The sequence below is a fragment of the Carassius gibelio genome, chromosome A22, assembly GCF_023724105.1.
Source record: "Carassius gibelio isolate Cgi1373 ecotype wild population from Czech Republic chromosome A22, carGib1.2-hapl.c, whole genome shotgun sequence".
Lineage (NCBI taxonomy): Eukaryota > Metazoa > Chordata > Actinopteri > Cypriniformes > Cyprinidae > Carassius > Carassius gibelio.
This window is the reverse complement of record NC_068392.1, coordinates 5,584,479-5,805,208: the sequence shown is the minus strand read 5'-3', so window position 1 is coordinate 5,805,208 and position 220,730 is coordinate 5,584,479. Positions and strand designations below refer to the sequence as shown.

General features: G+C 39.3%; 2 protein-coding genes and 8 long non-coding RNA genes across 62 annotated transcripts in view; 8 read left to right on the top strand and 2 right to left on the bottom strand.

The window, feature by feature from the left end:
- Positions 1–6,254, top strand: part of LOC127943356 (ubiquitin carboxyl-terminal hydrolase BAP1) — a 6,581-nt gene extending 327 nt beyond the window's left edge. The window contains exons 2-17 of one of the 3 annotated variants that reach the window (XM_052539747.1): positions 84–113; positions 309–363; positions 1,211–1,343; positions 1,466–1,585; positions 1,924–1,985; positions 2,109–2,251; positions 2,325–2,403; positions 2,553–2,691; positions 2,787–2,931; positions 3,261–3,361; positions 3,442–3,572; positions 3,875–4,368; positions 4,456–4,676; positions 4,778–4,870; positions 4,952–5,024; positions 5,344–6,254. In XM_052539747.1, the coding sequence (XP_052395707.1) occupies positions 84–113; positions 309–363; positions 1,211–1,343; positions 1,466–1,585; positions 1,924–1,985; positions 2,109–2,251; positions 2,325–2,403; positions 2,553–2,691; positions 2,787–2,931; positions 3,261–3,361; positions 3,442–3,572; positions 3,875–4,368; positions 4,456–4,676; positions 4,778–4,870; positions 4,952–5,024; positions 5,344–5,477 (2,153 nt within the window). In that variant the 3' untranslated portion in view covers positions 5,478–6,254. Of the gene's footprint in view, positions 1–83; positions 152–308; positions 364–1,210; positions 1,344–1,465; positions 1,586–1,923; positions 1,986–2,108; positions 2,252–2,324; positions 2,404–2,552; positions 2,692–2,786; positions 2,932–3,179; positions 3,362–3,441; positions 3,573–3,874; positions 4,369–4,455; positions 4,677–4,777; positions 4,871–4,951; positions 5,025–5,343 lie in introns of all 3 variants that reach the window. The other 2 variants (XM_052539745.1, XM_052539746.1) reach the window with 2 other exon arrangements.
- A 25,235-nt stretch (positions 6,255–31,489) lies between these two features.
- On the top strand, positions 31,490–204,995 carry LOC127942950 (protein shisa-5). Of its 50 annotated transcripts, none has more exons than XR_008149494.1 (8): positions 31,608–31,794; positions 31,946–32,108; positions 36,298–36,366; positions 37,082–37,206; positions 94,558–94,752; positions 94,836–95,448; positions 146,561–147,285; positions 204,685–204,995. XR_008149494.1 is itself a non-coding variant. In XM_052539005.1 (8 exons), exons 4-8 carry the CDS (start codon positions 66,745–66,747, stop codon positions 203,535–203,537), a joined length of 708 nt encoding a protein of 235 aa, XP_052394965.1. In that variant the 5' UTR covers positions 60,049–60,508; positions 65,796–65,850; positions 66,177–66,200; positions 66,619–66,744; the 3' UTR covers positions 203,538–203,872. The 50 variants fall into 50 exon arrangements, 34 of the variants coding, with proteins under 34 accessions (XP_052394968.1, XP_052394957.1, XP_052394950.1 ...); XR_008149495.1 differs by lacking the exon at positions 204,685–204,995 and adding an exon at positions 39,908–40,018 and having other exon boundaries at positions 31,609–31,794; positions 94,669–94,752; positions 146,561–147,596; XM_052539005.1 differs by lacking the exons at positions 31,608–31,794; positions 31,946–32,108; positions 36,298–36,366; ... (3 more) ...; positions 146,561–147,285; positions 204,685–204,995 and adding exons at positions 60,049–60,508; positions 65,796–65,850; positions 66,177–66,200; ... (3 more) ...; positions 120,462–120,656; positions 203,374–203,872.
- Positions 54,401–57,715, top strand: LOC127942971 (uncharacterized). Of its 2 annotated transcripts, XR_008149512.1 has the most exons (4): positions 54,401–54,689; positions 55,351–55,428; positions 55,546–55,615; positions 56,269–57,715. It is a non-coding gene; the product is annotated as an uncharacterized LOC127942971 (long non-coding RNA). The 2 variants fall into 2 exon arrangements; XR_008149513.1 differs by having other exon boundaries at positions 55,546–57,715.
- LOC127942972 (uncharacterized) lies at positions 56,355–109,387 on the bottom strand. Its single transcript, XR_008149514.1, has 3 exons — positions 108,945–109,387; positions 56,670–58,398; positions 56,355–56,494 (listed from the first exon to the last, which is right to left on the bottom strand). It is a non-coding gene; the product is annotated as an uncharacterized LOC127942972 (long non-coding RNA).
- On the top strand, positions 105,877–107,402 carry LOC127942969 (uncharacterized). The gene is made up of 3 exons (XR_008149510.1): positions 105,877–105,949; positions 106,071–106,140; positions 106,794–107,402. It is a non-coding gene; the product is annotated as an uncharacterized LOC127942969 (long non-coding RNA).
- Positions 157,156–158,737, bottom strand: LOC127942973 (uncharacterized). Its single transcript, XR_008149515.1, has 2 exons — positions 158,461–158,737; positions 157,156–157,919 (listed from the first exon to the last, which is right to left on the bottom strand). It is a non-coding gene; the product is annotated as an uncharacterized LOC127942973 (long non-coding RNA).
- LOC127942970 (uncharacterized) lies at positions 161,753–163,278 on the top strand. Its single transcript, XR_008149511.1, has 3 exons — positions 161,753–161,825; positions 161,947–162,016; positions 162,670–163,278. It is a non-coding gene; the product is annotated as an uncharacterized LOC127942970 (long non-coding RNA).
- LOC127942967 (uncharacterized) lies at positions 172,734–178,797 on the top strand. Its single transcript, XR_008149508.1, has 3 exons — positions 172,734–176,972; positions 177,055–177,222; positions 178,281–178,797. It is a non-coding gene; the product is annotated as an uncharacterized LOC127942967 (long non-coding RNA).
- Positions 195,455–199,356, top strand: LOC127942965 (uncharacterized). The gene is made up of 3 exons (XR_008149506.1): positions 195,455–195,751; positions 195,903–196,065; positions 198,711–199,356. It is a non-coding gene; the product is annotated as an uncharacterized LOC127942965 (long non-coding RNA).
- An 11,926-nt stretch (positions 204,996–216,921) lies between the features above and the next one.
- LOC127942968 (uncharacterized) lies at positions 216,922–218,427 on the top strand. Its single transcript, XR_008149509.1, has 3 exons — positions 216,922–217,012; positions 217,134–217,203; positions 217,857–218,427. It is a non-coding gene; the product is annotated as an uncharacterized LOC127942968 (long non-coding RNA).
- The last annotated feature ends 2,303 nt before the right edge of the window (positions 218,428–220,730 follow it).

The window sequence follows — 220,730 nt, the reverse complement described above, 5'->3', positions numbered from 1 at the left end:
ACTCATTTGAACCTCTAGTTTGTCTCATAATGTGACACTTTATCTGATATATTTTAGTTTTAATACTGTGTGTTTTCTTTCAGGGTTGTTCACACTCTTGGTGGAGGACTTTGGTGAGTTGATCTGTTTGGGACAGTCATGCTTTTAAGGTGTAAGTTACGATCTAAAAATGAGGGATGGGGTTTGAATGTGATGAGAAAGAAAAAGCATTTGATGAGAATATAGTTTTATATTGCATTTAGACGCTTTGGATAAAAGCATCTGCCAAATGATTCAATGTGATGTATATTGCTTCTGTTTGGACTCAGGTGTGAAGGGCGTTCAGGTGGAGGAGATCTACGATCTTCAGAGCAAATGTCAAAGGTGGATTAATCACACACTTTCACTTTTTGCCGTTTCTAAGCCTGCGTATTAACCTGTTAACTGCCACCCGGCCCCTCGGTGGGCCCCCTACGTTTACTTCACTATATTACAATTAAATCCTAATTTAATCTTGACAAACTATATATCGTTGGAAAGGTGTAAGACTCCTAAATAGATATTTTACCAATCTTTTTTGTTAAAAATGATGTAGGAAAAGTAATAGATTCAATTATGGCAAGAGTGCAAATCAAGTACATAACAGGAGTTCTGACCTTCGTCAAAAAAAAAGTTCTTCTTTGTTTAGAAATCGTCAGAAATTATAAATCAATTGAAAACATAAAATCTCAAAATTCATCATTTTGAAACCCATTTTAAAATCAAACCGTGCATTACCATGAAAATGGTACATTAAAATCATGTTACAAAATGTTTTCAGTCATGAATTATACAAATGTAGTTTTGGATCATGCACTTTCTAGTCGATGTGAGTGACAGGTAACAGATTTAATACTATAAACTAATATGAATTTGTTAACTTTTGTTGTCGTTTTAAGCTAGTATGTTTATATTTATAAAGTACTTTTAATTTTGTATTAATATTAATAATTTAAACATTATTTCATTTTTAATTTTTTATAATTATATATATATATATATATATATATATATATATATATATATATATATATATATATATATCTGTAAATGTTTAAAATGTATAATATTTTATTTGATCACACTTTACCTTTTTACCATTTTAAGCTGTATATTTCTATTTATAAAATAATATTAATAATATACATAAATCTATCCGTCTGTCTATAATATTTAATTTTCTTCATCTCAGTCCTGTATATGGCTTCATTTTCCTCTTCAAGTGGATCGAGGAGCGAAGATCTCGACGTAAAGTCTCCACGCTGGTGGATGAAACCTCTGTCATCGATGAGGAGATTGTCAATGACATGTTTTTCGCTCACCAGGTGAGTTGCTGTTGATTAAGTTCATTCATCTGGAGACGAACTGATGATATTTGCATTGCATGCGTAAATCTGCAGTTATTATCCACCTTGTCTATAGTCTGTCTGTGGATTGTTGTGTGCAGCTGATACCGAACTCCTGTGCCACTCACGCTCTTCTGAGTGTGCTTCTGAACTGCAGCGGCGTGGAGCTGGGAATGACTCTGAGCCGTATGAAGACTTTCACCAAAGGCTTCAGTCCTGAGGTCAGTTATACACATTAAAACGAAAAGATCAGTTTTTGGACACTTAAAGAGACAGTTCACCCAAAAATGAAAATTCTGTTGTTATTATTACTCACCCTTAAGTTGTATAACCTACTTTCTGTTGAACATACAAAAAGATATTGGTAACCAAATTGTTTACAGTAGCCATTGATTCTATAGTATGAAAAAAATACTATGGCAATCAATGGCTGTTCGGTTACTTTTATCACTTTAAGTCATGTTTAAGAACGTCTGAATGTCAATAAAGTAGCATAGCACACTTATATCTTCTCCATGCCAGTTTTGAAGCATGTTTCTGTATTTTTTGACTTTGTCAGAGTAAAGGTTACGCCATTGGAAATGCTCCTGAGCTAGCAAAAGCTCACAACAGCCATGCCAGGTAGAGTCAAGCTTTATTATCACTCTTTTTTCCTCCCCACTAATATTGAATGAATTAATAATCTTCGTTGTGGTCTACATTAGCTGTTTTATAGTTACTGTTGTTTGTCTTGTTTACATGCAGACCAGAGCCGCGGCACCTGCCGGAGAAACAGAACGGCATCAGCGCCGTGCGGACGATGGAGGCGTTTCACTTTGTGAGTTACGTGCCAATCAAAGACCGTCTGTTTGAGCTGGACGGGCTGAAGGCGTATCCCATCGACCACGGTGAGAACTTAAACTCACAAGGGACTGTTTTACTGACTAGATTAGATGACAAGAATCTGTCTGTCTCCCTCAGGGCCATGGGGTGAGGAGGAAGAGTGGACGGATAAAGCCAGACGGGTCATAATGGAGCGAATAGGACTGGCCACTGCTGGGTAAGATATTCTTATCTCTGGCCAAGAGGGAAATGATGTATAGATGAAATTGCAATTTATTTGTGATAAACATGCATGCAACATCAATCATTTTGGCATATATTATAATGCTAGTTTAATATTATCCGATTTGCTTACTCTCTCTTCAGAGAGCCATACCATGACATCCGGTTCAATCTCATGGCGGTGGTTCCAGATCGCAGGATAAAATACGAGTACAAGCTAGACATCCTGAAACAGAACCGGCAGATCGTTCTGGAAGGACTCCAGCAAGTCAGGGAGAAAAAAGTGAGGATTTTGTCCAGATTTTGGAGTATTAAACATGTGAAACATTTCTAAAGATCAACTGTCAATGCTCCTGTGCACCAATGTAAATGCTACAGGTAATTCGCGTGACCCAACAAGATTCAAGCCAAGATCGAAAGCAACAAGACTCCTCCTCTTCAGAAGACACGCCCCCCGCTGTGAAAAAGGAGGAGGGGCAAGATACGCCGATTCCTTTGAGTACAGAGCAGGCCACACCCACAGGTACCCTATTTGAAATAAACCTAATTTCTAATGTTGTATATGTATTTAAATAAAATGACAACCTTTTGATAAAGGCCTATTATTGCCAAGAATGACATATATGGAGAAATAAGTCAATAGGAACATGTTTGCCTCAAAAACACACAACAGTCCGTGCGAATAGGTTTTTTTAGTCATGTAAAAATAAACGTTATTCAATAATGTAGGGATTCAAGAAAGAGCCTAAAACGTGTCCCATGGTACTTTAGAAACTCAGGAAGGTGCTGCTGCTTTACCTAGTCCCGCTGGAAAAGTCCGACCCATGGCTAAACCTGCCACCTTACCAACAGGAGGCGCTCCAGCCCCTCTTCATGTTCCCAGCCCCAACCCCATCGTCCAGCGCCTGCCAGCCTTCCTGGACAACCACAACTACGCCAAGTCCCCCATGCAGGTAAGATCGGTTACATTACATGATACCTGGAATAGCTCGTATAGTATGTGCTTTCATTCAGTAAGCTTGTTGATTGACAGGAAGAGGAGGATCTTGCTGCGGGTGTGGGTCGCTCACGCTTACCTGGACCCCCTCAACCCCCTTATTCTGATGATGAGGATGACTATGACGATGAAGAGGAGGAGTGTAGCACTTCAGGTGCCACGAGCAGGTATAAAACTAAGAAAGTGTTGAATTTCCACATTAAATTCTAATGCGTTCTTGCAGTGGTGACAAACCTCCGGTACTCAAGAGGGCGATAGAGTTCCTTCAAATGTCTGTATTGACAAACTGAAAGCTAAATATAATCATAGTGTCTACTTAACAACCTTTACCTTACTTGCTTGGCAACATTTTTACCATGACTGTAGTAAGTAGTAGAAAATTACAGTAGAAGACGAAAAATTGCGCAAAAGCCAATGACATATTTGTATTCATGTAGTTACACTCATTGGTTGTCTGTGTGGTCGGCAGGGTCCGAAGAAAGATTGGTTTACGCACACGTACCATGGGCCGCAGTGGAGTGGGTGCGGTTACGGCTATGGAGGGTCAGCTAGCACTCAGCGTTTTAGCTGAGAAACTCAAGAAGGAAGTCCAAAGGAAGGACTCCATTGCATCAGCGGGATCCACAGCTCTGAATGTACGTACCGAGGGTCGCACTGGTGGGATCAGCATCACCTCGGCCTGCCAGCCGTCACCCACGCCCAGTAACGAAAGCACGGATACGGCCTCGGAAATCGGCAGCGCGTTCAACTCCCCACTTCGCTCGCCCGCGCGATCGCAAGCAGCTACACGTCCCTCCAGCCCTGTGGTGCCCCACTTGAGTCGTGTTTTGTTTGGAGAAGACGAGGGGCTGCTCCGGTTAGACGCCCGACACAATCGAGCCGTCCGGGACTTGGGGGCGCTAGTGAGCTCCACAAAACTGCGACTGCAAGAGGACGGCGTCATGTACGCCTTGCCACCTACAGGTACTCGTTCACGAAACAATGAGATTTTATCAACTGAAATTTATTTCGCAGAAGACTGGTTTGGGTAACCTCAATCTCATTTCACAGAAATGTTAGAAGGGATAAAGAAAGCAGACGGTGTGGAAAAGAAAGAAAAAGAAGAGGCGACTGGTCAAGGACGAGAAGAGGAGGTGAAGGAAGGACCATCAGTGGAGATGAAAGAGGAAGACGTCAAAGAATCAGTGGACGTCAAATCTGAAAAGGAGAACCTGCCGTCCACCAATGCTGAAACCAGCACCAAACCTCCTGGAGAAAAATATACTCCAAAAGTAAGACACCGGCTATTAGTTTTCTTTCTGCATCGCTCTGTTTCTCATTAGCAATGTTTGCGATGCAACTTCCCATGAACTTGAGGGTTTCTGTCACACAGGAGTTGCTGGCCTTGCTTAAGTGCGTGGAAGCAGACATTGCCACCTATGAATTGTGTTTGAAAGAAGAAGTGGAGAAGAGGAAAAAGTATAAGGTAAGGTTTCCTCTGTGAACAAGAAAATGATTTCACGAGACTTTCCAGAATGATTTTCTGATGACTTTTCTCCTTTTTCAGATCGATGACCAAAGGAGGACTCATAACTACGATGAATTCATCTGCACCTTCATATCAATGCTGGCACAAGAAGGTACATTTTTTTTCAAGAATTTCAATTTCAAGATGTTTTCAAGAATCGTCATGTGTTGCAAAAATGGCAGCGTTGAAATTCTGCTAAACTTCTCCTTTTGTGTTCCACGTGTTGTGGACTGCAACAACATGAAAGTAAATAAGGAAGCTATTCCTTTAGTCCAGAGGTTCCCAACCATGTTCCTGGACCCTTCCAACACTATACATGAGCTTATTAATCAAACACACTTGATTCAACAGCTCAGTGTGGTGTTAGGTGGGCTTTAGGAACATGGTTGGGAACCTCTGCTTAAATCTAATGTCCTTTCTGTGTTTTGTAGGTATGTTAGCGAGTCTGGTGGAGCAGAACATCTCTGTGCGTCGCAGACAGGGCGTAAGCATTGGCCGACTCCACAAACAACGCAAACCCGACCGGCGGAAACGATCACGACCGTACAAAGCCAAGCGCCAATAAATGCTAATCACCAACACAGTCTTTCTGAAGCGTTGTCCAGAGACATTTCTGAAGACGATCAACGATACCAAACACCTCATTGACAGCGTTATAGATTAAAATATTGTTTTCCAGCTTTGTTTCACATAATAAACCCATATAAAAGTACATTACCACTTCCAAAGCAAATTGGTGATTCTCAGAAGATGTTTAGAGATGATGAACCATATTTCATGTTGCCATAAGGAAACATTACTTCATGTACTGTATCAAGCTTAATCATTAAACCAACAATCACTGAAGCGCCAATTTGGGAAAATGACTGAGTATCTTGACGGAGTGTAAGGACTGGACTGATTCAGACTCTTAAGTTACAAAGATTCAAGAAATCCTAAATATCTAGTCAAGGTGCTACCAAAGATAACGGTGTTCCAGATTCACGCAAACATTGCTGGGTATATATCTGTCCTTAACCAATCGCCAACCGTTTTGGATCCAAGATTGGTACAGTCACTGTCATGTTTTAAGACTGTAAACTCGGTTGGTTTGTGAATGTGTATTGGTTCATTTCAAACAAATCATTGCTGCAAGAGTTAAATAACAAATGTTCTTTTTTAAAGTTTACTTGTTCTTCAGAATTGTCTGGAAGATTTTTTTTGTTGGTAAGGAATAGGCCAGTGAGTTGGTCTCAAACATGTTCTGTTGGTTTGTACATATGTATTTGTGTATTATCTGATGTCCACACACATGACTGTCAGGTCTAGACATTGAAATAAATGTTTTGAATTACTCTGGTGATCTTGAGTTTGCTGTGAGATGCGTCTTGCTTGGAAAGCACGAGTCTTCAGACTCTTCAAACGTGTAGTGAACAGTGAAAAAACATGTTCCTCTTATCACGCCCCATTGAAGGTGAAGAGCAGCGCTATGTTATGTTTTCCTATTGTTATTGAGACGTTACAATTATCCAATTGTTTATGGTGCTTAAACTGTAATGTGAGGAACACTTCAAACAAGTAAAGATGATAGATACTTGAACGAAGTGTTCATTTCAATCGAATGAATTATTGAACCGAAAAAATTGGGACATGTTAAACTCATGAATGAGTATAAGTATTATTGAATTTTAGTGTTGTTTAATGTAAATGCAAATCATATTCTTTGAAAGAACCGAGTCAGGTTTTTTTTTATGTTAACATGCAGAATTTTTTTTCTACAAGTTTGATGTTTTTGTAATGAAAATGCTAATATATTGTGTGCAAGACTTTTCTTGTTTTTCTCGTTAATAAATTACTGAAAAAAAATACAGAATGGCTGCTGAGTTAATATTTGCACAATCAAAACAATTATTAGTTTGATTTAAATTAAAGGGTGTTTCTAGATTGTTTATGAACCATTTAACATAAACAGTAGTGATGCTTTACTCTGAACTTCAATACATAACAACCAGTAGTGTTGCCAGAAAAGAGACTCTGGGTGTGCATATGAAAACTGGGTGTGCCACATTTATTGTCAGATTACTGTGCAAAATTATGGGATAGTATTTTTGTCACACTGCTTCCGTCCAACCATACTCCTAGTGTTAATTTGCAGGTCGTGTCAAAATGTAGTTAATTATTAAATGTAATAATTTTCTTCCAAATACGATAATTTTGAACTTTAGCTATTTCAGTTTGTTTATTTTTCATTACAATTTATTCACTTTAAATAAATTATAATATATAATTATAGGATTAAAATGAATTGTAGTTACTCAATATAGATCTTTTTTTTCATGTTTTTGTAATGTCTGGGAAGCCAGAATGCGCATGCATCAACAGAAACATTTATTAGCTGAACCCTGTTTTTTTACGTGCCATTTATAGCAAGACATATTACAGATGATATTACAGATATTATGTCAGATTTAAGTTGAAGCGCATGCCGAACCGTGTGTCGTGAACCGAACGGTTTGTTTTTTTTATTTCAGCGAACCGTGCCATATTACCTCAATAATCAATCAATTACAGGCCTAAAACAATCATGCCCGAGCAGACGGATATTAGTACATCTCATCAGTCCGGCACCCGCGTCTAAATCAGTTGTATGGTCTGGTTTTCAGTCTAAAACAGTTGTGTCAAGTATAAATGTCTCGTCTTGTTTCGGGAGGTGCGCGCGCAGTCAGCGGAGGTTTGCACCTTTTTTTCCTCAGATTTTGAAAAATCTTCGCGATCGACTTAAAATGCTTCCAAAATGAGGTTGTTGATGCTGTATGTTGCTATATTTCTTTTTGTGTGGATTCTATTATTCCCAAAAAACATGTCAAAGTGTATGCAAATAATAAGCCATGGGTCACTATCTCATTGAAACAAGTATTAATGAAAAAGCATTGTGCTTTTCATAACGGGAATGAGCATGAAATTAGGGAGGCAACGAAGGAGGTCCAAGCAGAAATCAAGAAGGCTAAATTGCAATATAAAAATAAGATAGAGGAAAGACTGGGCAGTAACAACCTGAAGGTAGCATGGGATGGGGTGAAAAGAATGATAGGGTTGCAAAAAACACAAAAAAAATCAGTCCAATTGCCAATGTATACAAATGATAGTGAGTTATCTGAAGCATTGGTCACCTTTTTTTTACGTTTTGATAATCATGACTTTTCAGACAAACTAAAGAAATTAATGGAGGAACAAGCTCAGGTAAAATCTATTCCTTTCTCAATTACAAAAGAGGAGGTTAGGTCTGTATTTAAGAGAATTAAGGTAAATAAGAGTCCAGGACCGGATGGAATTACTGGGAGATTGTTGAAGTGCTGTTCAGAGCAGCTCTGTGGGGTGTTTGCAAACATCTTTGAGATGTCCTGGGAACAGGGAAGGGTCCCAATGGCTTGGAAGGAGTCTATCATAGTTCCAGTGGCGAAGGGCAACTCTGTGAGCACACTAAATGACTTCAGACCAGTGGCATTGACCTCACTGGTCATGAAGTCATTTGAAAGGATTGTTAAGCGGCTTCTGCTGTTCAGGGTGGGTGGGGCCCTGGACCCTTTGCAATTTGCATATAGGGCTAGCAGAGGGGTAGAGGATGCCCAGATTACACTCTTAGATCTCCTCTATAGACATTTAGAGGGTCCTGGAACACATGCCAGGCTCTTGTTTTTGGATTTTTCTTCTGCTTTTAATACTATCCAGCCACACGTTTTAGTCAGTAAATTATTATCAGAATTTAACATTGAGAGTAATCTTGTGTGCTGGATTATGGACTTTTTAACTAACAGAACACAGCGAGTTAAGGTGAATGGTTGTCTCTCTCGAAGGCGTGTCTCTTCCACTGGCTCCCCGCAGGGTTGTGTACTTTCACCTTTACTATACATCCTCTACACTAACGATTGTAGGAGTCAGTATAGTAATAGACACATTCTGAAATATGCGGATGATACAGTTATTGTCAGTTTACTGCAGAAACATGAATCTCAGCATGGGCCAGTGGTCGATGAGTTTGTAAGTTGGTGTGACAGGTCTTTTCTCCATCTTAACACCTCTAAAACCAAGGATATGCTCATAGATTTTAGGAGAAAACAATCAGGTAGTCCTCCACCCACCTATATAAAAGGAATCGGCATAGAGGTAGTGGAGCAGTACAAATATCTGGGCACTGTGATAGACAATAAACTCAAATTTAACATAAATGCAGAGATGATCTGTAAAAAGGGACAACAACGATTGTACTTCCTAAGGAAGCTTAACTCTTTTAATGTTGATAAGGTTATCCTGTCTTTATTTTATAAATCTTTTATTGAATCTGTTCTTACTTTCGCTTTTATTGCCTGGTATGGGGGCATCAGCCTGAGGGAGAAAAATAACCTCAGCTATATTGTAAAGGTGGCTGGTAAGTCTATAGGATGCCCACAGGTTTCCTTGACAAATATCTATGAGAGGCAGGTTATGAGGAAAGCAGATGCCATATTGGACTGTGTAAATCACCCCCTTCATTGTTCTTTTGAGGTCCTCCCCTTAGGCCGGAGATTCAGAATACCTCGTTTTAAATCCAATAGGACAAAGAACTCTTTTATACCAAGTGCAATTCGGTTGCTAAACTTGCATAATTCTTGATCTAGATGAGTAGTGTAACAGTGTTTTTAATTAATAGTTTGTATTGTTGTTGTATGTGTATGTGGTGTTTACCTGTTGTGCTACCTGTGTGTTTACCTGGCTGTAAGACAAGTTTCCCTTAGGGGACAATAAACTGAAACTGAACTGAACTGAACTGAAGATCGACTTGTCGACCGCGATCGACGGGTTGGTGACTCCAGATATAGCGACCAACTTTTTTTGAGCAAGCATTGATTATGCGTGACACAGTCTCAATTTGTGGGAGGCATGTATTGGGCTCAAACGCTGTGCGCGCACGCGCTACGCGGGACGGGTGGTCCTACCTGGCACACCCGAGTGTGTCCACCTTTGTGTGTGGGTCCATGTATATGCTGAATCGACCGGTTAAAAAAAGCCTCAAGGCCAAATATTCATTTATCACCAATTAACTGTTTGACAAACACTTCCTGCTTCGATGTCCAGATCTGAATTAAAAAAAATCCCGATCAACCGAGTAGCGAACAGGCTCCGAAGTGCCGATCTGAATCAACCGAGTCGCGAACAGGTTCCGAAGTGCCGATCTGAATCAACCGAGTCGCGAACATGCTCCGAAGTGCCGATCTGAATCAACCGAGTCGCGAACAGGTTCCGAAGTGCCGATCTGAATCAACCGAGTCGCGATCATACTCCGAAGTGACGATCTGAATCAACCGAGTCGCGATCATACTCCGAAGTGACGATCTGAATCAACCGAGTCGCGAACAGGTTCCGAAGTGCCGATCTGAATCAACCGAGTCGCGAACATGCTCCGAAGTGACGATCTGAATCAACCGAGTCGCGAACAGGCTCCGAAGTGCCGATCTGAATCAACCGAGTCGCGAACATGCTCCGAAGTGCCGATCTGAATCAACCGAGTCGCGAACAGGCTCCGAAGTGCCGATCTGAATCAACGGAGTCGCGAACATGCTCCGAAGTGCCGATCTGAATCAACCGAGTCGCGAACAGGCTCCGAAGTGCCGATCTGAATCAACCGAGTCGCGAACAGGCTCCGAAGTGCCGATCTGAATCAACCGAGTCGCGAACAGTCTCCGAAGTGCCGATCTGAATCAACCGAGTCGCAGACAAAAAAAAAAAAAATTCTAAGTAAACAACAATAGCCCAAGTTTAGTAAGCATTTTTTATTGAGACTATAAAAAATAATTTTGCATCTATTTTTAGGTGTGCCAGCTGCCACTGTGGGTGGCACAGGCACACCCTGGCACACCAGTGGTTAAAAAGTAATTTTAAAATGGGTCACATTTCCTCTGTTTTATTTGTTTAGGCTTTGAGATTTACGACATGTACATCTGTAGTTTGTGTTTTATGAGAACTGCTGCTAAGATCCACAAAATAAAAAAAAAGGTTGACCAATGAAGAACAAAGTGACTGTCTTTCTGAATATAAATCAGAGCTAAGTGTTTTAGATTTATCCCCAGTGTTGGGTATAGTTACTTTGGAAAGTAGTTAGTTAGGTTACAACGTTACCATCAATTAAAAGTAATCAGTTATGATACAGCGTTACCTATTCATAAAAGTAACGCGTTAGAGTACTCATGCGTTACCAAAAATTAAAAGCCGTTTGCAGCGGCTCACACACGACAGACATAGCCCCCGGCCCCTTTAAATGCACCTAGAAGTCCTGACTCCCGACAATGAATAACGTCAGTCATCCGACTAAATTAACACTGCAGAATAACAATAACAGGAAAGACAGTCAGCAATCGGCTATTCCACATGGCGTTTTATTTATTTATCACAGAACATATTATTAATCAAAATTCGCACCTAACGTTACCCAGCCCGGGTAGCCTAGGCTACTGTATATTATGAGCACCACAAGATAACTCCTGATTTTTCTTTAACTTTAAATAATGCAGTTATCAAAGTACAAGTATGCTTACTTGTAAACACAACCTTAAACAGGCTTGCAGATTTAAATCCATTTAGAAATGATGAACAACCAGCCAGCCGATGATCTAACAGAAATTAACAGCTGCCTGTCAAACAAAAATGATAACAAACCGAATTAAATCCTTCACCGCCACACAGGCAAATGACAAATCGCTTAATAGCCGAACTAATTATTATTAAAGTGTCACTCACAGTCACAAGCCTAAATTCGCTTTAACACAGTCCTCTTACATTTACTCTTCAAAGTAGTGATTAAAACGTAGCGTTAAATTTGAGGTAACGTTAGAATTTTTGGCGGTCGACAGAAGCTTTTCACCAAAGCAGAGTGTGCATTTTACCGTTATCTTCCTTTCTTTTTCGTTGACAAATTGAAAATAATGTGCGTACTTCCATAAACCAAACGCTGTCCTCTCTGCTATCTTGCCGGGAGTTCGAAAAAAAAAAAAAAAAAAAAAACCCACACACACAGGGTCAGGCGCAGGGCACAGACGCATCACAGCCATTGACTTTACGATCACAGAGCTTCGGCTCCGCTGATACTGTACATCCGCAGGTGGCACAGTAGACCTAGGCAAACTGTCTGACAAAAAGCAGGCTGCAGTCGGGATTTTCCTTTCCTTAAAATAACGGATTACTTTTTTTAAAAAAAATAACTAAGTTACTGATTACTTACGCACGAAACTAACGCGTTAAGTTACAAATTTCAGGAAAAAAGTAATTAGAGTACTCTAACGCGTTACTTTGTAACGCGTTACCCACAACACTGTTTATCCCTCACCAGCTGGAAGTTTATTCTGATCATTTTGCAATATTTTTTGTATTGTATAACCAGATTGTTAGAATCATTCAGTACCAATCTGTTTAGATTATAGACACTAACTACTAATGCAAAATACATTTCAAACACCACTAAAAAAATTATATGTGAAAAATTCCATATAGAACTTTTAAATTAAACTTATTTGTTAGAAAATGTCTGTATAAATGGTTAATTTTTGGTACAAGAAATTAGATTTAAACATAATAGAGCACCATCAAAACTAAGTTTTGGACAGAGCTGCCATTATTTTGTGAGACTGAGAGAACAGGAACCCTAGAAGAAATACCTTCTCGCAATTAGTCCCTCTACAGTCCCAAGATGACAAACAATTTGTGTAATGAACATGTCAAATGCAATCACAGCTGTGTCTTAAGCTCAAGTCAATGGCTTAATTTGATCTCCATTTGTAACCTATTATTTAATTTATTATTTAATATCTGTCCAAAAGCAAATATTCTCCTTAAAGTAACACTGTTTCTATTGCCGTCTGCGCCTTTATAGGGATTGGTGTCATCATCATTTTGTTCATCATCTGCTGGGTATGTCCATGCTGCTGTCTCTATAAGAGGTTCAGAAATACTAGATGTAAGTGTCAATGTTTATACGTCAAAACTGCCTCAAAGTTGTTTTTAGAACCTCATCCCAACCAATATATTTGAGCTATACTCCTAGAATCCGTGTTTTCATTATTATACTCTAGAGGGCGCTTGTACAAATATTCTGCACAGAATTTCCAAAAAAACACAAGTGAATAAGAAAAAAATAAACAACACTAACACCTGTAATCTAACATGTTCTGTAACATGTAACAGCATCAAAACTGTAATGTTATTGAATAAAATGACTAATGAAGAGGTAATAATTACAGTCAAGCTTTGGGGTGTTGATCGACTTATCATTCTGAATCCAATTCATAGTCTTTTTTTTTCAGCTTTTTGTTCAAAATGTTACTTCTTTATTTTTTATGAAACTTACCCACACTGAAGTGTTTAAAAAAATAATGCATGAAGCTAGAATAATAATTAAAAAAAAATGTTTTCAAGCAGATAACCTGTTCTTTGGATGTTTTGTATGTTCAGATATTCATATAGCAAAATATATACACATTAAAACCTAAATAGGAAAAGGGTAGTAAACTTAAAGTATGATGTAACGTTAACTTAAAAAAAGCCTTATATGAGTATACTTGCAGTATAAAATTACTAAACTAGTAGTTTACTGAGATAATACTTCAAAGTGTACAAAGTATTTAATTAGTAAACTATCAGTAAACCTATAAGTTCTCTTTTAGTATAATTGCAGTACAAACTACAAACATAGAGGTAAACTAGTTGTGTACTCAAAGTTTCCTACTGTTATACTTAAAGTACACTTTAAAATATACTTTTATATACTAGAAAGTGGGCCAATTGAGAGTATTGAAACAGTACACTTTGAGCCGAGATGGCAAACCATCAAAATGATTGCTGTTTTTGGTTTTCCAGTATAGGTCCAGGGCATCTTGTTCCCATCCATGTCAGTCATCGTTGCCCACAGACTATACCTCACCTCAACCAGTACCTCACCTCAAACCATGGAGGGTTATTGGGTTATCTGCAGTGGACACTATCCTATAATTGCGTTGAGAATACATGTATTGTTGTTCATTAGTACTGCTATATTTATGCTGTCTTATTCACCATTGTTGTTAAACACTTGAATTTGTTTCTTTCTCCCTATTTTAACCAAAGATATATCCATTGTCTAGTTATTTTGGATCCTAGATTGGTACAAATATTTTGCATTGGAAATTTGTTAAATTGGTAATGTGTCCATCGATTAATTTCATGCCAATCAAACTAAGCACGAGTCAAGTTGACTGTCAGAGTTCAGAAGAAATTGTTTTGCATCTAGTTTATTTAATCTCTCACAATGTTCTTGAAGATTTTGTTGGAGACCCGTAGGTTTTGTTTTAGACATGTTCTGTTAAAACAGTATGCTTCACATGTTACATTGGTGGTTTTTGGTTTAGATTGCTTGAGTTACAACAGCAAAAAAACATGGTTTTTAATTGGTTCTGGAGTTCTCCGGAAATACACAATCAGCTCAAAACAAGGTCATGAAGGGGAAGAGCTGCTATGCCTACAGAAATACTGTTCTTTTGCTCTTTACTGCAGTTTTATTAGCGCTGACCGTAGGTAAGTGTCTAATTGTTTGTTTAATCAAATTGGTGAGCGCTTAGGAAAAAATCTGTAGAAAAAAACCAGGACGTTATCCGTTTAACTCTAAAACAATAATGCAATTCGTAATTCAAATTACATCTAAGACACCCGTAAAGAACCCATAAAACTTTTTTTTTTTCATATTAAAAATCATGGCCTATTTTACAGATTCTTCTTAGATGTCACACGTTTCAGGATTTATTTTACTAATGTATGTTTTAGATGTTTTCAAAGCTTTCCATTTGTCATATACGCATCGTTTTATAGGGATGCAAAGGGGTGTAAAATATCTGGTACATTTCTAGAAACTTTCCAAAAATCCATGGAATATTGTGAGAAAAAAAACAGTTGGACATTTTTATACGTTTCTGGAATATTTCTGAAATTTACTGGAAATGTTCCAACTTTTTGCAACCCCATTGTGAGTGGATAATAGCCATTTTAATTACTAAAAGCTTAAATATTGCTAGCTGATTATTTAGAAATTATAAAGACATGATGCATTAGTATTATTATTACCTATAAACTTTAACATCTAGACTACAAAAATGGTCTGAATGATTTGTTCATCATTTTGACTCGATCTGACTCATAATGATCAACCTTATCGAACAGAGAGCTTTCTTGATGACAGAATCAAAAATTTTTGTTAATTTTAGTAAATTATTTATAAGAACCGTTGGACGGAGGTCTGAACGGTTTTCTCTGTGTTGTTTTTTTTTTTTTTATACAAAAAATAACCAAGGATGCAGAAAAGTTTGTCTTTTGTAAGGAAAATTTATGATGAGCCTCACTAGCTGTAACTCATGTTGTAATTATAAGTTTTAATTTATTTATCAGAATAATACATTTTATTCTGATGAACCAACTTGGTGGAAATTGTTCCAGTGTTTGTTATTTGAAGACTGAATTGGTTGTTTGAAAGATGTAACACTCAATTTTTAATGTTTCTAATGTTTATATTCCCTAATGTGTCCAGAATCAAAACCTTCAAATATTCAAGTCATTCTCTCCATCAAATGGAAACCATTATTATTGTGCCCATAGTGGTTTTCGGGATGGCCTTTGTTGTGTTCATCTCCTGCTGCCTGAGTAAAAACATGAGAAAATTCCATCGTAAGTGTCAGTATTTGTGAAAAAAGAGCTACTTGTGGGTTTTGTTCATACTAAATGCTGTCTTTTGATTCACCTTTTGTAGAACATATGGTGCAAAGAATGACAATCATGATTGCACAACACCATTCACAGGAGAGTCAGTACTCACCTTACCCGGCTATTAACCTTCACCCAGTTTATGGATTGCAACCCATTCCAATTGGACCTACTCTGGGACAACAATGTGCCCCAGGACCAGCATCCACATATCTGGAGGCTGGTAAGATCTGTTAACACCTACCTGTTTCAAAAAGAATAAAGCCTAGCACATTCTACAAGACCAAATCCAAAATGAAAATTTTGTCATTAATCACTTACACCCATGTCATTCCAAACCTGTAAAAGCTCTGTTCTTCTTCGGAACACAGTTTAAGATATTTTGGATGAAAACCCGGAGGCTTGAGACTGTCCCATACACTGCCAAGTAAATAACAGTGTCAAGGTCCATAAAAGGTATGAAAGTTGTCTTCAGAATACTCCATCTGCCATCAGATGTGCAATCTAGTTTATATAAAGCAACGGAACCACTTTTTGCATGTGAAGAAAAAAAAAATGACTTCATTCAATTATTCTTTTGTCAACGGTCTCCTCTGTGTCTCTCCATATCACCATATGCTGCGTATGCTCTTCTGTATCATCCGTGCCATAACAATGCCCTGTTTCTGTGGTTATTTAACCATATGATTAATTGAAAATACAATGTGATATGGAGCTTTTACGGGTTTGGAATGACATGGGGGTAAGAGACTAATGACATTATTTTTTGGGGGGGAGGAGTATCCCTTTAATATACATAAAGGGATAAGCCAAGTCAAGTCTGCTTTATTGTCAATTCTTCCACATGTAAAGTACATACATATAGATAATTAAAATTGTGTTACTCTCAGACCCATGGTGCATACAGATAACACTAAAAGTAGAACATTAAATACAGATAATAAAATAATTAAATATAAAGTACAACTATACATATATACAAATAGGTCATGTAAAAAACAAAGAAAAGTAAAGCAGCACAAGGCTCATGGCAGATAGAGTGCAAACCAGTGAAGTAAACAGTGCAGATATAATTATTGTAGTGCAGAAGAGCTTATTTAGTCTGAAAAAAGTGTTAATGCTGAATATGGTAGTGAGAAGACCAATGCTGTACAAAGTGTCTGGTGCAGGTCCCAGAGTGTTTGTGGGAGCTGGTTGGGTGGGAGGTGGGGGGGGTTGTGTGGTTTGGGTTTGCTGAGGTTCAGCATTCAGTGGTGCATGGGTCAGAAGAAGGAAGGGGGGCATGTTCGGGAGCGAGTTCAGCTTCCTGACAGCCTGATGAATGAAGCTGTCCTTCAGTCTGCTGGTCCTGGCCTGGAGACTTCGAAGTCTCCTCCCTGATGGAAGCAGACTGAAGAAGCTGTGTGACAGGTGTCTCTTGGTCAGAATGCTCTTGGTTGTGCCTCTGTAGAAGGTGCACATGATGGGGGGTGGGGCTCTGGCTCTTCTCAGTTTGTGGAGGACGTAGAGTGCTTTCTTGGCCAGTGCTGCAGTGTTGTCGGTCCAGGAGAAGTCCTCTGTGATGTGCACACCCAGGAACTTGGTGCTGCTCACTCTCCACAGTCACAACATTGATGGTCAGAGGAGCATGCTGAGTGTGCACTCTCCTGAAGTCAACAACAATCTCCTTCGTCTTCTTCACGTTCAGAGTGAGATTGTTGTCACTGTACCACCCAGCCAGGCGGCTCACCTCGATCCTGTAGTTTGTCTTATCTCTGTTGCTAATGAGACCCACCACAGTCGTGTCATCCGCAAACATAATAAAGAGGTTGGATTTGTGTGACGGTGTGCAGTCGTGGGTCAGCAGAGGGAAGAGGAGGGGGCTCAGCACACATCCTTGGGGGGCCCCAGTGTTCAGTGTGATGGTGCTGGATGTGTTACTGCCGACCCGTACTGCCTTAGGTGTTCCAGTCAGAAATGTTAACAGTGTTTTAATTTCAAAAATGAAAATTCTGTTGTCATATATTCACCCTCAAGTTCAGAAGATAATAGGTTGAAGAATATTGGTAACCAGACGGTTGACGGCAGCCATGCACTGACTTCCATAGTATTTATTTTCCCATACCATGGAAGTGGATAGCTACTGTAAACTGATAGCAGCATTCCTTAAAAATATCTGATTTTGTGTTCAACAGAAGAAAAACACTCATACAGGTTTGGAACACAAGGGTGAGTAAATTATCACAGATTTCACATTTTGGTTGAACTATTGCCAAATCAAGCTGATCCATCTTTAAGTGTGTGCGCTCCATCTTCGACAAGCAAGACACCAACAAGGGGACATTTAAAATGGAAAAGTGAAAGTCTGTGGAAGCTCAAAACTACCTAAACCTCTTTTGAATAGTCACAGAACTGTTTGTTCACATGCCAAGAATAAATTCTTACGTAGTAATGTGTGTGAGTTTTTGAGAAAAGGATTGTGGTGACAGTGGGTGAGATGGTGACTGACTCACACAACAAAAAAAAACATACTTTACATTAAATGAGAAATAAAGGGGGGTGGGGGTCAATCCTATTTTAATTACTGAACAACTGATTTTGGATTTTCCAGCAGGTCAGTTTCCTGCTTCCTTCAGTCAGGCTGCACATGATGAAGATCAAATCATGTACGCTCCACAAGCACCGCTTCAACCAGGGCTTCGCACATACTACACCTTACCTCAACAGCTACACAACCCAGATTACGTGGATTCACCAAAGACCAGTTGAAAACCACCCACACAACCAAACCCACAAAAAATGACCAGTTATTAACACTGTATTGTGGAGGGTTTTGCATTCCCACGCTGCTTCTACAAACTCTGAAAAGATTGTGTAAAGAATAAAAGTATTGTTACAATTTATTTTATACCTGCTTTGTGAACTTTTTTTACTCTAGTCATGACCCACTGTTTGTTTCTCTTCATTTTAACCAGATTTGCTCTCAGTGTTTTTATACCTTTTGCGGTATGGCCAATAAATGGCATCTTAAACTAAACTTTTAATGGTCCAAAGTTAATGCATCTTCTCTACGCATGAAAACAATCATTTGTTCAATTTTATTGTAGTTTTTGAACCTTATTCTATCAACCAGTCACTGGCCAACTTCTGACTTACGGTGAATAAATAGCAGAAATCTTAAAATGAACTGCTCTCTGTGTGAGAATCTTGCACCACCTTAAGACTACTTGTATTGTATATTTTGGACATACTCTTAAAGATAAAGGTTCTTCTCTGGAATTAATGGGTCGACAAAGAACTTATAATAATAATTCCTTACATTTATATAGCGCTTTTCAGGGCACTCACAGTGCTTTACATAGAAGGGGGGAACCTTCTAAACCACCACCAGTGTGCAAGGGCAAAATTAGCTATATAGACCAAAATATTTTTTTGGACCAGAATGTAAACTGGTTTTTTTCTGCTGTAAAGTTGGGCATTTTAACCAGGTTAGGACCCACACAGACCACAGAGTGTGCATCCGCTGCCGGCCTCACTAATCACCTTGTCCAGCAACAACCTAGTTTTCCAGGAAGTCCTCCATCCAGGTACATACCAGGCTCAACCCTGCTTCGATTCAGTGGGCAACCAGTCTTGGCCTGCAGGGGGATATGACATATTATAACATACAGTACAAAGAACCTTTACAATGGAGAGAGAACATAGACCACCAGGGTGGAGTGGATGGAGGGAGGAGCCTGGAGCAAGATGGAGGTACAGGGGCCAGCCAGGATGGTGGCCTACGGTGGAATCAACGGTAGGAGCCATGGCGGATTGAGAGCCGACAACACCAGGGGGACGACTGACGGAGACTGCACCGATGGATGAGGAGCCCAGGATGGAGCAGAGCAGACAGCGAGCCAGGGTGACATGGAGGATCCAGAAGGCCAAGGCGTCACTGAAGACACAGGCAAATGAGGTGGAGGCAGGGCTCCGGAAGACCGCTGCGGAGCCGAAGTGACTGAGGATGGAGATGGAGCCAGAGGGAAGGAGGAGCCCTGATAGAGTCGGAGAGATGTAGTGACAAGGCAAAGCCAAAGGAGTGGAGTCCCGAGGTGGCGTATGGTTGACGACCAAGGCAGAGCTGGAGGGAGCCCGGTGGAGCTGATGGGATGACAGGCCACGGTGGAGGCGAGGGAGGTAAGTGCAAAGGCGGAACCGATGGGTCGAAGGACATAGGTGGTGTCCAGGGCTCTGATGCTGGAGGCGGAGACAGGGGATCCTCACACCAAGGCAGAGCTGGAGACTGGAATTCCCGTTGCGAATAAGAGCGACCAGATGGTGCTGATTGAGGGGGAGCTGAGGGACTGACTGGTAAGGCCACACCGGGAGAGGGGAAAAACAGAAGATAAAATAAAGAAAAACGCAGCTGAACTCACTTTTTAGGTACGCTATTCTGTCACATGTACTGGAGAATAAATCAAAGGGCACGACGAAGGAGATAGATAAATAGTTCTTTTAATGATCCACAGTAGAAAAAAAAAAGGCACATCCAAACACAAATCCAAATAATCGAACATCAATAGCGGACAAATGAATAACGCACGGAGAACCCAGACTTTTAAACACTGGTAAAGTAATCAGTAGGAAACAGAAACAGGTGTGGGGCTAATTAATTACATTTACATTACATTTACATTTATTCATTTAGCTGACGCTTTTATCCAAAGCGACTTACAATTGCTATATATATGGCAGAGGTCGCACGCCTCAGGAGCAACTAGGGGTTAAGTGTCTTGCTCAGGGACACATTGGTGTCTCACAGTGGATTCGAACCCAGGTCTCTCACACCAAAGGCATGTGTCTTATCCACTGCGCTAACACCACCCCAATGGAATTAAATAAACAAGAAAAGGAACATGACCAAATAAGGAAACTCAGAAAGAACAGAAATCCATCACTGTGACAGGAGAAATGTGTTCTCTAAATATTATATCTATATAATGATAAATGATTTGGGGAACCCAAAATGGTTTTTCTGTGGCATTGCCAAGAAAATCCCCTTTTATAACCTTCATTTTAAAGAGTTACAGCACTCCAAATTCAGACTAATTCCATTTCATAAAAACTAATATAAAACATGTATTTTTTCTTCATCTTTCCTTTATTATTATTTTGTTTTATTGATTTCCAACATATAATAGAAAGGTAGGCTACTGAACAAATATAAACTACAGTTGATTACAGAAAAGAGGGGGAAAGTCTACAACTGGTTCATTAGACGCCCACGAGCTGATCTGGTAACACTGTGAGCATCAAGAGAAGTTAGTTGAAGAGGAAGAGCAGCACGATGGCGTTCACCTCAGTGGTTTTTCTGCTCCTGTCTGCGGGTTTATTCACGGTAACAGATGGTAAGTTTGCAACAAAAATAAATAAACTATTTAAACATGTTTTTGAGTGGTTTATCGATGGCTTTAAATCTTTTTTTTATTTTTATTTTTAATTTAACGGTACTTTTTAAACGATGTTCACGTTATAAATTCCGTTCTATTGATTCTCTTGAATTTATCATATAATCGTATGGTCTTCTATGAAATGTGTCGCATTTTCTACTGTTTTTTTTTTTTTTTTTTTAGGTTTTTTTTATTACTGTAATAGCTACTACAACAGCGATAACGAGTACATGCCTTCGGAACAGTGCGGGTTGTTGGAGCACTGCTGTGGCACCTGCGATGACAGATACTGCTGTTACTCTGAATCTTCCAGATTATCCGGTTATGATCAAACAGTATGCACTATGTAAGGATTTTTAAGCCTTTTCTTTCTTAACACAATTGTCCATTAGACCCAAAAATTACAAATTACTTTTTATACACACTCACGTAATTCCAAACTAAAATTACATATATATTTTCCTCTGTTCCGAACTGCTCTGGTTTACTTTATTCCATTTGACATGGGTGGTGATGAGAGCTGGTGTGTGTGTGCGCATGTCGGTAATGTCGCGTGTGAATGTGTGTGAGTGCGTGCATAAATGTTTATAAATAAATGTGACTTTCTTCTTTCAGATGAATCCAGTCAGAGTTATATTAAAAATGATCCTTGCTATTCTAAGCTATGTTGTTGTTGTCAGCGGGTGTTGCAGTTCAACACTCCACAAGTCGTCAAATAAAGCTTACGCATTCATAATAAAATATATTTTATATCTGTTTTAGATCTTAGTCAAATTGTTGATTTAAATGCAACTTCTACATTTTTGAGGGGGTTAACCTGGCCCAGTCAAGACGGAGTTAAAAAATGTTGTAAAATATTTTATATATACACAAATTATTTATTTTTTTAGTGGCAATATTTGCAATTATGGATGCTGATTTCATTTTGAATGTTTTTAATAAATGAAATGGTAATTAATAACTTACTATTAGATTAAATTACAGATTAAATTTACTAGAAGATGTTTTTTCTAATGCTTGTTACTTCATGTTTTTATCTGTCCAGTGAGAGAAACATTAGTATTGCCATTGGCTTATCAGTTGTAGGGTTTGTGGTCCTCATCGTCTTTTTCATCTGCTGCTGCTGCTGCTGCCCCTGCTGCTGTTTCTATCAAATGTGCAGAAAACCCAGACGTAAGTGTTTTAGTGTTAAAGAAATACTTGAACAACCACTGAAAATGTACTTGTCCCCAAATCTGTTCTGATGAAGAAACAAACTCATGTCAAATATATGACAAATAAATGTTCAGCAAATGTTTATTTTTGGGTGAACTGTTCCATTAATGGGGATTATAAAAGATTCAGGGGGCTAACACAATTTAATTATTAATTGATTTCTGTCTTGTTTTTTTTTTTTTTTTCACAGCTGCGGGACAAACAAATGTAACTACAGTCATGAATTCACAATCCATTCAGATGCAGCCGGTAATGCAGGTAGTCCAGCCCCAACAATACCAACCAGTGCCGACTCAAGCAGGTTACGGGGGTCAGCCTATGCAGACAGGACCATATCAGGGACAGTCATATGCACCAGAACCCCCACCCTCGTATGACATGGCCAGTAAGAACATCTAGTGCTGGATAGACTGAGACCATGCAGTATCTGGAGTCTGGTAAGATCTGCAAACATCTACCTGTTTTACAAAGAATGAAGCCTAGCACATTCTACAAGACCAAATGTTGTTGAACTTTTATTGTTTTTTGGGAAGTTGTGGCCTAGTGGTTCGAGAGTTTGACTCCTAACCCTAGGGTTGTGGGCAGGGCCGTCGCAAGTGGGGTGAAAGGTGGTGCGATTATAGGGGCCTACGGCCGAGGGGGGGTCCCCGGCGATCTCAACCGTCTGGCTGAGGCTAGCCTAAAAAGATGCTCAGGACAGTTGACAGGCCACTGCTGCGTCGTCACGAAAGCTTATCATTTTCATGTGTTTTTAAGCCTGACCACTTTCCAATTTAAACATTGAAAAGAGTTTTAACCATTCAAACACAAGATGCAGCAAGTCGCCCGCTGTGTTTGGTGCGCACGCATCTCACAGTCTCAGAGCCGCGTCTGACAGACAGCGACACTAAACTGAGCTTACCTTTGCAAAGAACTTCCTCCTGCACCTGAACGAACAAATACAACTCACAGTTTAAACAAACAGAAAAGGATGTGAAAAAGCCAATTTCAGCACCACGGTGTTCTGGTGTTCAGGGCTCACGCAGAGAGAGGTGTCTCAAAAACTTTTTTTAACGCAGAATTTGCCTCTTTTTGCTCTTGTACCGACAAAAATATACAGAATATGTTAAAATATACGTCTTGGAATGTATGTTCATAAAAACTGTCGGTTATGTCTTAAGTGAAAGTAAACAGTTATCGGATGTGTATTATATTGGATGCTTCATCGTCTCTTAAAGTGACCTCGCCTAATTTAGCCTATGGCTGCTGTAATGTTAATCCAAGAAAATTAAAGAATTTTTGTCATATTGTATTACCATTTTATAAACAAGAGCAAATAAACTGTGATAATGTGAGAAATGTTGAAGATGTCTGAATAAATTTAGCTTTGACTGTTAATTAAATTTTTACAGTGAAGACAACTTAAACATTGTGCAATTAGCACAAATAAATGAATAGAATGAACATATAAATTAAACAATTTCAAACAGGGCCCACTGGTACAACCTTCACCGGGGCCCCACAAACCCCAGCTACGGCCCTGGTTGTGGGTTCGAATCTCAGGCCGAAAATACCACGACTGAGGTGCCCTTGAGCAAGGCATTGAACCCCCAACTGCTCCCCGGGCACCGCAGCATAAATGGCTGCCCACTGCTCCGGGTGTGTGTGCATAGTGTGTGTGTTCACTGCTGTGTGTGTGTGTGCACTTTGGATGGGTTAAATGCAGAGCAATTCTGAGTATGGGTCACCATACGTGGCTGAATGTCACGTCAATAATAAAATATTTTACGTTAATATACATAAAGAGACAATTCACCCAGTGACTTCCATAGTATTTATATTCCATACCATGTAAGTCAATGGCTACTGTGAACTGTTAACAGAATAAATACAGTCATACAGGTTTGAAACACAAGAGTTAGTAAATGATGACAGAATTTGCATTTTGGTTGAACTATTGCTAAATCTAGCGGACCCATCTTTAAGTGTGTGCACGTCGTCTTTGAGAAGCAAAACAGCAAATGTGACCCTGGACCACAAAACTAATCTTAAGTGTCAATTTTTCAAAATTGAGAATGAAAAAAATAATCTTTCTATTGATGTATGGTTTATTATGATAGGACAATATTAGGCTGAGATACAATTATTTGAAAATCTGTAATATGAGGGTGCAAAAAAATCTAAATACTGAAAAAATAGTTTTTGAAGTTGTCCAAATGAATTCTTACCAATGCATACTACTAATCAAAAATTAAGTTTTGATATATTTACGGTAGCATAAAAGAATAATTGATCATTTTGACCCATACAATATATTTTTTTGGCTAATGCTAAAAATATACCCCATTGACTTAAGACTTAAGGTTTTGTGCTCCAGGATCACAAATAGGAGCCACTTAAAATGTGAGTGGAAGTCAAGAGCAAAAATATGTGGAAGCTCAAAACTACCTAAACTTATTTTTTATTGTCGCAGAACTGTTTGTTCACATGCCAAGAATAAATCATTACGTAGCCATGTGTTAGTTTTTGAGAATATGATTGTGGTGAGAGTGGGTGAGATGGCATGACTGACGCACACAACAAAAAAATTTACTTTACATCACATTAGAAATAAAGGGGGGGGGGGGGATCAATCCTATTTTTAATTACTTAACAACTGATTATCGTTTTCCAGCAGGTCTGTTTTCTACTCCCTTCAGTCAGGCTGCATATGATGAAGATCAGATCATGTACGCTCTACAAGCACAGCTTCAACCAGCGCTTCCCACAGACCACACCTCACTTCAACCACCACACAACCCAGATTACGTGGATTCACCAGAGACCAGTTAAAACCCCAACATACACACACACCCACACACACACCCAAACACACACACACACACACACACAAATGGCCAGTTATCAACTCTGGATTGTGGAGAGTTTCACATTCCCCCGCTTCTTCTACAGACTCTGAAAAGATTGTGTTGAGAATAAAAGTATTGTTGCTTCAATTTAGCTTATACTTGCTTTCAATACTCCAGTCATGACCCACTGTTTGTTTGCATCTCTTCAGATTTGCTCTCAGTGTTTTAACACCTTTTGTTGTATGGCTTTGTTTAATGGTCAATAAATGGCATCTTAAACTACATTGTTTAATGGTCAAAAGTTAATGCATCTTATCTAACTGTGAAAACAATCCTTTGTACAATTTTATCATAGTTTTTGAACATTATTCTACCAAATAAATCAACCAGTCACTGGCCAACTTCAGACTTACGGCGAATAAATAGCAGAAATCTTAAACTGAACTGTTCTCCATGTGAGAAAACAATCTTGCACCATCTTAAGACTGTTTTTATTGTATATTTTGGACATACTCTTAAAGACAAAGGTTCTTAACTGGTCAACTGTATAGAGCAATACTCGGTAACACTTTAGAATAAGGTTCCATTAGTTAATGTTAGTTAATGTATTAATTAACATGAACAAACAATGAATAATACATTTATTACTGTATTTATTCATCTTTGTTAATGTTAGTTAATGAAAATACAGTTATTCATTGTTAGTTCAGTAATTCACAGTGCATTAACTAATGTTAACAAGCACAACTTTTGATTTAAATAATGCATTAGTAAATGTTGAAATTAACATGAACTAAGACTTATAAATGCTGTAGAAGGATTGTTCTTGCTTAGTTCATGTTAACGAAAGTAGTTAACTAACATTAACTAATGGAACCTTATTCTAAAGTGTTACCCAATACTCTAATGGAATTAGTGGGCTAAAGTCTGTCACACCTCCACCTTTCCAATAACACACATTTCATTCATAATATTATTAATACAGAAAAGATTTCTGTTTTTCTGATTTGCGTGAAATGTCTAATAAAAATAGGTGATACAAAATAATTATGTGGTCACTAACGCTGAGTTCAGACCGCAAAATTTTAGCCCCGCTTTTGGCTCGGAGACAGGTTTTGAGAAATTGGCGACAAATGGCCAAAATCACAGGCAAATCGGTGCTCGTTTACGCAAGTGACAATCATGCAGTGAATTGCCGACAATTCGCAGACAGTCATGGGATATTTGGCATGTTAAATATTTGAACCAATGCTTGCCAAGATAGTTATGCGGTTTGAAAAGAACAGTGACCCGACTACTTCGAAAATCGTGCAGTCTGAACTCGAATTCAAGCAAATTGGCTTAGTCTTGACTTCTGGTCATGACAGTGTTTGATGGGAAATCTGTTAATTGTCCAGTTCCAAATAAACACAGAGATGGACAGGAAAAGGTCAAAGCCATCAGGTGCCCAATTTAGAAAAAAAGGAAAAGAAGAAGAGGAGAAATGAGTTAAAGATAAAGATATGCAACTTTTAATTTGCATATTTGCATAACTTAACTTTTAAGTTGCCTTTGGATACTTCACTCATACGGCGTATGAGGAAAAGCTTAATTTCCCTCAATGCTGAAGACTTTTTCAATACTGCAGTGAAACTGCACTGCCATTGGTTCAAACTGGAAAACTTTTTGAACCAATGACGGTGCGTCAAAGTTGCGTGAGCCTGTGGCGATGCAGTGCACCAAAACCTGCCAAAATGGGCATGAGTCTTGCCTCTCTGCGCTCATGGATTGCTTTCTTCAATGAAAGTGGTCCCACCCCTCATGCCCTCCCGTTTTTCCTGCTCCCGCGAGCCAGCTAGGAAGAGACAGTGGGGTAGAGGGGCTCAGTGCCCGGACTTGGGTGAGCCCACGCCTGCTCAGCACCCACGTGCATCACCCTTTCCAATGAGAGAGCTGAGCTGGGATGGACGCCAAGCTTTTCCACGTCCTCTCAATATGAGACAAGTCTGGTTCTGACACACCTGCCTTTCGCAACCTCCGCATCACCACGGATTTGGCCCTGCACGCCACAAAAGCCACAGACCTGGCCATCGAACGATCCATGGCCAACATCATTGTGCTAGAGCGCCACCCCTGGCTCAACTTGATGGAGATCAAGGAGAAAGATGAAGTGGCCTTTCTCAACTTCTGGGGAAGTCGTTGCCTAGTGGTTAGAGAGTTTGACCTAGGGTTGTGGGTTCGAATCATGGGCCGGCAATACCACGACTTATGTGCCCTTGAGCAAGGCACTGAACCCCCAACTGCTCCCCGGGCGCCGCAGCATAAATGGCTGCCCACTGCTGTGGTGCGTGTTCACAGTGTGTGTGTGTGTGTGCGCACTTTGGATGGGTTAAATGCAGAGCATGAATTCTGAGTATGGGTCACCATACTTGGCTGAATGTCACGTCACTTTCACTTTCAATGCCCCAGTCTCTCCAACCGGTCTCTTCGGACCTACTGTAGATGGGTTCAATGAGCATTTCACTGCAGCACAGAAGTCATCCCAGGCCATGTGACACTTCCTTCCCAAACACTCCAGATCAGCCTCTGCCTCGAGTCGCCCAGGACTGCGCTGACTCGGCATCAGAGCAAGCCTGCCCCTTCTACCTCCCAGGCAGCACCCCCTAAGGAGCAGCATCGGCGAGCTCGCCCCGCTAAGCACGCTACCTTCCAAAGATGTCAAGGTCCCGGCCAAGGATTGTGCTGGACTCGACCCCTCCAAAATCTTCCTGATCCTTTGGGAAAAAAAGAGGAAGGAGCAAAGTCCCACCGCCACTCACTGCAGTTCACCCGGAGACCCCCTCGTTTCCACGGGTTGATTCCCACTTTGGTAGAACCGGACGGCGCTCAGGTCCTCCGCGCCAACGTGATGACTCTGCTAGGGAAGGGAACCATAGAAATAGTTCCCCCCTCAGAAAGCGGATTGGGGTTCTACAGCCATTATTTCCTCGTCCTCAAGAAAGATGGCGGTCTCAGACCCATCTTGGACCTCAGATTCTTGAACCTCTTCCTCATGAGATGGACATTCAGTATGTAAACATTAAAACAGATCCTTACACAGATTTGCCCTGAGGACTGGTTCTTCTCACTGGATCTGAAAGATGCTTACTTTCACATCCAGATAGCCCCCATCACAGACAATTCTTGATATTTGTGTTTGAGGGCATAGCTTACCAATATACAGTCCTTCCCTTCGGGCTGTCTCTAGCTCCTCGCACTTCCATGAAGTGCATGACACAGTGCTTTCCTCTCTGAGGCAGATGGGAATCTGTGTTCTTAATTATCTCGATGACTGGCTCATTCTGGCCCAGTCGCGGACCAAGCTAGACCATCACAGATCCGTGCTCCTCAGCCACTTAGAGTGCCTAGGACTCAGGGTCAATTTTGCCAAGAGCTTACTGCTCCCCAGTCAACGTATCATGTTCCTGGGGGCAGTCTTCGACTCAGTCCGTATGAGGGCTGTAGTCTCACCAGAGCGTGCCCTGGTAATTCAGCAGGTCGCAGCTTCCGCCAGAAACAAAGCCTGTTTCCCTCTGAAGTTCTTCCAGAGGATGCTAGTGCTGATGCATTCCACATCCCCAGAAACTCCGGGTCCCACCTCACACTTGGCGGCACTGCTGCTTTCGCATCAAGGTCAATCAGGCCTTTTTGGCAGACTTGATACCTTGGATGAACCCTGTTTGGTTCAGTTGTGGAATACCACTACAGGAGGTTTCCAGAAGGACTGTGCTCTCTCCATGTTTTTTGTTTTAGGGCACTTTGTGCGAGGGCAGACCAGCCTTCAGCTCGTGGTCACACGAGGAGAGCCATCTCCACATCAACTGCCTCGAGATGTTGGCAGTGGAATGAGCCCTTCACTCCTTTCAGGCATTCCAAGGGGCGCCACGTCCTAGTCCAATTGGATAGCATGACAGTGGTGTCCTACATAAATCAACCTTTCGTCCAACTACCTCTGTGCACTTGCAAAGCACCTCTTGGAATGGGCATTACCCAGGCTGTGATAGCTCAATGCAACACATGTACCTGGCAGAACAAATCTGGGAGCAGACATGCTATCCTGGAGCAATGTCCCCCCAGACAGTTCCCAGAATATGGGAGATTTTCGGGTTGGCAGAGGTCGACCTCTTCACCTCAGAAGGCAACTCTCATTGCCCAACCTATTTTTCAAAGGACTCAGATGCCCTGGCCCACAACTTACACTTTTACCCCAATTGCTCTGATCCCTCAGGTCATCAGACGAGTCAGGGAAGACAAGGACAGAGTCCTCCTGGTGACCCCACTCTGGAGGAGCCAAGTTTGTTCCTCAGAGCTATTCAGGCTCTCCACAAAAGCCCTGTGTTTGTTAGCCTTTTTGCTATGCTTATACAACAATAATTCGGTTTTAACTAAATAAAACACATGATCTAATTTCACCATAATATTGTGCTTTGCAACAAAACTGTAACAAGTTCAGTTATTATTAATTTCCATCAGTTGGGTTAACATTAGACCCTGTAATAAGCCAATGGAATTGGAATTGGAATCCAAATCTGTGTAATTATAATTTAAATCTACTTCTCAAATTATATTTCATAAAAAAACATCTCAGACATTACCTCAAAATGTTATTGGGGTTTCAAAAAAAAAAAAAAAAAAAACTTTGTTACAGAACAGCGCATTGATTTCATACACGTCCATTGAAGAGGTCATCAGGACCTCTCAGAAGGGTTAGGGTTAGGGTCTTGAAATTTGTTGTATTTCTACTGTTGGTGATGACGGGTTTCCATCCAAAGTTGTGAATATAACTTATGTGCAAAATTGGAATATCGCACAAAACATTTTCGAACAAGCAACGTTTCCATCCGAAGAGTAAAAAAGAACAAAATCGTCACTTCCTGATAAACTGGCACTATACATCACTAAGAAAAATAGGAGAAGCTACTGAATATAGTTATTAATTATCTGCATAATTGCATTTATATATTCAGGATTTATACATATTTTCAGATTAATTTCCTTTTATTCAGACTTATGACTTTATATTCAGATTCATTTTTTATGTTCACAATTTACATTTATTTATTCAGATTTCTATATATTCAGACTTATTAATATATATTAATATTTACTGCTATATATTCATAATTTATATTTATATGTTCAGATGTACGTCTATATGTTCGAATTTATAAATTTATATTCAAATATACATTCAGACTTGTAACTATATATTAGTTTACATTTATATATTAGACATAATATATTCAGGCTTATAATTATATTATTACCAAATATTATATTATTTTGGGGAGTACTAGAACATTCTTGCATTTACTATGTACAGATATGTATTATGTTTTATACATAGGTATTTTTATTTAATTATATCACAATAACATGAATTTAATTTATTTATAAGGCGGTATATGTATGAAAACTGAAACACTCATTGTCTGCCAGCAGGAACAGCTCCACACACAACAGCTTCAAAAAAACAAAAAAAAAACAGACATTACATACAAGATTAAAATGACATCAATTTTTCTGAAGTCCCGAAGTCGGTGTCTTTCAGAAATAAAGTGATGTAAAAACACCTGCACTCAATTTATGGTAAATTTAAATTGTGCACACACACACACACACTGTGAACAGACACTTGGAGCAGCTGGGGGTTCGGTGACTTGCTCAAGGGAAGGGAATGATAAGGCTAATTATATATGCATACCACTTTCTGAAACAACCTTACACAGTTTTGATAACGTTAATAATGTACACAATGTTAACGTAGCATGCCTATGATGATGTAATGCCGACTGCACACATACACATGCTTAGTCTTGGGATTCCACAACTTCCCTTGATCATCCTCACAACTTATTCAACTTATTGCTTGTAGCCATTTTGTTCTCCTTTCCGGTTCTGTATGTTTCTTAGGATGTAAAACTTCAATTCATAATTTGTTAGTTTATTGGAGGTACAGATAACGACACAGCAGCTCTTCGGATTGTTTGTCCAATGTATTTCAATCGTCGCCAAGGCAATGTTTTCCCCCACGGGCTAAATTCAGATCACGTGACGGGGTGTTCCCGGGGCGTTCCCAGACCAACCGTCTGTATGAATGGTTCTTTAGACTAGGACTGTTCGATTCCGATTCCTGATTCTTTTTTCTGGAATCGAAAGAATCGATTCCAAGAATCGAATTATACGTATTGCGAAACACACGTATACATACACGTATGTATGTGGGTAGATACATAGGGATATACATATATTTAATCCAGTATCATAAAACTATAGCATAAATTCCTGTTAAATTCTAAAAGCGTTTTGTTAAGGAACAGACTCATGCACACGATTCTAGATTTCGTTGGGTCAGTCGCTGATTGCCTACACAATGCTGAAGTAATCATCCTACCCTAAACCATACTCTGTTTCACGACTGGATCCATTTATTTAGTTTGAACTTTATTTCTTGTTGACAAATGAAATCGGCTACATGGGCGCGGTTTGTGTAAAAAAAAAAATCATAAACAAGAGTCGATTTGGAATCGCCTTGGAATCGATTCTTCTTTCCCAGCCCAAATTTAGACGCCCAGTGTGAACACCAAGAGAAGTTAGTTGAAGAGGAAGAGCAGCGCGATGGCGTCCGCCTCAGCGGTTCTTCTGCTCCTGTCTGCGGGTTTATTCACGGTAACAGACGGTAAGTTTATTACAAAATCAAAGAAACATTTTAAATATGCGTTTGGGCGGTTTACCGATGGCGCCAAGTACAAAAATCATTTATACAGCACTTCATTTATCGGGACTTTTTAAACTATGTTCACGTTTTAAGGTCCCTGTTGTTCTTTTAGGTTTAGGAGAGGACTGTAAGAGCTACTTCACCAGGGATAACGTGTACAGGTCTTCGCTTACCTGCAGGTTTTTGGAGCACTGCTGTGGAAACTGCGATCACAGATACTGCTGCTCCTCTACATATTCGAGGTTATCCGATGATATGCAAGATATGTGCACTATGTAAGGATTTTCTTTCTTAATACAATTGTCCATGAGACCCAAAAGTTACTTTTTATACACCCTCACGTAATTCCAAACCAAAATGGTTTATAAGAAATTACATGTGTGTGTGTGTGTGTGTATACATAGTGCGAACTACGGGGGAGCTAGGGGGAGCTCGGGGGAGCTCGGCTCCCCTTAATGACACATGGGCTCCCCCAAAAACGAGAAATTTGAAATTTTGGGGGGTCTCAAAAAATATTGACAGTGTGAATATTTAGAAGTGCAATTTCAGTTGTGTAATGTGATCATGATGCAGTACTAAGTGTAAAATAGCAAAAATATTATTCATTCATGCATGACGGCGAATAAAACCTAATTTACTTCAATAAAGATTACTATACATGCTATTCTTGTAATGAGCATCAAGGTGGTGGGACGCTGGGCTGCAAATTCCACTTATGATAGTACGCACTAGATTCGTAGAAAAAAAATAAACGCTGGAGGCCATTTATCACGCGCAAAGTCCTTAATTCATTTTGCAGTTATAGCATCATAGCAAGGGCAAAAAGAAAACAAGGCAGTTTAATTAATTTTGGTTTTATTAAGAAATTGTGTAGTGAGTGGAGAGACTGGAAGAGCCAATATACATGGCTGTTTGTTAAGGATTAAAAAAGCTTGGGGTGCATCGGAAATAAGCAGCGCTGCTCAGTTTGACCTATCAATTTGTGTTGGTAAAGTATAAGGGGCTGTTCACAATCGCGCCTAAAACCGCTTTCTCCTTCTTTCCAAAGTGCTCGGGCAGTTGAATAACTTTACATCTGAGGCGTTTAAAGACTCCGTTTGTCCATTATTTATTTCTAAAAATACACGACAATGTATAAAGGGCTCCATTACCTTCTATGTTACATTATGGCCCCGTAGAAACAGTTTTTGTAAAAAATAGGCTCGCGATTGCGTCATAACCACTCGACTCTCTGTCGCATTACCGTACAGACAGGAGGAGAAACTCGCAGGCAATTAACTTAATATGGCGTACTGGCGTTACATTTTAAAATACTATACAAAATAATTAATCAGAATACTTACTCCTGCTCACTCACGACAAAGAACTCCCCGCTCAAGCTCGCCGTCTCTGCAAGATTAACGATGGCAGTTTGCACGCACAGCTACTAGAAGATTTACATCTGGCAGACAGGTTGCTGACGTCGTCAAGCTTCGTTTGAGTCTGCGCGTCAGAAACGGAAGTGCTAAAAAACACTAAAAATTGGCTTCAATTGTCTCAGTTGAGTTCCAATGGGGTCGCTGTGTCCATTTCTTTTACGGTCTATGTTTGCAGCACTAAAAATCGCTAGCAGTAGCTCTAAATGTATTTCAAAATGGCAATCCATATATAGCTATGGTCAGCTGTTCCTTCATCTTGTCTGAGCTTTCAAAGTTGTTACGGGAAAGGATGAAGCTGATTGGTTGGTTCTTGTCACATGACCCGCGGTGCGCTTGCGGCTCTGAAAAGTTGAGATGTTTTTAACTCGATGCAGTGCGGAAGCACCTGGAAAAAAAACAGCCATATAGAGACATCTTTATGTATATATCTCTCTTTATGGCTCTGGAAAAAAACGATCGCTTCCATTATGAGCGCGTGCCTACATTGGAAATAACAAACTAGAGTGCGAAAAATACGTGATATGTGAATGGCCACTAATAGTGCATATACAGTTGCAGCTGTTCTGTATCTTTTTAAGTCATTGTAAGTCCTTTTTTGAAGCACTCGTGTCGATTATGTATAATAGTGCATAAACTTGTAGCTGCTGTAAGTCCTTATTTGAGGCACACGCAGCGTATCCAGTCTGATTAATATTAAAAGTTATCCTGTCAGGATAACCTACATACCTACATACCCTTACACATCTATCTTACACACCTCTGTAAAAGCTAATATGCCATATGCATATTAATTTGCGTATTATGCGGAACACAGGCTCTCAACAACAATGACAGCTGATCAACGATTTCAACAGTAGGCTAGATGGGGGTTGGGTTAAATTCAGAGAAGATATCCCTACATGGATCAGTAGGAGTAATCCACCAATACACGATTCACTATGAACATTCACGTCACTCTAAAATGACAACGCGTTCAACAGCAGCAGAACTGTACAAATGCTGGACATCCACACACCACGCCACAGTATCACCACTTACACCTCCATAACAATGTGCATGAATCAATACTCATCAAATAATAAAGCACTCACCTGTCACTTGTAAATAAAGTCAATGCGTCTGTCATTCAATGTCCCTTTACTCGTATTAAAAAAATAAACATGGCCAAATAAGTTGTTGTGCTAGCTGTTAGCCACTCATTGATATATTCTTTAAAATGGCGCACAAAACTATTGTCAGTGAATTCAGTTGAAGTAGTTTATCCTTCAGTTATTTCTCTTTTGTTTGCAAAAGAGCGCCTTAAAAAAGGCAGATCGCAGCAAGATCTGGTGTAGAGGCGCTGGTGACAGTGGCTTGGAAATTTCCAACTAAACGATGGACGCAGTGTTACCAAATTGGGCTAGGTGATGAGTGGGGCTAGGCCGTAGGGCTGTCAACGAATATTCTAAATTCGAATATGTATTCGAATAGTTTTAAAAAAACTAATTTCGAAGGTGAAAATGAATATTCGAATAACAAAAAAATGTGGAAAAAAAGGCCCGCAGTAGTAGAGGCGTGGCTGTCTCCTTTGCGAGTGGGCGCGCTAGCGCGCCTGAGGGTTCAGGGACAGGTCACAGCCTCACAGGAGTCGCACTGTCTGTCACAGCATCACTGCTGAAAGATGACGCGTCTTCATGGAAGATTCCTACAAGTGCAGAGCCCAACTCGACCGCAGCAGAGAAAATGAGGTCAAATTGTTGACCCGCGAGATAAAGTTGTATGCAAGCTATTTAAGATACAGTTAGCATGCCATTCGACCACTAGCAACATGAGGTCACATCTCAAAAACGTGCACCCAAATGAGCATGGCATAATGTGTGGAACTCCAGCTAAACCGTTACGTCTTGACACTTAACGCTACTTTGCATCGCCCGCCGCAAGCTCTTTGTCTGCAACACGACAAGAGGCCATAACGGATAAAATAATTTAGTTCATTTGTAAGGACATGAGACTGATCAGTATCGTGGATTAGGCAGGCTTCGGGGAGTTCTGTCAAGCAATGGATACGAGGTTTATTTATTTATCGTTTCATGTCAAAGAAAAGTTCCATGTTTACCACAGCACAGCTCGCTCGGAGCATTCAATGCCAGTTCTATATGCTGTAAAACTTCAATCACCGAATGAAGCCTGCTATATTTGGGACAACAGTCGCGACCTTAAATTACTTGCACAAAAATTAGTTTGTTCATTTAAACCATTATGCGCAGATAACATGAGGGTGAGAGAGCGTGAGGTCTGCAGTCTTGGCCATTAGTTGATTTCCTTGTTTTTGTGTAGGTAATACGTTGTCATACGTTTAAACTTAAATAGACTACCTACACAAGTAGTTATGTCTCTTTGTATTATTTTGTCCTTTTATTGACGTAATGTGCTTCATTGACAACATGCGTAACTAGATGTTTGAATAGTTCGAATATTCGTGTGTTTTTAGAGGGAATACTCGAACGTAATTTTTGAGCAATTTTGACAGCCATACTAGGCATAGAGCCGTGGAAATGGAGCGAGGCCGGTGGAGTGATTAGAAATGAGCGACACCTGTGACACTCACCGGTCTGGAGTCCCACGGAGGAGATCAGGAGGATATAAAATAGGAGCGACGACAGTGAAGGATGAGAGAGGACCAGGCCTGGGCTTTATTTTGTGTTTGGTTTTTGTTTGTGCGCGGCCGTCATCTGTGACGGGGCTGTCACACTGTTGTGTGTTTATTTTGTTATTAAAGTTTTTATTTGAATGTCCGCCGGTTCCCGCCTTTTTCTTCCTGTGATGATGAAGTTTGTATACTGTTACTAAAGCTCATTACAAATCTGATTCGATGACTTTGAACAAAAGGGAAGCATTATCTGTAGTACTGGCCCGGTTATTACAGTCTATATGTGCTGGCCACATTCCTTTTTTTTTTATGTAGGATATTCCAGTTCAACCTCAAAGAAACTAATCATAGGTCATTTTGTGGACATTACACAATAAAATGATACCTAAATAATAATTTTTTTTAAAAACCTATTAGTTTTTATAGGATAAGCAGAGAAGGCCCTGCTGGCACTGACAGCACACCACTGCCTGACATGCTTCATAGGTGAGTAAAACACAAATTAGTTTTCATTTTTGGGTGAATTAATCCTTTAATATCGGTTTTTGAGCTTAGTCTAATCGTTGATGTAAATCTCAAACCATATCTTCAAATTTACTTGCATTTCCAGCATTGCATCTGGTTCTGTCCTTCCATTTTCTTGCATTACCCAACGTTTCCTTCTGAGGTTGTAATTTTTTCACTGAAATGTTAATGTAGTTTGCAAAAAGCACCCTACTCCCTGTAGGTGCAAGTTACGCTTTTAACAGCGACTTTGTCACTTACAGAACAAACACTTTAAAAAGCAGTTTTGTTTTGGTCAATTTAAAGCTTAGGCAGAGGAGAGAAGTAGTATGATGCAACCTTTACATTTTTGAGTGCGTTAACCAAGGCAAGACGGGGCTTGATCAAAGTAGTTAAACAAATTTTTTTCGTTTTTTTTGTGGCAATGTTTGCAATAGTGACCCTGATTTGAAACCTGATTTGATAACGGTTTATAATGATATTATGTTTTTAATAATCTAATCTAAGCACAAAGCAAACTAACCAGTGTGTTTTATTGAAACCATAGTGGTTTCATTAAATTAATCGAAAAATAAAATGTTAATTAATAACATTTTCATATAAATAAGATTTATAGATTCAATTATAGATCAAATATACTTTTTACACAAAAGATGCTTTTTCTAATGCTTGTAACTTAATGTTTTTATCTGTCCAGCAGCAAAACCAGTATTGGCGTTACTTTATCAATAGTAGGGGCTGTGGTCTTCGTCATCTTTTTCTTCATCTGCTGTTGCTGCTGCCCCGGCTGCTGTATCTATCAAACGTGTGTAAAACCCAGACGTAAGTGTTTAAGTGGTAATGAAATACTTTAACAAAAACTGAAAATGTAATTGTCCTCAGGCCATTCAAGATGTAGATAAGTTTGTTTCTTGATCCAAAAAGATTTGGAGAAATATTATCACTGCCGAATCCTCTGCAGTGAATGGGTGTTGTCAAAAGGAGTCCAAACAGCTGATAAAAACATCACAATGATCCACAAGTACAGGTGCATCTCAGTAAATTAGAATGTTGTGGAAAAGTTCATTTATTTCAGTTATTCAACTCAAATTATGAAACTTGTGTAAATAAAGTTCAATGCACACAGACTGAAGTACTTTAAGTTTTTGGTTATTTTAATTGTGGCATTTACCCACATTTAACAAAAACCCACAATTTCAACCTCGACCAATTAGAATAGGGTGAAATGTGAATCAGCTAATCAACTCAAAACACCTGCAAAGGTTTCCTGAGGCTTCAAAATGGTCTCTCAATTTGATTCACTAGGCTACACAATCTTGGGGAAGACTGCTGATCTGACAGTTGTCCAGAAGACAATCACTGACACCCTTCACAAGGAGGGTAAGCCATAAACATTCATTGCCAAAGAAGCTGGCTGTTCACAGAGTGCTGTATCCAAGCATGTTAGCAGAAAGTTGAATGGAAGGAAAAATTGTGGAAGAAAAAGATGCACAACCAACCGAGAGAACCGCAGCCTAATGAGGATTGTGAAGCAAAGTCGATTCAAGAATTTAAGTGAACTTCACAAGTAGTGCATTGAGGCTGGGGTCAAGGCATCAAGAGCCGCCACACACAGACGTGTCGAGGAATTTGATGAACCACAGACAACATCAGAGATGTCTCACCTGGACTAAGGAGAAGAAGAACTGGTCTGTTGCCCATTAGTCCAAAGTCCAAGGTAAAATGACCATGATGTTGGTGTGCTTGACTGGCCAGCAAACTCACCAGACCTGAACCCCAGAGAGAATCTATGGGCTATTGTCAAGAGGAAAATGAGAAACAAGAGACCAAATAATGCAGAGGAGCTGAAGGCCACTGTCAAAGAAACCTGGGGTTCATACCACCTCAGCAGTGACACAAACTGATCACCTCCATGCCATGCTGAATTGAGGCAGAAATTAAAGCAAAAGGAGCCGCTACGAAGTATTGAGTACATGTACAGTAAATGAACACACTTTCCAGAAGGCCAACAATTCACTTAAAAAGTTTTTTTTTCTTATTGGCCTAACTTGTTGAGATAGTCAACTGGTGGGTTTTTGTTAAATGTGAGCCAAAATCGTCACAATTAAAAGAACCAAAGACTAAAACTACTTCAGTCTGTTTGCACTGAATTTATTTAGTAGCCTACATGAATTTCACAATTTGAATTGAATTACAGAAAGAAGTTAACTTTTCCATGTCATTCTAATGTATTAAGATGCACCTGTAGTTTACATGACTCCAGTCCATTAACTAGTGAGGCTAAAAGTGTTAATAAGAAACAAATCAATCAATAAGATGCTTTATAACCTTAAATTGTCACTTTTGGCCAAAATGCAAGTCCTCTATCCATAATATTTCTATCTCCAGTAAAAAAAAAAAAGCATTATAATGAATGCATAATGCATTATAAAATAGTACAAAGCACATGTCAAACATTCATCTGATCTGATATCTGATCTTATGGCTGTTTGAGAGAATTTCTTTTTTACCATTATTATTATTATCATAAAACTACTACTTATAAGTGGTCTTTGATCGCTTTAAGTAAAGTAGTTTCAGAAAAATGGCAAGATATGAGACTTTATACATTATAATCCATCATAAATGTGGATGCAACATGTTTCATTGTGTTATAAATCATCATACTCTTAAAAGCTAGAACCACAACTAAGTTAATATTATAGTATATTAAAACTGTTCTTATTAATATTCATGAGATGAACATGAGCTTTTTATAATGCATTATGTATTCATTATAATTCCTTAAGAATACACTTATAATGAAAGTGTACCGAAATAAACCTCTTGTCTGAATCGCGAGAGAAATATCCACAGACCAATCATTCTAGTTCTAAACCAATATGTTGGTGGAGTTTGATGTGAGACTTTGGACTTTTTTTTTTACAGGAGAAAGTGCTGTTATGGTTAATTTTGTCCAGAAGCGATGGTTTAAAGTAAAGAATGTCTTTGATAGATTTTTTTTTTCTTGGAAACGTGTGGCTTGTGTCTTCACAAAACATTAATTGATGGACTGGAGTGCTGTGGACTGCTTTTGGATTATTGTGATGTTTTAGGATTTAAAAAAACAAAAAAATCGAAGCTTACGTGACATGACATTCAGCCAAGTATGGTGACACATTCTCAGGATTCATGCTCTGCATTTAACCCATCCGAAGTGCACACACACAGAGCAGTGAACACACACACACACACACACACACACAGTGAACACACACCCGGAGCAGTGGGCAGCCATTTATGTTGCGGCGCCCGGGGAGCAGTTGGGGGTTCAATGCCTTGCTCAAGGGCACCTAAGTCATGTTATTGAAAGTGGAGAGAGAACTGTTCATGCACTACCCCCACCCACAATTCCTGCCGGCCCGGGACTCGAACTCACAACCCTTCGACTGAGAGTCCGACTCTCTGGGTTAATGGGGTTTATAGATGATTCAGGATACTAATTATTGAATTATTAATTGACTTCTGTCTTTTTTTTTAACAGCTGTGGATGAAACACATGTAACTACAGTCATGAATACACAATCCATTCAGCCGCAGCCGGTAATGCAGGGAGGCCAGTACCCACAATACCAACCAGTGCCGACTCAAGCAGGTTACAGGGGTCAGCCTATGCAGACAGCACCATATCAGGGACAGTCATATGCACCAGAACCCCCACCCTCGTATGACATGGCCAGTAAGAACACCTAGTGCTGGATAGACTGAGACCATGTAGTAGTCTTTTCTGTGAAAGTAACTAGTGTCTTTTACTGTTTCCAGCGAGTCCTGGATATCCCACTATTCAGGGTGCATATAATGGAGGCCAGGCCATGTACCCCATGAAGTCACCTGACCAGCCGGGTGCTGCTCCTATCCTTTCAGAGACATTGAATCAGCCGGCTTACAACCCCGACTACATGCAGCCACCAAAAACCGGTTACTAAACTGCAACCATCTGTCAAATCAGTCACTGCTGGATTGTGGTGTTTGACACAGTTTCGCAAGGCAGTAAAAATGTGCATTATACAAGACTATGTGCTATGGTCAGGGTTATTAGTTTTTTAATTTTAGTTATTTAGTTTTATTTCAATTTCTTTCATTTTATTAAAAAATAAATAAATGATTACTATAGAAAGTTTTACATGAAAATGTACAAGCAATGAGTGAAAATAGTTGCAGTTTAAGATTTATATTAGTGTTTTCTGCCTTCGGTATTAATAATTCTGGTATACACTGATATACAATATAAAATTAAATATACTAAAAATGTAAAATATAACTTGCCATCTTTATTTTATTTTCATTATTTTTGTTAGTTAATTTTCTTTAGTTACAGCTCATGTAATTCTGTTGAGTTTGCATAAAGGTTTTTTTTCTGAATTTCAAATGGCAGGAAGTGTGATTATATATAAAGGAAGTGTCAACTATTTTTTTTCCTTTTGAGGGTATAAATGCAACCGCGTTTTGAATAACAATGAGTGTCACACAAAACTTTCACAATTATGTCATGAGTCCCACTGACATTCTGTACCAACAAGTTTAAACCCACACACTCGTTTTCAAGCACAGAATGGCTGTTAAGTTAGGAAAAACATTACTTTTTTAACCTTTATTAAAGCATTAAGAAACCCCCGTCCCAACATTTGCAGTGCCTTTTCAGATTGTATTTTACTGTTTCAGGTGATATTGCTTTTTTGAGATGCAGTCAATTTGTTTAAATGGCTATACATTTGTGAATATGTTAAATTGGTGTTTTATATGTTTTATATGTGTGAAATTTCGGGGGCGGGACTTGGGCGCTAAACATCCTGATTGGTTGAGTTCACGCAGCATTGGCTGGGTTCAACGACCATTTATTGGGATCATTTTCAAAATATTACTGTTATTGTGTCATGAAATATAATTTTAAAAGTATGTAAGGTGAGAATGTAGTTGTTTAAAACTCAAATCTGTGGTTTATTTATAAAGACGGCGCCTATTTAAAAATGTGTTTCGCCGATCTCTGAGACGTGAGCTCCACGTGATCAGCGAGAGCTCAGTCCTCATGTATCCGCCGAGAGCAGCCTCACCTCGGCTAGATCTTCTGATGTGTGCCGCTGGCTCTGATGTCTCTTTTTAATGGTTAAACATAAAATATAATTCATTTTGGGTAAATCTAACAGGTTAGCTTTGGTCTGTATTCAATTTATCTATATGTTAAAATGAAAATAAAAAGTCAAATTTATATCATTTAGTTTCATTGTAATGACTATATATATATACACATTTCCCTGAACTAAGTACATTTCTGCAGCTGTTATTATGTTTAAATGGTAACTAAACCCTAAACCAACTTTTTTTTAGTTAATGATCTGTAAGAATGGGGCTTTATTAGTGCGGTTCATTGATTCAAGTAACTTTTTTGACATTTGAGTATGAAGTGTTTTAATTCTACAATATCTGGTGTAAAAACGTCTTGAGTGCTGCCCTCTTCAGGTTGAACTGTGGCTACTGCAGTTGATTTTTCCTATTGGATGTTGCGGTGACAACAAGTGATGTAAGCAGTTTCCAGCTCACCACGCCCCTTGGTACGAGCTACCACGCCCCTTGGTAGTATAAAACCATCTTGTTCCGTCAAAATCACTGTAGTGAGTCAGGACAGGAGTTGGAATTGCGAGTATTGAAAGCGACCAGGATAGACTATTATAGCATCTTTTTAGCATAGCATTTATATACTTATTTAGATTTTGTGTAGCTTATATAGTTAATTAGCATAGTTGTTAGTGTAATGTTAATATTGTTAGAAGCATAGTTAGTTGCATAGTATTGCATCAGTTAGGATAGCTTCAAGTTGGCTTAGATTTATCTGTATTTAGTACAATGGTCAGGATGGTACGTATGTGTAGTGTTGCTGGTTGCAACAGCACTGCTGGACTGCATAGTTTTCCAGCAGACTTTAAAATTAGGCACCAGTGGTTGCATGCACTTGGCCTGGAAGACCGCGAGTTCCCGCCTAGAGCTGGAGTGTGCAAACTGCATTTTAACGCGGGATTGCTTCTCCAACGCAATGGAGGTGGTAATGGACTTCTCCACACAGCTTGCGCTGAAAAGTGCAGGAGTTAAGACCGCAGTTTGAGCCAGTGGCTCGAATTGATATGGCTCATGCCACAGATACCTCAACATCCTCCACTTCAGGTGAAGGTGGGGGAGAAAAGTCCTCTACTTCAAATGAACGCTCGGTTGCAAAGCTACTTGCGTCACTACAGTCACTCTCCATTTTAGCGACTCTGACAGCAGCTGTCAATCAATCCGTTTACTGCGTGTCTCAGGTTCACACCCCACCCGCTCAGCCCCGCCCTCGGTTTAACCCATCTATCTCCGCTGTGCTCTGCCCACTTTTCAGCATTTTTGAAATGTTGCCAGTGGGTGGAGTCAGGCTCTGACCAGGGGTTTAGTTACCCTTTAAATGAAAACGAAAGGAGGCAGAGGTGTTTGATATCCCATTTTTCACAAAAAGATGAATCTTTAGATCTTTCTTGAAAATGAGTAAAGACTAATTGAAAAAAAAAATTAGCTGTACGAATTGAGATTGGGAGGGATTTTGAACTTCTTTGGGATGGCACCACAAGGCATTGTTCACTTGCAGAGTGCAAACTTCTGGAGGGCACATAAGATTTAACCAGTGAGTTATCTTGTAGGCAAGCACCAGTACCTTGAATTTGATGCGAGTGGCTACTGGTAGCCAGTGTAACATGATGAGGAGAGGATTAACGTGAGCTTTTTTTGGCTCATTGAAGACAACCCTCGCTGCTGCATTCTGGATCAATTGCAGAGGCTTGACAGTACATGCAGGAAGGCCCGCCAGTAGAGCATTACAATAGTAAGTGAAGGTATGACTGAAGAAGAGATCGCTTGAGGGAGGTGAGTGGGGATCGGATCAAGTGGACAAGTAGTAGGATGATTGGACAGGAGAAGTTTGGAAACGTCCATCTCTGACAGTAGGGGAGGAGGAGGAGAAAGAGAGCATCGGTCATTGTGAAGTTGTCCTCAGTCTGAGGTGTGGAGAATTGGTCACTGATAGATCTTGTCTTATTTGTGAAGTAAACTGCAAAGTCATCCGCTTTAAGAGTCGATGGAGGAGGTGGTGGCGGTGGATTAAGAAGAGAAGAGAAAGTCTTGAAGAGTGTCCGAGCGTCACGACAGCTGTTAATTTTGTTGTGGTAGTAGGATGTTTTAGCAGTGAAGACATTTTCAGAGTTTCTTGATTTCTGCCATTTCCTCTCTGCAGCCCTGAGTTTATAGCGATGTTCACGGAGAACCTCGGACAGCCAGGGGCAGATGTGGTGGTGCATGCTGGCCGAGACGTCAGTGGGCAAAAGTTGTCCAAGCAAGATGTTAAAGTGGAGCAAAGAGTGTCCGTATCGCTGTTCGTGTCCAGAGCAGAAAACTGAGAGAATGGTGGAAGAGAGGATGAAACCACAGCAGATAGGCGAGATGGAGAGAGTGAGCGTAGGTTCCGTCGAAAGGTGACCTGCGTTGGAGTGTGTGCCACTTCAGGAGTAAGTGCTAGGTTAGCAGTAATGAGGAAGTCGTCTGAGGTGTGCAGTGGAGCAACTGAAGAGTTGTCCACAGAGCAAAAGCGTGTGTAGATGAGGTCCAGTTGGTTGCCTGATTTGTGAGTCGCTGTAGTAGACATTAGCTTGAGATCAAATGAGGCGAGCAGAGTGTTGAAGTCAGCAGCCTGGGGTTTATCAAGGTGGATGTTGAAGTCTCCTAGCAGTACCAGAGGAGTACCATCTTCAGGAAAGTTTGATAGCAGCACATCCAACCCCTCTAAGAAGTTTCCCAATTAACCTGGGGGACGATAAATGACCACAAAGTGGATTTTGACAGGGTGGGTTACAGTAATGGCATGTGATTCAAATGAACCATTACCTGTAGGTGATTCCTGAAGATCAAATTTCCATTCTTTTGATATAAGGAGACCCGTACCTCCATCCCTCCCAGTGATACAAGGAGTTAGGGAACAAGTGAAATTAGTGGAGAGGGCTGGAGGGGTGGCAGTATCTTCAGGTTTGATCCAAGTCTCAGTCAGTGCCATGAGGTTGAGACCGGAATGAGTAGCAATAGAAGAAATGAAGTCTGCTTTGTTAACTGCAGACTGGCAGTTCCAGAGACCAACTGGAATAGAGAGCGTAGTAGTAGAGGTCAGAGGGACAGGCCGTAGGTTTGTCAGACAGGCCGTCCTGCAATGTACATAGCGTGCTCTTCGAGTGTTAGTAGTAATAGTAGAGATCTGAATCACACAGTGACTACAAGTGTAAGAAATATTTGAGAACAAGCTATACAAAAAGTAAAGAAAGGGGGGAAAAGCAATACTCAAATGCCCTGTCGGTGTCCTTGCTCGGTGGAGTCGCGCAGGTAGAGTCGATTGTCTTCACACGAGGGCTGCCCCAACCGCTGCCGCGGTGAAACCTACCGCTTTTGTGTTTGCCTGATTACCTGTGATTGAAGTCAGCTGGCCATGCCTCACTATTTAGCAGATCGAAACTGGGCATTCCCGCGATAGGCAAATGCTAACGAAGCACCACGTTCAGCACGTATTTACCAGGGTAAGACACACACAATCCTACGAATGCACAAAGTCCGCACTACCAAGGATGCACGTCCAAAATCAGCGTACTTTGTATTGAGAAACGTGTGCAGACCTACGTCACCAGTCTATTTGTCTAATCTTCCTGGTACTTTACACCATGGTGGAAACGCAGAAAGCAACAGTTCTGGGGGGAAAAAAGTTCCTGGGAAAAAAAGTTCCTGGGAAAAAAAGTTCCTGGTTCCGGGTAATTTCGATGGAAACGTGGCATAACAGGTCCTGCATGCTCACTCTCCTGTCAGCACTTTAATTTATATTTATATATTCAGATTTATGTCTCTGTTCAAATTTATACATTTATATTCAAATATACATTTATAGATTCAGACTTGTAACTATATATTCAGATTTACATTTATGTATTAGACAATATATATTCAGGCTTATAATTATATTATTACACAATATTATACTATTTTGGGGAGTACTAGAACATGCTTGCATGCATTTACTATGTACAGATATGTATTATGCATATGTATTTTTATTTAATTCTATCATCATAACATGAATTGCAGTGAGACTGTTATACAGTTGAATTTATACCATAGTACAGTCTCAGGCGGCAATGTATAAAAACCGATGCAAACTCATTGTCTGCCAGCAGGAGTCGCTGTTGGAGTGGTACAGATCAAGGTTTCGCCGGGAACAGCTCCACACACACACAAAAAAATCCTGCTTTATCAGACATTACATACAAGGTTGAATTAAAATGCCATCTATTTTTTCTGAAGTCCTGAAGTCGGTGTCTTTCAGTAATAAAGTGATATAAAAACACCTGCACTTAATGTATGCACACTTTACACTGTAGTATCACAACTGAAGTGTAAATTCTGCAGATTACATCATTGTCCAGTATTGTACAGTCAGTAATTTATGATCAAAACGTTTATAATAATATTCGAAAAATTTTACAGTTGGTTTGATACATGTATCTCAAACGGAGTCAGAATCTAATTAAAGTGGATATGGTTTAATTAACATGAAAAATATGGATTCAATATTGTATATAAAAACAATAAAGGCATAATCAGAAAAATATTGTGCATTATAGGGTATTGTGAATTATAGGGAATAATATTCTGAATATTTTACAGCTGGTTTGATACCTTTAGATCAAATGGTGTTATCGTTTAATGGATTTATATTATTGCATAAATTAAAAGTTGTACAATTATTATAAAACACACAAAAAGGTCATTCAAAAAACGGAGCATTGTGCAATAACAGGGATGTTTTTAATATTGGTTTTATATTATAATGTCACATAGTTAAATTGTTTAATTCATTTATATGGTTAATAATAATAATAATAATAATAATAAAAGAAATTAAGCCTTGTGCAACGTGAAGTACACATATTTATGACCATTTAAGTTAGTCTGGGCTCAAAACATAACAGCTGTCACAGCCACACCTTCTACACTCCCGGAATCGGACACTTACGCCACACCCACTCGTCCCCAATCACCCGAATTCTGAACTCCTGTGCATCATCACCAGAACCACATATAAAGCCATCAGTCACCATCACTCATCGTCTGGTCTTGCACCGATCTCCTCACTTGCCTGAACGCCATTATTAAACCTACCTGAACTCTTGAACCCTCTTCATCCTCGTCAGTCTTCCTGTCCCCATCGTCTTCATCTGAGCACCATCTGGATCACCGTTCACCATAAGGGAAGTTGTGTTGTCACCGTTCTATCCACGTGTCAAGATTCACCTGTGTCTGAAACCTCTGATTCACATTAAACTACCTTATCACTGAATCCTCTGTGTCCTCGTCTGTGCCTGACAGAAGACCAGACCGCATGCAGAGCTCTTCGGACACGGGCGAGGACCGCACCGCGGATCCCTTCACGCAACTGGTTCACGCTGTACGGTCCTCACTGATGCAACAAACTCCCCCTTCTTCACCGGCTGTCAACAACTCAAACACCGCTACAACTCCGGTCACTTCTTCAGTTGCCCCTGCGAGTCCCATGGCCAAACCAGCGACATACAGCGGCACGGCGGAGGATTGCAGCGGGTTCCTGCTACAGTGTTCCCTCTATATGGAATCCAACTCTCATTTATTCACCTCCGAACGCAGTCGAGTAGCCTTCATCAGCAACCTACTCTCAGGTAAGGCCCTCCAATGGGCTGAATCTCTCTGGGACTCGAACTCACCTGCCCTTGGATCCGTCACTAACTTCTGTTCCCAGTTAAAATCCGTCTTTGGCCATCAAACTTCTGCATTGTCTGTCCATGACCAATTATTTACCATTCACCAACAGAGAGATGAATCTGTGAGTGATTATGCCATACGCTTCCGTACTCTCGCTTACATAAGCGGCTGGAATGAAACTGCCTTAATTACAGCATATCGCCACGGATTGAATGACAAGATACAAAGTTTGATAGTTGTGTACGAAGACTCACTAGGACTAGAGAATCTCGTTCAGAAATCCATTCGAGTTGCCCAGAGACTCACTGCCTGTCATCCGCTCACCCCCGCTGTACTTCCTCCGCCCGCTATACCATCTGTCGCTCCTCCAGCACCTGAACCCATGCAAGTGGACTCTCCCCATCTGTCCGCATCGGAACGTCAGCGGAGGATCAACGCCGGGCTATGTCTCTATTGTGGGGGAGATGGACACCTCTTACCATCCTGTCCAGTTCGACCTCCACGCCCAGCGGTGAGTACCATCCATATACCTCCTCAAACTGCTCATCTAACTAAGACCTGGGTTACTCTAAGACACCTTTGCTCTTCTGTTTCAGTACAAGCCCTCATCGACTCCGGTTCGGCGGGGAACTTCATCAACCGGCAAACCTTAACTCGTCTCAACGCCAAACATCACCGAAGCCCTGTCGAACTCAAAGTAACCACCATACAGGGAAAGCCGCTGGGCAAGGGTCGTGTCCACTATTTCTCCCCCACAATCATCCTCCGCGTGGGACTCCTGCACGAAGAAGACATCACGTTCATGGTGCTGGAGGAATCCACCGCAGACATCATCCTGGGACGCCCCTGGCTTAACCTCCACCAACCTCACATCCATTGGCCCACTGGCGAGATCCTGAAATGGGGAATGTCCTGCCATGATACCTGCATCACTCCTCCAGCTAAAATCCCCAAGGTCAGTCCTCCCTTAAGGAAGTCTTCCCTACCGGTCCAGTCCACATCAGTGGAGAGCCCCGACACGAAGATGGATCATATCATCCCTCCTGAATATCGGGCGTTCCAGGATGTGTTCAGTAAGCGGTTGGCAACGAAGCTACCACCTCATAGGCCATGGGACTGCGCCATTGACCTCCTGCCTGGAGCAACCCTTCCTAAAGGACGAATCTATCCCCTGTCCATCCCGGAGCAGAAGGCCATGGAGGAGTATATACAGGAAGCCCTCGCTCAGGAGTTCATCTGACCATCTACTTCCCCTGCCGCTTCCAGCTTCTTCTTCGTGGCCAAGAAGGACGGAGGCTTGAGGCCGTGCATCGATTATCGCCACCTCAATTCACAAACCGTCAAATTCAGTTATCCTCTTCCCCTGGTCCCAGCGGCGTTGGAACAACTACGCGGAGCCAGGATCTTCACGAAACTGGACTTGAGGAGCGCCTACAACCTAATCCGCATCCGGAAGGGGGACGAATGGTAGACCGCTTTCATCACTCCTTCCGGGCACTATGAATACCGGGTCATGCCGTATGGGTTATCCAACAGTCCATCCGTCTTCCAAAACTACATGAATGAAGTCTTCAGAGATTACCTTAACAAGTTCGTAATTGTCTACATCGACGACATCCTCATCTACTCCACATCCAAGCAAGAACATATCCATCATGTCATCCTCGTACTCCGAAAACTCCGGGAACACCACCTTTACCTCAAATCCGAAAAATGTGAGTTCCATACGCCCTCAGTCCAGTTCCTAGGTTACATCATCGACCCATGTGGCGTGAAGATGGACCAGGGGAAGGTGGACGCCATCACACACTGGCCTCAACCCGGCTCCATAAAAGAACTTCAACGCTTCCTGGGCTTTGCCAACTTTTATCGAAGATTCATCAAGGACTACAGTTTACTCAGCTCCCCTCTAACTTCTCTCCTCCGGAACCGGCCCAAGTCTCTGTCCTGGAACCCCGAGGCCACTGAAGCTTTCCACCTGCTCAAACAAGCCTTCAAGACCGCTCCAATCCTCATCCACCCTGATCCCAGCCACCAGTTCATCGTGGAAGTGGACGCCTCATCCACCGGGGTCGGAGCAGTCCTCTCCCAGCGGCAGGGGAATCCACCACGACTCCATCCATGTGCCTTCTTCTCGAAGAAGCTATCCCCGGCGGAGCAGAATTATGACATCGGTAACCGTGAACTACTGGCCATTAAGCTGGCTCTGGAAGAATGGCGTCACTGGCTGGAGGGAGCCCAGTTCCCTTTCGAGGTGGTAACCGACCACCGGAACCTGGAATACCTCCGTGAAGCCAAAAGACTGAATCATCGCCAAGCTAGATGGGCCTTGTTCTTCACGAGATTCAACTTCAAGGTCACCTATCGCCCTGGCTCCCAGAACAATAGAGCCGACGTCCTCTCCCGTCTTCATCAAGCAGATCCCGAACCCGAATCTCCAGAACCAATCCTCCCACCAGCCATGATAGTTAGTCCTATCCAGTGGAGTATTGATCATCTGATTGCACAGGAAAAGCTTCAACACCCTGCTCCGCCGGGAGGTCCAGAAGGGAAACTCTTCGTCCCCCCTCAACATCGGATTACCCTCCTGGACTTAGCTCACACCTCTCCGGGCTCTGGACACCCAGGCAGGAGGCGGACCCTCTCGCTCCTACAACAGCGTTACTGGTGGCCATCGATGGCTCTGGATACGGTCCGCTACCTCAAAGGATGCTCCGTCTGTGCCATAGCAGACACCCCTAGAAGACTCCCGGAAGGTAAACTGGTGCCCCTGCCCATTCCTGAACGTCCATGGACCCATATCGGCATTGATTTCATGACTGACCTCCCTCTCTCTCAAGGCTACACCTGTGTACTGGTAGTGGTCGACAGGTTTTCAAAATCATGTAAACTCATCCCTCTCAAAGGACTCCCCACTGCGTTCGAAGTGGCAGAGGCACTATTCCACAACGTCTTCCGTCACTTTGGCATCCCAGAGGATATCGTCTCCGACAGAGGCCCCCAATTCATCTCTAGAGTCTGGTCAGCTTTCTTCCGTCTTCTAGGGGTGTCCGTCAGCCTCTCCTCGGGATACCATCCTCAGACCAACGGCCAGACGGAGCGTAAGATTCAGAAGCTGGGGAGGTTCCTGAGGATTTACTACCACCGGGCTCACCCCCTTCCAATGTGTCCTTGGATACCAACCTCCGCTCTTCCCATGGTCAGGTGAGCCCTCGCAGGTCCCAGCGGTAGATCACTGGTTCCGACAGAGCGAGAGGGTCTGGGACTCGGCTCACGTGCATCTCCAGCGGGCAGTGCGGAGGCATAAGGAGCAAGCGGACGCTCGTCAAGGACCCACGCCGCAATACCAACCTGGACAACAAGTCTGGCTCTCGACGAGGGACATCCGCCTCCGACTGCCCTGCCGTAAGCTGAGTCCCCGATACATCGGACCATTCACTATTGAACGGCAACTGAACGAAGTGACCTATAGACTCCAACTCCCTGCACAGTACCGTATCTCACCTTCATTCCATGTCTCACTCCTCAAACCCTTCACTGAACTTTAGTCTCCTCCATCCACAGAACCTGGTGATGATGCCATACCTCCTCCTCCGGCCATCGAAGACGACAACGACATCTTCCGGGTGAGAGCTATCCTCGACTCTCGACGACGGGGTCCTCAACTGGAGTACCTTGTGGACTGGGAAAACTACGGCCCGGAGGAGCGTTGCTGGGTTAATCGTAACGACATCCTGGACCCCAGCCTTCTCACTGACTTTCATCAAGACCATCCAGACCGCCCCGCTCCCCGTGGCCGAGGTAGACCCCGTCGTCGCACAAGATCCCAGCCGTCAGGAGCCGCCCGTGGAGGAGGGGGTACTGTCACAGCCACACCTTCTACACTCCCGGAATCGGACACTTACGCCACACCCACTCGTCCCCAATCACCCGAATTCTGAACTCCTGTGCATCATCACCAGAACCACATATAAAGCCATCAGTCACCATCACTCATCGTCTGGTCTTGCACCGATCTCCTCACTTGCCTGAACGCCATTATTAAACCTACCTGAACTCTTGAACCCTCTTCATCCTCGTCAGTCTTCCTGTCCCCATCGTCTTCATCTGAGCACCATCTGGATCACCGTTCACCATAAGGGAAGTTGTGTTGTCACCGTTCTATCCACGTGTCAAGATTCACCTGTGTCTGAAACCTCTGATTCACATTAAACTACCTTATCACTGAATCCTCTGTGTCCTCGTCTGTGCCTGACAACAGCCTCAAAGAGTTTAATTGGCAAAAAAAAAAAAAATTAATGTCTAATGAATGTCAAACATAACTTTTGTAAGATTTGATCATAGGAATAAATGACATTTTAAAATATATAAAATAGAAAACAGTTATTTTATATAAAAATATTTCAACATTTAAAAAATGTAAAATCTCACTGTTCAAAAACTTTTGACTGGTAGTTTATGTGTGTTTGTATTTTTTTAAGACTAGACTGTATATGCATACTGATACATTTCAAAATTTTATTTCTTTTCATTTTGATGATTATAACTGACAACAAAAGAAAATCCCAAAATCAATCCTGTGTTTGGATTTTTTTAAGACTAGATTTTATATGCATACATATCTCGGCCTATAAACCTATTTTTACCCTCAATTTCTGTACATGCAGCCCATTTTAACTGAAATTTGTGGGACATTTTAACATAACCAGCCATTTCTACCTAAATGACAATTTATATATACTAAATTCATATTAAACTTTTATTTGAAAGAGCATGTCAAAACATTGTTCATAAACCTTTGCTTTGTTGGTAAGCATATGTATGATTGGTTTAATACCCTTATTGGTGATTAATGAAATGTCAGGCTCACTTACTCTACAATTTCTCTGACAAGCTTTATGTAACTCTGCCCTGTTGCCTTAAGAAACTCAGACCAATCAAATTATAGTTACATGTCAACAAGTGTTGAAGCAAAAATGGAAAATTAGTTATTGTGATTGACTATAAAAATGTTAAGAGATATGCCACTTCAATCTAATTTGGCACAGTTTAGCTGACTTCACCCTTATTCCAAACCTAAATGGTTGGAATCTTCAAAAATGACACACACATACACACACACACATACATATATACATATATATATATATATATATATATATATATATATATAAATAGTTAAGCAACATGGTAGTTCTCTCATAAGTCATCGATGTTAGAAAGACAAAACTATTTTGACAGGGACAATTTTGCACAAACAGAAACACGCACACATGTAAAAAAAAAAAAAATCCCATTTGATGTCTACTGTAAGTGAACACGTGCCTGGTTTGGACTGTCTTTTATGGTATGTTTGGTGAATTTGTAGCACTTGAGTGTATATGGGGCCCCCTACTGGTGAACTAATAAAGAAACAATAAAAAAATTAAATAACAGTCTTGTCTTGTCTTGTACAGAATTTAAATAACCAACAAATTATTAGTAACAAAACACATGAGTGTGTATGATTCAATTTCTACCTTTGGTCTCGTAGGTGTCTGATTCACTATGAAAAGTGAGCACTGACTGTCTTGACTGAACTTCTCACTCTTTCCCTCAGTGTAGCCATCTCGTAACGTTCACCTTGGAGATTGAAAATGAGCAGTAAACAATACAGAACCAGAACAATAAAACCCACAGAAGAGGTGGGAGTTCAAAGAAGGAATCTTTATATTACCAAACTGCAGGGAGAGGAAGAGTAGAAGTCATGATCTGCAAGATTAACCACAATCTGATGTGATCCGACCACCTCAGAGAAAACCAGGGTTGAGCTGCTGCAAGAGCTTTTGAAGCACAGCAGCTGTGGTCAAAGAGTTCTCGTGTGTTCTGATTGGTGGATGATGAGTGGATAAAGACTAGACCAATCAAATAGTGAGAGAGTGATCTGCTCACCTGATTATGTTAAAATGCCAATCCATATGATTCGCGAACACGGCGTTCGGAGCTTGAATCATTATAATCATTTCGGGAGTTCGGAGCGGGTTCGCGAATAATTTGAGTCAGTTTGGGGATCGCGAATCATTTGAGTCAGTTTGGGAGTTCGGAGCGGGACCGCGAATCATTTGAGTCAGTTTGGGGATCGCGAATCATTTGAGTCAGTTTGGGGATCGCGAATCATTTGAGTCAGTTTGGGAGTTGGGAGCGGGTTCTCGAATCATTTGAGTCTGTTCGGGCGCTTGGAGCGGGATATCGCGAATCATTTGAGTCAGTTTGGGAATCGCGAATCATTTGAATCAGAGTTCGGAGCGGGATCGCGAATGAGTCAGTTCGGAAGTTCGGAGCGGGTTCGCGAATCATTTGAGTCCGTTTGGGAGGTCGGAGCGTGAATCATTTGAGTCAGAGCGGCTTCGCGGATCATTTGAATCATTTTGAGAGTTCGGTGCGGGTTCGCGAATCATTTGAATCAGTTCGGGAGTTCAAAGCGGGTTCGCGAATCATTTGAGTCTGTTCGGCAGTTCAAAGCGGGCTCGCGAATCATTTGAGTCAGGTCGGAGCGGCTTCGCGGATCATTTGAATCATTTTGAGAGTTCGGAACGGGTTCGCGAGTCATTTGAGTCAGTTCGGGAGTTCAAAGCATAGACAGTAAAAGAAATGGACACAGCGACCCCATTGGAACTCAATTGAGACAAATGAAGCCCAGCGTTTTTTAGCACTTCCGTTTCTGACACGTAGACTCAAACGAAGCTTGACGACGTCAGCAACCTGTCTGCCAGATGTAAATCTTCTAGTAGCTGTGCGTGCAAACTGCCATCGTTAATCTTGCAGAGACGGCGAGCTTGAGCGGGGAGTTCTTTGTCGTGAGTGAGCAGGAGTAAGTATTCAGATTAATTATTTTGTATAGTATTTTAAAATGTAACGCCAGTACGCCATATTAAGTTAATTGCCTGCGAGCTTCTCCTCCTGTCTGTACGGTAATGCGACAGAGAGACGAGTGGTTATGACGCAATCGTTAGCCTATTTTTTACAAAAACTGTTTCTATGGGGCATTAGAAGGTAATGGAGCCCTTTATACATTGTCGTGTATCTTTAGAAATAAATAATGGACAAACAGAGTCTTTAAACGCCTCAGATGTAAAGTTATTCGCTGTCAAAGTCAAGCGTGTACGTCTGCAGACTGCAAGACGGGGGCGTAACTTGAAGTTGTCCGAATCACACAGAACCACGCGAGACCTCAAAACGATAAGTTATTGGCAATATGGCGGCACAGAGTAGAATATTGATTACGTTTTAAGGGAGACAGGGGTTTTAGGCAGGATTTGATTCATGATGTGTGTGTAGATATTAATGTTAGGGGACAATGTGAGAGTGTACGTTTTAGTAGGAAAACGTATTATCTGACCCACACTCCGGAACAGAAGAGGGCGGTAATGCACCAATAAGCTGGATGCCAACCGCCGTTAAACTGTAAAGAAGACGAATATGACAGCTTGCTGTGAGAGACAACTGTGAGAATCTTATTTTTTTCCGAAATAATTATTTAAATTGAAGTGTATAAGTCATTTTCATACAGTGGTATTGTTTTTGGAGTTAATAATTTATTAAAACTAAGGCGTAAAGTAAGCAACATATAAGCAAAAGGTAAAAAGACGCTATCCCCAGGTATCACAGGCTCAGTCTGTCTGTGACCTACATAATATAGCATATTTGTGATTTAGCTGTAAACATGTTTTATAATGCATAACTAACAGTGAAGCTCCATTAAGTACACGACTCAATAGTAGATTTACATAAACTATATATACTTCTTGAAGACTAGTACTAAAATGTCTATTTATCATCTGACTGGATAATGTTTGATAAGTATTGTAGAGGAGCACATCTAACAGACATGAAACAGGGGTCTGAGTGATATCTGTGTGTGATATTGTGTAGAATTCACTTTTTTCTACACTGCTATAGATGAATGTGAGTCATGTAAACAAACAAATCTACATAAAGTAACTAAACATAAGTTATCTATTTTATTTGTCCATTTGCAATATTGATAATTTAAGGAACATTTGTGTTGGATAAAAAGTGAGTTACATCAGTTATTAGTTCAACATGTAAATGCAGTATATCACAGATATATGACAGAGGAGACTGACTCTTGTCTGGATGTTACAGGGACAGATGAGACACACGTGTGTTTATCTGCTGTAGAGTAACTGATGAAGGAATGCTGCCATCAAAGGATTTGTTTAAGTACACTACAAAAATAAATGAAACATTTTAAATCTTAAGTTGTATTTTATTTTAATGTAATTTTAAACAACTATTACACCTCCTTTCTTATTCTTGATTTCTGTGCATTTGCTGCAGATCTTTTGTGGTGGAGCAGGACCTGCAAGGAAAGGTGAAAAAGAGGGAAAACCTGAAACAAAAGAATAATGTAATGACTTTTTGTATTGTGTATTTTTGTAGGACATGAACATGTCTGTAGACTGGTGTGTGCACTGAGGATGGAGAAGACCACAGCATCATCCTGGAAATGATCGAGAGTCACAGATGAGACGCTCCATCACTCCAGCTCTTACCGTCTCATCAGGACCAGATGCTGCTCTGGTGTCTTCATCCTCAGTGACCCCAGAGCCAGTGAGAGCATCTAGGGAAAGACCACAAGACACTGAGCATGTGATTTGGGTAATGTTTGTTCAGCTGGTTAATGTTTAAACAATGAAGGCCGACTTTCATAAGCTTCAAAAGCATCATCAAAAAATGTGATGGAGCTTTTATCTGAAGTGATTGACAGTGCTCTTATAACAGGGGCCTACAATCCCCTGATCAACCTGGAGAAGAGAGCCTTGCTCAAGGACACACTGGTGTTCCTGTGGCTCAAGGGGTAGAGCATTGCGTTAGCAGTGCAAGGTTGTGGGTTCGAATACCAGGGAACACATGTTAGGTAAAAACTGTTAGTCTGAATGCACTGTAAGTCACTTTGGATAAATGTATAATTTATTTATATATTTGAACCACTTCAGTGGTTTAGCCCACTACAAAAGTAATAAATCATGTACTTGTAAACTCTGTGTAAATGTTTTTCAGGTAGTCATGCTCATGGGGTGCAGGCACACGAAAGTTTGGAGCAGACACAGCAGTCAGATTGTCCTGCACGTCTTCCCCTGCTCTAGCTTCAAGGTTGTGTGGTTCAGAGAGCCGTCATCAAGGTCTTCCTCATCCTGTTGCTCAACGACATCCCCATTGAGAAGAGTGAGATTGTGAAGTGCAGCGGCAGAACTGTATCAGCTGTGTTCAGATGGCAGGAGGATCACTGTGTCACAAAAGAAAATACATTTGGCTTCTTTTACTAAAATGTAATTTTAAGAAAAAAAAATTATATAATTATTGGTTGGCATTTATCGTTATTATTGCATGGTAAATGTTGGGGTGGGCAAAAGATGCAATTCATTATGGGGTAATGTTAATTTTCGAGTAGTAATACTTACATTTTTAGAGTGTCAAATCAACAGTCTTCTCCAAAGATGAGATCTTCAAGCAGCTGATCGAAGTACCCTTTGTGCAGATATTGCAGTCGCTGTGAGGTGTTTGTGCACCTGACCCACTTTTTTATTATTATTGCCAAATTATTACATAAAAGATCATGGTAAGAGGTTGTATCTGACAATAAACAATCATAATGCCATAAAACAGTAAATAAAAAAATTATGTGTTCATAGTATGAGATGCTATAAAAGAAAAACGTTTTTCACGTAAAATTATTTAAAAAATATTCAAGAGATAACGATTTTGGGTTTTCTAATAAAAAACAAATGTTTTAAGGATAACACTTGATCACATTAGTGGAGTTAAAAATATATATATATAAAAAAATCAACAGTATTGGCTATACAACAATCACAAAATAAAAAGGCAGCCGTTTCTGCAACGTTCTTCATTATCAAGATAATTACAAATACAATAATTAAACCTGTCACTTATATCTTTTACGTTTTTGTGCTTGTTATAACTTTGTAGGTCACATGATCAACATAGCGGATGATGATATACAATTTGGATTCATACTTCATACATACGCATTTAGGCTGTAGAGTATAAACTCTTTTAGCGCTCCTTTAGTTAGTACTTATTGAAATTAAGTGCCTAATTTAAAGGGTATGCGGTTTCGAACGCATCCCGACAAAATCTCGTTTTGAGGTCTCGCGTGGTTCTGTGTGATTTGAACAATTTCAAGTTACGCCTCCTACTTCAAGTTACGCCCACTTCAAGTTACGCCCCCGTCTTGCAGTCTGCAGACAGACCCTTCTCGACATGTTGCAATGACAGCTGTCATATGCCATGAGTAAGCCCGCGACGCCACCTTGTGGACAACTGTGTACTGCAACAACTTTAATAATGTAACCTGTATTATTGCTTGTGTGAATGCCATTTAATCTGCTGTATACCTAATATTTCTTATTATTCTTTGATATTTTCAGACCACTCACGGTTACCACTCAACCTGATCAACAGTAAACTCCTAACTTTGATTCAACTGAGTCTTATGTGTTCTTTCCAACACATACCGCTATACAACCCTGATTACGTGGATTCACCAGAGACCAGTTAAACCCCCGCCCCATACACACATACAAACACACACACACACACACACGTTTGCATTTTTACTTTCTCAAAAAAAAATTCATTTTTACATTCTACATGTATGATACATTCTGTATGATTTATAAGCATTTTGAAAAATGGGGACATGGGTTATGTTAAGTTACCCTCTCCTTGTAATACCTGTGTCATACCCATGTCATTATACAGACTTGTGTCCTGATATGTCACAAAAACAAGAGCACACACACACTCTCACACACACACTAATTGAGAATGAGGAGTCACGTGCCGATTTGGGAGGGGTCTGAGCCGGTCGGCCCTGATGGAATGATACGCTATCTGTTGCCAGGGGCAATGCCTTCAGAACTTCACAGAGGCGCGACTAAACATTTCAGAGCGCTTTCATTTTTGCGCATTTATTTTGTCGGCGGAACAGATCGAGACGGATCTACGAATACGAGAAAGAAAAGGAAGAAAGTAAAGCAATGCAAAAACATAAGGCGAAAGAAAGTGGACCTTACAGGAACAAGCTCACATCAAGCGCAAAACAGCGGTGTTTGGAGAAGCTCTCAGGCAGCTCCCTGCAGCGGCACAGAGACCTGGACAATTTACCTCAGTACACACATATGGACATTGGGAATTATATTGTTTACAATGTAAGTCACTTTGCATTCACGCTGTAAATGGCTTTAATCTAACCCGGACATTTACATCTTGCAATCACACATTTAACTACCCTAGCTAACCCAGAACTGGTTTGTCCACTTTGCAGCCCCCAACAAAAAAAATTAACTTATAACTAAACATACACAGCTTTAGCATACATCAAAACATGTTGGAAACGTTCGTATACATTGAACATCTCGTTACAATCTAGTGTTCAGTCGCAGTTAATTCTAAATGCAATGTAATTACAATACGCTAAAACGCATGTGAATAAACTTACTTTGGCCAGTACAACACTGTTTTCATCACCTGCTGTAGATGGACCCAGCCATAGCAGAAAGCCTCGTAACTTTCCAAAGACTTGTGGCTTTTAAACTCCTGCATTGTGTAGTAACTTAAACCAAAAACAATATAATTCCCAATGTCCATATGTGTGCATGGAGGTAAATGGTCCAGGTCTCTGTGCTGCTTGAGAGCTTCTCCAAATACCGCTGTTTTGCGCTTGGTGTAACCTAAAAAAAAACTGTATTTCATTGTTCCTATGTTTTCCATATGTATCGTGTGAGGTACTGCAGCAGTTTTTAACGCAGCAGTAACGTCCAGGCATGGTAAAACAGTGCAGAATTGCGAGAACCTCCTCTTAACAACACATTTAAACAATCCTGTTTCGCCTCCGGTATCCTTCGCTGTCGCTTTCATTCTGTTGTACTGCGGAGCTTCTGTCACGAAAACAAATTCCTCGTATGTGTAAACATATCTGTCAATAAAGCTCATTCTGATTCTGATTCCAACATGGCGGAGACCGTGATATCGAGGGAGGGGCTTTGTGCTATGACGACAATTTCTCATTCTCAATAGCCAGATAACAACACTGGATTGTGAAGGGTCTAAATGATTTGTTCATTTCGACTCAAGAGCCAACTCGTAATGATCCAGTTTATCGAACAGAGAGCTGGTTTGATGGCAGAATTATGGATTTTAATTTTAAAAAAAGTGAGTGAGTGACATACAGCCAAGTATGGTGATCCATATTCAGAATTCGTGCTCTGCATTTAACCCATCTAAAGTGCACACACACAGCAGTGAACACAGAAGCACTGTGAACACACACACGGAGCAGTGGGCAGGCATTTATGCTGCGGTGCCCGGGGAGCAGTTGGGGGTTTGGTGCCTTGCTCAGGGGCACCTCAGTCGTGGTATTCCTGGCCCGAGACCCAGACCCACAACCTTAGGGTTAGGAGTCAAACTCTCTAACCACTAGGCCTCAACTTCCCCTGACAATTGAGGATGGAAGAGAGTGCTGTTCATTCACTCCCTCCCACCTACAACTCCTGCCAGCCCCGAGACTCGAACCGGCAACCTTCTGGTAACTAGTCCAACTCACCTCACTTGTGTAATTCTGAATATTTTTTAATTTACAGAATAATAAATTTTATTCTGATAAACCATCTGAGTGCAAATTGGTCATGCCTCATATGATAGGCTTTTACATGATATGATATTATATCTTATATTGTAGAATGGTATATCCTGTTATTTATATATATATTTTTTTTTACTGACTTCAAATTTTTTTTTTACATTTACTGCTTTCATATTCTCATTCAATTTACAGTTTGATTTAGGTCTATTGTCTACTTGAACAATACATGATGGGGTTTCAGGACGTTTTATTTTACTTTTATGTACTATTTGTGTAAATGCCTTACTTTAATGTGGTTTAACGGGCGCACGCGTTGAGAATTCAAATCGCATTTAAACTGTAGCGGAAGCAGTTACCATGGAAAAGGGGCCCCAACTCACTCAACTGACAAGTAGCGAGAGTCTCTCCACTGTTTCCTCTTTCTCTTTTCTGCATTTCACCTCTGTTGTAGTTTACAACAGAGGTGAAATGTAGAAGAGTTTAATTTCTAATAAACCTAATATTGTAAACTACATATTGTTGGCTATAATGTGACACATTGCTCCTATTTTCTTCTGCTGAAGGCCATGTTGCGGAGCAGGAGCCGATCTCCTGTTGAAGAACATCTCCTAGGCGCTATGAACCAACTCACTAGTAAGTAAAACCTCAAACATTCAGAAGTTTAGCAAATGTTATATAAGGTATTTATATATATCGAGTGAATGAGTGCCTTAAAAAAACAACTTTTTTTTATATTTTTAAATTTCAAAAATGTTCAAAAAAAGCATATATTATATAATATAAATTTCTGATGCAGCCAATAATTAGAGACGCACCGAAATGCTTTATTTATGCTTCACGCGGTGTGATGCTTTAGGCCGGTGACACACTGGATGCGTGGCGTGAGCGCCGCGTGTCTGAAGCGTCCCAGAAGCGTGGCGGATTCTGTGTCTTTACACACCAGAAGCGTGCCTGACGCGGCGCTGGCGCGCTGCTGCTGTAGGGGGAGACCGTTGACAGACCAGGCTCATGTCTTCATGACAACAATATATACTTTTTTTTACACACCTACGCCTACGCCTACTGATAAAGGACACCGTCAAAAGTATTGACGGCGAAATAGATTATGTTTGACAGGTGCAATATTTGAAAATCGATAATTATTATTATTTTCTTTAATTACATTTATATCTGAATTTATGTCAACCTATAGACTTTCAAATATCAAAATATCAGGAATTCATATGTATTTGTGTACAAAATGACATTTAAACACATTTTCCTATTATATTTAGCCTGGAAAAGCTTCCAACACGCGCGCGTGTCGCGGTAAAAATAGGCGTCGGTTCTATTTCTAGCAAGCAAGCGTTTGCCGCGCGGCTCGAGCCGCGCCTGAGACGCGCGTCTCACGCAGGCGGTCTGTAAGCTCTAACCTGTTAACATGGGAGCCGAATTAAAAACCGACACGCCACGCGGCTGAGACGCTTGCGCCACGCATCCAGTGTGTCACCGGCCTCAGTTGTAATCGGTTTTACTTACTTTTAACGTCCATAATGCAGACATCCCAAGTCTCCCGGAAGTTCCGGGAGTCTCCCGCATATTGAAAGCGGCTCCCTGAGACCCGCAAATTAGTTAAAATATCCCGGAATCTAGACCGAGCGAGCAAAAGCGCGCATGCGAAACAGATACTGTTTCAAACCGTGTAGCGCGCGCACGGCAGAGAGGGAGAGGGAGCGAGAGACCTTGCGTGTATGTGCTAATGTGCTTGTATGAAGCCCATTTAAGACAGAGAGCATCCCGATTGGCCTTTTTCTGCAAATCAACCAATCAATTGTCAGTGTGGGCGGGCTTTTATCTCTTCTCCCGAACAAAATTAATCAGTTATGTCTATCTAGAAGCAGGAGCACCATGGCAGAAGGAGAGTGCCACAAAAAAAAAAAAAAAAGTACACGAAAGTGTACCCCTGTCTTATAGGTGTAAAACATAATGACAACGAATAATTACATAGGCCTATAGCTTATAGAAATAATAATTTATGCTATATCTTTTAGGGACCACAACATCTTAGGGAGGCTAAGCGCAGGGAAGGCTGCTCCAATATATCTCAGTTCTCCCATTCAGATAGGCAAAGTCTCATTGAGAAGGTGACTACAGGGTCTTCGGGATACCTCCCTGAAATGACTTTTTGCAGGTTGGGATGTCTGCATAATGTCAACAAGCAACGGCAACATTAGTTCGCAGCAGTGCCGGCTACAGACAATTTGGATTGGGGGGGCAATGGGTGGTCCTGGTCATTTAAAGGGGGGTCTCATGAACACCTACAAAAAATACAGTTGACACAGCTAATAACTATATAAAAATACAGTTGACGGCTTAATATTACTGCTACTAAACAAAAACAACACAGCATATCAACTACTTTGTTTTTAATTAATCAATTGCAGTTTGCAAACAATATGCTCAAACTTTAAAGGGTTGGTTCACCCAAAAATGTAAATTATTTAATTAATAACTTACTCTCATGTCGTTCCAAACCCTTGAGACCTCCTTTTATCTTCGGAACACAGTTTAAGATATTTTAGATTTAGTCCCAGTTCTAAGTCTCCCTCCATTGAAACTGTGTGTACGGTCTACTGTCCATATCCAGAAAGGTAAGAAAAACATCATCAAAGTAGTCCCTTTAAATGGTTTGCGTCTCCAATACGCATTAATCCACAAATGACTTAAGTGGTTAACTTTTTTAACGTGGCTGACACTCCCTCTGAACTGGGCCATGCAGAGACCTTTGGAGGGGCAGGTGCTCAAAGTATAAAAGGGGCACATGGAACAAGGCTTTAAATGGTGCTGTTCAAAATATCAATACAGCAATATACTGTGATGCATTCCTTGCTGATTCACGTATAGATATGGATGATTATGTATTGAAACGGCAGCAAATGCTTTGATGCAGTTTTGAAAAAGAAACAATAGAGAAGACAATTTTAAGTTTAATATAACAATAGAACTGGGATTAGAAACTGAAATTGTCCCAATCTGATGGCTTTTTCTTCTCTGTTCTACAGAATAATTTAGAATAGCGGTTATAGTAAAAACTATAGAAAACACCTGTGCCTCTACATTTTCCTCTGTCTCCTGGCTTGCTGTTCCCTGCTCTCTTCTGTCACTTGTGCCTCTACATTTCCCTCTTTTTCTTCCTCTATCTCCATTTCCTCATTTGATCTATTACTTTCCACTCTCTGTCCATCTAGGAACAAGGGTCAATTTACTATTTCAGCATTAATCTATTATTTTAACCATCACTACTACTCTCGCACCTAATCAGTAAGTCCACCTAAATATTGATACAAAACATTAAAAAACTGATACACTGGAATATAGGGATTAATATTATTACTGTTGTAGTTGTTGTTGTCTAAAATTGAACACCTTTGCAATGTAAACAAATGACAGTCTACATTTGTTATTCATCTCCTTCACACTGCACTTTGATGTCAGGTATATTATGCATTTTTTATTGACATTGATAATTTTACATTTATTTCCAGAGAGATATTATTGAGTTTACAGGCTACAGTGGTCTTGCTGTAAATACTGTTGCTATTGTAGAAAAAAATATTTGCGTCACATTTAAAATATAATTATATTTTAATTCATTTCTGAATTGTTTTTATTTTTATAATGATAATTCAGAGAATGAGAAAATCTGAATAAGCCTCACCAGTGTTGTGATAATTATTTTTAAGGCAAAATAAATAAGTACTGTAATATAATAAAAGTTTAGTCAAATAACATAAAAAAGACCAGACCCTTCGATGCCTGTGAAACTTTTCTACCTCATATAGCACGCTAGTGTTACTTCTACACTACAGGCTACACACAGCAATATAAACAACATATCTGCATGTTCTCACATCACATCGTTCTTGTAAAATAATAATAAGTAAATAAACATCAAAATCACTTCGCTGAGAATGAAACACCACTTACCAGCAGCCACGGTATTGAAAATATCCTCTGGCAATTAAAAAATGCATGTGCGGTGTGAGGAATCGTCCCGGTCGGATGAGGTCGTCGTCGTTGTCGTCAGGTGAAAGGTCATCATGTTGGTCATTTTATTTACGACTAAATTATTATTAATACATTTTACTAATATTATGATTGGGCGTGGGCAGGCATTCACAAAAGGGAACGTTATTACAAAAAAAAAAAAATTCGAGAAAATTTAGCTTTGACAAAAGGGCACTTAAGGGGCAAAGGAGCAGGTGCTCAAGTGAACCGGTTGTTTCCGACAATTCAATCAAATAAACCGGTTAAAAAAAATTAAATACGGTTCACCGCTTCTTTTGCGGTCGATGTAATGTCATTGGCGATGACTGCCCTTCATACAAGCCTTCAGTTTACTCGTGCTTATAACATTAGAACAGAATACGTCCAGAATCAATCATCAAAAGAATCAGTTTGTGGAAGTGTGAACTGACTATAATGGCCCATGTGTGGCCCTTGTCTGGAATCTAGACCTGATCCACACTAGGACCATCAATCATTGCGGTATGTGGGTCAAGTTGTGTGGGCCGGAGCTGGGCCAGAGAAAAATTGGATCAGGCTGAGGTGTGACTCAGTTTATGGCTTTCTGGTTAAAGACCGGTGTTGATATGGTTTACTTAAGGTTATGTTTTGGTTCCAGTATTACATTTTGATCTGGCCCAATTCAGGGCAAGTTACGGGTAATTAACTTGGCTGAGACTTGGGCCAGCCTGGTCCACACTAGGACCATCATTCATTGCGGTATGTGGACCAAGCAAAAGCTGGTTGTGTGGGCTGGAACTGGGCCAGAGAAATTTCCCTATGTAGGCAGAAGCCAAACTTCAATTCATTCTCCTCATCAAATGTAAACCATCATCATGGTGACCATAGTGGTTTTCGGGAAAACTCCATCGTAAGTGTCAGTATTTGTGAACAAAGAGCTACATGTGGGGTTTGTTCATACTAAATGCTGTCTTTTGATTCATCTTTTGTAGTACATATGGTGCGAAGAATTACAGTCATGATTGCACGATACCATTCACAGGAGAGTCAGTAGTCACCTTACTTAATAATAACCTTGCCCAATTTATGGATTGCATCCCATTCCGATTGGACCTACTCTGGGACAACAATATGCCCCCAGCATCCACATAAGATCTGGTAAGATCTGCAAACATCTACCGGTTTCAAAAAGAATAAAGCCTAGCACATTCTACAAGACCAAATGTTGTTGAACTTTTATTGTTTTAAGTCTGTGACAAGAAGTTCACGTTGCAACAAAATCGCTATACTTGTACTTCATATACATAAAGAGACAATTCACCCAAAAATGAAATTTCTGTCATCATTTATTCACCCTCAAGCTCAAAAGACGATATGTTGAAGAATGTTGGTAACCAGACGGTTGATGATAGCCATTAACCGACTTCCATTTTATTTATTTTTCATACAGTGGAAGTCAGTGGCTACTGTGAACTGTTACCAGCATTCTTCAGAATATTCTCTTCTGCGTTCAACTTACAGGTTTGAAACACATGAGTTAGTAAATGATGACAGAATTTCCATTTTGTTTGAACTATTGCTAAGTCTAGCCGACCCATCTTTATGTATGTGCGCTCCGTCTTCGACAAGAAAGACAGCAACAAGGTGCCACTTTAAAGTGAGCGGAAGTAAAGAGCTAAAGTCTGTGGAAGCTCAAAACTGCCTAAACTTCTTTTTTATTGTCGCAGAACTATTTGTTCACATGCCAAGAATAAATTATTAAGTAGCCATGAGTTTTTGAGAACAGGATTGTGGTGACAGTGGGTGAGATGGTGTGACTGACGCACACAACAACAAAAAACTTTACATGAGAAATAAAGTGTGAATAAAATCAATCCTATTTTTATTTACTGAACAAATGATTATCGTTTTCCAGCAGGTCAGATTCCTGCTTCCTTCAGTCAGGCTGCATATGATGAAGATCAGATCATGTACGCTCTATTTTTCCACATCATGTTTAAATTTAACAGACTATGAGACTTCCTATAAAGGGCTGATTATGGTTCTTTCGTATTGCAAACATGATACTTTACTCTGAACTGTGGCTAATCTTTATTCTTTTGTTTATAATATTTTTCCATCGGAATGTTCGGAAACAGTATACCATCGCTCAGCCTTTTCGAGCATTTTTTTGCCCCCAAAAGAAGAATGAAAACTTACTTCATTTGATTTATAGCGGGTCGGTTAGGACCAACACAGACCACAGGGTGAGCACCCCCTGCAAGCCTCACTATCACCTCTTCCAGCAGAAACCTAGTTTTCCAGGAGGTCTCCCATCCAGGTACAGACCAAGCTCAATCCTGCTTAGCTTCAGTGGGCAACCGGTCTTGGACTGCAGGGTGATATGGCTGCATACGCACACATAGAACCTTTACATCACACATAAGCTTATTTATTGCAGAGGAAGGTGTTCTCTAAATATTCACTTCTGTGGCATTGCTAAGAAAAAACACTTTTGTAACCTTTATTTTTAAGAATGTATTAACTTACATCGCTCCAAATTCAGATTAGCTAATTCCATTTCATAAAAACTAATATAATATAAAACATGTTTTTTAATTTTTTTGTGATTTATATTTAGAGCCAATCACAAACAAACCCTGATTGTATTGGGTAATGTTTAAATGTACATATTTAACAAATTTCAACAGCTGTTTTTCTTCTTCTTCTCTTCCTCTTTCGCTTTCGTTTTTCCCCAGTGTTTGCCTGACGTTGATGACGGAAAAGAGGGGGAAAATCTAAAACTGGTTCATTAGACGCCCACGAGCTGATCTGGTAACACTGTGAGCATCAAGAGAAGTTAGTTGAAGAGGAAGAGCAGCACGATGGCATTCACCTCAGCGGTTCTCATGTTCCTGTCTGCGGGTTTATTCACGGTAACAGACGGTAAGTTTATTACATAAAATAAATAAACTATTTAAACATGCTTTTGTGTCCCCATTTTGTAAAGTTAGTTTTTTAGACATTGTTTTTTTGCCAATTATATTCTTTGTGGCTGTTACGTTTAGAGCCCAAACTAACCCTTTAAGTTGCTCAAGGCTTTATTTCTAAGGAAAAAAAATAAAAAAAAAAATAAAAAAAATAAATAAAAATTCAGATTTATTTTAATGAAACTACATAACATTATAACATAAAACCAATATGAAAATGTTCACAAAAACATGCCTGTTATTGTACAAAGCTCCGTTTTTTGGAATTACCTTTTTATGTATTTTATAATAATTTTACAACTTTTAATGTATGCAGTAATATAAATTCATTAAAATAACACCATTTGATGCACAAGGCTTGGTTTTTCATATTATATTGTTTTTATTTACAGTACAGAATCCATATTTTTAATGTTTTCTATACTTTAATTAAACTCACACATTTTTATTAGCCATTTTTAGATAAAGGTATCAAAACAACTGTAAAAATCTCTAAATATTAATTCCTATGCTTTGTTAATTAAAACAGTATACCTATGTATCCTTTACATGTATCAATGCACATATTGTACTATGAAAAGATGCACTTACAATAATTCATAAAGTAAAATATTTACATTGATAACTATATACAGGATGTACATATATATATATATATATATATATATATATATATATATATATATATATATTTCTATATTTCTATATATTCATACTTATATCTATACATTCAGATTTACATTTATATATTCAGATTTATGACTATGTATTTAGATTTACATTTTTATATTCAGAATTATAACTATTCAGATTTCTATATATTCAGACATGATAATATTCAGGCTTATAACTATATATTCACAATTTACATTAGATTTTAATATAATTATTTGTTTTTGGCATCTCATTATATATATATATATATATATATATATATATATATATATATATATATATATATATATATTTACAGATTTTATAGTTGGTTTGATACCTTTATCTCAAACGGTGTCAGAGTTTTAATTAATTTAAGTGGGTACAGTATATAAAACATAAAGAATATGGATTCAGTATTGTATATAAAAACAATAAAGGCTTATTCTGAAAAATATAGCCTTGTGGATTATAGGGAATAATATTCTGAATATTTTACAGCTGGTTTGATACCTTTAGATGAAATGGTGTTATCGTTTATTATTGCATACATTAAAAGTTTTAAAACTATTATAAAACACATAAAATGGTAATTCCGAGAAAAAAAACAGAGCTTTGTGCAATAACAGGGATGTTTTTCTGAACATTTTAATATTGGTTTTATATTATAATGTTACGTACGTAAACTGTTCAATTAAATTTAAATGCTTCATTTTTTTCCTACTATTTTCCCCTAGAAATGAAGCCTTGTGCAGTAAAGGGCACATTTTTATGACTGAGTTAGTTTGGGTTCAAAACATAACAGCCACAAAGAGTATAATTGGCAAAAAAAAAATAATAATAATAAAGATTGTCTAATGATTGTCAAACATCAAACTAAGTTGGTTGGTTGACCAATGACTGTCAAGTTTAACGGTACTTTTTAAACGATGTTCATGTTATAAAGTCCGTTCTCTCAATTCTCTTGAATTTATCATCGTATGTTCTTTTAGGAGCTGACTGTGAGAGCTATTACACCAGCAAGAACAAGTACAGACCTTCGTTTAACTGCGGGTTTCTGCAGCACTGCTGTGGAACCTGCAATGACAGATTCTGCTGCCCCCTTGATATTTTGAGGTTATCCAAGCGTGATCAAAATATGTGCAATATGTAAGGATTTTTAAGCCTTTTTTTCTTAAAACAATAGACCCAAAAGTTACTTTTTATACACCCTAACAATAATTCATATTCATATTTAGTTAATGTTTTAATATCCCTCATCATCCATAGCTGTGATCTACTGTTAATTCTGTGAACTGAATCATGGTACAATCTAGAGATTTACACTCAAATATGTTGTGTATATATTGTTAAAGGGTTAGTCTACCCAAAAATGAAAATTAGCTTGTGTTTTACAAAATAATAAATATAATTTTAATTACTAACATTTTATTATAAATAAGATTTATAGATTCAATTATAGCTTAAATATACTAGAAGATGCTTTTTCTAATGCTTGTTACTTCATATTTTTATCTGTCCAGCGGCAGAAACCTTGGTTTTATCATTGGCTTATCAATAGCAGGGTTTGCGGCCTTCGTCATCTTGTTCATCTGCTGCTGCTGCTGCTGCTGCCCCTGCTGCTGTTTCTATCAAACGTGCAGAAGACACAGAAGTAAGTGTTTTAATGTTAAAGAAATACTTGATCAAAAACTGAAAATGTACTTGTGCTCAGGCCATTCAAGATGTAGATGAGTTTGTTTCTTCATCTGAAAAGATTTGGAGAAATTTATCATTTTATCACTTGCTCACACGTGATCCTCTGCAGTGAATGGGTGCCGTCAGAACAACTGCTGTCCAAACAGCTGATAAAAACATCACAAAATTGTCACTTTTGGCCAAAATGCAAGTCCTCTATCCATAATATTGCCATCTCCAGTAAAAAAAAAAAAATCTTTATTATTTTTCATTATCTCATTATCTGATTCAGGAGAGAAATATGCACAGACCAATCATTGTTGACATTTGAAAATAGTCAAAACTGTTCTAAACAAATATGTTGGTGGATTTTGATGTGAAACTTTGGACTTTTTCACAGGAGAAAGTGCTGTTATGGTTCACTTTGTCCAGAAGTGATAGTTTAAAGTAAAAAATATCTTGATAGATTTGTTTCTTGGAAACGTGTTCAGCAGATGTTTATTTTTCGGTGAAATGTTCCATTAATGGGGTTTATAAATGATTCAGTAGGCTAATCAAATTTAATTATTAATTGATTTCTGTCTTGTTTTTCTTTTCCACAGCTGCGGTACAAACAAATGTAACTACAGTCATGAATTCACAATCCATTCAGATGCAGCCGGTAATGCAGGTAGTCCAGCCCCAACAATACCAACCAGTGCCGACTCAAGCAGGTTACGGGGGTCAGCCTATGCAGACAGCACCATATCAGGGACAGTCAAATGCACCAGAACCCCCACCCTCGTATGACATGGCCAGTAAGAACATCTAGTGCTGGATAGACTGAGACCATGCAGTATCTGGAGTCTGGTAAGATCTGCAAACATCTACCTGTTTTACAAAGAATAAAGCCTAGCACATTCTACAAGACCAAATGTTGTTGAACTTTTATTGTTTTAAGTCTGCGCCGTCTTTGAGAAGCAAAACAGCAAATGTTACCCTGGACCACAAAAGCAATCTTAAGTGTCAGTGTTTCAAAATAGAGAATAAATAAATAATCTTTCTATTAATGTATTAATGGTTTATTGGATAGGACAATGTTAGGCTGAGATACAACTATTAGAAAATCTGGAATATGAGGGTGCAAAAAAAATCTAAATACTGAGAAAATCGTTTTTGAAGTTGTCCAAATGAATTCTTAGCAATGCATACTACTAATCAAAAATTAAGTTTTGATATATTTACGGTAGCATAAAAGAATAATTGATCATTTTGAACAATATTTTTTTTTTGGCTAATGCTAAAAATATACCCCATTGACTTAAGACTTAAGGTTTTGTGCTCCAGGATCACAAATAGGAGCCACTTAAAATGTGAGTGGAAGTCAAGAGCCAAAATATGTGGAAGCTCAAAACTGCCTAAACTTATTTTTTATTGTCGCAGAACTATTTGTTCACATGCCAAGAATAAATCATTACGGAGCCATGTGTTAGTTTTTGAGAATATGATTGTGGTGACAGTGGGTGAGATGGCATGACTGACGCACACAACAACAAAAAAAGAAACTTTACATTACATGAGAAATAAAGGGGGGTGGGGGGGAATCAATCCTATTTTTAATTACTGAACAACTGATTATCGTTTTCCAGCAGGTCAGTTTTATGCTCTCTTCAGTCAGGCTGCATGTGATGAAGATCAGATCATGTACGCTCTACAAGCACAGCTTCAACCAGCGCTTCCCACAGACCACACCTCACTTCAACCACCACACAACCCTGATTACGTGGATTCACCAGAGACCAGTTAAACACCACCCCACCGCACCACACACACACACACACACACCCACACACACACACAAATGGCCACTTATCAACTCTGGATTGTGGAGGGTTTCACATTCCCGTGCTTCTTCTACAAAGAACAATTGTGTTGAGAATAAAAGTATTGTTGCTTCAATTTAGCTTAAACTTGCTTTCAATTTTTTTTTACTCCAGTCATTACCCACTGTTTGTTAGTTTCTCTTTAATTTTAACCAGATTTGCTCTCAGTGTGGTTTGACACCTTTTGTTGTATTGCCTTTTGTTTAATGGTCAATAAATGGCATCATAAAACGAATTGTTTAATGGTCAAAAGTTAATGCATCTTATCTAAATGTGAAAACAATCCTTTGTACAATTTTATCATAGATTTTGAACATTATTCTATCAAATAAATCAACCAGTCACGGGCCAACTTCATACTTCCGGTGAATAAATGGCAGAAATCTTAAACTGAACAGCTCTCCTTGTGAGAAAACATTCTTGCACCATCTTAAGACTGTTTTTATTGTATATTTGTTTTTATTGTATATTGTTTTATTGTATATTTTGGACATACTCTTAAAGATAAAGGTTCTTTACTGGCATTAATGGTTCCACAAAGAACGTATACATAGAACCTGTGGTCCACTGTATAGAGCAATAGTCAAATGGAATTAGTGGCCTAAAGTCAGTCACACCTCCACCATTCCAAATAATGTACATTTCATTCATAATATTATTAATACAGGCCTACAGTTCCTGCACATTTCTGTTTTTCTGAATTGCATGAAATGGCTATTAAAAATAAGTTATACAAAATCATTATGTGGTCACTTAAGCTGAGTTCAGACCGCAATTTTAGCCCTGATTTTGGCACACCGACAGGTTTTGAGAAATTGCCGACAAATGGCCAAAATCACAGGCAAATCGGTGCTCGTTCACGCAAGTGACAATCACGCAGTGAATTGCCGACAATTCCCAGACAGCCGTGAGATTTTTGGCATGTTAAATATTTGGACCAATGCTTGCCAAGATAGTTATGCAGTGTGAAAAGAACAGTGACCCGACTACTTTGAAAATTGTGCAGTCTGAACTCGGCTTCAGGCAAATTGGTTTAGACTTGACTTCTGATCGTGACCGTGTTTCACAGGAAATCTGTTAATTGTCCAGTGCCAAATAAACACAGAGATGGAAAGGAAAAGGTCAAAGCGATGAGGTGCCCAATTTAGAAAAAAAAGGAAAAGAAGAAGAGAAGAAATTAGCTAAAGATAAAGGTATGCAGCTTTTAATGGAAGGGTTAATTGGTGGGTATAACTCTTAAGTTGCCTTTGGATACTTCACTCATACTGCATATGAGGAAAAGCTTAATTTCCCTCAATGCTGAAGACTTTTTTAATACTGCAGTGAAACTGCACTGCCATTGGTTCAAACTTGAAAACTTTTTGAACCAATGACGGTGCGGCAAAGCTGCGTGAGCCTGTGGCGATGCAGTGCACCAAAACCTGCCAAAATGGGCATGAGTCTTGCCTCTCTGCGCTCATGGATTGCTTTCTTCAATGAAAGCGGTCCCACCCCTCACGCCCTCCCGTTTTTCCTGCTTCAGTGAGCCAGCTAGGAAGAGACAGTGGGGTAGAGGGGCTCAGTGCCCGGACTTGGGTGAGCCCACGCCTGCTCAGTACCCGCGTGCATCACCCTCTCCAATGAGAGAGCTGAGCTGGGATGGACGCCAAGCTTTTCCACATCCTCTCAATATGAGACAAGTCTGGTTCTGACACACCTGCCTTTCGCAACCTCCGTATCACCACGGATTTGGCCATGCACGCCACAAAAGCCACAGACCTGACCATCGAATGATCCATGGCCAACTTGATTGTGCTAGAGCGCCAGCTCTGGCTCAACTTGATGGAGATCAAGGAGAAAGATGAAGTGGCCTTTCTCAACTTCTGGGGAAGTCGTTGCCTAGTGGTTAGAGAGTTTGACCTAGGGTTGTGGGTTCGAATCATGGGCCGGCAATACCATGACTTATGTGCCCTTGAGCAAGGCACTGAACCCCCAACTGCTCCCCGGGCGCCGCAGCATAAATGGCTGCCCACTGCTGTGGTGCGTGTTCACAGTGTGTGTGTGTGTGTGTGCACTTTGGATGGGTTAAATGCAGAGCACAAATTCTGAGTATGGGTCACCATATGCCCCAGTCTCTCCAACCAGTCTCTTCGGGCCTACTGTAGATGGGTTCACTGAGCGTTTCACTGCAGCACAGAAGTCATCCCAGGCCATGTGACACTTCCTTCCCAAACACTCCAGATCAGCCTCTGCCTCGAGTCGCCCAGGACTGCGCTGACTCTGCATCAGAGCAAGCCTGCCCCTTCTATCTCCCAGGCAGCACCCCCTAAGGAGCAGCATCGGCGAGCTCGCCCCGCTAAGCACGCTACCTTCCAAAGATGTCAAGGTCCCGGCCAAGGATTGTGCTGGACTCGACCCCTCCAAAATCTTCCTGATCCTTTGGGAAAAAAAGAGGAAGGAGCAAAGTCCCACCGCCACTCACTGCAGTTCACCCGGAGACCCCCTCGTTTCCACGGGTTGATTCTCACTTTGGTATAACTGGACGACACTCAGGTCCTCCGCGCCGACGTGATGACTCTGCTAGGGAAGGGAACCATAGAAATAGTTCCCCCCTCAGAAAGCGGATTGGGGTTCTACAGCCATTATTTCCTCGTCCTCAAGAAAGATGGCGGTCTCAGACCCATCTTGGACCTCAGATTCTTGAACCTCTTCCTCACGAGACGGACATTCAGTATGTAAACATTAAAACAGATCCTTACACAGATTTGCCCTGAGGACTGGTTCTTCTCACTGGATCTGAAAGATGCTTACTTTCACATCCAGATAGCCCCCATCACAGACAATTCTTGATATTTGTGTTTGAGGGCATAGCTTACCAATATACAGTCTTTCCCTTCGGGCTGTCTCTAGCACCTTGCACTTCCATGAAGTGCATGACACAGTGCTTTCCTCTCTGAGGCAGATGGGAATCTGTGTTCTTAATTATCTCGATGACTGGCTCATTCTGGCCCAGTCGCGGACCAAGCTAGACCATCACAGATCCGTGCTCCTCAGCCACTTAGAGTGCCTAGGACTCAGGGTCAATTTTGCCAAGAGCTTACTGCTCCCCAGTCAACGTATCACGTTACTGGGGGCAGTCTTCGACTCAGTCCGTATGAGGGCTGTAGTCTCACCAGAGCGTGCCCTGGTAATTTAGCAGGTCGCAGCTTCCGCCAGAAACAAAGCCTGTTTCCCTCTGATGTTCTTCCAGAGGATGCTAGTGCTGATGCATTCCACATCCCCAGAAACTCCGGGTCCCACCTCACACTTGGCGGCACTGCTGATTTCGCATCAAGGTCAATCAGGCCTTTTTGGCAGACTTGATACCTTGGATGAACCCTGTTTGGTTAAGTTTTGGAATACCACTACAGGAGGTTTCCAGAAGGACTGTGCTCTCGACAGATGCGTCCATGTTTTTTGTTTTAGGGCACTTTGTGCGAGGGTAGACCAGCCTTCAGCTCGTGGTCACACGAGGAGAGCCATCTCCACATCAACTGCCTCGAGATGTTTGCAGTGGAATGAGCCCTTCACTCCTTTCAGGCATTCCAAGGGCTGCCACGTCCTAGTCCAATTGGATAGCATGACAGTGGTGTCCTACATAAATCAACAAGGCGGCCTTTCGTCCAACTACCTCTGTGCACTGGCAAAGCACCTCTTGGAATGGGCCTTACCCAGGCTGTGATAGCTCAATGCAACACATGTACCTGGCAGAACGAATCTGGGAGCAGAAATGCTATCCTGGAGCAATGTCCCCCCAGACAGTTCCCAGAATATGGGAGATTTTCGGGTTGGCAGAGGTCGACCTCTTCACCTCAGAAGGCAACTCTCATTGCCCAACCTATTTTTCAAAGGACTCAGATGCCCTGGCCCACAACTTACACTTTTACCCCAATCGCTCTGATCCCTCAGGTCATCAGATGAGTCAGGGAAGACAAGGACAGAGTCCTCCTGGTGACCGCACTCTGGAGGAGCCAAGTTTGGTCCACAGAGCTATTCAGGCTCTCTACAAAAGCCCTGTGTTTGTTAGCCTTTTTGCTATGTTTATACAACAACAATTCGGTTTTAACTAAATAAAACACATGATCTAATTTCACCATAATATTGTGCTTTGCAACAAAACTGTAACAAGTTCAGTTATTATTAATTTCCATCAGTTGGGTTAACATTAGGCCCTGTAATAGGCCAATGGAATTGGAATCCAAATCTGTGTAATTATAATTTAAATCGGACTACTTTTCAAATTGTATTTCATAAAAAAACATCTCAGACATTACCTCAAAATGTTATTGGGGTTTCAAAAAAAAAAAAAAAAAAACTTTGTTACAGAACAGGGCATTGATTTCATACACGTCCACTGAAGAGGTCATCAGGACCTCTCAGAAGGGGTTGTAGTTGGTGCCAAGTACAAAAATCATTTATACAGCATTTTAAACTATGTTCACGTTATAAACTCCGTTCTCTTGAATTCATCCTATCTTCACATGGTCTTGAAATTTGTTGTATTTCTACTGTTGGTGATGACGGGTTACCATCCAAAGTTGTGAATATAACTTATGTGCAAAATTGGAATATCGCCCAAAACATTTTCGAACAAGCAACGTTTCCATCCGAAGAATAAAAAAGAACAAAATCGTCAACTAATAAACTGGCACTATACATCACTAAGAAAAATAGGAGAAGCTACTGAATATAGTTATTAATTATCTGCATAATTGCATTTATATATTCAGGATTTATACATATTTTCAGATTCATTTCCTTTTATTCAGACTTATGACTTTATATTCAGATTCATTTTTTATGTTCACAATTTACATTTATTTATTCAGATTTACTTCTATATATTCAGACTTATTAATATATATTAATATTTACTGCTATATATTCATAATTTATATTTATATGTTCAGATGTATGTCTATGTGTTCAAATTTATAAATTTATATTCAAATATACATTCAGACTTGTAACTATATATTAATTTACATTTATATATTAGACATAATATATTCAGGCTTATAATTATATTATTGCAAAATATTATATTATTTTGGGGAGTACTAGAACATGCTTGCATTTACTATGTACAGATATGTATTATGTTTTATGCATAGGTATTTTTATTTAATTATCTCACAATAACATGAATTTAATTTATTTATAAGGCGGTATATGTATGAAAACTGATGCAAACTCATTGTCTGCCAGCAGGAACAGCTCCACACACAACAGCTTCAAAAAAAAAAAAAAAAAAAAAAAAAACAGACATTACATACAAGATTAAAATGACATCAATTTTTCTGAAGTCCCGAAGTCGGTGTCTTTCAGAAATAAAGTGATGTAAAAACACCTGCACTCAATGTATGGTAAATTTAAATTGTGCACACACACACACACACACACACACACACACACACACTGTAGGTGCAAAGTCCTATGTTAACTTCACTGGAACAGGAAAAAAGCTTCTTACTCGTCACAGAAGTCAATCAAAAAAAGTTTAATCCAAACACAAAATTACAAAACTATACAAAATCCAGATGGCTCCTGTAGCCTTTCCTATGGTTTCACCTGTTAAACCTTTAACTGCTGTTACCTTGAACGTTTAAACAAGAGTTATATTTTAACGACAGATGAAAACGGTAAGAAAACTGTTTCTCCCTTATTTCCTATACACGAACAACTACCCAGTTCGATCTTCCGCCCAAGTGGGCGTAACCATTAAAGAAACAGAACAGAAATTAGCCTGTACATCAGAAAACATACGAAACAGTACTGAAATATATATATAAATATATATAAAATAAATACAGGACAAAACAGAACTACCTCAGAAAGAAAGATACAAATATGATATATTCGGTTTATGCTTGAAATCAACACTCCAAGAAACAATACCATACAAATTATTGAAACGTAAAATTGGCTCTTACACACCAGCCCCTAATTGTCTTTGTGTTCAACGAAACAATTAACAACCTATTTATACTAAAGAGCCAAACAAATTACATAAAAGAAAGATACCAAATAGTTTCAACTGAATCTCCGAATTTTTTCTCAATAAGATGCTAACCAGAATTTAGGTGATAAACCCATAACAGATAGGAGACTATAAATCTGCCTCTAAGAGTAAACAAAGCTTAATAACAGGACGTAAAAGAATGTTTGTGCTTGTTTTCACTCGGGCCTGAGAGTTTCGTGGTGCGGAATCATCAGCAACCAATACAACGTCCCCAGGCTTGAGATTTTGTACTAGGCTTTGCCACTTTTGTCTTTCTTGCAGGTCTGGTAAGTATTCTTTGATCCAGCGCTTCCAAAATATGTCAGCCATATACTGAACTTGGCGCCACCTACGTCTGGAATACAGGTCTGCTTTGTCAAAAACCCCAGGAGACATGGACGGCTTTACTTTCAACAGCAGCAAATGATTTGGAGTAAGGGCCTCCAAATCGTTTGGGTCATTGGACACCTTAGTGATGGGACGACTATTGATTATTGCTTCCACCTCACATAAGAGCGTTTGAAGACTTTCTTCATCAAGAGACTGCTGTTTTACAATGGAGTTGAGAATTTTTCTGACAGTCCGTATTTGACGTTCCCACACTACTCCATGGTGGGATGCAGTTGGAGCATTGAAAATCCACTGTACACCTTTTGCAAGCATTGTGGTTTGAATCCTGTCATTATTTAAACTTTGTATGGCCTTTTGCAACTCCCTTTCTGCCCCAATGAAATTTGTCCCATTGTCAGACCTGATTGTTTTAACCTGACCCCTTCTAGAAACAAATCTCCTTAGTGCATGAATGCACGAGTCTGTATCCAAAGAGCTGGTGACCTCAATGTGAACAGCTCTTAACGTCAGGCAAGTAAAGATTACCCCATATCTTTTAATCAATGTCCTTCCTCTTTTGATTTCAAATGGGCCAAAATAATCAATGCCTACATTTGTGAATGGGGGTTCATCTGGCAAAAGCCTGTCACGGGGAAGGTCAGCCATGAATTGTTTGCCTGTAGTGCCGCGCTGGCGTTTACAAATGGTGCATTGAGATAGGATTTTTCTGATGGCCGTTTGTGCTTTTGGAATCCAGTATTTTTCCCGTAACTTTGACAACATGTGATTACGGCCGCTGTGACCCACATCTGCATGAATTGATCTTAAGATCAGATGTGAAACAGGATGGTCCTTTGCTAAAATAGCAGGATGCTTGGCCTCCTCAGGCATAGATGACCTGCTTAGTCTGCCACCTACTCTTAGAATTTTGTCTTGCAAAACTGGTGACAACTTGTAGAGAGCGCTGCTGTGTTTTACAGTTTTACCTTGCTGGAGGGCTTTGATTTCGTCTGGAAACATGATTGTTTGGCTGTAGCGAATGATCTCTTCCTCAGCTTTTTCAAGGTCACTTACAGTCAAAGTAACCCCTGACAGTGAAGATTTGAAGTTTTGAAGTTCAGAATTCACTGCTAGATTGTCTCTTAGACTGTGGCACAGCTCATTTCTTTTTTCCATTAGTGTCTTCAGAGTGCTTTTAAACTTGAGGAACCATGCAATGGCTCTTTTCAAACGGTACCAATCGGAGTAGTGTGAAAAGAACTGAGAAGTATAGTCAGAATTGTCTGCACTCACTGCATTTACGCAGACTTCCTTAACTTCCAAATCATTAACAGATAACTTAAGGGTGTGACTAGGCATTTTTGGCCACTCTGATTCTGGCTTTGTCTGAAAGGATGGACCTGTGAGCCGTGAATTTGCTTTAAGGAAAGCATCTACAGTAAGTCCTCTTGAGGCAATGTCGGCCGGGTTGGAAGAAGAATTCACATACCTCCATTGCGACGCCTTTGAGAGCTCTCTGATTGCAGTTACCCTGTTGGTCACAAATGTACGGAACCGCGTGCTTTCGTTGTTGAGATATTTCAGGACTGAAGTACTGTCTGTCCAAAATACAGACTCCTGAAGAATCAAGTCCAATTCAGATTTCAGCATATTGTCCATTCTAGCAGCCATTGTAGCTGCAGTAAGCTCAAGATGTGGCACGGTAACTGTTTTTACTGGAGCAACCCTTACTTTACCCATAACAAATGCACAATGTTGGTTACCTCTGTGATTCTCCATGAGCAAGTATGACACTGTGCCAAAACCCAGCTCACTGGCATCTGCAAAATGATGCAGCTGCGCTGAGGTGATTTCACCAAAGTTAAGTGGCTTCATGCATCTTTCAACCTGAAAGTCATTCAAGTTCTGAAGACTAGCCAGCCACAGATTCCACTGACGTCTGAGAGTTTCTGGAATCTTGTCATCCCAGTCATGTTTTGTTCTACAAAGCTCCTGCAGTATTTGCTTTGCAGGAAGAATAACTGGAGAAAGTATTCCAAGAGGATCATAAATGGAGCTGACCATGGACAATATACCTCTCCTTGTAAGAGGCTTTTCCTGTAGGGTTACTTTGAACTGCAAAGTGTCTGTCTCAACACACCACTGAACCCCTAGAGCTCTTTCCAATGGTAACTTGTCTTTCTCCAGGTCCAAATCCTTCACTGTCTTAGCTTTGCTCTCCTCACTTATGGATGCAAGTACAGTGCGACTGTTGGACATCCACTTGGTCAAATTAAATCCTCCTGATGCACACATCTCCCTTAAGTCATGCATTAGAGCAATACCCTGCTGTTCAGTAGCCACAGACGTCAAACAGTCATCCACATAGAAATTCCTAAGGACTGTCTGAATTACCTCTGATCTATGCTGTGCACTGTTGTCCTTTGCACACCTTTGCAAAGCGTAGATTGCACAACTTGGGGAGGATGTAGCACCAAATAAGTGGACACTCATTCTGTATTCCTCCACTTCCTGTGCAGTGTCCCCTTTAGGCCACCAAAGGAATCTTAACAGATCTTTATCTTTAGCAGGAACTCTGACCTGATGAAACATCCCTTCTACGTCTGCTGCAAGGGCAATCGGCTTATGTCTGAATCTCGCCAGAACACCAATAAGAGAATTATTCAAGTTGGGTCCTTGCAACAGTTGCGAGTTGAGTGATTTTCCTTGGTAGGTAGCTGCGCAGTCAAACACCACTCGAAGTTTGTGTTTTTGTGGGTGATATACCCCGTGGTGTGGGATGTACCAGATTCTGCCAAGGGTTCCTTCAATTTCACTTGCAGGGATTTTCTCAGCATGACCTTTGAGTAGCATGTCCTCCATGAAACTACAATAGTCCATGTAGAAAGCTGAATTTCTTTTGAATTTTCTTTTTAGAAATTGTGAACGCAGAGAAGCTACAACATAGTTGTTGGGAAACATTACATCCTTTTTTTTTCAAAGGAAGGTCAATGCAGTAATGCCCATCTACAAGCTCTATGGACTGTGATACAGACTTCATAAACTGTCTATCCTCAATGGACATTTCCAAATTTTCAGCTTGTTCACATTCAGGAAAATCATACCTCATTTGCTGTTGGATTAGGTTCTCCAAAGTTACCACTGAAATCCTGTTTGCCATCACCTGTGTCCATCCTGTGTTTCTGTTAGTTTGGATGTTCTCTCTCTCCAAAGGTCCATTTACAATCCAGCCCAGGATGGTCTTGACAGCATAAGGCCCATCTCCTCTACGGTTGATGACCTTCCATGGCTCAAGAATCTTAGGTACATTTGTTCCGATTAGTAAGCCAATACCGGCATCGATCTGAGGAAGATGCACCTCTTCAAGATATTTCCATTTCTGAACATCCTTCTGTTGCGGAATGTTTTCTCCTTTAACTGGAATCTCTTTTTGAGAGAACACCTGAGGGAGATCCACAAAATTATTCTCGTTCAGTCCACTTATTTCCAGTTCGGTGCAAACATGTGTACTAACAGACCTTTCCTGTCCCATAGTACGCAGTAGGATGTTTGTTTTCCTGCCAGTTAGCTTTAATTCCTTCATTAGCTGTTCTGTACAAAATGTCGCAGAACTTCCTGGGTCCAAGAAGGCGTAAGTCAAAACTTCCTGATTGCTTTTTTTGGACTTAACTCTAACTGGTACTATGGCTAAAGAGCACACCAAATGACCAGCCCCAGTGCAGCCACAAGTTTCGCTGATGACAGTGTCAGTGACAGTTAAGGAGCTGTTTCCATCTTGAGATTTTGGAAGCACTGGCTTCCTGTCTGGGAGATGAAGAATGGTTGGATGCTTTAATGAGCATTTTTGACAAGTTAGTCTTTGCACACAACCTTTACTCATGTGACCTGGTAATAAGCAACCATAGCACAAGCCTTTAGATTTCAGAAAGTCAAGTTTTTCATTGTGTGGCTTATGCTTCAGAATGCTGCAAACGTCCAATCCATGGTTTTTATTACAGCATAAGCAGAGGGTTTCATGGCTTGCTTTTGCTAGATCTTTTTCCTTTGTTCTTTGTTTTTTGGGTTCTGGAACAGGTGTCACACTTGTTGCAAATGTGGTTTTCCTTTCTTTCACTTGCAAGTTACTTGATCTGTTTGTTTTGAATTTGAGATTGTCTTTTGCCATCGTGTTATCCTGAATATTGCCAAACAGTGGATGCGAAACAATCTTTGCCTGCTTGTCTACAAAACTAACCAAGTCACAGAATCTTGCTCTCAAGCCAGTCCTTTCTTGAAGCTCACAGGCAACTGCTCTCCATTTTTCTCTCAGTTTGAAAGGAAGCTTGGATACAATTGCACGCATGTTGCTTGGACTGTCCATTTCCTCAACATATTCCACACTGTCAATGGTGTTGCAACAACCAGTAAGGAAAAGAGCAAACTCATTTAAGGCTTTATTATCCTCAGGCCTTAAAGCTGGCCAGTTCAGTGCCTTTTCTGTATAGGCAGTGGCGATTGTGTACTCATTGCCAAAATGTTGGTAGAGTAGTCTTTTAGCCTCTTTGTAGCCCCTTTCAGAAGGCATGTGTTGACAGCTGCGTACCAGAACCTTTGGTTGCCCCTTGGTGAACTGTTCTAAGAAGTACAATCTGTCTTTGTTATTTGTTGTCTTACTCTCTACTCCATGTTCAAAGGCTCGAATAAAGAATGTGAAATCCAGCGGGTCTCCACTAAACACTGGAATATCCATAGGTGGAAGAGTAGATAAAGACTGCTGTTTTATGAAAATCTCAGCAATGTCATTTTGACGTTGCATTATGTTGAACAAGCTTCCTGTATCAACATGTGAAGGAATTCTCACATCTGACCTTGTTGGTTGTGATTTAGCAAAATCATGATGCACATCACTGTCTCTTGGAACTGCATCAGTATCAGGTGCTAGCTCACGAGAAAATGTTTTTGGCCGTACTACTTGATTAAGTGTAGCTTTAAGGGTTTCTGCAATAGTGGCAGCCCTAGCTGCATTACCAGATGCATCAGAAACACTACGAGCTGGTTCATACATGGACAAAACCTGAAGTTTGGCTTCAGCCGCAGCAATAGCAGTTTGGAGCTAAAAATTTTCCCTCTTTGCTTTGAGTTCAGTTTCCTCTCTCTCAAGCTCTTGTTTCTGTAATAACGCATTAGCTCGTGTCAACATCTCTGCCCTTTCAGTTTCAATTTTCAGTCTAGAAGAAGCTGTAGATGAAACACCTGAAGCCACCTGACTACGAGATTTTTTTGGAAAGAGAGGCAGTTGTGAAGAAGAGATAACCATTGAGGCACTGTCATTACATTCAACCTCTGCATCACATTGCTCTGCCTCCTTGGATTGGAGTTTTACTTTTTCAACCCAGTCTTTAACCTTGTCTACAAAGTGCTTAACTGCTTGAGACTTCGATTCGAACCAATGTAACTGATCTAAATATGCCTCATCATCTGACATAAATTCTCTGGTTGCATAATTAATGTCTTGGAATGCAGCAAAGGACTGTGCAAACTCACCATTTATGCAATCATACACAGTGTCAACATTACCAGAGTCCTCAAGCAAAGCTTCAATTTCTCTCATTTGCCTTGTTAAATGTCCCAGCTTGGCTCTTCTAGTTCCCAACAAGTGATGAAGCCGTTCCTCTTGTGCTTTAACAGTCATCTTCGGCACTCTTTTAGAGGCCGCGTTCAATTCCTCTGTTTCCATAGTAATCAATGTTCGTGTTCAAAGCGCGCATTGCGTTCATCACGAAAGCAGATGAGATCGCCCTCTTGCGATGCTGTGTGGAAACGCAAACATGGCGGGACCATGACGCTGCAAAGTTCAGCAATATTCAAAGTCCAATAATATCCCCAAAACGTCCGAAAAAGTTGTGAAAGCTCACTAAAGTCCGATCAGCAAAATCCGTAGTGTATGTAATCCAAATGGCATCGGAGAATCTCAGCCGAGAATCCCGCGATAGTCCGTTAATATCCAAGTAACGTTATGGTCTTTGATGTTGCGTGAATCACTCGATAATCTTCTCGTTAAAAACAAAAATATTGCTCGTTTCAAACGAAAAAGAGAAGTTTTCTTACTTTAAATGTAGGTGCAAAGTCCTATGTTAACTTCACTGGAACAGGAAAAAAGCTTCTTACTCGTCACAGAAGTCAATCAAAAAAGTTTAATCCAAACACAAAATTACAAAACTATACAAAATCCAGATGGCTCCTGTAGCCTTTCCTATGGTTTCACCTGTTAAACCTTTAACTGCTGTTACCTTGAACGTTTAAACAAGAGTTATTTTTTAATGACAGACGAGAACGGTAAGAAAACTGTTTCTCCCTTATTTCCTATACACGAACAACTACCCAGTTCGATCTTCCGCCCAAGTGGGCGTAACCATTAAAGAAACGGAACAGAAATTAGCCTGTACATCAGAAAACATAGGAAACAGTACTGAAATATATATATAAATATATATAAAATAAATACAGGAAAAAACAGAACTACCTCAGAAAGAAAGATACAAATATGATATATTCGGTTTATGCTTGAAATCAACACTCCAAGAAACAATACCATACAAATTATTGAAACGTAAAATTGGCTCTTACACACACACTGTGAACAGACACTTGGAGCAGGTGGGGGTTCGGTGCCTTGCTCAAGGGAAGGGAATGATAAGGCTAATTATATATGCATACCACTTTCTGAAACAACCTTACACAGTTTTGATAACGTTATTGATGTACACAATGTTAACGTAGCATGCCTATGATGATGTAATACCGACTGCACACATACACAGGCTTATTCTTGGGATTCCACAACTTCCCTTGATCATCCTCACAACTTATTCAACGTATTGATTGTAGCCATTTTGTTCTCCTTTCCGGTTCTGTATGTTTATAAGGATGTAAAACTTCAATTCATAATTTGTTAGTGTATTGGAGGTACAGATAACGACACAGCAGCTCTTCGGATTGTTTGTCCAATGTATTTCAATCATCGCCAAGGCAATGTTTTCCCCCACGGGCTAAATTCAGATCATGTGACGGGGCGTTCCCGAGGCGTACCCAGACCAACCGTCTGTATGAATGGTTCTTTAGACTAGGACTGTTCGATTCCGATTCCTGATTCTTTTTTCTGGAATCGAAAGAATCGATTCCAAGAATCGAATTATACGTATTGCGAAAACACACGTATACATACACGTATGTATGTGGGTAGATACATAGGGATATACATATATTTAATCCAGTATCATAAAACTATAGCATAAATTCCTGTTAAATTCTAAAAGCATTTTGTTAAGGAACAGACTCATGCACACGATTCTAGATTTCGTTGGTTAAGTCGCTGATTGCCTACACAATGCTGAAGTAATCATCCTACCCTAAACCATACTCTGTTTCACGACTGGATCCATTTATTTAGTTTGAACTTTATTTCTTGTTGACAAATGAAATCGGCTACATGGGCGCGGTTTGTGTAAAAAAAAAAATAATCATAAACAAGAGTAGATTTGGAATCGCCTTGGAATCGATTCTTCTTTCCCAGCCCAAATTTAGACGCCCAGTGTGAACACCAAGAGAAGTTAGTTGAAGAGGAAGAGCAGCGCGATGGCGTCCGCCTCAGCGGTTCTTCTGCTCCTGTCTGCGGGTTTATTCACGGTAACAGACGGTAAGTTTATTACAAAATCAAAGAAACACTTTAAACATGCGTTTGGGCGGTTTACCGATGGCGCCAAGTAACGTTACAAAAATCATTTATAAAGCACTTCATTTATCGGGACTTTTTAAACTATGTTCACGTTTTAAGGTCCCTGTTGTTCTTTTATGTTTAGGAGAGGACTGTAAGAGCTACTTCACCAGGGATAACGTGTACAGGTCTTCGCTTACCTGCAGGTTTTTGGAGCACTGCTGTGGAAGCTGCGATCACAGATACTGCTGCTCCTCTACATCTTCGAGGTTATCCCATGATATGCAAGATATGTGCACTATGTAAGGATTTTCTTTCTTAATACAATTGTCAGTGAGACCCAAAAGTTACTTTTTATACACCCTCACGTAATTCCAAACCAAAATGGTTTAAAAGAAATTACATGTGTGTGTGTGTGTGTGTGTGTGTGTGTGTGTGTGTATACATAGTGTGAACTACCGGGGAGTTAGAGGGAGCTCGGCTCCCCTTAATGACACATGGGCTCCCCCAAAAACGAGAAATGTGAAATTTTGGGGGGTCTCAAAAAATATTGACAATGTGTATATTTAGAAGTGCAATTTCAGTTGTGTAATGTGATCATGATGCAGTATTAAGTGTAAAATAGCAAAAATAGTATTCCTTCATGCATGACGGCGAATAAAACCTAATTTACTTCAATAAAGATTACTATACATCAGACATGGGGACATGTGACTTGGTGACTTGGACTCGAGTCGACTCGAGTCGCTATTTTTAGGACTTGAGACTTGACTCGGACTTGGAAGTTAAAGACTCGGGACTTGACTTGAGACACGATGACCTGAATGACTTGAGTGTTAATCACACCATGTTTTCAGTTTAAATATAAAATATATAAATTATTTTTTAAAATAAAGTTGATTACTCAGCTGGAGCGCAGGCTGAGAATAGCGTCGTGACTGGATCAGGACACTATCATCAGTCATGCCCTCTCTACCTTACACACACCACGCCCACTTAAATCAGATATCACATCACATCAACATGTCAGCCTGAGAGGTACCGAGGGTCATCGCTTTTGTCTTCAATAGTTCGCGCCTAAAAACGCGTGGAAAACGCTAGTCGAGCGGCTTTCACCTTCTTTCCAAAGCGGTCGGGCAGAAGTGCTCCTGGGGCGTCTGTCGTTGCTAAGCATCCGTGACACTCTCTCTCTCAATGAAGACGCGGAAATTTCAGCAAAGGATAAATGGATTTGCAGCACTAAAAATCGCTCGCAGTAGCTCTGCTACTAAATTCATTTCAAAATGGCAATCCATATACAGCTATGAACAGCTGTTCCTTCATCTTAGCTGAGCTTTCAACGTTGATACAAGAAAGGATGAAGCTGATTGGTTAGTTATTGTCACATGACCTGCGGTGCGCTTGCGGCATTCTGAAAAGTTTAGATGTTGAGCGCGTTGCTTCCATTATGAGAAGAGAATCCTACATTGCAAATAACGAACTTGCGCGCACAAAAGACGTGATGTGAACGGCCCCTAATGATCCGCTAGCAGGCCGTCAAAAAAAAAGCATTCCAGGGGCGGCGCTAGGGCTGGGCTAAGGGGGCATAAGCCCCGAATATTTTGTTACCTTGTCTTTCTCATAGAGCAAAACAATTAATCAGAAAAACAAATGTATCTGCCGCGATTACCCAATCATGAGAAGTGCATATTACATATATGTGTGTGAGTGTGTGTGTGAGTGTGAGAGAGAGAGAGAGAGAAAGAGAGAGAGGAGAAATGTAACAGTTTAATGTTGTATGTAAACTGTGTTTGAGAGAGAGAGAGAGAGAGAGAGAGAGAGGTGTTCAGAGAGGAGTCTGTTGGATGTTTAGTTTTATGGACTCAGTGTTGAAAATGTAAAACATTTCAAACACTGTTGGCAGAAGTGAAAGATAAATAATTTTAGGAAGTTACAATTTTGTTTGATTCCATGATGTATTTTACTGAACATGAGTATTTACAATGCAAATCCAAATTATTTTAATTTACTGACAGTTACTTATATCTTGTCTTTTAACTTTATTAAGATCAGATTCTGCAGGTAAAATAACAATATTAAGGTGACTTGACTTGGACTTGACTTGACATAGCTTGTGACTTGACTTGACTTGCCCAAGAAAAAAATACTTGGGACTTACTTGAGACTTGAAGGTTAAGACTTGAGACTTACTTGAGACTTGCACATGTGTGACTTGGTCCCATCTCTGCTATACATGCTATTCTTGTAATGAGCATCAAGGTGGTGGGATGCTGGGCTGCAAATTCCACTTATGTTAGTACGCAGTAGATTCGTAGAAAAAAAATAAACGCTGGAGGCCATTTATCACGCGCAAAGTCCTTAATTCATTTTGCAGTTATAGCATCATAGCAAGGGCAAAAAGAAAACAAGGCAGTTTAATTAATTTTGGTTTTATTAAGAAATTGTGTAGTGAGTGGAGAGACTGGAAGAACCAATATACATGGCTGTTTGTTAAGGATGGAAGCTTGTGGTGCATCGGAAATAAGCTGCGCTGCTCAGTTTGACCTATCAATTTGTGTTGGTAAAGTATAAGGGGCCGTTCACAATCGCGCCTAAAACCGCTTTCTCCTTCTTTCCAAAGTGATCGGGCAGTTGCGCCCCTGAGGCGTCTGCCGTTGCTAAGCAACCATGACCTGCTCTCTCTATAAAGACGCAGAAATTTCAGCAAAGGATAAATGGATTTGCAGCCAGGCGGCAAGGAAGTCGACCGGAAGTTGAAGTCGGCTGCGTGCTGCCATCTTGTAGCAGAACTTCACTTGCGTTAGCATTCCCATTGACCTCCATTCATTTTGGCGTCACTTTGACAGCGAATAACTTTACATCTGAGGCGTTTAAAGACTCAGTTTGTCCATTATTTATTTCTAAAGATACACGACAATGTATAAAGGGCTCCATTACCTTCTATGTTACATTATGGCCCCGTAGAAACAGTTTTTGTAAAAAATAGGCTCACGATTGCGTCATAACCACTCAGCTCTCTGTCGCATTACCGTACAGACAGGTGGAGAAGCTCGCAGGCAATTAACTTAATATGGCGTACTGAAGTTACATTTTAAAATACTATACAAAATAATTAATCAGAATACTTACTCCTGCTCACTCACGCCAAAGAACTCCCCGCTCAAGCTCGCCGTCTCTGCAAGATTAACGATGGCAGTTTGCACGCACAGCTACTAGAAGATTTACATCTGGCAGACAGGTTGCTGACGTCGTCAAGCTTCGTTTGAGTCTGCGCGTCAGAAACGGAAGTGCTGAAAAACGCTAAAAATGGGCTTCAATTGTCTCAGTTGAGTTCCAATGGGGTCGCTGTGTCCATTTCTTTTACGGTCTATGTTTGCAGCACTAAAAATCGCTAGCAGTAGCTCTAAATGTATTTCAAAATGGCAATCCATATATAGCTATGGTCAGCTGTTCCTTCATCTTGTCTGAGCTTTCAAAGTTGTTACGGGAAAGGATGAAGCTGATTGGTTGGTTCTTGTCACATGACCCGTGGTGCGCTTGCGGCTCTGAAAAGTTGAGATGTTTTTAACTCGATGCAGTGCGGAAGCGCCTGGAAAAAAACATAGCCATATAGAGACATCTATATATATATATATCTCTCTTTATGGCTCTGGAAAAAAAACGATCGCTTCCATTATGAGCGCGTGCCTACATTGGAAATAGCGAACTAGAGTGCGAAAAATACGTGATATGTGAATGGCCACTAATAGTGCATATACAGTTGCAGCTGTTATGTATCTTTTTAAGTCATTGTAAGTCCTTTTTTGAGGCACTCGTGTCGATTATGTATAATAGTGCATAAACTTGTAGCTGCTGTAAGTCCTTATTTGAGGCACATGCAAGCGTATCCAGTCTGATTAATATTAAAAGTTATCATGTCAGGAAAACCTACATACCCTTACACATCTATCTTACACACCTCTGTAAAAGCTAATATGCCATATGCATATTAATTTGCGTATTATGCGGCACACAGGCTCTCAACAACAATGACAGCTGATCAACGATTTCAACAGTAGGCTAGATGGGGGTTGGGTTAAATTCAGAGAAGATATCCCTACATGGATCAGTAAGAGTAATCCACCAATACATGATTCACTATGAACATTCACGTCACTCTAAAATGACAACGCGTTCAACAGCAGCAGAACTGTACAAATGCTGGACATCCACACACCACGCCACAGTATCACCACTTACACCTCCATAACAATGTGCATGAATCAATACTCATCAAATAATAAAGCACTCACCTGTCACTTGTAAATAAAGTCAATGCGTCTGTCATTCAATGTCCCTTTACTCGTATTAAAAAAATAAACATGGCCATATAAGTTGTTGTGCTAGCTGTTAGCCACTCATTGATATATTCTTTAAAATGGCGCACAAAACTATTGTCAGTGAATTCAGTTGAAGTAGTTTATCCTTCAGTTATTTCTCTTTTGTTTGCAAAAGAGCGCCTTAAAAAAGGCAGATCGCAGCAAGATCTGGTGTAGAGGCGCTGGTGACAGTGGCTTGGAAATTCCCAACTAAACGATGGACGCAGTGTTACCAAATTGGGCTAGGTGATGAGTGGGGCTAGGCCGTAGGGCTGTCAACGAATATTCTAAATTCGAATATGTATTCGAATAGTTTTAAAAAAACTAATTTTGAAGGTGAAAATGAATATTCGAATAACAAAAAAATGTGGGAAAAAAGGCCCGCAGTAGTAGAGGCGTGGCTGTCTCCTTTGCGAGTGGGCGCGCTAGCGCGCCTGAGGGTTCAGGGACAGGTCACAGCCTCACAGGAGTCGCACTGTCTGTCACAGCATCACTGCTGAAAGATGACGCGTCTTCATGGAAGATTCCTACAAGTGCAGAGCCCAACTCGACCGCAGCAGAGAAAATGAGGTCAAATTGTTGACCCGCGAGATAAAGTTGTATGCAAGCTATTTAAGATACAGTTAGCATACCATTCGACCACTAGCAACATGAGGTCACATCTCAAAAACGTGCACCCAAATGAGCATGGCATAATGTGTGGAACTCCAGCTAAACCGTTACGTCTTGACACTTAACGCTACTTTGCATCGCCCGCCGCAAGCTCTTTGTCTGCAACACGACAAGAGGCCATAACGGATAAAATAATTTAGTTCATTTGTAAGGACATGAGACTGATCAGTATCATGGATGAGGCAGGCTTCGGGGAGTTCTGTCAAGCAATGGATACGAGGTTTATTTATTTATCGTTTCATGTCAAAGAAAAGTTCCATGTTTACCACAGCACAGCTCGCTCGGAGCATTCAATGCCAGTTCTATATGCTGTAAAACTTCAATCACCGAATGAAGCCTGCTATATTTGGGACAACAGTCGCGACCTTAAATTACTTGCACAAAAATTAGTTTGTTCATTTAAACCATTATGCGCAGATAACGTGAGGGTGAGAGAGCGTGAGGTCTGCAGTCTTGGCCATTAGTTGATTTCCTTGTTTTTGTGTAGGTAATACGTTGTCATACGTTTAAACTTAAATAGACTACCTACACAAGTAGTTATGTCTCTTTGTATTATTTTGTCCTTTTATTGACGTAATGTGCGTCATTGACATGCGTAACTAGATGTTTGAATAGTTCGAATATTCGTGTGTTTTTAGAGGGAATACTCGAACGTAATTTTTGAGCAATTTTGACAGCCATACTAGGCATAGAGCCGTGGGAATGGAGCGAGGCCGGTGGAGTGATTACAAATGAGCGACACCTGCGACACTCACCGGTCTGGAGTCCCACGGAGGAGATCAGGAGGATATAAAATAGGAGCGACGACAGTGAAGGATGAGAGAGGACCAGGCCTGGGCTTTATTTTGTGTTTGGTTTTTGTTTGTGCGCGGCCATCATCTGTGACGGGGCTGTCACACTGTTGTGTGTTTATTTTGTTATTAAAGTTTTTATTTGAATGTCCGCCGGTTCCCGCCTTTTTCTTCCTGTGATGATGAAGTTTGTATACTGTTACTAAAGCTCATTACAAATCTGAATCGATGACTTTGAACAAAAGGGAAGCATTATCTGTAGTACTGGCCCGGTTATTACAGTCTATATGTGCTGGCCGCATACCTTTTTTTTTATGTAGGATATTCCAGTTCAACCTCAAAGAAACTAATCATAGGTCATTTTGTGGACATTACACAATAAAATGATACCTAAATAATAATTTTTTTTAAAAACATTTTAGTTTTTATAGGATAAGCAGAGAAGGCCCTGCTGGCACTGATAGCACACCACTGCCTGAGATGCTTCATAGGTGAGTAAAACACAAATTAGTTTTCATTTTTGGGTGAATTAATCCTTTAATATCGGTTTTTGAGCTTAGTCTAATCGTTGATGTAAATCTCAAACCATATCTTCAAATTTACTTGCATTTCCAGCATTGCATCTGGTTCTGTCCTTCCATTTTCTTGCATTACCCAACGTTTCCTTCTGAGGTTGTAATTTTTTCACTGAAATGTTAATGTAGTTTGCAAAAAGCACCCTACTCCCTGTAGGTGCATGTTACGCTTTTAACAGCGACTTTGTCACTTACAGAACAAACACTTTAAAAAGCAGTTTTGTTTTGGTCAATTTAAAGCTTAGGCAGAGGAGAGAAGTAGTATGATGCAACCTTTACATTTTTGAGTGCGTTAACGCGGTGACCAAGGCAAGACGGGGCTTGATCAAAGTAGTTAAACAAATTTTTTTCGTTTTTTTTGTGGCAATGTTTGCAATAGTGACCCTGATTTGAAACCTGATTTGATAACGGTTTATAATGATATTATGTTTTTAATAATCTAATCTAAGCACAAAGCAAACTAACCAGTGTGTTTTATTGAAACCATAGTGGTTTCATTAAATTAATCGAAAAATAAAATGTTAATTAATAACATTTTCATATAAATAAGATTTATAGATTCAATTATAGATCAAATATACTTTTTACACAAAAGATGCTTTTTCTAATGCTTGTAACTTAATGTTTTTATCTGTCCAGCAGCAAAACCAGTATTGCCGTTACTTTATCAATAGTAGGGGCTGTGGTCTTCGTCATCTTTTTCTTCATCTGCTGTTGCTGCTGCCCCGGCTGCTGTATCTATCAAACGTGTGTAAAACCCAGACGTAAGTGTTTAAGTGGTAATGAAATACTTTAACAAAAACTGAAAATGTAATTGTCCTCAGGCCATTCAAGATGTAGATGAGTTTGTTTCTTGATCCAAAAAGATTTGGAGAAATTTTATCACTGCCGAATCCTCTGCAGTGAATGGGTGTTGTCAAAAGGAGTCCAAACAGCTGATAAAAACATCACAATGATCCACAAGTACAGGTGCATCTCAGTAAATTAGAATGTTGTGGAAAAGTTCATTTATTTCAGTTATTCAACTCAAATTATGAAACTTGTGTAAATAAAGTTCAATGCACACAGACTGAAGTACTTTAAGTTTTTGGTTATTTTAATTGTGGCATTTACCCACATTTAACAAAAACCCACAATTTCAACCTCGACCAATTAGAATAGGGTGAAATGTGAATCAGCTAATCAACTCAAAACACCTGCAAAGGTTTCCTGAGGCTTCAAAATGGTCTCTCAATTTGATTCACTAGGCTACACAATCTTGGGGAAGACTGCTGATCTGACAGTTGTCCAGAAGACAATCACTGACACCCTTCACAAGGAGGGTAAGCCATAAACATTCATTGCCAAAGAAGCTGGCTGTTCACAGAGTGCTGTATCCAAGCATGTTAGCAGAAAGTTGAATGGAAGGAAAAATTGTGGAAGAAAAAGATGCACAACCAACCGAGAGAACCGCAGCCTAATGAGGATTGTGAAGCAAAGTCGATTCAAGAATTTAAGTGAACTTCACAAGGAATGGACTGAGACTGGGGTCAAGGCATCAAGAGCCGCCACACACAGACGTGTCGAGGAATTTGATGAACCACAGACAACATCAGAGATGTCTTACCTGGACTAAGGAGAAGAAGAACTGGTCTGTTGCCCATTAGTCCAAAGTCCAAGGTAAAATGACCATGGTGTTGGTGTGCTTGACTGGCCAGCAAACTCACCAGACCTGAACCCCAGAGAGAATGTATGGGCTATTGTCAAGAGGAAAATGAGAAACAAGAGACCAAATAATGCAGATGAGCTGAAGGCCACTGTCAAAGAAACCTGGGCTTCCAGACCACCTCAGCAGTGCCACAAACTGATCACCTCCATGCCATGCTGAATTGAGGCAGAAATTAAAGCAAAAGGAGCCGCTACCAAGTATTGAGTACATGTACAGTAAATGAACACACTTTCCAGAAGGCCAACAATTCACTAAAAAAGTTTTTTTTTCTTATTGGCCTAACTTGTTGAGATAGTCAACTGGTGGGTTTTTGTTAAATGTGAGCCAAAATCGTCACAATTAAAAGAACCAAAGACTAAAACTACTTCAGTCTGTTTGCACTGAATTTATTTAGTAGCCTACATGAATTTCACAATTTGAATTGAATTACAGAAAGAAGTTAACTTTTCCATGTCATTCTAATGTATTGAGATGCACCTGTAGTTTACACGACTCCAGTCCATTAACTAGTGAGGCTAAAAGTGTTAATAAGAAACAAATCAATCAATAAGATGCTTTATAACCTTAAATTGTCACTTTTGGCCAAAATGCAAGTCCTCTATCCATAATATTTCTATCTCCAGTAAAAAAAAAGCATTTTAATGAATGCATAATGCATTATAAAATAGTACAAAGCACATGTCAAACATTCATCTGATCTGATATCTGATCTTATGGCTGTTTGAGAGAATTTCTTTTTTACTATTATTAAATTTATTATAAAACTACCACTTATAAGTGGTCTTTGATCGCTTTAAGTAAAGTAGTATCAGAAAAATGGCAAGATATGAGACTTTATACATTATAATCCATCATAAATGTGGATGCAACATGTTTCATTGTGTTACAAATCATTATACTCTTAAAAGCTAGAACCACAACTAAGTTAATATTATAGTATATTAAAACTGTTTTTATTAATATTCATGAGATGAACATGAGCTTTTTATAATGCATTATGTATTCATTATAATTCCTTAAGAATACACTTATAATGAAAGTGTAACGAAATAAACCTCTTGTCTGAATCGCGAGAGAAATATCCACAGACCAATCATTCTAGTCCTAAACCAATATGTTGGTGGAGTTTGATGTGAGACTTTGGACTTTTTTTTACAGGAGAAAGTGCCGTTATGGTTAATTTTGTCCTGAAGCGATGGTTTAAAGGAAAAAATGTCTTTGATAGATTTTTTTTCTTGGAAACGTGTGGCTTTTGTCTGTTCTGCAGATGTTTATTTTTGGGTGAACCGTTCCATTAATGGGGTTTATAGATGATTCAGGATACTAATTATTGAATTATTAATTGACTTCTGTCTTTTTTTTTTAACAGCTGTGGATGAAACACATGTAACTACAGTCATGAATACACAATCCATTCAGCAGCAGCCGGTAATGCAGGGAGGCCAGTATCCACAATACCAACCAGTGCCGACTCAAGCAGGTTACGGGGGTCAGCCTATGCAGACAGCACCATATCAGGGACAGTCATATGCACCAGAACCCCCACCCTCGTATGACATGGCCAGTAAGAACACCTAGTGCTGGATAGACTGAGACCATGTAGTAGTCTTTTCTGTGAAAGTAACTAGTGTCTTTTACTGTTTCCAGCGAGTCCTGGATATCCCACTATTCAGGGTGCATATAATGGAGGCCAGGCCATGTACCCCATGAAGTCACCTGACCAGCCGGGTGCTGCTCCTGTCCTTTCAGAGACATTGAATCAGCCAGCTTACAACCCCGACTACATGCAGCCACCAAAAACCGGTTACTAAACTGCAACCATCTGTCAAATCAGTCATTGCTGGATTGTGGAGTTTGACGCAGTTTCGCAAGGCAGTAAAAATGTGCATTATACAAGACTATGTGCTATGGTCAGGGTTATTAGTTTTTTAATTTTAGTTATTTAGTTTTATTTCAATTTCTTTCATTTTATTAAAAAATAAATAAATGATTACTATAGAAAGTTTTACATGAAAATGTACAAGCAATGAGTGAAAATAGATTCACACATTAAAACAAAATGCAGTTTAAGATTTATATTAGTGTTTTCTGCCTTTGGTATTAATAATTCTGGTATACACTGATATACAATATAAAATTAAATATACTAAAAATACAAAAATGTAAAATATAACTTGCCATCTTTATTTTATTTTCATTATTTTTGTTAGTTAATTTTCTTTAGTTACAGCTCATGTAATTCTGTTGAGTTTGCATAAAGGTTTTTTTTTCTGAATTTCAAATGGCAGGAAGTGTGATTATATATAAAGAAAGTATCAACTATTTTTTTTCCTTTTGAGGGTATAAATGCAACTGCGTTTTGAATAACAATGAGTGTCACAAAACTTTCACAATTATGTCATGAGTCCCACTGACAATCTGTACCAACAAGTTTAAATCCACACACTCGTTTTTAAGCACATAATGGCTGTTAAGGTAGGAAAAATGGTTACTTTTTTATAGCAACCTTTATTAAAGCATTAGGAAACCCCCATCCCAACATTTGCAGTGCCTTTTCAGATTGTATTTTACCGTTTCAGGTGACATTGCTTTTTTGAGATGCAGTCTATTTGTTAAATGGCTATACATTGTGAATATGTTAAATTGGTGTTTTATATGTTTTCTATGTGTGAAAGATGGAAAAAAACATTTTTTAGTCTCTTTTACCCAGGAACTTGGGACTTTGGCCTGGTACTCGGTGTGTTTCCACCACAGGAACCAGGAACTAAAAGTTCCAATTAAAAAAATGCCCCCCTCAGAAAGTCCCTGCTGGCGAGGTAGTACTTTTTCAAAGTTCTGGAACTTTCGGGGGCGGGACTTGGGCGCTAAACATCCTGATTGGTTGAGTTCACGCAGCATTGGCTGGGTTCAACCACCATTTATTGGGATCATTTTCAAAATATTACTGTTATTGTGTCATGAAATATAATTTTAAAAGTATGTAAGGTGAGAATGTAGTTGTTTAAAACTCAAATCTGTGGTTTATTTATAAAGACAGTGCCTATTTAAAAATGTGTTTCGCCGATCTCTGAGACGTGAGCTCCACGTGATCAGCGAGAGCTCAGTCCTCATGTATCCGCCGAGAGCAGCCTCACCTCGGCTAGACCTTCTGATGTGTGCCGCTGGCTCTGATGTCTCTTTTGAGTGGTTAAACATAAAATATAATTCATTTTGGGTAAATCTAACAGGTTATCTTTGGTCTGTATTCAATTTATCTATATGTTAAAATGAAAATAAAAAGGCAAATTTATATCATATTTAGTTTCATTGTAATGACTGTATATACACATTTCCCTGAACTAAGTACATTTCTGCAGCTGTTATGTTTAAAGGGTAACTAAACCCTAAACCAACTTTTTTTTTAGTTAATGATCTGTAAGAATGGGGCTTTATTAGTGCGGTTCATTGATTCGAGTAACGTTTTTGACATTTGAGTATGAAGTGTTTTAATTCTACAATATCTGGTGTAAAAACGTCTGAGTGCTGCCCTCTTCAGGTTGAACTGTGGCTACTGCGGTTGATTTTTCCTATTGGATGTTGCGGTGACAACAAGTGACGCAAGCAGTTTCCATCTCACCACGCCCCTTGGTACGAGCTACCACGCCCTTGGTAGTATAAAACCATCTTGTTCCGTCAAAATCACTGTAGTGAGTCAGGAGTTGGAATTGCGAGTATTGAAAGCGACCAGGATAGACTATTATAGCATCTATTTAGCATAGCATCTACATACTTATTTAGATTTTGTGTATCTTATATAGTTAATTAGCATAGTTGTTGGTGTAATGTTAGTATTGTTAGAAGCATAGTTAGTTGCATAGTATTGCATCAGTTAGGATAGCTTCAAGTTGGCTTAGATTTATCTATGTTTAGTACAATGGTCAGGATGGTACGTTTGTGTAGTGTTGCTGGTTGCAACAGCACTGCTGGACTGAATAGTTTTCCAGCAGACTTTAAAATTAGGCACCAGTGGTTGCATGCACTTGGCCTGGAAGACCGCGAGTTCCCGCCTAGAGCTATAGTGTGCAAACTGCATTTTACGCAGGATTGCTTCTCCAACGCAATGGAGGTGGTAATGGACTTCTCCACACAGCTTGCGCTGAAAAGTGCAGGAGTTAAGACCGCAGTTTGAGCCAGTGGCTCGAATTGATATGGCTCATGCCACAGATACCTCGACATCCTCCACTTCAGGTGAAGGTGGGGGAGAAAAGTCCTCTACTTCAAATGAACGCTCTGTTGCAAAGCTACTTGCGTCACTACAGTCACTCTCCATTTTAGCTACTCTGACAGCAGCTGTCAATCAATCCGTCACTGCGTGTCTCAGGTTCACACCCCACCCGCTCAGCCCCGCCCTCCGTTTATCCCATCTATCTCCGCTGTGCTCTGCCCACTTTTCAGCATTTTTCAAATGTTGCCAGTGGGTGGAGTCAGGCTCTGACCAGGGGTTTAGTTACCCTTTAAATGAAAACGAAAGGAGGCAGAGGTGTTTGATATCCCATTTTTCACAAAAAGATGAATCTTTAGATCTTTCTTGAAAATGAGTAAAGACTAATTGAAAAAAAATTAGCTGTACGTATTGAGATTGGGAGGTCATTCCACCAGCTGGGCACAGTCCAGGAAAAGGTCCATGAGAGGGATTTTGAACTTCTTTGGGATGGCACCACAAGGCGTCGTTCACTTGCAGAGCGCAAACTTCTGGAGGGCACATAAGATTTAACCAGTGAGTTATCTTGTAGGCAAGCACCAGTACCTTGAATTTGATGTGAGCGGCTACTGGTAGCCAGTGTAACATGATGAGGAGAGGATTAACGTGAGCTTTTTTTGGCTCATTGAAGACAACCCTCGCTGCTGCATTCTGGATCAATTGCAGAGGCTTGACAGTGCATGCAGGAAGAGCCAGGAGAGCATTACAATAGTAAGTGAAGGTATGACTGAAGAAGAGATTGCTTGAAGGAGGTGAGTGGGGATCGGATCAAGTGGACAAGTAGTAGGATGATTGGACAGGAGAAGTTTGGAAACGTCCATCTCTGATAGTGGGGAGGAGGAGGAGAAAGAGAGCATCGGTCATTGTGAAGTTGTCCTCAGTCAGAGGTGTGGAGAATTGGTCACTGATAGATCTTGTGTTATTTGTGAAGTAAACTGCAAAGTCATCCGCTTTAAGGGTCGATGGAGGAGGTGGTGGCGGTGGATTGTGGTTGAAGAGTGTCCGAGCGTCATGACAGCTGTTAATTTTGTTGTGGTAGTAGGATGTTTTAGCCGTGAAGACATTTTCAGAGTTTCTTGATTTCTGCCATTTCCTCTCTGCATCCCTGAGTTTATAGCGATGTTCACGGAGAACCTCGGACAGCCAGGGGCAGATGGGGCAGTGCGTGCTGGCCGAGACGTCAGTGGGCAAAAGTTGTCCAAGCAAGATGTTAAAGTGGAGCAAAGAGTGTCCGTATCGCTGTTCGTGTCCAGAGCTGAAAACTGAGAGAATGGTGGAAGAGAGGATGAAACCACAGCAGATAGGCGAGATGGAGAGAGTGAGCGTAGGTTCCGTCGAAAGGTGACCTGCGTTGGAGTGTGTGCCACTTCAGGAGTAAGTGCTAGGTTAGCAGTAATGAGGAAGTGATCAGAGGTGTGCAGTGGAGCAACTGAAGAGTTGTCCACAGAGCAAAAGCGTGTGTAGATGAGGTCCAGGTGGTTGCCTGATTTGTGAGTCGCTGTAGTAGACACTTGCTTGAGATCAAATTAGGCGAACAGAGTGTTGAAGTCAGCAGCCTGGGGTTTATCTAGGTCAGGGGTGCCCAACCCTGTTCCTGGCGATCGACTGTCCTGCAAAGTTTGGCTCCAACCCTAATCAAACACACCTGCCTTTAATTTTTAAGTGAGCCTGAAGACCTTAATTAGTTGCTTCAGGTGTGTTTGATTAGGATTGGAGCTAAACTTTGTAAGACAGTCGATCGCCAGGAGCAGGGTTGAGCACCCCTGATCTAGGTGGATGTTGAAGTCTCCAAGCAGTACCAGAGGAGTACCATCTTCAGGAAAGTTTGATAGCAGCACATCCAACTCCTCCAAGAAGTTTCCCAATTCATCTGGGGGACGATGACCTCAAAGTGGATTGTAACAGGGTGGGTTACAGTAATGGCATGTGATTCAAATGAACCATTACCTGTAGGTGATGGCTGAAGATCAAATTTCCATTCTTTTGATATAAGGAGACCCGTACCTCCACCCCTCCCAGTGATACGAGGAGTTAGGGAACAAGTGAAATTAGTGGAGAGGGCTGGAGGGTTGGCAGTATCTTCAGGTTTGATCCAAGTCTCAGTCAGTGCCATGAGGTTGAGACCGGAATGAGTAGCAATAGAAGAAATGAAGTCTGCTTTGTTATCTGCAGACTGGCAGTTCCAGAGACCAACTGGAATAGAGAGCAAAGTAGTAGAGGTCAGAGGGAAAAGCCGTAGGTTTGTCAGACAGGCCGTCCTGCGATGTACGTAGAGTGCTCTTCGAGTGTTAGTAGTGATAGTAGAGATCTGAATCACACAGTGACTACAAGTGTAAGAAATATTTGAGAACAAGCTATACAAAAAGTAAAGAAAGGGGGGGAAAGCAATACTCAATTGCCCTGTCGTTGTCCTTGCTCGGTGGAGTCGCGCAGGTAGAGTCGATTGTCTTCACACGAGGGCGGCCGCGGTGAAACCTACCGCTTTTGTATTTGCCTGATTACCTGTGATTGAAGTCAGCTGCCCACGCCTCACTATTTAGCAGATCGAAACTGGGCAGTCCCACGATAGGCAAACGAAAAACCAATCGCCACTTTCAGCACATATTTACCAGGGTAAGACACACACAATTAAAACCAAAAACTTTCCTAGCAATGACAATCACACAGTAGTCTAATGAGAAAACGAGACAAAACACTCACAAGCTGCTGTCCTTCTCTGTTGCTCGACTGTTTCTTCTGACAAGTGCTTTCAAAACTGCTAATTAAGTAATTTCACTGGCTTTGGCCACGCCTCACTATTTATCAGATCGAAACTGGGCAGACGCGAAACCAAGTGCCACTTTCAGCACATATTCACCAGGGTAAGACACACACAATTTAAACCAAAAACTTTCCTACGAATGCACAAAGTCCGCACTACCGAGGATGCACGTCCAAAATCAGCGTACTTTGTATTGAGAAACGTGCACAGACCTACGTCACCAGTCTATTTGCCTAATCTTCCTGGTACTTTACACCGTGGTGGAAACGCAGAAAGCAACAGGTCTGGGGGAAAAAAAGTTCCTGGTACAAATATTCCGGGTAATTTCGATGGAAACGTGGCATAACAGGTCCTATTCAAATATGTATTTATACATTCAGACTTGTAACTATATATTCAGATTTACATTTATGTACTAGACAATATATATTCAGGCTTATAATTATATTATTACACAATATTATACTATTTTGGGGAGTACTAGAACATGCTTGCATGCATTTACTATGTACAGATATGTATTATGCATATGTATTTTTATTTAATTCTATCATAATAACATAAACTGCAGTGAAACTGTTATACAGTTGAATTTATACCATAGTACAGTCTCAGGCGGCAATGTATAAAAACCGATGCAAACTCATTGTCTGCCAGCATGAGTCGCTGTGTGAGTGGTACAGATCAAGGTTTCGCCGGGAACAGCTCCACACACACACACAAAAAAATCCTGCTTTATCAGACATTACATACAAGATTGAATTAAAATGCCATCTATTTTTTCTGAAGTCCTGAAGTCGGTGTCTTTCAGTAATAAAGTGATATAAAACACCTGCACTCAATGTATGCACTGCACACTGTAGTATCACAACTGAAGTGTAAATTCTGCAGATTACATCATTGTCCAGTATTGTACAGTCAGTAATTTATGATCAAAACGTTTATAATAATATTCAGAATATTTTACAGTTGGTTTGATACATTTATCTCAAACGGAGTCAGAATCTAATTAAAGTGGATATGGTTTAATTAACATGAAAAATATGGATTCAATATTGTATATAAAAACAATAAAGGCATAATCAGAAAAATATTGTGCATTATAGGGTATTGTGAATTATAGGGAATAATATTCTGAATATTTTACAGCTGGTTTGATACCTTTAGATCAAATGGTGTTATCGTTTAATGGATTTATATTATTGCATAAATTAAAAGTTGTACAATTATTATAAAACACACAAAAAGGTAGCATTGTGCAATAACAGGGATGTTTTTAATATTGGTTTTATATTATAATGTCACATAGTTAAATTGTTTAATTAATTTATATGGTTAATAATAATAATTAAAAAAAGAAATTAAGCCTTGTGCAACGTGAAGGACACATATTTATGACCATTTAAGTTAGTCTGGGCTCAAAACATAACAGCCTCAAAGAGTTTAATTGGCAAAAAAAAAAAATGTATGTCTAATGAATGTCAAACATAACTTTTGTAAGATTTGGTCATAGGAATAAATGACATTTTAAAATATATAAAATAGAAAACAGTTATTTTAAATAACAAAAATATTTCAACATTTAAAAAATGTAAAATCTCACTGTTCAAAAACTTTTGACTGGTAGTTTATGTGTGTTTGTATTTTTTTTAAGACTAGACTGTATATGCATACTGATACACAAAAGAAAATCCCAAAATCAATCCTGTGTTTGGATTTTTTTAAGACTAGATTTTATATGCATACATATCTCGGCCTATAAACCTATTTTTACCCTCAATTTCTGTACATGCAGCCCATTTTAACTGAAATTTGTGGGACATTTTAACATAACCAGCCATTTCTACGTAAATGACATTTTATATATACTACATTCATATTAAACTGTTTTATTTGAAAGAGCATGTCAAAACATTGTTCATAAACCTTTGCTTTGTTGGTAAGCATATGTATGATTGATTTACCCTTATTGGTGATTAATGAAATGTCAGGCTCACTTATTTTACAATTTCTCTGACAAGCTTTATGTAACTCTGCCCTGTTGCCTTAAGAAACTCAGACCAATCAAATTATAGTTACATGTCAACAAGTGTTGAAGCAAAAATGGAAAATTAGTTATTGTGGTTGACTATAAAAATGTTAAGAGATATGCCACTTCAATCTAATTTGGCACAGTTGAGCTGACTTCACCCTTATTCCAAACCTAAATGGTTGGAATCTTCAAAAATGACACACACACACACACACACACACACACACACACACACATATACATATATATATATATATATATATATATATATATATATATATATAAATAGTTAAGCAACATGGTAGTTCTCTCATAAGTCATCGATGTTAGCAAGACAAAACTATTTTGACAGGGACAATTTTGCACAAACAGAAACACGCACACATGTAAAAAAAAAAATCCCATTTGATGTCTACTGTAAGTGAACACGTGCCTGGTTTGGACTGTCTTTTATGGTTTGTTTGGTGAATTTGTAGCACTTGAATGTATATGGGGCCCCCTACTGGTGAACTAATAAAGAAACAATAAAAAAAATAAATAACAGTCTTGTCTTGTCTTGTACAGAATTTAAATAACCAACAAATTATTAGTAACAAAACACATGAGTGTGAATGATGCAATTTCTACCTTTGATCTCGTAGGTGTCTGATTCACTATGAAAAGTGAGCACTGTCTTGACTGAACTTCTCACTCTTTCCCTCAGTGTAGCCATCTCGTAACGTTCACCTTGGAGATTGAAAATGAGCAGTAAACAATACAGAACCAGAACAATAAAACCCACAGAAGAGGTGGGAGTTCAAGAAGGAATCTTTATATTACCAAACTGCAGGGAGAGGAAGAGTAGAAGTCATGATCTGCAAGATTAACCACAATCTGATGTGATCCAACCACCTCAGAGAAAACCATTGTTGAGCTGCTGCAAGAGCTTTTGAAGCACAGCAACTGTGGTCAAATAGTTCTCATGTGTTCTGATTGGTGGATGATGATGATGAGTGGATAAAGACTAGAGCAATCAAATAGTGAGAGAGTGATCTGCTCACCTGATTATGTTAAAATGCCAATCCATATGATTCGCGAACACAGCGTTCGGAGCTTGAATAATTATACTCATTTCAGGAGTTCGGAGCGGGTTCGCGAATCATTTGAGTCAGTTTGGGGATCGCGAATCATTTCAGTCTGTTCGGGAGCTCGGAGCGGGACCGCGAATCATTTGAGTCAGTTTGGGGATCGCGAATCATTTGAGTCAGTTTGGGAGTTCGGAGCGGGTTCGCGAATCATTTGAGTCTGTTCGGTCGCTCGGAGCGGGATATCGCGAATCATTTGAGTCAGTTTGGGAATCGCGAATCATTTGAATCAGAGTTCGGAGCGGGATCGCGAATGAGTCAGTTCGGAAGTTCGGAACGGGTTCGCGAATCATTTGAGTCCGTTTGGGAGGTCGGAGCGTGAATCATTTGAGTCAGAGCGGCTTCGCGGATCATTTGAATCATTTTGAGAGTTCGGTGCGGGTTCGCGAATCATTTGAATCAGTTCGGGAGTTCAAAGCGGGTTCGCGAATCATTTGAGTCTGTTCGGCAGTTCAAAGCGGGCTCGCGAATCATTTGAGTCAGGTCGGAGCGGCCACAATGTCAGCTGCATCGTTTCAGGACAGTCTGATGTGTAATTACTAAATAAAGGCCTCCCACATCTAAAAAAAAAACTGTTGCATCTCTACTTTCAAAAATGTATATTAAAAAAAGTTATAGATTGCACAGGCCACTTTCACCTCTGATTGAGAGTACACCTTGCCACAATGTCAGATGCATCGTTTCAGGAATATATAATTTCGAAAGTAGAGATGCAGCAGTTTATTTTTGAGATTTGGGAGGCTTTTATTTTGTAATTACACATCAGACTGTCCTGAAACGATGCAGCTGACATTTTGGCAAGGTGTACTCTCAATCTGAGGTGAAAGTGGCCTGTGCAATCTATAACTTTTGTTTTTATATATTTTTGAAAGTAGAGATGCAGCAGCTTTTTTATGAGATTTGGGAGGCTTTTATTTTGTAATTACACATCAGACTGTCCTGAAACGATGCATCTGACATAGTGGCAAGGTGTACTCTCAATCTGAGGTGAAAATGGTCTGTGCAATCTATAACTTTAATTTTTATAGATTTATTTTTATATAGAGATGCACCATCCCATTTATGAGATTTGGGAGGCTCTTATGTTGTAATCTCACATCAGACCGTCCTGAAACGATGCATCTGACATTGTGGCAAGATGTACTCTCAATCTGAGGTGAAAATGGTCTGTGCAATGTATAACTTTAATTTTTATAGATTTTTGAATATAGAGATGCAGCATCCTATTTATGAGATTTGGGAGGCTCTTATGTTGTAATCTCACATCAGACCGTCCTGAAACGATGCATCTGACATTGTGGCAAGATGTATTCTCAATCTGAGGTGAAAATGGTCTGTGCAATGTATAACTTTAATTTTTATAGATTTATTTTTATATAGAGATGCAGCATTCTATTTATGAGATTTGGGAGGCTCTTATTTTGTAATTCCATATTAGACCGTCATGAAACGATGCATCTGACATCGTGGCAAGGTGTACTCTCAATCTGAGGTGAAAGTGGCCTGTGCAATCTATAACTTTTTTTAAATATATAATTTTGAAAGTAGAGATGAAGCAGCTTGTTTATGAGATTTGGGAGGCTCTTATTTTGTAATTTCACATCAGACCGTCCTGAAACGATGCAGCTGACATTGTGGCAAGGTGTACTCTCAATCTGAGGTGAAAGTGGCCTGTGCAATCTATAACTTTAATTTTTATAGATTTTTTAAAGTAGATGCAGCAGCATGCAGCTGACACTGTACTTTCTGTCTGTGCATTCTAGAACTTTTATTTGTATAGCTTTTCGAATGTAGAGATGCAACAAGCATATATTATTGTTCTTATTTTGTAATATGAGTATTAGTGGGTTTTTATTTTGGTATTCAGCATCAGACAGTAACGGACTGTGTGTTGGGGGAAAAAAGTAGCGTTCGCTGGAAGAGCACTCCATTCAGATCAGTTCTCTGACGGTGTTACCGTAATACGTAGTTTATACGCGACCCTCGAAATAACGTGGCGGCTAGATTGACCGTGCTTTTCTACTTGGCGGCTGGCTTGACCGCAGTACAGGCTCAGTCTGTCTGTGACCTATATAATATAGCATATTTGTGATTTAGCTGTAAACATGTTTTATAATGCATAACTCCATTAAGTACACGACTCAATAGTAGATTTACATAAACTATATATACTTCTTGAAGACTAGTACTAAAATGTCTATTTATCATCTGACTGGATAATGTTTGATAAGTATTGTAGATGAGCACATCTAACAGACATGAAACAGGGGTCTGAGTGATATCTGTGTGTGATATTGTGTAGAATTCACTTTTTTCTACACTGCTATAGATGAATGTGAGTCATGTAAACAAACAAATCTACATAAAGTAACTAAACATAAGTTATCTTTTTTATTTGTCCATTTGCAATATTGATAATTTAAGGAACATTTGTGTTGGATAAAAAGTGAGTTACATCAGTTATTAGTTCAACATGTAAATGCAGTATATCACTCATATATGACAGAGGAGACTGACTCTTGTCTGGATGTTACAGATGAGACACACGTGTGTTTATCTGCTGTAGAGTAACTGATGAAGGAATGCTACCATCAAAGGATTTGTGTAAGTACACTACAAAAATAAATGAAACATTTTAAATCTTAAGTTGTATTTTATTTTAATGTAATTTTAAAAAACTATTACACCTCCTTTCTTATTCTTGATTTCTGTGCATTTGCTGCAGATCTTTTGTGGTGGAGCAGGACCTGCAAGGAAAGGTGAAAAAGAGGGAAAACCTGAAACAAAAGAATAATGTAATGACTTTTTGTATTGTGTATTTTTGTAGGACATGAACATGTCTGTAGACTGGTGTGAGCACGGAGGATGGAGAAGACTACAGCATCATCCTGGAAATGATCGAGAGTCACAGATGAGATGCTCCATCACTCCAGCTCTTACTGTCTCATCAGGACCAGATGCTGCTGTGGTGTCTTCATCCTCAGTGACCCCAGAGCCAGTGAGAGCATCTAGAGAAAGACCACAAGACACTGAGCATGTGATTTGGGTAATGTTTGTTCAGCTGGTTAATGTTTAAACAATGAAGGCTGACTTTCAGAAGCTTCAAAAGCATCATCAAAAAATGTGATGGAGCTTTTATCTGAAGTGATTGACAGTGCTCTTATAACAGGGGCCTACAATCCCCTGATCAACCTGGAGAAGAGAGCCTTGCTCAAGGACACACTGGTGTTCCTGTGGCTCAAGGGGTAGAGCATTGCGTTAGCAGTGCAAGGTTTTGGGTTCGAATACCAAGGAACACATGTTAGGTAAAAACTGTTAGTCTGAATGCACTGTAAGTCACTTTGGATAAATGTATAATTTATTTATATATTTGAACCACTTCAGTGGTTTAGCCCACTACAAAAGTAATAAATCATGTACTTGTAAACTCTGTGTAAATGTTTTTCAGGTAGTCGTGCTCATGGGGTGCAGGCACACGAAAGTTTGGAGCAGACACAGCAGTCAGATTGTCCTGCACGTGTTCCCCTGCTCTAGCTTCAAGGTTGTGTGTTTCAGAGAGCCGTCATCAAGGTCTTCCTCATCCTGTTGCTCAACGACATCCCTGTTGAGAAGAGTGAGATTGTGAAGTGCAGCGGCAGAACTGTATCAGCTGTGTTCAGATGGCAGGAGGATCACTGTGTCACAAAAGAAAATACATTTGGCTTCTTTTACTAAAATGTAATTTTAAGAAAAAAAAATTATATAATTATTGGTTGGCATTTATCGTTATTATTGCATGGTAAATGTTGGGGTGGGCAAAAGATGCAATTCATTATGGGGTAATGTTAATTTTCGAGTAGTAATACTTACATTTTTAGAGTATCAAATCAACAGTCTTCTCCAAAGATGAGATCTTCAAGCAGCTGATCGAAGTACCCTTTGTGCAGATATTGCAGTCGCTGTGAGGTGTTTGTGCACCTGACCCACTTTTTTATTATTATTGCCAAATTATTACATAAAAGATCATGGTAAGAGGTTGTATCTGACAATAAACAATCATAATGCCATAAAACAGTAAATAAAAAAAATTATGTGTTCATAGTATGAGATGCTATAAAAGAAAAACGTTTTTCACGTAAAATTATTTAAAAAATATTCAAGAGATAACGATTTTAGGTTTTCTAATAAAAAACAAATGTTTTAAGGATAACACTTGATCACATTAGTGGAGTTAAAAAAAAAATATATATAAAAAAAATCAACAGTATTGGCTATACTACAATCACAAAATAAAAAGGCAGCCGTTTCTGCAACGTTCTTCATTATCAAGATAATTACAAATACAATAATTAAACCTGTCACTTATATCTTTTACGTTTTGTACTTGTTATAACTTTGTAGGTCACATGATCAACATAGCGGATGATGATATACAATTTGGATTCATACTTCATACATACGCATTTAGGCTGTAGAGTATAAACTCTTTTAGCAATTCCTTAAGTTAGTACTTATTGAAATTAAGTGCCTAATTAAAGGGTATGCGGTTTCGAACGCATCCCGACAAAATCTCGTTTTGAGGTCTCGCGTGGTTCTGTGTGATTTGAACAACTTCAAGTTACGCCTCCTACTTCAAGTTACGCCCACTTCAAGTTACGCCCCCGTCTTGCAGACTGCAGACAGACCCTTCTCGACATGTTGCAATGACAGCTGTCATATGCCATGAGTAAGCCCGCGACGCCACCTTGTGGACAACTGTGTACTGCAACAACTTTATTAATGTAACCTGTATTATTGCTTGTGTGAATGCTATTTAATCTGCTGTATACCTAATATTTCTTATTATTCTTTGATATTTTCAGACCACTCACTGTTACCACTCAACCTGATCAACAGTAAACTCCTAACTTTGATTCAACTGAGTCTTATGTGTTCTTTCCAACACATACCGCTATACAACCCTGATTACGTGGATTCACCAGAGACCAGTTAAACCCCCGCCCCATACACACATACAAACACACACACACACACACACACGTTTGCATTTTTACTTTCTCAAAAAAAAATGCATTTTTACATTCTACATGTATGATACATTCTGTATGATTTATAAGCATTTTGAAAAATGGGGACATGGGTTATGTCCTCATAAGTCACCCTCTCCTTGTAATACCTGTGTCATACCCATGTCATTATACAGACTTGTGTCCTGATATGTCACAAAAACAAGAGCACACACACACTCTCACACACACACTAATTGAGAATGAGGAGTCACGTGCCGATTAGGGTTGATTTGGGAGGGGTCTGAGCCGGTCGGCCCTGATGGAAGGATACGAGGGGTCTGTTGCCAGGGGCAATGCCTTCAGAACTTCACAGAGGCGCGACTAAACATTTCAGAGCGCTTTCATTTTTGCGCATTTATTTTGTCGGCGGAACAGATCGAGACGGATCTACGAATACGAGAAAGAAAAGGAAGAAAGTAAAGCAATGCAAAAACATAAGGCGAAAGAAAGTGGACCTTACAGGAACAAGCTCACATCAAGCGCAAAACAGCGTTGTTTGGAGAAGCTCTCAGGCAGCTCCCTGCAGCGGCACAGAGACCTGGACAATTTACCTCAGTGCACACATATGGACATTGGGAATTATATTGTTTACAATGTAAGTCACTTTGCATTCACGCTGTAAATGGCTTTAATCTAACCCGGACATTTACATCTTGCAATCACACATTTAACTACCCTAGCTAACCCAGAACTGGTTTGTCCACTTTGCAGCCCCCAACAAAAAAAATTAACTTATAACTAAACATACACAGCTTTAGCATACATCAAAACATGTTGGAAACGTTCGTATACATTGAACATCTCGTTACAATCTAGTGTTCAGTCGCAGTTAATTCTAAATGCAATGTAATTACAATACGCTAAAACGCATGTGAATAAACTTACTTTGGCCAGTACAACACTGTTTTCATCACCTGCTGTAGATGGACCCAGCAACAGCAGAAAGCCTCGTAACTTTCCAAAGACTTGTGGCTTTTAAACTCCTGCATTATGTAGTAACTTAAACAAAAAACAATATAATTCCCAATGTCCATATGTGTGAATGGAGGAGGTAAATGGTCCAGGTCTCTGTGCTGCTTGAGAGCTTCTCCAAATACCGCTGTTTTGCGCTTGGTGTAACCTAAAAAAAACTGTATTTCATTGTTCCTATGTTTTCCATATGTATCGTGTGAGGTACTGCAGCAGTTTTTAACGCAGCAGTAACTTCCAGGCATGGTAAAACAGTGCAGAATTGCGAGAACCTACTCTTAACAACACATTTAAACAATCCTGTTTCGCCTCCGGTATCCTTCGCTGTCGCTTTCATTCTGTTGTACTGCGGAGCTTCTGTCACGAAAACAAATTCCTCGTATGTGTAAACATATCTGTCTATAAAGCTCATTCTGATTCTGATTCCAACATGGCGGAGACCGTGATATCGAGGGAGGGGCTTTGTGCTATGACCACAATTTCTGATTCTCAATAGCCAGATAACAACACTGGATTGTGAAGGGTCTAAATGATTTGTTCATTTCGACTCAAGAGCCAACTCGTAATGATCCAGTTTATCGAACAGAGAGCTGGTTTGATGGCAGAATTATGGATTTTAATTTTAAAAAAAGTGAGTGAGTGACATACAGCCAAGTATGGTGATCCATATTCAGAATTCGTGCTCTGCATTTAACCCATCTAAAGTGCACACACACAGCAGTGAACACAGAAGCACTGTGAACACACACACACGGAGCAGTGGGCAGGCATTTATGCTGCGGTGCCCGGGGAGCAGTTGGGGGTTTGGTGCCTTGCTCAGGGGCACCTCAGTCATGGTATTCCTGGCCCGAGACCCAGACCCACAACCTTAGGGTTAGGAGTCAAACTCTCTAACCACTAGGCCTCAACTTCCCCTGACAATTGTGGATGGAAGAGAGTGCTGTTCATTCACTCCCTCCCACCTACAACTCCTGCCAGCCCCGAGACTCGAACCGGCAACCTTCTGGTAACTAGTCCAACTCACCTCACTTGTGTAATTCTGAATATTTTTTAATTTACAGAATAATAAATTTTATTCTGATAAACCATCTGAGTGCAAATTGGTCATGCCTCATATGATAGGCTTTTACATGATATGATATTATATCTTATATTGTAGAATGGTATATCCTGTTATTTATATATATATATTTTAAATATATAAAATATATTTAAACTTCAAAAAAATGTTTTACATTTACTGCTTTCATATTCTCATTCAATTTACAGTTTGATTTAGGTATATTGTCTACTTGAACAATACATGATGGGGTTTCAGGACGTTTTAATTTACTTTTATGTACTATTTGTATAAATGCCTTACTTTAATGTGGTTTAACGGGCGCACGCGTTGAGAATTCAAATCGCATTTAAACTGTAGCGGAAGCAGTTACCATGGAAAAGGGGCCCCAACTTACTCAACTGACAAGTAGCGAGAGTCTCTCCACTGTTTCCTCTTTCTCTTTTCTGCATTTCACCTCTGTTGTAGTTTACAACAGAGGTGAAATGTAGAAGAGTTTAATTTCTAATAAACCTAATATTGTAAACTACATATTGTTGGCTATAATGTCACACATTGCTCCTATATTCTTCTGCTGATGGCCATGTTGCGGAGCAGGAGCCGATCTCCTGTTGAAGAACATCTCCTAGGTGCTATGAACCAACTCACTAGTAAGTAAAACCTCAAGCATTCAAAAGTTTAGCAAATGTTATAAAAGGTATTATATATCGAGTGAATGAGTGCCTTAAAAAAACAACTTTTTAAAATATTTTTAAATTTCAAAAATGTTCAAAAAAAGCATATATTATATAATATAAATTTCTGATGCAGCCAATAATTAGAGACGCACCGAAATGCTTTATTTATGCTTCACGCGGTGTGATGCTTTAGGCCGGTGACACACTGGATGCGTGGCGCAAGCGTCTCAGCCGCGTGGCGTGTCGGTTTTTAATTCGGCTCCCATGTTAACAGGTTAGAGCTTACAGACCGCCTGCGTGAGACGCGCGGCAAACGCTTGCTTGCTAGAAATAGAACCGACGCCTATTTTTACCGCGACACGCGGGCGTGTTGGAAGCTTTTCCAGGCAAAATATAATAGGAAAATGTGTTTAAATGTAATTTTGTACACAAATACATATGATTTCCTGATATTTTGATATTTGAAAGTCCATAGGTTGACATAAATTCAGATATAAATGTAATAAAAAAAATAATAATAATTATCGATTTTCAAATATTGCACCTGTCAAACATAATCTATTTCGCCGTCAAAACGGTGTCCTTTATCAGTAGGCGTAGGTGTAGGTGTGTAGAAAAAAGTATATATTGTTGTCATGAAGACATGAGCCTGTCTGTCAACGGTCTCCCTCTACAGCAGCATCGCGCCAGCGCCGCGTCAGGCACGCTTCTGGTGTGTAAAGACACAGAATCCGCCACGCTTCTGGGACGCTTCAGACACGCGGCGCTCACGCCACGCAGCCAGTGTGTCACCGGCCTTACCCCATTATGCTTTGCGCGTACGCGTATGTAGGATGCTTCGAACTTCCGGTTCGCAACTAGATGCGTTTAATTAGCCGTTACAGAGTTTTTGGAATGCTCTGAAACCTCAGTTGTAATCGGTTTTACTTACTTTTAACGTCCATAATGCAGACATCCCAAGTCTCCCGAAAGTTCCGGGAGTCTCCCGCATATTGAAAGCGGCTCCCTGAGACCCGCAAATTAGTTAAAATATCCCGGAATCTAGACCGAGCGAGCAAAAGCGCGCATGCGAAACAGATACTGTTTCAAACCGTGTAGCGCGCGCACGGCAGAGAGGGAGAGGGAGCGAGAGACCTTGCGTGTGTGTGCTAATGTGCTTGTATGAAGCCCATTTAAGACAGAGAGCATCCCGATTGGCCTTTTTCTGCAAATCAACCAATCAATTGTCAGTGTGGGCGGGCTTTTATCTCTTCTCCCGAACAAAATTAATCAGTTATGTCTATCTAGAAACAGGAGCACCATAGCAGAAGGAGAGTGTCACAAAAAAAAAAAAAAAAAAAGTACACGAAAGTGTACCCCTGTCTTATAGGTGTAAAACATAATAACAACGAATAATTACATAGGCCTATAGCTTATAGAAATAATAATTTATGCTATATCTTTTAGGGACCACAACATGTTAGGGAGGCTAAACGCAGGGAAGGCTGCTCCAATATATCTCAGTTCTCCCATTCAGATAGGCAAAGTCTCATTGAGAAGGTGACTACAGGGTCTTCGGGATACCTCCCTGAAATGACTTTTTGCAGGTTGGGATGTCTGCATAATGTCAACTAGCAACGGCAACATTAGTTCGCAGCAGTGCCGGCTACAGACAATTTTGATTGGGGGGGCAATGGGTGGTCCTGGTCATTTAAAGGGGGGTCTCATGAACACCTACAAAAAATACAGTTGACACAGCTAATAACTATATAAAAATACAGTTGACACGGCTTAATATTACTGCTACTAAACAAAAACAACACAGCATATCAACTACTTTGTTTTTAATTAATCAATTGCAGTTTGCAAACAATATGCTCAAACTTTAAAGGGTTGGTTCACCCAAAAATGTAAATTATTTAATTAATAACTTACTCTCATGTCGTTCCAAACCCTTGAGACCTCCTTTTATCTTCGGAACACAGTTTAAGATATTTTAGATTTAGTCCCAGTTCTAAGTCTCCCTCCATTGAAACTGTGTGTACGGTCTACTGTCCATATCCAGAAAGGTAAGAAAAACATCATCAAAGTAGTCCCTTTAAATGGTTTGCGTCTCCAATACGCATTAATCCACAAATGACTTAAGTGGTTAACTTTTTTAACGTGGCTGACACTCCCTCTGAACTGGGCCGTGCAAAGACCTTTGGAGGGGCAGGTGCTCAAAGTATAAAAGGGGCACATGGAACAAGGCTTTAAATGGTGCTGTTCAAAATATCAATACAGCAATATACTGTGATGCATTCCTTGCTGATTCACGTATAGATATGGATGATTATGTATTGAAACGGCAGCAAATGCTTTGATGCAGTTTTGAAAAAGAAACAATAGAGAAGACAATTTTAAGTTTAATATAATAATAGCTCTGGGATTAGAAACTGAAATTGTCCCAATTTCAGTTTCTAATGGATTTTTCTTCTCTGTTCTACAGAATAATTTAGAATAGCGGTTATAGTAAAAACTATAGAAAACACCTGTGCCTCTACATTTTCCTCTTTCTCACCAGCCTCTGTCTCCTGGCTTGCTGTTCCCTGCTCTCTTCTGTCACTTGTGCCTCTACATTTCCCTCTTTTTCTTCCTCTATCTCCATTTCCTCATTTGATCTATTACTTTCCACTCTCTGTCCATCTAGGAACAAGGGTCAATTTACTATTTCAGCATTAATCTATTATTTTAACCATCACTACTACTCTCGCACCTAATCAGTAAGTCCACCTAAATGTTGATACAAAACATTAAAAAACTGATACACTGGAATATAGGGATTAATATTATTACTGTTGTAGTTGTTGTTGTCTAAAATTGAACACCTTTGCAATGTAAACAAATGACAGTCTACATTTGTTATTCATCTCCTTCACACTGCACTTTGATGTCAGGTATATTATGCATTTTTTATTGACATTGATAATTTTACATTTATTTCCAGAGAGATATTATTGAGTTTACAGGCTACAGTGGTCTTGCTGTAAATACTGTTGCTATGGTAGAAAATTTTTTTTGCGTCACATTTAAAATATAATTATATTTTAATTAATTTCTGAATTGTTTTTATTTTTATAATGATAATTCAGAGAATGAGAAAATCTGAATAAGCCTAACCAGTGTTGTGATAATTATTTTTAAGGCAAAATAAATAAGTACAGTAATATAATAAAAGTTTAGTCAAATAACATAAAAAAGACCAGACCCCTCGATGCCTGTGAAACTTTTCTCCCTCAAACAGCACGCTACTTCTACACTACAGGCTACACACAGCAATATAAACAACATATCTGCATGTTCTCACATCACATCGTTCTTGTAAAATAATAATAAGTAAATAAACATCAAAATCACTTCGCTGAGAATGAAACACCACTTACCAGCAGCCACGGTGTTGAAAATATCCTCTGGCAATTAAAAAATGCATGTGCGGTGTGAGGAATCGTCCCGGTCGGATGAGGTCGTCGTCGTTGTCGTCAGGTGAAAGGTCATCATGTTGGTCATTTTATTTACGACTAAATTATTATTAATACATTTTACTAATATTATGATTGGGCGTGGGCAGGCATTCACAAAAGGGAACGTTATTACAAAAAAAAAAAAAAAATTCGAGAAAATTTAGCTTTGACAAAAGGGCACTTAAGGGGCAAAGGAGCAGGTGCTCAAGTGAACCAGTTGTTTCCGACAATTCAATCAAATAAACCGGTTGAAAAAATTAAATACGGTTCACCGCTTCTTTTGCGGTCGATGTAATGTCATTGGCGATGACTGCCCTTCATACAAGCCTTCAGTTTACCCGCGCTTATAACATTAGAACAGAATACGTCCAGAATCAATCATCAAAAGAATAAGTTGTGGAAGTGTGAACTGACTATAAGAATAAGTTTGTGGAAGTGTGAACTGACCATGTGTGGTCCTTGTCTGGAATCTAGACCTGATCCACACTAGGACCATCAATCATTGCGGTATGTGGTTGTTAAGTTGTGTGGGCCGGAGCTGGGCCAGAGAAAAATTGGATCAGGCTGAGGTGTGACTCAGTTTATGGCTTTCTGGTTAAAGACCGGTGTTGATATGGTTTACTTAAGGTTATGTTTTGGTTCCAGTATTACATTTTGATCTGGCCCAATTCAGGGCAAGTTACGGGTAATTAACTTGGCTGAGACTTGGGCCAGCCTGGTCCACACTAGGACCATCATTCATTGCGGTATGTGGACCAAGCAAAAGCTGGTTGTGTGGGCTGGAACTGGGCCAGAGAAATTTCCCTATGTAGGCAGAAGCCAAACTTCAATTCATTCTCCTCATCAAATGTAAACCATCATCATGGTGACCATAGTGGTTTTCTGGAAAACTCCATTGTAAGTGTCAGTATTTGTGAACAAAGAGCTACATGTGGGGTTTGTTCATACTAAATGCTGTCTTTTGATTCATCTTTCGTAGTACATATGGTGCGAAGAATTACAGTCATGATTGCACAACACCATTCACAGGAGAGTCAGTACTCACCTTACCCGACTAATAACCTTCACCCAGTTTATGGATTGCAAACCTTTCCGATTGGACCTACTCTGGGACAACAATATGCCCCCAGCATCCACATAAGATCTGGTAAGATCTGCAAACATCTACCTGTTTCAAAAAGAATAAAGCCTAGCACATTCTACAAGACCAAATGTTGTTGAACTTTTATTGTTTTAAGTCTGTGACAAGAAGTTCACGTTGCAACAAAATCGCTATACTTGTACTTCATATACATAAAGAGACAATTCACCCAAAAATGAAATTTCTGTCATCATTTATTCACCCTCAAGCTCAAAAGAAGATATGTTGAAGAATGTTGGTAACCAGACGGTTGATGATAGCCATTAACCGACTTCCATTTTATTTATTTTTCATACAGTGGAAGTCAGTGGCTACTGTGAACTGTTACCAGCATTCTTCAGAATATTCTCTTCTGCGTTCAACTTACAGGTTTGAAACACATGAGTTAGTAAATGATGACAGAATTTCCATTTTGTTTGAACTATTGCTAAGTCTAGCCGACCCATCTTTATGTATGTGCGCTCCGTCTTCGACAAGAAAGACAGCAACAAGGTGCCACTTTAAAGTGAGCGGAAGTAAAGAGCTAAAGTCTGTGGAAGCTCAAAACTGCCTAAACTTCTTTTTTATTGTCGCAGAACTATTTGTTCACATGCCAAGAATAAATTATTAAGTAGCCATGAGTTTTTGAGAACAGGATTGTGGTGACAGTGGGTGAGATGGTGTGACTGACGCACACAACAACAAAAAACTTTACATGAGAAATAAAGTGTGAATAAAATCAATCCTATTTTTATTTACTGAACAAATGATTATCGTTTTCCAGCAGGTCAGTTTCCTGCTTCCTTCAGTCAGGCTGCATATGTTGAAGATCAGATCATGTACGCTCTATTTTTCCACATCCTGTTTAAATTTAACAGACTATGAGACTTCCTATAAAGGACTGATTATGGTTCTTTCGTATTGCAAACATGATACTTGACTCTGAACTGTGGCTAATCTTTATTCTTTTGTTTATAATATTTTTCCATCGGAATGTTCGGAAACAGTATACCATCGCTCAGCCTTTTCGAGCATTTTTTTGCCCCCAAAAGAAGAATGAAAACTTACTTCATTTGATTTATAGCGGGTCTGTTAGGACCAACACAGACCACAGGGTGAGCACCCCCTGCAAGCCTCACTATCACCTCTTCCAGCAGAAACCTAGTTTTCCAGGAGGTCTCCCATCCAGGTACAGACCAAGCTCAATCCTGCTTAGCTTCAGTGGGCAACCGGTCTTGGACTGCAGGGTGATATGGCTGCATACGCACACATAGAACCTTTACATCACACATAAGCTTATTTATTGCAGAGGAAGGTGTTCTCTAAATATTCACTTCTGTGGCATTGCTAAGAAAAAACACTTTTGTAACCTTTATTTTTAAGAATGTATTAACTTACATCGCTCCAAATTCAGACTAGCTAATTCCATTTCATAAAAACTAATATAATATAAAACATGTTTTTTAATTTTTTTGTGATTTATATTTAGAGCCAATCACAAACAAACCCTGATTGTATTGGGTAATGTTTAAATGTACATATTTAACAAATTTCAACAGCTGTTTTTCTTCTTCTTCTCTTTCTCTTTCGGTTTCGTTTTTCCCCAGTGTTTGCCTGACGTTGATGACGGAAAAGAGGGGGAAAATCTAAAACTGGTTCATTAGACGCCTACGAGCTGATCTGGTAACACTGTGAACATCAAGAGAAGTTAGTTGAAGAGGAAGAGCAGCACGATGGCGTTCACCTCAGCGGTTCTCCTGTTCCTGTCTGCGGGTTTATTCACGGTAACAGACGGTAAGTTTATTACATAAAATAAATAAACTATTTAAACATGCTTTTGTGTCCCCATTTTGTAAAGTTAGTTTTTTAGACATTGTTTTTTTGCCAATTATATTCTTTGTGGCTGTTACGTTTAGAGCCCAAACTAACCCTTTAAGTTGCTCAAGGCTTTATTTCTAAGGAAAAAAAAGTAAAAAAAAACAAAAATAAATAAATAAAAATTCAGATTTATTTTAATGAAACTACATAACATTATAACATAAAACCAATATGAAAATGTTCAGAAAAACATGCCTGTTATTGTACAAAGCTCCGTTTTTTGGAATTACCTTTTTATGTATTTTATAATAATTTTACAACTTTTAATGTATGCAGTAATATAAATTCATTAAAATAACACCATTTGATGCACAAGGCTTGGTTTTTCATATTATATTGTTTTTATTTACAGTACAGAATCCATATTTTTAATGTTTTCTATACTTTAATTAAACTCACACATTTTTATTAGCCATTTTTAGATAAAGGTATCAAAACAACTGTAAAAATCTCTAAATATTAATTCCTATGCTTTGTTAATTAAAACAGTATACCTATGTATCCTTTACATGTATCAATGCACATATTGTACTATGAAAAGATGCACTTACAATAATTCATAAAGTAAAATATTTACATTGATAACTATATACAGGATGTACATATATATTTCTATATTTCTATATATTCATACTTATATCTATACATTCAGATTTACATTTATATATTCAGATTTATGACTATGTATTTAGATTTACATTTTTATATTCAGAATTATAACTATTCAGATTTCTATATATTCAGACATGATAATATTCAGGCTTATAACTATATATTCACAATTTACATTAGATTTTAATATAATTATTTGTTTTCTCATTATATATATATATATATATATATATATATATATATATATATATATATATATATATATATATATATATATATTTACAGATTTTATAGTTGGTTTGATACCTTTATCTCAAACGGTGTCAGAGTTTTAATTAATTTAAGTGGGTACAGTATATAAAACATAAAGAATATGGATTCAGTATTGTATATAAAAACAATAAAGGCTTATTCTGAAAAATATAGCCTTGTGGATTATAGGGAATAATATTCTGAATATTTTACAGCTGGTTTGATACCTTTAGATGAAATGGTGTTATCGTTTATTATTGCATACATTAAAAGTTTTAAAACTATTATAAAACACATAAAATGGTAATTCCGAGAAAAAAAAACAGAGCTTTGTGCAATAACAGGGATGTTTTTCTGAACATTTTAATATTGGTTTTATATTATAATGTTAAGTACGTAACTGTTCAATTAATTTAAATGCTTCATTTTTTTCCTACTATTTTCCCCTAGAAATGAAGCCTTGTGCAGTAAAGGGCACATTTTTATGACTGAGTTAGTTTGGGTTCAAAACATAACAGCCACAAAGAGTATAATTGGCAAAAAAAATAAAAAAAATAATAAAGATTGTCTAATGATTGTCAAACATCAAACTAAGTTGGTTGGTTGACCAATGACTGTCAAGTACAAAAATCATTTGTACAGTACTTGATTTAACGGTACTTTTTAAACGATGTTCATGTTATAAAGTCCGTTCTCTCAATTCTCTTGAATTTATCATCGTATGTTCTTTTAGGAGCTGACTGTGAGAGCTATTACACCAGCAAGAACAAGTACAGACCTTCGTTTAACTGCGGGTTTCTGCAGCACTGCTGTGGAACCTGCAATGACAGATTCTGCTGCCCCCTTGATATTTTGAGGTTATCCAAGCGTGATCAAAATATGTGCAATATGTAAGGATTTTTAAACCTTTTCTTTCTTAAAACAATAGACCCAAAAGTTACTTTTTATACACCCTAACAATAATTCATATTCATATTTAGTTAATGTTTTAATATCCCTCATCATCCATAGCTGTGATCTACTGTTAATTCTGTGAACTGAATCATGATACAATCTAGAGATTTACACTCAAATATGTTGTGTATATATTGTTAAAGGGTTAGTCTACCCAAAAATGAAAATTAGCTTGTGTTTTACAAAATGATAAATATAATTTTAATTACTAACATTTTATTATAAATAAGATTTATAGATTCAATTATAGCTTAAATATACTAGAAGATGCTTTTTCTAATGCTTGTTACTTCATATTTTTATCTGTCCAGCGGCAGAAACCTTGGTTTTATCATTGGTTTATCAATAGCAGGGTTTGCGGCCTTCGTTATCTTGTTCATCTGCTGCTGCTGCTGCTGCTGCCCCTGCTGCTGTTTCTATCAAACATGCAGAAGACACAGAAGTAAGTGTTTTAATGTTAAAGAAATACTTGATCAAAAACTGAAAATGTACTTGTGCTCAGGCCATTCAAGATGTAGATGAGTTTGTTTCTTCATCTGAAAAGATTTGGAGAAATTTATCATTTTATCACTTGCTCACACGTGATCCTCTGCAGTGAATGGGTGCCGTCAGAACAACTGCTGTCCAAACAGCTGATAAAAACATCACAAAATTGTCACTTTTGGCCAAAATGCAAGTCCTCTATCCATAATATTGCCATCTCCAGTAAAAAAAAAAAAATCTTTATTATTTTTCATTATCTCATTATCTGATTCAGGAGAGAAATATGCACAGACCAATCATTGTTGACATTTGAAAATAGTCAAAACTGTTCTAAACAAATATGTTGGTGGATTTTGATGTGAAACTTTGGACTTTTTCACAGGAGAAAGTGCTGTTATGGTTCACTTTGTCCAGAAGTGATAGTTTAAAGTAAAAAATATCTTGATAGATTTGTTTCTTGGAAACGTGTTCAGCAGATGTTTATTTTTCGGTGAAATGTTCCATTAATGGGGTTTATAAATGATTCAGTAGGCTAATCAAATTTAATTATTAATTGATTTCTGTCTTGTTTTTCTTTTCCACAGCTGCGGTACAAACAAATGTAACTACAGTCATGAATTCACAATCCATTCAGATGCAGCCGGTAATGCAGGTAGTCCAGCCCCAACAATACCAACCAGTGCCGACTCAAGCAGGTTACGGGGGTCAGCCTATGCAGACAGCACCATATCAGGGACAGTCATATGCACCAGAACCCCCACCCTCATATGACATGGCCAGTAAGAACATCTAGTGCTGGATAGACTGAGACCATGTAGTATCTGGAGTCTGGTAAGATCTGCAAACATCTACCTGTTTTACAAAGAATAAAGCCTAGCACATTCTACAAGACCAAATGTTGTTGAACTTTTATTGTTTTAAGTCTGCGCCGTCTTTGAGAAGCAAAACAGCAAATGTTACCCTGGACCACAAAAGAAATCTTAAGTGTCAGTGTTTCAAAATAGAGAATAAATAAATAATCTTTCTATTAATGTATTAATGGTTTATTGGATAGGACAATGTTAGGCTGAGATACAACTATTTGAAAATCTGTAATATGAGGGTGCAAAAAAAAATCTAAATACTGAGAAAATCGCTTTTGAAGTTGTCCAAATGAATTCTTAGCAATGCATACTACTAATCAAAAATTAAGTTTTGATATATTTACGGTAGCATAAAAGAATAATTGATCATTTTGAACAATATTTTTTTTTTGGCTAATGCTAAAAATATACCCCATTGACTTAAGACTTAAGGTTTTGTGCTCCAGGATCACAAATAGGAGCCACTTAAAATGTGAGTGGAAGTCAAGAGCCAAAATATGTGGAAGCTCAAAACTGCCTAAACTTATTTTTTATTGTCGCAGAACTATTTGTTCACATGCCAAGAATAAATCATTACGGAGCCATGTGTTAGTTTTTGAGAATATGATTGTGGTGACAGTGGGTGAGATGGCATGACTGACGCACACAACAACAAAAAAAGAAACTTTACATTACATGAGAAATAAAGGGGGGTGGGGGGGAATCAATCCTATTTTTAATTACTGAACAACTGATTATCGTTTTCCAGCAGGTCAGTTTTATGCTCTCTTCAGTCAGGCTGCATGTGATGAAGATCAGATCATGTACGCTCTACAAGCACAGCTTCAACCAGCGCTTCCCACAGACTACACCTCACTTCAACCACCACACAACCCTGATTACGTGGATTCACCAGAGACCAGTTAAACACCACCCCACCGCACCACACACACACACACACACACACCCACACACACACACAAATGGCCACTTATCAACTCTGGATTGTGGAGGGTTTCACATTCCCGTGCTTCTTCTACAAAAAACAATTGTGTTGAGAATAAAAGTATTGTTGCTTCAATTTAGCTTAAACTTGCTTTCAATTTTTTTTTACTCCAGTCATTACCCACTGTTTGTTAGTTTCTCTTTAATTTTAACCAGATTTGCTCTCAGTGTGGTTTGACACCTTTTGTTGTATTGCCTTTTGTTTAAAGGTCAATAAATGGCATCATAAAACGAATTGTTTAATGGTCAAAAGTTAATGCATCTTATCTAAATGTGAAAACAATCCTTTGTACAATTTTATCGTAGATTTTGAACATTATTCTATCAAATAAATCAACCAGTCACGGGCCAACTTCAGACTTACGGTGAATAAATGGCAAAAATCTTAAACTGAACAGCTCTCCGTGTGAGAAAACATTCTTGCACCATCTTAAGACTGCTTTTATTGTATATTTGTTTTTATTGTATATTGTTTTATTGTATATTTTGGACATACTCTTAAAGATAAAGGTTCTTTACTGGCATTAATGGTTCCTCAAAGAACGTATACATAGAACCTGTGGTCCACTGTATAGAGCAATAGTCAAATGGAATTAGTGGCCTAAAGTCAGTCACACCTCCACCATTCCAAATAATGTACATTTCATTCATAATATTATTAATACAGGCCTACAGTTCCTGCACATTTCTGTTTTTCTGAATTGCATGAAATGGCTACTAAAAATAAGTTATACAAAATCATTATGTGGTCACTTAAGCTGAGTTCAGACCGCAATTTTAGCCCTGATTTTGGCACACCGACAGGTTTTGAGAAATTGCCGACAAATGTCCAAAATCACAGGCAAATCGGTGCTCGTTCACGCAAGTGACAATCACGCAGTGAATTGCCGACAATTCCCAGACAGCCGTGAGATTTTTGGCATGTTAAATATTTGGACCAATGCTTGCCAAGATAGTTATGCGGTGTGAAAAGAACAGTGACCCGACTACTTTGAAAATTGTGCAGTCTGAACTCGGCTTCAGGCAAATTGGTTTAGACTTGACTTCTGATCGTGACCTTGTTTCACAGGAAATCTGTTAATTGTCCAGTGCCAAATAAACACAGAGATGGAAAGGAAAAGGTCAAAGCGATGAGGTGCCCAATTTAGAAAAAAAAGGAAAAGAAGAAGAGAAGAAATTAGCTAAAGATAAAGGTATGCAGCTTTTAATGGAAGGGTTCATTGGTGGGTATAACTCTTAAGTTGCCTTTGGATACTTCACTCATACTGCATATGAGGAAAAGCTTAATTTCCCTCAATGCTGAAGACTTTTTTAATACTGCAGTGAAACTGCACTGCCATTGGTTCAAACTTGAAAACTTTTTGAACCAATGACGGTGCGGCAAAGCTGCGTGAGCCTGTGGCGATGCAGTGCACCAAAACCTGCCAAAATGGGCATGAGTCTTGCCTCTCTGCGCTCATGGATTGCTTTCTTCAATGAAAGCGGTCCCACCCCTCACGCCCTCCCGTTTTTCCTGCTTCAGTGAGCCAGCTAGGAAGAGACAGTGGGGTAGAGGGGCTCAGTGCCCGGACTTGGGTGAGCCCACGCCTGCTCAGTACCCGCGTGCATCACCCTCTCCAATGAGAGAGCTGAGCTGGGATGGACGCCAAGCTTTTCCACATCCTCTCAATATGAGACAAGTCTGGTTCTGACACACCTGCCTTTCGCAACCTCCGTATCACCACGGATTTGGCCATGCACGCCACAAAAGCCACAGACCTGACCATCGAATGATCCATGGCCAACTTGATTGTGCTAGAGCGCCAGCTCTGGCTCAACTTGATGGAGATCAAGGAGAAAGATGAAGTGGCCTTTCTCAACTTCTGGGGAAGTCGTTGCCTAGTGGTTAGAGAGTTTGACCTAGGGTTGTGGGTTCGAATCATGGGCCGGCAATACCATGACTTATGTGCCCTTGAGCAAGGCACTGAACCCCCAACTGCTCCCCGGGCGCCGCAGCATAAATGGCTGCCCACTGCTGTGGTGCGTGTTCACAGTGTGTGTGTGTGTGTGTGTGCACTTTGGATGGGTTAAATGCAGAGCACAAATTCTGAGTATGGGTCACCATACTTGGCTGAATGTCACGTCACTTTCACTTTTCACTTTCAATGCCCCAGTCTCTCCAACCAGTCTCTTCGGGCCTACTGTAGATGGGTTCACTGAGCGTTTCACTGCAGCACAGAAGTCATCCCAGGCCATGTGACACTTCCTTCCCAAACACTCCAGATCAGCCTCTGCCTCGAGTCGCCCAGGACTGCGCTGACTCTGCATCAGAGCAAGCCTGCCCCTTCTATCTCCCAGGCAGCACCCCCTAAGGAGCAGCATCGGCGAGCTCGCCCCGCTAAGCACGCTACCTTCCAAAGATGTCAAGGTCCCGGCCAAGGATTGTGCTGGACTCGACCCCTCCAAAATCTTCCTGATCCTTTGGGAAAAAAAGAGGAAGGAGCAAAGTCCCACCGCCACTCACTGCAGTTCACCCGGAGACCCCCTCGTTTCCACGGGTTGATTCTCACTTTGGTATAACTGGACGACACTCAGGTCCTCCGCGCCGACGTGATGACTCTGCTAGGGAAGGGAACCATAGAAATAGTTCCCCCCTCAGAAAGCGGATTGGGGTTCTACAGCCATTATTTCCTCGTCCTCAAGAAAGATGGCGGTCTCAGACCCATCTTGGACCTCAGATTCTTGAACCTCTTCCTCACGAGACGGACATTCAGTATGTAAACATTAAAACAGATCCTTACACAGATTTGCCCTGAGGACTGGTTCTTCTCACTGGATCTGAAAGATGCTTACTTTCACATCCAGATAGCCCCCATCACAGACAATTCTTGATATTTGTGTTTGAGGGCATAGCTTACCAATATACAGTCTTTCCCTTCGGGCTGTCTCTAGCACCTTGCACTTCCATGAAGTGCATGACACAGTGCTTTCCTCTCTGAGGCAGATGGGAATCTGTGTTCTTAATTATCTCGATGACTGGCTCATTCTGGCCCAGTCGCGGACCAAGCTAGACCATCACAGATCCGTGCTCCTCAGCCACTTAGAGTGCCTAGGACTCAGGGTCAATTTTGCCAAGAGCTTACTGCTCCCCAGTCAACGTATCACGTTACTGGGGGCAGTCTTCGACTCGGTCCGTATGAGGGCTGTAGTCTCACCAGAGCGTGCCCTGGTAATTTAGCAGGTCGCAGCTTCCGCCAGAAACAAAGCCTGTTTCCCTCTGAAGTTCTTCCAGAGGATGCTAGTGCTGATGCATTCCACATCCCCAGAAACTCCGGGTCCCACCTCACACTTGGCGGCACTGCTGATTTCGCATCAAGGTCAATCAGGCCTTTTTGGCAGACTTGATACCTTGGATGAACCCTGTTTGGTTAAGTTTTGGAATACCACTACAGGAGGTTTCCAGAAGGACTGTGCTCTCGACAGATGCGTCCATGTTTTTTGTTTTAGGGCACTTTGTGCGAGGGTAGACCAGCCTTCAGCTCGTGGTCACACGAGGAGAGCCATCTACACATCAACTGCCTCGAGATGTTTGCAGTGGAATGAGCCCTTCACTCCTTTCAGGCATTCCAAGGGCTGCCACGTCCTAGTCCAATTGGATAGCATGACAGTGGTGTCCTACATAAATCAACAAGGCGGCCTTTCGTCCAACTACCTCTGTGCACTGGCAAAGCACCTCTTGGAATGGGCCTTACCCAGGCTGTGATAGCTCAATGCAACACATGTACCTGGCAGAACGAATCTGGGAGCAGACATGCTATCCTGGAGCAATGTCCCCCCAGACAGTTCCCAGAATATGGGAGATTTTCGGGTTGGCAGAGGTCGACCTCTTCACCTCAGAAGGCAACTCTCATTGCCCAACCTATTTTTCAAAGGACTCAGATGCCCTGGCCCACAACTTACACTTTTACCCCAATCGCTCTGATCCCTCAGGTCATCAGATGAGTCAGGGAAGACAAGGACAGAGTCCTCCTGGTGACCGCACTCTGGAGGAGCCAAGTTTGGTCCACAGAGCTATTCAGGCTCTCTACAAAAGCCCTGTGTTTGTTAGCCTTTTTGCTATGTTTATACAACAACAATTCGGTTTTAACTAAATAAAACACATGATCTAATTTCACCATAATATTGTGCTTTGCAACAAAACTGTAACAAGTTCAGTTATTATTAATTTCCATCAGTTGGGTTAACATTAGGCCCTGTAATAGGCCAATGGAATTGGAATCCAAATCTGTGTAATTATAATTTAAATCGGACTACTTTTCAAATTGTATTTCATAAAAAAACATCTCAGACATTACCTCAAAATGTTATTGGGGTTTCAAAAAAAAAAAGAACAGGGCATTGATTTCATACACGTCCACTGAAGAGGTCATCAGGACCTCTCAGAAGGGGTTGTAGTTGGTGCCAAGTACAAAAATCATTTATACAGCATTTTAAACTATGTTCACGTTATAAACTCCGTTCTCTTGAATTCATCCTATCTTCACATGGTCTTGAAATTTGTTGTATTTCTACTGTTGGTGATGACGGGTTACCATCCAAAGTTGTGAATATAACTTATGTGCAAAATTGGAATATCGCCCAAAACATTTTCGAACAAGCAACGTTTCCATCCGAAGAATAAAAAAGAACAAAATCGTCACCTAATAAACTGGCACTATACATCACTAAGAAAAATAGGAGAAGCTACTGAATATAGTTATTAATTATCTGCATAATTGCATTTATATATTCAGGATTTATACATATTTTCAGATTCATTTCCTTTTATTCAGACTTATGACTTTATATTCAGATTCATTTTTTATGTTCACAATTTACATTTATTTATTCAGATTTACTTCTATATATTCAGACTTATTAATATATATTAATATTTACTGCTATATATTCATAATTTATATTTATATGTTCAGATGTATGTCTATGTGTTCAAATTTATAAATTTATATTCAAATATACATTCAGACTTGTAACTATATATTAATTTACATTTATATATTAGACATAATATATTCAGGCTTATAATTATATTATTGCAAAATATTATATTATTTTGGGGAGTACTAGAACATGCTTGCATTTACTATGTACAGATATGTATTATGTTTTATGCATAGGTATTTTTATTTAATAATCTCACAATAACATGAATTTAATTTATTTATAAGGCGGTATATGTATGAAAACTGATGCAAACTCATTGTCTGCCAGCAGGAACAGCTCCACACACAACAGCTTCAAAAAAAAAAAAAAAAAAAAAAAAAACAGACATTACATACAAGATTAAAATGACATCAATTTTTCTGAAGTCCCGAAGTCGGTGTCTTTCAGAAATAAAGTGATGTAAAAACACCTGCACTCAATGTATGGTAAATTTAAATTGTGCACACACACACACACACACACACACACACACACTGTAGGTGCAAAGTCCTATGTTAACTTCACTGGAACAGGAAAAAAGCTTCTTACTCGTCACAGAAGTCAATCAAAAAAAGTTTAATCCAAACACAAAATTACAAAACTATACAAAATCCAGATGGCTCCTGTAGCCTTTCCTATGGTTTCACCTGTTAAACCTTTAACTGCTGTTACCTTGAACGTTTAAACAAGAGTTATATTTTAACGACAGATGAAAACGGTAAGAAAACTGTTTCTCCCTTATTTCCTATACACGAACAACTACCCAGTTCGATCTTCCGCCCAAGTGGGCGTAACCATTAAAGAAACAGAACAGAAATTAGCCTGTACATCAGAAAACATACGAAACAGTACTGAAATATATATATAAATATATATAAAATAAATACAGGACAAAACAGAACTACCTCAGAAAGAAAGATACAAATATGATATATTCGGTTTATGCTTGAAATCAACACTCCAAGAAACAATACCATAAAAATTATTGAAACGTAAAATTGGCTCTTACACACCAGCCCCTAATTGTCTTTGTGTTCAACGAAACAATTAACAACCTATTTATACTAAAGAGCCAAACAAATTACATAAAAGAAAGATACCAAATAGTTTCAACTGAATCTCCGAATTTTTTCTCAATAAGATGCTAACCTGAATTTAGGTGATAAACCCATAACAGATAGGAGACTATAAATCTGCCTCTAAGAGTAAACAAAGCTTAATAACAGGACGTAAAAGAATGTTTGTGCTTGTTTTCACTCGGGCCTGAGAGTTTCGTGATGCGGAATCATCAGCAACCAATACAACGTCCCCAGGCTTGAGATTTTGTACTAGGCTTTGCCACTTTTGTCTTTCTTGCAGGTCTGGTAAGTATTCTTTGATCCAGCGCTTCCAAAATATGTCAGCCATATACTGAACTTGGCGCCACCTACGTCTGGAATACAGGTCTGCTTTGTCAAAAACCCCAGGAGACATGGACGGCTTTACTTTCAACAGCAGCAAATGATTTGGAGTAAGGGCCTCCAAATCGTTTGGGTCATTGGACACCTTAGTGATGGGACGACTATTGATTATTGCTTCCACCTCACATAAGAGCGTTTGAAGACTTTCTTCATCAAGAGACTGCTGTTTTACAATGGAGTTGAGAATTTTTCTGACAGTCCGTATTTGACGTTCCCACACTACTCCATGGTGGGATGCAGTTGGAGCATTGAAAATCCACTGTACACCTTTTGCAAGCATTGTGGTTTGAATCCTGTCATTATTTAAACTTTGTATGGCCTTTTGCAACTCCCTTTCTGCCCCAATGAAATTTGTCCCATTGTCAGACCTGATTGTTTTAACCTGACCCCTTCTAGAAACAAATCTCCTTAGTGCATGAATGCACGAGTCTGTATCCAAAGAGCTGGTGACCTCAATGTGAACAGCTCTTAACGTCAGGCAAGTAAAGATTACCCCATATCTTTTAATCAATGTCCTTCCTCTTTTGATTTCAAATGGGCCAAAATAATCAATGCCTACATTTGTGAATGGGGGTTCATCTGGCAAAAGCCTGTCACGGGGAAGGTCAGCCATGAATTGTTTGCCTGTAGTGCCGCGCTGGCGTTTACAAATGGTGCATTGAGATAGGATTTTTCTGATGGCCGTTTGTGCTTTTGGAATCCAGTATTTTTTCCCGTAACTTTGACAACATGTGATTACGGCCGCTGTGACCCACATCTGCATGAATTGATCTTAAGATCAGATGTGAAACAGGATGGTCCTTTGCTAAAATAGCAGGATGCTTGGCCTCCTCAGGCATAGATGACCTGCTTAGTCTGCCACCTACTCTTAGAATTTTGTCTTGCAAAACTGGTGACAACTTGTAGAGAGCGCTGCTGTGTTTTACAGTTTTACCTTGCTGGAGGGCTTTGATTTCGTCTGGAAACATGATTGTTTGGCTGTAGCGAATGATCTCTTCCTCAGCTTTTTCAAGGTCACTTACAGTCAAAGTAACCCCTGACAGTGAAGATTTGAAGTTTTGAAGTTCAGAATTCACTGCTAGATTGTCTCTTAGACTGTGGCACAGCTCATTTCTTTTTTCCATTAGTGTCTTCAGAGTGCTTTTAAACTTGAGGAACCATGCAATGGCTCTTTTCAAACGGTACCAATCGGAGTAGTGTGAAAAGAACTGAGAAGTATAGTCAGAATTGTCTGCACTCACTGCATTTACGCAGACTTCCTTAACTTCCAAATCATTAACAGATAACTTAAGGGTGTGACTAGGCATTTTTGGCCACTCTGATTCTGGCTTTGTCTGAAAGGATGGACCTGTGAGCCGTGAATTTGCTTTAAGGAAAGCATCTACAGTAAGTCCTCTTGAGGCAATGTCGGCCGGGTTGGAAGAAGAATTCACATACCTCCATTGCGACGCCTTTGAGAGCTCTCTGATTGCAGTTACCCTGTTGGTCACAAATGTACGGAACCGCGTGCTTTCGTTGTTGAGATATTTCAGGACTGAAGTACTGTCTGTCCAAAATACAGACTCCTGAAGAATCAAGTCCAATTCAGATTTCAGCATATTGTCCATTCTAGCAGCCATTGTAGCTGCAGTAAGCTCAAGATGTGGCACGGTAACTGTTTTTACTGGAGCAACCCTTACTTTACCCATAACAAATGCACAATGTTGGTTACCTCTGTGATTCTCCATGAGCAAGTATGACACTGTGCCAAAACCCAGCTCACTGGCATCTGCAAAATGATGCAGCTGCGCTGAGGTGATTTCACCAAAGTTAAGTGGCTTCATGCATCTTTCAACCTGAAAGTCATTCAAGTTCTGAAGACTAGCCAGCCACAGATTCCACTGACGTCTGAGAGTTTCTGGAATCTTGTCATCCCAGTCATGTTTTGTTCTACAAAGCTCCTGCAGTATTTGCTTTGCAGGAAGAATAACTGGAGAAAGTATTCCAAGAGGATCATAAATGGAGCTGACCATGGACAATATACCTCTCCTTGTAAGAGGCTTTTCCTGTAGGGTTACTTTGAACTGCAAAGTGTCTGTCTCAACACACCACTGAACCCCTAGAGCTCTTTCCAATGGTAACTTGTCTTTCTCCAGGTCCAAATCCTTCACTGTCTTAGCTTTGCTCTCCTCACTTATGGATGCAAGTACAGTGCGACTGTTGGACATCCACTTGGTCAAATTAAATCCTCCTGATGCACACATCTCCCTTAAGTCATGCATTAGAGCAATACCCTGCTGTTCAGTAGCCACAGACGTCAAACAGTCATCCACATAGAAATTCCTAAGGACTGTCTGAATTACCTCTGATCTATGCTGTGCACTGTTGTCCTTTGCACACCTTTGCAAAGCGTAGATTGCACAACTTGGGGAGGATGTAGCACCAAATAAGTGGACACTCATTCTGTATTCCTCCACTTCCTGTGCAGTGTCCCCTTTAGGCCACCAAAGGAATCTTAACAGATCTTTATCTTTAGCAGGAACTCTGACCTGATGAAACATCCCTTCTACGTCTGCTGCAAGGGCAATCGGCTTATGTCTGAATCTCGCCAGAACACCAATAAGAGAATTATTCAAGTTGGGTCCTTGCAACAGTTGCGAGTTGAGTGATTTTCCTTGGTAGGTAGCTGCGCAGTCAAACACCACTCGAAGTTTGTGTTTTTGTGGGTGATATACCCCGTGGTGTGGGATGTACCAGATTCTGCCAAGGGTTCCTTCAATTTCACTTGCAGGGATTTTCTCAGCATGACCTTTGAGTAGCATGTCCTCCATGAAACTACAATAGTCCATGTAGAAAGCTGAATTTCTTTTGAATTTTCTTTTTAGAAATTGTGAACGCAGAGAAGCTACAACATAGTTGTTGGGAAACATTACATCCTTTTTTTTCAAAGGAAGGTCAATGCAGTAATGCCCATCTACAAGCTCTATGGACTGTGATACAGACTTCATAAACTGTCTATCCTCAATGGACATTTCCAAATTTTCAGCTTGTTCACATTCAGGAAAATCATACCTCATTTGCTGTTGGATTAGGTTCTCCAAAGTTACCACTGAAATCCTGTTTGCCATCACCTGTGTCCATCCTGTGTTTCTGTTAGTTTGGATGTTCTCTCTCTCCAAAGGTCCATTTACAATCCAGCCCAGGATGGTCTTGACAGCATAAGGCCCATCTCCTCTACGGTTGATGACCTTCCATGGCTCAAGAATCTTAGGTACATTTGTTCCGATTAGTAAGCCAATACCGGCATCGATCTGAGGAAGATGCACCTCTTCAAGATATTTCCATTTCTGAACATCCTTCTGTTGCGGAATGTTTTCTCCTTTAACTGGAATCTCTTTTTGAGAGAACACCTGAGGGAGATCCACAAAATTATTCTCGTTCAGTCCACTTATTTCCAGTTCGGTGCAAACATGTGTACTAACAGACCTTTCCTGTCCCATAGTACGCAGTAGGATGTTTGTTTTCCTGCCAGTTAGCTTTAATTCCTTCATTAGCTGTTCTGTACAAAATGTCGCAGAACTTCCTGGGTCCAAGAAGGCGTAAGTCAAAACTTCCTGATTGCTTTTTTTGGACTTAACTCTAACTGGTACTATGGCTAAAGAGCACACCAAATGACCAGCCCCAGTGCAGCCACAAGTTTCGCTGATGACAGTGTCAGTGACAGTTAAGGAGCTGTTTCCATCTTGAGATTTTGGAAGCACTGGCTTCCTGTCTGGGAGATGAAGAATGGTTGGATGCTTTAATGAGCATTTTTGACAAGTTAGTCTTTGCACACAACCTTTACTCATGTGACCTGGTAATAAGCAACCATAGCACAAGCCTTTAGATTTTAGAAAGTCAAGTTTTTCATTGTGTGGCTTATGCTTCAGAATGCTGCAAACGTCCAATCCATGGTTTTTATTACAGCATAAGCAGAGGGTTTCATGGCTTGCTTTTGCTAGATCTTTTTCCTTTGTTCTTTGTTTTTTGGGTTCTGGAACAGGTGTCACACTTGTTGCAAATGTGGTTTTCCTTTCTTTCACTTGCAAGTTACTTGATCTGTTTGTTTTGAATTTGAGATTGTCTTTTGCCATCGTGTTATCCTGAATATTGCCAAACAGTGGATGCGAAACAATCTTTGCCTGCTTGTCTACAAAACTAACCAAGTCACAGAATCTTGCTCTCAAGCCAGTCCTTTCTTGAAGCTCACAGGCAACTGCTCTCCATTTTTCTCTCAGTTTGAAAGGAAGCTTGGATACAATTGCACGCATGTTGCTTGGACTGTCCATTTCCTCAACATATTCCACACTGTCAATGGTGTTGCAACAACCAGTAAGGAAAAGAGCAAACTCATTTAAGGCTTTATTATCCTCAGGCCTTAAAGCTGGCCAGTTCAGTGCCTTTTCTGTATAGGCAGTGGCGATTGTGTACTCATTGCCAAAATGTTGGTAGAGTAGTGTTTTAGCCTCTTTGTAGCCCCTTTCAGAAGGCATGTGTTGACAGCTGCGTACCAGAACCTTTGGTTGCCCCTTGGTGAACTGTTCTAAGAAGTACAATCTGTCTTTGTTATTTGTTGTCTTACTCTCTACTCCATGTTCAAAGGCTCGAATAAAGAATGTGAAATCCAGCGGGTCTCCACTAAACACTGGAATATCCATAGGTGGAAGAGTAGATAAAGACTGCTGTTTTATGAAAATCTCAGCAATGTCATTTTGACGTTGCATTATGTTGAACAAGCTTCCTGTATCAACATGTGAAGGAATTCTCACATCTGACCTTGTTGGTTGTGATTTAGCAAAATCATGATGCACATCACTGTCTCTTGGAACTGCATCAGTATCAGGTGCTAGCTCACGAGAAAATGTTTTTGGCCGTACTACTTGATTAGGTGTAGCTTTAAGGGTTTCTGCAATAGTGGCAGCCCTAGCTGCATTACCAGATGCATCAGAAACACTACGAGCTGGTTCATACATGGACAAAACCTGAAGTTTGGCTTCAGCCGCAGCAATAGCAGTTTGGAGCTCAAAATTTTCCCTCTTTGCTTTGAGTTCAGTTTCCTCTCTCTCAAGCTCTTGTTTCTGTAATAACGCATTAGCTCGTGTCAACAGCTCTGCCCTTTCAGTTTCAATTTTCAGTCTAGAAGAAGCTGTAGATGAAACACCTGAAGCCACCTGACTACGAGATTTTTTTGGAAAGAGAGGCAGTTGTGAAGAAGAGATAACCATTGAGGCACTGTCATTACATTCAACCTCTGCATCACATTGCTCTGCCTCCTTGGATTGGAGTTTTACTTTTTCAACCCAGTCTTTAACCTTGTCTACAAAGTGCTTAACTGCTTGAGACTTCGATTCGAACCAATGTAACTGATCTAAATATGCCTCATCATCTGACATAAATTCTCTGGTTGCATAATTAATGTCTTGGAATGCAGCAAAGGACTGTGCAAACTCACCATTTATGCAATCATACACAGTGTCAACATTACCAGAGTCCTCAAGCAAAGCTTCAATTTCTCTCATTTGCCTTGTTAAATGTCCCAGCTTGGCTCTTCTAGTTCCCAACAAGTGATGAAGCCGTTCCTCTTGTGCTTTAACAGTCATCTTCGGCACTCTTTTAGAGGCCGCGTTCAATTCCTCTGTTTCCATAGTAATCAATGTTCGTGTTCAAAGCGCGCATTGCGTTCATCACGAAAGCAGATGAGATCGCCCTCTTGCGATGCTGTGTGGAAACGCAAACATGGCGGGACCATGACGCTGCAAAGTTCAGCAATATTCAAAGTCCAATAATATCCCCAAAACGTCCGAAAAAGTTGTGAAAGCTCACTAAAGTCCGATCAGCAAAATCCGTAGTGTATGTAATCCAAATGGCATCGGAGAATCTCAGCCGAGAATCCCACGATAGTCCGTTAATATCCAAGTAACGTTATGGTCTTTGATGTTGCGTGAATCACTCGATAATCTTCTCGTTAAAAACAAAAATATTGCTCGCTTCAAACGAAAAAGAGAAGTTTTCTTACTTTAAATGTAGGTGCAAAGTCCTATGTTAACTTCACTGGAACAGGAAAAAAGCTTCTTACTCATCACAGAAGTCAATCAAAAAAGTTTAATCCAAACACAAAATTACAAAACTATACAAAATCCAGATGGCTCCTGTAGCCTTTCCTATGGTTTCACCTGTTAAACCTTTAACTGCTGTTACCTTGAACGTTTAAACAAGAGTTATTTTTTAATGACAGACGAGAACGGTAAGAAAACTGTTTCTCCCTTATTTCCTATACACGAACAACTACCCAGTTCGATCTTCCGCCCAAGTGGGCGTAACCATTAAAGAAACGGAACAGAAATTAGCCTGTACATCAGAAAACATAGGAAACAGTACTGAAATATATATATAAATATATATAAAATAAATACAGGAAAAAACAGAACTACCTCAGAAAGAAAGATACAAATATGATATATTCGGTTTATGCTTGAAATCAACACTCCAAGAAACAATACCATACAAATTATTGAAACGTAAAATTGGCTCTTACACACACACTGTGAACAGACACTTGGAGCAGGTGGGGGTTCGGTGCCTTGCTCAAGGGAAGGGAATGATAAGGCTAATTATATATGCATACCACTTTCTGAAACAACCTTACACAGTTTTGATAACGTTATTGATGTACACAATGTTAACGTAGCATGCCTATGATGATGTAATACCGACTGCACACATACACAGGCTTATTCTTGGGATTCCACAACTTCCCTTGATCATCCTCACAACTTATTCAACGTATTGATTGTAGCCATTTTGTTCTCCTTTCCGGTTCTGTATGTTTATAAGGATGTAAAACTTCAATTCATAATTTGTTAGTGTATTGGAGGTACAGATAACGACACAGCAGCTCTTCGGATTGTTTGTCCAATGTATTTCAATCATCGCCAAGGCAATGTTTTCCCCCACGGGCTAAATTCAGATCATGTGACGGGGCGTTCCCGAGGCGTACCCAGACCAACCGTCTGTATGAATGGTTCTTTAGACTAGGACTGTTCGATTCCGATTCCTGATTCTTTTTTCTGGAATCGAAAGAATCGATTCCAAGAATCGAATTATACGTATTGCGAAAACACACGTATACATACACGTATGTATGTGGGTAGATACATAGGGATATACATATATTTAATCCAGTATCATAAAACTATAGCATAAATTCCTGTTAAATTCTAAAAGCATTTTGTTAAGGAACAGACTCATGCACACGATTCTAGATTTCGTTGGGTAAGTTGCTGATTGTCTACACAATGCTGAAGTAATCATCCTACCCTAAACTATACTCTGATTCACGACTGGATCCATTTATTTAGTTTGAACTTTATTTCTTGTTGACAAATGAAATCGGCTACATGGGCGCGGTTTGTGTAAAAAAAAAAATAATCATAAACAAGAGTAGATTTGGAATCGCCTTGGAATCGATTCTTCTTTCCCAGCCCAAATTTAGACGCCCAGTGTGAACACCAAGAGAAGTTAGTTGAAGAGGAAGAGCAGCGCGATGGCGTCCGCCTCAGCGGTTCTTCTGCTCCTGTCTGCGGGTTTATTCACGGTAACAGACGGTAAGTTTATTACAAAATCAAAGAAACACTTTAAACATGCGTTTGGGCGGTTTACCGATGGCGCCAAGTAACGTTACAAAAATCATTTATAAAGCACTTCATTTATCGGGACTTTTTAAACTATGTTCACGTTTTAAGGTCCCTGTTGTTCTTTTATGTTTAGGAGAGGACTGTAAGAGCTACTTCACCAGGGATAACGTGTACAGGTCTTCGCTTACCTGCAGGTTTTTGGAGCACTGCTGTGGAAGCTGCGATCACAGATACTGCTGCTCCTCTACATCTTCGAGGTTATCCCATGATATGCAAGATATGTGCACTATGTAAGGATTTTCTTTCTTAATACAATTGTCAGTGAGACCCAAAAGTTACTTTTTATACACCCTCACGTAATTCCAAACCAAAATGGTTTAAAAGAAATTACATGTGTGTGTGTGTGTGTGTGTGTGTGTGTGTGTGTGTGTGTGTATACATAGTGTGAACTACCGGGGAGTTAGAGGGAGCTCGGCTCCCCTTAATGACACATGGGCTCCCCCAAAAACGAGAAATGTGAAATTTTGGGGGGTCTCAAAAAATATTGACAATGTGTATATTTAGAAGTGCAATTTCAGTTGTGTAATGTGATCATGATGCAGTATTAAGTGTAAAATAGCAAAAATATTATTCCTTCATGCATGACGGCGAATAAAACCTAATTTACTTCAATAAAGATTACTATACATCAGACATGGGGACATGTGACTTGGTGACTTGGACTCGAGTCGACTCGAGTCGCTATTTTTAGGACTTGAGACTTGACTCGGACTTGGAAGTTAAAGACTCGGGACTTGACTTGAGACACGATGACCTGAATGACTTGAGTGTTAATCACACCATGTTTTCAGTTTAAATATAAAATATATAAATTATTTTTTAAAATAAAGTTGATTACTCAGCTGGAGCGCAGGCTGAGAATAGCGTCGTGACTGGATCAGGACACTATCATCAGTCATGCCCTCTCTACCTTACACACACCACGCCCACTTAAATCAGATATCACATCACATCAACATGTCAGCCTGAGAGGTACCGAGGGTCATCGCTTTTGTCTTCAATAGTTCGCGCCTAAAAACGCGTGGAAAACGCTAGTCGAGCGGCTTTCACCTTCTTTCCAAAGCGGTCGGGCAGAAGTGCTCCTGGGGCGTCTGTCGTTGCTAAGCATCCATGACACTCTCTCTCTCAATGAAGACGCGGAAATTTCAGCAAAGGATAAATGGATTTGCAGCACTAAAAATCGCTCGCAGTAGCTCTGCTACTAAATTCATTTCAAAATGGCAATCCATATACAGCTATGAACAGCTGTTCCTTCATCTTAGCTGAGCTTTCAACGTTGATACAAGAAAGGATGAAGCTGATTGGTTAGTTATTGTCACATGACCTGCGGTGCGCTTGCGGCATTCTGAAAAGTTTAGATGTTGAGCGCGTTGCTTCCATTATGAGAAGAGAATCCTACATTGCAAATAACGAACTTGCGCGCACAAAAGACGTGATGTGAACGGCCCCTAATGATCCGCTAGCAGGCCGTCAAAAAAAAAGCATTCCAGGGGCGGCGCTAGGGCTGGGCTAAGGGGGCATAAGCCCCGAATATTTTGTTACCTTGTCTTTCTCATAGAGCAAAACAATTAATCAGAAAAACAAATGTATCTGCCGCGATTACCCAATCATGAGAAGTGCATATTACATATATGTGTGTGAGTGTGTGTGTGTGTGTGTGAGTGTGAGAGAGAGAGAGAGAGAAAGAGAGAGAGGAGAAATGTAACAGTTTAATGTTGTATGTAAACTGTGTTTGAGAGAGAGAGAGAGAGAGAGAGAGAGAGGTGTTCAGAGAGGAGTCTGTTGGATGTTTAGTTTTATGGACTCAGTGTTGAAAATGTAAAACATTTCAAACACTGTTGGCAGAAGTGAAAGATAAATAATTTTAGGAAGTTACAATTTTGTTTGATTCCATGATGTATTTTACTGAACATGAGTATTTACAATGCAAATCCAAATTATTTTAATTTACTGACAGTTACTTATATCTTGTCTTTTAACTTTATTAAGATCAGATTCTGCAGGTAAAATAACAATATTAAGGTGACTTGACTTGGACTTGACTTGACATAGCTTGTGACTTGACTTGACTTGCCCAAGAAAAAAATACTTGGGACTTACTTGAGACTTGAAGGTTAAGACTTGAGACTTACTTGAGACTTGCACATGTGTGACTTGGTCCCATCTCTGCTATACATGCTATTCTTGTAATGAGCATCAAGGTGGTGGGATGCTGGGCTGCAAATTCCACTTATGTTAGTACGCAGTAGATTCGTAGAAAAAAAATAAACGCTGGAGGCCATTTATCACGCGCAAAGTCCTTAATTCATTTTGCAGTTATAGCATCATAGCAAGGGCAAAAAGAAAACAAGGCAGTTTAATTAATTTTGGTTTTATTAAGAAATTGTGTAGTGAGTGGAGAGACTGGAAGAACCAATATACATGGCTGTTTGTTAAGGATGGAAGCTTGTGGTGCATCGGAAATAAGCTGCGCTGCTCAGTTTGACCTATCAATTTGTGTTGGTAAAGTATAAGGGGCCGTTCACAATCGCGCCTAAAACCGCTTTCTCCTTCTTTCCAAAGTGATCGGGCAGTTGCGCCCCTGAGGCGTCTGCCGTTGCTAAGCAACCATGACCTGCTCTCTCTATAAAGACGCAGAAATTTCAGCAAAGGATAAATGGATTTGCAGCCAGGCGGCAAGGAAGTCGACCGGAAGTTGAAGTCGGCTGCGTGCTGCCATCTTGTAGCAGAACTTCACTTGCGTTAGCATTCCCATTGACCTCCATTCATTTTGGCGTCACTTTGACAGCGAATAACTTTACATCTGAGGCGTTTAAAGACTCAGTTTGTCCATTATTTATTTCTAAAGATACACGACAATGTATAAAGGGCTCCATTACCTTCTATGTTACATTATGGCCCCGTAGAAACAGTTTTTGTAAAAAATAGGCTCACGATTGCGTCATAACCACTCGGCTCTCTGTCGCATTACCGTACAGACAGGTGGAGAAGCTCGCAGGCAATTAACTTAATATGGCGTACTGAAGTTACATTTTAAAATACTATACAAAATAATTAATCAGAATACTTACTCCTGCTCACTCACGCCAAAGAACTCCCCGCTCAAGCTCGCCGTCTCTGCAAGATTAACGATGGCAGTTTGCACGCACAGCTACTAGAAGATTTACATCTGGCAGACAGGTTGCTGACGTCGTCAAGCTTCGTTTGAGTCTGCGCGTCAGAAACGGAAGTGCTGAAAAACGCTAAAAATGGGCTTCAATTGTCTCAGTTGAGTTCCAATGGGGTCGCTGTGTCCATTTCTTTTACGGTCTATGTTTGCAGCACTAAAAATCGCTAGCAGTAGCTCTAAATGTATTTCAAAATGGCAATCCATATATAGCTATGGTCAGCTGTTCCTTCATCTTGTCTGAGCTTTCAAAGTTGTTACGGGAAAGGATGAAGCTGATTGGTTGGTTCTTGTCACATGACCCGTGGTGCGCTTGCGGCTCTGAAAAGTTGAGATGTTTTTAACTCGATGCAGTGCGGAAGCGCCTGGAAAAAAACATAGCCATATAGAGACATCTATATATATATATATCTCTCTTTATGGCTCTGGAAAAAAACGATCGCTTCCATTATGAGCGCGTGCCTACATTGGAAATAGCGAACTAGAGTGCGAAAAATACGTGATATGTGAATGGCCACTAATAGTGCATATACAGTTGCAGCTGTTATGTATCTTTTTAAGTCATTGTAAGTCCTTTTTTGAGGCACTCGTGTCGATTATGTATAATAGTGCATAAACTTGTAGCTGCTGTAAGTCCTTATTTGAGGCACATGCAAGCGTATCCAGTCTGATTAATATTAAAAGTTATCCTGTCAGGATAACCTACATACCTACATACCCTTACACATCTATCTTACACACCTCTGTAAAAGCTAATATGCCATATGCATATTAATTTGCGTATTATGCGGCACACAGGCTCTCAACAACAATGACAGCTGATCAACGATTTCAACAGTAGGCTAGATGGGGGTGGGTTAAATTCAGAGATAAAAAACCCTACATGGATCAGTAAGAGTAATCCACAAATACACGATTCACTATGAACATTCACGTCACTCTAAAATGACAACGCGTTCAACAGCAGCAGAACTGTACAAATGCTGGACATCCACACACCACGCCACAGTATCACCACTTACACCTCCATAACAATGTGCATGAATCAATACTCATCAAATAATAAAGCACTCACCTGTCACTTGTAAATAAAGTCAATGCGTCTGTCATTCAATGTCCCTTTACTCGTATTAAAAAAATAAACATGGCCATATAAGTTGTTGTGCTAGCTGTTAGCCACTCATTGATATATTCTTTAAAATGGCGCACAAAACTATTGTCAGTGAATTCAGTTGAAGTAGTTTATCCTTCAGTTATTTCTCTTTTGTTTGCAAAAGAGCGCCTTAAAAAAGGCAGATCGCAGCAAGATCTGGTGTAGAGGCGCTGGTGACAGTGGCTTGGAAATTCCCAACTAAACGATGGACGCAGTGTTACCAAATTGGGCTAGGTGATGAGTGGGGCTAGGCCGTAGGGCTGTCAACGAATATTCTAAATTCGAATATGTATTCGAATAGTTTTAAAAAAACTAATTTTGAAGGTGAAAATGAATATTCGAATAACAAAAAAATGTGGGAAAAAAGGCCCGCAGTAGTAGAGGCGTGGCTGTCTCCTTTGCGAGTGGGTGCGCTAGCGCGCCTGAGGGTTCAGGGACAGGTCACAGCCTCACAGGAGTCGCACTGTCTGTCACAGCATCACTGCTGAAAGATGACGCGTCTTCATGGAAGATTCCTACAAGTGCAGAGCCCAACTCGACCGCAGCAGAGAAAATGAGGTCAAATTGTTGACCCGCGAGATAAAGTTGTATGCAAGCTATTTAAGATACAGTTAGCATACCATTCGACCACTAGCAACATGAGGTCACATCTCAAAAACGTGCACCCAAATGAGCATGGCATAATGTGTGGAACTCCAGCTAAACCGTTACGTCTTGACACTTAACGCTACTTTGCATCGCCCGCCGCAAGCTCTTTGTCTGCAACACGACAAGAGGCCATAACGGATAAAATAATTTAGTTCATTTGTAAGGACATGAGACTGATCAGTATCATGGATGAGGCAGGCTTCGGGGAGTTCTGTCAAGCAATGGATACGAGGTTTATTTATTTATCGTTTCATGTCAAAGAAAAGTTCCATGTTTACCACAGCACAGCTCGCTCGGAGCATTCAATGCCAGTTCTATATGCTGTAAAACTTCAATCACCGAATGAAGCCTGCTATATTTGGGACAACAGTCGCGACCTTAAATTACTTGCACAAAAATTAGTTTGTTCATTTAAACCATTATGCGCAGATAACATGAGGGTGAGAGAGCGTGAGGTCTGCAGTCTTGGCCATTAGTTGATTTCCTTGTTTTTGTGTAGGTAATACGTTGTCATACGTTTAAACTTAAATAGACTACCTACACAAGTAGTTATGTCTCTTTGTATTATTTTGTCCTTTTATTGACGTAATGTGCGTCATTGACATGCGTAACTAGATGTTTGAATAGTTCGAATATTCGGGTGTTTTTAGAGGGAATACTCAAACGTAATTTTTGAGCAATTTTGACAGCCATACTAGGCATAGAGCCGTGGAAATGGAGCGAGGCCGGTGGAGTGATTAGAAATGAGCGACACCTGCGACACTCACCGGTCTGGAGTCCCACGGAGGAGATCAGGAGGATATAAAATAGGAGCGACGACAGTGAAGGATGAGAGAGGACCAGGCCTGGGCTTTATTTTGTGTTTGGTTTTTGTTTGTGCGCGGCCGTCATCTGTGACGGGGCTGTCACACTGTTGTGTGTTTATTTTGTTATTAAAGTTTTTATTTGAATGTCCGCCGGTTCCCGCCTTTTTCTTCCTGTGATGATGAAGTTTGTATACTGTTACTAAAGCTCATTACAAATCTGATTCGATGACTTTGAACAAAAGGGAAGCATTATCTGTAGTACTGGCCCGGTTATTACAGTCTATATGTGCTGGCCACATTCCTTTTTTTTATGTAGGATATTCCAGTTCAACCTCAAAGAAACTAATCATAGGTCATTTTGTGGACATTACACAATAAAATGATACCTAAATAATAATTTTTTTTAAAAACCTATTAGTTTTTATAGGATAAGCAGAGAAGGCCCTGCTGGCACTGACAGCACACCACTGCCTGAGATGCTTCATAGGTGAGTAAAACACAAATTAATTTTCATTTTTGGGTGAATTAATCCTTTAATATCGGTTTTTGAGCTTAGTCTAATCGTTGATGTAAATCTCAAACCATATCTTCAAATTTACTTGCATTTCCAGCATTGCATCTGGTTCTGTCCTTCCATTTTCTTGCATTACCCAACGTTTCCTTCTGAGGTTGTAATTTTTTCACTGAAATGTTAATGTAGTTTGCAAAAAGCACCCTACTCCCTGTAGGTGCATGTTACGCTTTTAACAGCGACTTTGTCACTTACAGAACAAACACTTTAAAAAGCAGTTTTGTTTTTGTCAATTTAAAGCTTAGGCAGAGGAGAGAAGTAGTATGATGCAACCTTTACATTTTTGAGTGCGTTAACGCGGTGACCAAGGCAAGACGGGGCTTGATCAAAGTAGTTAAATTTTTTTTTGTGGCAATGTTTGCAATAGTGACCCTGATTTGAAAGCTGATTTGATAACGGTTTATAATGATATTATGTTTTTAATAATCTAATCTAAGCACAAAGCAAACTAACCAGTGTGTTTTATTGAAACCATAGTGGTTTCATTAAATTAATCGAAAAATAAAATGTTAATTAATAACATTTTCATATAAATAAGATTTATAGATTCAATTATAGATCAAATATACTTTTTACACAAAAGATGCTTTTTCTAATGCTTGTAACTTAATGTTTTTATCTGTCCAGCAGCAAAACCAGTATTGCCGTTACTTTATCAATAGTAGGGGCTGTGGTCTTCGTCATCTTTTTCTTCATCTGCTGTTGCTGCTGCCCCGGCTGCTGTATCTATCAAACGTGTGTAAAACCCAGACGTAAGTGTTTAAGTGGTAATGAAATACTTTAACAAAAACTGAAAATGTACTTGTCCTCAGGCCATTCAAGATGTAGACGAGTTTGTTTCTTGATCCGAAAAGATTTGGAGAAATTTTATCACTGCCGAATCCTCTGCAGTGAATGGGTGTTGTCAAAAGGAGTCCAAACAGCTGATAAAAACATCACAATGATCCACAAGTACAGGTGCATCTCAGTAAATTAGAATGTTGTGGAAAAGTTCATTTATTTCAGTTATTCAACTCAAATTATGAAACTTGTGTAAATAAAGTTCAATGCACACAGACTGAAGTACTTTAAGTTTTTGGTTATTTTAATTGTGGCATTTACCCACATTTAACAAAAACCCACAATTTCAACCTCGACCAATTAGAATAGGGTGAAATGTGAATCAGCTAATCAACTCAAAACACCTGCAAAGGTTTCCTGAGGCTTCAAAATGGTCTCTCAATTTGATTCACTAGGCTACACAATCTTGGGGAAGACTGCTGATCTGACAGTTGTCCAGAAGACAATCACTGACACCCTTCACAAGGAGGGTAAGCCATAAACATTCATTGCCAAAGAAGCTGGCTGTTCACAGAGTGCTGTATCCAAGCATGTTAGCAGAAAGTTGAATGGAAGGAAAAATTGTGGAAGAAAAAGATGCACAACCAACCGAGAGAACCGCAGCCTAATGAGGATTGTGAAGCAAAGTCGATTCAAGAATTTAAGTGAACTTCACAAGGAATGGACTGAGGCTGGGGTCAAGGCATCAAGAGCCGCCACACACAGATGTGTCGAGGAATTTGCTGAACCACAGACAACATCAGAGATGTCTTACCTGGACTAAGGAGAAGAAGAACTGGTCTGTTGCCCATTAGTCCAAAGTCCAAGGTAAAATGACCATGATGTTGGTGTGCTTGACTGGCCAGCAAACTCACCAGACCTGAACCCCAGAGAGAATCTATGGGCTATTGTCAAGAGGAAAATGAGAAACAAGAGACCAAAAAAGTGCAGATGAGCTGAAGGCCACTGTCAAAGAAACCTGGGGTTCCAGACCACCTCAGCAGTGCCACAAACTGATCACCTCCATGCCATGCTGAATTGAGGCAGAAATTAAAGCAAAAGGAGCCGCTTCCAAGTATTGAGTACATGTACAGTAAATGAACACACTTTCCAGAAGGCCAACAATTCACTAAAAATGTTTTTTTTTTCTTATTGGCCTAACTTGTTGAGATAGTCAACTGGTGGGTTTTTGTTAAATGTGAGCCAAAATCGTCACAATTAAAAGAACCAAAGACTAAAACTACTTCAGTCTGTTTGCACTGAATTTATTTAGTAGCCTACATGAATTTCACAATTTGAATTGAATTACAGAAAGAAGTTAACTTTTCCATGTCATTCTAATGTATTGAGATGCACCTGTAGTTTACACGACTCCAGTCCATTAACTAGTGAAGCTAAAAGTGTTAATAAGAAACAAATCAATCAATAAGATGCTTTATAACCTTAAATTGTCACTTTTGGCCAAAATGCAAGTCCTCTATCCATAATATTTCTATCTCCAGTAAAAAAAAAAAAAGCATTATAATGAATGCATAATGCATTATAAAATAGTACAAAGCACATGTCAAACATTCATCTGATCTGATATCTGATCTTATGGAATTTCTTTTTTACTGTTATTATTATTATTATTATTATTATAAAACTACTACTTATAAGTGGTCTTTGATCGCTTTAAGTAAAGTAGTATCAGAAAAATGGCAAGATATGAGACTTTATACATTATAATCCATCATAAATGTGGATGCAACATGTTTCATTGTGTTACAAATCATTATACTCTTAAAAGCTAGAACCACAACTAAGTTAATATTATAGTATATTAAAACTGTTCTTATTAATATTCATGAGATGAACATGAGCTTTTTATAATGCATTATGTATTCATTATAATTCCTTAAGAATACACTTATAATGAAAGTGTAACGAAATAAACCTCTTGTCTGAATCGCGAGAGAAATATCCACAGACCAATCATTCTAGTCCTAAACCAATATGTTGGTTTGATGTGAGACTTTGGACTTTTTTTTACAGGAGAAAAGTGCTGTTATGGTTAATTTTGTCCAGAAGCGATGGTTTAAAGTAAAGAATGTCTTTGATAGATTTTTTTTTTCTTGGAAACGTGTGGCTTGTGTCTTCACAAAACATTAATTGATGGACTGGAGTGCTGTGGACTGCTTTTGGATTATTGTGATGTTTTAGGATTTAAAAAAACAAAAAAATCGAAGCTTACGTGACATGACATTCAGCCAAGTATGGTGACACATTCTCAGGATTAATGCTCTGCATTTAACCCATCCAAAGTGCACACACACAGAGCAGTGAACACACACACACACACACACACACACACACACACACACACACAGTGAACACACACCCGGAGCAGTGGGCAGCCATTTATGCTGCGGCGCCCGGGGAGCAGTTGGGGGTTCAATGCCTTGCTCAAGGGCACCTAAGTCATGTTATTGAAAGTGGAGAGAGAACTGTTCATGCACTCCCCCCACCCACAATTCCTGCCGGCCCGGGACTGGAACTCACAACCCTTCGACTGAGAGTCCGACTCTCTGGGTTAATGGGGTTTATAGATGATTCAGGATACTAATTATTGAATTATTAATTGACTTCTGTCTTTTTTTTTTAACAGCTGTGGATGAAACACATGTAACTACAGTCATGAATACACAATCCATTCAGCCGCAGCCGGTAATGCAGGGAGGCCAGTATCCACAATACCAACCAGTGCCGACTCAAGCGGGTTACTGGGGTCAGCCTATGCAGACAGGACCATATCAGGGACAGTCATATGCACCAGAACCCCCACCCTCGTATGACATGGCCAGTAAGAACACCTAGTGCTGGATAGACTGAGACCATAAAGTAGTCTTTTCTGTGAAAGTAACTAGTGTCTTTTAATGTTTCCAGCGAGTCCTGGATATCCCACTATTCAGGGTGCATATAATGGAGGCCAGGCCATGTACCCCATGAAGTCACCTGACCAGCCGGGTGCTGCTCCTGTCCTTTCAGAGACATTGAATCAGCCGGTTTACAACCCCGACTACATGCAGCCACCAAAAACCGGTTACTAAACTGCAACCATCTGTCAAATCAGTCATTGCTGGATTGTGGAGTTTGACGCAGTTTCGCAAGGCAGTAAAAATGTGCATTATACAAGACAATGTGCTATGGTCAGGGTTATTAGTTTTTTAATTTTAGTTATTTAGTTTTATTTCAATTTCTTTCATTTTATTAAAAAATAAATAAATGATTACTATAGAAAGTTTTACATGAAAATGTACAAGCAATGAGTGAAAATAGTTTCACACATTAAAAGAAAATGCAGTTTAAGATTTATATTAGTGTTTTCTGCCTTCGGTATTAATAATTCTGGTATACACTGATATACAATATAAAATTAAATATACTAAATATACCAAAAATGTAAAATATAACTTGCCATCTTTATTTTATTTTCATTATTTTTGTTAGTTAATATTCTTTAGTTACAGCTCATGTAATTCTGTTGAGTTTGCATAAAGGTTTTTTTTTCTGAATTTCAAATGGCAGGAAGTGTGATTATATATAAAGGAAGTGTCAACTATTTTTTTTCCTTTTGAGGGTATAAATGCAACCGCGTTTTGAATAACAATGAGTGTCACAAAACTTTCACAATTATGTCATGAGTCCCACTGACATTCTGCACCAACAAGTTTAAATCCACACACTCGTTTTCAAGCACAGAATGGCTGTTAAGGTAGGAAAAATGGTTACTTTTTTATAGCAACCTTTATTAAAGCATTAGGAAACCCCCATCCCAACATTTGCAGTGCCTTTTCAGATTGTATTTTACCGTTTCAGGTGACATTGCTTTTTTGAGAAGCAGTCTATTTGTTAAATGGCTATACATTGTGAATATGTTAAATTGGTGTTTTATATGTTTTCTATGTGTGAAAGATGGAAAAAAACATTTTTTAGTCTCTTTTACCCAGGAACTTGGGACTTTGGCCTGGTACTCGGTGTGTTTCCACCACAGGAACCAGGAACTAAAAGTTCCAGTTAAAAAAATGCCCCCCTCAGAAAGTCCCTGCTGGCGAGGTAGTACTTTTTCAAAGTTCTGGAACTTTCGGGGGCGGGACTTGGGCGCTAAACATCCTGATTGGTTGAGTTCACGCAGCATTGGCTGGGTTCAACCACCATTTATTGGGATCATTTTCAAAATATTACTGTTATTGTGTCATGAAATATAATTTTAAAAGTATGTAAGGTGAGAATGTAGTTGTTTAAAACTCAAATCTGTGGTTTATTTATAAAGACAGTGCCTATTTAAAAATGTGTTTCGCCGATCTCTGAGACGTGAGCTCCACGTGATCAGCGAGAGCTCAGTCCTCATGTATCCGCCGAGAGCAGCCTCACCTCGGCTAGACCTTCTGATGTGTGCCGCTGGCTCTGATGTCTCTTTTTAGTGGTTAAACATAAAATATAATTCATTTTGGGTAAATCTAAAAGGTTATCTTTGGTCTGTATTCAATTTATCTATATGTTAAAATGAAAATAAAAAGGCAAATTTATATCATATTTAGTTTCATTGTAATGACTGTATATACACATTTCCCTGAACTAAGTACATTTCTGCAGCTGTTATTATGTTTAAAGGGTAACTAAACCCTAAACCAACTTTTTTTAGTTAATGATCTGTAAGAATGGGGCTTTATTAGTGCGGTTCATTGATTCGAGTAACTTTTTTGACATTTGAGTATAAAGTGTTTTAATTCTACAATATCTGGTGTAAAAACGTCTGAGTGCTGCCCTATTTAGGTTGAACGGTGGCTACTGCAGTTGATTTTTCGTATTGGATGTTGCGGTGACAAGTGACGTAAGCAGTTTCCAGCTCACCACGCCCCTTGGTAGTATAAGACCATCTTGTTCCGTCAAAATCACTGTAGTGAGTCAGGACAGGAGTTGGAATTGCGAGTATTGAAAGCGACCAGGATAGACTATTATAGCATCTATTTAGCATAGCATTTATATACTTATTTAGATTTTGTGTAGCTTATATAGTTAATTAGCATAGTTGTTAGTGTAATGTTAGTATTGTTAGAAGCATAGTTAGTAGCATAGTATTGCATCAGTTAGGATAGCTTCAAGTTGGCTTAGATTTATCTGTATTTAGTACAATGGTCAGGATGGTACGTATGTGTAGTGTTGCTGGTTGCAACAGCACTGCTGGACTGCATAGTTTTCCAGCAGACTTTAAAATTAGGCACCAGTGGTTGCATGCACTTGGCCTGGAAGACCGCGAGTTCCCGCCTAGAGCTATAGTGTGCAAACTGCATTTTACGCGGGATTGCTTCTCCAACGCAATGGAGGTGGTAATGGACTTCTCCACACAGCTTGCGCTGAAAAGTGCAGGAGTTAAGACCGCAGTTTGAGCCAGTGGCTCGAATTGATATGGCTCATGCCACAGATACCTCAACATCCTCCACTTCAGGTGAAGGTGGGGGAGAAAAGTCCTCTACTTCAAATGAACGCTCTGTTGCAAAGCTACTTGCGTCACTACAGTCACTCTCCATTTTAGAGACTCTGACAGCAGCTGTCAATCAATCCGTTTACTGCGTGTCTCAGGTTCACACCCCACCCGCTCAGCCCCGCCCTCGGTTTAACCCATCTATCTCCGCTGTGCTCTGCCCACTTTTCAGCATTTTTCAGATGTTGCCAGTGGGTGGAGTCAGGCTCTGACCAGGGGTTTAGTTACCCTTTAAATGAAAACGAAAGGAGGCAGAGGTGTTTGATATCCCATTTTTCACAAAAAGATGAATCTTTAGATCTTTCTTGAAAATGAGTAAAGACTAATTGAAAAAAAAAATTAGCTGTACGAATTGAGATTGGGAGGGATTTTGAACTTCTTTGGGATGGCACCACAAGGCATTGTTCACTTGCAGAGTGCAAACTTCTGGAGGGCACATAAGATTTAACCAGTGAGTTATCTTGTAGGCAAGCACCAGTACCTTGAATTTGATGCGAGTGGCTACTGGTAGCCAGTGTAACATGATGAGGAGAGGATTAACGTGAGCTTTTTTTGGCTCATTGAAGACAACCCTCGCTGCTGCATTCTGGATCAATTGCAGAGGCTTGACAGTACATGCAGGAAGAGCCAGGAGAGCATTACAATAGTCCAGTCTGGAGAGAACAAGAGATTGGACAAGAAGTTGGGTGGCTTGCTTTGAAAGGAAGGGTCTAATCTTCCTAATGTTGTATAAGGCAAACCTGCAGGACCGGGTCGTTGTAGCAGTGTAGTCTGTGAAGCTTAACTGATGGTCCATCACAACTCCTAGGTTTCTGGCTGTCTTCAAAGGAGTAATGGTTGACGAACCCAGCTGTATAGAGAAGTTGTGATGAAGCAATGGGTTGGTTGGAATGACCAGGAGTTCTGGTGATTAACAGTGTTAAAGCAGCAGACAGGTCCAATAAGATGAGTACTGAGGATTTTGAAGCTGCTCTTGCTAGTCGCAGGGCTTCAGTAACCGAGAGCAGGGCAGTCTCAGTTGAGTGGCCACTTTTGAAGCCAGATTGGTTGCTGTCCAGGAGGTTGTTCTGTCCAAGGAACATAGAAAGCTGGTTGAACACTGCTCAATCAAGTGTCTTTGAAATGAACGGAAGAAGGGATACCGGTCTGAAGTTTTCAAGAAGCGCTGAATTTAGAGATGGTTTCTTGAGCAGTGGGCTTACCAGAGCCTGCTTAAATGCTGAGGGAAATGTTCCAGAGTGAAGAGAGGAGTTGATAATGTGAGTAAGTGAAGGTATGACTGAAGAAGAGATCGCTTGAAGGAGGTGAGTGGGGATCGGATCAAGTGGACAAGTAGTAGGATGATTGGACAGGAGAAGTTTGGAAACGTCCATCTCTGATAGTGGGGAGGAGGAGGAGAAAGAGTGCATCGGTCATTGTGAAGTTGTCCTCAGTCTGAGGTGTGGAGAATTGGTCACTGATAGATCTTGTCTTATTTGTGAAGTAAACTGCAAAGTCATCCGCTTTAAGGGTCGATAGAGGAGGTGGTGGCGGTGGATTGTGGTTGAAGAGTGTCCGAGCGTCATGACAGCTGTTAATTTTGTTGTGGTAGTAGGATGTTTTAGCAGTGAAGACATTTTCAGAGTTTCTTGATTTCTGCCATTTCCTCTCTGCATCCCTGAGTTTATAGCGATGTTCACGGAGAACCTCGGACAGCCAGGGGCAGATGTGGTGGTGCATGCTGGCCGAGACGTCAGTGGGCAAAAGTTGTCCAAGCAAGATGTTAAAGTGGAGCAAAGAGTGTCCATAACGCTGTTCGTGTCCAGAGCAGAAAACTGAGAGTGCAGTAAGCAAGGATTAAACCACAGCAGATAGGCGAGATGGAGAGAGTGAGCGTAGGTTCCATCGAAAGGTGACCTGCGTTGGAGTGTGTGCCGCTTCAGGAGTAAGTGCTAGGTTAGCAATAATGGTGAAGTGATCAGAGGTGTGCAGTGGAGCAACTGAAGAGTTGTCCACAGAGCAACAGTAGATGAGGTCCAGGTGTTTGCCTGATTTGTGAGTCGCTGTAGTAGACACTTGCTTGAGATCTAATTAGGCGAACAGAGTGTTGAAGTCAGCAGCCTGGGGTTTATCTAGGTCAGGGGTGCCTAACCTTGTTCCTGGCGATCGACTGTCCTGCAAAGTTTGGCTCCAACCCTAATCAAACACATCTGCCTTTAATTTTTAAGTGAGCCTGAAGACCTTAATTAGTTGCTTCAGGTGTGTTTGATTAGGATTGGAGCTAAACTTTGTAGGACAGTCGATCGCCAGGAGCAGAGTTGAGCACCCCTGATCTAGGTGGATGTTGAAGTCACCAAGCTGTACCAGAGGAGTACCATCTTCAGGAAAGTTTGATAGCAGCACATCCAACCCCTCTAAGAAGTTTCCCAATTGACCTGGGGGACGATAAATGACCACAAAGTGAATTTTAACAGGGTGGGTTACAGTAATGGCATGTGATTCAAATGAACCATTACCTGTAGGTGATTCCTGAAGATCAAATTTCCATTCTTTTGATATAAGGAGACCCGTACCTCCATCCCTCCCAGTGATACAAGGAGTTAGGGAACAAGTGAAATTAGTGGAGAGGGCTGGAGGGGTGGCAGTATCTTCAGGTTTGATCCAAGTCTCTGTCAGTGCCATGAGGTTGAGACCGGAATGAGTAGCAATAGAAGAAATGAAGTCTGCTTTGTTATCTGCAGACTGTCAGTTCCAGAGACCAACTGGAATAGAGAGCATAGTAGTAGAGGTCAGAGGGACAAGCCGTAGATTTGTCAGACAGGCCGTCCTGCGATGTACGTAGCGTGCTCTTCGAGTGTTAGTAGTGATAGTAGAGATCTGAATCACACAGTGACTACAAGTGTAAGAAATATTTGAGAACAAGCTATACAAAAAGTAAAGAAAGGGGGGGAAAGCAATACTCAATTGCCCTGTCGTTGTCCTTGCTCGGTGGAGTCGCGCAGGTAGAGTCGATTGTCTTCACACGAGGGCGGCCGCGGTGAAACCTACCGCTTTTGTATTTGCCTGATTACCTGTGATTGAAGTCAGCTGGCCACGCCTCACTATTTAGCAGATCGAAACTGGGCAGTCCCACGATAGGCAAACACAAAACCAATCGCCACTTTCAGCACATATTTACCAGGGTAAGACACACACAATTTAAACCAAAAACTTTCCTAGAAATGACAATCACACAGTAGTCTAATGAGAAAACGAGACAAAACACTCACAAGCTGCTGTCCTTCTCTGTTGCTCGATTGTTTCTTCTGACAAGTGCTTTCAAAACAGCTAATTAAGTAATTTCACTGGCTTTGGCCACGCCTCACTATTTATCAGATCGAAACTGGGCAGACGCGAAACCAAGTGCCACTTTCAGCACATATTCACCAGGGTAAGACACACACAATTTAAACCAAAAACTTTCCTACGAATGCACAAAGTCCGCACTACCGAGGATGCACGTCCAAAATCAGCGTACTTTGTATTGAGAAACGTGCACAGACCTACGTCACCAGTCTATTTGCCTAATCTTCCTGGTACTTTACACCGTGGTGGAAACGCAGAAAGCAACAGGTCTGGGGGAAAAAAAGTTCCTGGTACAAATATTCCGGGTAATTTCGATGGAAACGTGGCATAACAGGTCCTATTCAAATATGTATTTATACATTCAGACTTGTAACTATATATTCAGATTTACATTTATGTATTAGACAATATATATTCAGGCTTATAATTATATTATTACACAATATTATACTATTTTGGGGAGTACTAGAACATGCTTGCATGCATTTACTATGTACAGATATGTATTATGTATTATGCATATGTGTTTTTATTTAATTCTATCATAATAACATGAATTGCAGTGAGACGGTTATACAGTTGAATTTATACCATAGTACAGTCTCAGGCGGCAATGTATAAAAACCGATGCAAACTCATTGTCTGCCAGCATGAGTCGCTGTGTGAGTGGTACAGATCAAGGTTTCGCCGGGAACAGCTCCACACACACACACAAAAAAAATCCTGCTTTATCAGACATTACATACAAGATTGAATTAAAATGCCATCTATTTTTCCTGAAGTCGGTGTCTTCCAGTAATAAAGTGATATAAAAACACCTGCACTCAATGTATGCACACTGCACACTGTAGTATCACAACTGAAGTGTAAATTCTGCAGATTACATCATTGTCCAGTATTGTACAGTCAGTAATTTATTATCAAAATGTTTATAATAATATTCAAAAAAATTTACAGTTGGTTTGATACATTTATCTCAAACGGAGTCAGAATCTAAAATAGAAAACAGTTATTTTAAATAACAAAAATATTTCAACATTTAAAAAATTTAAAATCTCACTGTTCAAAAACTTTTGACTGGTAGTTTATGTGTGTTTGTATTTTTTTAAGACTAGACTGTATATGCATACTGATACATTTCAAAATTTTATTTCTTTTCATTTTGATGATTATAACTGACAACAAAAGAAAATCCCAAATTCAATCCTGTGTTTGGATTTTTTTAAGACTAGATTTTATATGCATACATATCTCGGCCTATAAACCTATTTTTACCCTCAATTTCTGTACATGCAGCCCATTTTAACTGAAATTTGTGGGACATTTTAACATAACCAGCCATTTCTACCTAAATGACATTTTATATATACTACATTCATATTAAACTGTTTTATTTGAAAGAGCATGTCAAAACATTGTTCATAAACCTTTGCTTTGTTGGTAAGCATATGTAAGATTGGTTTAGTACCCTTATTGGTGATTAATGAAATGTCAGGCTCACTTACTTTACAATTTCTCTGACAAGCTTTATGTAACTCTGCCCTGTTGCCTTAAGAAACTCAGACCAATCAAATTATAGTTACATGTCAACAAGTGTTGAAGCAAAAATGGAAAATTAGTTATTGTGGTTGACTATTAAAATGTTAAGAGATATGCCACTTCAATCTAATTTGGCACAGTTTAGCTGACTTCACCCTTATTCCAAACCTAAATGGTTGGAATCTTCAAAAATGACACACACACACACACACACACACACACACACACATATATATATATATATATATATATAAATAGTTAAGCAACATGGTAGTTCTCTCATAAGTCATCGATGTTAGCAAGACAAAACTATTTTGACAGGGACAATTTTGCACAAACAGAAACACGCACACGTGTAAAAAAAAAAAAAATCCCATTTGATGTCTACTGTAAGTGAACACGTGCCTGGTTTGGACTGTCTTTTATGGTTTGTTTGGTGAATTTGTAGCACTTGAATGTATATGGGGCCCCCTACTGGTGAACTAATAAAGAAACAATAAAAAAATTAAATAACAGTCTTGTCTTGTCTTGTACAGAATTTAAATAACCAACAAATTATTAGTAACAAAACACATGAGTGTGAATGATGCAATTTCTACCTTTGATCTCGTAGGTGTCTGATTCACTATGAAAAGTGAGCACTGTCTTGACTGAACTTCTCACTCTTTCCCTCAGTGTAGCCATCTCTTAACGTTCACCTTGGAGATTGAAAATGAGCAGTAAACAATACAGAACCAGAACAATAAAACCCACAGAAGAGGTGGGAGTTCAAAGAAGGAATCTTTATATTACCAAACTGCAGGGAGAGGAAGAGTAGAAGTCATGATCTGCAAGATTAACCACAATCTGATGTGATCCGACCACCTCAGAGAAAACCAGGGTTGAGCTGCTGCAAGAGCTTTTGAAGCAGCAACTGTGGTCAAATAGTTCTCATGTGTTCTGATTGGTGGATGATGATGATGAGTGGATAAAGACTAGAGCAATCAAATAGTGAGAGAGTGATCTGCTCACCTGATTATGTTAAAATGCCAATCCTACGGTGTACATTTTAGGACATCCTCAGACCTCAGTCATCAAATGAAAAGGCGTCATGCCTCAGACTAAAAGGCTTCAGTCATCGGACAAAACGGCATCGCCTCTCTGACTGAAAAGCTTCAGGTCTCAGGAAAAACGACGTCAGGTGTCAGGTCTCATACAATTAACGTTAGGCATCAGACGAAACAGACTCGGACAAAGTGTCATCAGACGAAACGGACTCAGACAAAAAGTCATCAAACGAAAAGGACTCAGGTGGAGAATCGCGTTGCCCCGCCCCATGTGACGTCACACGCACGCCGTTCACAGGAAGTGGTAATGGTTGATTGATGGCAAAAGGAGGTAAGCAGCGTCTGATATTTTATATTTTATTCAAATGTTACACTAATTAAGTTATATAGGGAAGAGAACATGCTTTTTAAGAGTCTTGTGTGCACGTTTAAAAAGTTAGTTAGCCATATTGCAACTAGCCAGCTTTTATTTTGGCCAAGTAGTAAAATTACCCTTACGAAAAAAACATGATTTTACTATCAAAAACAGATTAACCATGGTTTTGCTACTCACCATAGTTTAACCATGGTGTTTGTAGTAAAACTGTGGTTATACAAATGGTACGTTAATCATTACACAAAAAAAAAACAAGTTACTACACTTTTACTATAATAAAACCACAATGCATTATATATAGAAAAACTGTTGTTTCATCTCATAAATAATTATAACAATTATACGTATAAAACTTATACTTATTTAACTTTATAATGGTTTATAAGTCTTATATCGTGACATTATTTATTTAAAATATATATAGTATCTTACTATCTTATTGATATTACAATAAATATTGTTAAAATCAAAAGTGCCATATTACACATTCATCTAATCAGATATTTGATATGTTGGTTGTTTAAGGAAAAATAATATTTTTATTTTCATTATTATTGTTGTAATTATGTATAGTGGTATTTGCCTGCTTTGAGTAAAGTAACAAAACAACAATGCCAAGATATGAGACTTGTATTATATCTAAGGGAAACATTCTATTGTAAGTTAAGTGGATGCATTATATTCATTGCGTATTATAAATCATAATCTTAAATGCTATAACCACAAATAAGTAAACATTATAACACATTAAAACTGTTGTTATGATTACTCATGAGATGATATGACATATTACAAAGTTTTTTTTCTAATACATTATGCATTCATTATAATGCCATAAGAATTCTCTTATAATTAGTTTTAAATATGGGCTTCATAGGAAGTGTTACCGTTAAGTTTAATCGATAATGTACTTCTTCACTGATGTTATACAATATCCTTATACAAATGGAAAAAAACAGCATCTAATGCTTTTATCTTGCAGTGAAACACATCAAAGAAGATGAATAAAATCAAGTGAGCCACAGAGATGGCATCGTCCAAGAGCACAGGCATGTATTTTTCTTTTTTCTGCATTGGTAAGAAAACTATTAACTCAAAGAAAGTATATGTAAACATTTAAACATCATATACTAATAATGAACAAGAGTGCAGATTAAGTAACAAATATATAAATGAAAACCACCCAAGATCAGTAAACGATCTTTAACTATTACTGTATTCATTTTATATTAAGGGAGTTCATCCAGAGGCAGTGAGTGAACTTTGTGTCCTGAAACCAGAATCAGTTGGGAAGAAAGGAACCAAGTCTACCCAATTAAAAGGCTTACACAGGTAATTCACAACTCTGTTTGTGTGTGTGTGTGTGCGCACAGCTATAGCTTAATGTCTTCATGACTCATCATTTGTGTTCATTTCTTTAGGTCCCCTTCCAGATCCAGATATCTTGGCTTCTGTTGCAAAACTACGTCAGATTAATCCCAAGCCTTTGCTGCCGCACATACTTGAGGGCATGTCAAAAGTAGAGTTGTACCTCTTGGCAGTCCACTTTCATACCAGTGTCCCCGTATAGCTGCAGGTGTTCCTGATCTTAATTTCCCCCCACTACCTGTGCTTGGTTTTCAGTTTGGCTGTAAATTTTAAATTTGTCCAGACGGACGAGTGCATGATCCATCTGAAACATTCGTTTGGACTAGTGGAGGTAAAAAGCACCTCTGCTGAAAACATTGCTCAGGTTCCATTTATGAAAATTCAAAGAGGACTAGCCAAACTTAAAGAGACCCATAAGTACTACTGGCAGGTACAAGGTCAGACTGCAGTGACTGGTCTACACTGGTGTGACTTTGTGACTGACACACAATCAGATTTCATAATACAGATGATCTGGCGAGATGATGCCTTCATAACATCAATGAAAGTACTGTTATAACGTTTATCTGGATGTGTATCTTTCAGTGGTATGAATGGACAGATTCTGTTCATATTATAGTATGAACCTAAGATTTATTTTTACATTCATAGTAAATATATACTTTATGTAGTTGAGTAGTATGTAGCATATTTTGTAGTAGATCTTTGATAACATATTAGATACATCACAAATTATAACAATAAATATAATGTACTTGCTATTAATTAGATAAATGTACATACCAAGGTGAATACTTTTTGTATTAAATCTTCTGTAATGTATATGATATGCATATTCTTTTACTGCTTGCGTATATTTACATTTGATACATTGTGTGATATAACAAAGAAGATTTTTTTTCATGAGTTATTATAAAAATACTTTTCATTGTCAACTATTTCATTGTGTCTGTCAAATTATTTTCAGGGACATTTTATTTAAATAATTTCATTATACAAAATATGCCATTTTACATTACAATAAAAAAAGGGAAAAACACATTTAATGATGGTAGGTATGCATTGCAACTAACTGAAAAGGTAAAAAAATGTAATAAATAAAAAACTACTATCAAATGTTAACACTGTAACACTGCTATTGTAATAATATACATTCACTGCTCAAGAAACATTGGTCTCTGATAATAAACCATAAAACAGCAATTATGCCAGATCTGATTAATTCTTCCTGACAAGGTGAGTGGCACAACAGAATCCCAGATGTGTATTTCCTTGACCCTTCGAATCACTCTTTCCACCAGAAGTCTGAGGCGTGCAGTGGTCCTGTGTTTTTTCACAGTCCTGTTTGCTGAACTGCTTGGCACATTTGAAAGGTGGAATGATCCAACTAGCACCAACACTGGAGAGCATATATTCAATAGTGAACCCCTTGTCTGTCATAACCACATCTCCACTGCACCACACAGAGCTACCCCAACCAGACCTTTGGATGTGGTAGTGCACTTATAACTTCAGAGTGGAGTTTCAGTGATGTAGGGCTTTCACAGCAGATTTCTGTACAGTCCAGGATGACATGCAGGTTTTGATTGAACGAACAGTAATTCTCTGGCATGGAGGAGCTTATTTGTTGCCTGGAAATCTAAATGGGTAGTGAATCCAGGTAATCGTCCTGCTCAGCATAGCCACGCTTACCCAGAAAATGTCAGCGATAACTTGATTGACTGAAACAAACAAATATATATTTAATTACAAGACAGAACCATTGTATTTACAAAATCATTTAATTCAACAACTGGTGTTAGACTCATACAGGTATGTTATAATTAGACCAAGATTTCAATCTAATAACTTGAAAGAATTTGCTTTACCAAGACGTAAAGTGACCATGGTTTTATTATAGTAAAAGTGTAGTAACATGTTTTTTTAGTGTAATGATTAATGTACCATTTGTATACCCACAGTTTTACCACAAACACCATGGTTAAACTATGGTGAGTAGCAAAACCATGGTTAATCTGTGGATACCATGATTTAATTTTGTGAGTGTGTGTGGGTTTTTTTTATATAGTAAAATCATGTTTTTTTCGTAAGGGTAATTTTACTACTTGGCCAAAATAAAAGCTGGCTAGTTGCAATATGGCTAACTAACTTTTTAAACGTGCACACAAGACTCTCGAAAAGCATGTTCTCTTCCCTATATAACTTAATTAGTGTAACATTTGAATAAAACTGTTAAAATATAAAATATCAGACGCTGCTTACCTCCTTTTGCCATCAATCAACCATTATCACTTCCTGTGAACGGCGTGCGTGTGACGTCACATGGGGCGGGGCAACGCGATACTCCACCTGAGTCCTTTTCGTTTGATGACTTTTTGTCTGAGTCCGTTTCGTCTGATGACACTTTGTCCGAGTCTGTTTCGTCTGATGCCTAACGTTAATTGTATGAGACCTGACACCTGACGTCGTTTTTCCTGAGACCTGAAGCTTTTCAGTCAGAGAGGCGATGCCGTTTTGTCCGATGACTGAAGCCTTTTAGTCTGAGGCATGACGCCTTTTCATTTGATGACTGAGGTCTGAGGATGTCCTAAAATGTACACCGTACAATCCATATGATTCGCGAACACAGCGTTCGGAGCTTGAATAATTATACTCATTTTGGGAGTTCGGAGCGGGTTCGCGAATCATTTGAGTCAGTTTGGGGATCGCGAATCATTTGAGTCAGTTTGGGAGTTCGGAGCGGGACCGCGAATCATTTGAGTCAGTTTGGGGATCGCGAATCATTTGAGTCAGTTTGGGGATCGCGAATCATTTGAGTCAGTTTGGGTGTTCGGAGCGGGTTCTCGAATCATTTGAGTCTGTTCGGGCGCTTGGAGCGGGATATCGCGAATCATTTGAGTCAGTTTGGGAATCGCGAATCATTTGAATCAGAGTTCGGAGCGGGATCGCGAATGAGTCAGTTCGGAAGTTCGGAACGGGTTCGCGAATCATTTGAGTCCGTTTGGGAGGTCGGAGCGTGAATCATTTGAGTCAGAGCGGCTTCGCGGATCATTTGAATCATTTTGAGAGTTCGGTGCGGGTTCGCGAATCATTTGAATCAGTTCGGGAGTTCAAAGCGGGTTCGTGAATCATTTGAGTCTGTTCGGCAGTTCAAAGCGGGCTCGCGAATCATTTGAGTCAGGTCGGAGCGGCCACAATGTCAGCTGCATCGTTTCAGGACAGTCTGATGTGTAATTACTAAATAAAGGCCTCCCACATCTAAAAAAAAAACTGTTGCATCTCTACTTACAAAAATGTATATTAAAAAAAGTTATAGATTGCACAGGCCACTTTCACCTCTGATTGAGAGTACACCTTGCCACAATGTCAGATGCATCGTTTCAGGAATATATAATTTCGAAAGTAGAGATGCAGCAGTTTATTTTTGAGATTTGGGAGGCTTTTATTTTGTAATTACACATCAGACTGTCCTGAAACGATGCAGCTGACATTTTGGCAAGGTGTACTCTCAATCTGAGGTGAAAGTGGCCTGTGCAATCTATAACTTTTGTTTTTATATATTTTTGAAAGTAGAGATGCAGCAGCTTTTTTATGAGATTTGGGAGGCTTTTATTTTGTAATTACACATCAGACTGTCCTGAAACGATGCATCTGACATAGTGGCAAGGTGTACTCTCAATCTGAGGTGAAAATGGTCTGTGCAATCTATAACTTTAATTTTTATAGATTTATTTTTATATAGAGATGCACCATCCCATTTATGAGATTTGGGAGGCTCTTATGTTGTAATCTCACATCAGACCGTCCTGAAACGATGCATCTGACATTGTGGCAAGATGTACTCTCAATCTGAGGTGAAAATGGTCTGTGCAATGTATAACTTTAATTTTTATAGATTTTTGAATATAGAGATGCAGCATCCTATTTATGAGATTTGGGAGGCTCTTATGTTGTAATCTCACATCAGACCGTCCTGAAACGATGCATCTGACATTGTGGCAAGATGTATTCTCAATCTGAGGTGAAAATGGTCTGTGCAATGTATAACTTTAATTTTTATAGATTTATTTTTATATAGAGATGCAGCATTCTATTTATGAGATTTGGGAGGCTCTTATTTTGTAAATCCATATTAGACCGTCATGAAACGATGCATCTGACATCGTGGCAAGGTGTACTCTCAATCTGAGGTGAAAGTGGCCTGTGCAATCTATAACTTTTTTTAAATATATAATTTTGAAAGTAGAGATGAAGCAGCTTGTTTATGAGATTTGGGAGGCTCTTATTTTGTAATTTCACATCAGACCGTCCTGAAACGATGCAGCTGACATTGTGGCAAGGTGTACTCTCAATCTGAGGTGAAAGTGGCCTGTGCAATCTATAACTTTTTTAAATGTACATTTTTCAAAGTAGAGATGCAGCAGTTTTTTTTCTTAGATGTGAGAGGCTTTTATTTTGTAATTACACATCAGACTGTCCTGAAACGATGCAGCTGACATTGTGGCAAGGTGTACTCTCAATCTGAGGTGAAAGTGGCCTGTGCAATCTATAACTTAGATTTTTGAAAATAGAGATGCAGCATCCCATTTATGAGATTTGGGAGGCTCTTATATTGTAATTCCACATCGGACTGTCCTGAAACGATGCATCTGACATCGTGGCAAGGTGTACTCTCAATCTGAGGTGAAAGTGGCCTGTGCAATCTATAACTTTAATTTTTATAGATTTTTTAAAGTAGATGCAGCAGCATGCAGCTGACACTGTACTTTCTGTCTGTGCATTCTAGAACTTTTATTTGTATAGCTTTTCGAATGTAGAGATGCAACAAGCATATATTATTGTTCTTATTTTGTAATATGAGTATTAGTGGGTTTTTATTTTGGTATTCAGCATCAGACAGTAACGGACTGTGTGTTGGGGGAAAAAAGTAGCGTTCGCTGGAAGAGCACTCCATTCAGATCAGTTCTCTGACGGTGTTACCGTAATACGTAGTTTATACGCGACCCTCGAAATAACGTGGCGGCTAGATTGACCGTGCTTTTCTACTTGGCGGCTGGCTTGACCGCAGTACAGGCTCAGTCTGTCTGTGACCTATATAATATAGCATATTTGTGATTTAGCTGTAAACATGTTTTATAATGCATAACTCCATTAAGTACACGACTCAATAGTAGATTTACATAAACTATATATACTTCTTGAAGACTAGTACTAAAATGTCTATTTATCATCTGACTGGATAATGTTTGATAAGTATTGTAGATGAGCACATCTAACAGACATGAAACAGGGGTCTGAGTGATATCTGTGTGTGATATTGTGTAGAATTCACTTTTTTCTACACTGCTATAGATGAATGTGAGTCATGTAAACAAACAAATCTACATAAAGTAACTAAACATAAGTTATCTATTTTATTTGTCCATTTGCAATATTGATAATTTAAGGAACATTTGTGTTGGATAAAAAGTGAGTTACATCAGTTATTAGTTCAACATGTAAATGCAGTATATCACTCATATATGACAGAGGAGACTGACTCTTGTCTGGATGTTACAGATGAGACACACGTGTGTTTATCTGCTGTAGAGTAACTGATGAAGGAATGCTACCATCAAAGGATTTGTGTAAGTACACTACAAAAATAAATGAAACATTTTAAATCTTAAGTTGTATTTTATTTTAATGTAATTTTAAACAACTATTACACCTCCTTTCTTATTCTTGATTTCTGTGCATTTGCTGCAGATCTTTTGTGGTGGAGCAGGACCTGCAAGGAAAGGTGAAAAAGAGGGAAAACCTGAAACAAAAGAATAATGTAATGACTTTTTGTATTGTGTATTTTTGTAGGACATGAACATGTCTGTAGACTGGTGTGTGCACGGAGGATGGAGAAGACTACAGCATCATCCTGGAAATGATCGAGAGTCACAGATGAGATGCTCCATCACTCCAGCTCTTACTGTCTCATCAGGACCAGATGCTGCTGTGGTGTCTTCATCCTCAGTGACCCCAGAGCCAGTGAGAGCATCTAGAGAAAGACCACAAGACACTGAGCATGTGATTTGGGTAATGTTTGTTCAGCTGGTTAATGTTTAAACAATGAAGGCTGACTTTCAGAAGCTTCAAAAGCATCATCAAAAAATGTGATGGAGCTTTTATCTGAAGTGATTGACAGTGCTCTTATAACAGGGGCCTACAATCCCCTGATCAACCTGGAGAAGAGAGCCTTGCTCAAGGACACACTGGTGTTCCTGTGGCTCAAGGGGTAGAGCATTGCGTTAGCAGTGCAAGGTTTTGGGTTCGAATACCAAGGAACACATGTTAGGTAAAAACTGTTAGTCTGAATGCACTGTAAGTCACTTTGGATAAATGTATAATTTATTTATATATTTGAACCACTTCAGTGGTTTAGCCCACTACAAAAGTAATAAATCATGTACTTGTAAACTCTGTGTAAATGTTTTTCAGGTAGTCGTGCTCATGGGGTGCAGGCACACGAAAGTTTGGAGCAGACACAGCAGTCAGATTGTCCTGCACGTGTTCCCCTGCTCTAGCTTCAAGGTTGTGTGTTTCAGAGAGCCGTCATCAAGGTCTTCCTCATCCTGTTGCTCAACGACATCCCTGTTGAGAAGAGTGAGATTGTGAAGTGCAGCGGCAGAACTGTATCAGCTGTGTTCAGATGGCAGGAGGATCACTGTGTCACAAAAGAAAATACATTTGGCTTCTTTTACTAAAATGTAATTTTAAGAAAAAAAAATTATATAATTATTGGTTGGCATTTATCGTTATTATTGCATGGTAAATGTTGGGGTGGGCAAAAGATGCAATTCATTATGGGGTAATGTTAATTTTCGAGTAGTAATACTTACATTTTTAGAGTATCAAATCAACAGTCTTCTCCAAAGATGAGATCTTCAAGCAGCTGATCGAAGTACCCTTTGTGCAGATATTGCAGTCGCTGTGAGGTGTTTGTGCACCTGACCCACTTTTTTATTATTATTGCCAAATTATTACATAAAAGATCATGGTAAGAGGTTGTATCTGACAATAAACAATCATAATGCCATAAAACAGTAAATAAAAAAAATTATGTGTTCATAGTATGAGATGCTATAAAAGAAAAACGTTTTTCACGTAAAATTATTTAAAAAATATTCAAGAGATAACGATTTTAGGTTTTCTAATAAAAAACAAATGTTTTAAGGATAACACTTGATCACATTAGTGGAGTTAAAAAAAAATATATATATAAAAAAATCAACAGTATTGGCTATACTACAATCACAAAATAAAAAGGCAGCCGTTTCTGCAACGTTCTTCATTATCAAGATAATTACAAATACAATAATTAAACCTGTCACTTATATCTTTTACGTTTTGTGCTCGTTATAACTTTGTAGGTCACATGATCAACATAGCGGATGATGATATACAATTTGGATTCATACTTCATACATACGCATTTAGGCTGTAGAGTATAAACTCTTTTAGCAATTCCTTAAGTTAGTACTTATTGAAATTAAGTGCCTAATTAAAGGGTATGCGGTTTCGAACGCATCCCGACAAAATCTCGTTTTGAGGTCTCGCGTGGTTCTGTGTGATTTGAACAACTTCAAGTTACGCCTCCTACTTCAAGTTACGCCCCCGTCTTGCAGTCTGCAGACAGACCCTTCTCGACATGTTGCAATGACAGCTGTCATATGCCATGAGTAAGCCCGCGACGCCACCTTGTGGACAACTGTGTACTGCAACAACTTTATTAATGTAACCTGTATTATTGCTTGTGTGAATGCTATTTAATCTGCTGTATACCTAATATTTCTTATTATTCTTTGATATTTTCAGACCACTCACTGTTACCACTCAACCTGATCAACAGTAAACTCCTAACTTTGATTCAACTGAGTCTTATGTGTTCTTTCCAACACATACCGCTATACAACCCTGATTACGTGGATTCACCAGAGACCAGTTAAACCCCCGCCCCATACACACATACAAACACACACACACACGTTTGCATTTTTACTTTCTCAAAAAAAAAAATGCATTTTTACATTCTACATGTATGATACATTCTGTATGATTTATAAGCATTTTGAAAAATGGGGACATGGGTTATGTTAAGTTACCCTCTCCTTGTAATACCTGTGTCATACCCATGTCATTATACAGACTTGTGTCCTGATATGTCACAAAAACAAGAGCACACACACACTAATTGAGAATGAGGAGTCACGTGCCGATTTGGGAGGGGTCTGAGCCGGTCGGCCCTGATGGAAGGATACGAGGGGTCTGTTGCCAGGGGCAATGCCTTCAGAACTTCACAGAGGCGCGACTAAACATTTCAGAGCGCTTTCATTTTTGCGCATTTATTTTGTCGGCGGAACAGATCGAGACGGATCTACGAATACGAGAAAGAAAAGGAAGAAAGTAAAGCAATGCAAAAACATAAGGCGAAAGAAAGTGGACCTTACAGGAACAAGCTCACATCAAGCGCAAAACAGCGTTGTTTGGAGAAGCTCTCAGGCAGCTCCCTGCAGCGGCACAGAGACCTGGACAATTTACCTCAGTGCACACATATGGACATTGGGAATTATATTGTTTACAATGTAAGTCACTTTGCATTCACGCTGTAAATGGCTTTAATCTAACCCGGACATTTACATCTCGCAATCACACATTTAACTACCCTAGCTAACCCAGAACTGGTTTGTCCACTTTGCAGCCCCCAACAAAAAAAAATTAACTTATAACTAAACATACACAGCTTTAGCATACATCAAAACATGTTGGAAACGTTCGTATACATTGAACATCTCGTTACAATCTAGTGTTCAGTCGCAGTTAATTCTAAATGCAATGTAATTACAATACGCTAAAACGCATGTGAATAAACTTACTTTGGCCAGTACAACACTGTTTTCATCACCTGCTGTAGATGGACCCAGCAACAGCAGAAAGCCTCGTAACTTTCCAAAGACTTGTGGCTTTTAAACTCCTGCATTATGTAGTAACTTAAACAAAAAACAATATAATTCCCAATGTCCATGTGTGCATGGGGGTAAATGGTCCAGGTCTCTGTGCCGCTTGAGAGCTTCTCCAAATACCGCTGTTTTGCGCTTGGTGTAACCTAAAAAAAACTGTATTTCATTGTTCCTATGTTTTCCATATGTATCGTGTGAGGTACTGCAGCAGTTTTTAACGCAGCAGTAACTTCCAGGCATGGTAAAACAGTGCAGAATTGCGAGAACCTACTCTTAACAACACATTTAAACAATCCTGTTTCGCCTCCGGTATCCTTCGCTGTCGCTTTCATTCTGTTGTACTGCGGAGCTTCTGTCACGAAAACAAATTCCTCGTATGTGTAAACATATCTGTCTATAAAGCTCATTCTGATTCTGATTCCAACATGGCGGAGACCGTGATATCGAGGGAGGGGCTTTGTGCTATGACCACAATTTCTCATTCTCAATAGCCAGATAACAACACTGGATTGTGAAGGGTCTAAATGATTTGTTCATTTCGACTCAAGAGCCAACTCGTAATGATCCAGTTTATCGAACAGAGAGCTGGTTTGATGGCAGAATTATGGATTTTAATTTTAAAAAAAGTGAGTGAGTGACATACAGCCAAGTATGGTGATCCATATTCAGAATTCGTGCTCTGCATTTAACCCATCTAAAGTGCACACACACAGCAGTGAACACAGAAGCACTGTGAACACACACACGGAGCAGTGGGCAGGCATTTATGCTGCGGTGCCCGGGGAGCAGTTGGGGGTTTGGTGCCTTGCTCAGGGGCACCTCAGTCGTGGTATTCCTGGCCCGAGACCCAGACCCACAACCTTAGGGTTAGGAGTCAAACTCTCTAACCACTAGGCCTCAACTTCCCCTGACAATTGATGGAAGAGAGTGCTGTTCATTCACTCCCTCCCACCTACAACTCCTGCCAGCCCCGAGACTCGAACCGGCAACCTTCTGGTAACTAGTCCAACTCACCTCACTTGTGTAATTCTGAATATTTTTTAATTTACAGAATAATAAATTTTATTCTGATAAACCATCTGAGTGCAAATTGGTCATGCCTCATATGATAGGCTTTTACATAATATGATATTATATCTTATATTGTAGAATGGTATATCCTGTTATTTATATATATATATATTTTTACTGACTTCAAAAAAATTTTTTACATTTACTGCTTTCATATTCTCATTCAATTTACAGTTTGATTTAGGTCTATTGTCTACTTGAACAATACATGATGGGGTTTCAGGACGTTTTATTTTACTTTTATGTACTATTTGTGTAAATGCCTTACTTTAATGTGGTTTAACGGGCGCACGCGTTGAGAATTCAAATCACATTTAAACTGTAGCGGAAGCAGTTACCATGGAAAAGGGGCCCCAACTCACTCAACTGACAAGTAGCGAGAGTCTCTCCACTGTTTCCTCTTTCTCTTTTCTGCATTTCACCTCTGTTGTAGTTTACAACAGAGGTGAAATGTAGAAGAGTTTAATTTCTAATAAACCTAATATTGTAAACTACATATTGTTGGCTATAATGTCACACAATGCTCCTATATTCTTCTGCTGATGGCCATGTTGCGGAGCAGGAGCCGATCTCCTGTTGAAGAACATCTCCTATTGTTTATTGTTTATTGTTAATTTGGATCCCCATTAGCTTCCACAAAGTGGTTGCTAATCTTCCTGGGGTCCACAGAGTTGCACAATACAAAAAAATCATTCAAACAAATAAAATAATAACAAAAATACAATTGCTAATCCAGTCACATCACAAAACTATACCCATACATATTAATAGTAGCAGCACAAGCAGAAGTACGTCTATACCTTTAACAACATGTTTACACAATTTCTTTTAAACACATGTGTTGAATTACTTTTACGTATATTTATAGGAACAACATTCCAAGCAGCAGAGCCACGATAAAATACAGTCTTTTTCAGCAAATTTGATTGTGGACATGGTAAAAACAGTTGAGACTTACTCACTTGACGTGTTTTATGATCGTGTCTAAAACCAACATATACAAGCTTTTCAAAGAAAAAACATGGTGTGTGATACTTGATTACCTTATAAAAATATACCAACACTCGTAAATGTAATTTGTCCTTCACTAAAAGCCATGATAATTTTCTATGCATATCAGCAACACTGGCCTGAAATTGATAATGGAGCACCAACCTAGCTGCTCTATTCTGAACAATCTGAAGTTTTTTTAAGTGCTTTTCTGATGCACTTGACCATATTATAGGGCAGTACTCAAGATGCGATAAAACTATTGACTGCACCACATCTTTTAAATCCAAAGACGAAATAAATGCAGAACATTTCCTGGCTACTGCTATACCTTTACCCATGCTGCTTACTATATGATCTATATGTTTGGACCAGGACAATGTATTGTCAAGTATCACGCCCAACAAAGTAACATCTGTTACTTGTTCCACTGGCGTCCCATCAATAAATAAATTCAAATCTGCAGCCCTAGAAATATTGTATTTTTGGCTAAAAATTATGCATTTAGTTTTTTCTATATTTAAAATTAATTTGTTAATTTGAACCCATTTAGAAATTGTTAAAAGCTCATCACTCAAATTTTTCTTTAGTTCAGCTGAAGAATGTGCTGCAGAAAACATTGTAGAGTCATCTGCATACATAACTATATTAGCATTATTAACAACATATGGTAAATCATTTATAAAAATAGAAAACAATAAAGGACCTAAGCAACTTCCTTGTGGAACACCACAATAAGTATTTTTAGCATCTGAAAAAGATCCATTATAAAACACTCTCTGTTTTCTATTAGAAAGATAGCTTCCCATCCAATTAAGGGCTGTCAATGAAAAACCATAACATTTTAGTTTAGCCATAAGAATATCATGGTCAATGACATCAAAGGCTGCTGTAAAATCAATTAAAACAGCACCAACCAGTTTCTTATTATCTAGACATGCTAACCATTCATCTGTCATATGTATAAGAGCAGTACTTGTGGAGTGTCCTGGTCGATAGGCATGTTGAGCATTGGCAAGTAATCCATTTGTACTAAAATATTGTAAAATTTGCTTGAAGGTAATCTTCTCTAAAAGCTTACTCAAAATTGGAAGTATGCTAATTGGTCTGCAATTAGAACCTAAAAAGTCTGTTTTTCCCTTTTTAAGTAATGGAATAATTTTAGATTCTTTCCAAAGATTTGGATATTTGCCACCAATCAAACACCTATTATAAAAATGACAGATCGGTTGAGAAAGCTGTCTAGCTACCATTTTTAGCAATTTTCCATCTAACTGATCAGCTCCACAAGGTTTATCATCTGGAATTGAAAGCAACATCTCTTCTACAGTAGTTTGATCAACAGACCTAAAATTAAAACTGCATAATTTATTTTTCATTATTTTAGAAATAGGACTACAGGCTGATTGAACATCATTGCCATACATGCTAGATCTTAAATTGTTCACCTTATCGTTAAAAAAGGTGTTAAAATAATTAGCTATCTCTAATGGTTTAGTAATAAACTGACCTTCATTTTCCACACACCCTTGATAATTATTTATCTTCCTACACATTATTTCATTCAGTGTTTTCCATATTTTCTTGGAATCACCAGCTGCAGACCTAATTTTTTGCTTATAATATTCCCTTTTTTTAATATGATTTAATTTAGAAACCCTATTTCTTAACTTACAATAGAATTTTTTATTGTAGTCACTTCCTAATTTCTGTACTACCTCCTTTGCCTTGTCTCTTTGCAGCATTAAGCACTTCAGCTCATCATCGAGCCAAGGAGCATTTTTAGTTTTTACTGATCTTTTTCTAAGTGGGGCGTATTTATCAATTATCTTATTTATTATATCCATAAAAATATTTAAAGCTTTATTAACATCTTTTTCTTGACACACTTCAGTCCACTGCACACTCTGAACTTCATTAATAAACAGATCTTGATTGAATCTTTTATATGACCTAGATAATAAAATCCTGGCTCCTGATTTGGGAATTTTTGTCTTTTTAGTTAATGCGATCAAATTGTGATCACTACAGCCAACTGCCACTGATACTGCCTTTGAACACAATTCCTGGACATTGGTAAATATAAGGTCAATGCAGCTAGAAGTACTAACCTTGTTTGCCTTCATAACAATTCTTGTTGGTTGGATAATCATTTGTGTGAGATTACAAGTATCAGCCATAGATTTTAACTTTTTTGTTAATGAGCAGTTTTTAGCCATCCAATCAATATTAAAATCACCCAATAAAAATATGGCCTTATTTTCATCTGTGACCCTGTTCATACTTTCACATATTCTATCCAAATACTGCACATTAGCACTAGGAGGCCGATAACAACAACCAGCTAAAATTGGTTTACAGTGTGGAACAGAAATCTCTACCCATATGTCTTCAATATAACTGTTCATTAAGTCTTCCCTTAACAACACACCAAAATGTTCTCTAATATAAAAGGCTACTCCACCACCATATTTATCCCGGTCTTTCCTATACAATTTAAAACCATTAATCATAAGCTCAGAATTACTCATAGCCATATCTAAATGTGTTTCTGACAATGCTAAAACTTGAATATTATCTTCAGTGCATATTCTCATCACCTCATGAATTTTGTTCTTGAGGCTACATATATTTAAATGTGCAATAATTAATCCTTTCTTTGACAATTTTGTTAAAAGAGATGCCATAAACTTGTCTTGCTTCCTAACAAAACAGCAAACAAAAATGTAAGATAATAATTACACAATCATTCTAAAAATGCATTGCAATTATGTTTGAGTATTTCCAGTTCTGGACAAGATGACTAACTTGTCATATTTCAGGAAGGCTCTTTCACCTCTGTCCCGGGCAGCTCTTAATTTTGGAAGGAGTTCCCTCCTTCTCAACTGAAGAGCCTCAGAAAAGTCTTCATTTATAAAAATGTTTGTGCCTTTTAACCTCTTGGCTGATGACATGATAGTCTGTTTATCTTTCAAACGTAGAAGTTTAACAACAACTTTTCTGGGCTTACCCCCTTCTTGATACTGTCCGATCCTGTGAGCTCGCTCGATTTCCATTTCGGAGTCATCTAGCCCCAATTTACTTGAAAGGATATCACGAACTTTCACCTCTGATTTCATCCAGCTTTCATCTTTTTCATCAGAGATCCCATCCACAATGATGTTTGTCCTCTTCATCTGATTTTCCACATAATCCAGTTTGACAAAGAATCCGTCTAGTTCCTCCTTTGACTTGACAATATCCTTTTCAAACTGCTTTATTTTTATTTCAACATCCTTATAACCAGTCATCAATCCATCCACTTTATGTTGTGTGAATTCCAAACTAGTTTTTATATCTTGAACATCTCTGATCACTCCATCCAATCTTTTGTTTGTTCCATCTACTACCAACTGAACAAAGCTCTTGAAGTTGTCTTGTTGTTGATGAAGCATCTCTCTGTAAAATTCTCTCTGTTGATCCATTAATTGAGAAAGTACACTCATTGTAACGACTGAATCATCCTCAGAAGGTGCAGTCTTAGATTGTTTGGGAGGCATGATTTCTTACCACGATGTATCCGGAAATAGAGGCGCTATGAACCAACTCACTAGCAGTGTTGGGCAAGTTACTTTTAAATTATAATTAGTTACAGTTACTAGTTACTTCTTCCAAAAAGTAACTAAATTAGTAACTCAGTTACAAATTTTAAAAGTAACTAGTTACTTAAGAAAGTAACTATTGCGTTACTTTCAAGTAAAATTAAATTTTAAATGCTCAAATGTGACCCCACCTCTACCCCTCTTTAAAGGAACTTAAAATACATGTGCATGTTCAATTATTTATGATAAATCTGAATATTATAATGAAATGGACACTTAATACAATACATTATTAACAGAAACATGAAACATTGTACACACATCTAAAAAAAAAGTGAGACTAGCCTCCAATCAAATGGCATGTATGTTGATATTATGTTTATATAGTGGATCAATGCAAATAACACGATAGATTTTTGGGAACTTTTGATATTTCCTTTTATTGTTTCTTTAATTTCTTGAAGGAAAAAGTAATGTATATACTTCCATTTAGAGAAGGCTACTTTTGGATTATTTGGGCTCGTTGCCATACCTGTCTCTCGTTGACTGACTGGCTTGTGTTGTTCGTTGTGTGTCCTGTCCTGTCCGACTATGCGTTATGATGGGTTGTTCGCAATTCATGAGCGTTAGAGATGATGGGTCGTTCGCGAATGAGCGTTAGGGATGATGGATCGACTCGTTCGCGAATGAGCTTTTGATGAGTCGTTCGCGATTCGCGAATGAGCCGACTCTAAGAGCCGGCTCTTTTAGTTGAACTTCGGGAGCTGGCTCGCATATCTGAAGAGCCAACTCTATTTTTTTTTTTTTTTTTCAAATTTAGCCTATAGAAATTAAATAGTTATGTAATAAAAATTGAAATATTATAGTCAAAGTCATTTAAAGAGCCGTTTGTGAGCCAAAGAGCCGGCTCTTTTCAGTGAGCTGAGTCAAAAGAGCCGAATTCCCATCACTATTATGCGTGCTTTCGAACACCCGCCCAACTCTACCTCTGATTGGCTTACAATGAAATTTTACTCTACCTCAGCCAATCGTCAGCATTTATGCGCTTGTCTTGTGCTCTGCCCACTTACCAAGGAAGAACAGTAAAAAAAAAGTATTTGCCTCTCGCTCAGAGATCTAGTTGGTCTGATGAAAAAAAAAAAAAAAAACAGCTTCATCATCAGTTATAGTAACGCGCCGCATTTTTTGGCAGTAACGGTAACGGCGTTATTAAGATGAGAAGAGTAATCAATTAGATTACTCGTTACTGGAAAAAGTAATGCCGTTAGTAACGCCGTTATTTATAACGCCGTTATTCCCATCACTGCTCACTAGTAAGTAAAACCTCAAACATTCAGAAGTTTAGCAAATGTTATATAAGGTATTTATATATATCGAGTGAATGAGTGCCTTAAAAAAACAACTTTTTTTAATATTTTTAAATTTCAAAAATGTTCAAAAAAAGCATATATTATATAATATAAATTTCTGATGCAGCCAATAATTAGAGACGCACCGAAATGCTTTATTTATGCTTCACGCAGTGTGATGCTTTAGGCCGGTGACACACTGGCTGCGTGGCGTGAGCGCCGCGTGTCTGAAGCGTCCCAGAAGCGTGGCGGATTCTGTGTCTTTACACACCAGAAGCGTGCCTGACGCGGCGCTGGCGCGCTGCTGCTGTAGGGGGAGACCGTTGACAGACCAGGCTCATGTCTTCATGACAACAATATATACTTTTTTTACACACCTACACCTACGCCTACTGATAAAGGACACCGTCAAAAGTATTGACGGCGAAATAGATTATGTTTGACAGGTGCAATATTTGAAAATCGATAATTATTATTATTTTCTTTAATTACATTTATATCTGAATTTATGTCAACCTATAGACTTTCAAATATCAAAATATCAGGAATTCATATGTATTTGTGTACAAAATGACATTTAAACATTTTCCTATTATGTCACCTTAGGCCGGTGACACACTGGATGCGTGGCGCAAGCGTCTCAGCCGCGTGGCGTGTCGGTTTTTAATTCGGCTCCCATGTTAACAGGTTAGAGCTTACAGACTGCCTGCGTGAGTCGCGCGTCTCAGGCGCGGTTCGAGCCGCGCGGCAAACGCTTGCTTGCTAGAAATAGAACCGACGCCTATTTTTATCGCGACACGCGCGCGTGTTGGAAGCTTTTCAAGTCTAAATATAATAGGAAAATGTGTTTAAATGTCATTTTGTACACAAATACATATGAATTCCTGATATTTTGATATTTGAAAGTCTATAGGTTGACATAAATTCAGATATAAATGTAATAAAAAAAATAATAATAATAATTATCGATTTTCAAATATTGCACCTGTCAAACATAATCTATTTCGCCGTCAAAACGGTGTCCTTTATCAGTAGGCGTAGGTGTAGGTGTGTAGAAAAAAGTATATATTGTTGTCATGAAGACATGAGCCTGGTCTGTCAACGGTCTCCCTCTACAGCAGCAGCGCGCCAGCGCCGCGTCAGGCACGCTTCTGGTGTGTAAAGACACAGAATCCGCCACGCTTCTGGGACGCTTCTGGGACGCTTCAGACACGCGGCGCTCACGCCACGCAGCCAGTGTGTCACCGGCCTTACCCCATTATGCTTTGCGCGTACGCGTATGTAGGATGCTTCGAACTTCCGGTTCGCAACTAGATGCGTTTAATTAGCCGTTACAGAGTTTTTGGAATGCTCTGAAACCTCAGTTGTAATCGGTTTTACTTACTTTTAACGTCCATAATGCAGACATCCCAAGTCTCCCGGAAGTTCCGGGAGTCTCCCGCATATTGAAAGCGGCTCCCTGAGACCCGCAAATTAGTTAAAATATCCCGGAATCTAGACCGAGCGAGCAAAAGCGCGCATGCGAAACAGATACTGTTTCAAACCGTGTAGCGCGCGCACGGCAGAGAGGGAGAGGGAGCGAGAGACCTTGCGTGTGTGTGCTAATGTGCTTGTATGAAGCCCATTTAAGACAGAGAGCATCCCGATTGGCCTTTTTCTGCAAATCAACCAATCAATTGTCAGTGTGGGCGGGCTTTTATCTCTTCTCCCGAACAAAATTAATCAGTCATGTCTATCTAGAAACAGGAGCACCATGGCAGAAGGAGAGTGTCACAAAAAAAAAAAAAAAGTACACGAAAGTGTACCCCTGTCTTATAGGTGAAAAACATAATGACAACGAATAATTACATAGGCCTATAGCTTATAGAAATAATAATTTATGCTATATCTTTTAGGGACCACAACATGTTAGGGAGGCTAAGCGCAGGGAAGGCTGCTCCAATATATCTCAGTTCTCCCATTCAGATAGGCAAAGTCTCATTGAGAAGGTGACTACAGGGTCTTCGGGATACCTCCCTGAAATGACTTTTTGCAGGTTGGGATGTCTGCATAATGTCAACAAGCAACGGCAACATTAGTTCGCAGCAGTGCCGGCTACAGACAATTTTGATTGGGGGGGCAATGGGTGGTCCTGGTCATTTAAAGGGGGGTCTCATGAACACCTACAAAAAATACAGTTGACACAGCTAATAACTATATAAAAATACAGTTGACACGGCTTAATATTACTGCTACTAAACAAAAACAACACAGCATATCAACTACTTTGTTTTTAATTAATCAATTGCAGTTTGCAAACAATATGCTCAAACTTTAAAGGGTTGGTTCACCCAAAAATGTAAATTATTTAATTAATAACTTACTCTCATGTCGTTCCAAACCCTTGAGACCTCCTTTTATCTTCGGAACACAGTTTAAGATATTTTAGATTTAGTCCCAGTTCTAAGTCTCCCTCCATTGAAACTGTGTGTACGGTCTACTGTCCATATCCAGAAAGGTAAGAAAAACATCATCAAAGTAGTCCCTTTAAATGGTTTGCGTCTCCAATACGCATTAATCCACAAATGACTTAAGTGGTTAACTTTTTTAACGTGGCTGACACTCCCTCTGAACTGGGCCGTGCAGAGACCTTTGGAGGGGCAGGTGCTCAAAGTATAAAAGGGGCACATGGAACAAGGCTTTAAATGGTGCTGTTCAAAATATCAATACAGCAATATACTGTGATGCATTCATTGTCGATTCACGTGTCGATATGGATGATTATGTATTGAAACGGCAGCAAATGCTTTGATGCAGTTTTGAAAAAGAAACAATAGAGAAGACAATTTTAAGTTTAATATAATAATAGCTCTGGGATTAGAAACTGAAATTGTCCCAACCTGATGGCTTTTTCTTCTCTGTTCTACAGAATAATTTAGAATAGCGGTTATAGTAAAAACTATAGAAAACACCTGTGCCTCTACATTTTCCTCTTTCTCACCAGCCTCTGTCTCCTGGCTTGCTGTTCCCTGCTCTCTTTCTGTCACTTGTGCCTCTACATTTCCCTCTTTTTCTTCCTCTATCTCCATTTCCTCATTTGATCTATTACTTTCCACTCTCTGTCCATCTAGGAACAAGGGTCAATTTACTATTTCAGCATTAATCTATTATTTTAACCATCACTACTACTCTCGCACCTAATCAGTAAGTCCACCTAAATATTGATACAAAACATTAAAAAACTGATACACTGGAATATAGGGATTAATATTATTACTGTTGTAGTTGTTGTTGTCTAAAATTGAACACCTTTGCAATGTAAACAAATGACAGTCTACATTTGTTATTCATCTCCTTCACACTGCACTTTGATGTCAGGTATATTATGCATTTTTTATTGACATTGATAATTTTACATTTATTTCCAGAGAGATATTATTGAGTTTACAGGCTACAGTGGTCTTGCTGTAAATACTGTTGCTATTGTAGAAAAAAATATTTGCGTCACATTTAAAATATAATTATATTTTAATTCATTTCTGAATTGTTTTTATTTTTATAATGATAATTCAGAGAATGAGAAAATCTGAATAAGCCTAACCAGTGTTGTGATAATTATTTTTAAGGCAAAATAAATAAGTACTGTAATATAATAAAAGTTTAGTCAAATAACATAAAAAAGACCAGACCCTTCGATGCCTGTGAAACTTTTCTCCCTCAAACAGCACGCTACTTCTACACTACAGGCTACACACAGCAATATAAACAACATATCTGCATGTTCTCACATCACATCGTTCTTGTAAAATAATAATAAGTAAATAAACATCAAAATCACTTCGCTGAGAATGAAACACCACTTACCAGCAGCCACGGTATTGAAAATATCCTCTGGCAATTAAAAAATGCGCGTGCGGTGTGAGGAATCGTCCCGGTCGGATGAGGTCGTCGTCGTTGTCGTCAGGTGAAAGGTCATCATGTTGGTCATTTTATTTACGACTAAATTATTATTAATACATTTTACTAATATTATGATTGGGCGTGGGCAGGCATTCACAAAAGGGAACGTTATTACAAAAAAAAAAAAAATTCGAGAAAATTTAGCTTTGACAAAAGGGCACTTAAGGGGCAAAGGAGCAGGTGCTCAAGTGAACCGGTTGTTTCCGACAATTCAATCAAATAAACCGGTTAAAAAAAATTAAATACGGTTCACCGCTTCTTTTGCGGTCGATGTAATGTCATTGGCGATGACTGCCCTTCATACAAGCCTTCAGTTTACCCGCGCTTATAACATTAGAACAGAATACGTCCAGAATCAATCATCAAAAGAATCAGTTTGTGGAAGTGTGAACTGACTATAATGGCCCATGTGTGGCCCTTGTCTGGAATCTAGACCTGATCCACACTAGGACCATCAATCATTGCTGTATGTGGGTCAAGTTGTGTGGGCCGGAGCTGGGCCAGAGAAAAATTGGATCAGGCTGAGGTGTGACTCAGTTTATGGCTTTCTGGTTAAAGACCGGTGTTGATATGGTTTACTTAAGGTTATGTTTTGGTTCCAGTATTACATTTTGATCTGGCCCAATTCAGGGCAAGTTACGGGTAATTAACTTGGCTGAGACTTGGGCCAGCCTGGTCCACACTAGGACCATCATTCATTGCGGTATGTGGGCCAAGCAAAAGCTGGTTGTGTGGGCTGGAACTGGGCCAGAGAAATTTCCCTATGTATGCAGAAGCCAAACTTCAATTCATTCTCCTCATCAAATGTAAACCATCATCATGGTGACCATAGTGGTTTTCGGGAAAACTCCATCGTAAGTGTCAGTATTTGTGAACAAAGAGCTACATGTGGGGTTTGTTCATACTAAATGCTGTCTTTTGATTCATCTTTTGTAGTACATATGGTGCGAAGAATTACAGTCATGATTGCACGATACCATTCACAGGAGAGTCAGTAGTCACCTTACCCGACTAATAACCTTCACCCAGTTTATGGATTGCAAACCTTTCCGATTGGACCTACTCTGGGACAACAATATGCCCCCAGCATCCACATAAGATCTGGTAAGATCTGCAAACATCTACCGGTTTCAAAAAGAATAAAGCCTAGCACATTCTACAAGACCAAATGTTGTTGAACTTTTATTGTTTTAAGTCTGTGACAAGAAGTTCACGTTGCAACAAAATCGCTATACTTGTACTTCATATACATAAAGAGACAATTCACCCAAAAATGAAATTTCTGTCATCATTTATTCACCCTCAAGCTCAAAAGACGATATGTTGAACAATGTTGGTCACCAGACGGTTGATGGTAGCCATTAACTGACTTCCATTTTATTTATTTTTCATACAGTGGAAGTCAGTGGCTACTGTGAAATGTTACCAGCATTCTTCAGAATATTCTCTTCTGTGTTCAACATACAGGTTTGAAACACATGAGTTAGTAAATGATGATAGAATTTCACATTTTGGTTGAACTATTGCTAAGTCTAGCCGACCCATCTTTATGTATGTGCGCTCCGTCTTCGACAAGAAAGACAGCAACAAGGTGCCACTTTAAAGTGAGCGGAAGTAAAGAGCTAAAGTCTGTGGAAGCTCAAAACTGCCTAAACTTCTTTTTTATTGTCGCAGAACTATTTGTTCACATGCCAAGAATAAATTATTAAGTAGCCATGAGTTTTTGAGAACAGGATTGTGGTGACAGTGGGTGAGATGGTGTGACTGACGCACACAACAACAAAAAACTTTACATGAGAAATAAAGTGTGAATAAAATCAATCCTATTTTTATTTACTGAACAAATGATTATCGTTTTCCAGCAGGTCAGATTCCTGCTTCCTTCAGTCAGGCTGCATATGATGAAGATCAGATCATGTACGCTCTATTTTTCCACATCATGTTTAAATTTAACAGACTATGAGACTTCCTATAAAGGACTGATTATGGTTCTTTCGTATTGCAAACATGATACTTGACTCTGAACTGTGGCTAATCTTTATTCTTTTGTTTATAATATTTTTCCATCGGAATGTTCGGAAACAGTATACCATCGCTCAGCCTTTTCGAGCATTTTTTTGCCCCCAAAAGAAGAATGAAAACTTACTTCATTTGATTTATAGCGGGTCGGTTAGGACCAACACAGACCACAGGGTGAGCACCCCCTGCAAGCCTCACTATCACCTCTTCCAGCAGAAACCTAGTTTTCCAGGAGGTCTCCCATCCAGGTACAGACCAAGCTCAATCCTGCTTAGCTTCAGTGGGCAACCGGTCTTGGACTGCAGGGTGATATGGCTGCATACGCACACATAGAACCTTTACATCACACATAAGCTTATTTATTGCAGAGGAAGGTGTTCTCTAAATATTCACTTCTGTGGCATTGCTAAGAAAAAACACTTTTGTAACCTTTATTTTTAAGAATGTATTAACTTACATCGCTCCAAATTCAGATTAGCTAATTCCATTTCATAAAAACTAATATAATATAAAACATTTTTTTAAATTTTTTTGTGTTTTATATTTAGAGCCAATCACAAACAAACCCTGATTGTATTGGGTAATGTTTAAATGTACATATTTAACAAATTTCAACAGCTGTTTTTCTTCTTCTTCTCTTCCTCTTTCGCTTTCGTTTTTCCCCAGTGTTTGCCTGACGTTGATGACGGAAAAGAGGGGGAAAATCTAAAACTGGTTCATTAGACGCCCACGAGCTGATCTGGTAACACTGTGAGCATCAAGAGAAGTTAGTTGAAGAGGAAGAGCAGCGCGATGGCGTTCACCTCAGCGGTTCTCATGTTCCTGTCTGCGGGTTTATTCACGGTAACAGACGGTAAGTTTATTACATAAAATAAATAAACTATTTAAACATGCTTTTGTGTCCCCATTTTGTAAAGTTAGTTTTTTAGACATTGTTTTTTTGCCAATTATATTCTTTGTGGCTGTTACGTTTAGAGCCCAAACTAACCCTTTAAGTTGCTCAAGGCTTTATTTCTAAGGAAAAAAAAGTAAAAAAAAACAAAAATAAATAAATAAAAATTCAGATTTATTTTAATGAAACTACATAACATTATAACATAAAACCAATATGAAAATGTTCAGAAAAACATGCCTGTTATTGTACAAAGCTCCGTTTTTTGGAATTACCTTTTTATGTATTTTATAATAATTTTACAACTTTTAATGTATGCAGTAATATAAATTCATTAAAATAACACCATTTGATGCACAAGGCTTGGTTTTTCATATTATATTGTTTTTATTTACAGTACAGAATCCATATTTTTAATGTTTTCTATACTTTAATTAAACTCACACATTTTTATTAGCCATTTTTAGATAAAGGTATCAAAACAACTGTAAAAATCTCTAAATATTAATTCCTATGCTTTGTTAATTAAAACAGTATACCTATGTATCCTTTACATGTATCAATGCACATATTGTACTATGAAAAGATGCACTTACAATAATTCATAAAGTAAAATATTTACATTGATAACTATATACAGGATGTACATATATATATATATATATTTCTATATTTCTATATATTCATACTTATATCTATACATTCAGATTTACATTTATATATTCAGATTTATGACTATGTATTTAGATTTACATTTTTATATTCAGAATTATAACTATTCAGATTTCTATATATTCAGACATGATAATATTCAGGCTTATAACTATATATTCACAATTTACATTAGATTTTAATATAATTATTTGTTTTTGGCATCTCATTATATATATATATATATATATATATATATATATATATATATATATATATATATATATATATATATATATATATATATTTACAGATTTTATAGTTGGTTTGATACCTTTATCTCAAACGGTGTCAGAGTTTTAATTAATTTAAGTGGGTACAGTATATAAAACATAAAGAATATGGATTCAGTATTGTATATAAAAACAATAAAGGCTTATTCTGAAAAATATAGCCTTGTGGATTATAGGGAATAATATTCTGAATATTTTACAGCTGGTTTGATACCTTTAGATGAAATGGTGTTATCGTTTATTATTGCATACATTAAAAGTTTTAAAACTATTATAAAACACATAAAATGGTAATTCCGAGAAAAAAAACAGAGCTTTGTGCAATAACAGGGATGTTTTTCTGAACATTTTAATAATGGTTTTATATTATAATGTTAAGTACGTAAACTGTTCAATTAATTTAAATGCTTCATTTTTTTCCTACTATTTTCCCCTAGAAATGAAGCCTTGTGCAGTAAAGGGCACATTTTTATGACTGAGTTAGTTTGGGTTCAAAACATAACAGCCACAAAGAGTATAATTGGCAAAAAAAATAAAAAAAATAATAAAGATTGTCTAATGATTGTCAAACATCAAACTAAGTTGGTTGGTTGACCAATGACTGTCAAGTACAAAAATCATTTGTACAGTACTTGATTTAACGGTACTTTTTAAACGATGTTCATGTTATAAAGTCCGTTCTCTCAATTCTCTTGAATTTATCATCGTATGTTCTTTTAGGAGCTGACTGTGAGAGCTATTACACCAGCAAGAACAAGTACAGACCTTCGTTTAACTGCGGGTTTCTGCAGCACTGCTGTGGAACCTGCAATGACAGATTCTGCTGCCCCCTTGATATTTTGAGGTTATCCAAGCGTGATCAAAATATGTGCAATATGTAAGGATTTTTAAGCCTTTTCTTTCTTAAAACAATAGACCCAAAAGTTACTTTTTATACACCCTAACAATAATTCATATTCATATTTAGTTAATGTTTTAATATCCCTCATCATCCATAGCTGTGATCTACTGTTAATTCTGTGAACTGAATCATGGTACAATCTAGAGATTTACACTCAAATATGTTGTGTATATATTGTTAAAGGGTTAGTCTACCCAAAAATGAAAATTAGCTTGTGTTTTACAAAATAATAAATATAATTTTAATTACTAACATTTTATTATAAATAAGATTTATAGATTCAATTATAGCTTAAATATACTAGAAGATGCTTTTTCTAATGCTTGTTACTTCATATTTTTATCTGTCCAGCGGCAGAAACCTTGGTTTTATCATTGGCTTATCAATAGCAGGGTTTGCGGCCTTCGTCATCTTGTTCATCTGCTGCTGCTGCTGCTGCTGCCCCTGCTGCTGTTTCTATCAAACGTGCAGAAGACACAGAAGTAAGTGTTTTAATGTTAAAGAAATACTTGATCAAAAACTGAAAATGTACTTGTGCTCAGGCCATTCAAGATGTAGATGAGTTTGTTTCTTCATCTGAAAAGATTTGGAGAAATTTATCATTTTATCACTTGCTCACACGTGATCCTCTGCAGTGAATGGGTGCCGTCAGAACAACTGCTGTCCAAACAGCTGATAAAAACATCACAAAATTGTCACTTTTGGCCAAAATGCAAGTCCTCTATCCATAATATTGCCATCTCCAGTAAAAAAAAAAAAATCTTTATTATTTTTCATTATCTCATTATCTGATTCAGGAGAGAAATATGCACAGACCAATCATTGTTGACATTTGAAAATAGTCAAAACTGTTCTAAACAAATATGTTGGTGGATTTTAATGTGAAACTTTGGACTTTTTCACAGGAGAAAGTGCTGTTATGGTTCACTTTGTCCAGAAGTGATAGTTTAAAGTAAAAAATATCTTGATAGATTTGTTTCTTGGAAACGTGTTCAGCAGATGTTTATTTTTCGGTGAAATGTTCCATTAATGGGGTTTATAAATGATTCAGTAGGCTAATCAAATTTAATTATTAATTGATTTCTGTCTTGTTTTTCTTTTCCACAGCTGCGGTACAAACAAATGTAACTACAGTCATGAATTCACAATCCATTCAGATGCAGCCAGTAATGCAGGTAGTCCAGCCCCAACAATACCAACCAGTGCCGACTCAAGCAGGTTACGGGGGTCAGCCTATGCAGACAGCACCATATCAGGGACAGTCAAATGCACCAGAACCCCCACCCTCGTATGACATGGCCAGTAAGAACATCTAGTACTGGATAGACTGAGACCATGCAGTATCTGGAGTCTGGTAAGATCTGCAAACATCTACCTGTTTTACAAAGAATAAAGCCTAGCACATTCTACAAGACCAAATGTTGTTGAACTTTTATTGTTTTAAGTCTGCGCCGTCTTTGAGAAGCAAAACAGCAAATGTTACCCTGGACCACAAAAGCAATCTTAAGTGTCAGTGTTTCAAAATAGAGAATAAATAAATAATCTTTCTATTAATGTATTAATGGTTTATTGATAGGACAATGTTAGGCTGAGATACAACTATTTGAAAATCTGGAATATGAGGGTGCAAAAAAAAATCTAAATACTGAGAAAATCGCTTTTGAAGTTGTCCAAATGAATTCTTAGCAATGCATACTACTAATCAAAAATTAAGTTTTGATATATTTACGGTAGCATAAAAGAATAATTGATCATTTTGAACAATATTTTTTTTTTGGCTAATGCTAAAAATATACCCCATTGACTTAAGACTTAAGGTTTTGTGCTCCAGGATCACAAATAGGAGCCACTTAAAATGTGAGTGGAAGTCAAGAGCCAAAATATGTGGAAGCTCAAAACTGCCTAAACTTATTTTTTATTGTCGCAGAACTATTTGTTCACATGCCAAGAATAAATCATTACGGAGCCATGTGTTAGTTTTTGAGAATATGATTGTGGTGACAGTGGGTGAGATGGCATGACTGACGCACACAACAACAAAAAAAGAAACTTTACATTACATGAGAAATAAAGGGGGGTGGGGGGGAATCAATCCTATTTTTAATTACTGAACAACTGATTATCGTTTTCCAGCAGGTCAGTTTTCTGCTCTCTTCAGTCAGGCTGCACATGATGAAGATCAGATCATGTACGCTCTACAAGCACAGCTTCAACCAGCGCTTCCCACAGACCACACCTCACCTCAACCACCACACAACCCTGATTATGTGGATTCACCAGAGACCAGTTAAACACCACCCCACCGCACCACACACACACACACACACACACCCACACAAACACACACACCCACACACACACAAATGGCCACTTATCAACTCTGGATTGTGGAGGGTTTCACATTCCCGTGCTTCTTCTACAAAAAAAGATTGTGTTGAGAATAAAAGTATTGTTGCTTCAATTTAGCTTAAACTTGCTTTCAATTTTTTTTTACTCCAGTCATTACCCACTGCTTGTTAGTTTCTCTTTAATTTTAACCAGATTTGCTCTCAGTGTGGTTTGACACCTTTTGTTGTATTGCCTTTTGTTTAATGGTCAATAAATGGCATCATAAAACGAATTGTTTAATGGTCAAAAGTTAATGCATCTTATCTAAATGTGAAAACAATCCTTTGTACAATTTTATCGTAGATTTTGAACATTATTCTACCAAATAAATCAACCAGTCACGGGCCAACTTCAGACTTACGGCGAATAAATAGCAGAAATCTTAAACTGAACAGCTCTCCGTGTGAGAAAACATTCTTGCACCATCTTAAGACTGTTTTTATTGTATATTTTGGACATACTCTTAAAGATAAAGGTTCTTCACTGGCATTAATGGTTCCACAAAGAACGTATACATAGAACCTGTGGTCCACTGTATAGAGCAATAGTCAAATGGAATTAGTGGCCTAAAGTCAGTCACACCTCCACCATTCCAAATAATGTACATTTCATTCATAATATTATTAATACAGGCCTACAGTTCCTGCACATTTCAGTTTTTCTGAATTGCATGAAATGGCTAATAAAAATAGGTTATACAAAATCATTATGTGGTCACTTAAGCTGAGTTCAGACCGCAATTTTAGCCCTGATTTTGGCACACCGACAGGTTTTGAGAAATTGCCGACAAATGGCCAAAATCACAGGCAAATCGGTGCTCGTTCACGTAAGTGACAATCACGCAGTGAATTGCCGACAATTCTCAGACGGCCGTGAGATATTTGGCATGTTAAATATTTGGACCAATGCTTGCCAAGATAGTTATGCGGTGTGAAAAGAACAGTGACCCGACTACTTTGAAAATTGTGCAGTCTGAACTCGGCTTCAGGCAAATTGGTTTAGACTTGACTTCTGATCGTGACCGTGTTTCACAGGAAATCTGTTAATTGTCCAGTGCCAAATAAACACAGAGATGGAAAGGAAAAGGTCAAAGCGATGAGGTGCCCAATTTAGAAAAAAAAGGAAAAGAAGAAGAGAAGAAATTAGCTAAAGATAAAGGTATGCAGCTTTTAATGGAAGGGTTAATTGGTGGGTATAACTCTTAAGTTGCCTTTGGATACTTCACTCATACTGCATATGAGGAAAAGCTTAATTTCCCTCAATGCTGAAGACTTTTTCAATACTGCAGTGAAACTGCACTGCCATTGGTTCAAACTGGAAAACTTTTTGAACCAATGACCGTGCGGCAAAGCTGCGTGAGCCTGTGGCGATGCAGTGCGCCAAAATCCTGCCAAAATGAGCATGAGTCTTGCCTCTCTGCGCTCATGGATTGCTTTCTTCAATGAAAGCGGTCCCACCCCTCACGCCCTCCCGTTTTTCCTGCTTCAGTGAGCCAGCTAGGAAGAGACAGTGGGGTAGAGGGGCTCAGTGCCCGGACTTGGGTGAGCCCACGCCTGCTCAGTACCCGCGTGCATCACCCTCTCCAATGAGAGAGCTGAGCTGGGATGGACGCCAAGCTTTTCCACATCCTCTCAATATGAGACAAGTCTGGTTCTGACACACCTGCCTTTCGCAACCTCCGCATCACCACGGATTTGGCCCTGCACGCCACAAAAGCCACAGACCTGGCCATCGAACGATCCATGGACAACTTGATTGTGCTAGAGTGCCAGCTCTGGCTCAACTTGATGGAGATCAAGGAGAAAGATGAAGTGGCCTTTCTCAACTTCTGGGGAAGTCGTTGCCTAGTGGTTAGAGAGTTTGACCTAGGGTTGTTGGTTCGACTCTTGGGCCGGCAAAACCATGACTTATGTGCCCTTGAGCAAGGCACTGAACCCCCAACTGCTCCCCGGGCGCCGCAGCATAAATGGCTGCCCACTGCTGTGGTGCGTGTTCACAGTGTGTGTGTGTGTGTGCACTTTGGATGGGTTAAATGCAGAGCACAAATTCTGAGTATGGGTCACCATACTTGGCTGAATGTCACGTCACTTTCACTTTCAATGCCCCAGTCTCTCCAACCGGTCTCTTCGGCCCTACTGTAGATGGGTTCACTGAGCGTTTCACTGCAGCACAGAAGTCATCCCAGGCCATGTGAAACTTCCTTCCCAAACACTCCAGATCAGCCTCTGCCCAGGACTGCGCTGACTCTGCATCAGAGCAAGCCTGCCCCTTCTACCTCCCAGGCAGCACCCCCTAAGGAGCAGCATCGGCGAGCTCGCCCCGCTAAGAACGCTACCTTCCAAAGATGTCAAGGTCCCGGCCAAGGATTGTGCTGGACTCGACCCCTCCAAAATCTTCCTGATCCTTTGGGAAAAAAAGAGGAAGGAGCAAAGTCCCACCGCCACTCACTGCAGTTCACCCGGAGACCCCCTCGTTTCCACGGGTTGATTCTCACTTTGGTATAACTGGACGACACTCAGGTCCTCCGCGCCGACGTGATGACTCTGCTAGGGAAGGGAACCATAGAAATAGTTCCCCCCTCAGAAAGCGGATTGGGGTTCTACAACCATTATTTCCTCATCCTCAAGAAAGATGGCGGTCTCAGACCCATCTTGGACCTCAGATTCTTGAACCTCTTCCTCATGAGACGGACATTCAGTATGTAAACATTAAAACAGATCCTTACACAGATTTGCCCTGAGGACTGGTTCTTCTCACTGGATCTGAAAGATGCTTACTTTCACATCCAGATAGCCCCCATCACAGACAATTCTTGATATTTGTGTTTGAGGGCATAGCTTACCAATATACAGTCCTTCCCTTCGGGCTGTCTCTAGCACCTCGCACTTCCATGAAGTGCATGACACAGTGCTTTCCTCTCTGAGGCAGATGGGAATCTGTGTTCTTAATTATCTCGATGACTGGCTCATTCTGGCCCAGTCGCGGACCAAGCTAGACCATCACAGATCCGTGCTCCTCAGCCACTTAGAGTGCCTAGGACTCAGGGTCAATTTTGCCAAGAGCTTACTGCTCCCCAGTCAACGTATCATGTTCCTGGGGGCAGTCTTCGACTCAGTCCGTATGAGGGCTGTAGTCTCACCAGAGCGTGCCCTGGTAATTCAGCAGGTCGCAGCTTCCGCCAGAAACAAAGCCTGTTTCCCTCTGAAGTTCTTCCAGAGGATGCTAGTGCTGATGCATTCCACATCCCCAGAAACTCCGGGTCCCACCTCACACTTGGCGGCACTGCTGCTTTCGCATCAAGGTCAATCAGGCCTTTTTGGCAGACTTGATACCTTGGATGAACCCTGTTTGGTTCAGTTTTGGAATACCACTACAGGAGGTTTCCAGAAGGACTGTGCTCTCGACAGATGCGTCCATGTTTTTTGTTTTAGGGCACTTTGTGCGAGGGCAGACCAGCCTTCAGCTCGTGGTCACACGAGGAGAGCCATCTACACATCAACTGCCTCGAGATGTTTGCAGTGGAATGAGCCCTTCACTCCTTTCAGGCATTCCAAGGGCTGCCACGTCCTAGTCCAATTGGATAGCATGACAGTGGTGTCCTACATAAATCAACAAGGCGGCCTTTCGTCCAACTACCTCTGTGCACTGGCAAAGCACCTCTTGGAATGGGCATTACCCAGGCTGTGATAGCTCAATGCAACACATGTACCTGGCAGAACGAATCTGGGAGCAGACATGCTATCCTGGAGCAATGTCCCCCCAGACAGTTCCCAGAATATGGGAGATTTTCGGGTTGGCAGAGGTCGACCTCTTCACCTCAGAAGGCAACTCTCATTGCCCAACCTATTTTTCAAAGGACTCAGATGCCCTGGCCCACAACTTACACTTTTACCCCAATTGCTCTGATCCCTCAGGTCATCAGATGAGTCAGGGAAGACAAGGACAGAGTCCTCTGGTGACCCCACTCTGGAGGAGCCAAGTTTGGTCCACAGAGCTATTCAGGCTCTCTACAAAAGCCCTGTGTTTGTTAGCCTTTTTGCTATGTTTATACAACAACAATTCGGTTTTAACTAAATAAAACACATGATCTAATTTCACCATAATATTGTGCTTTGCAACAAAACTGTATCAAGTTCAGTTATTATTAATTTCCATCAGTTGGGTTAACATTAGGCCCTGTAATAAGCCAATGGAATTGGAATCCAAATCTGTGTAATTATAATTTAAATCGGACTACTTTTCAAATTGTATTTCATAAAAAAACATCTCAGACATTACCTCAAAATGTTATTGGGGTTTCAAAAAAAAAAAAAAAAAAGCTTTGTTACAGAACAGCGCATTGATTTCATACACGTCCATTGAAGAGGTCATCAGGACCTCTCAGAAGGGGTTGTAGTTGGTGCCAAGTACAAAAATCATTTATACAGCATTTTAATCTATGTTCACGTTATAAACTCCGTTCTCTTGAATTCATCCTATCTTCACATGGTCTTGAAATTTGTTGTATTTCTACTGTTGGTGATGACGGGTTACCATCCAAAGTTGTGAATATAACTTATGTGCAAAATTGGAATATCGCCCAAAACATTTTCGAACAAGCAACGTTTCCATCCGAAGAGTAAAAAAGAACAAAATCGTCACCTGATAAACTGGCACTATACATCACTAAGAAAAATAGGAGAAGCTACTGAATATAGTTATTAATTATCTGCATAATTGCATTTATATATTCAGGATTTATACATATTTTCAGATTCATTTCCTTTTATTCAGACTTATGACTTTATATTCAGATTCATTTTTTTATGTTTACAATTTACATTTATTTATTCAGATTTACTTCTATATATTCAGACTTATTAATATATATTAATATTTACTGCTATATATTCATAATTTATATTTATATGTTCAGATGTATGTCTATATGTTCAAATTTACAAATTTATATTCAAATATACATTCAGACTTGTAACTATATATTAATTTACATTTATATATTAGACATAATATATTCAGGCTTATAATTATATTATTACAAAATATTATATTATTTTGGGGAGTACTAGAACATGCTTGCATTTACTATGTACAGATATGTATTATATTTTATGCATAGGTATTTTTATTTAATTATATCACAATAACATGAATTTAATTTATTTATAACGCGGTATATGTATGAAAACTGATGCAAACTCATTGTCTGCCAGCAGGAACAGCTCCACACACAACAGCTTCAAAAAAAAAAAAAAAAAAAAAAAACAGACATTACATACAAGATTAAAATGACATCAATTTTTCTGAAGTCCCGAAGTCGGTGTCTTTCAGAAATAAAGTGATGTAAAAACACCTGCACTCAATGTATGGTAAATTTAAATTGTGCACACACACACACACACACACACACACTGTAGGTGCAAAGTCCTATGTTAACTTCACTGGAACAGGAAAAAAGCTTCTTACTCGTCACAGAAGTCAATCAAAAAAGTTTAATCCAAACACAAAATTACAAAACTATACAAAATCCAGATGGCTCCTGTAGCCTTTCCTATGGTTTCACCTGTTAAACCTTTAACTGCTGTTACCTTGAACGTTTAAACAAGAGTTATTTTTTAATGACAGACGAAAACGGTAAGAAAACTATTTCTCCCTTATTTCCTATACACGAACAACTACCCAGTTCGATCTTCCGCCCAAGTGGGCGTAACCATTAAAGAAACAGAACAGAAATTAGCCTGTACATCAGAAAACATACGAAACAGTACTGAAATATATATATAAATATATATAAAATAAATACAGGACAAAACAGAACTACCTCAGAAAGAAAGATACAAATATGATATATTCGGTTTATGCTTGAAATCAACACTCCAAGAAACAATACCATACAAATTATTGAAACGTAAAATTGGCTCTTACACACCAGCCCCTAATTGTCTTTGTGTTCAACGAAACAATTAACAACCTATTTATACTAAAGAGCCAAACAAATTACATAAAAGAAAGATACCAAATAGTTTCAACTGAATTTCCGAATTTTTTCTCAATAAGATGCTAACTTGAATTTAGGTGATAAACCCATAACAGATAGGAGACTATAAATCTGCCTCTAAGAGTAAACAAAGCTTAGTAACAGGACGTAAAAGAATGTTTGTGCTTGTTTTCACTCGGGCCTGCCGCACAAGACCTTTGATGTCTGTGAATGTTTGTAGTACACGTCCCATTACCCAAGAGTTTCGTGGTGCGGAATCATCAGCAACCAATACAACGTCCCCAGGCTTGAGATTTTGTACTAGGCTTTGCCACTTTTGTCTTTCTTGCAGGTCTGGTAAGTATTCTTTGATCCAGCGCTTCCAAAATATGTCAGCCATATACTGAACTTGGCGCCACCTACGTCTGGAATACAGGTCTGCTTTGTCAAAAACCCCAGGAGACATGGACGGCTTTACTTTCAACAGCAGCAAATGATTTGGAGTAAGGGCCTCCAAATCGTTTGGGTCATTGGACACCTTAGTGATGGGACGACTATTGATTATTGCTTCCACCTCACATAAGAGCGTTTGAAGACTTTCTTCATCAAGAGACTGCTGTTTTACAATGGAGTTGAGAATTTTTCTGACAGTCCGTATTTGACGTTCCCACACTCCTCCATGGTGGGATGCAGTTGGAGCATTGAAAATCCACTGTACACCTTTTGCAAGCATTGTGGTTTGAATCCTGTCATTATTTAAACTTTGTATGGCCTTTTGCAACTCCCTTTCTGCCCCAATGAAATTTGTCCCATTGTCAGACCTGATTGTTTTAACCTGACCCCTTCTAGAAACAAATCTCCTTAGTGCATGAATGCACGAGTCTGTATCCAAAGAGCTGGCGACCTCAATGTGAACAGCTCTTAACGTCAGGCAAGTAAAGATTACCCCATAACTTTTAATCAATGTCCTTCCTCTTTTGATTTCAAATGGGCCAAAATAATCAATGCCTACATTTGTGAATGGGGGTTCATCTGGCAAAAGCCTGTCACGGGGAAGGTCAGCCATGAATTGTTTGCCTGTAGTGCCGCGCTGGCGTTTACAAATGGTGCATTGAGATAGGATTTTTCTGATGGCCGTTTGTGCTTTTGGAATCCAGTATTTTTCCCGTAACTTTGACAACATGTGATTACGGCCGCTGTGACCCACATCTGCATGAATTGATCTTAAGATCAGATGTGAAACAGGATGGTCCTTTGCTAAAATAGCAGGATGCTTGGCCTCCTCAGGCATAGATGACCTGCTTAGTCTGCCACCTACTCTTAGAATTTTGTCTTGCAAAACTGGTGACAACTTGTAGAGAGCGCTGCTGTGTTTTACAGTTTTACCTTGCTGGAGGGCTTTGATTTCCTCTGGAAACATGATTGTTTGGCTGTAGCGAATGATCTCTTCCTCAGCTTTTTCAAGGTCACTTACAGTCAAAGTAACCCCTGAAGAGAATTATTCAAGTTGGGTCTTTGCAACAGTTGCGAGTTGAGTGATTTTCCTTGGTAGGTAGCTGCGCAGTCAAACACCACTCAAAGTTTGTGTTTTTGTGGGTGATATACCCCGTGGTGTGGGATGTACCAGATTCTGCCAAGGGTTCCTTCAATTTCACTTGCAGGGATTTTCTCAGCATGACCTTTGAGTAGCATGTCCTCCATGAAACTACAATAGTCCATGTAGAAAGCTGAATTTCTTTTGAATTTTCTTTTTAGAAATTGTGAACGCAGAGAAGCTACAACATAGTTGTTGGGAAACATTACATCCTTTTTTTTCAAAGGAAGGTCAATGCAGTAATGCCCATCTACAAGCTCTATGGACTGTGATACAGACTTCATAAACTGTCTATCCTCAATGGACATTTCCAAATTTTCAGCTTGTTCACATTCAGGAAAATCATACCTCATTTGCTGTTGGATTAGGTTCTCCAAAGTTACCACTGAAATCCTGTTTGCCATCACCTGTGTCCATCCTGTGTTTCTGTTAGTTTGGATGTTCTCTCTCTCCAAAGGTCCATTTACAATCCAGCCCAGGATGGTCTTGACAGCATAAGGCCCATCTCCTCTACTGTTGATGACCTTCCATGGCTCAAGAATCTTAGGTACATTTGTTCCGATTAGTAAGCCAATACCGGCATCGATCTGAGGAAGATGCACCTCTTCAAGATATTTCCATTTCTGAACATCCTTCTGTTGCGGAATGTTTTCTCCTTTAACTGGAATCTCTTTTTGAGAGAACACCTGAGGGAGATCCACAAAATTATTCTCGTTCAGTCCACTTATTTCCAGTTCGGTGCAAACATGTGTACTAACAGACCTTTCCTGTCCCATAGTAAGCAGTAGGATGTTTGTTTTCCTGCCAGTTAGCTTTAATTCCTTCATTAGCTGTTCTGTACAAAATGTCGCAGAACTTCCTGGGTCCAAGAAGGCGTAAGTCAAAACTTCCTGATTGCTTTTTTTGGACTTAACTCTAACTGGTACTATGGCTAAAGAGCACACCAAATGACCAGCCCCAGTGCAGCCACAAGTTTCGCTGATGATAGTGTCAGTGACAGTTAAGGAGCTGTTTCCATCTTGAGATTTTGGAAGCACTGGCTTCCTGTCTGGGAGATGAAGAATGGTTGGATGCTTTAATGAGCATTTTTGACAAGTTAGTCTTTGCACACAACCTTTACTCATGTGACCTGGTAATAAACAACCATAGCACAAGCCTTTAGATTTCAGAAAGTCAAGTTTTTCATTGTGTGGCTTATGCTTCAGAATGCTGCAACGTCCAATCCATGGTTTTTATTACAGCATAAGCAGAGGGTTTCATGGCTTGCTTTTGCTAGATCTTTTTCCTTTGTTCTTTGTTTTTTGGGTTCTGGAACAGGTGTCACACTTGTTGCAAATGTGGTTTTCCTTTCTTTCACTTGCAAGTTACTTGATCTGTTTGTTTTGAATTTGAGATTGTCTTTTGCCATCGTGTTATCCTGAATATTGCCAAACAGTGGATGCGAAACAATCTTTGCCTGCTTGTCTACAAAACTAACCAAGTCACAGAATCTTGCTCTCAAGCCAGTCCTTTCTTGAAGCTCACAGGCAACTGCTCTCCATTTTTCTCTCAGTTTGAAAGGAAGCTTGGATACAATTGCACGCATGTTGCTTGGACTGTCCATTTCCTCAACATATTCCACACTGTCAATGGTGTTGCAACAACCAGTAAGGAAAAGAGCAAACTCATTTAAGGCTTTATTATCCTCAGGCCTTAAAGCTGGCCAGTTCAGTGCCTTTTCTGTATAGGCAGTGGCGATTGTGTACTCATTGCCAAAATGTTGGTAGAGTAGTCTTTTAGCCTCTTTGTAGCCCCTTTCAGAAGGCATGTGTTGACAGCTGCGTACCAGAACCTTTGGTTGCCCCTTGGTGAACTGTTCTAAGAAGTACAATCTGTCTTTGTTATTTGTTGTCTTACTCTCTACTCCATGTTCAAAGGCTCGAATAAAGAATGTGAAATCCAGCGGGTCTCCACTAAACACTGGAATATCCATAGGTGGAAGAGTAGATAAAGACTGCTGTTTTATGAAAATCTCAGCAATGTCATTTTGATGTTGCATTATGTTGAACAAGCTTCCTGTATCAACATGTGAAGGAATTCTCACATCTGACCTTGTTGGTTGTGATTTAGCAAAATCATGATGCACATCACTGTCTCTTGGAACTGCATCAGTATCAGGTGCTAGCTCACGAGAAAATGTTTTTGGCCGTACTACTTGATTAGGTGTAGCTTTAAGGGTTTCTGCAATAGTGGCAGCCCTAGCTGCATTACCAGATGCATCAGAAACACTACGAGCTGGTTCATACATGGACAAAACCTGAAGTTTGGCTTCAGCCGCAGCAATAGCAGTTTGGAGCTCTAAATTTTCCCTCTTTGCTTTGAGTTCAGTTTCCTCTCTCTCAAGCTCTTGTTTCTGTAATAACGCATTAGCTCGTGTCAACAGCTCTGCCCTTTCAGTTTCAATTTTCAGTCTAGAAGAAGCTGTAGATGAAACACCTGAAGCCACCTGACTACGAGATTTTTTTGGAAAGAGAGGCAGTTGTGAAGAAGAGATAACCATTGAGGCACTGTCATTACATTCAACCTCTGCATCACATTGCTCTGCCTCCTTGGATTGGAGTTTTACTTTTTCAACCCAGTCTTTAACCTTGTCTACAAAGTGCTTAACTGCTTGAGACTTCGATTCGAACCAGTGTAACTGATCTAAATATGCCTCATCATCTGACATAAATTCTCTGGTTGCATAATTAATGTCTTGGAATGCCACAAAGGACTGTGCAAACTCACCATTTATGCAATCATACACAGTGTCAACATTACCAGAGTCCTCAAGCAAAGCTTCAATTTCTCTCATTTGCCTTGTTAAATGTCCCAGCTTGGCTCTTCTAGTTCCCAACAAGTGATGAAGCCGTTCCTCTTGTGCTTTAACAGTCATCTTCGGCACTCTTTTAGAGGCCGCGTTCAATTCCTCTGTTTCCATAGTAATCAATGTTCGTGTTCAAAGCGCGCATTGCGTTCATCACGAAAGCAGATGAGATCGCCCTCTTGCGATGCTGTGTGGAAACGCAAACATGGCGGGACCATGACGCTGCAAAGTTCAGCAATATTCAAAGTCCAATAATATCCCCAAAACGTCCGAAAAAGTTGTGAAAGCTCACTAAAAGTCCGATCAGCAAAATCCGTAGTGTATGTAATCCAAATGGCATCGGAGAATCTCAGCCAAGACTCCCGCGATAGTCCGTTAATATCCAAGTAACGTTATGGTCTTTGATGTTGCGTTAATCACTCGATAATCTTCTCGTTAAAAACAAAAATATAGCTCGCTTCAAACGAAAAAGAGAAGTTTTCTTACTTTAAATGTAGGTGCAAAGTCCTATGTTAACTTCACTGGAACAGGAAAAAAGCTTCTTACTCGTCACAGAAGTCAATCAAAAAAGTTTAATCCAAACACAAAATTACAAAACTATACAAAATCCAGATGGCTCCTGTAGCCTTTCCTATGGTTTCACCTGTTAAACCTTTAACTGCTGTTACCTTGAACGTTTAAACAAGAGTTATTTTTTAATGACAGACGAGAACGGTAAGAAAACTGTTTCTCCCTTATTTCCTATACACGAACAACTACCCAGTTCGATCTTCCGCCCAAGTGGGCGTAACCATTAAAGAAACAGAACAGAAATTAGCCTGTACATCAGAAAACATAGGAAACAGTACTGAAATATATATATAAATATATATAAAATAAATACAGGAAAAAACAGAACTACCTCAGAAAGAAAGATACAAATATGATATATTCGGTTTATGCTTGAAATCAACACTCCAAGAAACAATACCATACAAATTATTGAAACGTAAAATTGGCTCTTACACACACACTGTGAACAGACACTTGGAGCAGGTGGGGGTTCGGTGCCTTGCTCAAGGGAAGGGAATGATAAGGCTAATTATACATGCATACCACTTTCTGAAACAACCTTACACAGTTTTGATAACGTTATTGATGTACACAATGTTAACGTAGCATGCCTATGATGATGTAATACCGACTGCACACATACACAGGCTTAGTCTTGGGATTCCACAACTTCCCTTGATCATCCTCACAACTTATTCAACTTATTGATTGTAGCCATTTTGTTCTCCTTTCCGGTTCTGTATGTTTATAAGGATGTAAAACTTCAATTCATAATTTGTTAGTGTATTGGAGGTACAGATAACGACACAGCAGCTCTTCGGATTGTTTGTCCAATGTATTTCAATCATCGCCAAGGCAATGTTTTCCCCCACGGGCTAAATTCAGATCACGTGACGGGGTGTTCCCGGGGCGTACCCAGACCAACCGTCTGTATGAATGGTTCTTTAGACTAGGACTGTTCGATTCCGATTCCTGATTCTTTTTCTGGAATCGAAAGAATCGATTCCAAGAATCGAATTATACGTATTGCGAAAACACACGTATACATACACGTATGTATGTGGGTAGATACATAGGGATATACATATATTTAATCCAGTATCATAAAACTATAGCATAAATTCCTGTTAAATTCTAAAAGCGTTTTGTTAAGGAACAGACTCATGCACACGATTCTAGATTTCGTTGGGTAAGTTGCTGATTGCCTACACAATGCTGAAGTAATCATCCTACCCTAAACCATACTCTGTTTCACGACTGGATCCATTTATTTAGTTTGAACTTTATTTCTTGTTGACAAATGAAATCGGCTACATGGGCGCGGTTTGTGTAAAAAAAAAAAAAATCATAAACAAGAGTCGATTTGGAATCGCCTTGGAATCGATTCTTCTTTCCCAGCCCAAATTTAGACGCCCAGTGTGAACACCAAGAGAAGTTAGTTGAAGAGGAAGAGCAGCGCGATGGCGTCCGCCTCAGCGGTTCTTCTGCTCCTGTCTGCGGGTTTATTCACGGTAACAGACGGTAAGTTTATTACAAAATCAAAGAAACACTTTAAACATGCGTTTGGGCGGTTTACCGATGGCGCCAAGTACAAAAATCATTTATACAGCACTTCATTTATCGGGACTTTTTAAACTATGTTCACGTTTTAAGGTCCCTGTTGTTCTTTTAGGTTTATGAGAGGACTGTAAGAGCTACTTCACCAGGGATAACGTGTACAGGTCTTCGATTAGCTGCAGGTATTTGGAGCACTGCTGTGGAAGCTGCGATCACAGATACTGCTGCTCCTCTGCATCTTCGAAGTTATCCGATGATATACAAGATATGTGCACTATGTAAGGATTTTCTTTCTTAATACAATTGTCCGTGAGACCCAAAAGTTACTTTTTATACACCCTCACGTAATTCCAAACCAAAATGGTTTATAAGAAATTACATGTGTGTGTGTGTGTGTGTGTGTGTGTGTGTGTGTGTGTGTGTATACATAGTGCGAACTACGGGGGAGCTAGGGGGAGCTCGGCTCCCCTTAATGACACATGGGCTCCCCCAAAAACGAGAAATTTGAAATTTTGGGGGGTCTCAAAAAATATTGACAGTGTGAATATTTAGAAGTGCAATTTCACTTGTGTAATGTGATCATGATGCAGTACTAAGTGTAAAATAGCAAAAATATTATTCATTCATGCATGACGGCGAATAAAACCTAATTTACTTCAATAAAGATTACTATACATGCTATTCTTGTAATGAGCATCAAGGTGGTGGGACGCTGGGCTGCAAATTCCACTTATGATAGTACGCAGTAGATTCGTAGAGAAAAAATAAACGCTGGAGGCCATTTATCATGCGCAAAGTCCTTAATTCATTTTGCAGTTATAGCATCATAGCAAGGGCAAAAAGAAAACAAGGCAGTTTAATTAATTTTGGTTTTATTAAGAAATTGTGTAGTGAGTGGAGAGACTGGAAGAGCCAATATACATGGCTGTTTGTTAAGGATGGAAGCTTGGGGTGCATCGGAAATAAGCAGCGCTGCTCAGTTTGACCTATCAATTTGTGTCGGTAAAGTATAAGGGGCCGTTCACAATCGCGCCTAAAACCGCTTTCTCCTTCTTTCCAAAGTGATCGGGCAGTTGCGCCCCTGAGGCGTCTGCCGTTGCTAAGCAACCATGACCTGCTCTCTCTATAAAGACGCAGAAATTTCAGCAAAGGATAAATGGATTTGCAGCCAGGCGGCAAGGAAGTCGACCGGAAGTTGAAGTCGGCTGCGTGCTGCCATCTTGTAGCAGAACTTCACTTGCGTTAGCATTCCCATTGACTCCCATTCATTTTGGCGTCACTTTGACAGCGAATAACTTTACATCTGAGGCGTTTAAAGACTCAGTTTGTCCATTATTTATTTCTAAAGATAAACGACAATGTATAAAGGGCTCCATTACCTTCTAATGTCCCGTAGAAACAGTTTTTGTAAAAATTGGCTCACGATTGCATCATAACCACTCGACTCTCTGTCACATTACCATACAGACAGGTGGAGAAGCTCGCAGGCAATTAACTTAATATGGCGTACTGGCGTTACATTTTAAAATACTATACAAAATAATTAATCAGAATACTTACTCCTGCTCACTCACGACAAAGAACTCCCCGCTCAAGCTCGCCGTCTCTGCAAGATTAATGATGGCAGTTTGCACGCACAGCTACTAGATGTACATCTGTCAGACAGGTTGCTGACGTCGTCAAGCTTCGTTTGAGTCTGCGCGTCAGAAACGGAAGTGCTAAAAAACAAAAAAAAATGGGCTTCAATTGTCTCAGTTGAGTTCCAATGGGGTCGCTGTGTCCATTTCTTTTACGGTCTATGTTTGCAGCACTAAAAATCGCTAGCAGTAGCTCTAAATGTATTTCAAAATGGCAATCCATATATAGCTATGGTCAGCTGTTCCTTCATCTTGTCTGAGCTTTCAAAGTTGTTACGGGAAAGGATGAAGCTGATTGGTTGGTTCTTGTCACATGACCCACGGTGCGCTTGCGGCTCTGAAAAGTTGAGATGTTTTTAACTCGGTGCAGTGCGGAAGCGCCTGGAAAAAACGCCATATAGAGATATCTATATGTATATATCTCTCTTTATGGCTCTGGAAAAAAAACGATCGCTTCCATTATGAGCGCGTGCCTACATTGGAAATAACAAACTAGAGTGTGAAAAATACGTGATATGTGAATGGCCACTAATAGTGCATATACAGTTGTAGCTGTTATGTATCTTTTTAAGTCATTGTAAGTCCTTTTTTGAAGCACTCGTGTCGATTATGTATAATAGTGCATAAACTTGTAGCTGCTGTAAGTCCTTATTTGAGGCACACGCAGCGTATCCAGTCTGATTAATATTAAAAGTTATCCTGTAAGGATAACCTACATACCTACATACCCTTACACATCTATCTTACACACCTCTGTAAAAGCTAATATGCCATATGCATATTAATTTGCATATTATGCCGCACACAGGCTCTCAACAACAATGACAGCTGATCAACGATTTCAACAGTAGGCTAGATGGGGGTTGGGTTAAATTCAGAGAAGATATCCCTACATGGATCAGTAAGAGTAATCCACAAATACACGATTCACTATGAACATTCACGTCACTCTAAAATGACGACGTGTTCACAGCAGCAGAACTGTACAAATGCTGGACATCCACACACCACGCCACAGTATCACCACTAACACCTCCATAACAATGTGCATGAATCAATACTCATCAAATAATAAAGCACTCACCTGTCACTTGTAAATAAAGTCAATGCGTCTGTCATTCAATGTCCCTTTACTCGTATTAAAAAAATAAACATGGTCAAATAAGTTGTTGTGCTAGCTGTTGGCCACTCATTGATATATTCTTTAAAATGGCGCACAAAACCATTGTTAGTGTATTCAATTGAAGTAGTTTATCCTTCAGTTATTCCTCTTTTGTTTGCAAAAGAGCGCCTTGAAAAAGGCAGATCGCAGCAAGATCTGGTGTAGAGTCGCCGATGACAGTGGCTTGGAAATTCCCAACTAAACGATGGACGCAGTGTTGCCAAATTGGGCTATGTGATGAGTGGGGCTGGGCCGAGAGCCGTGGGAATGGAGCGAGGCCGGTGGAGTGATTAGAAATGAGCGACACCTGCGACACTCACCGGTCTGGAGTCCCACGGAGGAGATCAGGAGGATATAAAATAGGAGCGACGACAGTGAAGTACGAGAGAGGACCAGGCCTGGGCTTTATTTTGTGTTTGGTTTTTGTTTGTGCGCGGCCGTCATCTGTGACGGGGCTGTCACACTGTTGTGTGTTTATTTTGTTATTAAAGTTTTTATTTGAATGTCCGCCGGTTCCCGCCTTTTTCTTCCTGTGATGATGAAGTTTGTATACTGTTACTAAAGCTCATTACAAATCTGATTCGATGACTTTGAACAAAAGGGAAGCATTATCTGTAGTACTGGCCCGGTTATTACAGTCTATATGTGCTGGCCACATTCCTTTTTTTTTTATGTAGGATATTCCAGTTCAACCTCAAAGAAACTAATCATAGGTCATTTTGTGGACATTACACAATAAAATGATACCTAAATAATAATTTTTTTTAAAAACCTATTAGTTTTTATAGGATAAGCAGAGAAGGCCCTGCTGGCACTGACAGCACACCACTGCCTGAGATGCTTCATAGGTGAGTAAAACACAAATTAGTTTTCATTTTTGGGTGAATTAATCCTTTAATATCGGTTTTTGAGCTTAGTCTAATCGTTGATGTAAATCTCAAACCATATCTTCAAATTTACTTGCATTTCCAGCATTGCATCTGGTTCTGTCCTTCCATTTTCTTGCATTACCCAACGTTTCCTTCTGAGGTTGTAATTTTTTCACTGAAATGTTAATGTAGTTTGCAAAAAGCACCCTACTCCCTGTAGGTGCATGTTACGCTTTTAACAGCGACTTTGTCACTTACAGAACAAACACTTTAAAAAGCAGTTTTGTTTTGGTCAATTTAAAGCTTAGGCAGAGGAGAGAAGTAGTATGATGCAACCTTTACATTTTTGAGTGCGTTAACGCGGTGACCAAGGCAAGACGGGGCTTGATCAAAGTAGTTAAAAAAAAAAATTTCGTTTTTTTTTTGTGGCAATGTTTGCAATAGTGACCCTGATTTGAAACCTGATTTGATAACGGTTTATAATGATATTATGTTTTTAATAATCTAATCTAAGCACAAAGCAAACTAACCAGTGTGTTTTATTGAAACCATAGTGGTTTCATTAAATTAATCGAAAAATAAAATGTTAATTAATAACATTTTCATATAAATAAGATTTATAGATTCAATTATAGATCAAATATACTTTTTACACAAAAGATGCTTTTTCTAATGCTTGTAACTTAATGTTTTTATCTGTCCAGCAGCAAAACCAGTATTGCCGTTACTTTATCAATAGTAGGGGCTGTGGTCTTCATCATCTTTTTCTTCATCTGCTGTTGCTGCTGCCCCGGCTGCTGTATCTATCAAACGTGTGTAAAACCCAGACGTAAGTGTTTAAGTGGTAATGAAATACTTTAACAAAAACTGAAAATGTAATTGTCCTCAGGCCATTCAAGATGTAGATAAGTTTGTTTCTTGATCCAAAAAGATTTGGAGAAATATTATCACTGCCGAATCCTCTGCAGTGAATGGGTGTTGTCAAAAGGAGTCCAAACAGCTGATAAAAACATCACAATGATCCACAAGTATAGGTGCATCTCAGTAAATTAGAATGTTGTGGAAAAGTTCATTTATTTCAGTTATTCAACTCAAATTATGAAACTTGTGTAAATAAAGTTCAATGCACACAGACTGAAGTACTTTAAGTTTTTGGTTATTTTAATTGTGGCATTTACCCACATTTAACAAAAACCCACAATTTCAACCTCGACCAATTAGAATAGGGTGAAATGTGAATCAGCTAATCAACTCAAAACACCTGCAAAGGTTTCCTGAGGCTTCAAAATGGTCTCTCAATTTGACTCACTAGGCTACACAATCTTGGGGAAGACTGCTGATCTGACAGTTGTCCAGAAGACAATCATTGACAACCTTCACAAGGAGGGTAAGCCATAAACATGCATTGCCAAAGAAGCTGGCTGTTCACAGAGTGCTGTATCCAAGCATGTTAGCAGAAAGTTGAGTGGAAGTAAAAATTGTGGAAGAAAAAGATGCACAACCAACCGAGAGAACCGCAGCCTAATGAGGATTGTGAAGCAAAGTCGATTCAAGAATTTGAGTGAACTTCACAAGGAATGGACTGAGACTGGGGTCAAGGCATCAAGAGCCGCCACACACAGATGTGTCGAGGAATTTGATGAACCACAGACAACATCAGAGATGTCTTACCTGGACTAAGGAGAAGAAGAACTGGTCTGTTGCCCATTAGTCCAAAGTCCAAGGTAAAATGACCATGGTGTTGGTGTGCTTGACTGGCCAGCAAACTCACCAGACCTGAACCCCAGAGAGAATCTATGGGCTATTGTCAAGAGGAAAATGAGAAACAAGAGACCAAAAAAGTGCAGATGAGCTGAAGGCCACTGTCAAAGAAACCTGGGCTTCAATACCACCTCAGCAGTGCCACAAACTGATCACCTCCATGCCATGCTGAATTGAGGCAGAAATTAAAGCAAAAGGAGCCGCTACCAAGTATTGAGTACATGTACAGTAAATGAACATACTTTCAAGAAGGCCAACAATTCACTAAAAATGGTTTTTTTTTTCTTATTGGCCTAACTTGTTGAGATAGTCAACTGGTGGGTTTTTGTTAAATGTGAGCCAAAATCGTCACAATTAAAAGAACCAAAGACTAAAACTACTTCAGTCTGTTTGCACTGAATTTATTTAGTAGCCTACATGAATTTCACAATTTGAATTGAATTACAGAAAGAAGTTAACTTTTCCATGTCATTCTAATGTATTGAGATGCACCTGTAGTTTACACGACTCCAGTCCATTAACTAGTGAGGCTAAAAGTGTTAATAAGAAACAAATCAATCAATAAGATGCTTTATAACCTTAAATTGTCACTTTTGGCCAAAATGCAAGTCCTCTATCCATAATATTTCTATCTCCAGTAAAAAAAAAAGCATTATAATGAATGCATAATGCATTATAAAATAGTACAAAGCACATGTCAAACATTCATCTGATCTGATATCTGATCTTATGGCTGTTTGAGAGAATTTCTTTTTTACTATTATTAAATTTATTATAAAACTACCACTTATAAGTGGTCTTGGATCGCTTTAAGTAAAGTAGTATCAGAAAAATGGCAAGATATGAGACTTTATACATTATAATCCATCATAAATGTGGATGCAACATGTTTCATTGTGTTACAAATCATTATACTCTTAAAAGCTAGAACCACAACTAAGTTAATATTATAGTATATTAAAACTGTTCTTATTAATATTCATGAGATGAACATGAGCTTTTTATAATGCATTATGTATTCATTATAATTCCTTAAGAATACACTTATAATGAAAGTGTAACGAAATAAACCTCTTGTCTGAATCGCGAGAGAAATATCCACAGACCAATCATTCTAGTCCTTAACCAATATGTTGGTGGAGTTTGATGTGAGACTTTTTTTTTACAGGAGAAAGTGCTGTTATGGTTAATTTTGTCCAGAAGCGATGGTTTAAAGTAAAGAATGTCTTTGATAGATTTTTTTTCTTGGAAACGTGTGGCTTTTGTCTTCACAAAACATTAATTGATGGACTGGAGTGCTGTGGACTGCTTTTGGATTATTGTGATGTTTTAGGATTTAAAAAAACAAGAAAAACAAAGCTTACGTGACGTGACATTCAGCCAAGTATGGTGACCCATACTCAGAATTTGAGCTCTGCATTTAACCCATCCGAAGTGCACACACACAGAGCAGTGAACACACACACACACACACACACTGTGAACACGCACCCGGAGCAGTGGGCAGCCACTGGGAGCAGTTTGGGGGTTCGATGCCTTGCTCAAGGGCACCTAAGTCGTGGTATTGAAAGTGGAGAGAGCACTGTACATGCACTACCCCCACCTACAATTCCTGCCGGCCCAAGACTCGAACTCACAACCCTTCGACTGAGAGTCCGACTCTCTAACCATTAGGCCATGACTTCCACACTGGTGATGTAATGCTACATTTCTCCAAATCTGTTCTGATAAAGAAACAAACTCATCTACATTCTTCATGACGAGTAAATGTTCTGCAGATGTTTATTTTTGGGTGAACCGTTCCATTAATGGGGTTCATAGATGATTCAGGATGCTAATTATTGAATTATTAATTGACTTCTGTCTTTTTTTTTAACAGCTGTGGATGAAACACATGTAACTACAGTCATGAATACACAATCCATTCAGCAGCAGCCTGTAATGCTGGGAGGCCAGTACCCACAATACCAACCAGTGCCGACTCAAGCAGGTTACTGGGGTCAGCCTATGCAGACAGCACCATATCAGGGACAGTCATATGCACCAGAACCCCCACCCTCATATGACGTGGCCAGTAAGAACACCTAGTGCTGGATAGACTGAGACCATGTAGTAGTCTTTTCTGTGAAAGTAACTAGTGTCTTTTACTGTTTCCAGCGAGTCCTGGATATCCCACTATTCAGGGTGCATATAATGGAGGCCAGGCCATGTACCCCATGAAGTCACCTGACCAGCCGGGTGCTGCTCCTATCCTTTCAGAGACATTGAATCAGCCGGCTTACAACCCCGACTACATGCAGCCACCAAAAACCGGTTACTAAACTGCAACCATCGGTCAAATCAGTCACTGCTGGATTGTGGAGTTTGACGCAGTTTCGCAAGGCAGTAAAAATGTGCATTATACAAGACTATGTGCTATGGTCAGGGTTATTAGTTTTTTAATTTTAGTTATTTAGTTTTATTTCAATTTCTTTCATTTTATTAAAAAATAAATAAATGATTACTATAGAAAGTTTTACATGAAAATGTACAAGCAATGAGTGAAAATAGTTTCACACATTAAAAGAAAATGCAGTTTAAGATTTATATTAGTGTTTTCTGCCTTCGGTATTAATAATTCTGGTATACACTGATATACAATATAAAATTAAATATACAAAAATGTAAAATATAACTTGCCATCTTTATTTTATTTTAATTATTTTTGTTAGTTAATATTCTTTAGTTACAGCTCATGTAATTCTGTTGAGTTTGCATAAAGGTTTTTTTTTCTGAATTTCAAATGGCAGGAAGTGTGATTATATATAAAGGAAGTGTCAACTATTTTTTTTCCTTTTGAGGGTATAAATGCAACCGCGTTTTGAATAACAATGAGTGTCACAAAACTTTCACAATTATGTCATGAGTCCCACTGACATTCTGCACCAACAAGTTTAAACCCACACACTCGTTTTCAAGCACAGAATGGCTGTTAAGTTAGGAAAAACATTACTTTTTTAACCTTTATTAAAGCATTAAGAAACCCCCGTCCCAACATTTGCAGTGCCTTTTCAGATTGTATTTTACTGTTTCAGGTGATATCGCTTTTTTGAGATGCAGTCTATTTGTTTAAATGGCTATACATTTGTGAATATGTTAGATTGGTGTTTTATATGTTTTCTATGTGTGAAAGATGGAAAAAAGAAAAATTTAGTCTCTTTTACCCAGGAACTAGGGACTTTGGCCTGGTACTCGGTGTGTTTCCACCACAGGAACCAGGAACTAAAAGTTCCGGTTAAAACAATGTCCCTGCTGGCGAGGTGGTACTTTTTCAAAGTTCTGGAACTTTCGGGGGCGGGACTTGGGCGCTAAACATCCTGATTGGTTGAGTTCACGCAGCATTGGCTGGGTTCAACGACCATTTATTGGGATCATTTTCAAAATATTACTGTTATTGTGTCATGAAATATAATTTTTAAAGTATGTAAGGTGAGAATGTAGTCGTTTAAAACTCAAATCTGTGGTTTATTTATAAAGACGGCGCCTATTTAAAAATGTGTTTCGCCGATCTCTGAGACGTGAGCTCCACGTGATCAGCGGGAGCTCAGTCCTCATGTATCCGCCGAAAGCAGCCTCACCTCGGCTAGACCTTCTGATGTGTGCCGCTGGCTCTGATGTCTCTTTTTAATGGTTAAACATAAAATATAATTCATTTTGGGTAAATCTAACAGGTTATCTTTGGTCTGTATTCAATTTATCTATATGTTAAAATGAAAATAAAAAGGCAAATTTATATCATATTTAGTTTCATTGTAATGACTGTATATACACATTTCCCTGAACTAAGTACATTTCTGCAGCTGTTCTTATGTTTAAAGGGTAACTAAACCCTAAACCAACTTTTTTTTAGTTAATGATCTGTAAGAATGGGGCTTTATTAGTGTGGTTCATTGATTCGAGTAACTTTTTTGACATTTGACTATAAAGTGTTTTAATTCTACAATATCTGATGAAAAAACGTCTGAGTGCTGCCCTCTTCAGGTTGAACTGTGGCTACTGCAGTTGATTTTTCCTATTGGATGTTGCGGAGTTGGAATTGCGAGTATTGAAAGCGACCAGGATAAACTATTATAGCATCTATTTAGCATAGCATTTATATACTTATTTAGATTTTGTGTAGCTTATATAGTTAATTAGCATAGTTGTTAGTGTAATGTTAGTATTGTTAGAAGCATAGTTAGTAGCATAGTATTGCATCAGTTAGGATAGCTTCAAGTTGGCTTAGATTTATCCGTGTTTAGTACAATGGTCAGGATGGTACGTATGTGTAGTGTTGCTGGTTGCAACAGCACTGCTGGACTGAATAGTTTTCCAGCAGACTTTAAAATTAGGCACCAGTGGTTGCATGCACTTGGCCTGGAAGACCGCGAGTTCCCGCCTAGAGCTATAGTGTGCAAACTTCATTTTACGCGGGATTGCTTCTCCAACGCAATGAAGGTGGTAATGGGCTTCTCCACACAGCTTGCACTGAAAAGTGCAGGAGTTAAGACCGCAGTTTGAGCCAGTGGCTCGAATTGATATGGCTCATGCCACAGATACCTCGACATCCTCCACTTCAGGTGAAGGTGGCGGAGAAAAGTCCTCTACTTCAAATGCACGCTCTGTTGCAAAGCTACTTGCGTCACTACAGTCGCTCTCCATTTTAGCTACTCTGACAGCAGCTGTCAATCAATCCGTCACTGCGTGTCTCAGGTTCACACCCCACCCGCTCAGCCCCGCCCTCGGTTTATCCCATCTATCTCCGCTGTGCTCTGCCCACTTTTCAGCATTTTTCAAATGTTGCCAGTGGGTGGGGTCAGGCTCTGACAAGGGGTTTAGTTACCCTTTAAATGAAAACGAAAGGAGGCAGAGGTGTTTGATATCCCATTTTTCACAAAAAGTTGAATCTTTAGATCTTTCTTGAAAATGAGTTAAGACTAATTGAAAAAAAGATTGGGAGGTCATTCCACCAGCTGGGCACAGTCCAGGAAAAGGTCCATGAGAGTGATTTTGAACTTCTTTGGGATGGCACCACAAGGCGTCGTTCACTTGCAGAGCGCAAACTTCTGGAGGGCACATAAGATTTAACCAGTGAGTTAAGGTATGTTGGTACCGTGCCAGTGGTCGTCTTGTAGGCAAGCACCAGTACCTTGAATTTGATGCGAGCAGCTACTGGTAGCCAGTGTAACATGATGAGGAGAGGATTAACGTGAGCTTTTTTTGGCTCATTGAAGACAACCCTCGCTGCTGCATTCTGGATCAATTGCAGAGGCTTGACAGTACATGCAGGAAGAGCCAGGAGAGCATTACAATAGTAAGTGAAGGTATGACTGAAGAAGAGATCGCTTGAAGGAGGTGAGTGGGGATCGGATCAAGTGGACAAGTAGTAGGATGATTGGACAGGAGAAGTTTGGAAACGTCCATCTCTGACAGTAGGGGAGGAGGAGGAGAAAGAGAGCATCGGTCATTGTGAAGTTGTCCTCAGTCACTGATAGATCTTGTCTTATTTGTGAAGTAAACTGCAAAGTCATCCGCTTTAAGAGTTGATGGAGGAGGTGGTGGCGGTGGATTAAGAAGAGAAGAGAAAGTCTTGAAGAGTGTCCGAGCGTCACGACAGCTGTTAATTTTGTTGTGGTAGTAGGATGTTTTAGCAGTGAAGACATTTTCAGAGTTTCTTGATTTCTGCCATTTTCCTCTCTGCAGCCCTGAGTTTATAGCGATGTTCACGGAGAACCTCGGACAGCCAGGGGGCAGATGGGGCGGTGCATGCTGGCCGAGACGTCAGTGGGCAAAAGTTGTCCAAGCAAGATGTTAAACTGGAGCAAAGAGTGTCCGTATCGCTGTTCGTATCCAGAGCTGAAAACTGAGAGTGCAGTAAGCGAGGATTAAACCACAGCAGATAGGCGAGATGGAGAGAGTGAGCGTAGGTTCCGTCGAAAGGTGACCTGCGTTGGAGTGTGTGCCGCTTCAGGAGTAAGTGCTAGGTTAGCAGTAATGAGGAAGTCGTCTGAGGTGTGCAGTGGAGCAACTGAAGAGTTGTCCACAGAGCAAAAGCGTGTGTAGATGAGGTCCAGCTGGTTGCCTGATTTGTGAGTCGCTGTAGTAGACACTAGCTTGAGATCAAATTAGGCGAGCAGAGTGTTGAAGTCAGCAGCCTGGGGTTTATCTAGGTGGATGTTGAAGTCACCAAGCAGTACCAGAGGAGTACCATCTTCAGGAAAGTTTGACAGCATATCCAACTCCTCCAAGAAGTTTCCCAATTGACCTGGGGGACGATAAATGACCACAAAGTGGATTTTAACAGGGTGGGTTACAGTAATGGCATGTGATTCAAATGAACCATTACCTGTAGGTGATGGCTGAAGATCAAATTTCCATTCTTTGGATATAAGGAGACCCGTACCTCCACCCCTCCCAGTGGTACGAGGAGTTAGGGAACAAGTGAAATTAGTGGAGAGGGCTGGAGGGGTGGCAGTATCTTCAGGTTTGATCCAAGTCTCAGTCAGTGCCATGAGGTTGAGACCGGAATGAGTAGCAATAGAAGAAATGAAGTCTGCTTTGTTATCTGCAGACTGGCAGTTCCAGAGACCAACTGGAATAGAGAGCGTAGTAGTAGAGGTCAGAGGGACAAGCCGTAGGTTTGTCAGACAGGCCGTCCTGCAATGTACGTAGCGTGCTCTTCGAGTGTTAGTAGTGAAAGTAGAGATCTGAATCACACAGTGACTACAAGTGTAAGAAATATTTGAGAACAAGCTATACAAAAAGTAAAGAAAGGGGGGGAAAGCAATACTCAATTGCCCTGTCGTTGTCCTTGCTCGGTGGAGTCGCGCAGGTAGAGTCGATTGTCTTCACACGAGGGCTGCCGCGGTGAAACCTACCGCTTTTGTATTTGCCTGATTACCTGTGATTGAAGTCAGCTGGCCACGCCTCACTATTTAGCAGATCGAAACTGGGCAGTCCCACGATAGGCAAACGCAAAACCAATCGCCACTTTCAGCACATATTTACCAGGGTAAGACACACACAATTTAGACCAAAAACTTTCCTAGCAATGACAATCACACAGTAGTCTAATGAGAAAACGAGACAAAACACTCACAAGCTGCTGTCCTTCTCTGTTGCTCGACTGTTTCTGCTGACAAGTGCTTTCAAAACTGCTAATTAAGTAATTTCACTGGCTTTGGCCACGCCTCACTATTTATCAGATCGAAACTGGGCAGACGCGAAACCAAGTGCCACTTTCAGCACATATTCACCAGGGTAAGACACACACAATTTAAACCTAAATCTTTCCTACGAATGCACAAAGTCCGCACTACCGAGGATGCACGTCCAAAATCAGCGTACTTTGTATTGAGAAACGTGCACAGACCTACTTCACCAGTCTATTTGCCTAATCTTCCTGGTACTTTACACCATGGTGGAAACGCAGAAAGCAACAGGTCTGGGGGAAAAAAAGTTCCTGGTACAAATATTCCGGGTAATTTCGATGGAAACGTGGCATAACAGGTCCTATTCAAATATGCATTTATACATTCAGACTTGTAACTATATATTCAGATTTACATTTATGTACTAGACAATATATATTCAGGCTTATAATTATATTATTACACAATATTATACTATTTTGGGGAGTACTAGAACATGCTTGCATGCATTTACTATGTACAGATATGTATTATGCATATGTATTTTTATTTAATTCTATCATAATAACATAAACTGCACTGAAACTGTTATACAGTTGAATTTATACCATAGTACAGTCTCAGGCGGCAATGTATAAAAACCGATGCAAACTCATTGTCTGCCAGCAGGAGTCGCTGTGTGAGTGGTACAGATCAAGGTTTCGCCGGGAACAGCTCCACACACACACACACAAAATCCTGCTTTATCAGACATTACATACAAGGTTGAATTAAAATGCCATCTATTTTTTCTGAAGTCCTGAAGTCGGTGTCTTTCAGTAATAAAGTGATATAAAAACACCTGTACTCAATGTATGCACACTGCACACTGTAGTATCACAACTGAAGTGTAAATTCTGCAGATTACATCATTGTCCAGTATTGTACAGTCAGTAATTTATGATCAAAACGTTTATAATAATATTCAGAATATTTTACAGTTGGTTTGATACATTTATCTCAAATGGAGTCAGAATCTAATTAAAGTGGATATGGTTTAATTAACATGAAAAATATGGATTCAATATTGTATATAAAAACAATAAAGGCATATTAGAAAAATATTGTGAATTATAGGGTATTGTACATTATAGGGAATAATATTCTGAATATTTTACAGCTGGTTTGATACCTTTAGATCAAATGGTGTTATCGTTTAATGGATTTATATTATTGCATAAATTAAAAGTTGTACAATTATTATAAAACACACAAAAAGGTAGCATTGTGCAATAACAGGGATGTTTTTAATATTGGTTTTATATTATAATGTCACATAGTTAAATTGTTTAATTAATTTATATGGTTAATAATAATTAAAAAAAAAAAGAAATTAAGCCTTGTGCAACGTGAAGGACACATATTTATGACCATTTAAGTTAGTCTGGGCTCAAAACATAACAGCCTCAAAGAGTTTAATTGGCAAAAAAAAAAAATGTATGTCTAATGAATGTCAAACATAACTTTTGTAAGATTTGGTCATAGGAATAAATGACATTTTAAAATATATAAAATAGAAAACAGTTATTTTAAATAACAAAAATATTTCAACATTTAAAAAATGTAAAATCTCACTGTTCAAAAACTTTTGACTGATAGTTTATGTTTGTATTTTTTTAAGACTAGACTGTATATGCATACTGATACATTTCAAATTTTTATTTCTTTTCATTTTGATGATTATAACTGACAACAAAAGAAAATCCCAAAATCAATCCTGTGTTTGGATTTTTTTAAGACTAGATTTTATATGCATACATATCTCGGCCTATAAAACCTATTTTTACCCTCAATTTCTGTACATGCAGCCCATTTTAACTGAAATTTGTGGGACATTTTAACATAACCAGCCATTTCTACCTAAATGACATTTTATATATACTACATTCATATTAAACTGTTTTATTTGAAAGAGCATGTCAAAACATTGTTCATAAACCTTTGCTTTGTTGGTAAGCATATGTAAGATTGGTTTAGTACCCTTATTGGTGATTAATGAAATGTCAGGCTCACTTACTTTACAATTTCTCTGACAAGCTTTATGTAACTCTGCCCTGTTGCCTTAAGAAACTCAGACCAATCAAATTATAGTTACATGTCAACAAGTGTTGAAGCAAAAATGGAAAATTAGTTATTGTGGTTGACTATAAAAATGTTAAGAGATATGCCACTTCAATCTAATTTGGCACAGTTTAGCTGACTTCACCCTTATTCCAAACCTAAATGGTTGGAATCTTCAAAAATGACACACACACACACACACACACACACACACACACACACATATATATATATATATATATATATATATATATATATATATATATATATATATATATATATATATACAGTATTGTTCAAAATAATAGCAGTACAATGTGACTAACCAGAATAATCAAGGTTTTTCGTATTTTTTTTATTGCTACATGGCAAACAAGTTACCAGTAGGTTCAGTAGATTCTCAGAAAACAAAAGAGACCCAGCATTCATGATATGCACGCTCTTAAGGCTGTGCAATTGGGCAATTAGTTGAATTAGTTGAAAGGGGTGTGTTCAAAAAAACAGCAGTGTGGCATTCAATCACTGAGGTCATCAATTTTGTGAAGAAACAGGTGTGAATCAGGTGGCCCCTATTTAAGGATGAAGCCAACACTTGTTGAACATGCATTTGAAAGCTGAGGAAAATGGGTCGTTCAAGACATTGTTCAGAAGAACAGCGTACTTTGATTAAAAAGTTGATTAGAGAGGGGAAAACCTATAAAGAGGTGCAAAAAATGATAGGCTGTTCAGCTAAAATGATCTCCAATGCCTTAAAATGGAGAGCAAAACCAGAGAGACGTGGAAGAAAACGGAAGACAACCATCAAAATGGATAGAAGAATAACCAGAATGGCAAAGGCTCAGCCAATGATCACCTCCAGGATGATCAAAGACAGTCTGGAGTTACCTGTAAGTACTGTGACAGTTAGAAGACGTCTGTGTGAAGCTAATCTATTTTCAAGAATCCCCCGCAAAGTCCCTCTGTTAAAAAAAAGGCATGTGCAGAAGAGGTTACAATTTGCCAAAGAACACATCAACTGGCCTAAAGAGAAATGGAGGAACATTTTGTGGACTGATGAGAGTAAAATTGTTCTTTTTGGGTCCAAGGGCCACAGGCAGTTTGTGAGACGACCCCCAAACTCTGAATTCAAGCCACAGTACACAGTGAAGACAGTGAAGCATGGAGGTGCAAGCATCATGATATGGGCATGTTTCTCCTACTATGGTGTTGGGCCTATTTATCGCATACCAGGGATCATGGATCAGTTTGCATATGTTAAAATACTTGAAGAGGTCATGTTGCCCTATGCTGAAGAGGACATGCCCTTGAAATGGTTGTTTCAACAAGACAATGACCCAAAACACACTAGTAAACGGGCAAAGTCTTGGTTCCAAACCAACAAAATTAATGTTATGGAGTGGCCAGCCCAATCTCCAGACCTTAATCCAATTGAGAACTTGTGGGGTGATATCAAAAATGCTGTTTCTGAAGCAAAACCAAGAAATGTGAATGAATTGTGGAATGTTGTTAAAGAATCATGGAGTGGAATAACAGCTGAGAGGTGCCACAAGTTGGTTGACTCCATGCCACACAGATGTCAAGCAGTTTTAAAAAACTGTGGTCATACAACTAAATATTAGTTTAGTGATTCACAGGATTGCTAAATCCCAGAAAAAAAAAATGTTTGTACAAAATAGTTTTGAGTTTGTACAGTCAAAGGTAGACACTGCTATTTTTTTGAACACACCCCTTTCAACTAATTGCCCAATTGCACAGCCTTAAGAGCGTGCATATCATGAATGCTGGGTCTTGTTTGTTTTCTAACAATCTACTGAACCTACTGGTAACTTGTTTGCCACGTAGCAATAAAAAATATACTAAAAACCTTGATTATTCTGGTTAGTCACATTGTACTGCTATTATTTTGAACAATACTATATATATATAAATAGTTAAGCAACATGGTAGTTCTCTCATAAGTCATGGATGTTAGCAAGACAAAACTATTTTGACAGGGACAATTTTGCACAAACAGAAACACGCACACATGTAAAAAAAAAAAAAAAGATCCCATTTGATGTCTACTGTAAGTGAACACGTGCCTGGTTTGGACTGTCTTTTATGGTTTGTTTGGTGAATTTGTAGCACTTGAATGTATATGGGGCCCCCTACTGGTGAACTAATAAAGAAACAATAAAAAATTAAATAACAGTCTTGTCTTGTCTTGTACAGAATTTAAATAACCAACAAATTATTAGTAACAAAACACATGAGTGTGTATGATTCAATTTCTACCTTTGATCTCGTAGGTGTCTGATTCACTATGAAAAGTGAGCACTGTCTTGACTGAACTTCTCAGTCTTTCCCTCAGTGTAGCCATCTCGTAACGTTCACCTTGGAGATTGAAAATGAGCAGTAAACAATACAGAACCAGAACAATAAAACCCACAGAAGAGGTGGGAGTTCAAAGAAGGAATCTTTATATTACCAAACTGCAGGGAGAGGAAGAGTAGAAGTCATGATCTGCAAGATTAACCACAATCTGATGTGATCCGATCACCTCAGAGAAAACCAGGGTTGAGCTGCTGCAAGAGCTTTTGAAGCACAGCAGCTGTGGTCAAAGAGTTCTCGTGTGTTCTGATTGGTGGATGATGAGTGGATAAAGACTAGACCAATCAAATAGTGAGAGAGTGATCTGCTCACCTGATTATGTTAAAATGTCAATCCATATGATTCGCGAACACGGCGTTCGGAGCTTGAATCATTATAATCATTTCGGGAGTTCGGAGCGGGTTCGCGAATAATTTGAGTTAGTTTGGGGATCGCGAATCATTTGAGTCAGTTTGGGAGTTCGGAGCGGGACCGCGAATCATTTGAGTCAGTTTGGGGATCGCGAATCATTTGAGTCAGTTTGGGGATCGCGAATCATTTGAGTCAGTTTGGGAGTTCGGAGCGGGTTCTCGAATCATTTGAGTCTGTTCGGGCGCTTGGAGCGGGATATCGCGAATCATTTGAGTCAGTTTGGGAATCGTGAATCATTTGAATCAGAGTTCGGAGCGTGATCGCGAATGAGTCAGTTCGGAAGTTCGGAGCGGGTTCGCGAATCATTTTAGTCCGTTTGGGAGGTCGGAGCGTGAATCATTTGAGTCAGAGCGGCTTCGCGGATCATTTGAATCATTTTGAGAGTTCGGTGCGGGTTCGCGAATAATTTGAATCAGTTCGGGAGTTCAAAGCGGGTTCGCGAATCATTTGAGTCTGTTCGGCAGTTCAAAGCGGGCTCGCGAATCATTTGAGTCAGGTCGGAGCGGCTTCGCGGATCATTTGAATCATTTTGAGAGTTCGGAACGGGTTCGCGAGTCATTTGAGTCAGTTCGGGAGTTCAAAGCATAGACAGTAAAAGAAATGGACACAGCGACCCCATTGGAACTCAATTGAGACAAATGAAGCCCAGCGTTTTTTAGCACTTCCGTTTCTGACACGCAGACTCAAACGAAGCTTGACGACGTCAGCAACCTGTCTGCCAGATGTAAATCTTCTAGTAGCTGTGCGCAGGGGCGTGTCTAGAGCATTTTCAGTGGGGGGGCCATGCTGGGGCACTGCCTCCTAATGGGGTGGCCGCCAGTGGCCAAAAAAAAAAGCGAAATTCTATAGTGTATTACGTATATCCTATTGATTTTATTATTATTATTAACTTGAATAAGTTACTTGTAAACAAATGCAGTAATAAAGCACATTTTTTATTAATTTAGTTTTTGTCATCCCATATATTTATTTATTTATTTTTTTCATTGAAAGAAACTCCCTATATCTTTACTTCTTTTCATGGCTTGCCACTGCTCTCTTCCCTGCCTTCAAAAGAAACACTTATGTGTGTCTGTTTTTCTCAAAAAAAAAAAAAAAAAATCAAATTGTAAATGAAATGCACAGAATGCATCCACAACATTTCATGTGTAAATGGTTAAGTTAGGCCTGACAATTTAACTGACTCTCTAACTGACTTACTCTCATGCATTAACAAGTAATGTGTCACCAGACAATTATTATTATGGAACATTCTGTGCATATTGTCATTTGGTGCAATCTTGCTATATGTGGTCACTGTCACAAAATAAACTGATACAAAATATGCAAATCAAGATGACTGTTTATTGTTTGATAGCCCCCCAGCGTATTTTACTTTTATTGTGTTTTATTAAACGTTGACTGAACATTCGATTGAAATCAACCACGACCAACGCGAGCAGAGCCTGACGGGGTAAAAACACTGATCTGAGAAAACCATACAAACATTTTAAACCATACATAAAGGTTACCTACCAGCTCTTTTGCTTTGTTTGGTGTCTTGTGATGTGTCGTTCTTGAACGACGAATCTTTAATGTGACTAGGGAAGAACGAGTCGTCTCTATGACGGCGACATCACTTTGATTGTTTTTTTTTTTTTTTACAGTGGATTCTAATCTTCAAAAATGACCGTGTTGTATGACTTATGTCTTTTGAGTTCACCCTTCAGATTAGACTATAGAACTGTAGTGTTACTTGTTTAGGATTCAAAATGTTGTTTGCTTTTAATTTAGGTCATTATGTCCTTTTTGAGCAAGCATCTTATACATATATTATTAAAAATGGATTAAAAATTAAACTAGGCTATAAATACTTGGATTATTATATTATTATATAGCCTAGTGTTTATTTACTGATAGACAGTCAAAAAGACAAATTAATCAATATTTTATTTATAAAAAGGTTTTATTTATTTATAAAATAATAACACCACAGATCCTCAAGAAAGAGTAACAAAAACACAGTGACAGAAATGTCAGAAATAGCGCATGGGTCTGTCACGTGATTAAGGAACGATTTGAACCCGAAGACTTGTCAGACACGAGGTGAGTTAATCACAGACTGAAGACCCAGGTCAATAATTAATTAATTAAGTCCAATATCGCGACGAGCGTTGTTTCTCTGAAGACGCTGCACTTCTTTGAATCGCGAACTTCACCAATCACAAGACATCTTATAGGGGGGGCACCTGGGGTGGCCAATCGAATTTCAGGGGGGGCCGGTGCCCCCCCTGGCCACCACGTAGACCCGCCCCTGGCTGTGCGTGCAAACTGCCATCGTTAATCTTGCGGAGACGGCGAGCTTGAGCGGGGAGTTCTTTGTCGTGAGTGAGCAGGAGTAAGTATTCTGATTAATTATTTTGTATAGTATTTTAAAATGTAACGCCAGTACACCATATTAAGTTAATTGCCTGCGAGCTTCTCCTCCTGTCTGTACGGTAATGCGACAGAGAGTCGAGTGGTTATGAAGCAATCGTTAGCCTATTTTTTACAAAAACTGTTTCTATGGGGCATTAGAAGGTAATGGAGCCCTTTATATATTAACGTGTATCTTTAGAAATAAATAATGGACAAACAGAGTCTTTAAACGCCTCAGATGTAAAGTTATTCGCTGTCAAAGTCAAGCATGTACGTCTGCAGACTGCAAGACGGGGGCGTAACTTGAAGTAGGAGGCGTAACTTGTCCGAATCACACAGAACCACGCGAGACCTCAAAAAGATAAGTTATTGGCAATATGGCGGCACAGAGTAGAATATTGATTACGTTTTAAGGGAGACAGGGGTTTTAGGCAGGATTTGATTCATGATGTGTGTGTAGATATTAATGTTAGGGGACAATGTGAGAGTGTACGTTTTAGTAGGAAAACGTATTATCTGACCCACACTCCGGAACAGAAGAGGGCGGTAATGCACCAATAAGCTGGATGCCAACCACCGTTAAACTGGAAAGAAGACGAATATGACAGCTTGCTGTGAGAGACAACTGTGAGAATCTTATTTTTTTCCGAAATAATTATTTAAATTGAAGTGTATAAGTCATTTTCATACAGTGGTATTGTTTTTGGAGTTAATAATTTATTAAAACTAAGGCGTAAAGTAATCAACATATAAGCAAAAGGTAAAAAGACGCTATCCCCAGGTATCACAGGCTCAGTCTGTCTGTGACCTACATAATATAGCATATTTGTGATTTAGCTGTAAACATGTTTTTTAATGCATAACTAACAGGGGAGCTCCATTAAGTACATGACTCAATAGTAGATTTACATAAACTATATATACTTCTTGAAGACTAGTACTAAAATGTCTATTTATCATCTGACTGTTTGATAAGTATTGTAGATGAGCACATCCAACAGACATGAAACAGGTGTCTGAGTGATATCTGTGTGTGATATTGTGTAGAATTCACATTTTTCTACACTGCTATAGATGAATGTGAGTCATGTAAACAAACAAATCTACATAAAGTAACTAAACATAAGTTATCTATTTTATTTGTCCATTTGCAATATTGATAATTTAAGGAACATTTGTGTTGGATAAAAAGTGAGTTGCATCAGTTATTAGTTCAACATGTAAATGCAGTATATCACAGATATATAACAGAGGAGACTGACTCTTGTCTGGATGTTACAGATGAGACACACGTGTGTTTATCTGCTGTAGAGTAACTGATGAAGGAATGCTACCATCAAAGGATTTGTGTAAGTACACTACAAAAATAAATGAAACATTTTAAATCTTAAGTTGTATTTTATTTTAATGTAATTTTAAACAACGATTACACCTCTTTACTTATTCTTGATTTCTGTGCATTTGCTGCAGATCTTTTGTGGTGGAGCAGGACCTGCAAGGAAAGGTGAAAAAGAGGGAAAACCTGAAACAAAAGAATAATGTAATGACTTTTTGTATTGTGTATTTTTGTAGGACATGAACATGTCTGTAGACTGGTGTGTGCACTGAGGATGGAGAAGACTACAGCATCATCCTGGAAATGATCGAGAGTCACAAATGAGACGCTTTATCACTCCAGCTCTTACCGTCTCATCAGGACCAGATGCTGCTGTGGTGTCTTCATCCTCAGTGACCCCAGAGCCAGTGAGGGCATCTAGAGAAAGACCACAAGACACTGAGCATGTGATTTTGGTAATGTTTGTTCAGCTGGTTAATGTTTAAACAATGAAGGCTGACTTTCAGAAGCTTCAAAAGCATCATCAAAAAATGTGATGGAGCTTTTATCTGAAGTGATTGACAGTGCTCTTATTACAGGGGCCTACAATCCCCTGATCAACCTGGAGAAGAGAGCCTTGCTCAAGGACACACTGGTGTTCCTGTGGCTCAAGGGGTAGAGCATTGTGTTAGCAGTGCAAGGTTGTGGGTTCGAATACCAGGGAACACATGTTAGGTAAAAACTGTTAGTCTGAATGCACTGTAAGTCACTTTGGATAAATGTATAATTTATTTATATATTTGAACCACTTCAGTGGTTTAGCCCACTACAAAAGTAATAAATCATGTACTTGTAAACTCTGTGTAAATGTTTTTCAGGTAGTCGTGCTCATGGGGTGCAGGCACACGAAAGTTTGGAGCAGACACAGCAGTCAGATTGTCCTGCACGTGTTCCCCTGCTCTAGCTTCAAGGTTGTGTGGTTCAGAGAGCCGTCATCAAGGTCTTCCTCATCCTGTTGCTCAACGACATCCCCATTGAGAAGAGTGAGATTGTGAAGTGCAGCAGCAGAACTGTATCAGCTGTGTTCAGATGGCAGGAGGATCACTGTGTCACAAAAGAAAATACATTTGGCTTCTTTTACTAAAATGTAATTTTAAGAAAAAAAAATTATATAATTATTGGTTGGCATTTATCGTTATTATTGCATGGTAAATGTTGGGGTGGGCAAAAGATGCAATTCATTATGGGGTAATGTTAATTTTCGAGTAGTAATACTTACATTTTTAGAGTATCAAATCAACAGTCTTCTCCAAAGATGAGATCTTCAAGCAGCTGATCGAAGTACCCTTTGTGCAGATATTGCAGTCGCTGTGAGGTGTTTGTGCACCTGACCCACTTTTTTATTATTATTGCCAAATTATTACATAAAAGATCATGGTAAGAGGTTGTATCTGATAGGGCTGCAACTAACGATTATTTTGATAATCGATTAATCTGTCGATTATTTTTACGATTAATCGATTAATCGGTTTATGTACTTATATTTTAGTTTTTTCCCCAAGTAAATTATTAATAAAGGGTCTTTATCATTCAGCATAGATTTTTAAGAGATTTTAACCATTTTGCATTGTCATATCCTCATCAAAAATATACCTGGAGTTGTTTTATTATGTTAGTAATCCTTTGTCGAACTCTTCTGCAATCAAAACACTGACCCATACTCTAGCAAAATTCACAAGATTTCAAATATTGTTTTCACCATGGCAGTCCTTAGAGCTCCTAAAGTAGTTTAACATCCCAAACAAAGCTTAAGAAATCTTTGAGAACATATTTTCACAAAGTATAAGGATAAAACAGAATAAAATTGCAGTGCATTGTATTTTATTATTTACTGGGAAAAAGCTTTATAGCTTATGCTGTGAAATTGTAAACAATCCTTCGAAAAAAAAGTGCCAATGGCATGAAACCTGAATGGAACTCACAATTTAAAGTAAAATCCATCAGAAGGTTGTCCAGAAAAAAAAAAAAAAAATGGGACACACACAAAACACCTGCTGTGTGAAAAAGAGCAGTGAATACTTAGAAAATAAGTGCATTTTAAATATACTCAAACATTTACCTCTCTCATTCAGTCATAATTAGGCTGCAAGTCTGAATTATGAACTGGAAAAACGACAAACTGATCACATAACATGTTTGTAAAGCTTTAAATGTTAACTGTTAAAAAGCAATGTTATCAGCTTTTACGACTAAACTTTTGCAAACAACCTTGTACTGGAGAATCTGCACAAATAAAATTCTTAGGGGCCGTTCACATATCGCACCTAAAAACGCGTGGAAAACGCTAGTCGCGCCGCTTTCTCCTTCTTTCCAAAGCGCTCGGGCCAGGCTCGGGCAGAAGCGCCCCTGAGGCGTCTGCCTTTGCTAAGCAACCATGACGTGCTCTCTCCATGACGTGCCCTCTCCATGAAGACCCGGAAATTTCAGCAAAGGATAAATGGATGCGGTGTGGACGCGCCTGGAAAAACGGGCGCATCGCACCGCGTGCGTGTCGCGACCGCGTCGCTCCCATTATGAGAGTGCATACTGCGCGCCTACATAGGAAATAACGAACTTGAGCACGCAAAAGACACGATATGTGAACGGCCCCTTAAACAGTTCAGTAGTGCAGAGTTTACAGGTTACTCTTCATTTTGAAGGCTCAAAGTAAAGTACTCCCACTTCCCGCTGAATGCTGCAGAGACGCTGTTCGGGAAGCACGTGACATAAAACGAGGCCAGCTATTGGCTATTCGCTACTTCACCTGCTGTACTGGCTGAGTAAAACCTCCGGTGGCTCATTACTGCCACACTTTGGTCACCGCAGATTTGAAATATGCACGAAATGAGCCGCTTATGGCAAATAAAATTTATTTAGCGACGAATCGATTACTAAATTAGTTGACAACTATTTTAATAATCGATTTTAATCGATTAAATCGATTCGTTGTTTCAGCTCTAGTATCTGACAATAAACAATCATAATGCCATAAAACAGTAAATAAAAAAATTATGTGTTCATAGTATGAGATGCTATAAAAGAAAAACGTTTTTCACGTAAAATTATTTTAAAAATATTCAAGAGATAACGATTTTGGGTTTTCTAATAAAAAACAAATGTTTTAAGGATAACACTTGATCACATTAGTGGAGTTAAAAAATATATATATATAAAAAAATCAACAGTATTGGCTATACAACAATCACAAAATAAAAAGGCAGCCGTTTCTGCAACGTTCTTCATTATCAAGATAATTACAAATACAATAATTAAACCTGTCACTTATATCTTTTACGTTTTTGTGCTTGTTATAACTTTGTAGGTCACATGATCAACATAGCGGATGATGATATACAATTTGGATTCATACTTCATACATTCGCATTTAGGCTGTAAAGTATAAACTCTTTTAGCGCTCCTTTAGTTAGTACTTATTGAAATTAAGTGCCTAATTAAAGGGTATGCGGTTTCGAACGCATCCCGACAAAATCTCGTTTTGAGGTCTCGCGTGGTTCTGTGTGATTTGAACAATTTCAAGTTACGCCTCCTACTTCAAGTTACGCCCACTTCAAGTTACGCCCCCGTCTTGCAGACTGCAGACAGACCCTTCTCGACATGTTGCAATGACAGCTGTCATATGCCATGAGTAAGCCCGCGACGCCACCTTGTGGACAACTGTGTACTGCAACAACTTTAATAATGTAACCTGTATT

Coding starts and splice junctions, on each gene's coding strand:
- LOC127942950 (XM_052538990.1), top strand. CDS start 31,734: ATGGCGTCCGCCTCAGCGGTTCTTCTGCTCCTGTCTGCGGGTTTATTC. Junction 31,795..31,945: donor TTTATTCACGGTAACAGACG/GTAAGTTTATTA, acceptor TTGTTCTTTTAG/GTTTAGGAGAGGACTGTAAG. Junction 142,955..203,095: donor AACGTGTGTAAAACCCAGAC/GTAAGTGTTTAA, acceptor TTTTTTTAACAG/CTGTGGATGAAACACATGTA.